The sequence below is a fragment of the Dermacentor silvarum genome, unplaced genomic scaffold, assembly GCF_013339745.2.
Source record: "Dermacentor silvarum isolate Dsil-2018 unplaced genomic scaffold, BIME_Dsil_1.4 Seq333, whole genome shotgun sequence".
NCBI classification, from domain to species: Eukaryota; Metazoa; Arthropoda; class Arachnida; order Ixodida; family Ixodidae; genus Dermacentor; species Dermacentor silvarum.
In genome coordinates, this window is record NW_023606066.1 from 1 (window position 1) to 220,001 (window position 220,001).

The 220,001-nt window shown below is 48.6% G+C and overlaps 1 protein-coding gene across 1 annotated transcript; it reads left to right on the forward strand.

Annotated features, from left to right (window-relative positions):
• Positions 1 to 5,872: 5,872 nt before the first annotated feature.
• LOC119434945 (probable cytochrome P450 12a4, mitochondrial) lies at positions 5,873 to 169,191 on the forward strand. Its single transcript, XM_037701946.2, has 8 exons — positions 5,873 to 6,108; positions 8,344 to 8,532; positions 22,568 to 22,768; positions 47,550 to 47,706; positions 117,811 to 117,983; positions 122,186 to 122,264; positions 162,570 to 162,809; positions 168,996 to 169,191. Exons 2-8 carry the CDS (start codon positions 8,519 to 8,521, stop codon positions 169,125 to 169,127), a joined length of 996 nt encoding a protein of 331 aa, XP_037557874.2. The 5' UTR covers positions 5,873 to 6,108; positions 8,344 to 8,518; the 3' UTR covers positions 169,128 to 169,191.
• The last annotated feature ends 50,810 nt before the right edge of the window (positions 169,192 to 220,001 follow it).

The following is a 220,001-nucleotide window of genomic DNA, read 5'->3' on the forward strand; positions in this document are numbered from 1 at the left end:
AAAAGTCGAACTGTTGAAAATGATGAATACAACAAGCTACTTTGAAAAAAAAAGAACGAGAAACATCTTTTTTTTGCGATTTTCTGTTGCACTTTGCCTCCAAGCGACCGCCGGCAGAAGCTGAAATTTGACGTCATAACACCCACCCGCGGTCACAGTCGGCCACAGCTGTCGCAGTGTTTCCAAGGATGTCGGTCCCTTGCAGCATTTGTTTAACCCCTTTCGGCGATAGCCGGGTGCGCGACAAGTTCGCGTCCTCGCCGGACGTCCAATAAAAGTTATTTCACTCACTCATTCCTCGCACGTGGTCCGTTTGAGACACTATCCCAGTCGGCCCTCTACGCAGGCGGTGCGTCTTACATGATGTTTGCCGTGGTCGTCGCTTGGTATTGACGAGTTCGTCGCGGCGGAAGGAAATGCCCAGACATAACAGCATCGTCAGTCGTGACACGCCGTCGCACACGTTTACCAGAGACGAGAAGGTGCGTAAAGTTTGGATACCTACCAGGCCCCGGAAACTCTCGAGTTCACCAAATGGCCACAGAGGGTGAAAAATCAACCGCGGCGCGTTCCAGCGTAAGCGCGCAAGTGGAGCTACTGTAATTTGGTCGATTACTTTAGTTTGTATTTTTTCTGCTAGGGGCGCTCAACAGGACTCAATATTTGAGCTATTAATGTACATATAATAACGGACAAACACAATTACAGTGTCATTTTTTTACAAAATAAGGAGTCTATTGCTTTTATTGGACTTATGTTATTAAAATCCGTGCTTTGTTACTTGAATAAAGGTTTTGAGGCCTCACTGACATGTGATTAGGCAGCCCACTGGTATCGATTGCAGTCCGTGCCGTTTATCGATTCAAATTGTACGGCGGTTATATTTGCGAACGGGGTGGTCGTTTCCTTTGAGCAGCATCACGCAGGTTCATTTCAATTAGATATCAATAATACCTCAGCCAGTTTATGCGTCCAACATTCGATAGCTGCCACCAAGCGAACGTGTTTTAAGACGGTGAACTTTCTCAGCTGCGGCGTTTCACTGGCGGCTGCATGCACAGCTTCCGCCGTTTGTGATCTGCCGCGTTTGGCCGCGTTGGGTCTGGTTGCTCGAAAAAAAAAGTGCTGGCCAGCACGAAAATTCATCGCTGGAACCGAGCACAGTCTGCTTGAAGACTACCCACGAAAGCGGATTAGCCTTGCAGCCCCTGGGCTTGTGCGCCGGTGAGTAAAAAAGCAGTGCTTCCCATTTTCAACTTTGAATTTCTTTGCATGCGAGGCGGATAAAGCAGATTCCTGTAGTCATTTCTTAAAAGTAGAAATAGTAATAATTCTAAAGTTATTGCCCTTCCAAAGCAATTCAAACGAGGCTCTTGCTACTTTGCCAAGTTGCTAAAATTGCTAACATGAGTACAGCATAAATAATAATGTTTTGGCTGTTTCTGCATAAATGATACACCGCGATAAATTCACTGCACATTAGTGACAAGTGTACTTCCGGTGATACAGTTAGATTAACTGCATTTGAGACATAATAAAATGACTGTGTTTATTACTAGTATCTGGCAGAAACAATTGTCATCTAATCGAGATTTGACTAAGCACAGCCCACACAAGGACACCACTGAAAGAAATGCACACTCAAAACAGTGTTGTGTGTGTGTGTTTGTGCGTTTTTCTGTCATGAAGCGTTTCGTGCACTGTTCTCTGTCATACATGAATCACAAACTCACGCACACTTCCAGCATAGTAATTGAGGCTCTTTTTCTTTCGACTCCAGCCTCCAAGATGCTGCTCATATTTGGACTCATTGTCTCTGGACATAGAAGTCAACCGTGAACGTGTCTCCACTGGAAGTAACATCAAGGGCGAGAATCCTCACAGGGTATGTTTCTGAACACTTCAACTACAACTGTGATTTTTCTTCATTTATGGGACTAACTTTTGTTTCACCATTTTTTGCTTACATGTGTGTCATGGCTTTGTCATTTCTCTTTTCAGGAAGACGGACAAAAGAGAGATTATTGGTCTGCAAGCTGCCCACGCTAAGCCACAAGATGCTCAACTGTCACCACAATGACAACAGGTCCTCTTGAACTACGTGCCTCACTATGAAATGTTTGGAAGTTTACCAGATAGACAGGTGTGAGCCCTATTAGGAAAACAGCAGTCTACAGTTCTGTATCATACTGAGCGGGAATGAAAAATTTGACATACAAGCTTAGTTGCTTTTAAGGGCGCTTTATGACAATCGGAGAAGTAACATGTTGAGTCCGAACTTGTCTCTTTTGCAGTCATTATAGCCATGACGACCAGAACAGAAACAATGTAGCAAGCTCCTACTTGCTAATGCACAAACTCTGTCATCTGCTCTTTGCAAATCAATTTGACGGGCATTAGTACCACGAAGTATCACATGCTCCCTCACAACGATAATTTGTTACATGAAAATGCAAGGAATTTTAAAATGATCAAAAGCGCTTAATGCAATTTTAAGGAAATGACACTTCATGATGAGTGAAACTCATTTATTTTGCTTAAAGTACCCTCAGGGCCACAGGTATTAAAGAGGGGAGTGGTTACAAAGTAGTAGAGTAAAACAAACAAGTGCAGTGAGTTCTTGTAACATAATGATTCTCCTGATTATACAATGCTAGCTAATGTTTTGCAGAAAGTTTGTCATCTGTGATGGCTACGATAGTTGGTGGTTCCATTTCTGAGATGTACGGGGCATGAAAGAAAGACTTCGTGTTCCATAAATCAATTCCTACCTTACTGCGATGATCAACCCAGTTTGAAATGCACTGAGGCCGCAGTATGAAGTCGTCATGAAGTGTGGTGTGATAGAAAATTTTATGAAATAGCAAAAGATGGCCGACTTTGCGGCGATTAGCTAGTGGAATGAGTGCTAGGCCAGTTTACATTGAAGTTATACTCGCGGCACGGTTATAATTAGAAATAAAAGTATAGATTTTGTACTAGTTCAAGTGAAGTAAAAGATTAACATGACTGGGATCCCATATTGCAGATGCATATTCAAGTTTCCAGCGAATTAGTCTTGTAAAGCTGTAGTTCTAAAGTAGACGGTGCTTTGGAAAGGTTGCGCCATAAGTACCCGAGCATGTGATTAGCACTGCTAATGAGACGTACTCCATATTATTGGTCCAACTTAAGTTAATTATATGACATGACAAAATTTAAGGGAACGTTGGCATGGCAAGTGCTAGGATTAGAATTAGATCTGGAATTGCGCATGATTTTACATTTGTTTACTACAAGAGGCTCATATACAGTTTGCATGAAATCAATAACTAGACTAGTACTGCACCATAAGAGATAGCTAGAAAAGGCAAGCTCACACAACCGGCCAGCCTATCTCACACTTCACAAACTTGAGAAATCACTAAAAGCAAATTTTCTGTCTCTTCAAACAGCAGATGACAAAACCTGCGCACAGTGTGCTCCCAAAAATATTTTGAAATGTACTTGCAGAATAAGTTCAGCTTAACATTCAGCTAATCAACAGTGAACGAGCAAGGGAAACCTCAGCGTGGGAAGTTGTCTTCGTCTCGGCCCTCACAAATATGTTTGCTTGATGAAACGTTGGCTTCAAGCTGAGGCTTCCCTTGCTCACCTCTGTTACTCAACTGAAGTGTTCATGTCCTTGCAACCTCTTTGCTGTGTTTGAATACCTATGCCGAGATTCTTTTTCAACATGAAACCACAAATTCCATTTTCCAAGGATCTGTGAGCATTAATTGGGCTTGCTCATATGTTGATTTAGTGTCCTTGTTTATTCACACAATATTTCCAGAAGTCCTTGTAAGCACTGCTGTCTCCATAACGTTCCTTGGTTTCCTACGAGTACTCCACTTGTGTCAAAGCCTTTGCTACCGCACCTGAACATAAATGTGCAGCAGAAAAATATCAAGAGCATAAAATGATGTAAAATTTTGCATAACGCCCCCTCCTACACTTCGTGCCTCTCGCCAATGTTATGAGAGCAATGAGACATTGCAGCTCGAGCGTATCTTGCTGACAGTACATTTTTGCCGAGTAATTTTTTGTGTTCCTTTCTTTAATCTATCGGAAATCGTCGAACGCAGAGAATATAAAACGTCAAGCAGCACTGTACGCAATACAAGTACGAGGGCAGCTCGGCATAAATATCACTGTCTGAACTTCATCCCTGCTTTACAGCACGCCGAACACGATGAGAAAACTTCGCTCGATTTCAGCTTTGGGTCCCAAAAATAGATGGTTATCTGTTTTCTGTATGTTGTAAACTCAGTGACGGACAACATTAAGTCCACCTGAGCTGTACAAAAATTGTGATCATGTACTGCCTCATTCACCATTGACAATAAACAATGTGAGCTTACATGTTTGAAGTGTTTTATTGCCAGTTGAGGCCTCTCGGTCACCTGGCGACATAATGAAGATATCTGTAGTCATGTTAGAGTACAGTACACACGAATACCTCCCCGAAAGCGGTAACTAAACACCCCAAGCCAGCGAGCGAGCAGCGCGACCACCCCTACGAACCGCTACCATAGCGGCCATATTGCTCACTACCTAATGATGATGATATTAGTTTCGATTCTGCCAGCGCCATCTTTCGGTCGCATACTTTAGTTCACAACGCCACCGCTACGCTTATTTTCGTTGCACTGTGGAAGGTACAGTTTCCCTTCTCTAAGTTTGTATGGGTGTTCTGTGTACCTACCTATTAGAGAGCTTTAGCTTGTCCGGTAATCGGGTAAACGCGGGCGTTGGGCGTTCGGGTACAGTGGCTAGTGTAGCTCGGGCGGAACCGCAAACGTGAGCGGCCTGTATGGTGCTGCCACGTGGTGGCGCAGAGCTCAAACAGACAAAAATAGCTAATATTGGAGTAACCAAGTGTATCATTCTACTTCGCTGCTGGTGTAAATCTTCAGCAGCAACACGATTACGCCACTGCCGAAGATTTACAGCAGGAAATGAGCATTAATTCTTGCATAAGTGTCTGGTGCGGAGCGAAATCTTCGCGCTACGGTTCGCGAAAACCTAACCGGAACTTACCCGGCCGCCTGCTCTTTTTCGTCGCTTGACGCGGAAGGCTCGTAACCGTACGCGGTAATATTCTCGCCAAGTTGAAATGGTCCTCGTCTTCAGACGTGTACGCATCGCTGGTAGACGCACCAGAACTCGAATCCATGCTCGCGATGGCGGTGTCGGCGCGCTTCTATGAACGGGGCCGGCCGGCTGGCTATCCGACGAGGGTGTCATGACGTCACGCCTTCCAACTCCCGCGGGTCGGGCGGCGAGGCGCGCGCTCACAAAAACGCCAAAATAAAGCCTTCGGCTCAAAAATGACCTAAGTGACTACAACTTTTCGGTGTAATCACACATTGAGGATTCATTTTCAGCATTTTCGTAAAATTTTTCACATTTTGTGTCCGTATCCCTTTAAGGTCGAGGTTGATCGCAGAATGGTGTTCGCAGTTTCGATCGAAGTGGAGAGAGTGAGAAATGAGAAGAGGAAGTGAACAGAGAGAACGAAAGAGCGACAGGCAGAGATCGAGGGAAATAAAGAAAACAGAATGAACTCTCTTGGCGAGGCGGGATTTGAACACGGGTGCTCGGGTCCGAAGGGTGCTCGCGGGTCATACGCTATACACCCACGCTTGCAGAGCTCCAATGTTTCATTAGATTTCACAAGCGTGGAACTGACTTCATTTTTTTAGACATTCCGCCGCGGTGCCGCAGGTAGATGGCGCAGTGTTTCCAGGGAAAGGCTGCAGTAGGCGCCTCAAACGTGACGCGTTTAGGTGGTGGCTGCACATGACTGATAGCATCAACGTCCACAGTCATTTGTTTTTTTCCTTTAGGGAAGTACGACCGTCATGACATCAACAAGGCTGCTTGGGAGATGTATCACCAATACGGACCCGTCGTGGCTGAGACACTGCCGGGACGGCGAGTTGTTGTGCACCTCTTCAGTGCAGGCGACTTTCGCACTCTGTACCAGGAGGAAGGGAGGACGCCGTACCGCATGGGCGCCCAGCCATTCAAGTTGTACCACGACTCGAGGCCAAAGTACTTCGCCAACCCCGGAATAATTAACGCGTGAGAATGTTTATCTACTCACCGTGTATCACAGAAAGAAACGCGCATTATTTTTCACGCAGGTGAACCGCATACGTTTGTTTTTATGTTGCCTGCTTATGTACAAAACTCAAAATACGGGAAGCAATGCGCCTTATTTGCTTTTAAACCTTGATTTATACAGTGTGGAAGAGAACAAAAATGGCTACTGTAATACCCTAAGGAATACAGCAATATATCTGTATGTACACAGTTATGGATAATCAGTAAAACGTGAGACATCAATTGGTGTTTACTGCAAACTAAACTTGGTAACCTCAACATAACGGCTTTTTAATTTAATAATTCCTATGGCAACAAAATATGGGTGTAAGAATCAAGCTTACCTTTACAGTGTAAGCCTCAATTCAATACTAAGGCCCTTCCGACGAACTTAGGGCGTTGCGTGTCACTCTGGTTGAGCGGCATCCAGATTTCAGTCCGCAATGACGGCGCTATTACTCGGGACATAATAGTTCAGATGCGGTAGGAGGCAAGAATCAATTGTAGGTGCTTTTCTCTAAACTGTTGACGTATTCATGAGGCAGAAAAAATGGACGCAACAACATCGAAACGCGTCCATATGCCGAAATTGAGCTCCATGTGATTATCTTTATTGCATTGCCCTCGTTGCCACCTCACCCTTGGAAAGAGCACCTGTCTGATGAGAGCACATCATCATCATTTTCACTGTCCTAGAAGGGCCTGTCATATCGGCTGCGCTCTCCCCTTTCCGTTATGAATTGGCGAACAGTAGCAGGCAAGGTTCTATGGGGAATCAATTACCACAAGTCGGCACCATTTATCAAACATACAAGGAAGCTTTTGAAATCAAGGTATGTATATTATGTAAGCATAAGGAAGGTTCTCAGGTGCCCGAGCTATCACGCAGCACGATTTAAAAAAAGATGAACGGCATTACGCGAAGAAAACCTAGTGAACCTAGAAACTCGAGAAGCACGGTCCTAATTATCAACGTGTCAATGAAGAAATTGTAGAGCAACATGTAAAAACTCCCGATACAGCTGCCTCGAGCAAAGGGCCTCCCGATACAAAGTACCTCGAGCGGCCAGTCGTGCGGCAATTCTGCGCGTATTTGCGGGCTCCTTTCACACTCGGAAAAACACTTTTATGTAGCACGTACTGAGCAACAGAAAGCTGTATCGGGAGTTTTTCATGCTCTTCTACAATTTTCTCATTGACACTTTGACAATTAGGACAGTGCTTCTCGAGTTAGATAATTAAATACAATTAGCTAATGAAATCTCAGTAATGAAAAAAATACTGGCGGCTACTCCACTGCACTGGAAACAATACGCACTAGGTTTGCTTCGCGTAATGCCGTTGACCTTTTTTTAAATCGTGCTGCGTGATATCTGGGACACCCTGTATGATAAGATGATGCTATACACACAAAAAAAATACAGAATCGGAATTTTTGTGTATTTCATAACTAGACATGAGACACAGTCTGTGGAAGATATGTGAGAACTTGTTTGTTTTTATTCTTTTAGGTTTAAAAAACTTTTCTATTCGTATCATATATGAAAGGTTATGCGGTAAGCGCTTAAATAATACTTAAATCTATTAATGTTATAGCCAAAGTCTCCTTATTGTCGGCTTGCTTCTCCATATTATTTTTTTCGCCCGTTTGTATTGTTCTATTAGTTGCTGAATTGAATATTATTTGCACATGTTTGTTATACTTTCATTCAATAAAAGTGCGCAAAAAATGTGTATCGCATCTGGGCCCGCAACGCTTTTCATTCGTGTTCTTCGCCGATGGCCGACCACCTTCGTTAATGTTGCGTCAAGCATCAGGATTCCTCGAAATTACTAACAATTTCAGCTTAAGAGGTTTTTGTGAATCTGGGCCCTGAAAGTTTCAACTAAATTTTTTACCTTGTAGGCGTTGACCCATTTTTATTATATAATTGCCCCAAGAACTGTATTTATGTGGAATATTTATCACGCTTTCTATGACAAAAATATCTCGCTGTTGCAAGATATTTTTGCAACAAGCATCAATGCAAGCATCATCGCAACAAGCATCAGGGCTGATAAAATGTGGCAATACTACCACCTTTCTTTTCAAAGCAGCGAGAAAGGGACGCAACATTAGAAATATGACTGTCAGTACCTTTGAGAAAGGATCCATACTGTGGTATCGTTCCTGCAAATGCTAACGCCAACACGGACAACATTTCCTATCTGCAGTCAACTCGAGCAGTGGCAACATATTCGTGCCATGGCGCAGCCTTCAACGCTTCGTCCTCGGGCAGTGCAGTCTTACGCTGAAGGAATAGTAGAGGCTGCCCGCAGCGTTGTCGACTACATCGCCGTGCAGCGAGACAAGAACGGATACGTGCCCAATTGAGGTCATCATGAACAAATGGGCACTAGAGTGTGAGTACACTATAATAGCGCCACCGCGCATAGCCCGTTCAAGAGAATTTACAAATTGTGCTAAAAGAACAGAAACAAATTGGCGCACAACTCATCTATTGAATAGTAATCTTCTGAGACAAAAATGAATGTATTGTACACTGAATTGAGGTTTATTGTTCGATCTACGTACATTTTTTACACTTAGTTTTAAGAGAGGAACGGCTGTAGATCGGGCACGCACTCGAGCCGCAATTCACCTATCAAGCAAGTATGTTAGCATGTTCTTTTCTTGAAGAAAATTATTCGTTATGTATGCTCAAAGGTTTCTTACTTCAGCGGAGAGGCAGAAGCTACGCCTGTGTTCAGGTTGTTTCATTTGAAATTTCTTCAAAACTTAGATCTCAGTGCGTAGGTTTGTTGAACGCTGGCGCTCGTGCCAGTTCTCGGTGCTTCCCGAGAACGGCTGGGCAAGAGACAAAAATGCCGCACTTAAGTCCGAAAGGCGAAGCATCGATTGTTATAGCAAATAGTAGAATAGGAAGAAATCATAATTTTATCGCCGTATGACCTTGTAAACATTCGCTTACTAACAAAATTAACAAGCCCGGTGTCACGCCGCACAGGTGAACATATCTCACTCGATGACCGCCGCAACTCGCTGTCGAAACGCTGGAGTCAGGAAGCGCGGCTGCAGCAGCGAGCGAATAGACATTCGTGCTGCCTCTCCCTTCCACGCGAACTAAATGTCGAGCGCACCGCGCATAAAGTTATCAGCACTTGGCACACTTTGTCCACTTCGCACTTTGTCCATGCAGATGGTGTTGAAAACGAGGCCCATGCGGGCGTGCACTTTGTCCACATCGCAAATCGCTTTCAAGATGGGGCGCCCGCGAGGCCGCTCCGTACACAGCAGCCGCCAAAGTAGAACGCCTCCCCCTCCTCTCCCCCACGCCTCGCGCGTGATGGAAGACGGCACGCTTCCGCCCCGCCTTCCTACCTCGCAATCGAGATATTGAGCCGCGATCATCCGCTGGATCTTTCAAGCTTTCACTCTGACATACAGCGTACGGAGCGCAGCGACGATGTTATCATGTTTGAACTTTATACGGAACATCACGGTGACGGCAAAATGCGCTTGGAGTGTCCATATAATAGCTATCCCAAAATCACAGGGTCTCTATGATGTTATTGCTAAGACGACTCGACGGCGAAAGCCCAAGTCATTATCATAAGCCTATATCTATTTTGACAGCAGCACGAAGGCCTCTGCCTGCGCTCTCCAATTACCCCTCTCTTGCGCTAGCTGATTTAAACTTGCGCCTGTAAATTTCCTAACTTCATCATCCCACCTAGTTTTCTGCCGTCAACACTGTGTACATCATTCATTCTGTATCTCTAACGGCCCACCGGTTGTCCATCCTACGCATTATGTGGCCTGCCCCGCTCCATTTTTTTTGTCTTAATGACAATTAGGATATCGGCTACCCCCGTTTGCTCTTTGATCCACACCACTCCCTTCGTGTCTCTTAATGTTAGGCCTAACATTTTTTCTTTCTCCTTTGTGTGGTCCTTAACTTGTTCTCGAAATTGTTAACCTCCAAGTTTCTTCCCCTATGTTAGCACCAGTAGAAAGCAATGACTGTACACTTTTCTTTTCAATGACAGTGGTAAGCTCCCAGTCAGGATTTGGCAATCCCTGCCGTATGCCCTCCAACCCAATTTTATTCTTCTCATGATCATGGTCCCCTGTGAGTAATTGACCCAGATAAACGTTCTCCTTTAGGTACTCTAGAAGCTGAGTGGCGACCCTGAATTCTTGGTCTCTTGCCAGGCTATCGAACATTATCTTTGTCTTGTGCATCTTCAACCCCACTCTTACACTTTCTCGGTTAAAGTCCTCAATCACTTGTACTTCGTCCCCATTGTTGCTGAAAAGGACAATGTCATCTGCAAATTGAAGGTTGCTGATATAGTCACCGTTGATCCTCTCTCCTAAGCCTTCGCAGTCTAACAGCTTGAATACTCCTTCTACGCATGCATTGGAGCGATTGTGTCTCCTTGCCTGACCCCTTTCTGCATAGGTAACTTTCTACTTTTCTTTTGGAGAACCAAGGTAGCTGTGGAATCTGTAGATATTTGGCAAGATATTCATGTATTCCTCCTGTACTTCTTGATTACGCGATGTCTCAATGACTGCTGGCATCTGTATTGAATCAAATGTCTTTTCATAATCAATCAAACCATATAGAGAGGTTTATTGTCGAAGTGCTGATGCATTAAAGACAGGCACATGACGTACACATCCCCCGTAATTTTATGTCACTTATTCATCTCCATTAATTCGCTCAGTGTACTTCGCTTAGTCATCCCTCTTTATTCCAAAGGTAGAGGGTTCGACTCCCACCCAAGGTAGTAGGTTAGAGTGCTTTAATTACATCTATCCTAATTTATTGTTCCTTAATAACCTCCGCATTAATTACCACCAAATCTTGTGGGTTCGACTGCCACCACAGGCTGAGAATTTGATTCTGACCAATGGTCGTGGGTTCGAGTGCCTTAACTCTATCTTAATTAACTGTGCCTGAATTAACTTCGCCTTCATGGACATCAAAGGTCATGGGTTCGCCTCCCTCAAATGGCCGTGGTTCGACGACCGCGCTTCGGCGTCGGCAGCACCTCTGCGCGTTGCCTCGTTGGTACTAGAATGGGCAAAACAACTCACTTCAGTGAGCCGCTCGGAACGGCTCAGCTCACTGAAATGAACCGGTTCATTGAACGGCTCACCGCTTCACTTCAATCAGTAACTGGTGTTATGCATATTCTATTGTTATTTGGCTTTGAAAAAACGATATATGCATAATTGAGCAACCTTGTTATTGCTTTTTTCGCTATATTTGGAGGATATTTTTACTTATGTTATAAGCGTGAATTTTTAGTTGTAATGAAACTTTCTTTTCTGATGTTGGGGATAAAATGTTAGGATATTGTAACAGGCAGAATGCGACGTACTTTTTTTAGGAAAGAAATATGTAACTTCATCGTCATTACAGGAGCTTTTCTATTTTTGTGGTACTTTAATATCAACGTTGGTCAAAATAAGGACAAAAAATGTTGTAAATTATCTTTCAACTTTATTCGTTTATTCACATACGCATGCTCACTCTAATATGAGTGAGCTGTAACACCATGCAAAATGAATGTTGAAATCATTTATTGAAGTACAATACAAAAATCATACGAAAGATCCACAAAACTGCCGCGCGTACCTGTAGTTTTTTTTCTCTTGAGCGCACGCGCGATACTGGCGATCATGCCATCATGCGCCAGGACAAAAAAAAAAAGAAAAAAAAGAAATGACGTTCTATTACAACAAAAATGATCATTGGCCTCGTTTTATTGACGTGCTAATGATACACTCTCAGAAAATGCACAGAGGTGGATGCCATGGGCAACATCCTCATGACTACACTAATTAGCACAAATGACGATCACGACGTAAACTGTACGTTCACCTGCTGTCTTTAAATACACGGAAGACCATCTTCGAAGTGTTCTTGCACCAGTTCACGATGTGCGATCCGTGAGAGTCATGAGAGATCGTTCGAACAGCAGCAGGCAGCGAACATTACCATCATTGGCCAATCAAGGTTTCTTTACTTCTCCCATCGGTGGCATCGGGTGTCACACCATAGGACGCACAAAAAACCGAAGGGACTGCTGCGCACACCACACATTGCGAGCGAGTACGAGTATCGCGTGTCTACCCAGGCCGGCCACCACTCGTTGGTCAGAAAACGAAACCTCGAAACCTAGTAGACGACCCGGCTCTGACGGAACGGTTCGGCACGGCTCACTGAACGAGAGAGAACCGGTCTCTTCTCTACGAAAGAACTACCCCTTATTTACTGAACCACGGTTCACTCGACTCACTTCAAAAAGAGCGGCTGAGCGGCGTGGGGTGGAGGCGACTCTTGCGAGGAAGGGCGGGAAGGCAGTTGCTTTCTAGCACCGCTAATAGATGGCGCTAAAGTCGTGCCCAGCAGAAGACCCGGCTCGTACGGAACGGTTCCGAACGGTTCACTGAACGAGATAGAACCGGCTCCCTTTCTCCAAAAGAACCGCCGCTTACTTTTTCTGAACCACGGCTCACTCGCTCTTTTAAAAGAGCGGTTCCCAAGATCCGGCTCGCTCCTGAGCGACCCATCTCTAGTTGGTACTAGCAATTTCTTTCTCTCTCTCTTCTCTTTTTCTCTCCCGAGCATAGCGCGCGACGCTCCGCGAGGAGGTTGCTAGGCAACGAAGTTACAGGCCGCTGTGGCGTCGTTGATTGCCATGGCTACGGGGCGGCTGGCTTTTCATGAAACGCACACGGTTTAAGGCAGGCTTAAACAGCTTCGCTGTTTAAAAAATAACAGTTTTTGCTCCAGTCTGGTCACCTTTTCCGGAGTTCTACTGCGATAGCAATTATATGGACACACCAGGCGCATTTTTGTCGTCGACGTCACCGTGGTGATCCGTGTAAAGTCCAAGGGATGACACCTGCGCCGTGCGCCGTCTGCTTTATGTGCGAGTGAAAGCACATGACGGGAGCCGACGATCGCGGCTCAAGCTGGCGCGCGTGTGGGAGGAAAGCGGAGAGCAAACGTGCCGTCTTGCTTCGCGTGAAAGGCCGTGGGAGATAGGTGGGAGGGGGCGTTGTGCTCCAGCAGCAACTCCGTATTCAGCGACCGGGCGCACTGACGATCGCGGCTCAATCTCGCGTGCGAAAGGACGGAAAGCGGGGAGAGGGGAGGTGGCTTTTATTTACTTCGCCAGTAACTGCGTACTTTGCGATGCCGCATCTTGAAAGCGATCTGCAGACGGCTCATACCATTACGCACGCTGTGTTCTCGCCGCTCAGCTTCCCTTACAGCGATAGACCGCACGAACGTTCCCCTCTGCTGCTGCCGCACTTGCTTACGCCAGCGTTTTGACAGTGGTTGTCTGCGGTCATGGAGTGTTATCTATTCATGTTTGCCTGTGCGCGCTGACACCATGCTTATTAATAGATTTAGTAAGCGAAGCTTTCCAAATTTACACGGCCAACAAGACTACTATTCTTACATCGTATAGCTATCTACTAATTTGCTATCGCAATGGATGCTTCGCCTTTCGGGTGAAACTGCGACTTTTTCGTTAATACACTGCTTGCACTTGTGGCTTAGCTATGCTAATTCATTTATAAACGCACACCATCTTCCTTTATTTTACAAGTATCTGCACTATCAGCGCGAATGCTTGCAAACGAGTGGTATCCGCACTATTCGCACTATTAGTGCGCATACCACTCGTAAACGTTTGAAATTGGGGACCGTCAAATAGTTTTCCGTTACTCGCAGGCCAATATATTACCCTAGAAATAAAGAAGCGCTTCCCAGTGGTGTTTTGGCTTTTAATCGCACAAGTGACAATATACATATTGTCACGAGCGGCGATCGTGTGGTCGGTGCTTGGACGATGACGACGACGACGGGTGGTTTTCTGGTGTGCACGCGCTCTCCTGAACGATTGATGCAGCGTTGTGCGCCTTACCCTGTAAATATATCCATTGTATATATATTCTCCCCGTAACATCTTTGGTGGACGTGCGGGGTACGCTCGCTACAACACCGGGAACTGGATCTTCGCAGCGGACGGCGCGTTGCTGCCACCACAATGACCGACCAAGCGACCCAGTGTGAGCAAGACCCGTCACCGGTCATTCTCTTGCACCCTCGTGATCCCGGGCCATTCAACGGCACAAGCGGCGTGGACGTCGATGCATGGCTGGCAATGTATGAGCGCATCAGCCGCACTAACAAGTGGGACGCGACCATAATGCTGGCGAATCTCATCTTCTATTTGCGGGGCACTGCGCTACTCTGGTTCGAGACGCATGAGGCAGATCTGACGAATTGGGACATCTGTAAGCAGAAATTACGCGCTCTATTTGGGAGACCTATCGCACGACAACTAGCGGCCTAGCAGAAGCTCGCAATTCGTGCTCAGACGTCCACGGAGCCGTAAATCTCGTATATTCAGGACGTGTTGTCTCTGTGCAACAAGGTCGACAAGGACATGCATGAAGTGGACAAAGTGGGCCATGTACTGAAAGGCATAGCCGATGACGCATTCAATCTGCTACTGTGTAAGAACTGCTCAACGGTGGAGTCGGTCATCGCTGAATGTCGTCGTTTTGGGCTGGCCAAAAGTCAACGTATAACTCACCGCTTCGACCGACTTCCCAATACGGCTGCCACGTCCTCCTGTGAAGGTTTAGCCACGCTTCGGCAAGCGCAAGCTCCAGAAAACGTCATCAGGATCGACCATCGAGAACTCGAGGCCATGGCACCCGTTACCCCTCATGACGGTATGCAAAGCAACAACCTGGCTCCGATTTCGCTAATTCAGGCCGTTGTTCGCCAAGAGGTCGCGATTATGGGCATTTTACCCACCTTTGATAACGGTCATGCTGCTACCAACCCGGTCGCCCCTGTCGTCGCTGCTGCAAGACCGAACACGACCTTCAGGCCACGTTATCGAAATCCAGCCGATTGGCGCACACCTGATGACCGGACCATCTGCTTCACGTGCTCTAGGATTGGACACATCGCCCGCCATTGCCGCAGCCGCTGGCCCACGTCCTATCGACCAAACACTTACAATCACCCGGACCGTGTACCATATACCCCGTCGTTCTGTCCTGAGGCCTCAAGTGCTGAACGTCCTCCTAAGGAAACCGGATAAGCCGCTCACCATCGCCCCAGCGCCGTCAGTCCCGCTCGCCACAACCTCACCGCTCTCAGTCTCCCTGTGGCCGCCTCTCGGAAAACTAGCCAGTGCAGCCCCCGGAGGTGACGCTGCATTTACGACCCGGCCTGAAAATCCTCTGATTGTCCCTTATACCCGATGCAACCTTCTTGAAGTTCTGGTTGATGGTGTGACAGTTACCGCTCTTGTTGATACCGGCGCCCAAATTTCTGTAATGAGCTCGAGCCTCCGGCGCCGCTCCCAGAAAGTCCTGACGCCCGCGACTTCACCTACCGTCCGAGTAGCCGACGGGAGTACACCTGCCGTACTTGGAATGTGCACTGCACGCATCACTTTTTCTGGTCGCCACACATCTGTTCTTTTTGCTGTTCTAGAACAGTGCCCCCATGACCTCATCTTGGGAATCGACTTTCCTATCCACACACGCTGCCCTTATTGACTGCTCCGCGGGCCTTCTCCGGCTAGAACTTCCTTCGTGACCCGACAACGTCGATGCTGGCCCACCCCGCCTACGCTCCGTCGAGTTTCTTCGACTGCCTCCGCAAGCCGCAATATACGTCCAGCTTTCAGCCTTTCCGCCCCTACCTGACGGCGACTACGTTGCCTGCCCTATTCCTGAGGTCGCCATGACACGCAACGTCGCGCTCCCCTATACGGTGGTGACAGTTGCAAACAACGGCACCGCCTTTCCCATCCTCAATTTTGGCTCTCGACGCAAGTTCTTCCTCGCGGCATATCACTCGCTCATCTGAACCCCTTGGCCATCCACACGGTTTCTGCGCTGACCACAGAACCTCCACCGGATTTTTCACCGCCATCATCGCAGTCAGGTTCGTCCTGCGACCGCTTCGCCCGCATGATATCAGGAGACCTCGCGCCGGCACAGTCCGCTGCCCTTCGCCGCATGCTGGTTTCCTACCAGGATATCTTTGACTTTGGCGACCGTCCTTTGGGCCAGACTTCCGTCGTCACCCATCGCATTCATACCGGCGATACGAGTCCTATTCACCGACGGCCTTACCGTGTGTCAGCTCCGGAGCGTGCTGTCATCCAGCAGGAAGTGGAGAAAATGCTGGGCAGAGGCATAATTGAACCCTCATGCAGTCCTTGGGCCTCTCCCGTCGTACTTGTGAAAAAGAAGGACAATAACTGGAGATTCTGTGTAGACTACTGCCACCTCAACCAGATTACCAAGAAGGATGTGTATCCTCTCCGCGTATTGATGACGCACTGGACTGCTTGCACGACGCCAGATATTTCTCTTCCATCGACCTGCGCTCAGGATACTGGCAAATCGCTGTGGACGACCAAGACCGCGAGATGACCGCCTTCGTGACTCCTGATGGCCTCTATCAATTTAAAGTGATGCCTTTTGGCCTATTTAACGCCCCTGCTACTTTCGAGCGCACGATGGACTATCTTCTTCAAGGCATCAAGTGGTCCATATGCCTTTGCTACCTGGACGATGTTATCGTTTTTTCGACTACGTTTGAAAACCATCTCACTCGCCTGTCCACCGTCCTTGATGTTTTTCGCCGTGCTCGTGTTCAGCTTAACTCGTCGAAATGTCGCTTTGGGCACCGTCAAATCTGCGTAGTCGGCCACGTTGTTGACGCTGCAGGCGTGCAGCCAGACCCTGACAAAGTCCACGCGGTTAGTCAGTACCCTACTCCACGGTCGGTCAAGGATGTCCGGAGTTTTCTTGGCCTGTGCTCGTACTTCCGTCGTTTTGTCCAGAACTTCGCGGAAGTAGCCCGCCCTCTAACTGGTCTACTCAAGAAGGACGTCGTTTTCACTTGGGGTCGTGACCAAGCGGACGCCTTTTCATCGCTCGTTGCCATCCTAACGAACCCACCTGTTCTAGCACATTTCGACCCGTCAGCCAGCACGGACGTTCGTACCGACGCCAGTGGCCACGGTATAGGCACCGTCCTTGCACAACAGCAGCACGGCCTCCACCGCGTGGTCGCCTATGCAAGCCGCCTTCCGTCGCCATCGGAGCAAAATTACTCTATCACAGAACGCGAGTGCTTAGCACTCGTCTGGGCCATCGCAAAATTCCGTCCGTACCTGTATGGCAGGCACTTTTCAGTTATTGCAGACCACCATGCGCTTTGCTGGCTTTCCTCGCTCAAGGATCCCACTGGTCGCCTTGGCCGTTGGGCACTCCGCTTGCAAGAGTACTCATTTTCTGTTTTCTACAAATCTGGACGGCTTCACCAAGACGCTGACTGCTTGTCACGATACCCGGTCGATCCCCCTGATACACTGGAAGATGAACCTGACAGCTTTGTTCTGGCCATTACAGACTTCGTCCACATAGCTGACGAACAGCGCCGCGACTCATCTTTGCGCCCTATTATAGACGGTCTCAACTCACCACACCTGACCCTTCCCTACGGATGTTTGTGCTCCACAATGACACCTTACACCGCTACAACGCCCGGCCTGACGGCGCTGAGCTCTTGCTTGTTGTTCCCGCGCATCTTCGCTCTACTGTTTGCGCCAGCTTCACGATGCACCTACGGCCGGACCCTAGGCGTGTCACGCACGTATGATCGCATCCGTAGGCGCTTCTTTTGGCCTGCTCTCTACCGTTCTGTGCGACAGTAAGTTGTGGCTTGTGACCTCTGCCAGCGACGCAAGACTCCTGCTCTACTGCCTGCTGGCAGCCTTCAGCCCTTCGACATCCCTGATGAACCATTTTTCCGGGTGGGACTCGATCTTCTAGGGCCTTTTCCCACGTCAACCACTGGCAATAGATGGGTTGCAGTCGCTACTGACTACGCAACGCGGTACGCTGTTACACGAGCACTTCCCACCAGCTGTGCTACTGATGTAGCCGATTTCCTTTTTCACGACGTCATCCTGCGCCACGGTGCTCCTCATCAGTTAATCACGGAACGCGGCCGCTGCTTCCTGTCTAAAGTAGTCGACGACATTCTTCGTTCTTGCAAGACCAATCACAAGTTCACCACTGCGTACCATCCACAGACAAACGGCCTTACTGAACGCCTCAACCGTACTCTCACAGATATGCTTGCTATGTACGTGTCTGAGGACCACCGAGACTGGGACATTAACTTGCCTTTTGTGACCTTCGCCTACAACTCTTCTCGTCACGACACAGCTGGCTATTCACCTTTTTATTTACTGTTTGGCTACGACCCACCATTGCCTCTGGACACCATACTTCATGCCCACGCAGACACATCCTCTGCCTATGCTCGTGATGCTCTTGCCCGTGCTGACATCGCCCGTCAGGTTGCCCGCGATCGCTTGTCGGCTTCACAGGTCAATCAAAAATATCTCTATGACCGCCGACACCGGGAGGTGAACTTCCCTCCAGGATCGCTCGTCTTGCTGTGGTTCCCGTGACGCCGCGTTGGCCTATGCGAAAAACTCCTCTCCCATTATGCTGGCCCTTACCGCGTCGTACGCAAAGTCAGTAATGTGACCTATGAAATCGCTCCGCTAAACCCTACTTCGGCCTCTGCAACAATCGCGAGTGACATAGTCCATGTCTCGCGCCTTAAACCATACCACTCTCGGCCCGGGCCCTAATTGCACCGGGACGGTGCTTGCCGACGGCGGGTTGTGTCACGAGCGACGTTCCTGTGGTCGGTGCTTGGACGATGACGACGACGACGGGTGGTTTTCTGGTGCGCACGCGCTCTCCTGAACGATTGCTGCAGCGTTGTGCGCCTTACGCTGTAAATATATCCATTGTATATATATTTTCCCCGTAACAATATCATATTGGTTAGAACATGTGGTTCCGCAATGCAATTCATTAATTGAAGCTTTCTTTGCGTGGTATCCCCGGTGGAGCTCTCTAGGTGGTGACGTCCTGGGGAAATATGGCACAGAAGGAGCACAAGCGTAGTGACAAGTTAAAATAGCGCTTGACATGGACGTATCGTATAAAGATTCTAGTGCAGCCCACGATCCTCCCTCTGCTCTGGCTCCCTCTTAACATCTTCTATTGCTGAAAGCTTGCGGGACGGAGGTTTGCGGGTCGACAGCTAATATTCTTGCATTGGTGTGTAGTAAAATCTCTGCACTCGCTCCTATACAAGGTGGAAGATGTCGGCTCGCTTTGCGGTGTTTCATCTCAAACAGCGATCTGTAGATATATCTGGAGCGCCATGACAAAAAAGTTTCGCTTTGGAAAAGAGTGAAAGCTTAGCAGTTTTTCAGAGCCGCGTTCGTCCTTGCTCTCCTTAAGCAAGGTTTGGCTGTTCGTCCGTGTTCCTGCAGAATAGGGTCCGGCGGCCGAATTCAAAAAGCGTTTCTTTCTTGGTGTTCTTCGCCACTGGTTGGCCGCCTTCTCTAATATATGTCCAGCCTCAGGATTTGCTGAAATGTCCTTTTACGAACAATTGTAGCGCCTTCTCAGGGGTACGAGTTCAGGACCCGTATTCACAAAGCATTTGCGTAGTGCCAATTGACAATAGGCAGTTGAGCAAAAATTGTTACTGGGCCCTTGGTCGGACACAATGTCAACACAGCGGGCATCAAGGCTCTTTCACAGCTTGAGTAACTTCGGCTTAGATTCAACGCTTTGAATTGAATACGAACACGTATATAGTGGCATCCTACTGCTTATCCTCATCAGCACTCACTATACCCGTGGATACTTCTGTCTTCTCTCCCTCTACAGATAAGAGTAGCAGGCTAGAAGAAGAGTAGCAATTATATGGAACTGTAGGCGCATTTCTGCCGTCACCGTGAGGTTGCGTGTAGTAAAGTCCAAGGGCGATAAACTCGTCGCCGCGCGCTATATGCTTTACGTGCGAGTGAAAGCGTGCGAGCGTGCTTCAATCTAGCGCACGAAAGGGAGAAAAAAAGTTGCAGTGGCTTAGCTCGGCTGTGCCAGGATATACGTAGCGTTAGCAAAGGTTCAGCTAATTATTCTTAGCTTTCCTGGTTGTCTAGATTGTCAAGGATTAGCTTGATTGTCATGCTTACTGCTGCTCCAATGACACACACGCGGTATACGTATTATGTGGCACACTTTGTACAAACCCGCGCCACGGTTTCAGCCCACTGAGGCGCCGCCGCTAAACTCAACGTTTCACGCATGGCACTACTCAGCGGCGTCAAGTCTTTCATGTGCCATATTCTTTTGCACACGTCGCACACATATCCAAACGGATTGTTTACGAAGTCCGTCTGGAAGGTCCGAGTCGCACTGGCGCTTTCGCTGAGTTTCACAGTATATCAGTCGATCGGCGAGCCTTGACGTCATCGACGGCGTTTTGTTGTTGCTGCAGGGGTGGTCGGGCACGTCGCTCAGCCTCCTGGCGACGCCGCTTTGCTAGACGTTCGTCCATTTGCTCCAGTGTCTCCGCAGCACGTTTAGCCTTCTTCTGTTCATTCCTCCTATGCTCAACCGCTAATTGCCAGGCAACTACTTCGGGATCCGATGAGTCAAGCTTCTCCGTTCTTCTGCGCTCTGAGCAGCATTTGCGCTCTCCTCCATGGCTATACCACACTGGCAAACGCCAGTCAGAAGCGCAGCGGCTCCACGCAGTGTCAGACGGCGACTGCACAGCGAGCGCGCGCCGGCGCCAGTGCGTCTACCACGGCTACGACGTCACTCCTCTGGAATGCGCAGACCGGCGGCGGTGAGTCGCGCGCGGCGGCGGCGGAGTGCGCGAGAGGTGCCGGCTCCGGTGGCTCCGGTGCGCAAGCCGTGTGACATCACTGATCCTTGCGCATGCGCAGCACGGCTCTTGATGTGCCGCGCGAAACGGGCTTGGCTAGGCCAGTGTAGCTAACGCTACAAAATTCTGCCCGGAACACCAATGAGAACTCTGCCGACCGTGAACAGTGGATGACAAGAGTGGCGTAGAATGAAGCATAATTTGCTACAAACTTGCGATCTTGCAACTTTTGGAGATATCGCAGCTGCGTACAACGTATGGAAACCTTTGGGTGATAACATTTTTCCTACAGTGTTGCAGTCAAGATTTCGAGATCCGGAGCACAGCACAGAAGCATTGCCGTCGCGCGAAAGGCCGTGGGGGTATGGGAGGGAGGGAGGGACGTGGGGCGACGCTGCGCTCCGGCACCAAAGGCCTATCTTGCAACCGGCCACAAGGGGCACTTTCCACTCAATCTCCCACGCGCAAGCAAGGAAGCGGGAAGCCAGCGCCGGAGGGAGCGGGGCGGAGGGAAGGGGGCGCACTTCTACTCTGCCAACAACCACGCTCATCGCTCGCCCGCACCGTCTCTTATCTCCACACGGCTCTGACCTTGTTATGTGCTGTGCATTCGCCGCTCAGTTTCCGTTGAAACGATAGACCGCACGTACCTTCGCCCGTTGCGGCGTATGCGCTCGCTGCCAGCGTTTTGACGGTCGTTGTCTGCAGTCATTCAGTGTTATCTATTCATGTTTGTTTGTGCGCGCTCACACCACGCTTGTTCATTCAGTTAGTAATAGTCGGGCCACATTTTCCAACGCACGCTACACATGCAACGCTGCCCGTATCGGCTGTGCAGCGCTACAGGTGTGTGCCTTCGCACGCGCTGCCTACGGGAAGCGCCTCTCATCAACACCACCATTTCACACGCGCCTTCTCGTGGTCATCGAGTCTCTCTTCATGTCGGTCTACTTACGCCGCAGCACACCTGCTTACTTAATCAGCTCATGTTTACTACAATTCATATTGCTAACAAGCCGCTCACCTTACTTCGTATGACATTGCTGTGTTGCTATCGCACTCATTGCTTCGCCCTTAGGGCGAAACTGTGACAATCCTAAGTTTTAAAATGCCGCCAAGCCGGCGTTTACATACGACTTCACCAGGTGCCGCGACGTGTATGAAATTGTTGCACGCTACACTTCCGGTTATCTACGGACGCACTCTCCTGGAACCAAGCCTATAACAGCTTCGCTGTAAAATCACAACACAAACTTCGACGTACGCGCTAGCGGCGCACAACCAGCACAACTGACAACAGCCGGAATGAGCGACAGATCAACGATGTCAGCGGCGACGCTTCTTTCGCGTGGGCTGACCCAAGTGGCGGACCTTTGCGCACTTGCCGCCTCACGGCAATGCATGGCGCGTGCCGCCGCTGAACACACTACCCCCTTCTAGTAGACTTTAAACTCGAATGTCCGTATGCTTCTTATAGCACTGAAACTAATTAAATATATATATATTATATATATATATATAATGCTACATACGCTGCGCATCAGCGGCACTAAAACTACGTACCAAGAAGTGACCTGCCTTTTTATTTTCTTTAGCAATCATGATGGTATCCCTGGAAAAAAACTCGGACTACTTGGCGGAAGCGTGAAACGGGACTCGGAAGCGGAAACAATCTTCTACGCCGTCGACCGCATCTTCAATGGTCTGGATGCACTCGTGACGCACTTCCCGTACTACCGCTACTTTCCGACGCCCACGAGCCGCAGTTTCAATGGTGCCGGAGATGCGCTTGTACCGTGAGTCAGCTTGTACCGTAAGCTTCCTCATTTTCTCTGTAAGGAGTGAACAGCCGCAACGAAACGAATGGCCGAGAAAGGAGTTGGTGCAATAGGCAAGACATATTGTCACGTTGTAGTGACGGTAGCAAAAATGTCAATCGCGAAACCAACTCATTGTTGGGTGAACTTGTGCCCAGAAAAGTAAGTGGAACTAGAATCTCAGTCGGCGATCGTCGAAATAAATCTGCGGGTGAGAGCGTCGGCTATTTATACTTGACTAATCGAAAGTTTCAGTGTAATCAGTGATTCGCGTGCAAGTTCTAGAATGTAAAACACTATTCGTGTCACGCATGCATTCTGATTAGAAAAAGGTTCGGTGTCAACACAGGCAACAGATAGAATCGGCTACGGTAATAGAGAATGGTCTGACACATGCAGGGGTGAGCAATAACGTCTAAGATTTGTTAGCCGGTAAAAAGCCGTCACCGGAGAAAGACAAATAAAGCACACGTGTAAGTGCACCCTCCTTAATACTTATCCGCGGGATGCTGCAAACAAAACGAAAAATTGTCACAGTTTCGCCCTAAGGGCGAAGCAATGAATGCGATAGCAACACAGCAATGTCATACGAAGTAAGGTGAGTGGCTTTGGTAGCAATATGAATAGTAGTAAACATGAGCTGATTTAGTAAGCAGGTGTGCTGCGGCGTAAGTAGACCGACATGAAAAGAGACTCGATGACCAAGAGAAAGCGCGTGTGAAACGGTGGTGTTGATGAGAAGCGCTGCCCGTGGCCAGCGCGTGCGATAGACACACCTGTAGCGCTGCAATGCCGATCCGGGCAGCATTGCATGTGTAGCGTGCGTTGGAAAATGTGGCCCGACTATTACTAACTGTGGTGTGAGCGCGCACAAACATGAATAGATCACACTGAATGACTGCAGACAACGGCTGTCAAAACGCTGGCAGCAAGCGCATATACGCCGCAGCAGCCAAAGGTACGTCCGGTCTATCGCTTCAACGGAAACTGAGCGGCGAATGCACAGCGCATAAAGGTCAGAGCCGTGTGGAGATAAGAGACTGTGCGAGCGAGCGACGAGCGCGGTTGTTGGCAGAGTAGAAGTGCCCCCCCCCCCCCCACCGATCCCTCCGGCGCTCGCTTCCCGCTTCCTTGCTTGCGCGTGGAAGATTGAGTGCGTTCGCTCTCCGTGACAGCGTGCGTCCCCGCACGCTTCCGCTCGGGCATACGGCGCGCGGCAAAGATTTTACCTATACGAAACCTCACGGCGACGGCGACGACGACGGCGACGCCGACGGCAGAAATCCGGTGGAAGTGTCCATATAATTGCTATCGCAATAAAGCACACGTAATAATGTGAACTAACAAAGAAAGTAAAAATTTAAGTGTTCATGCACATTACCGTGAGTAAAACGGCTTAAGGCGCGCTACATGTACGACTTCCCGTAATGCACGGCGCCGCTGTGATCGTGTAATGCTGCCGGGCACCACCTCATAGTCCAGCGAAACAAGTCGTCGGAGTATCTTGTATGGTCCGAAATAACGTCACAGTAGCTTTTCACTCAGTTCACGTGGGTGTATCGGGGTCCAAACCTAAACATCGCCGCTGGGCTGGTATTGCACGAAGCGTCGTCGAAGATTGTAGCGCCGGCTGTCGGTCCTCTGCTGGTATCTGGTGCGCACGCGGGCGAGCTGTCAGGCTTCTTCGGAGCGCTGGAGATAGGTGGCGATGTCGAGGTCTTCTTTGTCGGTGACGGGCAGCATGGCATCGAGCGTCGTCGCTGGGTTCCTTCCCTAAAACATGTTGAACGGCATCATGTGCGTCGTTCTTGCAGCGCCGTGCTGTAAGCAAAAGTTACGTACGGAAGGACGGTATCCCACGTCTTGTGTTCGACGTCTACGTACATTGCTAACATATCAGCAAGGGTCTTGTTTAGGCGTTCCGTTAGACCATTCGTGTACGAGTGGCAGGTTGTTGTCCCCCGATGACTCGTCTGACTGTATTGCTGGATAGATATCTTGCTTAAGCTCCGCTGTAAAACCAGTTCATCTGCCGGTGATGACTTCTGTGAGGCCATGCAGGAGCAGGATGTTCTCCAGAAAAGATTTAGCCACTTCGTCCGCACTAACCTTGGCTAAGGCTTTCGTTTCGGCGTATATAGCACGGTAACATTTATTAAAGAGGCATATTCTCACAATTTTGCTCATCTATAAATAAAAGTTACGTAGAAACCTTATTGGAGCAATCTTTAATAAAGAAACATTGTTACGACGCGACAAAAACAAGGTTTATTGAACAGACTTCAGGGTGAGCCTCCGACGGGAAACACCGTTCTCTTTCTCGTCTTCTCCGCTGACACTCCTTCGTCTTCTACTCATGCGGCTACATTGACTGTAATATTGCTCCAATCCTAGACGAAGCCCGCCGGGCAAGTCAAACTAAGTTCTCGGAGTTAAGGGCTTGAGATGAGCGACGTGCACAACCTCAGTCTTGGCGGAGCGCCGTCCAGTTGCGGTGTGACGCGCCAGTCGATAATTTACTTCACTGAGCTGGTCAACAATAACGTAAGGGCCAGTATAGTTGGCGAGAAGTTTCTGACTCAGGCCACGTTTGCGCACCGGACACCATAGTGATACTTGATCCCCTGGAGAATAGGTGACATCTCGATGGTGCCTGTCGTACCGTACTTTTGACCAGTCTTGCGTAGCCAGACTTCTTATACGGGCCAAGCGTCGAGCTTCTTCAGCGAGACACAGAGTCTCGGCGATCGTGAGATAGTCATGAGTGGAGAAAGAAAATATGGTGTCCAGTGTGTGACGCGGTGGACGAGCGTAGAGCAGGAAAAACGGGCTGTAGCCAGTAGTCTCGTGTTTTCCAGTGTTAAAGCCGTATGTAATGACGGGGAAAATGTCGTCCCAGTTTTTATGGACCAATGCGACGTGCGTGGACAACATGTTCACTAGTGTGCGGTTCATACGCTCGGTCAGCCCATTTGTTTGCGGGTGATACGGTGTCGAGTTGTCGTGTGGCGAAAGCTGGAAGCGCAAAATCAAAGCTCTTCTACGATCGACATCTGAAGTAAACTGGCGGCCGCGGTCGCTGATGATGGCTCGAGGAGGGATGTGACGGAGAATGATCGAATGCAGCAGAAAAAGGAAACTTGACTGGCGGTAGCAGATGGAAAAGCAGCCGTCTCGCAGTATCGGGTCAGATGGTCGGCACATACGATGATCCAACGGTCCTCTTTCTATGAGCTGGGAAGGGACCCAAGAGGTCAATTCCAACTTGCTCGAAAGGAGAGCTCGGAGGCGTCAGTGGTTGTAGAAGGCCGGCTGGTATCGTAGTGAAGTGTCTGTGGGCTTGAGATTGAGTGCGACTGGCCTCATATTTCAGTCGACCGAGGCATTCGGAGCCAGTAAAACCTTTCTTGGGCACGATGAAATGTACGCGCTGCTCCTAGATGTCCAGAGGTAGATCGTCATGCATGGCTACCAGAATAGTGGAGCGTAGCTTCCCCGCAACTTCAAGAAGGAAGCGGGCACCAGTGGTTGCGAAATTCCTCTTGTAGAGGAGGCCATCACGAACACAATATGTTCAACTTGTTGTGGAGTGATGCGCAGCGTTTAAAAGCGGCTCTAAGCTGAAGTCTTCCGCTGCTTCTTCTCAAAGGTCTCTGTATCAGAAATGCAGGTGCCAAAGAAGTAATCAAATGGTCAAAGTTATCCGCATCACAAGTGTCGTGTTTAGCGGCATTCGCGAAGGCAGTCAGAATCAGCGTGTCGCGACCACTCTTATGAAACTGTGAAGTTGTACTCCTGGAGACGTAGAGCCCAGCGCGCGAGTCGACCAGAGGGATCACGAAGGTTGACGAGCCAGCACAACGAATGGTGATGTGTGACGATTGTGAATGGGCGTCCATACACGTACGAGCAAAAATGACCGCTAGGCATTCTTGCTCCGTAACGGTGTAATAGCGTTCAGGCTTACTTACCGTATGACTCGCATAGGCAATGACGTGCTATTTCCGGTCGCATCGCTGAACGAGACGCCACCGACCCCCACTCCACTCGCATCGGTGTGGATCTCTGTCGGTGCGGCTGGGTCGAAATGCCGAAGGTGGGACCCGTCAAGTAAGAACTTCAGTTGACGAAAAGAAGTGTCGCACTCGTGAGTCCACTCAAAAGCGGCGTACTTATGCAGAAGACAGGTCAGGGGATAGGCGACATCAGCGCAGAGATCTAGGAAACTACGAAGCTTTTAACAGACCGAGAAGGCTTAAACGCTTCAACAGCTGCTGTCTTTTGTGGGTCAGGTCTGATACCATCCTTTTCTACGAGATGGCCAACACCAATGCCTGCCGCTCACCGAAGGGACATTTCTTAGAATTCTAGGCCGGCGTGTTCGATGCAGTCTAAAACGACTCTCAGGCGCCTGTTGTGCTCTTCAAAAGTGCTTCCAAAGATGACAACGTCGTCTAGGTAACAGATGCAAATATTCCATTTGAGGCCTTGAAGAATGGTGTCCATAAATCTCTCGAAAGTCGCGGGTGCGTTGCAGAGCCCAAACGGCATGACGTTGAACTCAAGAAGGCCGTCTGGGTTTATAAGGCCGTCTTTTCTTTGTCCGCCGGGTGCATTGGGATTTGCCAGTACCCCGATCGCAAATCTATTGAAGTAGAATATCGAATGAAGGCAATCCAATGCGTCATCTATCCTTGGAAGAGGTAAACGTCTTTCTTGGTATAGAATTCAGACGGCGATATAGTCCAAACAAAATCTCCAACTACCGTCTTTCGTTTTTACAAGTAACTGGAGCAGCCCACGGACTGGATGATTCCGGATTACTCTTTCTGGAGCATTTCGTGAACTTGTTCGTCCATTATCTTGCGCTCTGACGGTGATACTCGATAGGGTTTCTGTCGAACCGGCTGCGTCGACCCCGTGTTAATTCTGTGCTTGGTTCGAGACGCAGGATGGACGGCGCGTTATCCCCCTGGGCGAAGTCGAAGATGCTTAAGTGCTTAGTCAGAACGTTCATTAATGTACGGCGCTCGTCCGTGCTGATTGACTTGCTGATCACCCAGTACAATCTTTGAGTCTTCTGAGCAAACTTCAACTCGTTTATGAGGAGCATGTGCGAGCACGGTGCCTGGCTCGATCTGTCCACTCTGAAGAAGCAAGCTTCATGCCAGCAGGTACCACTGCGTTCTCGCCTGAAGGGTTGGCAATCCCTAATTTAGAGCGTCACTGAGCCACAGACACAAGAAAATGTGCTAGAAAAATATTCTTCTTATTTCACGGTAAATACGGAGGCTCTACTGTGGCGTCGAAGGCCTGACGATTGGTAGTAGCGCAGTCCACCGACACACACACAGCTGACAAAGCAGGCACGAGAGTGCACCTCACAGGCATGAATGCGCCGTCCTCGCTTGGAGCAGCCTGCCTGAGCTCGTAAGAAATGTCACCACACACAAACATCTCCCTGTTCGGCAGTCAATGGTGCAACGCACATCTGTACGAAATCAATACCTAATATAACGTCATGCCAGGAACGGGGGAGAATTGTAAATTCAGTTGTGAAAACTTGGCCACCCAGTGACACTTGTGCAGTGCAAAAACCAACAGGCCGCAACGAATCCTCCCTCACGCCGTAAAATGTAGCCACTTGGTTCCATTGAAATACCACTTTACGTCCTAATAACCTTTTGAAAGCGACAGTCATCACAGAAACAACATCACCAGTGTCCACTAACGCCAATGTAGAATCACCATCAACGAGAACTTCCACTTTGTTCTTGAACATAAACACAGGCGGAGGCATATCTTTCAGCAAAGAATCTCCGGCGACCTCACCTCCATTGGCCGCGCTCTCTAGTTTTCCGTCGGTGGGGACCTTGAACGACGCCGTGGTGAGGGAGACCGGTGCAATCGAGGAACAGGAGGCGGCGTCACGCTACGGTCGGAGGCAGGTGAGCTGTCCCTGAAGTTTCCTTGCCAAAAGTCGCTGTTAGAATGCGATTGGGCCATGGAAGGCCATTGCGTGTTGGGCGCTGGGGCAGCAAGTTGATCGTACCGAGGCCTTTGGCGAAGAGGAGAAAAACGGGATATATTACCAAGAACGCCGCAGATGTAGCTTGTCGGAAGCGGACTGCTTCTGCGGTAGTCTTTAGAACTGTCAGAGACGTCAGCACGCCTAGGACGAATGACTGGGTCGTAACGCGGAGCATTGCTAGTGGTGGGGCGTCCAGAGGAACGGGCGTAACGAGAGCGAGGTTCAAATCGGGTATCCGAAGAGTAGTGGCTTCTCGATGCCGGTGCGTGTCGGTATTCTGATACATCCGCGACGTTGACCGACGGTTTCCATGCATTCAAAGGTGAAGAAGTAGCCGGGGATTGCGAAAAGGAGACGCAGGCGACGTGCCGTCTCGTTGTGCCTGTCCAGCTCTTCGCGGACGATCTGTCTTATGGTCGATGCCAGGTCAAATGGAGAGCTCATGTCGGTACTGGCCACTGTGGTAACATTGGCCAGTCGGGCAAACTTCGGCGTTATTCGGGGCATCTTCAGCGCTTCGAACGTACGGCAGTACTTCATCACATCAGACACTGAAGCCACACTGTCCTTGCCGATCAGGAAATTGTATACATCCCTGCTATGCCCTTGATCAGGTGCCCGACCTTGTCTTCCTCGGATATTCTTGCATTAACTTGCTTGCACAATTTGAAAATCTCGATGTAGGTAGTGCAAGTCTCACCTGGTTGCTGTGCTCTGTGTGCCAGGGTGTGCTTTGCGCGTTTTTTTTTTGCGTCCGAGTCACCGAAGCATTCCTTTAGCTCATGAAGGAAACGTTCCCACGTCGTCAATAATTCCTCGTGATACTCAAACATCAGGGCAGTGTCAGCGAGTGCGACGCTACTTTTAGTCAACTGAAGTTCTTAGTGACGACAGTCAGTGCAGTCAGTATTGCAGTCAATATTACAGTCAATGTAGCCGCATGAGTGCAGGACGAAGGAGTGTCAGCGGAGAAGGCGAGAAAGAGAACGTTTTTGCCTGTCGGAGGATGCTGCCCTGGTGTGCCCTATCCGGTCCTCATCCGGGTTTGCTGACAAGTAGCCGGCGGTTACTTTTGTTACCTTTATTGTTTCCTTCTTATCCCCTTGAGAGACTGTGGTGGTTATTGATAAGGTGATGTCTGCCTCATCTCCGGGCCAGAGGGCTACCCTCTGGTCTGCTTCTATTCCCCCTCAGGATCTACCGGTGGAATTGTTTCTTCGCAGTGGAGCCAGTTGCGTTCCTGTGGCTTTGGTACCTAACAATGGAGAAATTATCCGTATGAAGAACCCCAAGGCTACTCAATCAGAACTTCGAGCAATCTCATCTCACTTTCAGCAAATCACCGAGGTCAGACAGTTTGGACATGGGGGAATCCTTTGCTGTTCACCAGACCAGGCATGTGTACAGGATCTGCTCAAATGCACTAACTTTGCCACGCAGCCGGTGAGATTTCTCTCTCCTCATCTAGCTTGCTGCAAAGGCCTAGTCCGCGGTGTGGACATGAGCTTAACTCCACCAAAATTCTAGAGATATTTTCTGCAGCAGGTGTAGTTTCCGTGTACCGCTGTACCAGACTTGTAGACAATAAGAGGGTCCTACAGAAACAATCATAGCGACATTTGCAGGGACGGCTCGCCCATCAGAGATAAAGACATGGCCATTAATCTACAGGGTTGAACCCTAGCTTAGCTCCACGGTGCGGACACAGCGCTAATGCCTGTCGTTCAAGTGCTGGATGCCGATTATGCGGAGAAGAACATGATGCCACCGATTGCACGTCTCAGCAGCACTCATGCTGTTTATGCAATGCGAATCAGCTGCCGACTACTCCAACTGCCCTGCCAGATCAAAAAATAAATCCAGGTGATTTAAATAATTGAGAGGCGGCGGTGCTCTCGTCGAGAAGCTCTTGAAGAAATCCAGAGCAGGACCAAGGTTATGCCGGTGTAACAGCCCGTCAGTCATTCTAAATGGATCCGTCAATGCCCAGGCAATTACAGCAGCAACAGAAAAAGCGATGGAAAAGGCATTAGAAAAAATTCTACTAAATCTATCTGAATCTTTGGCTACAGTAATATCAACGCAATTGGCTGGTATATCTCAGACAATAAAAACAGTGTACAAAATACGACCGCCTACTTGCAACATCAACTAAATATCAGACAGCTCTTCCTTCTAACAGTTGGATTTCAGTACGTCCTTCGACTTCCGCTCAGGTTGATCATGAATACCATTCCGATTCAGACTCTCTAGGCAATCGAGATGTAGATATGGACACTCGAGTTCTTAAACGTACAAGAACGCCTAACAAAATGCCTCGTTCTCCGAACTGTAAAAAAAAAAAGTGTGTGAAAGAATCACTTACGAGGACTGACTTTCTAAAAGACAGTATCCTGGACCAAGCAGTTGCGGCTGCTTGTCTACCGTCAACATAGGGTGCCTGAGGATACTGCAGTGAAACTGCCGGTCAACACTTTCTGCAACTACAGATTTATTATATTTATTCTCCCAACAATCGCCAGACGTTATACTATTACAAGAAACTTGTTTGTCCGCTTACCAAGACTTTCATTTAAACAATTTAAGTGTTTTCGATTGGATAGATCTTCCCGGGGTGGCGAATTAGCTTTTTTTCATTTCGTCTAAATTGTGTCATAAAGCTAAAATTTCGCATCATACCCTATCATCCGAATGTGAAATCTTAATATTAGAAATAACTATTCCGGGTTGCGCCCCGCTTTCTATAATTAACTCCTACTTTCCCGCTGGAGTGCAAAACGTACGCCCACTTGATGTTGCAATAACATACTGCAAAAAGAACATATTGCTTGCGGGTGACTTCAACTCACATCGTGTGTCATGGGGCTTCCGCACGGACCCATCTGGAAAACGTTTATGGCATTGGGCTAATGTCAAAAATTTTACACGTTTAAATGCTAAAGTTGCCACTTTGTGCGTTCGCAGCACGATATGTCTAGCTTTGACATTTGCTAGCTCAGGCATTTCCATTTGTTCTTGGACTGTGGTTGATGCCGCCACTAGTAGTGACCACCGCCCGATTGTCATTGATATTAACAACCCCCTGATTTCTTTGAATAAACAAGCGCATACATTCGTGGACTATTCAAAATTTAAAAATAATTTACAGTCAACTTTGTCTTCTAGGACAGATATGGAAACAGATATTAAAGCGATGAGCCTTTGTGCAATTTTGAAGGGTACTATCAAAAATCAGAATTTGTTGTATCATCAACAAAAGAGCGCATTGATTGTCCATGGCGGATTAGTGATTGCGCACGAGATTTTCGACGCCGAAAAGCTGCATGGACCAAACTTATTTCCAATCAGTGCCCTACTAATTGGAGTAATTATAAATATGCTGCTGCTACGTTTAAAAGAAGTTTGCTTAGCGAAGGATAATTATGATGAAAAACGGTACAACTTTTTATCGAAGAGTGATAATAAAAAGCATTATTTAGGTTTCTTTGCTCTCATAAGGCCTTTCCAGTGCCCATAAATATTAAATCAGTGGTTCTGTCACAAAAGAATAATTAGAATCATTAAATAAGAACGCAAAAGGCTTAGAAGAGCGTTTTACAACTCAGCTGCAAGTAAACTTCGTAGGGTTTCTATGAGGGGATGATTTTATAGAGGTATCAATGGAAGAACATCAGCACGTAATTCTGCCATTCCGTGGCACAGCTCCGGCCAGATCGCATTACATCAGGCATGTTAAAAATATTATTTGACCTCTCCCCACGAGACCTCTCCAATATTGTTAACTACTCCCTCATGAACGCATGGATTCTTCCTGACTGGAAACTCGCAAAAATAATCCCCCCGCTCAATAACCAAGGAGCAGGATTGGACCCAGATAATATAAGACCAATCGCATTAACCTCGAATGTTGTAAAATTAATAGAAAGGGTAGTGTACGTTCGTATTACGAAATTTTTAACGGATAATACATTATTGAGCCCATGTCACATTGGATTTCGACCCGGATGTTCGATATGGCGCGCCCATGTCGATTTAGAGGAACGCATTAAGCTTGCACGGCACAGGTGGCAGTATGCAGTTTAGTGACCCTTGATTTAGCTAAAGCCTACAATAGTGTACAATATGTCATACTCCTTAACGTTTTAAATAGCATGGATTTGCCTCGATATATATATTGGATACATTAATTTCTAAAGGATAGAAAAATTTTATTGTTCCTAGCGTGGCTTGGTGACAAAAATATAGTCAAACAAGAGGAGTTCCCCAGGGATCTGTCATTTCTCCTATTTTGTTTAACATTTTACTAAGTTCAATCCCATTGTGCGATAGTGTACAAGTATACGTCTATGCAGACGACATAGCATTCTTCGCGTCTGCGAGTGATATTCACTCATTACAGAGTACCCTGCAGTCATACTTGGGAACACTTGAAGCCTGGTTTGCGAATATTCCAATGTCGCTCAATGTTAACAAAAGCGCCTTGATTGTGTTTCCATTGAATGTACCAATTAATATCTCTCTCCAATATCATCAGGAAATTATTCCGTAAGTTGACTTTATCAAGTATCTCAGTGTAATATACGACACAAACCTGAGCTGGCGAAATGACATTTATCACGTTAAATCTAGGGCGACACGCACTGTTGGCATGATAAGCAAACTTCGCCGACATCGCTCTGGGCTACGCAAAGACACTTTAATGATGATTTATCGCATGTACGTTCGTCCGATATTGGAATTTGGGTGCGTGCGTATATTGGAATCTGGTGGGCCAGCGTACAAAATTAACCCCCTGGTTCTTCTAGAACGGGAGGCAATTCGGAATTGTCTCGGTTTGCCAAAATTTGTAGCTAACAATGTTTTATATCAAGAAGCACGACTGCCTACACTTTCCTGCAGATTCCGAATTCTAACAGTAAAAACATATTTTGTAGCGAAGGATACGAACGCCATAGTGGGTCATGCTCTCCAGCCCTTTCTAGTGGGTCGATCCCTCCTGCGCTCTCCTCGAGAAACGCCGCTCGTGCTGAGAGCTCGGGCCTTAAACTAATGGCTGGTGCCTAATAAACGCCTTTACAAGTGCTGGAGAGTTCTTCTGCCTACAGCGTGAATCCTGGAGCTGCGATCCCGTACCCTTCGCTCAACCATCCCAGAAGACTCATCCCAGCAAGTGCCACCGACCCCATCCCCGCAAGCGCCTCCTCAGTCTGTCATGTGCTCTGGTGTTGCTCGCCACAGGGACCCTGCCATCTTGAGCGGCGCGGACGAAACCGATGTGGAGGACTGGCTGACAACGTATGAGAGGGTAAGCGGTCACAACAAATGGGACGACCCCGCAAAGCTAAGCAATGTTATCTTCTATCTCGCGGATGTCGCCAGTCTCTGGTACAGCAACCATGAGACCGATTTTCCGACGTGGTCTTCGCTCAAGGCTTCTTTGGTGGCGGTGTTTGGTCGCCCTGCGGTGCGCAAGCTGCGAGTGGAATCGCATTTGCGAGAACGTGCACAGCAGCCGGGTGAATCATTTACCAGCTACATTGAATAGGTTCTGGACTTGTGCAAACGAGTCAACGCGACGATGTCGGAATCCGACAAAATCAGAGATGTCATGAAAGGGATTGAAGACGATGCGTTCAACATGGTACTTGCGAAAAATCCTCAGTCCGTGTCAGACATCGTCACTCTATGCAAAAGCTACGAGCAGCTACGAAGGCCGCGCTCCTCGACACGTCGGCCTTTATTGCGTGACGAACACATTGCTGGTTTGGCTACCATCTCTGACCAGACTGGACTGCTGAGAGAAGTGAAAGCGTTCGTTCGGGACGAAGTTGCACGCCAGCTCTCTTTGCTAACCTTCGCTCAGCCGCCGCATGTGCAACAGCCCGCAACGAATGTTGTGCCCGGGCTCCGTCGCGTGATCGAGCAGGAAGGAAATCACCGAGGTCTTGCCAGACCAGCATCAACATCGTCCTGCGGCCGCTCCACTAAGCTGCGCCGATGTCGTCGCGGCGCCCCACCATGTCCCGACGGCTGCACCACTCAGCTACGCTGAAGTCGTCGCGAGGACTCAACCACTCTCTCCGAGTGTGCCGCTCCGTTACGGCGACGTTGTGGCTAGTCTCCGACCGCAGCCAGCCATGCCGTCATACCAGCATCCGCCCTGTACAACGTGACCTCTTACATGGATGGGACCTGCCCCAGCGAACCGACGGCCTACTTCCGACAACTGGCCGATATGTTTTGCGTGCGGCTATGCCGGTCACGTTGCTCGTTATTGTAATCACGCTCAGCCGCCTAGCGCCGCATCAGCCGTGACAAGCCAGTTCAGCCGTCCATATTACGACCCCCATTCGGCTATGTCACCAACTTTGCGCCCGACGCCAACTACCCGCCGTTCACCGTCTCCACGCCGTCGCTCAGTGTCGCCGATGCGACCCCGTCCCGTAACTCGGGACGAGGAAACTAATCGTCGCAGTCCAAGAGGCAAGGGCTGCGGCGCCGTCGAAACGCGAAAGTCCTCAACGAAGTGTTTGTTCACGGTGTTCGCGCATCTGCACTCGCGGACACTGGAGCCGCCGTTTGTGTTATGGACGCTAAGCTTTGCCGCCTACTTCGGAAAGTCACGACGCCCCTTTCTGGACGGTCCCTCTGCACAGCCAGTGCTCAGAATATCCACCCCTTAGCGGCTTGCACTGCTCGTGTTGTTATTGACGACGTTCGGTACGCCATAGAATTCATCATCCTCACCTCGTGTTTTCACGTCGTTATCCTCGACTGGGATTTCCTCTCGCGCCACAATGCCGTTATCTATTGCGCACGGGCCGAGATGGAACTCTCGCCGCTGTTAGAATTGCCGATTACCGACAATACGTCCCTGTCGAGGAAGTAATTGTCCACGACGACATCCACGTTCCTTCCAACACGTCAACGGTCGTGCCCATGTACTGCAGCGGAATCTCAGACGCTGTTGTGCTGCTGTCTCCATCTGGCCGCTTCCTTACTCGGACAGGCCTGCTGCTACCTTTTGCGACAGGGGACATCAAGCAGGGCTACAGCACCATTTTCGTTTGCAACCCGTTCTCATACCCTGTCATGCTGCTCCGAGGGGTATGTCTAGGCAATGTAGAAGCGATTGAAGACGTGCCAGTTATGGACGTGCCCGGTTAAAATTACTGCGCTAGTTCTAGTGCACTCACTGTTATTTCTGCCTGTGAGGGACCGTGCAGTGATGTTTTTTGTTCTTCTATTGCCGATGACCTTACGCCGGTCCAGCGATCTAACTTGTGTGCCTCTTAGAAGAATTTCGTTCTTGTTTCTATGTCGGGCAATCTTCCCTAGGCCGGACATCAACTGTTACTCACCGCATCGACACGGGCTCGCAACCGCCATTGCGGAAACGCCCGTATTGTGTATCTTCTGCAGATCGTCGTGACGAACAAGTCGACGACATGCTTCGCCGCGAGGTGATACGACCTTCCAACAGTCCATGGGCATCCCCTGTGGTCCTCGTTACGAAGAAAGATGGTTCTGTGCGGTTCCTGTCGACTACCGGCGCCTCAACAAGATCACACACAAGGGTGTCTACCCTCTCCCGCGCATAGACGACGTCATTGACAGTCTACAAGGCACAGAATTATTTTCATCTTTAGATCTGCGCTCAGGGTATTGGCAACTGCCCATGGCTGACGCCGATCGGCCAAATACAGATTTTGTAACATCCGACGGCTTATACGAATTTAACGTAATGCCTTTTGGACTTTGTAATGCACCGCAACGTTTGAGCGCATGATGGACGGCCGTTCTGCACGGCTTGAAGTGGCACACATGCTTGTGCTATCTTGATGACGTTGTTGTTTTTGCGCCGGACTTCACTACGCACCTTCAACGCCTACGGTGTGTTTTGACGTGCTTAACAAACGCAGGCCTACAACTAAACCTAAAGAAGTCCCGATTTGTAGCTCGGCAGCTGACAATCCTCGGTTACGTCGTATCCGAGGATGGGATACTCCCCGATCCAGCCAAGCTTCGGGCCGTCACCTAATTCCCTGAGCCAACTTCCGTCAAAGAATTGAGCAGTTTCATAGGTCTGTGTTCTTACTTCAGACGCTTCATTCGCAATTTCGCTGTCATCATCTCACGCCTGACGAAAGTGCTTACACGCAATCGGCCCCTCAGTTCGTGGTCGTTCCAGTGCGACGAGGCCTTCACAAAGCTCCGTCATCTGCTTACGTCTCCGCCAATTTTGCGCCACGACGATTCGACAGCCAGGCGCGGATCCAGGGGGGATGTCCGGATGTCCTGACCCCCCCCCTCCAATTTCTGCATCGCCCCCTCACTGACAGGGGGATGGCCCTGTCGCAAAAAATATGGCCACCAGCATTGTTAAAAAGTATTTTTCGCGAGTACCAGTGGTATCAGCCATGTAGAAGTAAAGCTAGCTCGCTCACAAGCTTAGTTGTATTCCGTACGTAGGAGTGTAGTGTCGCGAAGTTGCCGTAGTTATTTTTTCTCATGAACACCTTGGACCTCCTGGCGCCTGCCGTGCCTTACTCGTCCCATCGGTGGCGTCGAATGAACGAGGGGACGTCCCTTTTGCCAAACACGCCGAGGTCCGCTCGAGCGCCTTCGCGCCTGATTAACTTAGTTTCCCCTTGGGGTGTCAACGGTTGCCTCATTGGCTGTCATCGGTTCCGCGACCAACCTGCTTAATGAAAGAGATATCTTGCTGAAGTGTTCATATATAAACATAACTAAGAGCTAAACTAAGAACTACGCATAGGCAACTTTTTTTAACTGTAGCACTCATTGTGATCACAGTTACACGTTGACAATACCAGTACGAGCACAGTACCGTTCGTACGCTACAAGTTTTTCATTGCAACTTCGCAGTTTTATTGTCGTACATTAAGCATAGGAAGCTAAAGCCCACCGGATCCGTTTATCTGAGTGGGCGTTCTCGCGGAGCGGGGCGAAGCCTCGAGCCGCGGCTGCGAAGTGGGAGAGCGTGATGTCAGCGGCCAACGACAGCGCGCGGGCCTAGGATGGCGTCGCGTGGTTAGAGAAACGGGAGCAGATGCGCGCCTTGTGTAAAAGGATGACGTCGCGTGGAAAACAAAACATGAAGACGCTGGCTCGCGCTCTCGCCTACTACGCCACATCGTTATTCTTGTAGGTGGCGTCGTGAGTCAACAACCAGCGTGTTGGTTGCTGCGTGGAGCGGACCGTTACGCCCGTATTCACGAACGTTCTCTATTCAACAACAACCACACTCAAGAGAGAAGATGGCACCGCCATCCCTTCACAGAAGTGGTCGCTGAGCTTCATCATTCACGGGAATTCATGACAATTGTCGCGTCTTTATTCTCGATTATTCTGCGCAGTACGACAATTAAAGTTTCGAGTCTGATATCTCGGAGCACGGACACGCTAGAATAATTCTTCCAACTGATACTCTGTAGAAACTCGACTGTCTCTAATTTTTCAATACACACATACCCACTTACTGCAGTCAACAAAAAAGAATTGTTCAATTTTAGTTAATTGGGCTGCTCACAGCGATAATTATCATCTCACTTTGTGCCCCCTTAGCCACATAACTTATTTGCACAGATGGTCTTCGCATGCCTCCCAGTGCCTAATTTTAAGAAAACCATAAAGCTTAGTTTTGAACACCCTGTATTATCAGGCGCAGCCGCCAAGCACATGGCTGTATTGGGTAACGTCCTTTTCCTATAAGCTAGGAGAAACCGATACCTGGCTTCGTTACAGGTCTTCTCCTCTTTCTGGGGTTTTACGTGCCAAAACCAGTTCTGATTATGAGGCACGCCGTAGTGGAAGGCTCCGGATTAATTTTGGCCACCTGGGGTTCTTTAACCTGCACTACAACGCAAGAACACGGGCGTTTTTGAATTTCGCCTCCATCGAAATGCGGCCGCCGCGGCCGGGATTTGATCCCGCGATCTCGTGCTCAACGCCTGAGCTGACTGAGCCACCACGGAGGGCTACAGGTGTTGCTTTAGCCGTGTAAAACGCGGGTTTATCGTGAGCAAAAACGGTAAATTTCGGTAAATAAGAAAGGCTACTATCATCATCATCATCATCATTGACAGAAGCTGACCCCCCCCCCCCCCCCTCAGAAAAAAATGTCACAGTTTCGCCCTAAGGGCGAAGCAATGAATGCGATAGCAACACAGCAATGTCATACGAAGTAAGGTGAGCGGCTTTGGTAGCAATATGAATTGTAGTAAACATGAGCTGATTAAGTAAGCAGGTGTGCTGCGGCGTAAGTAGACCGACATGACGAGAGACTCGATGACCACGAGAAGGCGCGTGTGAAACGGTGGTGTTGATGAGAAGCGCTTCCCGTGGGCAGCGCGTGCGAAGGGACACATCTGTAGCGCTGCACTGCCGATCCGGGCAGCATTGCATGTGTAGCGTGCGTTGGAAAATGTGGCCCGACTATTACTAACTGAATGAACAAGCGTGGTGTGAGCGCGCACAAACAAACATGAATAGCTCACACTGAATGACTGCAGACAACGACCGTCAAAACTCTGGCAGCAAGCGGATACGCCGCAGCGGCGAACGTACGTGCGGTCTATCGCTTCAACGGAAACTGAGCGCATAAAGGTCAGAGCCGTGTGGAGATAAGAGACGGTGCGAGCGAGCGACGATCGCGGTTGTTGGCAGCGTAGAAGTGCGCCCCCCCCCCCCCCCCGCTCCCTCTGGCGCTGGCTTACCGCTTCCTTCCTTGCGCGTGGGAGAGATAAGAGACTGTGCGGACGAGCGACGAGCGCGGTTGTTGGCAGAGAAGTGCCCCCCCCTGCTCCCTCCGGCGCTGGCTTTCCGCTTCCTTGCTTGCGCGTGGGAGATTGAGTGCGTTCGCTCTCCGTGATAGCGCGCGTCCCCGCACGCTTCCGCTGGGGCATACGGCGCGCGGCGAAGATTTTATCTATACGGAACCTCACGGCGACGGCGACGGCGACGCCGACGGCAGAAATCCGGTTGAAGTGTCCATATAATTGCTATCGCAATAAAACCTGGATCCGCCTGTGGACAGCTCCTACTGAGGTGCATACAGATGCCAGCGGCGTTGGCCTCGGCGCTGTTCTTGCCCAACGCAAACAAGGCTTTCCTGAATTTGTCGTCGCCTATGCAAGTCGCACGCTTACGGAAACTGAGACCAATTACAATGTGACAGAAAAAGAATGCTTAGCCATCATCTGGGCTCTAACTAAGTTCCGACCTTATTTATATGGCCGTCCATTTGACGTCGTCACGGACCACCATGCACTATGTTGGCTGTCGTCCTTGAAGGACCCTTCTGGCCGTCTTGCTCAATGGGCACTTCGCTTGCAGGACTACGATATCCGCGTGCTGTACCGCAACGGACGCCAGCATTCTGACGCCGACGCCCTCTCGCGCTCTCCCTTGCCTGACAATATCTGCTGCTCCCTATCCGAGATTATTGTTTATGCGCTCGACCTTAACACCATCGCTTCTGAGCTAGAGCACTGCACGGGCTCGGACTTACCCAAAAGCCCGGGCCCGGCCCGGCCCGTGGGCCGGGCCGGGGCGGGTAGAGCAGTTTTTTCACGGGCTCGGGCCGGGCTCGGGGACGGCGTGTGCTTTTTGACGCGGGCCCGGGCCGGGCTCGGGCTTTTTGCGCGTTATTCTCGGGCTTCTCAACTCTGAAAACATGTATTTTTCGGTCTCGGGCCGGGTTCGGGCGGTTTCGGTCTCGGGCCGGCCTCGGCCAAAGGTATCATCGGGCTTAAGGTTAGTCCGTGGTGAACTCGGGGGGGTCCGGGACGGGCCGGATTATTTCCGGGCCCGGGCCGGGCCCGGGTCTCGCCATAAAAGTTTTGATCAAGCTCGGGCGGGCCACCCAATGTATAAACGGGCCCGGGCCGGGCCCGGGCCGCAAAAATCGGCCCGTGCAGTGCTCTATTCTGAGCAGCACAAGGACCATTGGATTGCTTCCCTTCTACACATGCTTTCTGGTTCGTTGGCACAACCAAGCACTCGCACGTTACGTCGCCAAGCACGTCACTTTGCCATTCGCGACAACCTGCTTCACCGACGCAATTATAACCCCGACGGACGCCAGTGGTTGTTAGTGGTACCCCGCAGTCTGCGTTTCGAAGTATGCGCCACTTTCCAATCTGATCCACAGTGTGCGCACTCCGGCGTTTTCAAGACTTACCAGCGTCTTAAACAGCGGTATTACTGGCGCGGGATGTACAGCTACGTTCTCAAGTTCGTTCGATCTTGTCCCGATTGCCAGCGCCGGAAATCTTCGCCCCGCCTCTCGCCAGTCGCTCTGCAACCTTTACTTTGCGCTACCCGGCCGTTTGGACGCGTCGGCATCGATTTGTATGGGCCCCTTCCCCTAACGTCGGCTGGAAATCGCTGGGCCATTGTGGCAGTCGACCACCTGACGCGATACGCCGTAACTGTCGCCCTCCCGGCAGCTACAGTGCGCGATGTTGCCTCCTTCTTGCTTCGACGATTTGTCCTGCGATATAGGCCACCCCAGGAACTGCTCAGTGATCGCGGACGTGTCTTCCTGTACGAAGTAGTTGAAGCCATTCTCAAGGAGTGCCATGTTGTTCATCGCACAACTGCGGCGTACCACTCCCAAACCAATGGCCTTACAGAACGCTTCAACCGTACCCTTGGGGACATGCTTGCTATGTACGTCGCCTCCGACCATACTAATTGGGACGCCATTCTGCCTTCGTCACTTACGCATATAACACTGCTACTAGAGCACCACTGGCTTTTCACCTTTTTTCTTGCTATACGGCCGGCACCCGTCGCACACCATCGACACAATTCTACCGTACCGGCCGATGCATCTGAATGTGCACCCATTTCCGACGCGGCAAGGCATGCTGAAGAGTGCCGCGATTCGCACGGGTCTTACATCCGATCAAGAGCGCCAGAAGAACACACGCTTCCGGCGTTTTATGAAAAAAAATTCCGACAGTTGTTTCCGTAAGGGCGAAGCAATGAATGCGATAGCAACAGAGCAATGTCATACGAAGTAAGGTGAGCGCTTTGGTAGCAACAACACGCAGAACTGTTGTCGACGCCATCGGCGTTTGCCCGCGTTAGCTCAAAATGCTGCGGCGTTGGTGACTGTTGCTGGAGCCTCTGAATAAATAGCCACTTGGTGCCGCAGCTAAACGTCGGCTCCCTTCCCTCCCCCTCCCCCACGGACTCTCGCGCGTCTGAAGAAGGCGCGTTTGCTCTACATATATGGTCATTGTAAAGGAGAAAAGAGACGCCTACTTCTGCAGCCCTTAAGCGAGCACGGCGCAGAACGCGCGTTTGTTCTCCGCCGTGCGTTCACTCCTGTGAAAGCGCGCGTCCCTCGCGCCCTTTCACTCGCACATACAGCGTTCGGCGGCGCGCGGCGACGATTTCATCTCCAAATGACGTCATACGGAACCTCACGGCGACGGCGACGGCGACGCCGACGGCGACGGCGACGCCGACGGCAGAAATCTGCTTTTGAGTGTCCATATAATTGCTATCGCAATAAAATTCCGAAAGTTGTGTCCGTAGCGCGGAATCGAACCAGGGACCCCTCGCTTCCGAACGCGCGGCGCTAACCACTACGCCACGAAGCGCACATGGACACACGCACCACGATGACAATACCCAACATTAACGAAAGACTGCGCGTTTCTAACGCGTTTGTGCTAGCGCGTTACGGCCCGTGTAAGAAGCTGGTGCAACGCCTCCTATAAAGACATTTATAGGAGGCGTTGGCTGGTGTATACGACGCTGTGGCCTCTCCGCCTTACCCCGTATTCATAAACGCTCCTCGACTTGAACTTGACTTGCCACCGCGCCTTGGGTAGCGTTCGAAACGCGTTGAAGGCGGTGGCAAGTCAAGTTCAAGTCGAAACGCGCTGCCCAAGGCGGTGGCAAGTCAAGTTCAAGTCGAGGAGCGTTTATGAATACGGGGGTTATACTCTCTCAGCACTCATGTGATGGCGTTGGCAAAGGCGGTGCACGTTCCGGCATGTGTAAACGGCTGCGTAAGACGCTGTGGCCTCTCCCCCTTACTAGAGAGTACTGCACGTTTCTAACGCGTTTGTGCTAGCGTCCCCTTCATTATAATGAAGGGCGCTGTTATAAAATAGGAATGACGTCACATATGGCGCGGGTCATTGGTGGAAGTCAATCGTTCGATTTAGTGCGACGACGCACGCTAGGGGAGCGTTGTAATAAAACCCGCTCGCTGTTGGCGCGCTTTCACTTTCGCTCGGAGTCACCGGATGGAGGCAGACAAGGCTGCGGAGCGGCGAGCGCGCAAGGCGGCGGCAGCGCTCGCTCGCAGACAGAATCCCGAGGTGCGAGCCCGTGATGCAGAAGCGCGTCGTGAAGCTGCGCGACGCCGCCGCCAAGATCCTGCCGTACGAGAGCGGGAGGCCGAAGCGGCACGGCAGCGGAACCGCTCTCCCTTCATTTCACGGACCATAAAGCCGTCATAATGAAGGGACAACGCAAGCCATCCATCATCTAAGAAAAAATTAAAGTTGATTTTGTATATATACACAGTGTTTCTCACGTCTTTACATGATGATCGACTGGGCGAATTACACGGAAGATTCACGGTTTACCGATGATTCCCTCCGGCTTCGCCCACTCATCATCATTCACCCCGTGGATATGCTGTGCTTTTTATACATCGCCTTAATCTTCTTTTAGAGCACATCACTTAGGCGCCCGTTACTGCGGCGAGCATCGGCGTTGCCACTCGTAACCAAGCGCACGAACGCGTCCAAGGATTAAAGCGAACGCGGAGCGCAGTGGGAGATGAAACACGCGAAGAGTAAAGCGGTGCACGAGGAATGTATAGCGAAAGCGTGAGAAGAAAAGCGTAGTGAGGCGACGATGGCTACGATGGCGCCTGAGTAGCGCGCGTTGGCTGGAATGGCTGTCTGTGGCGGCTGCTGTGATTCACGCTCATGCGTCACCTACGCGCTGGCTCTCGCGATCTCCAGATTAGCGAGGCAATCGCACCACACTTCGCTCCGTTTTCACCGTGCCGCATGAGACAGATTATCCGCGCCAGCCAATAAATCGCCAAATAAAAACACGTATGGAGCTGTGCTCACATTTTGCATTAAGGAGTATCGTAATCGTCGGTGATTATTTTTTTAAGCGAAGCTTTGTTTGCCTCTTCTCCCGACTTTCCGGGCGCTGCTGCTGCTGCTGGGTACTTGCTCGCGCGCGCTGCTGGGTTTCTTGCAGCACCAGCAGATTGGCGCTCGCCCTCCTCACATACCGGGTTCCAGGGCTTACATTTGGAAATGCGGTTGTTTGCTTGAAGTGTGTACAATCAGGACTCCATGGCAACCAAAGGTCAGTGGGACGCCTCGCGTTGGTCGCCTACGGGAAGACTACTAATGAAGCTGTGCAGGGTGATATGGACTGGACAAATTTTGAAGCAAGGGAGGCTCAGAGTAAAATTGATTTTGAAGAACGACTGAGGAAAATGGAAGTAGATGGGTGCAATTATTCAGGTACTTGTACAGGCAAAACATTGACTCACAGTGGAGGAAAACAACGAGGAAGCTTACCAGCAAATATGCGATCGGTTATGGCCAGCAACATGGCAACAAAGAACGTCAAACGCAAAGTGAGAGAGGCTGAGGCAATGTCATGGCTGGTGGCAATAAAAAAACCTGCTATGACTAACTACCTCAAAGGAAATAAACGAAATCGGGAAAGAAAGAATTATGATAACTCAAAGGGAAGCTTCTTACTTTTCGAAGCGAGATCAGGATGCCTTAGAACACGTAGTTATAAAGCGAGGTACACCAAGGACGAAGCCGCATGTGCTTGCTAGAGAAACGGTGAACATGTTTTATTAGAATGTGCAGAAATCTACCCAGCTGCAAGTCTAGGCTCCTCTGACCTCCCTCCTTGAAGTCCTTGGGTTCAGGGATAGCAGCTGTAGAGATTAGTAAGAGGCGGTTGGAGGTTTGGTGGCAGAAAAGTTGGAAGACCGCAAACAACGGAGACGTACAGAAACATAGTTCCCAGTAATGGTTCAAAACGGTTGATACCTGGAATTCTTGTATTTGTGTGTTCCTCAAAAATAAAGGTAGGACATGAGGCAAAATAATGACAAGAGCTTGGTGGCGCAATCCACCACCCCGTTTCAAAGGGGACGCTCATAGCATCCATCCATCCTTCCATCTCGGCCGGTGCAGCCCCGGCAGCGTTTCACAGTTTGCGCGTATAACACGCGGTGTGCTTGCTTTCCTATGCGACAAAAATGCAGGTGCTGGGCTGTTGCCAGAATTCGCAGAATTCGCGGAAAGGATTGGGCTCCGAATAATGAATACCTTCTTCAGGAAGCGTAGCAACCGGAAGTGGACCTGAAAAAGCCCTAATGAAGAAACAAGAAGTGAAATAGATTTCATACTCTCTTCAGATCCGCATGGTGCAGGATGTAGAAGGGTTAGCTTAGGGTAGTGAGGTCTAGGATTCCTCTCAATTAGAAGAGAAAAGGTAAAATCAGTTAGGAAGAAACAGGACAACCTAGACGCAATAAGGGTAAGAGCAGAACAATTTAGGCTAGTGCTCGCAAACAAATAGCTTTAGATTTAGAACATAAAGACAAAAATAACATACAGGTAATGAATGAAACCGTAACTAGGCTGATCGCAGAAGTTGCGATTGAAGTGGGAGGTAAGGCACCAAGGCAACTAGTATGTAAGCTCCCCCAAACAACAAAGGGTCAAATAATGAAACGACAAAGCATGAAAGTGTCCAACTGAAGAGATCAGATGGAATTCGCTGAACTTTCAAAACTGATCAACAAGAAGAAAGTTAGGGATATTCGAAATTATAACTTTGGGAAAAATTGAGGAAGTAGTAAATATGGACCCAGCATGAAATAAGTGAGAAGAAAACTTCGCATAGGACAAGGCAAGGTGTATGCACTGAAAGATAAGCAGAGTAATATCATCAGCAATTTCGATGACATAGTGAGAGCAGCGGAAGAATTCTATATGACCTGTACAGTTCCCAGAGCAGCCAAGCTACATTCGTTCGAAGTAGTGATGAACAGGAAACAGAGGCTCTCTCTATAACTAGCGATGAAGTTCTAAGTGCCTGGCAAGAGATGGCCCAGGGAAAAGCGGCTGGAGAAGATGGAATAACAGTCGATTTAATAAAACACGGAGGAGATATCATGCTTGAAAAGCATGCGGCCCTTTATACGCAATGCTTCTCGACTTCAAGTGCACCAGAAAGCTGGAAGAACGCAAACATTACTCATCTATAAGAAGGGAGACGTTAGAGAATTGAAAAATTATAGGCCCATTACATTGCTCTCAGGATTGTATAAGATATTAACCAAGATAATTTTCAGTCAAATCAGGGCAACACATGACTTCAATCAGCCAAGAGAAGAGGCTGGCTTGAGAAAGGGATATTCTAGAATGGATCAAATCAATGTAATCAATCAGGTAATCGAGAAATCTACGAAGTACAACAAAACCCCTCTATATTTTCATAGATTATGAAAAGGCATTTGATTCAGTAGAGATACCAGCAGTCATAGAGGTATTGCGTAATCAAGGAGTACAGGAGGCATACGTGAATGTCTTGACAATATCTGTAAGGATTCCACTGCTACCTTGGTTCCAAAAGAAAGTAGACAGTTACCTATCAAGAAAGGGGTCAGACAATCTCTCCAATGCTATTCACTGCATGCTTAGAAGAATAATCAAGCTCTTAGACTGGGAAGGCTTAGGAGTGAGGATCAACGGCGAATATGTTAGCAACCTTCAGTTTGCAGATGACACTGCCTGTTCAGCAACAATGGGGACAAATTACAACAAATGATTGAGGACCTTAACCGAGAAAGTGTAAGAGGGGGTTGAAGATTAATAAGCAGAAAACAAAGATAGTGTTCAATAGCCTGCAAGGGAACAAGAATTCAGGATTGCCAGTCAGCCTCTAGAGTGTGTAAAGAAGTACGTCTACCTAGGTCAATTACTTACAGGGAATCCTGATCATGAGAGGAAATTTACGGAAGAATAAAATTGAGTTGGCAGGCATTGGCAAATCCCAACTGGGAGCTTACCACTGCCGTTGAAAAGAAAAGTTTACAATCATTGCATTCTACCGGTGCTAACGTTGGGGCAGAAACTTGGAGGTTAACAAAGAAGTTAGAGAACAAGTTAAGGGCCACACAAAGAGCGATGGACCAAAAAATGTTAGGCCTGACGTTAAGAGACAGCAAGAGAGCGGTGTGGATCGGAGAGCAAACGGGGATAGCCGATATTTTATTTCACATTAAGGCAAAATGGAGCTCGGCAGGCCATGTAATGCGTAGGATGGATAACTGGTGGACCATTAAAATTACAGAAAGGGCACCAAGAGAAGGGAGCCGCAGTCGACGACCGCAGAAAACTAGGTGGGTTGATGAAGTTCGGAAATTTTCAGGCGCAAGTAGGAATCAGCTAGCGCAAGATAGGGGTAATTGGAGATGGCAGGGAAACGCCTTCGTCCTACAGTGGACACAATATAGTCTGATGATGGTGAATTAGCGCTTGCCTTCGTCTTCGCTTCTGTTGTGTTTGTGTGTTGTTGCACTCAATCCATTCCTCAGGAAAGGCACCTAAGGAATGAAATGCAGGCCCCCATGGGCATAACTTTCGCCCAACATAGCAATTAACCGATCTACTATCGCAGGCTGCTGTTCCGCATGACTGAAGAAGCAGTGGCCGAGACACTAAGGGAGAGCAACCAGAGCAGCACCATACTACAACGCTTGCTCAGACACCAGAAGGCTGACCTGAAGGAGATGTTCACATTCCTGCACGACGTTGTCATCTCCGGGGCCAACACAGTAAGGAGTTTCTATAATACGCAATGGCAAAAATGCACTCAACGTGTGAGACACTTCCGATATGTGACCGCTCCAGTAAGGAAAAAAAGATTATATACGAGTTTGTATTTCATTCTGTAGAGGTACTGGCAGTCATGGAGGCATTGCGTAATAAAGGCGCACAGGAAGCATACGCCAATATTTTGGCAAAATCTACAATGACAACACAGCTACCTTATTTCTGTAGAACAAAAGTCGGAAACTATCCATCAAGAAAGGGGTCAGCCAAGGAGAGACAATCTCTCCAATGCTATTGACTGCATGCTTAGAAGTATTCAAGCTATTACACTGACACGAATTAAATGTGACGTTCAACCGGGAATATCTCAACAACCTTCGCATTGCAGATGACATTGTCCTTTTCAGCAACGCTGGGGACGAATTACAACATATCTAACATTGAAATCAAAGGCGTAGTAGAGAAGCACGGTGAGGATGTTTCAGAAATTTGGACGAAGCTGGAGATGTATTGCGTGAACCTGTATTTCGCTACGCGGAAGTAAGGCCAGAGCAACAGAGTTGTTAAATTTAAAAGTCGTCGGAAACATAGGTAACACTGAAATCAATGGCATGGTACAGAATGACAGTGAGGATGTTAAATAACTTTTGAATGAGCTGGGAGGCATAGTGAACCTCTATGTCGCTACGCCAAAGGGAGGCCAGGGCAACATAGTCGTTAAATTCAAAAGTCGTGAGAAAAGGGACGCTTTTCTTGTGAGGTTAAGAAGCTGCGCATAACGAATGGATGCGTAGGCATGAGGGAGGCGACCGGTGGAACTGGTATTACTTAGACAGAAAACGGCACCAGCAGGCATGTTGATAAAAGCACGATTTTACAGCGCAGCTGTATGATCGCTATGGTTCCTTGGATTTTATGAGTTGTGCGTCAGTATTAAAAAATGTCACAGTTTCGCCCTAAGGGCGAATCAATGAATGCGATAGCAACACAGCAATGTCATACGAAGTAAGGTGAGCGGCCTTGGTAGCAATATGAATTGTAGTAAACATGAGCTAATTTTAAGTAAGCAGGTGTGCTGCGGCGTAGGTAGACCGACATGAAGAGGGACTCGATGACCACGAGAAGGCGCGTGTGAAACGGTGGTGTTGATGAGAAGCGCTTACCGTGGGCAGCGCGTGCGAAGGGACACACCTGTAGTGCTGCACTGCCGATCTGGGCAGCATTGCATGTGTAGCGTGCGTTGGAAAATGTGGCCCGACTATTACTAACTGAATGAAGAAGCGTGGTGTGAGCGCGCACAAACATGAATAGATCACACTGAATGACTGCAGCCAACGACTGTGAAAACGCTGGCAGCGGGCGAAGGTACGTGCGGTCTATCTCTTCAACGTAAACTGAGCGGCGAATGCACGGCGCATAAAGGTCAGAGCCGTGTGGAGATAAGAGACGGTTCGGTAGAACAAACGACGAGCGCGGTTGTTGGCAGCGCAGAAGTGCGCCCCCCCCCTCCCGCTCCCTACGGCGCTGGCTTCCCGATTCCTTGAGTGCGCGTGGAAGAGATAAGAGACTGTGCGGACGAGCGACGAGCGCGGTTGTTGGCAGAGAAGTGCCCCCCCCCTGCTCCCTCCGGCGCTGGCTTTCCGCTTCCTTGCTTGCGCGTGGGAGATTGAGTGCGTTCGCTCTCCGTGATAGCGCGCGTCCCCGCACGCTTCCGCTGGGGCATACGGCGCGCGGCGAAGATTTTATCTATACGGAACCTCACGGCGACGGCGACGGCGACGGCAGAAATCCGGTTGAAGTGTCCATATAATTGCTATCGCAATAAAAGGTGAGCGTGGGGCGATTCTGGAGGTAGTGCAATACCGGACGGACCTGCAGCCGAGGTGAAGAAGGCTTCAAGAATTCCGCCCCTATGATAATAATAATTATAAATAATAATAACGGAAACAAATAAAACAAGTGTTTCAAGTCAATGGGTATACTTGAAACGTTTGTGAAAACGTATGGACTCCCGAGCAAGAGGCGTTGCCATAAAGGCAAGGGACAAAATATATGTGCAACCATACACCTTTGACTCTCAACAGGACAATGCCACCGACTGTGTCTGTGCCGTGCAAACGAAAGGCCGAATTGTGATATCCACTCCAGGCACACCGAGGTGTCATATCGAGGAGTTAATGACCACGCATGGCTTAGGCGTGATGACCCCAGTGATCATCTTTGGAGACTTTAATGCGGACATTTCAAAACCAGACAAGAACACTCAGTTTTTGCTAGAAGGGTTTGGTTTGAAGTGCCATACCAGTGCAAGTCATTCAACTACTCAACAACATTCGTGTATAGATTTAACTTTGGCCAAGAATCTGTCTAATGTTGTAACCAAACCAATCAGTGTACGATCACAGTAATCACAAAGCTATCGTCAATACCATTACGAAATGCTGAAAAAGAAAATACGTATACCTTTAAATATTTTAAGGCGCAAAAGGCAGGTCAAACGTAGGACACGCGCTACTTTCAACTGTTTATTCTGCAATGTCATGAAATTATATGAGAAAGGCACATGCGCAGAAGCGTTTATGAAGACAAAAAGAAATGCGCGTAGCTTGCTCTAGTGGTGCCAGGCTAAAGAAACAGCGGAGCTGATCGGCACCTAGCACTACCAAGTCATCCCCAGCATTTTCTAGAATTTATTGATAATTGATAGATTAGCTATTGATTTTCTATCGCAAGGTTGGCCATGTCTTTGGGCTAGGCTAAGCACTACCAAGTCATCCCCAGAACTTTGCGAAAGTTATTGATCGATTATCGATTAGCTATTGATTGGCTATCGATTGGCCATCGCAAGGTACTGGCCACATATTTGATCTAGGCTAAGCACTACCAACTCATCCCCACCATTTTCAGGAATTTATTGATCATTGATCGATTATTGATTAGCTATTGAATGGCTATCGATTGGCTAACGCAAGGTAGAGGCCAAGTATTTGGGCTAGGTTTAAAATACCTTCTGGGTACGTGCCGATAAATTCCTCGCTGGCGTAACCTATTTCTCCTCGCCCGTACACCTCCTCCTCCCTTTTCCTTTCCTGTACCCGAGGCGAGGGCTATCTAAAGCCAACGCCAAGGCGGGGATACGTGCGGCTCTCATTGGCGTTCGAAAACTATTGGTAGGCGGGTTCACGCGCGACACATTCATTCTGCGCGTCGCAATGACCTTGAGCCGCCGGCGTCGCAGATGTGCTCGCTCGGCCTCTACGGTACGTGACACCGTTAGATTACTTTGCCACTTTGCAAACGCCGGGATGCAGCGGTAAAACGTGGCCATTCTCGGCTCCCGTTCGCGAGAGTAAGTGGTTCATGTGGAAAGGGAAATGTTGACGCTATCTTCTGCAGCCCTTGAGGGAGCACGGCTCAGCGCCAATCCGTGATGGCGCTTCCGACGCCATTGGCCCGGTCGCATCATGGTTACGGAGCCTGCGCGCTGCGTTAAACGCAATTTACGCTAATTCTGTGTAAGCGGAGTTATTTCAGAGATTGTGAGCAAACGTTATTTCGATTGTGCAACTAGAGTATTGTTTCAGCCATTAGAGCGATTCGACGCGGCAGAGATGTGACTGAGATGCCTCATTCTAGCTAGTGCTATGCGGGACCCTTATCCATTCAGCTGTGAAGATTATTCGGGTTCAGTTCTATTTAATTCAGTTCTATATAAGATCACGTGTTTACGGGGGGGGGGGGTCACGAACATAAGTATCTGATGCCGCCGAAAGGATTGAAACCTAGAACCACTCGTTTGTTCGAGAACACTCAATGCCAGGACGCGTTTTATTGCGAAGCAATATGGACACTCAAAAGCAGATTTCTGCCGTCGGCGTCGCCGTCGCCGTGAGGTTCCGTATAACGTCATTTGGAGAAGAAATCGTCGCCGCGCGCCGAACGCTGTATGTGCGAGTGAAAGGGCGCGAGGGGCGCGTCTTTCACGGGGAGTGAACGCACGGCGGAGAACAAACGCGCGTTCTGCGCCGTGCTCGCTTAAGGGCTGCAGAAGTAGGCGTCTCTGTTCTCCTTTACAATCACCATATATGTAGAGCAAACGCGCCTTCTTCCGCCGCGCGAGAGGCCGTGGGGGAGGGGGAGGGAAGGGAGGCGACGTTTAGCTGCGGCACGCAGTGCCTATTTATATCAGAGGCTCCGGCAACAGTCACCAACGCCGCACGCATTTTGAGCGAACGCGGGCAAAACGCCGATGGCGTCGACAATAGTTCTGCGTGTTGCCGATGCTGCTGCATGTCCAAGTTTATACAGCTGATAAAGCTAATATCATTACTCCGTATAGCTCTCTACAAGTTTGCTATCGCAATTGATGCTTCGCATTTGAGGTGAAACTGCGACAACTTTTTTTAAGCAAGATACCGAATTACTTCAGTGAAAGCTCGCAGTTTCTTAAGGCTATAAAACGCGAAACACGACGAAAACAACACAAGTCAAATTGTAAACAATTTATTAATGCGAAAACCGTAAATGGCTCATGGGCCGAAAAATTCGATGTCCGGTGTTACGGCACCTAAATTCATGGTGCTACGAACAAAGGTCGTGGTTTCGAGTGCCTTAGTTAACTCTACCTTAATTACCATAGAGTTCATTAAGGTACTCAAACCCACGACCTTTGGTATTACTTAAGGCAAAGTTAATTGAAACACCGTTAATTAGGATATAGTTAATCATGGCACGCGGACCCACGACCGTTGGTGGGAGTCGAATCCTCAACCATTTATGTTATTTAAGGTGAATTTAATTAAGGCGCATTTAATCAAGATATCAAGATATCAAGAACCCACGACCTGTGGTTTACTTAGGGAGAAGTTCATTGGGGCACACTTAATTAAGGTACTCGAACCCACGACCTTTGGTGGGAAAGAACAAGTAATAGGAAGTAATTGCACGTTAAAGGTGGTCGAAATTAACCCGGAGTCCCCACTAAGGCGTGCCTCATAATCATATCGTGGTTTTGAAACACATCAACCACAAGAATTTAATTTGATTTTTTTTAAATCACAACGCATTCGAATGAGAACGTCAAGTTATGTAATGAATTTCTCGTGAGCGCGCACGCTTTCGCATTCATTGTCTTTAGCGTATGCTAAAGTGACTGTGAAGCTTTGGAACAATGCAACAAACATCAACTGGGAATCACATTTCAGAAGCCAAAGTTACAAAAGGAGCGCTTTTTAGTTTGCTACAGCCATCTTTTACTTGCTTTCTAATAGATGGTTAAAATCTCGGGAGAAAAAGTGCATTCTTGTCACAATTTGCAGCCGGCACACGCCACACGAGCTGCGTCGATAGATCTCGCTGGGACTCACAGGGATAGCGATCACTACCCCAGGCAGCACAACCAGGCTGGCCCCAGCACGGCAATATCACGGCAAACACCGGCACAAATATAGGCCCGAAACCGGCAGCGCTACCCGCGTCAAGAATGGCCCAGCGCGGCCATGCCACTAAAGGGCCTATTTCGGCCATCTTGTGTGGCAGCGCCAATACAGGCAGATAGCCGGCTCTGCCGTTCATTGCCATTCTAGTGTCCCACTTGCCTACTGGCAGCGCCGGTATTGGTCAATAGCCGGCTCTGCCGCTTTTAGTCAATTTATTGTCCCGCATTACCCTGACATGGCCATATTGGCAGATTGTGATTTATGTGGGCGATGCCATTATTTCCTACGATTTTAAATTACGCAAATATTGCACGGTAGCTCGATGCAACATGCCATAATCTACTATAAAATCACCAAATAATATACACAGTTTATTTATTGGTCTTAAAATAGGTTGATACAGATTGTCGCTCGTATCCCCAATTCTGTGAGCCACCTACGGAAGCTTTGTTTATGACGCTACGGGGGGGTTGAGCCGCTTCGGCGTAACGCTGCCTTCTGCAATAGTCGACGGTGCCTGGCAGCCACATTCTTATGAAGTCTTGCGCTTGGTTGATGTCGATGTCTGCGTCTCCCAGACACCATCTGCATACAATACATATACCGTTATTATCCCAACACTGTCAGCAGTGCATAACGTAAGCAAAAGGTACCAAACTGAGAAATTAAATGTGTTCCCACTCTGCATAGCCGCATGCTAAACAGTCTCTCGCTTTTCTTCCCATGCAAGCTATACGGCAGTTGAACTGCATGGTCCATGATGGCGTTCATTATATTGAAGGCAATCTCCCACAGATATTTCTCCATTCAAACAAATTGTTGAAGCTGAAAAAAAGAAGCAGAAATACGCAAAAATTAGGTAGGAAATGCCGCTGCATCTAAATATGCGATTTTTGTTCTAACTAGGCAATTATGATGAATTATGCCTTCCTCACAAGACTTCTCGTAAGTGCTTGTGGGTAGCTGTACTTAGCCTTTGGTAATGCGTAAGCTTTTAGAACAGAGGTAGCAAAGAAAGGGTGCATTGTTTCATGATAAACACCTAAGAAAGCTGCAATACAACAGATTATACTTTTGCAGGAAGTTCTGAACACCAGTCAGCTCGCAGAATGTACTTCCTGAGTAAGGAATTACGACAATCCAACTTTGGTCTTCTGGAGTGTAGTAGCCGAAATGTGCCGTGCGGCGTGTTTTCAAACAGACAGTGCGTTTCAGCTGACGCTGAAGCGGTGCAGCACTGTCTACGTACATAGTAAAAAGTGGCGGTACGTTATCTGTGTAAAAAAAAAGAAAATACACGTATTAGGCAATGCACTTAGTTGAAACACTATACTTGAGAATAAAAATAAGACAATTGTACTTACCTTGCGATAATTGAGTTTATTTCGCAGTAAATGCAGTTTTCCAACGTTTGGCTAGTTCATGTTTCACCCAATAGCAGTGTGGAACCAAGCTTGTAGTGGCGAAGGTCAAGCCGCTGGTACTGAACACGTTGCTGGACAAGTTGATGCATGCTTCGCAAACAAAACATGGTTCAAGAAATGTGGGCTACGACAACTCACAGGCAGAAGCAGAATGTGTACGGGTCCCTCGTCCTCCGAGAGACCGAGAGTCACCACGTTTTTTTGGAAGCGGGCGAGGTCCGCGCAGGGAGCAAGAAATGTGACAGGGCATTATTCACGCTTCTTTGTGCGCCCATCCGGTTCTGATTTGCAACGCAGGCTCGGCTGTGCGCATTATAGACCGTGCATACCTTCGACACTGCAAAGCGAGGGAACGCAGGGAAAACGTGGTGAGAGTGACACGCATTCTTGGTGTTTTGACGTCACATGGCCTGATAGTAGTGAAGAACGACTCGCGCACGTTTTTTGATTCTTTTATTTATTTATTTTTTCTTTTTCCAAAAGCTGCTGCGGCTGAAGGAGCAGTAGCACTTGTGCTGATTTTATTATATTATAGCTGAAATGTAAAACATGACAAATGGACTTGTTCAAAGTGATCAAAGTGATCATTCATTGATCAAAGTGATCAATGAATGTTTTCATCGTTATTTCTTTTTTGCGCTCATTATCCCAGGAGAACGGTAGAGCAAGACAACGTGTGCGCAAAGGGGTAGTCCGGCGCACAGCATCACTTGCTAACATGCCCCCATGGATTTATTGCTTCTAGTTAAATAATACAACCTCCCCCTTCGGAAAGAGAGAGAGAGAGATAGCAAGCGAGAGAGGAAAGGCAGGGAGGTTAACCAGAAGTCAGTTTCCGGTTTGCTACCCTACACTGGGGTGGGGGATAAAGGGGTTGGAGACAGTGCAAAGAGAGAGAGAGGGAGAGAGCGAAAAAAAAAACAGAAAAAAACACAGGCATTGGTAACAAAGGAGGCGTTCCAGTCACAGACGTTCACACAGGCCAGTGGACTTCAGGAACTGCAGGAGCGCTTGCACGGCCTTCTGATGCGATGTTGAGTCGCGTCGATGTTGCAGAATTGTTTCTTCCTATAACGGCTGTTCATCCAACTGGTTCAGCACGACGGAGAGCGATTGTCTCTGCACACTGTATTGTGGGCACTGACAAAGAACATGACGAATCGTTTCCGCGTCTCCACAATTGTCACATGCTGCACTGTCGGCCATCCCTATGCGGAACGCGTAGGCATTGGTGAACGCGACGCCCAACCATAGCCTACACAGGAGGGTCGCATCTCTTCGGGGAAGTCTTGTTGGAAGTCTAAGGCTTAAGGTTGGATCCAAGGTGTATAATCGGGCGTGCATAAAATCTGGTTTATTCCAGTCTGATGAAGTGCATTGGCGTGCAAGCAGGCGGAGCATCCTTGCAGCATCTGTCCTAGACAGCGGGATCGATAGGCGGTTGTCTTGTTCATGAGCTGAACGAGCAGCTTGATCGGCACGTTCATTGCCAATAATTCCACAGTGACTTGGCAGCCACTGAAATATTATTTCGTGTCCTTTTTCAGTCAGGTGGTGTATGGCCTCTGTGATTTCGAAAACCAGTTGTTCCTGTGGACCGCGCCGTAAGGCTGACAGTAAACTCTGCAGTGCCGTCTTCGAGTCGCAGAAAACGGACCATTTGTGGGCTGGTTCATCATTAATAAAATGTAATGCGACTCGAAGCGCTGCCAGTTCTGCTGGCGTCGACGTTGTCAAGTGAGATGTTTTCATCTTGATAGTGGTGGCTTTTTCTGGAATAACGACAGCGGCGGTAGAGCTGTTCTGCAAGACGGAACCGTCGGTGTATATGTGGGTGTAATTCCGGTACTTTTCATATAATAGGAGTAAGGTAAGCTGTTTAAGAGCCGGCGATGACATATCTGCTTTTTTCCGGACGCCAGGTACTGTCAGGATGATCGTTGGCTGAATGAGGCACCAAGGAGGAGTGGAAGGTCTCGCGGCAGGTGTGAAGCAAGATGGTATAGCCTCACGATGTGCGGATACCATTCCGCAGAACGAGGCGTGTGGTCTCTCCGCAGGTAGAGAGGCTAGATGGTGGCAAGGAGTCCGTGCAAGGTGCATTACGTGCATGCTTATTGCTTCAACTGCGATGTGGGTCTTTATGAGGTGGTCTCTGGCGATTGCAATAGTTGCCGCCGTTGACGCACTTCGAGGAAGACCTAGACAAATCCGGAGCGCCTGGGCCTGCACACTTTGTATAGTACGTAGGCTTGTTGTACTTGCGTTAGATAATGCTGGCAAGCTGTACCGCAAGAAGCCGAGAAAAAGTACTCTATATAATCGAAGCATAGCGCTTGTCGACATTCCCCAGGTCTTTCCAGCGAAGAATTTCAAAAGGTGACAGACGCCTGTCAACCGTTTTTTCATGTACAATACATGGGGGCTCCATGAAACGTCTCTGTCAATTATGACACCCAGGAATTTATATGACCGTAAAAATGGTACCAGACCATCTGATTGATTAACACTATAACGCGTCATAGGCTTACGCGTAAATGCCACAAGTGCACATTTGTCAGATGAAATCTCCAGGCCTTGATTTCGGAGATAGTGTGCAGTCTGAGTGGCAGCTTTTTGGAGCCTGGCACGCAGCTGTAGGCGTGTCACTCCGGACGCCCAAACGCATATGTCGTCCGCGTACATTGATAATTTAACTGTGTTTGGAAGGTGATGAAGGAGAAAATCAGCGTAAGGTTAAACAACGTAGGGCTCAGTACGCCACCTTGGGGGACGCCACAGTAGGTGTAATGCAAAGAAGTGCGGTCGTCCTCGGTGCTCACAAAGAAAGATCGCATAGAGAGATAGCTATGAATCCATCGGAACATCCGACCACCGAGGCCTATCTCTTCGATAGCGGCGAGGATGGCTTCATATGTAACGTTGTCGTACGCACCTTTGACGTCGAGGAACAAAGAAGCGCACAGACGTTTACACCCTTTTTGGTGCTGAACATAGGTAACCAGGTCGACGACATTATCAATCGACGAGCGGCCGCGTCGGAATCCTGCCATGGCATCTGGGTAGACATTGTGGTATTCCAAGTACCACTCCAAGCGTCCGAGTATCATCCACTCCATCACTTTGCCCACGCAGCTCGCCAATGCAATCTGGCGATACGAAGAAAGCTCCAACGGAGACTTTCCAGCCTTCAGTAGCGGAACTATGCGACTAGTCTTCCAGCTTGTGGGAAGTGTGCCAGCTCGCCAGGATTCATTATAGATTTCAAAAAGAACACTCCTCGCCCGCTCACCCAGATGACACAGAGCTCTGTAAGAAATTCCGTTCGAAAAAAGAATGAATAGACACATAGGAGCGGCACCCGTACCTAAGAAACCTCGCGACAATACATTACGCGGCGCATAACATATAAGTGAAGCCCAAAGAGCGAGTACACTGTAAAATAATTTACACCCCTAAAAGTCAAAAAGGGTGTAAATGTGTCTATAACTAACACCCTTAGGGTGTTATTAAGTAACACCCTAAGGATGTGAGTTTAGACACATTTACACCCTTTTTCACTTTTAAGGGTGTAAATTATTTTACAGTGTACAATGATCTCGCTCAAGTTCGCCATATTAATTTACCTAATTATGTTAGTATACTGTCAAATCCCGAAGGCTTTACTTAAAAAAGTGGGCAGTTTTTTTCTTTTCATAAACAAGAAAGCTTCAAACGTGGCCGCTGCGAGAAGAACGTAGGTGGGAGGTGAAAAATATGTCCTTTAAGCAGCGAGAGTAATAAAATAAATCGTAATAAACAAACACAAGCGAGATCGCATACGGCGACAAGGTAAACCAAGCGATGATTTTGTAGAAGACGCACTGGCTACACGTGAGTAATTGTATGTAACAAACAAGGACGGCAAGGTTTTGGACACTTTCGAGAGTTGCGAGACAGAACTGGTGTACTCGAAGATTGACCCCACCATAGATTTATAAAATAAAAACTTCCCATGAAGAAAATTTTGGAGCGAGAAACCAAACATTCGGCTAGCATTGGTAAATTGAAAACTCAACACACATATTCCAAAAATGTTGTGTGTGATGTATATACCGAGATATTTATTTACAAGAGGAAGAAGTTACCTGAGGTGTGTCGTTGAGGGTGCAAGTGGGAGCCTGAATTTAATAAGGAAGAAGGAAGCTTATGTATGCCGCCTTGCAAAGTCAAAACACCGATAGGTTTATTGATTAGCTGATAAAAGATGCAAACGTCAGCAAAAAATTTATTCAAATATGTGTTGCTCTCACGAAAAGAGTTCACCTACTTGAAAAATGTATATATGTATCTATATTTTAGTAGTTTTCTTTCTTTATGCTTGTTCCACTTCTTAATCAGAAATTAATTTTATTCAGTAGCTTACATTTTTATCCAGTAGCGTTCTTCTTTTTTTTTGCATCTCCTTAATCTTAGCCTCGTTCTTCGTTCTCAGTCCTAGGTCGGTAACTTCAACTCTTTCAGCCATCCGTCAAGGTTCGGAATGGCGCGGCGGGCCACCAACATTCCTGTTCTTTTTTATTTTTCTTTATTTTCTGTTCCCTTCCAACGGAGAGCGCCTTGTATAGACGTCTTGGTCGTCTGAGCAAACCTTTCTCTTCACTCCCCCCTCCCACCCCCGTATATCTCTTGTGACGTTGTCTCTGTTCTCCGCCTTCCCCCTTCTCTTCAGTGTAGATATATTTGGCGTCGTGCAAAATAAGCATTTCATTGTAAGTTAGCGTTGGGCTTGTCTCACATTCTTGTCTCTTCTATTGGCTGTTTTTTGTTTTAGAAATGTGCACCAATAGCCCAGCAGAAACCTCTTCTTCAACATGGCGCCATTTCTTTTTTTCCCCGGTTCTTTCTGCGGGGAGGAATTGACGCCTACTGTGCCCATTGGTCAGAAAAATCATCTGGCATCCAAAAAAAAAACACGCACGACAGAGTATTCCGGGAAAGGCACCTAAGATTATAATGAAGCTGGCCACAGGAGACACTACTGCACAGTTCGATATGCTCTCTATGCAGAAAATAATATAGGGAGCAGTCATCCAAAATGCCTTGTATTGTACTGGCAATAAAATTTACAGCCGCTACAGAAGTTGAGTTAGCGACGGTATCACTGGCAAGTGGTACAGATGATTGCACCATAAAGTTATGCAATATTTTGCAATTCACTACTTAAACGACGCACATGTAAGCGCACATGCTTTTTATTTATATACCCCTTGAATTTGTTATTGCGCCTATCGAGGATGCACACGGCAAGCGCGTATTGACGCATTATAATGGAATGCCCTTGTGCCACTTGTTAATGTCCGATCGAATGATTCAACACAAATGCAATTACGCGAAAGTTAACAGCCTTTGTAATAAACCGAAAAAATATGCAGAACTTACATAATAATTTAGTAAGAAAAAAAAATACCAGAGTGATCTCGTTGCAGTTGGCGTGAGTGTTGAAAAATTCAAATAATATTGCGTGCTGTAAACATATATACGGGAATGGCCAGGGAATGCGGCGTGAAAAGCAATATTGAAATGCCGTTCTGTTTGACAGGCCGATATTTACGGGTCTATCAGAACTGCTAAACAATGTGGCTATGCCTATAGCTTTGAACGGACGTTGTTAACCAATGTTTAGAGATGTACAGCCAATGACGGCACTCTTACGGCAAAGCAGGTCCGGGATAGCCAGTTGCGACGCCCGGCCTCGCCATTAACGGGCATTCACCGGCAAAGCAGGGCCAGTGCTGGATGTCTGTTACAGTGGCTTTGCCAACACTGGCATTACGGAGGCAACGGCCCGTAACCATCATCGGCTGAAAACCATCATCGGCCCTAGTTGGCCCCATGTGATGTGCTGCCTGGGACGCGACAAAGTTGAACGCAATGTTTCTAGATTTGTTAAAGGCAAAAAAAAACCCGGCAGAAGACCACGCCTGCGCGTTGACTACGCCGGCGTGGCGGCCAAGAAGCCGTAGGCACCGCCGACACCGGCCGACAGCTCCGTTACCTCCGTCAAACCGGTCAAACGGCGACGAGCGCGCCCCCGCTCGGCGCTACAGGGAAGGGTGACATCCGCGGCGCCGGAGTATCCAAACTGAAAGAGGTAATCTAGTAACGTTGGGTACGTGACCAGGCGAGGGTTTAACGGCTGCTTCGACGGCGTTTGGTCGCTGACTCTCGCGGCGCACCGGTACATTTCCCTTAGGTCTTCCACCACATTTATTTTATTTTCTTTCCACACTTTTCTTTCCACACTTTCCGACTGGCCTGTGTGGTGAACGATTTGTCGCGCTGCCAACGCCACGGTAAAATCCCGGACATTTCAAGTACGCTCACCCGCCCGCAAACCCTGAAAAGGCCTATAGGACAGAACAGGGATAGGACGTTAGCCTTTGTGCGGACTTTCTTGCCGCCATTCCCAGGGCGCGCGCGACGCCCTGATGTCTCCCTTTATAAAGAGCTATACATTCGGAAAAGTACTGCCATCCTTTGAACAACACCGCTTCTCTCTCTCTCTCTCTCCTGTATCTCCGATTGGACGATGACAGAGCGCGCTTTCACTTCTTTATATTGTTTTTTTTTTCGCCTCTGAGCCATGTCCAAAGTCTCTCTTCGCAGCCGCCGTCGCCGGCGGTGGCGGCGCGTGCCCGGCCTGAAAGCTTCAACGCGGGCTTTCGAGGGGCGCCACCGTCGACTTGCTTTGGCAAGCAAAAAATAAAGAAAAAAAAATCACAGCATATCCACGGGGTGAATGATGATGAGTGGGCGAAGCTCCGGAGGGAATCATCGGATCTCCCGCTTAAGGGGACGCTAGCACAAACGCGTTAGAAACGTGCAGTACTCTCTAGTAAGGGGGAGCGGCCACAGCGTCTTACGCAGCCATTTACACATGCTGGAACGTGCACCGCGTTTGCCGACGCCATCACATGACTGCTGAGAGAGTCATCATCATCATCATCAGCCTATATTTATGTCCACTGCAGGACGAAGGCCTCTCCCTGCGATCTCCAATTACCCCTGTCTTGCGCTAGCGTATTCCAACTTGCGCCTGCGAATTTCCTAACCTCATCATCCCACCTGACTTTCTGCCGTCCTCGACTGCGCTTCCCTTCTCTTGGTATCCATTCTGTAACCCTAATGGTCCACCGGTTATCCATCCTACGCATTACATGGCCTGCCCAGCTCCATTTCTTCCGCTTAATGTCAACTAGAATATCGTCTACCCCCGTTTGTTCTCTGATCCACACCGCTCTCTTCCTGTCTCTTAACGTTACTCCTAAGATTTTTCGTTCCATTGCTCTTTGTGCGGTCCTTAACTTGTTCTCGAGCTTCTTTGTTAACCTCCAAGTTTCTGCCCCGTATGTTAGCACCGGTAGAATACAATGATTGTACACTTTTCTTTTCAACGACAGTGGTAAGCTCCCAGTCAGGATTTGGCAATGCCTGCCGTATGCACTCCAACCTAGTTTTATTCTTCTGTAAATTTCTTTCTCATGATCAGGGTCCCCTGTGAGTAATTGACCTAGATAAACATATTTCTTTACAGATTCTAGAGGCTGACTGGCGATCCAGAATTCTTGTTAACTTGCCAGGCTATTGAACATTATTTTTGTCTTCTGCATATTCATCTTCAACCCAATTCTTGCACTTTCTCGATGAAGGTCCTCAATCATTTGTTGTAATTCCTCTCCATTGTTGCTCAATAGGACAATGTCATCTGCAAACCGAAGATTGCTGAGATATTCGCCATCGATCCTCACTCCAAATCCTTCCCAGTCTAAGAGCTTGAATACTTCTTCTAAGCATGCAGTGAATAGCATTGGAGAAATGTGTCTCCTTGCCTGACCCCTTTCTTGATAGGTATCTTTCTACTTTTCTTGTGGAGAACCAAGGTAGCTGTGGAATCATTGTAGATATTTGCCAAGATATTCACGTATGCCTCCTCCACTCCTTGATTACGCAATGCCTCTGACTGCTGATATCTCTACTGAATCGAATGCCTTTTCATAATCTATGAAAGCCTATAGAGAGGTTGATTGTACTCCGCAGATTTCTCGATTACCTGATTGATGGCATGGATATGGTCCATCGTAGAATATCCCTTCCTGAAGCCAGCCTGTTCTCTTGGTTGACTGAAGTCAAGTATTGTCCTGATTCTATTGGAAATTATCTTGGTGAATATTTTATACAATACTGAAAGCAAGCTAATGGGTCTGTAATTCTTCAGTTCTTTAACGTCTCCCTTCTTATGGATAAGTATAATGTTGGCGTTCTTCCAGCTCTCTGGTACACTTGAAGTTGTGAGGCATTGCGTATAAAGGGCCGCAAGCTTTTCAAGCATGATATCTCCTCCATCTTTGATTAAATCTACTGTTATTCCATCTTCTCCAGGCGCTTTTCCCCTGGTCATGTCTTTCAAGGCCCTTCTAACTTCATCGCTAGTTATAGAAGGAGCTTCTGTATCCGGTTCATCACTATTTCGAATGGAAAAAGCTTGGCTGTTTTGGCAACTGTACAGGTCAGTATAGAATTCTTCTGCTGCTTTTACTATGTCATCGAAATTGCTGATGATATTACCATGCTTATCTTTCAGTGCATACATCTTGCCTTGTCCTATGCCTAGTTTTCTTCTTACTGATTTCATGCTGCGTCCATATTTTACGGCTTCCTCAATTTTTCCCACGCTGAGAGTATACCCCCCGTATTCATAAACGCACCTCCTCGACTTGAACTTGACTTGCCACCGCCTTGGGCAGCGCGTTCGAAACGCGTTGAAGGTAAGGCGGAGAGGCCACAGCGTCTTACACCAGCTTCTTACACGGGCCGTAACGCGCTAGCACAAACGCGTTAGAAACGCGCTAGAAACACGGCCTTTCGTTAATGTTGGGTATTTATTGCCATCGTGGTGCGTGTGTCTATGTGCGCTTCGTGGCGTAGTGGTTAGCGCCCGCGTTCGGAAGCGAGGGGTCCCTGGTTCGATTCCGCGCTACGGACACAACTTTCGGAATTTTTTTTCATAAAACGCCGGAAGCGTTCTCCGGAAGCCGTAAGCTGGCTTCCGGAACCTGAAGCGGAACCGGAAGCGGAACCGGAAGTGGAAACGGAAGCGGTACCGGAAGTGGAACCGGAAGCGGAAGTCGGCTTCCGGTTATACTATACGTATACATATATATGTATATATGGGTATACATACATATACGGACACACAACGCCATCTATTGAGCAATTCATAAAACTAGACGTGGCTACCTACTACGACGGGGCTGAACGGTGCCGCTATAAGGAGCTTCGCCCCTAAAACGTCATAGGCCTGCACGGCAGACGCAGCACAGTCACAGCATAAGCTGGTAGAACGGCTCAAGAGTAGCTCTAATTTGGGCATCACGCACAACAGCGTCTTCGCGGCAGTCTGTTCGCCTCGTTTTGACGAGAACGATCTGAACTGTCTGTCAGGCGTCGACGGTGAGCTGAGGCTTGTAATGATCTCTGCACAGCAGTCTGCTGAGCCCAGTCAAGCCTTACAACTGCAACTTACATGTCGGGCGCGCCGCGTTTGCAGGCACGTGCCTTACTTAGATGGCGCCACCATACTGGCGGAGGCTCGACTCGTCTCCCCCTGCGTTTGGATTATTGGGTCTTTTCCGCGGCCCGATAACAAGCACTTGCGTGGCTCAGTGGTAGAGTATCCGGTTCCCACGCAGCGGGCGCGGGTTCGATCCAGGCGGGAATCGGGTACTTTTTTCACCTTTCCGGCGTTAGCGGTTACGCCGCGGACGCCGTCGGCGGCGGCATCATCGCAACCCGAAACGGCTATTGGAATGAGCCCATGACAGCTTACGCTGTAAAACAAGCGTTTTAAGAGAGGAGACGGCGGAGGAGAGAGTAGATGTCGGCACGTTTAATATAGGGACTTTACCCCTTCAGCGAGCGGGACGGTTAATCTGCGCGTGTGCATTCGTTCCTTATCCCCCTACTCGCAGTGAAGACTCCGGCGGTGCCCGTGTGCGCGCGTCAATGCCTCTGCTCGGCCAGTGGCGGTTACAGAGAAACCGCTGAGCTGGCTTAACTAAGTGAACGATGAATAACAATTGCATAAAACTGATTATTGTTATTATTTGGTTTGTGCACATATAACGCAAGGACACGAAGGAAATAGGAGGGAGCAAGCTGACAACTGCCACCGAGAGGGCACAACGTCTGCCTACTCTTTCAGGAGGAGGGAAGGAAATGAAAACATAAGGAAAGAGAAGAGGAAATGAATAATGACGGAAACACAGACAGAACAAAACAAAATACAAATAATGTCTATAAACGGGTGGCCAAGTCAGTGTCCTTAAGAAAAGTTAGCAGGGCTCTATGGGCCTGGTCACGTCGGGAAGCGCACCCTCTTGGAAAGAGGCAATCGTCAAGGGTCGCACATTGCAGTCCAAAAAGTCCATATTCCTTAATTAGCAATGTGCGCTGCGCAACTAATGCGGGACACTCTAAAATGAGATGTTCAAGTGTCCCACAGGAGCCACAAAACGTACACGACGGGCTGTCCACACGTCCTTGTCGGTATAGGCGTTCGCGCACCAACACAGACCCAACCCTTCACTTAAATAGCAGTGCTCTAGCACGACGGGGCAAGCCTCGACCACGAACATGGGGAGGGAACGATCCGTCTGCAACACGCCGGTCTGGGTGCTGCTTTAGGAGGCGTCGGCGTATCAGAAGACGAGCGTTTTCAAGCATGCAGGAAATGTCAGGGCAGTCACCTTCGTGGTGGGAACAACTTCAAGCAAGGCGATCAGCTTCTTCCTTTCCAGAGATGCCCACGTGCGAGGGTATCCACTGGGCAATGGAAGTAATTCTGCTGGAAGTAATTCCACAGGAAGTAATTTTGCTGGAATTTTCTTGAATACTGCATAAAATTGGGTATTCCCATCTTGTTTCAGTCTGCTGAGGGCAGCACGGGAGTCTGTAAGGATGACGACCTTCAATGCTTTTAACTCTTCGTGTACGTACTTCAGAGCAACATCAATGGCGGCCAGTTCTGCAGTTGTTGATGAGGTTGGATGTAATACTTTAAACACCCGTCTGATGCCAGTCGAAGGGCAAAAGAAAGCTGCAGAAGCGCCTTGGGCGTCGCTGTGTACAGATGCGTCCTTGAATAATTTAATATAACCTCCAAATTTTTCAAATAGGTGGGACTGGGCCAATTGAAATAGTGCCGAAACAGGCTGGCTAGACTTTTTGTGTATTTCGGGAATTGATAGATAATGGGGAAGGAACATTTGCTGCGCTTTTTCGGAGTTGGGATGAAGTAGTGTCTCCTGAACTGCGAGTAATATCCACAAACAATGTCGCCATTTTCCCCATCCGAGAGAACAGCGCTGAATCAGCTGATTAATCTGTACTTGGCCGTCTGATGCTCGATGTAATCGCTCGATATGGTGTAGTGCTTTCTGGTCTGCTTGCAAGCTCAGGGGCAACTGGTGCGCTTCTGTGAGTAGTCGAACAGATTGCGCCTCACGAGGTAAGCCAAGCATGACTGGGAGGGCAACACGATGGTCTCGTTCCAATTGCGACATCACATTTGGCGGCACGTTCAAGACTGGCAACGCATACATCACGCCAGAAAGGACAGATGATTGGTATACCAGAAGTCCTGTCGTCTGGTGGTCGTAGCCAGTGCCCCTACAGTCAGGCGGCCACATACTTGAGCAGCGACCGAGATTTGCACAGCACAGAGGTAATGGCAGGGCGCCAAGAGGGCGATAATCGATAATTACGCCCAGGTAGCGGTGGTGTTGTACCCATTGTACTGGTATCTCTCCGAGGTACAGCCTCAATAAATTGCAAGAAAGTCATACCACCCCACACCGTTTCCGTTCATAAACCATCACCATAAACGCACAGCGTAATTGTGCCTCTCCGTTAGCCATGCGCACAACTCTTCGAACTACAAATGTGCCCAGCAATCAGGGATGTTCACTCAGCGAAGGTCGATCCCGGTCGCGGTGGTCATATTCCGATGGAGGCGAAAGGCAAAGAGAGAGAAACATGTATTGAGCTCAAAATGACGGCGTCTTCTCAAACGACGGACGGGGGTTCCCTGGTTTCGGGACCCTATACGGCAGCATCTCCTGGTCCCTAGCCGCCAGCGCAAGCTGCATCGACAGGGCGGTGCTGGACCGTAAGGTCTCCCATCGCTCATGGGGTGGGGTAGTGGGGGACGGAGGGGGGATGGGGGGTATAGGGATTTGAGTGACGTGCACTCCATCAGGATGTGTGCGAGGGTGCCTCTGTTATTTTGCAAAATGGACAAATGTCCTCTTTCGGTTTCTGGGTAGAATTTATTCATCAGGGCAGGGTGGGTAAGCAAACCCGCCTGAATGCGCCTGATGATTGTTTGTTGTTCCCTGCTCAGGGTGCGGCGCGGCCCGGGGAAGGTGCGCCGATTCCTCCCTAGACTCGGGGGAGTAATCTCTTGTACTGAGCACCGGTTGTGTTGTTGGCGTCCTGCCCTGCCCGGAAGGTCATCGCTCGGGATGGTAATCGGCTATGACGTTGCCGCTACCGCTGTGTGGGCAGGCACCCATACGAGCTCTACGGCTCACTCCGGTGCCCTTTTCTTCGTTAATATCGCAGCTGCCTCTGAGGAGATAACCCCTTTCCTGTGGCCGCGGTAAGCTCTTTTGGAGGGTAACCACTACCGTGGCGCCCGTTGACGAGCGCCAGGGCTATGGCCACTTCCTCTGCTGTCTCTGGCTCTGTGGTGTTGACTGCAGCGCTGTTTCCAACCCGTTCCCCTCGGTTACCACCACCGCTGCTTTGCTGCTGCCCTTGACGAGGGACGCATCCACGTATAGGACTCCCTCTAATCGCTGCATTTTTGGATTATTCGCCTGAGCTCTGGCTTCTCTCCTCCATCATTTTTCTCCGGCGTCATGTTTCGGGGTAAGGGCTTGGTGGTGATTGTCGTCATCCATTCAGTTGGGATGTACCTCTTGATTGTTCCTCTCCTCCTTGCGCCACTCTATCTATCCTGCACCGCGCGGCCATGATTTGTCTGGCTCAGGCGAGTCGCTGGTTAGACAGGTGGGCTTCTATGAGTTTCGTCGCTGTGTTGTGTACACCCATGGCTTTGAAGGCCTGGTCGACGAATAGATGGTAGCCGAGGGCTTGCTTGGCGGCTTTCTGATGATGGTATCGAGTGTATTCTTTGGTCCTGTCTAGATTGAGATACGGGGCCGATATGTTATCCTGGATGTTATGGATGCCTGCACAGTCTGAGGGCGTCGTCTTCCTTGAGTCCCTGTTTCTAGTTGAAACCCTCCAGCATGGCTAGGATCTTCTCCGCGCTGTCTTCATCTTGGCGATGGCGGCATTTCTTGCCATGTGTCTTGTATTAGAGTCCGAGAATTCTACATGTGTCCATCGGCTTGACTGTGGTGCCGTCAATTTGGATGCAGATGTCGTGGGGGCTCCTTGCGGGGCTTTTCTGGTTTGGATTACGAGGAGTTCCGACTTCTGTGGCGCACAGCTGAGTCCAGGTCTCGCATACTCGTGCACTGTGAGTGCTGCCGCTGGGAGTGTCTCCTCCAGCAGCCGTCGGAGCCCGCTTGCTCCGTCCAATCGTAACATCGTCCGCGTAGAACGCGTGTCCGATTCCTTAGATTTGGTCTATCAATCGTAGCAGTGGCAGTAAGGCCCGATTAACAGAGTGGTGATAACACTGCTCCCTGTGGGGTGCCCCTCTCCCCAATTCAAGGGCTCTGATCGCTCTTCACCCATTGATATCGTGCCTTGCGGGGGACAGAAAGTCTTTGACATATCCGAAAGTGCGCCTCCCGCAATCGTCTCATTGAGGTTGGTGAGTATACTACATGAGTAACATTGTCGACGCCCCTTTGAGATCTAAGGCGAGGATTGCCCGGGGCTGTTTCCGTAGCTCTTTTTTCCAGCTCTTGAAGCTAAGCATGACGTCCTGTGTTGATAGATGCTTGCGGAACCCAATACACGTCTTCGGAATTGGTTGAGACCTCAAGGTTCCTGAAGATGACGTAGTACCATACGCTCCATCACCTTGCCAACACAGGAGGTCAGCGATATTGGCCACATGTTTTCGATCGCGGGGGCCTTACCCGGTTTGGGAATGAATCGCACCTCGGCCTCTTTCCACTACGGCGGGAGTTAGAGGTTTCCCAAGCCTTATTATATGTTAGAGCAGAGATTGTGCCGTCCTACCGCTCATGTTGGCGAGCAACCTGTAGGTGATGGCGTCTCACCCCGGAGCACTTTTCTTGTTGCGCTCGTAAATTTCTGTCGACATCTCGTGGATCGTGAACGGCCTGTCCATGTCTTCATTGCTGGGTCCGGTGTATTCTCGCGGATCGGGTGTTGCCCTCGCTCCGTTTGAAAACATTGGTCTTCTAGGGCCTTCATAAGCCGGTCGCTGTCTCCGTCGTATGTGTTTAGGACCTTCGTCAGCAACCAGTTGCTTGCTGTCTTGCTGCCTGCGGGGTCTATGATGCCTCAGCAGTTTCCATGTCTTGCCCACGGACAGCTGTCTCTAAAGGCTGTGGCATACCTGCAGCCAGTTCTCTTGCTGAGATTGGCCACGTATTCCGAAATTTCGTTGTTAAGCTCGGCTATCCGACGCGCAAGCTTCCTGTGCGCCTTTGCCTCTTCCAGCGCTTCGTGAGCGAGTGCCGGGCCGCCCACATGTGAGCGAGCCTGCTGTCGATGAAAGGTACCTTCGTTGTAGTTGCAATTTCTTGGGTGATTTGTCGAGGATCTTCTTTTGTTTCTTGGCCATGTCTTGTACGAGGTATCATGCGGGTCTCCTTCGTCCGCTTCTTCGCCGTCTTGTTGTGTGTATACCATCTTATCCCAGTCCGTTATGCGAGATGCTCCCAGCTTAGCCCGAAAGTCTGGGCACCGTATGGTGAGTGTGATTATGGTGCGGTCAGAGCCCAAGAACGTACATGTGCGGCGCGATGTCGGAGAACGTTAAAGAAACCCGGGCGGTACAAGTTAACACCGAGCCCTACACTACGGCATCACTCATAGTCTGAGTCGCTTGGGGCCGTTAAAACCTCAAATTCCACAATCCTAGAGCCTGTTTTCGTATTGCACGGCGAAAACTTTTAATAACAAAAAATTATAAAAACACACAGTGACGTTTAGCGGATTATATCGTTGGGGCGTAAACAATCATGCAATGGAGCCGCTAATATATATGTGCGTCAACACGTACTGGCACTATATATTATGTAACACTAACGAGCCCAGCAGGTCGGCGTAATAGGGCGCTGAGCCTGGCTACGGCCGCACTGGAATAGAAAAATTACTCCATCTCCCGCTAAAAGGAACCATGTGTGGAGAAGCACCGGGGAGATGGTTAGCTTGAGCGGGAGATGGTTTCGCGGCAGCGGCCCGAGCGCTCATCGCGGCGCTGCACAGGAGAGACAATCCTATAAGAAAAGTACCGCCATCCTTTGATAAACGCCGCTTCTCTCTCTCCTGTATCTCCGATTGGACGATGATAGCGTGCGCTTTTCAATTCTTTATATTTTTTTTTTTCCGCCTCAGAGCCATGTTGAAAGTCCTCTGCGCGCCGCAGTCGCCGGCGGCGGCGGCGGCGCGCGCGCCCGGCCTGAAAGCTTCAACGTGGACTTTCTAAGTGCGCCGCCGTCGACTTGGCTTTCGCAAGCAAAAAGTAAAGAAAAAATGTCACAGTTTCGCCCTAAGGGCGAAGCAATGAATGCGATAGCAACACAGCAATGTCATACGAAGTAAGGTGAGCGGCTTTGGTAGCAATATGAATTGTAGTAAACATGAGCTGATTAAGTAAGCAGGTGTGCTGCGGCGTAAGTAGAACGACATGAAGAGAGACTCGATGACCACGAGAAGGCGCGTGTGAAACGGTGGTGTTGATGAGAAGCGCTTCCCATGGGCAGCGCGTGTGAAGGGACACACCTGTAGCGCTCCACTGCCGACCCGGGCAGCATTGCATGTGTAGCGTGCGTTGGAAAATGTGGCCCGACGATTAGTATCTGATTGAACAAGCGTGGTGTTAGCGCGCACAAACAAACATGAATAGATCACACTGAATGACTGCAGACAACGACTGTCAAAACGCTGGCAGCAAGCGCATACGTCGTAGCAGGGCGAAGGTACGTGCGGTCTATCGCTTCAACAGAAACTGAGCGGCGAATGAACGGCGCATAAAGGTCAGAGCCGTGTGGAGATAAGCGACGGTGCGAGCGAGCGACGAGCGCAGTTGTTGGCAGAGTAGAAGTGCGCCCCCCCCCCCGCTCCCTCCGGCGCTGGCTTCCCGCTTCCTTGCTTGCGCGTGGGAGATTGAGTGCGTTCGCTCTCCGTGATAGCGCGCGTCCCCGCACGCTTCCGCTCGGGCATACGGCGCGCAGCGAAGATTTCATCTATAGGGAACCTCACGGCGACCGCAACGGGGACGGCGACGCCGACGCCAGAAATCCGGTTAAAGTGTCCATATAATTGCTATCGCAATAAAATCAAGCGCTTTAGGAGAGGAGGCGGCGGAAGAAAGAGTAGATGGCGGTATTTTTCTTATTTAGGTACTTTAGAGACAATGAGGCGCGCACGCTCTGTCATTTTCATACCGCCGAACTACCGTGGTTCCCCCAGCGGAGTATGCAGCTTGAGCAGGAGATGGTTTCGCGGCAGCGGCCCGAGCGCTCATCGCGGCGCTGCTCAGGAGAGGGAATGAGGCGCGCGCGCTCCGTCATTTTCATACCGCGGAACTACCGTGGCGCCCCCAGCGGAGTATGCAGCTGTTACACCACCTGTCGTGCGCGCCGCTCCGGATTCCTAGAGGAAAGGGGGAGCGTAGGAAGGAGAGAGAGGGGGAGGACGCGCATGTGCTGTGGGGGTGTGGTACGCGGGGGCTGCTCCATAGTATTTTACTCTATGCGCTCCGTAGAGTATTCCTAGAGGACAGAAAGGGGGAGCGTAGGAGAGAAGAGACAGGGGTAGGGGACGCGCATGCGCTGTGGGACGTGGTCGCCGCTCCGTACAGGATTCCCAGAGAGAAAGGGGGATCGTAGGAGAGGGGAGAGAGTGGGAGGGGACGCGCATGCGCTGTGGGGGTGTGGAACGCGGGACAATAGACAGAGCCGCCGGCAAGAAATGCTTCGCATTTAAAAAAATTGGCTGAGGTTTAATTCTTGTAAACCTATGGTTATCACGAGCGAAAGGTCTCTTTGGCTTTGTTTTGCAAGGACTATGCACACAGTGTTTCATGTTACCAAGCTTCCGCGCTTGGTAAGCTTCTCGATAACGTGCTGATCCTGCCTCCCTTTGCTCCGTTGTTCCAGCAGCCAGCTTTGCCTTTGCTTGAGATTTCACAGCCTGCCGTCTAGCGATATCTACTGGATGATGGATGCAGCCTGTGGCTTGCGCTGAAGCGCACGCACAGACAGCCCAGTCGGCGCGAGACTGAGCGACCAAGCGCCGGCGAAGCAGCCGTTAAACCTTCGACTAGTCACGTGGTACCGTATAAAGGCCGAGTGTACCATAGCCAGGCATCGGCTCAGTCACGTACTCCGCGCGCATTCGGCGCGAGCGCGGGGAAACGCGGACGGCGTCGGCAGCAGCTCTGCGCGTTGCCTCGTTGGTGCTGCTACATATTTGCAGGTCTCTCAGTGTGTTTATTTTTTCGCGTGAGGTGTCTCTTCGTGTTTTGCAGTGGTTTTTTTTTTTGCTCGCAAGTGGCGCCACCCTATTTTTTCGCGCGCCAGTAATGAGAGGAATCGACGAGCCCCTTCCCGAGACAACTCTAGCTGACGCTCGCGGTAGGCAGCCTCTTCCTCAGGAGTACGGACTTCTCGTGGTCTTCCCATAGTCGCAACGCATCCCAGCTGCAATGCGAGTTCGGTATCCGAGAGGGCGCGCCGCACAGAAACACCTTCTCTTATACCTACCGCCTCTCCTGCTCGCGCCCAGCGCGGCCTCTCATTGGTCGCATCCTCCCCCAGCATACTTCTCCTGCTCTTCTGGTCAAGTGATCCGGCCCTCCCCCGGCGTGGCTCTCATACTTTTCTGTTCACGTGACCTGCGTAACTCCTACGGACGGCGAAGCCTTCACTAAGAACGGCGACGCTGTTAAAATAATATCGTCAGGTCCTAGTAGCAGGCGAGAAACCCGGTGTGCAGCACGGATAGCACCACTTTATATGAACAGTCAACGAGACGTCGTTGTCGTCTCTGTTTTTCCATCCGCATACTACTTCAGCGTCGTTTTCATGGCCTGGCACATACCGACACAGACGATATCATCAGCCTATATTTATGTCCACTGCATGAAGAAGGCCCCTTCCTGCGATCTCTAATTACCCCTCTTGCGCTAGCTGATTCCAATTTTCGCCTGCGAATTTCCTAACTTCATCACCCCACCTAGTTTTCTGCCGTCCTCGACTGCGCTTCCCTTCTCTTGGTATCCATTCTGTAACTCTAATGGTCCACTGGTTATCCATCCTACGCATTACATGGCCTGCCCAGCTCCATTTTCCCCTCTTAGTGTGAACTAGATTATAGGCTATCCCCGTTTGCTCTCTGATCCACGCCGCTCTCTTCCTGTCACTTAACGCTAGGCCTAACATTTTCCGTTACATTGCTCTTTGTGCGATCCTTAACTTTTCTCGAACTTCTTTGTTAATTTCCAAGTTTGTGCCCCATATGTTAGCACTGGTAGAATGCCATGAGTGTACACTTTTCATTTCAGTGACAGTGGTAAGCTCCCAGTCAGGATTTGGCAATCCCTGCCGTATGCACTCCAACCCAATTATATTCTTCCATAAATTACCTTCTCATGATAAGGGTCCCCTGTGAGTAATTGACCCAGACAAACGTACTGCTTTACAGACTCTTGAGGCTGACTGGCGATGCTGAATTCTTGTTCCCTTGCCAGGGTATTGAGCATCACCTTTGTCTTCTGCATATTAATCTTCAACCCCACTCTTACACTTTCGCGGTTAAGGCCCCCAATAATTTGTTGTTTTCGTCCCCATCGTTTCTGAATAGGGCAACGTCATCTGTAAACCGGAGGTGGCTAAGATTCCTCTTCTTTCTGGGGTATTCGCCATTGATCGTCACTCCTAAGCCTTCCCAGTCTAATAGCTTGGATACTTATAAGCATGCAGTAAATAGTATTGAGAGATTGTCGCCTTGCCGGACACCTTTCTTGATAGGCAACTTTGTACTTTCCTTGTGGAGGAGAACCAAGGTAGCTGTGGAGTCCTTGTAGATATTTGCCAAGATTTCACGTATGCCTCCTGTACTCCTTCATTACGCAATGCCTCTTGACTGCTGGTATCTCTACTGGACCAAATGCCTCCTTATAATCTATGAAATCTATAGAGAGGTTGATTGTACTCCGCAGATTTCTTGCTTACATGATTGATGACGTGGATATGATCATCGTTGTAATCCCTTCCTGAAGCCAGCCGGTTCTCTTGGTTGGTTGAAGTCAAGTGTTGCCCTGATTCTATTGGAAATACATCTTGGGGAATATTTTGAATATAGTGAATTTTTGGTGAATGTGGTGGTGGCGTGGAGCAGAGGTAGAATACCAGGCCTCTAATCTGAAAGTCGTGAGTTCGAATCCTCCTGCAGTCCACTAAATTTTCAGGCTTAGAGTGGCGCCTCACACCGGCAAAAATATATCGCCGAGAGCTAGTGGGGCTATACTAATCCAGGTGCAACCAAATTAGGAACGCCCACTAAGCTTCAAAAAATTCGCTCCGTCACCAGGGGTACTATGCAGGATGCGCCGAGTTTGGCGAAACTCTGGATCTTCACGAGTTCTGGCGACGCCCCAAGATGAAAGAACTAATGGTAACAAGACAAAGTTTGTCCGTTGGCACGCCTCCAGTTTCATTGTTTTATCTAGATTCACTCTGGGTGGCTATCATCCCTTGGGCGCTGCCATATGGGCGGTCGACAAGCTGAGGCTCACGTGATCATACGATCGATGCATGGTCGTGCCTAATTTCACTGGTTTGTCGTTCCACCGAGTGCATTACAGGCACAAGCAAGTTATAAAATAAATGCATTTGGTACAATTATAGTAGTCACATTAACCCGGGTTATATCGTAAGAAGCCAACAAACTTGTTTGTTGGCTTTTTATGATATGATTAATAAATATGTCACAGTTTCGCCCTAAGGTCGAAGCAATGAATGCGATAGCAACACAGCAATGTCATACGAAGTAAGGTGAGCGGCTTTGGTAGCAATATGAGTTGTAGTAAACATGAGCTGATTAAGTACAGGTGTGCTGCGGCGTAAGTAGACCGACATGAAGAGAGACTCGATGACCACGAGAAGGCGCGTGTGAAACGGTGGTGTTGATGAGAAGCGCTTACCGTGGGCAGCGCGTGCGAAGGGACCACCTGTAGTGCTGCACTGCCGATCTGGGCAGCATTGCATGTGTAGCGTGCGTTGGAAAATGTGGCCCGACTATTACTAACTGAATGAACAAGCGTGGTGTGAGCGCGCACAAACAAACATGAATAGATCACACTGAATGACTGCAGCCAACGACTGTCAAAACGCTGGCAGCGAGCGCATACGCCGCGCAGCGGGCGAAGGTACGTGCGGTCTATCGCTTCAACGGAAACTGAGCGGCGAATGCACGGCGCATAAAGGTCAAAGCCGTGTGGAGATAAGAGACTGTGCGGGCGAGCGAGCGACGAGCGCGGTTGTTGGCAGAGTAGAAGTGCGCCCCCCCCCACCCCGCGCTACCTCCGGCGCTGGCTTCCCGCTTCCTTGCTTGCGCGTGGGTGATTGTGTGCGTTCGCTCTCCGTGATAGCGCGCCTCCCCGCACGCTCCCGCTCGGGCATACGGCGCGCGGTGAAGATTTTATCTATAGGGAACCTCACGGCGACGACGACGGCGGAAATCCGGTTGAAGTGTCCATATAATTGCTATCGCAATAAAATTCGGGCCCCTCGGTTCCCTTTCTTCTCGTTCATAACCCGGGTTATAAGCATTTAAAGTTTGCAAGGTGTACACTGAATGTGTATTAGACTCATTTGTAGTTTAATACGTTTCACGATATCCACGAGTGACTCTCGCTCTCCTCTTTTTTCTCTGGATTGTATTGGCGCGGCTCGCTATGTGCTTGCGGGAGCGTTTCCGAGCACAGATTGGTTCGCGCTTGGCTTTCGTACTGAACTTTCAACAGATCGCTCGTTGCTCCTTCTCTTTCCTCTGGATTGAATTGGTGAAGCTGGCTACGTGCTTGTGGTCCAATTTCCCAGCACAGATTGTGTGCACCGGGTTTTCATACTGGGCTTTCAACAGATCGCTCCTTGCTTGCGCTAAAGTAAGGCTGCAAGACGAAGTGAGCGTCGGCTAGCGCAGAGTGTTTTTGCCGCACTCTTACCGCGTAATCACTCAGGAATCCCAAGAAAGGCTCTTTGCAGTGCACGTGGCCGTTGACTGCCACCATATCCATCCCAGGTGGGACTCCAGCATTGGTGCAGTTACCCTGTACCCACCGCTGACGAGGTGGCGCTTCACTTATCGACAATAACTTTCTACTTTTTGCGTGGGAACGCCCGTGATGGGGTCCACCAAGTTCACGCTAATAATAATAATACCAAGTTCACGCTGTGGTTGACTGTCTCACAATGCAGATTGAGGTATAGTGCCGTTAGCATCCACTAAATTTGGGATGTAGTTGTATGCGGCCAATTTGTCAATATGAATGGTCCCCGGTTGAACATTGGCTGCATAAATGGCGCCTAGCGTCGCCGCCTTTCGCCGGTCGACCTTGAAAAGTCGCAGCACACCTCTGGTCGCGCAGACCATGCCGAAGACGCATGGGCCACCATCTTTAAGCTAAACATTTCGACAGAATTACCTGTCTGGTTGGGAAAATTGATTAAGACTTACAGATTGCCTCCAACCAAATAAGGAAATTTACTAGCACGACGTTTCGAAACCAATTCGGCTCCTTCTTCAGGGGGTATTCTTCGGAGGTGGCGGTGTGCCGCTTTTAAAAGGTCGTCGTAACAAAGGAGAGAAAGGGGGAGAGAGCGTAAGGTGCGCAGACACTTGGCAGGGCACCTGTTCTAGACAGACAAAATAGGTGGTAGGGGTGGGGGGGGGGCTTAGGCGTCGCTGGTCGGCTGGGTTGACCGATGCTGGGCGCCCTTTAGTCGCGGGAATGCGTTGACGAGGGACAGGGGGGGAGGGGGCGAGTTGTTTTGGTGTTGCTGACCTAGAGCGGGGGGTCCTTTCTTCCCTTCGTCGCGTCTGCAAGGCCATGCACATACAAAGGAAGAATGCCCTTCACGCGGTTTATATTACCCGCCATGTTCTGAATGTGCCAAGACTCCAGTAGTAGCCTTTTTCGCCATTTGTCTCTGTTTGAAGGATTTGGGTTTCTTGGAAAGGATTATGTGGTCGGCGTCTTCGGTATGTTCGGCGACGGCGCTGCGTATTCGGTTGAATGTTCTGACGTCGTTTTCATGTTGTCTGATTCTTTCTTTTAGATTTTTGGTTTCCCTGATGTACAATGCCGCACAGTCAGCACAGCTGATTTTTAGACGACGCCTTGAGCTTTTTCTTTTGGTGGACGGTCTTTGGTTTAGGAATGAGGATATTCAAAGTGTTCATCGGTTTATGCGCGACTTTGAGGCCTTCGTTTTTCAATATTCGGCTGAGAGCTTTGCTGGTACCTTTGACGTATGGGATGGACACTCGTTTCGGTGGTCGAGGGGGAGTCAACGGTTGGAGATCTCGTAGTTTTTCTTTCTTTTTTGTTGTCGGGTTTTTCGAATGAATTCCGTTGTATAGCCGTTCCATTTGAGTTCGTTGAGAACCGTTCTCCTTTCTTTCTTTTGATCTGATTCCAGTGTGCAATGAGTTTCGACTCTTTTCAATAAAGAATTTACGACTGATGCCTTGTGGTTTGCCGGATAGTTGGATGCAAAGTGCAGGTAGCGGCCTGGGTGGGTTGGTTTTCGGTAGACTGAGAATTTTCGGTAGACTGAGGTAGACCAACGGCAATCTAAATTCTCAGTCAGAAAACAAGTCACCGGTCAAGTCAACAGCAGTATGTCTACGCTTTTGCTCACGCAGTACGTGAGCCAAATCATTTGCCGCCTGGAGAGGTGGTCGTTCGGACGGCCGAGGCGGTCCGTGTTGGCGAAGTATCTTCCTTCGCCTCTCTGCCCGTGCAGTGCACCGGTACCGCGTAACGGCGAAACCTGCTGACCACTTCGCCTTCGTAGGTTGGTTGATGCGGGTTCAACCCCAGGTGCCCCAGTAGTCCGATGACGACGCCGGACTTGGCCTGGGGCTGGGGTGCGGTGGATGAACAGCTCTTGAAACAGGAGACATCCGAAGCGATCGCACGAACATTTCCTCCGCAGCCTAGTCACACCACTCTGTGCTCGGACGAAAAATAGAAGAAGAAGACGCCGTTTCGAACGGCTGTGTTTTCTGATGCTCTCGGACCTCACGCGACTACAGCGATTACTTCATCCCAATTGACAAGATTCTTTCACCAAACTCCGGGAAGTCTTCCCGGACATGTGGACATGAATTTCACAGGTGGGAGATCTCGGATTTGCATTCTAGAGGACTTTGAGTGAAATCGGCTGCCGACGCCGCGCTAACCCTAACCTCGACTACGGCGTGGCCGTAGTCGGGCGGACACCGATAGCAACAGCGGGAGCTGCTCGGCTGTTGGAAGAGATGGCTTCGGCCATGCACATAGAAGTCGACAGGGAAGAAGTTGACCCGGCTTTATGCACGTGAGCCAACGGCTGGAAGACGGCCAGGGAGAAGTTGAAGAAAGGACCGCCCGGAAACGGAGGCAAGGCGGCTAAGGCCCCGCCTGACACCAGCTGCAGTCCAAACACGGACGGCGCGGAGCGTACAAAGCGCCCGCCTATTAACAAGGGAAGGCTACTGAAGAAGTCACGGATGCCGGAGCTCCCGCGAAGCGACATGAAGATCGTCATCCGACCACGTGGCGGGCTCTGCGTTAGTGAAGTGACTAGAGTAGAATTAAGTCGAGCTCTGGCGGCGGCAGCACAAGACGCAGCAAAAGAAGCAAGAGAGGACGTCATCTGCCCCAACGGGCACCAAAACATTCTCGTAATAAGCACCCCCCGGCGAGAGAACGCTGATCGTTATGCGGCGGTAGAGCGCATCGACGTCAGGGGAACGGCATACGAAGTCAATACATATGAGGCCGCACCGCATGGAACCGTTAAAGGCGTGCTTCGGGGCATTCCTCTAGAGGACACGGCCATGGACATCCAAGAGCAAGTCGTGCAGGACTATAACCCCGTGGCATTACAAGCAAATCGCATCGGGCAATCTCGGTCGGTGGTCATCGCGTTCACCGGAAAGGAAGTCCCAAGATATGTCAGATACAGCAATCTCCTTACGGAGTGCCCATTATATAGAAAGCAGATTGAGGCATGTCAAGCCTGCGGCCGGTTGGGGCATAGAATGGCTGTGTGCCCAGACCCTAACAAAAAAATCTGTCGAGCGTGCGGAATCGCCAAGCCCACCGAAAATCACGTGTGTGAGTCCAATTGCGGCCTTTGCGGCGGCAGCCACATCACAGCGGGCAGAACATGTAAAGCGCGTTTCAAGACTCCTTTCGTCGTCCGGCAACGCCAATGGGAAAGGAAGCAGCAGAGACGACAAGAACGAGGACGAAGTCGCGGTCTTGGAGGTCCTGCAGGCGGACCCCAACGAAGCGACGGTTCGAGATCAAGGACGCCGACAAGGAGCGCCGACGATCGCCGGCGCAGCCGCTCCCGGTCGCAATCACGGGACGGCGAGCGGGGAAGTTCGAGGCGGTGGAGCGAGCTGAAGGACGGTGTGGCGCCGGCACGGGGACAGCGTTCGAGGTCAAGGGGACGGCCTGGAGAACAAGGATCAGCAACTAAAAAGGTGGGCTGGGCCAATAGGCCTCCCAAATCGCTCGATTCGGAGTTCCCCGCCCTCAACCCCTCCCCCCTCCTGTGAGGCTACAACTAAGGAAAATGCAGAAATTGCGGAGCTTAAGCAGATCATTGCAAAGCAGAACGCACAGATATTAGAACAGAACGCCCAAATTAAGGGTCTGATGAGCAACATAGATCAATTGGTCGCAAAGGCTGACCAAGGGACGGTAAACGACCAGGCAGAAACAAACGCAGCGGCGGAGGCCCCGCGGAAATTGCCTCGTAGGAGCTCACCCCCTCCGACTTCTAGCAAAACACAGGCACCGCAGAAGCAGGAAGCCATGGAGGCTGAAGAGGCTCAGACTAGCGAAACAGCTCAGACTAGCGAAACGGCTACGCAGCCACCCGTTGAAGAACAGAAGCAACTCACGTATGGCGAAACGATCATTCTAGCGGCAATGAAACGCATGGAAGATCGACTTAACGCGATCGAAACTAAACACGAAAAGTATGCGGCACCAGTGGCGGCCATCGAGATCAGAATGAAACCCACATCGTTAAGGCGGCGGTCCCACTCCGGTGGCACGAGCCCCCGTTTTCAGTACTTTTGGAGCAACCGTGGCGGCTCTTCTACTTAAGATATGAAGTTGTCGTATAAACCATAAAAAGCTTAATTCTTGTAGATTCCAACTATATAATAAAGAAATTGATTGGTGTGATTTAGAATAAATGTTGAAGAACAAGCATGAGATACATGGTTTTTGCGAAATGTGTCTCAGTTGTGACCATATTTAGAAGAAACTACCGCACTTACTGCATTGCGGCTTGCTCTGTAGCTTTAGGACATATTTATGGAGTTCCTAGACGTAGCAAATTTATTTTTAATTTTTACTTTTGGGATAATTTGCTTTTCAAAATTCCCAAATATTGCAATCTTCTGTTGTAAACAGCCCGGCAACTACATGCTCAAGGAAGTTAAATTTTGGATAACGTAGAGATCAAGGTATTTCCATTTAGGAGGCTAAATTTTATTCGTGTAACTTTATTAGTTTTCCTAATAATGCAACCGAAAATAAGCAATATTTAGAATTCTGGTTTTATTTTTGCCCAGTTTTGCGGGAAGGTAATAAAGCTGCGAAGCTGCGCTTTAAAACTAATAAAGTTACATGAATGAAATTTTGTGTCCTAAATGGAAATTCCTTGAACTCTACTTTATCCAAAATTTAGCTTCCTTGAGCATGTAGTTGCCGGGCTGTTTACAACAGAAGATTGCAATACTTGGCAATTTCAAAAGCAAATTATCCAAAAAGTAAAAATTAAAAATTAATTTGCTACGTCTAGGAACTAGATAAATATGTCCTAAAGCTACAGAGCAAGCCGGAATGCAGTAAGTGCGGTAGTTTCTTCTAAATATGGTCACAACTGAGACACAGTTCGCAAAAACCATGTATCTCATGTTGTCTTGAGCATTTATTTCTAAATCACATTAATCAATTTCTTTATATTATATAGTTGGAATCTGCAAGAATTAAGCTTTTTATGGTATATACCACAACTTTATATTCTAAGTAAAAGAGCCGCCACGGTTACTCCAAAAGTACTTAAAACGGGGGGCTCGTGCCGCCGGAGTGGGACCACCGCCTTAAAGAAACGAATGAGTAGGATCAAGAAGGCTATCTCAATGAGAAAGGAAAGGCTGGAGACAGCCGCCAACGAGGGCAATGGCTGAAAGTAGAAATAGGACTAAGAAAATGGGCCGCAAAGAGCTCACGACCATTTTTCAATGGAACTGCCGAGGAATAAGATACAAAGACATGGAATTGGCACTTCACATGAATCAGGTTGAAACTAGGCCGGCCATTCTTGTTTTACAAGAGACAAGGGCAATCCCAAAAATTCCGGGATACGTTACATACACCGACCCAACCAAAATGGGTACGGCGATCCTAGTGGAGAATCACATAGCAGCTACTCAACACCTTACTGCTCAAGCAGGGTGTGAGCACACGCTGGTGGAAATACACGCAAAGGAAATTGGAAGTAAAAACAATATTTTCGTTATGAGCGTATACAGCAGACCATCGCAAAGACACTGTGAATTTGATCGAGTTGTGATGGACGCGAAGAAATTGGCCGGGAACAGGGCACTCATGATTTTGGGCGATTTCAACGCGCCGCACACCTTACGGGGGTACAAATTTCAATCCAAGAGGGGAAAAGCTTTGGTCAAGACTGTGAAAGACCTGGACGTTTCTTTACTCAACGAACCCGGAGTAGCCACAAGAAGAGGCAACAGCGTCTCCAGAGATACAACACCAGACCTGTCCTGGCTCAGCGGAATGCTGGATATCTCGTGGAAGTGTGAGGACGTGGACTTGGGCTCTGACCACACCATAATCACACTCACCATACGGGGCCCAGATTTCCGGGCTAAGCTGGGAGCAGCTCGCATAACGGACTGGGATAAGATGCGTGCATACACAACAAGACGGCGAAGACGCGGACGAAGGGGACCCGCATGATACCTCGTACAAGACATGGGCGAAGAGACAAAAGAAGATCCTCGACAAATTCACCCAAGAAATCGCAACTACAACGAAGGTACCTTTCGTCGACAGCAGGCTCGCTCACATGTGGACGGCCGAGCACTCGCTCATGAAGCGCTGGAAGAGGCAATGGCGCAACAGGAAGCTTGCGCGTCGGATAGCCGAGCTTAACAACGAAATTTCGGAATACGTGGCCAAGCTCAGCAAAGAGAACTGGCTGCAGGTATGTGACGGCCTTTAGAGACAGCTGTCTGTGGGCAAGACATGGAAACTGCTGAGGCACCTCATATACCCCGCAAGCAGCAAGACAGCAAGCAACTGGTTGCTGACGAAGGTCCTAAACACATACGACGGAGACAGCAACCGGCTTATGAAGGCCCTAGAAAGCCTATATTTTCAAACGGAGCTAGGGCAACACCCGATCCCGCGAGAATACACAGGACCCAGCAATGAAGAACTGGACAGGCCGTTCACGATCCCCGAGATGTGGACAGCAATTGAGAGCAACAAGAAAAGCGCTCCGGGGAGAGACGCCATCACCTACAGGTTGCTCGCCAACATGAGCGGTAGGACGGCACAATCTCTGCTCGAACATACAAATAAGGCTTGGGAAACCTCTCAACTCCCGTCGGAGTGGAAAGAGGCCGAGGTGCGATTCATTCCCAAACCGGGTAAGGCCCCCGCGATCGAAAACATGAGGCCAATATCGCTGACCTCCTGTGTTGGCAAGGTGATAGAGCGTATGGTACTACGTCGCCTTCAGGAACACCTTGAGGTCTCCGACCAACTTCCGAAGATGATGTTTGGGTTCCGCAAGCATCTATCAACACAGGACATCATGCTTCAGCTTCAAGAGCTGGTAATCAAAAGAGCTACGCGAAACAACCCCAGGGCAATCTTCGCCTTAGATTTCAAAGGGGCGTTCGACAATGTTAATCATGCTAGTATACCCACCAACCTCAATGAGACGAGGTGCGCGAGGCGCACTTTGGGATATGTCAAACACTTTCTGTCCTCCCGCAAGGCACGAATATCAATGGGTGAAGAGCCCATTGAATTGGTATAGCGGGGCACCCCACAGGGAGCAGTGTTATCACCACTCCTGTTTAATCTGGCCTTACTGCCACTGCCACGATTGCTAGACCAAATCGAAAGGATCGGACACGCGTTCTATGCGGATGATTTACAATATGGACGGAGCAAGCGGGCTCCGACGGCTGGATGGAGGAGACACTCCAAGCGGCAGCACTCACAGCGCACGAGTACGCGAAGACCTGTGGACTCAGCTGTGCGCCACAGAAGTCGGAACTCCTCGTAATCCAACCAGAAAAGCCCCGCAAGCACCCCCACCAGACATCTTCATCCAAATTGACGGCACCACAGTCAAGCCGACGGACACATGTACAATTCTCGGACTCTTAATACAAGACAATGGCAAAGCACATGCCGCCATCGCCAAGATGAAGACCAGCGCGGAGAAGATCCTAGCCATGCTGGGAAGGGTTTCAACTAGAAACAGAGGACTCAAGGAAGACGACGCCCTCAGACTAGTGCAGGCATTCATAACATCCAGGATAACATATTCGGCCCCGTATCTTAATCTATACAGGACTCAAAAGAATACACTCGATGCCATCATCAGAAAGGCCACCAAGCAAGCCCTCGGCCTACCCATCTATTCGTCGACCCAGCACCATCAAGCCATGGCGGCACACAACACAGTCGACGAACTCATAGAAGCCCACCTGTCTAACCAGCGACTCCGCCTGAGCCAGACAAATCATGGCCGCGCGGTGCAGGATAAGATAGAGTGGCGCAAGGAGAGAGCAACAATCAAGAGGTACATCCCAACTGAATGGATGACGACAATCACCACCAAGCCCTTACCCCGAAACATGACGCCGGAGAAAAATGATGGCAGGAGAGAAGCCAGAGCTCAGGCGAATAATTCCAAAATGCAGCGATTAGAGGGAGTCCTATACGTGGATGCGTCCCTCGTCAAGGGCAGCAGCAAAGCAGCGGTGGTGGTAACCGACGGGGAACGGTTGGTAAACAGCGCTGCAGTCACACCAGAGAGCCAGAGACAGCAGAGGAAGTGGCCATAGCCCTGGCGCTCGTCCAACCGGGCGCCATGGTAGTGGTTACCGCCTCCAAAAGAGCTTACCGCGGCCACAGGAAAGGGGTTATCTCCTCAGAGGCAGCTGCGATATTAACGAAGAAAAGGGCACCGGAGTGAGCCGTAGAGCTCGTATAGGTGCCTGCCCACACAGCGGTAGCCGGCAACGTCATAGCCGATTACCATGCCCGAGCGATGACCCTCCGGGCAGGGCAGGACGCCAACAACACCAACCCGGTGCTCACGTACAAAGAGATTACCTCCGAGTATAGGGAGGATCGGCGCACCTTCCCCGGGCCGCACCGCACCCTGAGCAGGGAACAACAAACAATCACCAGGCGCATTCAGGCGGGTTCGCTTACCCACCTGCCCTGATGAATACATTCTACCCAGAAACCGAAGAGGACATTTGTCCATTTTGCAAAAATAACACAGGCACCGTAGCAGACATCCTGATGGAGTGCACGTCACTCAAATCCCCTAAACCCCCATCCCCCCGCCGTCCCCCACTACCCCACTCCATGAGTGATGGGAGACCTTACGGTCCAGCCCCGCCCTGTCGATCCAGCGTGCGCTGGCGGCTAGGGGCCTGGAGCTGCTGGCCGTATATGGGTTCCGAAACCAGGGAACCACCCGTTCGTCATCTGAGAAGACGCCGTCATTTGAGCTCAATAAATGTTTTCTCTCCTGTGCTCGGAAAGCATAATTTGCCCGCCACGATGTCTCCGCAGACGAGGGCCTTCGCCTAACTCGTAACATAGCCAGCGCACTGATGTTTTGGAAAGGCAAAAATGACGCTGAAACTCTACGTCGGTCATGTAGGTGAACGGGTCCAGACGGTCATATTGACGCTTGCTGGATGCGTTGACACAGGCTGCTGCTGCCGCCGCCATGTTCGCGAGTTGAGCTCGAGCGGGGTTTCGCGATGTACGAGTTTGGCACGAGTTCGCCTGTCAATCAAAACCATATCCACGCCCCGTGCGAAGCATGTAGCTCTTGTGCGCGCGCCCACCATGGTTGGGCCACGCCCAACTTATTTTTCGGCAACAGCGACGTGGTACGGAACTGAGAGGCATCAATTATTTTGACCAGCGAAATAAAACACGTACAATGCACTGTCATCGGTGATGTACTGACCACCACTATCAAAAAAAGCGTCGACTTTCGCTGGCTTATGCATTTATCTTGTTAGGCTGTGATGCCCCACAACACGGTTCATTGTCTGCATTGTGGCGACGTAGCGCACAGCAAATGATTATCGGCACGTCACTGTAGCTGCTTGCAAGGCGTCGATGGGCCGTAGTGGACGACGATCCTGAGCAGTGTGTAGTGTTTTCCAAAGACAACGTATCGCAGGTGTCATTTGAGATGGCTGCTCTCTCATCAGTGACGTATCGGAGCCGCAGTGTCGCAAACACGGTCAGCGGCAAGCGCAAACACATCCAGTGAGATGGCATTTTTTTCATCATAAGCAGGGTACACTAAACAATTGCAACACCTTCCTGCGTTCGAAGTCTAACTTCCTAACTGCACAAGAGCCCTCCCCCGCCAAATGCAATTGCTGCGATGTCGTTACGATATCCATCTGCGATCGCTGTTAGCTCAGCAGCAGAGGCAATCCGCAATCACATTGGAGTGAACCACTCCAATGTGTACCAGACTCTTCCGTAAAAAACGGAAGAGTCTGGTGTGGTTAAAATTACATGCGAGGCAGACCTAGCTAAAATCTGCTAGTGATGTGGCAACGAACACTTTTGTATCGTATTTTGCTATGATCGTGCCACGAAACCTAGTTCGTCCTGTTTACGCCGACTCTCTTACCTTTTTGCACTTTAATGTACAGTCTGCCCGTAATACACACGATCAGAGAGAAGCATTTCTTAACGAATTCACGTTCAGGTTTGACATAATAATGATAAGTGAGACGTGGTACAACTCAGAAGATGACGTCATTTTCTTGCCCGGATACCAAAGCTTTAAAATAGACCAAACCGCCGTGGCGGATGCAGATGGTGTCGGAAAGGCTTTCATGTCACCTGATTGCAGATCTCTCAAAAAGCACGCCGGACTACGAAGCTCTTACAGTGCAATGTGGATGCTAAGTTTTCGCTGTTTTGTATCGACAACTGATGGTAATAGTGAAAGCTTTCTAGTCTTTTTAGAACAATTACTATGTTATGCTTACCAGAATAGACTGTGCATAAACATAGGCGGTGACTGCAATATAAACTTACTGCATCGAATACAGTTTCCCGCAATCTGATCTTACTCCTTGATTCCTTTGGTTGTGCGAACGTGATAGAAACACCCACTCGAGTCACATGCCTTTCTGAATCCCTCATCGACTTATTTATTACGAACAGCCCAATGCAAGATATCAGTGCTGGTATTGTTGCTGATCTAGGTGATCACTTACCGATATACATGTTTTCTAAACGAAATAATACACTTAAAGCGAGACGAAACCATTGTAAATTTTTCGTCATGCAGGAACTAAATCTAAGAACAATGAATGACTTTCGAAACCAACTTCGAATTCAGTGTCGCCTGGACGCCCGTATTTGAGTGTAACGACGCTGATACGGCCTACGATACGCTTATGCGTATCATAAAAAATACTTACACTAGTTGTTTAAATTAAAAAAAGTAAAAACATCTAGAAAGATACGAAACGTTGGTTAACAAATGAGTGTTTAAAGTTAATTCGTAAAAAAAACAATTATACTCTCACTTTGTGCAGTCAAGAAGCCCGGATGATCTTTTTGCATTTAAGAAATACCGAAACATTGTAACTAAGTTTCTTCGAGATACAAAGAAAGACTATCTGGAAAAACTGTTTAGTGATGCGGATACTAAAGGCGACCTAGTCTGGCGCGCGCTTAATAAGCTCCTAAATCGCGACAGAAGTTGTTATGAAGAGCTCGAGATTATAGAGAATGGGAAGCAGCTAAAGGGTATAGAATTAGCAAATCGTCTGAATGAACACTTTACAAATTTAGTGATAAGCGCTCACAATATAGATGCTCTCAATTTTTGGGTGCGCCCAGTGTAAATACAGCGTTTTTGAGCCTACGACACTGACGAGGTATACTCTGTTTATATCCTTAAAGAACAGTAAGGCACGTGACATTGATGGTCTCCAGATTAAACCAAATAAATTTGCAATAGACTTGTTAGTGCCCGATTTCACCGACGTATTCAATGTTTGCTTGTGTACTGGCGTCTTCCCTACAAAATGCAACAGGCAAAGGTTACTGCTGTGTTCGAATCAAGGGACAGAAATGAAATGTCAAACTATCGGCCGGTATCAATGCTTCCTGTCATATCAAAAGGCTTAGAGAAGGTTATCTGTAAAAGGGTTGTGTCGTTTTGTGAAAAATATCAATTATTATCGCCGCATCAATTTGGGTTTCGTAGGGGCCGATCGACTGAATTAGCTCTATTAACACAGAAGGATTTAATCTTGAACGGCTATGAAGAAACAAAATTAGCATTAGGCGTAGTTATTGATTTTTCCAAAGCCTTAGACATGATCACTCATATCACTCTACTAAAAAAACTCGAACATTACCGATTCCGTGGATTACCCTGGACATTCTAAGGCCGTACTTAACCCATAGGAAACAATGCGTTTACATCTCGGGCGAATACTCAGACTCCCTGAATTTAGAAGCTGGTGTTCCCGAAGGGAGCATATTAGGGCCTATACTTTTCAACCTCTATGTAAATGATTTAACAAACATCAGTAACTTATCACACTATATAATATACGCAGATGATACCAGTCTTTCTTCCAATCATGTAATGTTGATAACTTATCACAACTAGCAAACACTGTCCTTGATAAACTATATTGGTGGAGTAAAGCAAATTCTTTACAGATTAACTCTAAAAAAACCAAAGCTGTCATTTTTGCACCGCCCAAAGACATGTAAATCGTAATCTTAACATATTCCATCGATCAGAACGAATTGACGTCACCGCGCACGTGACGTCAATTCTTCAAATGCTGATCAAAGTGATCTTTGATCAGCATTTAAGCTGGGACAAACACGTAGAACACGTGGCAACAAGTATGGCAGAAGGATGCGGTGCGCTTTGTAGGCTTCGAGATGTCCTTCCATGAAAACTACGGCTATTGCTGTATAACGCAATATTTATTTCTCATGCAAATTATTGTAGTCTTGTATGGGGGACAACGTCACAAAAAACATTCAGACGTTATCTCTTTTACAAAAAAAAGCATTGCGCCATGTTGCTTGTATTTCTTACTACAGTCATACAAGGACCTTTTTTCTAAGTTTAATGTTCTCCCATTTCATTACAATTATCAGTTTATTCTTGCTATGAAATATGAAGAAAGCGTAAAACGAGGCCACACGGGATTTACTGATCTTTGCAATCTAAGCAAACCTCATCGCATCAAATACGACATTCGGGAGCGAGAAATTTGGGTCGTGCCTTTTTCACGAACTAATCATGGAAAGGACAGACTATCGTGCCGAATATCGGTATGGACTGGATCTTAGGACTGTTTCACGTCGAATTCTGAAAGAATACTTCATTAGCCGTGCGATTGCTTGTGAATAGTGTATGTTATTTGCGTTTCCTTTTCTTGCTTGGAATAATTTTGTATCTGTCTTGTATGTGAAAGGACTTTTATATATTATGTACCTGAAAAAATGTATTGCTTCATGACGTTACATAAATCTCTAATTTCTGCTAGGAAAAGGCCTGTATTCTTGGTAAAAAAATGGTTATAGTGTATGTTTTTCAAAATGTATGTATTGTTGCGTGAAAAAAAGTTCACAAAATGTCTTCTGCCAAGTACTGTAGGGGCAGGGGCCTTTGTCAAGCCACTTAAAATAGCGGCTTTTTGCTCCTGTCCTAGGATTTGTACATTCAAAGATGAATGCTGAAATAAAGGAATGGAATGTAATGGAACCACACACTCAAATTATGCGTACATGCGCACGGAGGCACCTTCAATGCGCAAGCGATGACAAGCGATGAATTTGTCGCTGGGCAGCACGCTCTCTTTCGCAATGCATCGCGGAGGCTTCGCGCACGCAGATAAACTGGAGCATTTTCATTGTGATGCGTCACTACGGAACCTAAAGTACCGCACAGCCCTCTTGAAGCGACAGCCGTTGCTCCCGTCTCTATGGCTAGAGTGTCGTTTCAGTTGGTAAAGCGATGGCCTTAATAGCCGCCTTAGTGAAGCACCTGCGGTGAACAGCCATGCCGCCGCGCTGCGTTGTCATTCCCCTAATAGACAGGGAATGGACAGATCATTGGCATGACTGACTTCATCGAACATAGAACTGCAGCGCCCCTGGTGACTGCTCACTGTATGAACTCCCTCGTGCGTGCAACCCTCTAGAATGCACCCGCTTGTAAGCTTTCGCCTCACTTTCGCCACTCGCGGCAAATTGCAAAATTTAATAATTCGCTCGATATCCGTTTGTTTCACAAATTTACAGCATTCAAAACGAAAAACCAATATTTAAGAAATAAAATGTTCGTTATTTTATTTGTTGTATTTTAAAGTATTCGACTGAGGGAAAGTGTAGGTGCAAAAATGAACCGCACGTGCCCTTTTCGCATTCGACGGAGGATGAACGATAATGCCCGAAAGAGGAGGCACGTCCTTGACGCGCCCGAGAAAGGAGTGGCAAGCGGCTCACGGCAAGTGTGCAAGTAGACAGCGGGACAGTGAAGGTGTTGCTAAATTGCGATATTACGTTGAAACAATACGCGGCGCTGTCGCGTTTGTTGCGCAGTCTTCTGTTATTGAAGCGCGGAAACACTGCGCCGCGGGGTGCGCTGCTGTTGTCATACGTGGCTTTATCTCTACATCTCTTTTTGCCGGCTGTTTTTGCACGTTCCTTGCTATCTCCGTTCACTGACTGCCATCGAGCAAACTCGGGTAAAACTAGTGCGTGCGAACTAGAAACTCGGCGCATCCTGCATAGCACCCTGGAACACGCATTCGCCTCACTGCTGCAGTATTCGGCCATTACCTCCCTCATGAATCCTACACCGGCGATATAGCATGTGACATTTGCGCTTCCTATGAAAAAAAATTCACAGCCCTTCCACTACTGGGAAGATGGAAGCCAGCGAAGCTGTGACTATTATGGGTCTGCTATAGGGAATATTCGTGTAGTGAATTTATCTCCAAAGAAAATCCAGCGCCGCATCGATACGCTGCAATCTCAGAAGTGGAAATCCTTTGCGAGTCCTTGGATCCTCGAAAGCCTCTGTCCACATATGGAGAACTCTGCCTGGCCGACAATCGCCGCCACAACAGCCATCCTTTTAAGTCTCTTGCCCTGCATCAAAGACAACGTGAGATCGACGTTGCTGAGGATTTCTGGGCAACAATCGCTGGCTTGCCATCACGACCTGTACCATTAGCACGTGATGTTGCGGCATCCAAGGACTCTCGCATGGATATCTTGTTCTCTATGGAGGAGCTCGAAGCTGCGCTGGCGACTTGGAAGTCATCATCGCTTGGGCCCGACGGTGTCACATACAAGGCACTTGGAAACCTTGGCCACAAAGCCCGCAGTGTACTCTTGGAGAGATACAACGAATCCTGGCGTGAAAGATTGATTCCTTGTGAGTGGAAAGTCAGCCGTCTAATACCTTTACTTAAGAGCTCTAAATCTCCATTAGACTTGGCATCGTACCGTCCCATCGCTCTTGCCAGTTGCGTTGGGAAACTAATGGAAAGGATGGTGTTGACGCGTCTTGAATGGTATTTGGATCACAATGAGGTATATCCGAACGCAATGGCGGGCTTCCGGCGCAGTCGTTCATCGGTCGATAACGTGCTTGATTTGGTAACATCTATTCACACCAAAAGAGCATGAAACGTTTAACGGTGGCGATGTTATTGATGTGAAAGGCGCATATGATATTAGCGCACCAAGCAATCCTCGATGCTTTGATCGATGTGGGCATTGGTGGCCGTGCACTGCGCTGGATTCACAGCTATTTGGAGGATAGATCCTTCTTCGTACTTACAGAAGATGGAATGACATCCCACCATGTCCCCAGCAAAGGTGTGCCACAAGGCGGAGTGTTGAGCCCCACGCTCTTCAACGTAGCACTGCTAGGCCTTGTTGGATCATTGCCAAGGACGGTTCATATATCCATCTATGCAGATGATATCTGCATCTGGGCGGCGTAACTCGTCCGCAGATACGAGCGAGACTGCAGAAGGCGGTCACTCAAACGTCGGCCTATCTGCGTATGAAAGGCCTAGAATTATCCTCCGAAAAGTGCCGATTAGTCGCATTTACGCGCAAAACAATGACTCCATATGTTATACGCATAAATGGAGAAGTAATTGCTTGCGAAACAAAATACCGTTTCATTGGAGTCATCATCGATCGCGATTTGTTTTCATATATGAAAAAGAGGTTGACTGCAATAGCACATGTATTCAAATTTGTCGGCGGAAAGTCTTGGGGTGCATCTGTGCAATCGATGCTACAGCTGTACCATGCATTATTTATGGGCTTCCTAAGATACAGCCTGTCCATGCTGGGAAGCACCACTAAAACGAACCTTTGAACACTCCAGAGTATGCAAGCCCAAGTTCTACGGACGTGCCTCGGCCTCCCTAAGTGTGCATCCACAGCGGCCACAATCGCCATAACACGTGACCACCCTGTATCAACGCACTTTGCAGTCGACGCTCTAAGAGTGCACATTCGACATGTCGCAAGGATACCCTTTCACCATCTTGCTTGACTGACAACAACTAGGCCGCTACGAGTTTTAGCCGTCTCCTGACTATACACGGAGCATCGCTACCATCGAATTACGTCCCTGCAGCATGGCCTTCGTTACCACTGTGGTCTCTGCATTCACCTCGAGTATGCCTCAACATTCCAGGCGTAAAAAAGAAGGCAGAAATGCCGTCAGCAGCATTGAAGCAGGCAGCATTGCTACTACATGAGGTCCACAGTGACCGCTTACATGTTTACACAGATGGGTCGGTCATGCACTCCAGTTCAGCAGCTGCAGTACTTGCCCCAGCAAAATCTACAGTAATAAAATTCCGGACATCGCACTTGACATCGACGACGGCTGTCGAACTTACAGCTCTGTGTGCAACAATGAAATTTATCGAACAGGAACCGCCCCAGAAATTGTCTATCTTCTGCGATTCCAAGGCCGCCCTCCAGAGTTTGCTCTCTGCACTACGCCGTGGGCCCCACGAACGACTTGTCGCGGACACACGCGAAATTTACCATCAGGCAGTTGACAAAGGACATGAGATTTTCTTTCAATGGCTGCCAAGTCACTGTGGTATCTTTGGAAACGAGCAAGCAGACGCAGCCGTTCGATCTTCACATACCAGTACCGATTGCGTCGCTATCCCTATGTCCAGAACAGACGCAGCAAGAAAGCTCCGTGCGCTTGCTCGCGAGCTTACGTTAGCCCACTGGAATTCAACGGACTTTAAAAACCAGCTTGACATTGACTCCACAGCCGTGGGTTATCACTGGCGACTTTAATGCCCACCATTACCTATGGGGAAGCTCCAAAGTGAACTCTAGAGGCAGAACATTGGTGTCCTTTGCCTCTGAACACGAACTTTGCCTGTCAAATGATGGAAGCCCCACTTATCTGCGTGGATCAGTGTATAGTAGCTGCTTGGACCTTACCTTCGTTTCGCGTTCGTTTTCGAGAAGAGTGCACTGGTTTTCGGATTTAGAAACGCGAGGTAGCGACCACATCCCAACTTATTTGAAGATTGAAGGTCTGACTAGCTCCAGGTCCCCCAGAGCCGTCCAGTGCACCGATTGGCCTAAATACAAAGTAATCATGGAAGACTACTGTAGTGACGGTACCTCCTGCAACCTAGAGGGCGCGATAAAGGATGCCATACAAACAACCACGCATTCGCCTTTGAAGAGTTCTGCCCGCACCAATTTCGACATCGAACTCGAGAAACTTCGAGCAATTCGCCGTCGTGCGGAACGAAGATATAGACGCACGAAGACCACTCATGACTTGAGATTGGCGAGACGAACACAAAAGAAAATACAGCGTCACATGAACAAGCTGGCTTCCCGACAATGGGTATCCTTTTGCGAATCCCTGGATCCGCGAAAACCTTTATCGCTTATATGGAGGACTGTTCGTGGCCTTCGCACAACCTTTGGTCAGCGCCACCCGTTTAAATCTCTGGCACTACAATTACAATGTAGGGAGATTGACGTCGGTGAATCTTTCTGCAGAAAGATTGCTGGCGAGGCAAATTCCGATGGAACGGGAACGGGGACGCTAGACCACCCACTGCTCTCACGCGATCCCCGCATGGATTGCCCGTTTTCTATGGAAGAACTAGAAGCTGCGCTGGCTTTGTGCAGGCGTTCTTCAGCGCCAGGACCTGACGGCATTACGTACCGTGCCTGTGTAACCTAGGAGACCAAGCTCGGAAGGCACTCTTGCTCCTATACAACGACTCCTGGCAGACGGGTACGGTTCCGCAGGAATGGAAGTCAAGTCGCCTCATTCCACTTCTCAAAGCTGGCAAGTCGCCTTTGGACATTTCCTCATACCGTCCTATCGCACTTGCAAGTTGCGTTGGAAAAACAATGGAAAGAATGATTTTAACACGTCTGGAATGGTACTTAGAGTACTATGAAATCTACCCAGACGCTATGACGGATTCAGGCGTGGCCGTTCGTCAACAGACAACGTTGTTGACTTGGTAACATTTGCGCAACACCAGAAGGCCAGTAAACGACGATCTGCTGCTCTGTTTCTAGACGTAAAGGGGCTATGAATGTCACCCATGAAGCCATCCTCGGCGCGTTAGAAGCGTAGGACTTGGTGGTAAGATATATGTGGGTCTGCAGCTACTTACAGAGAAGATCATTCTACGTGCACACTGAAAATGGCCCGACATCCGAGCATTACGGTAGCCGAGGAGTGCCTCAAGGCGGAGCGCTTAGCCCGACGCTTTTCAATCTAACCCTCATTGGATTAGTTGACAACCTGCCAAGCACCGTACGACTTTCCATCTATGCGGACGACATCTGCATTTGGGCATCAGGTGTAACACGACTTCAGCTTCGCGCTCGGCTTCAGAAGGCAGCCACAATGACATCTTGCTACCTTCGTCAACAAGGACTTGAACTTTCATGTGGAAAGTGCGCAATGGTGGCATTCACCAGGAAACCAATGTCTGCTTACGGAATATCAATTAACAGACAACTTATACCACACAGCAGAAGTCATAGGTTCCTGGGAGTCGTAATGACAGAGACCTGTCTTGGACTCCGCACGTGAATTACGTGAAAAAGCGGCTGTCTCCTATCTGTCACCTGTTCAGGTTCCTTGCAGGAAAAAGTTGGGGCGTATCCATACACGGTATGTTACAGCTGTACATGGTGTGTTCGTTGGATTCCTGCGGTACAGCTGCCTGCAATATCCAACACCTGCAAGACTAACCTCCGTACGATTCAAAGCATTCAAGCCCAAGCCCTTAAGATATGTCTTGGCCTACCACGCAGTGCGTCAACGGCTGAAACCATTGCCATTGCCAGGATTACCCAATCACGACGCACATACCGTTGAGACAATGCGTACGCATCTCAGACACTATGCAAGGACCCCTTCCCACCACCTGGCGAGCCTCACTGCTGAAAGGACCTGCTCGACATTTAGCGCTACTGTCAGTGCACATCGTGCATGGTTTACTTCAGGGTACGCACCTGCGGCCAAGCCAGTGCTTCCTCCGTGGTGTTTGAGCAGTCCACAAGTACATATAACAATTCCAGGATTCCAGAAGAAGTCAGATGTACCGGCCCCTGCTCTAAAACAACTGAGCTTACTCCTCTTGCATGAAAAGTACAGCAACCACGTGCACATCTATACCGATGGGTCGACTACGTCGTCCAGTTCTGGTGGTGCGGTGGTTATACCAACGCGAGGAATAACACTGCGGTTCAAGACATCGCATGTCACGACCTCAACGGCGGCAGAACTAACGGCTCTGCGTCGTGCACTAGAATTCATTGATTCTGAAAGACCTACAAAATGGGCGGTGTTTTCAGACTCAAAACCGGCATTACAGTGCATGCAGTCAGTTCTCCGACGCGGCTGTCATGAACAGTTGACATACGAAACCGTAAAACTTCACCATCACGTCCAACAAAAAGGACACGAGGTTGTATTTCAATGGGTACCTGGTCATTGTGGAATCAGTGGCAATGATTCCGCAGACAACGCTGCTCGCACATCACACCAAGAAGAGCTCAGCGTTCCAATTCCACTTTCGAGGACAGACGCCGCAAGGCAGCTTCGACACCTGGCACGCAGTCTCTCACTGATCGAGTGGAACTCGCCAAACCTACGACTTACACGACTGTATCAATTAAACCCGTCACTGCAACTCCGACCTCCATTCGGACTTCCTCGACGTGAAGCTTCGCTTCTCTGTCGCCTTTGGTTAGGAGTTGCCTTCACAAAGGCATACTCTACATTAATTGGAGTGACCGACAGTGCAGCATGCGAGGTCTGCGGCACCGACGAAACTATTGACCACTTGCTGTGCCACTGTCCACGATATGCCCAAGAAAGACAAGAACTTGCTAACGCGTTAAAAAAACTGGACAATCGGACGCTTTCCGTACAGGTGCTGCTGGAACACCGTCCCCATCGCTCGTCGGCCCATAAAGCGGTGAAGGCACTTTTGTGCTTTTGAGGACGACGGGCTTGTGTCAACGTCTGTGACTATTAGTGCACTAACACACGCGTCAGCGAACTAACCGCTCATTTCCCTTCTTTACTTCCCTCCTCTCTCTCCCTGTCATCTTTGTGTTCCCTCTTCCCATTCCCCCGGTGTAGGGTAGCCAACCGGACGTTATCCTGGTTAACCTCCCTGCCTTCTGCCTTTCTCTTGCTTCCTCCTTCCCTTTAAAAACCAGCGCCTCTGTTCCCTGGATCCTAATCTGAAGCTCCGCCTTCCACATGGCTTACCACGACGGGAGGTAACTCTCATTTGCCGCCTAAGACTTGGAGTAGCTTTCACCAACGCGTACTCCTGATGGCAATGGCCACAGTCCATATTGTGAAACTTGCGGGTGTAAAGAGACTATAGCACATATTCTGTGTGATTGTCGTCGTTTTAGTGCACAAAGGAAAGTCCTCAGAACCACGCTCGACAAGATAGACAACCGTCCCCTCACGGAAACCAGAATTCTTCGTCCCTGGTCCCAGCCGACGTCGGAACTAACTGCTTTAAAAGCGCTAGTACGCTTTTATTGCGATAGCAATTATATGGACACTCAAAAGCAGATTCTGCCGTCGGCGTCGCCGTCGTTGTCGCCGTCTCCGTCGCCGTGAGGTTCCGTATGACTTCAATGGTGATGAAATCGTCGCCGCGCGCCGAATGCTGTATGTGCGAGTGAAAGGGAGCGAGGGGCGCGCGCTTTCACGGGGAGTGAACGCACGGCGAAGAACAAACGCGCGTTCTGCGCCGTGCTCCCTTAAGGGCTGCAGAAGTAGGCGTCTCTTTCCTCCTTTACAATCACCATATATGTAGAGCAAACGCGCCTTCTTCCTACGCGCGAGAGGCCGTTGGGGAGGGGGGGGGGGAGGCGACGTTTAGCTGCGCACCAAGTGCCTATTTATATCAGAGGCTCCGGCGACAGTCACCAACGCCGCACGCATTTTGAGCGAACGCGGGCAAAACGCCGACGGCGTCGACAACAGTTCTGCGTGTTGCCGGTGCTGCTGCATGTCCAAGTTTATACAGCTGATAAAGCTAATATCATTACTCCGTATAGCTCTCTACAAATTTGCTATCGCAATAGATGCTTCGCCTTTCAGGTGAAACTGCGACAACTTTTTTAAAAGAAACAGGACTTCATGAAAAACTATAGATTTGTGCGGACAGATGTGTTTTTTTGTCCTTTTTGCTTTGTTTTCTTCTTTTTAATCTTCTCTTGTTTTCTAATCTTTTCTGCCCTTACCCCATCCCCCCGTGCAGAGTAGCCAACCGGACACTTAACCTGGTTCACCTCTCTGCCTTTCGCCTCTTAATTTCCTTCCTTCCTTATCTTCATCATCCTATATTTTTGCCCACTGCAGGAGGAAGGCCTCTCCCTGAGACCTCCAATTACCTCTGTCTCCTCCAATTAGCCCTGTCTAGTGAATTTATCATCATCATCAGCCTATATTTATGTCCACTGTAGGACGAATGCTATCTCCGATTACCCCTGTCTTGCGCCAGCTGATTCCAACTTGCGCCTGCAAATTTCCTAACTTCATCACCCCACCTATTTTTCTGCCGTCCTCGACTACGCTTCTCTTCTTCGGTATCCATTCGGTAACTCTAATGGTCCACCGGTTATCGATCCGTATACGCATTACATGCCTGCCCAGCTCCATTTATTGCGATAGTAATTTATGGACACTTCAAGCGGATTTCTGCCGTCGCCGTGAGGTTCCGTATAAAGTCCAAGGGAGATAAAATCTTCGCCGCGCGCCGTATGTGCGAGTGAAAGAGCACGTGGGACGTGCGCCTTTACGGAGAGCGAACGCACAGCGGAGATCAAACGTGACTTCTGTCGCGCGAACGGCCGTGGGGGTATGGTAGGGAGGGAGGGGGGGGGCGTCTCTGCACTGCCAACAAATGCGTTCTTGTACTTTGCGCCTGTGCCGGCAGTCGGTGTTGTCGCGCGCACCGTATCTTGAAAGCGATCTGCACACGGCTCTGACCTTTGTATGCGCTGTGCCTTACGCCGCTTAGTTTCCATTTAAGCGATAGACGACGCGAAACTGCGCTCGCTGCGGCGGCCGCGCGTCCCCACGCCCGCGTTTTGACAGTGGTGTCTGCGGTCATCGAGTCTATTCATGTTTGCTTGTGCGCGCTGACACCACGCTTGTTAATTCAGTTAGTAAGCGAATGTGTCAAGTTTATGCAGCCGATAAAACTGCTATCCCTTCTCCTTATAGCTCTCTACTAATTTGATATCGCAATTGATGGTTCACCTTTCGGGCGAAACTGCAACATTTTTCTCTTATGTGAACTAGTATATCGGCTAGCCCAGTTTGCTCTCTGATCCACACCGCTCTCTTCCTGTCTCTTAACGTTAGGCCTAACATTTTTTGTTCCATCGCTCTTTTTTATGGTCCTTAACTTGTTCTCGAACTTCGTTGTTAACCTCCAAGTTTCTGCCCCACATGTTAGCACCGGTAGAATGCAATGATTGTACACTTTTCTTTTCAACGACAGTGGTAAGCTCCTATAGTCAGGATTTGGTAATGCCTGCCGTATGCACTCCAACCCAATTATATTGACTATATTGAGCGTCTTCGGCATGATCATCGAAGAGCAAGGACACCGGCGTCTTATTTTCGCCCGGTGTGATAACCAAGTAGTGTGTTTGCTGCGCTAAGTCCGGCCCATCGTCATGGAAAAAGCGCATGAGCCACAGCGTTGATAGCCGCGGCACACAGCGCGGCATCATCAGGATCCTCACGTCAGGATCCTGGAAGATGTGCTTAAACGAGCGTCCGTCCCTAGCGAGTCCGAAGGGCAACTGCTGATAACAGCGCGATCTCTACGTCACGAGACAAAGGGGCACTACAATTGGTGGGACGCGCCGCTGCCGCGTATCGCGACACTTGTGATAAAGGCATCGGCGCTGGCGAGGGGTATAACAATGGGCCATCCTTCACCCGTTTTGAAGATAGCGCCAACCTTTCCCTTTCCCTCAAGAACCACTTATCATCATCATCATCTGCGCTAAGGCACACCGGGGCAAACCGCCACGCACATGGAGCCAAAGCACCACCCAAGGCCAAAACAAATGCTGCTGATGATAGTTCTTTTTCTACACGCGGACACGATCCTGGAGAACTTAGCCCTTAACAGCTTCGCTGTAATTCGCTGTAAAAATTAAAGCCCCTCCCCTACCGGAAACACGGGTGCATGCGAAGCTTGTCCGACCTTAGGGTGGACAAGCACGTTGGTTAGCTTTTTCTGCATTTGAAACGTTCACGGGTCCGCTGCCGCTGCCGTTCCTTCAACGCAGCCTGCTCTTCGGCAAACGAACCAACGCGGCCTCCCTGTGACTGCCGGGCCTGAACTGGCGGGAACGGTGGGCGCGAGGCGACGAAACACGCGATCACCCCTTTCTTCTCCTCTGGAGGAAGGGAACGCCGAGCGTTTGGACGCCTGTGATTGGCTGGGGTAAGGCGTGTTCGCACGGGCCAGTTGCGGGCGCCACGTCTACTTCTTCATGCGTATAATACACGCTTTAGAAGGCGCAACCGACAGTTGCTGAATCGGTTATCGTGATGGTCTCGCAATCGTGAGGTCGGTGGTTGGATTCCCCAGCCCTACGAGCAATTTTTATTTTGGCATGGCTTGGGTTTCCGTTCGCCAACACCGACGCCGACACGAGTGAGGCAATACAAGCTTCGCTTTAAAAAAAATGTCACAGTTTCGCCCTAAGGGCGAAGCGATGAATGCGATAGCAACACAGCAATGTCATACGAAGTAAGGTGAGCGGCTTTGGTAGCAATATAAATTGTAGTAAACATGAGCTGATTAAGTAAGCAGGTGTGCTGCGGCGCAAGTAGACCGACATGAAGAGAGACTCGATGACCACGAGAAGGCGCGTGTGAAACGGTGGTGTTGATGAGAAGCGCTTCCCGTGGGCAGCGCGTGCGAAGGGACACACCTGTAGCACTGCCGACCCGGGCAGCATTGCATGTGTAGCGTGCGTTGGAAAATGTGGCCCGACTATTACTAATGATTGAACAAGCGTGGTGCAGACAACGACCGTCAAAACGCTGGCAGCGAGCGGATATATACGCCGCAGCAGCGGCGAAGGTACGTGCGGTCTATCGCTTCAACGGAAACTGAGCGGCGAATGCGCATAAAGGACAGAGCCGTGTGGAGATAAGACACGGTGCGGTCGAACGAACGACGAGCGCGGTTGTTGGCAGCGTAGAAGTGCGCCCCCTCCCCCCCCCCGCTCCTTCCGGCGCTGGCTTCCCGCTTCCTTGCTTGCGCGTGGGAGAGATAAGAGACTGTGCGGACGAGCGACGAGCGCGGTTGTTGGCAGAGAAGTTCCCCCCCCCCCTGCTCCCTCCGGCGCTGGCTTTCCGCTTCCTTGCTTGCGCGTGGGAGATTGAGTGCGTTCGCTCTCCGTGATAGCGCGCGTCCCCGCACGCTGCCTCTGGGGCATACGGCGCGCGGCGAATTTTCTATACGGAACCTCACGGCGACGGCGACGACGACGCCGACGGCAGAAATCCGGTTCAAGTGTCCATATAATTGCTATCGCAATAAAATCATCGACTCGATGCACTAAGGTCTGAAGGTAGTGCAGAAAAGGTGTTAAGTTGATGTCAGTGGGAAAAGTACGGCTTCATACGAAACACGTGCGTAACCTCGGGCAATGCCGTTGGCGTTTGGAGCAGTGAGGACTGTCGCGAACAACTTCATAATTCACATCACTGATGCGGCACAGAACTGTGTACGTTGCGAAGTATCTCCGCAGGAGCTTCTGAGATAGCCCCCACCGACGAGTAGGAGTCCAGACCCACCCCTCGTCGCAAACGTTGCACGTGACGGGTCTGTGGTTGTACTGTCTGGTATTGTAGTCATGTTGTTGGATTCGCAAACGCGCAAGCTGTCCGGCTTCCCCTGCGCGTTGCGTAAACTCCTCGGCACCAATCTCATCATCACCGCACTCGTGCGGTGGCATCGCGTCCAACATTGTAAGTTCCCGGCCGTAAACGAGGCTGGCAGGTGTCACCCGCGCTCTCTTGACGAGCTGTGTTTTACGCATGTGTAACCGAAGTTAAAATCTCAACCCAGTTCTTGTGGTAGATGTCGATGTACATGCTCATCATGTCAGCCACAGTCTTATTCAAACGTTCTGTCAGTCCATTGGGTGTGATAAGCTGTTGTCTTTCGATGATTGGTACCACTCAGTCACAAAACGGCATCCAGAAGCGTGGCCGTGAACGCCGTACCTCTATCTGTTATGACATCTGCGGGCGCGCCATGCCTAAGGAAGACGGCTTCAGAGAAAAAATCGTGGTGTTTCGGCTTCTGTTCCCCGTTGGAGAACAACTGTTTAGGCGTATCGAGTGAGACAATCTGTGGCAACGATTATCCATCTATTGCCGGCAGTAGGCATTGCAAATTTACCTGAAAGGTCTATGCCAATTTCTGTGAACGGCGCTTCCGGTATCTGAACAGGATACAGCAGTCAAGCCGGCTTGACGGGTAGAGCTTTGCGGTGCTGCCAATCCAGGCATGTCTCACGACTGGCGCGAGTCTCGGCCAGTAGTACTTTAGCCTAATTCTTGACAGTGTGCAGGTGTAGCCCAAGTGACTAGCGGTCGGCTCGTTGTGACAGGCATGTAGGACTTCGTGCCGAAGAGATGCGTGAATGACGAGTAGATAGCTGCTGCAATTAGGTGAAAAGTTCTTTTTATAGAGAACGTCGTGGCGCAAGCAAACGAAGGCAGCCCTCTGGCGAATAACTCGGCACGCTGCTTTTTCTTCCCTCTAAGTAATCAATAAGAGGACCAGTTGAAGGGAAATCTTGGAACCCCAGCTGCACGATAGTGGCAAGCTCGATAAACATGATCTGCTACGCCGCAATGAAAGCATGGTGGCCGGCGGTCAGGGATGCGCCCCAAATCGGCTTTCCGAAGCGGGTTTGTCAACTCCTCAGGTGCGGAGTTGACAAACCACAGGCAACTCCGAAGGTGCGAAGTTGCCTACGACATTCTTTTGTCCTGTGGCACAATCTATATCAGTCGACGGGAACGCGTGCGAATGATAGATTTAGAGAGCACGCCTTAAATATTAGAAAGAAGGAACGAACACATTTGTCGGATCATATGAACTCTTGCGTATGTGAGGCATCCTTCCGGAGAGGAAAAGATTCTTGGTAAAAGCCACAGTAAGCAGGCCCATACTGGAAGCATATCACATAAAACACAAAAAGGAAGATTGCGTCAATGAACCTTCTTTAAGTCTGTATACAAAAGAATTTGGATTCTTCAATGCGCATATCAATTAGTCTGGCATTTCTTATACATATGTTTTATCTTGTATGTTTCCATAAACGCCTGCGCATGTATCTTTCACAATTATTTCATGACGAGGTTGTGGAATAAACAGTTGAATGTAGTGCCTGTCAAGTGTTAGACATTCCTTCTGTGCCGTGTCTTTTTTGCGCCTTAAACAAGTATGCACCAATTATGCCAAAAGAAAGTTCTTCGAAACTGTCACCTGTCTAACCCCGTGTGATGTGCGACTACTTCACTGGTCATTCACCTCCCCAGAGTAGAATGACCCCTCAATTTTTATTGATATGGCAATTATAAGGACACTTCAGGCGTATTTCTGCCGTCGCCCTGAGGTTCCGTATAAAGTCCAAGGGCGATAAAATCGTCGCCGCGCGTCGTATGCTGTATGTACGAGGGAAAGCGTGCTAGGGTGAGCCGGCGATCGCGGCTCTATCTCGCGCACACAAGGGAGGAAAGCGCGCCGTCTTCCATTCGCGCGCAACGCTCCGGAGGAAGGGCCGGGAGGGAGGCGTTCTACTCCGCACGGCCCGAGCGCGCGCCCGCCCGCCGGGCCGCAAGGCTCCGGAAAATTCCGGGGGGAAGGCAGGGCGGGCGGCTGCGTTCTACGCCGCGGGCACCCGCCTGGGCGGCTGTATCTTGAAAGCCATCACCGGCGGGGACAAAGTCCGCCCTGCGCAGTGTTCTCACGGCTTTGTTCGCGTTGATGCGAGCGGCAGCACGAAGGACAATTCGCTCGCTGCTGGGGTGCGCTTTCTCACTCCAGCGTTTTGACAGCGAGTGTCCGCGGTCATCGAGTGAGATGCGCTCACGTTTGCTTGTGTGCACGTGACACCATGCTATTTAATGTAGTAAGTGTGCCTATTTATACAAGTTTATACGGCCGATAAAACTACTATGCTTACTTCGTATAGGTGCCCACTATTTTGCTATCGCAATAGTTGCTCCGCCTTTCGGGTGAAACTGCGACTTTTTTGTCAATGAGCATTTGTGCAAGCCTCATGCGGCTGCATTCCGAAGCCATCGTCAGAAAACGCCAGTACAAGTTGCGGTTTGTTTGGACCATGTGACATCGCCAGAGAGCTGTCCGAGTAACCATTCCATCAGTGTGCATGGGATCAAGTGAGCATCCCGCCTCGTTCCGCTCTCATTTCTGTCGGCACGAAAAACACTGGCACACGTAGAATGCGCGGTCGAGGGCGACCAACATCTTCTGCTGGACCGTGACATATGCGTCGCAAGAGGAATCGCTCGACAGCATGGAGGGAAAGCGAAAGTAAGGCTGACAAACTTCAACCAGATTTACAAACACCTCAGCAAGGGCACGACAGTCGTATACATAGCGGAAATTCTGGAAACCAGCAATGCGTTCGTCCTATCGGATTCTGCAGCATCTGCCTTGACGACCAACGTTCCCGAACCAGCCTTTGACATTACTCCGACTCTCCCCATGAGTAAGCAGCAACAGCTCAAAAGTCTTATCCGACGATACAAAGACAACTTCTTGATGTCAACGAGAATTAGACAAACACCAGTTGCTAAGCATCGCACAATAACCGAAGCGAGTGCGCTAGGCTACTCCCCTACCGAGTTTCCACGCGGGAACGAGACGCCATAAACAACAAGTCGATGACATTCTACGCGACAAAATCATCCAGCCGTCGAAAAGCCCGTGGCTGTCTCCTGTTGTTTATGTGAAGTAAAAGGACAGAACCTTGTGATTCTGTGCGGATTAAAGCCGGCTGAACAAGATCACTAAGGACGTATACCCTCCCACGGATAGACGACGCAGTGGACCGGCTCTGCATCGCTAAGTATTTCTCATCAATGTATCTCCAGACCAGCTACTGGCAGACAGAAGTCGACGAGAGGGATCGCGAGAAGACCGCCAATCATCACCCCGCACAGCCTCTTCGAGTTCAAGGCCATGCCATTCGGACTGTGCTCGGCACCTGCAACGTTCCAGAGCGTCACGGACACAGTATTAGAAGCCCTGAAGTGGCAGACCTGTCTCGCCTGCGTCGATTACGTCGTCGTCATCGCAGGGTATTTCGACGATCACCTTAGGTGGCTCGGGACAGTACTAGAGGCCATAATATCGTCAGGGCTTACTCTGAAGCGGGAGAAGTGTCACTTCGCTTACGGCGAGATTCTGCTCCTGGCCCAAGCCATCAGCGAATCTGGAGTCCGTTCTGATTGGCATAAGACACATTCCATCGCTGACTTTCCACAGCCCCCCGACAAAAAGGAAGTGCACAGATTTCTTGGCCCCTGTGCCTAATAGGCACCGGGCGGCCGTTGTAAGGCGCCAGCGGCGCGCCGGCGATATGCTGGCGAACAGCGCCGCGAACGGCACCTGTCAGAGCATGGCATGTGAAGCAGACGACGGGACGATCGCGCTCGGTGCTTCCAGTGATTTGGCACTGCGGGTTTTAAGGGCTGACGCACCGGAAAACGCATTTTCGTGTGTCTGTCTTTGAGAAAGGTCGTCACTTGTACGAGGCAGATCACATTCGTGGCATCAGGTAATACATAAAGCAGAAAACGAGCGCGAATTGCGTTGCAAATCCACTACGCGAACGGAGCTCACCGCGGCAAGATAACACGTGGAACTCCAGCAGTTATATTCCAGATGTTATTTGCTGTGCGCGTTAACATTCTCGCGTATTTAATTATGTAAATAGGCGAAGAACACAAAAATTATGGAGAGAAAAAAAAAGTAGACATACGTCTTCCTTATTCTGTTTCTTGAGCTACTTCGCCGATCGGACATGTGTCAGTCGCTCTCTGTCCGTTGTAGTTCTTTTATCTTTGCAATGCTTCCCCATTCTTAATTTCTTATAAACTAGCCCACTCTTCAGTTACTGCCCATTTTATAGCTTAGCGCGACGGGGCCGTCGGTGGCGCGAGTGTGATCACGCCACTGCGTTGGCGTTCGCCGTCGATGCACAGCACAGTCGTGTGCCGGACGCAACCATAGTTGGGAATTGCTACGAAGGAAAGGTACATTAAAAGAAAGATTGATACACTGATAAGACGGCAAAATAACTACAACTTCGGTGCCCAAGCTCCGGAGCCGTTACACTGCGGAGGCGAAGACAGGCAAGTGGTACACGAAGCTCTTGCGTATGATGGCTTTTATTAACGTTAGAACAACTAGACCATACCAAATCAGCGTCCGAAATGTACAGTGCCAGCGATTGAAGCGCTGGCAGCGCGCGGCTGCCGCCGTTTCTTTTTTTTTCCTTTTTTTTCGCGCCACAGGTGAGCGCCGTGGGACCATGCAAATGCAGTCATAATGCGTTACTAAGGTTCTGGCTTTCACTCTACACCACAATGCATCAGTTTGGCGTTCCCAGCGCTTACAGTCAGTGCAAAAAGCGCTGGCGACCATGCGATTCGAGTATCGCGTTATTGCTGAGCACTGTATGCGCTGTTGCCTACAAACCGCACATACAGACTTTCCGCCTGAAAAACGCGATGCCGCGATGAACAACGATTGAATTTAATGGCCTAACCAGTTTCAGTCATGTTTCAGTAACTGTTGGCGCACCCAAAAACGCAACATGTTTGATCAGACTTGGTTTCAAGGCAGCGCCTGCTGCGCGCGGCCCGGCCGCCACATGCCATATATTCGCGGCGCAGCCGCATGAAGGCGCCACCGGTCCAAATTCATCCAGCGCCCGGTGCCTATACAAGCGCTTCGTCAAATTTTACTTGATAGCAATTATACGGACACTCCAAGCGCATTACCGTTGTCGTCGTCACCTTGATGTCCCGTATATAGTCCAATACGATAGATCGTCGCCGCGCCCCGTACGCTGTATGCGCGAATGAAAGCTTGCGAGGGTCAGCCCACGATCGCGGCTCAACGTCGCACGCGAGAGGAACGAAGGCGGGGCGGAAGCGTGCCGTCTCCTGTGGCGCGCGAGGCACGGGGATGGGGGGAGGCGTGGAAAGAAGCCTTCTATCCGTGGGAGCCTGGTGGTCCGGCGTCTCCTACTTACGGCGCGGCAGCGCGGGCCTCGTATCTTGAACGCGATTTGCGACGTGGGCGAAGTGCGCGGCCGCGCCTTCAAAGCGATCTGGGAAGCGGACAAAGTGCAACTGGAGCCGGTAGCTTCGTATGCGCTGTGATTTCGGCGTTTAGTACACGTTGGAGTGAGAGACAGCCTGAAGGTCAATTCGCTCGCTGCTGCTACCGCGCTTCCTCACTCCAGAGCTTTGACAGCGAGTGTCTGTGGTCGTCAATTGAGATGTGTTCATGTTTGCCTGTGCGCTCTGACACCTTGATTGTTTAAAGTAGTTAGTGAGGGAATATTTCCAGTTTATACGGCCGATAAAACTAGTATACTTAGTTTGTTTAGTTGTCGGCGAATTTGCTATCGCAATCCATGCTTTGCCTTTCGGGCGAAACTGCCACTTTTTTTTCTTAACTACGGGTACTTATGTTCTTCGCTTTCGGGTTTGTTTGCAGCATCGGGACGATGCTCTTTAAGAGGGGGGGGGGGCATTGAGCAATGTACGTGTTTATATTTGCCCGGCGACTGTTTTATTGCGATAGCAATTATATGGACACTTCAACCGGATTTCTGCCGTCGGCGTCGCCGCCGCCGTGAGGTTCCCTATAGATAAAATCTTCGCCGCGCGCCGTATGCCAGAGCGGAAGCGTGCGGGGACGCGCGCTATCACGGAGAGCGAACGCACTCAATCTCCCACGCGCAAGCAAGGAAGCGGGAAGCCAGCGCCGGAGGAGAGGGGGGGGGGGCGCACTTCTACTCTGCCAAACAACCGCGCTCGTCTCGCCCGCATGGTCACTTATCTCCCCACGGCTCTGCCCTTTATGCGCCGTGCATTCGCCGCTCAGTTTCCGTTGAAGCGATAGACCGCACGTACCTTCGCCGCTGCGGCGTATATATGCTTGGTGCCACCGTTTTGACAGTCGTTGTCTGCAGTCATTCAGTGTGATCTATTCACGTTTGTTTGTGCGCGCTCACACCACGCTTGTTCATTCAGTTAGTAATAGCCCGGCCACATTTCCAACGCACGCTACATGCAATGCTGCCCGGATCGGCAGTGCAGAGCTACAGGTGTGTCCCTTCGCACGCGTTGCCCACGGGAAGCGCTTCTCATCAACACCACCGTTTCACACGCGCCTTCTCGTGGTCTTCGAGTCTCTCTTCATGTCGGTTACTTACGCCGCAGCCACCTGCTTACTTAATCAGCTCATGTTTACTACAATTCATATTGCTACCAAAGCCGCTCACCTTACTTCGTATGACATTGCTGTGTTGCTATCGCATTCATTGCTTCGCCTTAGGGCGAAACTGTGACATTTTTTTGACAGTCTCACCATGTTTGCAACCCATTAAAATTGGCTCCCCCATGTGGTACCACACTTATCTTCAACGAACGCAACAGATCTGCACATATCTCTATGTGCCCGTGAGGTATGCCGTTCCTTCAGTTGTTTCATTATGGTCGTTATCATAGTGCACCGGATAATTGAAAGCAGCCGTTTATAATATACAAGCTGCTTAGTGAGCGGTCATACATTTGGGAACGGCAGTACATTTATGTATGAATACAGGATAAGCGTAACATGTTTTTCTCGGAAATCAGACTCGAGAATAATTTACAACTATTTTGTTTACGCCCCTAGAAAAAAGCGAACAACGCAGCCACATGCTTTTCTCGCTCTTTTTAAATTTAAAAAATTCTTGGGTCTACGTGGCAAAACCACGATATGATTATCAGGTTTAGTTTTCACCACCTGGGCTTCTTTAACGCGCACCTAAATAGAAGTTCACGAGGTGTGTTTCATTTCGCTCCCGTCGAATTCCGCGACTTGGATTGAGACCCCGCGAGTTCCATGGAGTTTAGCAGCCCCACGCCGCATCCACTATATAGCCCACTAATTAGGCTACCGCACCAGCTTTTTTTTCCTTCTCTTTTTTCGTTTTTAAGTATTGGCAGGGAAAAAAAGTTGTCGCGTTTCACCTTAAGGTGAAGCATCAATTGCGATAGCAATTGTAGAGGGCTCTACGGAGTAATGATAGTAGCTTTATCAGCTGTACAAACTTTGGACATGCAGCAGCACCGGCAACACGCAGAACTATTGTCGACGCCGTCGGCGTTTTGCCCGCGTTCGCACAAATTCGTGCGGCGTTGGTGACTGTTGCCGGAGCCTCTCATATAATAGGCACTTGGTGCCGCAGCTCAACGTCGCCTCCCTTCCCCCCCTCCCCCCCCCCCCAACTGCCTTTCGCGTGTCGGAAGAAGGCGCGTTTGTTCTACATATATGGTGATTGTAGAGGAGGAAACAGACGCCTACTTCTGCAGCCCTTAAGGGAGCACGACGCAGAACGCGCGTTTGTTTTCCGCCGTGCGTTCACTAGTCCCCGTGAAAGGGCGCGTCCCACGCGCCCTTTCACTCGCACATACAGCGTTCGGCGCGCGGCGACGATTTCATCTCCATTGACGTCATACGGAACCTCACGGCGACGGCGACGCCGACGGCAGAATCTGCTTGGAGTGTCCATATAATTGCTATCGCAATAAAATTTCCACGTACGGCTTATACGGCCAAAGATGAGCATATAGAATGACTAACTAAAACTGTTTTCGGCGCTCGAGGTCCTACGGCAATAAATGACCCCGTACCAATTACTCCTCATTCTGTTACGCGAAGAAGGAAACTTGAATGGAATGTTGCGCTGCAGTTTACTCTTGTTTTATTGCGATAGCAATTATATGGACACTTCAACCGGATTTCTGCCGTCGCTTCGCCGTCGCCGTGAGGATCCCTATAGATAAAATCTTCGCCGCGCGCCGTATGCCAGAGCGGAAGCGTGCGGGGACGCGCGCTATCACGGAGAGCGAACGCACTCAATCTCCCACCGCAAGCAAGGAAGCGGGAAGCCAGCGCCGGAGGGAGCGGGGGCGCACTTCTACTCTGCCAACAACCGCGCTCGTCGCTCGCTCGCACCGTCGCTTATCTCCACATGGCTCTGACCTTTATGCGCCGTGCATTCGCCGCTTAGTTTCCGTTGAAGCGATAGACCGCACGTACCTTCGCCCGTTGCTGCGGCGTATGCGCTTGCTGCCAGCGTTTTGACAGTCGTTGTCTGCAGTCATTCAGTGTGATCTATTCATGTTTTGTTTGTGCGCGCTCACAGCACGCTTGTTCAATCAGTTAGTAATAGTCGGGCCATATTTCCCACGCACGCTACACATACAATGCTGCCCGGTCGGCAGTGCAGCGCTACAGGTGTGTCCCTTCGCACACGCTGCCCACGGGAAGCGCTTCTCATCAACACCACCGTTTCACACGCGCCTTCTCGTGGCCATCGATCTCTCTTCATGTCGGTCTACTTACGCCGCAGCACACCTGCTTACTTAATCAGCTCATGTTACTACAATTCATATTGCTACCAAAGCCGCTCACCTTACTTCGTATGACATTGCTGTGTTGCTATCGCATTCATTGCTTCGCCCTTAGGGCGAAACTGTGCCATTTTTTCACCGGCTCACAAATGAATGTCTGAACATATCTGACAAGGGCTTGACGGGCAGAAAAGCGACACCGCTGAGTTAAGCCAGATGAACTTCATTATCAGCGAAGCTGTTTAAGCTAGCCGTAAAAAGTATGGTGTTTCCCAGGAAGTCAGCCGCGCCGTAGCCAAGCAACCAGCGACACCGCGCTTGTAGAACACCTGGCGCAACCTACCGCCTCTGTAATGCGCATGCGCTGACACCGAGCAGCGGCTATGTAAACCGGTACGCGGCGGCGCTTGATAAGATGCAACCATGGGACGTATAAATAAAAAATGTCATAGTTTCGCCCTAAGGGCGAAGCGATGAATGCGATAGCAACACAGCAATGTCATACGAAGTAAGTGAGCGGCTTTGGTAGCAATATGAATTGTAGTAAACATGAGCTGATTAAGTAAGCAGGTGTGCTGCGGCGTAAGTAGACCGACATGAAGAAGACTCGATGACCACGAGAAGGCGCGTGTGAAACGGTGGTGTTGATGAGAGCGCTTCGCGTGGGCAGCGCGTGCGAAGGGACACACCTGTAGCGCTGCACTGCCGACCCGGGCAGCATTGCATGTGTAGCGTGCGTTGGAAAATGTGGCCCGACTATTACTAACTGATTGAAGAAGCGTGGTGTGAGCGCGCACAAACAAACATGAATAGATCACACTGAATGACTGCAGACAACGACCGTCAAAACGCTGGCAGCGAGCGGATATATACGCCGCAGGAGCGGGCGAAGGTACGTGCGGTCTATCGCTTCAACGGAAACTGAGCGGCAAAATGCGCATAAAGGTCAGAGCCGTGTGGAGATAAGAGACGGTGCGGTCGAACGAACGACGAGCGCGGTTGTTGGCAGCGTAGAAGTGCCCCCCCCCCCCCCCCGCTCCTTCCGCGCGCTTCCCGCTTCCTTGCTTGCGCGTGGAGAGATAAGAGACTGTGCGGACGAGCGACGAGCGCGGTTGTTGGCAGAGATGCCGGCGCTGGCTTTCCGCTTCCTTGCTTGCGCGTGGGAGATTGAGTGCGTTCGCTCTCCGTGATAGCGCGCGTCCCCGCACTGCCTCTGGGGCATACGGCGCGCGGCGAAGATTTTATCTATACGGAACCTCACGGCGACGCCGACGGCAGAAATCCGGTTGAAGTGTCCATATAATTGCTATCGCATAAAATAGCACGTACTCCCGAAGAAGAAACGGTGATTCGAGAAGCGAGGCTTGCCGCAGTACGAGAGCGGCAACGACATCGACGAGCAGATCCAGAATACGCAGCCAGGGAAAGGGAAAGGAAAGGGAAAGGGAACGCCATCAAATCGGCCAGCTTCGCTGTGTCTTAAGCCTTGCGCGGCCGAGTGCAAGCTTTCGAATTTTTTCTTCGACCATCATACACACTGTTGCAATCATTTTATGAGACCGTAGGTCGCAGTTTCGTCCTTAAAGGGATACGGACACAAAATTTGAAAATTTTACGGAATGCTGAAAATGAATCCTCAGTGTGAATATACCGAAAAGAAGTAGCCGCTTAGCTCATTTTTGAGCCGATGGCTTTATTTTTGGCGTTTTTGTGAGCGCGCGCCTCGCCGCCCGACCCGTGGGTTGGAAGGCTGACGTCACGACACCCTCGTCGGATAGCCAGCCGGCCGGCCCCGTTCATTCGAAGCGCGCCGACGCCCCATCGCGAGCATGGATTCGAGTTCTGGTGCGTCTACCAGCGATGACTACACGTCTGAAGACGTGGACCTTTCCAACTTCGCAGAAGTATTACCGCTTACGGTTACGAGCCTTCCCCGTCAAGCGACGAAGAAGAGTAGGCGGCCGTGGAAGTGCCGGTCAGGTGTTCGCGAGCCTTCCCCGTCAAGCGACGAAGAAAAGTAGGTGGCCGTGGAAGTGCCGGTCAGGTTTTCGCGAACCATAGGGCGAAGATTTTGCGCTCCACTAGACACTTATGGAAGAATTATTGGCCATTTCCTGGTGTAAATTTTCGACAGTGGCGTAAGCGTGTTGCTGCCGAAGATTTACACCAGCAGCGAAGTAGGATACACTTGGTTACTGCAATATTAGCTGTTTTTGTCTGTTTGAGCTCTGCACCACCACGCGGCAGCACTATACAGGCCGCTCACATTTACGGTTCCACGCGAACGCCCGAACGCCCGTGTTTACCCGATTACCGGACAAGCTAAAGCTCTCTAATAGGCAGGTATCCAAAGTTTACACACCTTGTCGTCTCTGGGAAACGTGTCCGACGGCGTGTCACGACCGACGATGCTGTTATAACAGCAATGTCTGGAATTTCCTTCCGCCGCGACGAATGCGTCAATACCGAGCGACGACCGCGGGAAGGCTCATGTAAGACACACCACCTGCGTGGAACACCGAAGGGGATAATGTTTCGGACGGACCACGTGCGAAGATCGCCGAAAGGGGTTAAACAAACGCTGCAAGGGAGCGACGCCCACGGAAACACTACGACGGCTGTGGCCCACTTCGCCGCGCGCGCGCGTGCGGTTGGGTGTTATGACATCAAATTTCAGCTTCTGCCGGCGGCCGCTTGGAGGCAAGGAGCAACAGAAAATCGCAAAAAAGGATGTTTCTCGTTGGTTTTTTCAAGGCAGCTTGCTGTATTCGTGATTTTCAACAGTTCAACCTTTGTTCCAACGCAAAAAAAAGCGCCCCGCCAACTTTTGTGTCCGTATCCCTTTAAAGGAATGATGTTCATCGGGCTAGTTGGTTGCTAGATTTCTTCGTTCGCATGGTGGGTCGGTGTCTTCTCTTTGTGCTCTCATTAATTTTGCGGCAGCGAATTTTTAAAGCAAGATTTTGTTCTAAGATGACGCACTGTATAATGTATTGCTATATGCATATTGCGTGTTTCTTGTGGACGATGCGCGCGGGCGCCCCGACGAAGAAGACGAGCTGCTCCTTGCTGTCGAGCTGGTCGGCTGAACTGGCCAGCGCTGTAGTTACCTTTTGTAAATATACATTGCAAATTGTCGCCAGCGCATAATCCTTCGTTCGCGTAACATTTCTGGTGGAGAGTGGCGTTCCCCGTCCTCGCCACGGAGCTCCGCAGCGACTACACCGTCCAGATTTCCACCATGGCTCCGGGTGACGACACCTCGTCTGCTTCTACTCCTGCGACTGCAACAACAACGTACGTCACGGCTGCCACTACCCGCGATCCTGGCATATTCTCCGGCCATGCTAATGTCGACGTTGATGACTGACTGGGCATATATGAGCATGTTAGCCAAAACAACCGCTGGGACCCTACCACAATGCTACCGAATGTGCTCTTCTATTTGGGCGGAACACCTCGTGTCTGGTTCTGGACACACGAGGACGAGATCTCTAGCTGGGATGCTTCAAGGAGGAGCTCCGCGATCTCTTTGGAAATTCTACTGGTTGGCAGCTGGCTGCAAGAAAAGAGCTTGCTACCCGAGTACAGTCTTTCTCTGAATCGTATTTCTCGTACATACAAGACGTGCTCGCTCTTTGCCGGAAAGTCGACGAGAACATGGTCGAGGTTGACAAAGTAGGCCCCGTTCTCAAAAGGATCGCGGACGACGCGTTCAACTTGTTGATCTTCAACAATGTGTCCACCATCGACGTCATTGTCAAGGAATGCCGCCGCTTTGAGCTCGCCAAGAGCCGCCGCGTCATTCCACACTTCTTCCGTCTCCCTAACACGGCTGCGACGTCATCCTGTGTCGATCTTACTGCTTCACCCCCCTTCAATGAGAACGTCACACGTATTATTCGCCGCGAGCTCGAGGCTGCAAGTCCTGCCCCGTTCCATCCACGGCCACTTGACCCCACCATTGTCCAACCAGCCCCAGGGATCTCCCTCATTCAGGCAGTTGTGCGGCAAGAATTTGCCAACCTCGGTTTTCCTCCTTCCTGCTGTGTCTCTCGACCAGACGCCAGACCGAATATATTCAGACCCTGGATATTAGGCTATGCTGGTTTTAGTTTCTAACTGGAATAATCTACCCTTGAGCGGGTCCCCGTCACTTGTGCGACTACAGCGCGCACCCAAGACGGATGAGCGCTGTGCGCAGCTGGCCACTGCAACTTGCTAGGAAAGCCAGGTTGTCGACTATACTGACGGTTACTTTCCGAGGTAAAGTATTTCTACGCTATTCTTGAGATAAATTTCCTTCTATGGCAAGGTTACATCTACCAGCATTTAAATAAAGTAAACGTCGACAAATGGCTCAACCTTTACGAACGGATCAGCGCCAATCTACAGGTAGGACCCTGCCCTTATGCTCTCCAACGTGCTTTTTTACCTCGATGGCCCACCGCGGGTGTGGTTCGAGACGCATGAGGCGGATATTACAAGCTGGGACTCTTTCAAAGAGAAGATCCGCGATCTTTACGGTGACAGCACTGGACACGGTTGCTTGCTGCGCGGAATGAACTTGCGACTCGTGCCCTCCGATACGTCTCTCACATTCAGGAGGGTATCGCTCTTTGCCGCCAGGTCGACGAGCACATGCCTGATCCGAGAGGGTTTCTCATCTGCTCAAAGCTATCGCCGACGATGCTTTTAACCTGCTCGTGTATACCAACGTGGATACCGTCGACACAATCATCAAAGAGTGCCGGCGGTTTGAACACGCCAAGAGCCGCCGTATAACCCAGAGATTCACCCGGCTGCCCAATACGGCTACAACTTCATCGTGTGATGCCGTTTGCCTGCCGCCCACCTGTGACCACGTTACGCGCAATCTTCGTCACGAAATTGATTCTGCCTGCCCTGCACCTATTTAACCACCCGTGTTTACATCCCACGCCAGTGACCCATCGCAGCCATCAGTGTCCCTAATTCAAGTTGTAGACAGGCAGGAGTTTGCCAATCTCGGCCTTCCATCGGCGTGCCCACTGACTCGTCCTGACGCTTAGCCTTATTCATCTGGACCCGCTCGACGATCCTACACCTCTGCTGTCTCCTTCCGCAATCCGGCGGAATGGAGAACGCCCGACGATCAGCCCATCTGCTTATCCTGTCATCAGGCCGGGCACATTGCTCGTTACTGCCGTCACCGTTGGACGTACGCATCTCGCCAGACCTCCGTGCACCCTACTCCTTCTAGACGTTCAGCTGCTGCTTCCCCTACTTACTACTCGTCGTCCTGCCGCGAGCCTCTTCCCTCTGACGCCACTGCTCCTGTTCGCCGATTTTCCCGCTCCCCGTCGCAGTAACACTGCCAATCCCGCTCTGCGCAGCCTCGCCGCTTTTTCTTGCCATCCTTCTCTGGACGCTCGCTGCCGGAAAACTAGATAGTGCATCTTATGGAGGTGAAGCTGCAATGCCATGGTCCCCTGCAAATTCTCCGCTGACTCTGTTCCTGTGACCGCCCTCATCGACACTGGTGTACACTAGTGTATTATGAGCGCCCCTTTACGCCACCGCCGGCAGAAGATTATGACGCCGTCTACGACACAGACAATACGTGTAGCCGATGGTGATGCTGTTCAAGTGATCCGAATGTGCACCGCCCGTGTCAGCATTGCCGGTCGTCACACTGTTGTCCTTTTTGCCGTCCTTGCTCACTGCCCCCATGATCTTATCCTTGGCCTTGACTTATTTTCGGCACATTCGGCGTTAATTGATTGTTCTTCCGTAACACTCTGCCTCGATCTTCCTCTTGTATCAGATGCCTGTGAAACGCCCATCAGCCGCTTAAGCCCCACCGCTTTTGTTCGCCTACCACCTCAAGCCATCACGTACGTGTGTTTGTCATTGACCGCACCCGTTCCTGACGGCGAATATATCGTCACTCCGATTACTGACGTACGCCTGACATGCAATGTTAGTAAGCCACATACCATCGCCCCATTAGCTGATAACGGTGTTTTCCTCCCACTACTAAACTTTGGTCTGACCCCCCAAGTGTTGCCCCACAAGATGTCGCTTGCCCACCTCACCGCTATAACAGACCATGACGTCAAGGTTGTCGCCATAAGTGCTCCTGAAAAAGCTGAAGTTCCCGGTCACCAAGTTCTGACAACAGCATTTTTCGCAACATGATTGAATCAGACCTTTCGCCTGACCAGGCCGACGCTCTCTGCCGGGTTTGGCCTCATACAGCAACGTTTTCGACATTCGTGATCGACCCCTGGGCCAGACTAAGATTGTCACCCACCGACATCACTGGCGACTCTTTGCCCCTCATCTTTCGTCGACCTTACCCGTGTCCGCATCAGATCGCGACGTATTCAAAAACAAGTGGCTAAAATGCTTGCGAAGGACATCACCCAACCATCGTCTAGTCCTTGGTCCTCCCCCGCCGTATTAGTAAAAAAGAAGACGGCTACTGGCGTTTCTGCATTGATTATCGGCACCTCAACAAAATCACTAAGAAGGAAGTGTACCCTCATCCACGTATTGGCGACGCTCTTGACTGTCTCCATGGTGCCACCTTCTTTCCATCCCTGGACCTTCGATCTGCCTACTGGCAAATCGCTGTAGACGACCTGGATCGTTAAAAGACCGCCTTCGTGACCCTTGACGGCCTTTACCAATTCAAGGTCATGCCTTTCGGTCTCTGCAACGCACCAGCCACCTTTGAGAGAATGATGGACGCACTGCTTCAAGGATTTAAATGGTCGACGTGTTTATGCTACCGGGAAGACGTGATAATTTCTCCCCCACTTTGGCAACACACTTTGAGCGGCTTTCGCCCATTCTAGCAATTTTCCGACTAGCTGGCCTCCAGCTAAATTCCTCGAAGTGCCACTTCGCTCTTCGTCAAGTTACTGTGCTCGGCCACCTCGTTGTCGCTTCCCGTATCCGACCAGACCCAGCCAAGGTACGCGCTGTCACGAACTTCCCCGTTCCACGGTCTGTCCATAACGTTCGTAGTTTTGTGGGGTTGTGTTCCTACTTACGCCGTTTCGTGAAAAATTTTGCGGCGCTCGCACGTCCACTCACTGACCTTCTCAAGCAAGACGGCCCGTTTTGTTGGGGTCCTCTACAAGCTGCCGCCTTCTCTGAGCTCATCACCGCCCTAACGACTCCACCTATTCTTGCCCATTTTGACGCTTCTGCTCCCACAGAAGTGCGCAAAGACGCTAGTCCAAAGCCAACGAGGCATTGATCGTGTTATTGCGTACGCAAGTCGTCTCCTTTCGAAATCTGAACGCAATTATTCGATTACGGAACGGGAATGTTTTGCCCTTGTCTGAGCGGCTTCGAAATTCCGTCCTTACTTGTATGGCCACCCTTCCCGTGTTGTCACTGATCATCACGCTCTCTGTTGGCTTTCCTCACTGAAGGACCCCACTGGACGACTTGGTCGTTGGGCGCTGCGCCTTCAGGAGTACTCTTACTCAGTTACCTACAAGTCTGGCCGCCTCGATCTGGACGCGGACTGCTTGTCCCGCTACCCTGTCGACCAACCAGATGGATCTAAAATCGAATTCAGCCCCTGCGTTATGTCCGTGTCTCAATTTCTCCATATTGGTTACGAACAACGCCGTGATGCTTCATTGCGATCGCTCATTGACCGGCTGAAATCCGCACCTAACGACGCCTCACTGCGCATGTTCGCCCTCGTGAATGGCACACTTTACCGTCGTAACGTCCAGTGCGATTGCCTTGAGCTGCTTCTCGGTGTGCCTAAACATCTACGTTCAACGGTCCTGCATGAGCTTCACGGCGAACAAACTTCTGGTCACCTTGGCATACCCCGCACCTCCACCACAAAGACGTTACGTAAAACGACAAAATGCGGGCTATTTACACTGTATTTACACCACCCAGACACAGTTGCCAAGGTGGTGGACAGTCACGAGCACCCGACAGAACCGTCTTGTTTCGTCTGCCGCAGGCAAAATGTCTCTTTCGTAGTATTATGTCCCTTTGTTCGTCCGTCTTTCTGTATGTGTCTTGCCATGCAGCACTTGCATGGTGTCTATAGCAAACACTTTTTGATTAGGCAACATGAAAAGAAGCGGTTCATTTTTCGTTTATTTCAGACAGGAGCTGCGGCTACATTCGCTCTCTACCATCTGGCTACAAATCCTGAGGTCCAAGCAAAAGTGCGAGACGAGATCATGTCATTGCCGTCTGATCAGCACCCAGAAGGAACGCAATCAAGCAGTGATAATGCTTTACCGTATATGAAAGCTTGCATAAAAGAAACCCTCCGGTAAGTATCTCACAGCTCGCTTAGATAATGTATATTTAATTAGAGCTCACGCTTCAAGTAGAAATGTGTCAAAAGGGGTAAAACAGCCTTCCAGAAGTTTGAGCTATTTAGAGTCTCACTGACACGTAAATATATGTACTTCTTATATCCCCATGCCATATAATTACACATATCGAGTGCTAGCCGCATCCCGTGAGCAAAAATTGGAGAACGCTTAAGCTTCGGCTTTAAATGTGGAACGTGATAGCGCTATCGGGACCCGTTCGCGTCGCATTTTTCTTTATGAGTAGGCTTCACTGCAACCCCTAACGTGGGAAAGTCAGCTTACAAAGACCAAGCTTACACCGATCCCCTTAAAGTCGGCTTCGCTTTTAAACACAAATGCTTTGCTGGGAAGACATGCTGGGAAGACGCTCGCCATTGGACCGTGGGTCAACGCAATCATATGGTTCCCACAAATGCATGCTCTGCAAGCGGTCCAAAGGCGAGCGTCATAAGCACTGGTCTGTGCACCCACGCTTGCAGAACATGCATTTATGAGAAGCATATGATTGCGTCCTACCAACGATCCTAACAGAACTTGCAATGGCCGAGAGTAAGTGCAAATGAGAGCGAGAGAGAGAGACATTTAATGAAAGAGATATAGAAAGAAAGAAAACCAGATAGAGAGAAAGAGAGACAGAAAGAAATGAAAAATGAAATGATGCAAATGAAAAAAAAACGCGTTAGAAAGGGTGTCAAAGAGACGCTATGCGTTTAAAACAAGCCGACTGAAGTTGCGGCTCTGTAGCCTGCTTTAAGCCAACAGTAATAAAATGTCCCAACAGATGGTGCGAGAGCAGGGTGAACGCAGGAAACTTGAATTCAGCAAAACCTCCAGCGCATCCATCATGGGAGGAGTGAGATGAGAGGAGAAGAGCGTGAGGGTGGGAGGGGGGAGAAGATAAGGTGTTACCTATCAGGGCGGCAGAAGAATATCGTCTTTCGACGTCATTTGCAGCGGAGCAAGCAGATATGCGACCAATTTTTTATTAATTGTTTGCTGTTGCCCCGAGGCGCGTGCGTGTTCAAAATTTGGAGGACGTTTTAACATTACAATATCCTGAATGCATGTCAGGCTTTCCGGCAGCTGCAGCTTTCTTTTTTTTTTCACCTTCGCCTCTGCGCGCCGCTACCGGTTTACCCTGATGATGATGATGATGATGATGATGATGATGTATTGGCATCCCCTTTGAAACGGGGCGGCGACAAATAGTCACCTATCCTGCTTGATTTAATCAGGTATACTATACATATTCTTTATCTAGCATTTTTGTATACCTCTCATTATTTTTTTTCAAAAATTTACCTTGTACCGCTGCCTATGATTTTAAGAGATCAGGTCGTATCCATCTTTACCCTGCTTTTCTTCCACCAGTACTCTAATCGTCTCTTGCTGATCTCTACGGCTGATCTGTTTATGTTCCTTCCACTTTAAACCCAAGCGCTTCTGGGAGTTGCACGTTACCTACGGTTCTCGCTGGGTGGATACCGTCGCATTCCATTAGGATGTGCTGAGTGGTCTCTGGATCTTTACTGCAGCATACACATGTCTCATCTAGTTCCGAATATTTGTTCCGATATGTTTTCGTCCTTAGGCAACCGGCTCGAGCCTCAAATAGCAAGGCACTGCCCTTTGTGTTATCGTACAGATTTTCCCTTCTAATTTCTTTCTTCTCATTCTTGTAAATCTCCATTGTCCTTTTCGTTTCCATTCTTTGCATCCAATATATTCACGGTCTCTATTTCTCTCACTTTCTTTCTGATGACCCCTGGTTGTCTATTTACAGTTTCGATTATCCTGCACTTGGTTGCCAACTTCCTTGACCTCTTCCTCCATTCTGTGTCCACGCTTTTCATGTAGAGATACTTGTGCACTTTAGCCGCCCATTTATTTCATCCATGTTCCTGAGCCTTTCTTCAAAACTAATTTTGCTTTGTGCTTCTCTGACTTCAAAAGAGGCCCAACCCATGTCACCATGCACTGCCTCATTTGTGGTATTACCGTGTGCTCCCAAAGCCAACCGGCCTACTGATCTTTGGTTAACTTCCAAACCCGCCAATATATCCGATTTTAAGCATATAATGGCATTTGCGAATGTTAGCGCTGGCACCATTACTCCTTTCCAGATTCCACGCACCACCTCATACTTATTGTGGCCCCACAGTGCTCGGTGTTTCATTATTGCTGCATTCCGCTTCCCCTTTATTTCCACATTATCTTGGTGGTTGCTTGAGTAATTCTTTCCTTCGTTTATGTGTACGCCGAGGTATTTATATTGCTTCACTATGGGTATTACTTACTGTTGAATTGACACCACGAAGTTACTCGTGTGTTCATTAAAGATCATAATCCCTGATTTCTCTGTGCTAAACTTAAGGCCTAGATTGTCGCTGCGTTCCCACAGATATTCACAAGTATCTGTAAATCTTTTTATTGTCCGCTAGTAGCACAATGTCGTCTGCGTACATCAGTCCAGGGACCTTCTGTTGCACCATTTGTCCATTACGAATGTAGGATAAATCAAAACCTTATTCGCTGTTTTCCAGTCGTCTTTCTATGCCCTTGACGTAAAGCGTGAACAACAATGGTGACAGAGGGCAACCTTGCTTCAATCCTTGGTGAATTCCCACCATTTCATTTCCTTTTCGGCCTTCCCATGCCACTTGTACTTGGCTGTCTCGATATATCTCCCTCAGCAGCTCCACGAAATCGTCATCTATGCCTTCTTATTGAAGAATATCCCACAACAATTCCCTGTCTACGTTGTCATAAGCTCCTTTAATATCTAGGCTTATGACCCTGCCGTGGAGGCGAGCGCCACCTGGATGGGGCTTTCGCAAGTAACCTACCCGAGTGCGCCCCTATTATGGTAGAAATGCTGGTCAAGGAGTGTGTGTTTATGTTTCCTCGTAACCTAATTATGTTTCTTCGTACATTCAAATTATAAACCGATGCTATAATGTCTGTAGGCTGTAGTTAAGCCGTGCATTACGATTTTTCTGACAGATTTTACTTTGAGAAGTTCAATTTTTGTTCACTAACGCCTTGCGCCACGTGGAGGGCCTGTATGGTCGGGGTAGTTTCGGAGTGAATTTCTCCGCCACAGATGCCGATGCCTACGCCGACGCCGGATTTTCTGTGACACGGCGCCCTTAACGTTATCGCGTTAAAATGTTCTTCCCAAAGCGTATTTATTACACCAAGTACAAAATTTTGTCTGCAGTTGGAATCCCATCAGAACATATTTAAAATTAAGTTCATAGGTATTGCGCTCCAAAACGAAGATATGATTAAGAGGCACAGTGCGACTGCGGACCACCTAGGGCACTTGGAGGTTCAGCCAAAGCACGGTAAACGATTGTTTTTTAAATGCGCAAATATTTCCATGCCTACCCAACCAGGAAAAACGTCCGTCCGTCGGTCCAGACGAACACCTTCAAGATAGGGCTCGCCACAGCCTGTCATTTAAACTTGGTGCTGCCTCTCGCTTCATCACGAACGAAGCGGCGAAAACACCGCGCGCACGAAGCTATCAGCGCTCGCCGCACTGCTTCCCCATCGCTTTCCAGACCCGCGCGGCTGCGCCATGCGCAGCGGCGCACGGTTGATAAAGAACGTGATCAGCGCACCTGGTGCCGCCATCCGCAGCACTGTACTGGTCGGATCAAGTTTCATAACATTGATAATAACACCGGGCTAGTGTCAGTGTGCGTGGAGGTGAGCAAGTGGCACAATGCTTCCGCATCTTTAGACAACTCCCGGAGGAGCTTCTGTGTTTCCTCACCCACTGGATTGCCGCGGTCCGGATCAAACCCATGACCTCGGGCTCAGCAACGCGACGCTATAAGCCGGAGCTACCACGGCAGGTTTGATTAGAACACGCACCGTCAACTTCGGGCATAACAATTGCGTATTCTAGAATGCATTCTAAACTTTGGTGCTCCATCACCGTATCCAATTATTATGTACAATTCAGTGTTGCTAACATAATCTCTTCCCTCGCGTTCCGCACAGTATAGCTGATGGAATAAAGTCCTTCTAATGGCAACTATAGTAGTGCCAGTTAGTGGTGGAGCGGAAAGTTACCGGACTATGGAACAGCGTTGCGGCGCGCAATGTGTGGCGATGTATACAGTGCTGCTATATCTACTTCTTTCAGGCTTCATCCCATCATCCCTGGCGTCAATCTGAAAGTAAAGCGTCAAGTCATCATGTCTGGGTACTGCATACCAGCTAATGTGAGTTTCCACTTAAGTTCTTACCTTGTGCTGTGGCTACTTAGCGCACATTAGATAACAGTTCCATCCTATACACGATGTCATTCAGGGACGACGGATATTTCTTCAAGCTCTAAATAGAGGTGCATGCATCAGCCCTTTATACGCAATGCCTCACGACACAAAGTGTACCAGACAGCTGGAACAATGCCAACATTATATATTCCATAAGAAGAGAGACCTAAATAAAGAACTGAAGAATTATAGAGCAATTACCTTGCTATCAGTATGTATAATATATTCACCAAGATAATTCCCAATAGAATCAGGGAAACACTTGACTTAAGTCAACCAGAACAGGCTCGCTTCAAGAAGGGATATTGTACGATGGATCACATCCAGTCATCTCAGTCACAGAAAGAAATCTGCGGAGTACAATCAACCTCGCTATATGGTTTTCATAAATTATGAGAAGGCATTTGGTTCAGTAGAGATACCCGCAGTCAAGAAGCAATTGCGTAATCGATGAGTACAAGAGGCATACGTGAATATCTTGGCAAATATCTCTATCTTGGCAATATAAATATCTTGGTAAATACCACAGCTACCTTGGTTCTCCACAAGAAAAGTAGAAAGCTGTCTATCAAGAAAGGGGTCAGGCAAGGAGACAGAATCTCTCCAATACTATTCACTACATGCTTAGTATCCAAGCTTTAGACTCGGAAGGCTTAGGAGTGAGGATCAACTGCGAATACCCCAGGAAGATGAGGAATCTTCGCAACCTCCGGTTTGCAGATGACATTGTCCTATTCAGCAACAATGGGGATGAAATACAACAAATTATTGACGACCTTACCCCAAAAAGTAAGAGTGGGGTTGAAGATTATTCTGCAGAAGACAAAGGTAATGTTCAATTGCCTGGCAAGGGAACAGGAATACAGGATCGCCAGTCAGCCTCTAGAGTCTGTAAAGGAGCACATTTATGTAGGCCAATTACACACAGGGGACATTGATGATGAGAAGGAAACTTACAGAAGAATAAAATTGGGTTGGAGTGCATATGCTAGGCATCGCCAAATCCTGACTGGGAGCTTACCACTGTCGTTTAAAGGAAAAGTTTAGAATCAGCATTCTACCGGTGCTAACATATAGGACAGAGACTAGGTGGTTAACAAAGAAGCTCTAGAACAAGTTAAAAACCGTAGAAAGAGAGATCGAACGAAACATGTTAGGCCTAACGTTAAAAGACAGGAAGAGAGCGGTGTGGATCAGAGAGCAAACGGGGTTAGCCGATATTCTAATTGACATTAAGAAAAAGAAATGCAGTAGGGCTGGCCATGTAACGTGTGTAGGACGGATTACCGGTGGACCATTAAAGTTCCAGAATCGATAACAAGAGAAGCGAAGCGCAGTCGAGGACGGCAGCAAACAAGGTGGCGTGATGAAGTTAGGAAATTTGCAGGTGCAAATTGAAATCAGCTAGCACAAGACAGGGGTCATTGGAGATCGCAGGGAGAAGCCTTCGTCTTGCAGTGGACATAAATATAGGCTGATGAAGACGATGATGATAAGTGAACGTTCTTAAAAAACCATTTGTGGTCTACTGTATCTGTATCTGGTCAACGCAGTTTAAATAGATAACAAAATTTTATGCGCAATCCTGATTTCACTTTACTCTTGAGTACTCGATGAATCGGCCTTACATAACTTCAAGTAAGCTGGACATTAGTGCACTGTTTTTCGTGTTAGCGACTGATTGTAGTTACGCCGGCGAAATAGCCAAACCCATAAATGTAACAAGCATAGAAGCTGACTTGTGCGCCTTAATTTATCAAATTAGAAATGCTGTTATATAGGCTAAAGAGCGCAGATGTGTTCTTCAGTTTCACAGTTAAAAGGGCAGGGTGCGGGAGGGTGTAAGTGATATAATAATAATAATATATAATAATAATAATAATAATAATAATAATAATAATAATAATAATAATAATAAATAATAAAATACCTTTATTCATGAAAACAAGTGATACAAGGTGCCAAGGCATTACGAAAAAGTTGCTACAACAAACAACTACGCGACGCAACCAAGAGCTTAAACAGCGGAGCTGGTGATCGACCTAGCTTCTTCCAGGTTTACTAGGCTTGGCTAAGTTTTGCTAGGAAATGCTAAGCGCTGCTAGGCACGGTATTTCGAATCGGCTCGCCGCCGACGCGCAGGCTCTAGTATGGCCACGCGACGCGCTTTAAGATGAGCGGCTTCTCCTTCGGGTGTCCGGACCTTTGGTCGTCCCGTGTCAAGGCTACGTGTAATCGCCACAGAGTCAACGAGAGTTCTGCCGCCGTCGCGGCTGCTCCGAGTTATCTCCTCGGTGACGTCAAGGCCAGCTGCGCCTCCACACTTGGCGGGGCGTGGTTGGCCGAAACCTGCTGAGCCGCCGCCACAGGCGCCTGATGCTGTCACGGACACCGCGCGCGTTGGCGCAAACGCGTGGAAACGGCGAAACGCGGACGGCGTCGGCAGTAGCTCTGCGCGCTGCCTCGTTGTTGCTGCTATAATCTCTGTCTCGCTCTCAGTTTCTCCCGGGAATAGCGCGCGCCGCGCGCATGCTCTCCTTCCCTCCCCTTAACGTCGCATGTCAACGCAACATGTGCACGGTACGGAGAGGAGCCGCTCCGCGAGGTAGTTAGTTGCTAGGCAACGCTCGGTAACGTCATCGACAGAAGCAGATTTAACGCGATAGCGTTAAGGGCGCCGTGTCGCAGAAAATCCGGCGTCGGCGTCGGCGGGCGTGGATGTCGGCGTCCATGGCGGAGAAAATTCCCAAACCACTCCGACGCGCAGGCCCTCCGCGTGGTGCAAGGTTTTGGTGAAAAAATTAAATATCTCACAGTGAAATCCGTCACAAAAATGATAAAGTACGACTTCATTTTTCGGCGTTGGTTTCGGCGTCGGATGTTTACCATTCGGCGTCGGATTGTAATTTGAATGTACGCGAAAACATTATTTGTTACGAGGAAACTCCAACACAAACCCCTTTTCCAGCATTTCTACCAGACCTATACAGCAGCGCGCTCGGGTAGTTTACTTGCGAAAATGATATCCAGATAGAGCTGGCATCCTGTGCAGGTCAAATTGCGACTTCGCCTGTCTGATGCGTTTTGGACACGTGCGCTCGTCGGGGCAGTAGCAAAAAATTAATAAAGTAATAAAAAAGTGCTAGGGCCTACACATTTAATACAATAACACTGTAGTGCCCTGGGAAAGACTTCTCCCAGCAATGCATTTCTGCTTAAAAGTGAAGCCGACTTCAAGGGGTTGGTGTAAGCTTGGTCTTTGTAAGCTGGCTTTCCCACGTTCTGGGTTGCAGTGAAGCGCTTCCACTGAAAGAAAACAGCGATGCGAACGGGGCCCGATAACGCTATGGCGTTCCACTCTTAAAGTCGAAGCATTAAGCGTCCTCCATTTTTTTGTTGGCACTACGTGGCGCAACCAAGAGATTAAACAGCTCCGCAGTTAAAAATGGAAACGCAGTTTGCTATTTAGCCATCCAAAGCGCGAATCCCGACCTGCCCTGAATGTCCAACTTGAAGCCACGCTACAATGCGTACGGAGGAAGGCTTATATAATTTGCCGAACTGCTATTTGGTATAATTTACTCAAAAATATCCGACTTCAGAAACAACTTTCTTCGTCATTAGAAAAATTATGCTTGAGCCGGTGGAAATATTTCGTTGCTAAACATATATTCGCACTCTTACTATAAGGATTGGTTGTAATTTGTCACTTCCGCGTTTGTTTTCCGAGTCTTCTCTGTGAGATTGAGCAAGGTGTATTTATTGTCGTGTAGCATTCTTCATCCTATTCAAGTTATTTAACAATACAATGTATTTCGTAAGTTTCTTATTCTTTAGTTAAGTTACCGCTGTTAATACAACCACAGTTCTTTATGACCTCACTGTGTATATACAAGCAAACAGAATAAATTATTCACCACTGAGGACTGTTCTTATAGACGGTATTTCGTGATTTGTAAGCATGCAAGTTGTATTCGTATGCTGTCGCTGCCAAAATGCGTCCATCCTAGCAACCGTAGGAGGCGGCCACCATTCGCTATAATGGTGTGCGCCAACCACACGCAAGTGCATGTGTAGAGTATTTGTTAAAGCGAAGCTGTCTTTGCCGATCCTCCCCGACTTTCCTAAACGTTGCCGCGGGGCGTTGCTATTGTCTTGCCGAATAGCTCACATTAAAGAAATGGATTTCGTGCTCCAAGTTGGGATCAAACCTCTGTCCCCAGCAGAGCAGCCCGATGCTTAACCATTAGGTCACGTGTACTACGTTCGTGCCAACGTGAACTAGCTCCTTGAGATCACCGCCGCGAGTAGCACTCTGCGTAGCACGGTGCGCGCGCGCATGCGTGCATGTGCCAAGGAGCTGTGTCTGGACAACTTGTAACGCGAAGATGATAGTTTATTTTATTATTTACTAATACTGTCAGCCCATGAAGGGCCATTACAGGAATCGATGATACGAACACATACAGTAATGCAGTATGACAAAAATAAACTAAACGAACAACTGCAGACGTCTCAGCAGGGATGCGAAACAGTTTAAGTTCTAGTAACTGTACAAATTCCCCACAAAAATAAGAAACAAAAATTGAACAGTTACACCTTTGGCAAAGTTATGATAGACATATTAGCATGCAAGCGGCAAAAAGAATATCGCGCACATTGTAAATATTCTTCAGCATATGAGGCTGACGTGACATAGTCGGGGAGCACATTCCATTCCGTAATACCTCTCGGGATAAAACTGTACCTAAAACAGTCATTTCTGACTTGAGGGGTGTGATGTATGGCTATGACGATGTCTGGATGTTTCATTTGTCGAGATTTTGAAGTACCTGTGTTTGTCGACAAGCAAGTGACCATTAATGATAAGGTAAGTAGGTTTCAGTCGTTCATACTGGTACGCAAATCTAGCGGAGGTAAGTCGGCAAGCTTACAAAGTTCAGTGGGGGATTGGCAGTAGTGATACTTGTTGAATATAAAGCTTGATGCTAAGCTCTGGATTTTATCAAGTTTGTTGGTTGGATTTTGTTTTGTGTTGGATCAAATTTTTGTTGGTTGGATCCCATACAGTTTTAGCATACTCCATGATAGGACGTATTAAAGATTATAGGCTAAGATTTTTACCTCATGTGTCGATGCACTTATACTCCGGCTTAAGCTCCAGCGCGCTTTGCTAGCCTTACTACATACAGCATCAATGTGTTGATTCTACCTGAGATCAGAAGTGAACGTTATTCTAGATACTGATGTTTATCGACTCTGTTAATAGTTATACTACTTGTATTGTAAGGATAATGCAAAATTTCTTACTTTCTCGTCTTGGACATAACAGATTTAGCTGAGTTCAGTTCCATCTGCCAGTCGTCACACATTTTTTAATTTTTTGCAGACTAGACTGTAAATGGCCTGATCATTACTATTTCGAATTATATTAACATCACACAATCATCGGTAAGAAGTTTGACAGGGACATAATATTAGTGGACAATAAGACAGGACCTAAGACACTTCCTTGCGGAACACCCGACACAACGCGGGAAGGGCGTGATGAGCCCCCGCGAATTCAACGTATTGTTCTCTAGAAGAGAGGTAAGATGAAAACCACTGAGTGATTGCGGGGCTTTCAAATACGGAATTAATTTTGCGGAATTATTTTCGGATGGGATACTTTGTCAAATGCTTTCGCAAAGTCGAGGAAGATTATGTCTGTTTGACCACGGGAGTTTAAAGTTTCAGAGAGGTCATGTACAATTTCAATGAGTTGGGTGGTTGTTGAAAGCTTTTTTTCGGAAACCATGCTGTCCAGGAAAAAAACAAGTTGTATTGGTCCAAGTAAGAAACTAATTGTTTATAATTGATGGGCTAGAGGAGCTTAGAACACGCGTTTGTAATAGAAATTGGTCTATAATTTGGCACTTCCGCAGTACTGCCACTTTGTGTATAGATATGATTTTTGCGCATTTCCATGCTACCCGGAAGCAACCATTATCAACAGAGGACTGCAAAATTTTAGTTAGATATTTAGAGTTCCATTCTGCATGTCTACGCAAAAGCTCGTTTGGAATGCCGTCAGGACCAGGGCTCTTCTTAACATCGATATTCAGCAAGAGAACACCTTGTTCATTTATTTCAATTTCTGCAATAGGTGGTCTAGCAGGTATGTTGGCTACATGAGGTGCATGACCATTATCTTTAGTAAAAACGGAGGTAAAGTAATCATTAAAATTATCAGCTTGCATTGCAGCAGTACTGCTCGATTCTGAGGATAACGGTTTTGTAGCGTGAGCTACACTGGCCTAGCCAAGCCCGTTTCGCGCGGCACATCAAGAGCCGTGCTGCGCATGCGCAAGGATCAGTGATGTCACACGGCTTGCGCACCGGAGCCACCGGAGTCGGCACCTCTCGCGCACTCCGCCGCCGCTGCGCGTCACTCACCGCCGCCGGTCTGCGCATTCCAGAGGAGTGACGTCGTAGCCGTGGTAGACGCACTGGCGCCGGCGCGTGCTCGCTGTGCAGTCGCCGTCTGACACTGCGCTGGAGCCGCTGCGCTTCGGACTGGCGTTTGCCAGTGTGGTATAGCCATGGAGAAGGAGAGCGCAAATGCTGCTCAACAGCGCAGAAGAACCGAGAAGCTTGACTCATCGGATCCCGAAGTAGTTGCCTGGCAATTAGCGGTTGAGCGTAGGAGACAACCAGGAAAGCTAAGAATAATCAGCTGAACCTTTGCTAACGCTACGTATATCCTGGCATAGCCGAGCTAAGCCACTGCAACTTTTTTGGATGGGTCGACATAACGCCAGAAATTCTGAGGCGCCTCTTTAAGGAACTTCGTAAGTGTCACATTAAAAACTTATCTTTACATTCTTTTTAAGGCATTTCAGGTCTTGGCTCATGCGTTGAATTATGATTTCCTTATCGGGGGTTGGATACCTCAAACAGTCCCACATTTCCGCCTTAATCGTCTCCTTAGATGTTTAACTTCCCTTGTAATCCAAGGATTTTTCCTTTTAAGTATTTATAGCACTTTGGTATGTAACTTTTAATACATTTAATCCATGACCGTTGCGAAATAGTAGTCCCATAAATAATCTGTACTAGTCTTCGACTCAAAGAGATCAACAAAATGGTCGAATGAACGCTCTAAAAAGTCTAACACACCAACTCATTAGCAGACGAAAACTTCAAAAACGTTTTATGAAGGGCACATCGATATGGATCAGGTCCTAAGCTTAGAAATACTAGCACCATTTTATGGTCTGAAAGACCATTTTCAGTTTCACATATTTCTAAATATGTCATTAAAGAATTTTACAGAAAGAATAAATCAAGTAATAATGATTTAGTCGCACAGATTCCTGTATAATCTGTCACTACCCAGGTTAGGCCTAAACAGAAAGCTAGCTCTAAAAGCTGGTCACAACTCGAAGCCTCAGTGTGTCCCGGTGAAAGTGTCGGCAAATCAATGCCGGCCAAGTTAAAATCACCTAAAAGTGCAATATTATTGCCCTGGTGCATGTTAGACTCCATAAATTTTCTTTAAGTGAAAAATAACATGGACAGGTGAGTTAGGAGCTCTGTAAATACAGCATATGGACTTGACGTTCACCCAACTTGGTTTTGATCCAGACAGTTTCCATCGCTCTCGGTCTCTAGAATAGTATACGGTACACTGTTCTCTATCAAGAATGCTACGCCACCAGCTCGACCTTCACGATCTCTTCTGACGATTGAATAGCCAGGTGGTGTGACCTCTGCATCACTTACATCTTTACGCAGCCACGTCTCTGTTATATCGATAACATCTGGTTCATGCTCCAACACAATTCTAGGATGCTTTTGGCGTTCACATTATTAATATTAAACTTTGCCTCTTTTCTGGGGGGTTTTCAGGTGTTTCTTGCGCCAGGTGATCGCACAAGTTTGACCCTTTTATTTTTATCGTCATCCCAATGGAACATTACATTATTAGCTTTCAATTTATCGAAGATCAATGCCACTTTTTCTCCACCTTTCCTATCTTCAGAACAAGAGTTCCACAGCTCCTTTCGTAATTCAACAATCCTTTTAGAATAATCTTCGTTAATACTAATCTGGGTGCCGTTGAGCTTGAAACAATTATTTAGTATTCTTTTCTTATCCCTGAAATCTACGAACTTTAGTTGATTGGGCGGTTCAAACAGAAACCAAGCCTGTGAATCATCTCAATAGAGTCTAGCTTTAGTTTGAGTATACCTTCGAATATGTCCTCGTTTACTGTTTCATTAACACTTCCTCACTTTCATGCTTGTCCTCCACAACTCCGCGAACAATTATGTTGTTTCGTCGAGATCGGTTTTCTAAATCATCAAATTTACGTCCGAGCACTGCCAAATTAGCATCATTCCCGATAACTAACTTCTCAATTTCAGTGACCCTGTCGCGTGTTTCATCCTGAGACAGCAATTTATTTTCTATCGTTGATAACCTGTTTTCAACAAGTTGCGAACTAGTATTCGACCTGCAAACGAGTATTCTATCTGCTGCAATTTAAATGCTTAAGCATTTCTTTGCTTACCCCACGAGAAAACCGTCAGTCCGTCTGTCATGTAAGACGATCGCTTTCAAGATGGAGCCCGCAGCAGCGAAAGACTGTACCTTGGTGGCGCCTGTCGCTTCAGCGCGAACGAAGCGGCGAGAACACAGCGCTCACGGAGCTCTCAGCACACGCCGAACTCTGCCCGTTTCGCAGATCGCTTTCAAGATACGGGCCCGCGCGTCTCTCTTCAACGTAAGGTGAGCGGCGAGAACACAGCGTGCCAAGCCATCCGCCGTCAGGACTCTCTGTCGGCATTGCGGATCGTTTCAAGATACGGTCGGCGCGGCCGTGACAAAGGCAGCCGTCAGCGAAGGTTCATATTTCGACGCAGATGGATAAGCCGCCTAAAGAACGATAACGGCTTATAGTGATCGCAACGTGATTAGCTTGCCTGGCGCCGCCACCTGTTATCAATGCACTTGTGGCGCCATCCGCACTACTTCGTGACGCCTCAGTGCTGCCGTTTGTAACTGGCCGGATCAAGTTTCGTAAAAGTCATAATGACACTGGGCTGCGTGTAAATGAACAAGTGGGACAATGCTTACGCATACTTATACAACTCGCAGAGAAGTTTCTGCGGGAATTTTATTGCGATACGAAATTTATAGACACTCGAAGCGGATTTCTGCCGTCGGCGTTGTCGTCGCCGTGAGGTTCCGTATAAAGTCCAAGGGCGAGAAAGTCGCCGCGCGCCGTATGCTGTATGTGCGAGTGAAAGCGCGCGAGGCACGCCCGCTTTCACGGACAGCGCACGCACGACGGAGAGCAAACGCGACCGTCGCGCCAACTTTCGTAGGGAGATGGGAGGGACGAAAGGTGAGAGGGGGGCGACGTTGTGCTGCGGCACCAACGGCGCAAGGGGAACTGGCGACTCAGTCTCGCACGCAAAAGGAGGAAAGTGGGAAGGCAGCTTGGGAGGAAGGGCTTATACTCTGCCCACAACTGCGTATTTGTACTTGGCCTGGCTGTGGGCGGTCGCCCGCACTCTATCTTGCAAGTGATCTGCAGACGGCTCATAGCTTTCTATGCGCTGTACTTTCGCCGCTCAATTTCCGTTGAAGCGATAGACCCCACGAACGATCGCCCGCTGCAGCTGCGCTTCCTCACGCCAGCGTTTTGACAGCGGTTGTCTGCGGTCGACGAGTAGGCTCTATTCATGTTTGCTTGTGCGCGCTCACCATGCTTGTTAATTTAGTTAGTAAGCGAATGCGTCCAAGTTTATACAGCCAATAAATCTACGATCCTTAAATCGTATAGCTCTCTAATTATTCGCTATCGCAATTGATGCTTCGCCTTTCGTGCGAAACTGCGACTTTTTAATAGCAGGCAGATTTCCTGGCGTCAAGTATTTGCCGACATGCTACTTTGCAAGGGAGGGAAAAGGAAGGCCTTGAAAGAAGGAGGGCAAAACAAATGAAAAATAACAACACAACTTGATTTTATTGATGATTTGATGTTGTTTTCCCTTTCGAGTTCAACTTGTATGAAAATATGCGTCATGTTGACTTCATTGTTGGCTTTTTATACAATATATGCTATAATATATATATATATATATATATATATATATTCTAAGCGAGTAAGTAATTGCGCACGCACTTGTGGCATTCAGCGGCAAATGAAAGGGCAAACGCAGCAAAAGTTAGGCTAACATTCGACAGACTGGGAATCGATGAGAAAGTGTATACTTGGGACCCAGTGAAGAATATTAGAATTCAATTACCGCAGAAAGGAAGTCCTTGAAAACATTCCCTTTCCACTTTGACTTCGCTGAAATCCTCTAAGAACAACAAAGTTTCAAAATGACAGCCCAGTACCAAAACTGTACGAATCCTTTCCCTAAATGCTCGAAGTATGGTAAATTTGATCAATTAGAGAACCTAATCCTGTCTTATCAACCTCACATTTTAGTAATTACAGAAACATGGCTTAATCCTGGTGTACGTGATTCTGAAGTTATTCCTCCTTCATACAGACTGTTCCGTAAAGACAGAGGATCAAGAGGCGGCGGTGTCGCGATAGCAATTAAAAATAATATAAAGTCCTTAGAACTTGATGACATTGCCGACCATGAAAGTTTATGGTGCAAAACAACGTATTGTAAGAAAAACATAACTGTAGGGGGAGTTTATCGGCCCCCAAATGCAGCACCTGACTTCATTGATCAGATTCATGATTACGTTTCAAACATACTAACTCTAAAAAAACCGGTGATTTTAGCTTCCCGGAATAGACTAGAACAACTGCTCACATGACGGCCGTGACGTCGCAAGTTCAGAATCATTGCTAGACGTGGCGTTCACGTTTTCACTGAACCAAATGGTAACTGATAAGACCTGTATCACTTCAACATCATCATCTTTACTTGACTTAATTCTTATAAGTAGTACATTAGAAGGATCTTCTGTGTCCATCGAGAAGGGCATTTCAGGTCACAAAGCGCTTATTAAGCGAAACTTTAAGGATTATACACGCGCAAATAATCCTGCTGTACTAGGTTTCCTAGAATGCCAGTTTCATACAATCAGTGAACAAACAAATGTACAAGAACTCTGGACGCGTTTTAGAGATATTGTTAAGTATTGCGAAGAACCTTCATTCCAAATAAAAGAAACGCATGAACCGAGAATACCCGTGGATAACACGTGAAATAATCCAACTAAATATAAAATAAAACGACGGCGGAAAAAGGGAAGCAAGTTTACGTTAGATGATCTTATCGGTACATTAAAACAAAAAATATCGGAAGCAAAAGCCCGTTTCTTGACACTACGTTACTTTCGTTTATGGCGCATGACCTCACAAATTCTGGCGATATTTGTCAGATGAACAAGAAAAAATAACGCAAATCGAAATTTCGGATCATGTTATTCAGTATCTTGAACACATTGCTAATGAGACGAACAACTTCTTTCAGTCAGTTTTTTCAAAACATGCTACTAATGCAGTTTTAGCACCTTACGATGTCAAAATACCAATGGAAGAATTAACTGTAAGTGAAGAGGGCATACTTTCTCTATTGCATAAGCGTGATCTTAAAAAATCTACCGGCCCCGATCAGATTTCTAACTCATTCTTAAGTCGATACGCAAACGGGACATCAAAGTATCTATTTAAAATATTCACTCTTTCTCTACAACATCAGAATTACCAGACGATTGGCGCAAGGCTGCAATAATTAATTCCAATACATAAATCGGGCTCGAAATTAGATTTAATTAACTACCGCCCAGTGTCATTAACAAGCTCATGCTGCAAAATAATGGAACACGTAATATTTAAGGCCATAATAACTCACCTAGAAACAAACGAACTTCTGTATAAACAACAGCACGGTTTCAGATCAAGACTGTCAACTATAACCCAACTAGCTGAGTTAACTCACGACATAGCTAACGTACAATAATGATGGCCAATTGGATGCAATTTTTTTAGACTTTTCTAAAGCGTTCGACGTAGTTCCGCACCAGGATTTACTCACAAAATGACTGGCTTTTGGTATTAGTAATAAAATAATATCCTGGATCAACAGATTTCTTTCCAATCGTAAACAGAGCGTTGCAATCGATAATCATCTGTCACAACCACTCGATCGATGTCTACTCCGGAGTACCTCAGGGATCGGTTAATCTGGCACCACTCTTGTTCTTGATGTACATTAATGACATCCAGTTTGCCATTAAAAACTCAATTCAGATGCGCCTGTTTGCTGACGACTGTGTCGTGTACACAGTCGTACACAACTCAGACGACCAGATGAACTTCACACTTCACTGTAACAATTTACTCTTGGTGCAACACATGGGGCATGAAACTGAACACATCAAAAACACATTACATTTCTTTCACAAATAAGAAACTCCCGCTTAACTTTAAATATTCGATCGGAAGCTCAATAATCAACAGAAGCGACCAGGTAAAATATCTAGGTATTAAACTCAAGCCTCACCTTAACTGGGAGCCCCACATCTCGACCATCTGTCAAAAAGCCGAAGGCAAACAATTCTTTTTAAAAAGGAAACTGCGTGCAGCACCACCACACCTCAAACTAAATGTGTACAAAACACTAATAAGGTCATGCCTAGAATACGCTGATTTAATCTGGAGCCTTCATCAAAAACGCCCTATAAATAAAATAGAGCGCATACAAAAATTAGCAGTTAGATTTGTATATTCGGATTACAAAAGGCAGTCTAGTATCTCAGGTCTGATTGCAAGGGCAAACCTAGAATCCCTCTCGCAGAGTAGAGCAATTTCACAACTAAAATTCATCTATCAAATATACCATGCTCATTTCCAGATAACACGTTCTCATTACTTGCAATATCCCCCAAAACGCTCAATCAGACTAAATCATTCCAAAACAATCTATGCTCCCCCAAGTCGTGTTAATGTTGACAAACACTCCCTTTTTCCGTCGGCCATTTCCTAGTGGAACAAGTTAACTAACAATATTGTGTGTTGCAATAACATCGACTCTTTTATTAACCGCATTCAGTGTATTGACTTCTCATCATGATGTTTTTATCATTGCATTTCTGTACCACTCCTGCACGGGTGGCGAAGGGCCTGCAGTATATTCAAATATATTGACGCAAGACAAAACCGTCTTTAAATAACGCGCGTAGGTTCGTGCGCCCTCCAAGAAGACAACGGCGTATTAGTGAAAACAACAAAGACGAAGACGTAATGGCACGTGCATTCGCCGCACGCACGGGGATATATGTGACCGTTGTCAAAAAAGAAGAGGACGTGGAGCGCCGCTCGAGGAAAAGAAGGCTTCTTGATCTCCTGCTTGCAACGCTGCAGTTATTCAATTTATTTACTTGCTGGGCACAAGTTAGCCCCAAAAAATAGTTACCTTAGAAGTCCTTGAGTCATTCGTTACAATATATATATATATATATATATATATATATATATATATATATTATATACAGTTTTGCGCGGTTGTCACTTGATTCAACGTATTCAGCTATCTGGGTGATGATGGTGATGATGGTCATTGCCATCCACTTGGAAACCGGGCGGGGTCAAATAGTCCCTTTAGTAGGACTTTCCGGCGGGCTAGTTGGTTCACAGCTTTTACACGTTTATATAACTGTGCGAAACAACGGGTTTACTCCAGATTTTACTCTTTTCGTAGCCACTTTTATAGTTTCTGTCGACTTCATCTTTACTTCTGGTGTTTTTTTCATTAAGCCATATCTTTATCCTTCATGCCTTTTTTGACATCATCACCTCTTCATTTGTTGTTTGTTGTAGTATTTGTTGATTCTATTTCTTTTTTTAATCAAACGTATTTATCGCCTCATCCTACGCCTTTACTATGGTTCAGCATATCTAAAACGATATTCTGAGTTCATTGCAAAGTTTCTTGTTATTATGTATCGTACTTCATTACTTCATGGAAGGTTACCGGATGACTGGAAGATAGCCAGAGTTGTGCCCATACACAAGAAAGATGATCGGGCTTTATTGCAAAATTACCGTCCAATATCGCTTACATCATCATGCTGTAAAGTTATTGGACATATTGTTGCCAATCAGATAAATGAATTTTTAGCCGAACACTCAGTCCTCTCTAATTACCAACACGGGTTCAGAAAAGGCTACTCAACAACTACACAATTAGTTACAGTAATACATTCACTTGCTTCATGCCTTGATAAGAACGGTCAGATTGATTCAATATTTCTACATTTCAGCAAAGCTTTTGATAGAGTTCCACATGACAAACTAATACTAAAGCTCAGACGCATTAAACTACCGAAAATTTTAATATGGATAACGCGCTATTTAACCACAATCGCTATCAATTTGTAGCAATCAATGAGCGGCAATCAGGCTATCTTCCGGTTGGCTCCGAGGTCCCTCAAGGGAGTGTGCTGGGACCATTACTGTTTTTACTGTTATAAATGATATAATCACTGTAATTGATCCTAACGTGCAAATCAGATTGTTTGCGGATGATTGTGCGCTTTTTCAAAAATAACCTCAAATAACGATCAGAACCATCTTAATACCGCTCTTGCTCATTTTTGAATGGTGTGAAACATGGGATGTGAAACTTTATACTGATAAAACCATCTTTCTTCGCTTCTCTCGGCAAAAAGCTCCGCTCTCTTTTGCGTACACGCTAGGCATGGCACCGTTGCGGGAAGAGACTAAATCCCAAGTAACACAGAACGTAGCGTAAACGTTGCCTGATTGTAACAAATGTCAGGCAACGTTAAACAGCCAACCTCAACGTTGAATGTACGTTGCCAGCTGTACGTTCAAGTGAGTGTCATAAATAAATGTCACAACAACGTCCTGACACCCACGTTGTGTCAACGTTGCATGTAAACATCAATTTAACGTGTAAATGGTATCAATCTAGCAACGTTACAAAACAGCACGTTCCCAGAACGTTGCCGGATGTCACCAATATTGACATTAATGTGATGCCAGGCTGCTGTAGCATTTCGCATGTATACGTTCATGCAACTATAAGATATTTTCATTTTCAACTGAACATTCATCTTATCATACAGTGAGGTATGGAGATGTATAGTGGTTATGCAGTAATTATATATTCTAAGGACACCATGTTAAATGATGTTTATTATGCTTCTCCACAGATAAGATCTGCTACAAATTATATCAAATGGCAGAAGCATTCACATGGAAAAAATGCTAATTGTTGCAACGGTTCACCTATAGTAGACAAAGTTACGCATAAAAGTATTCCCTTCTTACACCACCAAATGCACAAGACTTTGTGACTGCTTGCACGCCACATGCCTCTAAAAGTGGAAACATTAAGCAAGGGCCATCATGAATTAGCCCAAGCCCTATGATACGAGCTGCATAAAAATGACGAACCCTGCACACTGCACAGTGGATACACACAGATCATATCTACTTGTCCATATGAAAAACAGTGCATTTTTTCAGTTCACGTATGGTTTACATCATAGAAACGGCACTAGAGCAAAGGACTATAAGCCACCAATAGGGCTGCAAACACATCGTACACCCACCACACAGGACACATACATGCACGCTGCTGCAGACATGTTTTTTTTTTGTTTTTTATAGGAGGAATCTTCGCGAGCCGCACGATAAACACAGAAGGTACGGACGACAGGAGCAAAACCCGCGCACATTCAACACACAGACACGAAAGGAAATGCGGACGATACGGGTTAACCTGCGCCACACGAGCTATCAACCCTCGTGGATTTGATCCTTTCCGCCTGAAACAGTCACAACGCGCACGGAAACATCGAACACTGCACATCTGTACCTCCGATATCGTGTCAACAATTCTGAGGCTACAATTCATGTTGACGACATCAGAAAGTTATCTAAAACTAAGTGACGGCGTAGGAAAAGTAGGCAGCATCGCTAAACGTCATGGATTGGCTTCGAGTCAGCTTCGAGACAGCCCAAACCGTTCAAATCAGGCCACAGCGACGGCTTGATAAGGATAACGTATGCTGATCTCAAAGGCCATGCTTATGCTGGCTGCAGACGGCGGAAGCAATTCAAGGTAAAATACGTTTTAAAATTTCTTTCTACGCTAAACTATAGTCTAAAATATAGATTGTTCTACGGTATTTTGTCTTGCAAAAACTATACGTAGTTGTGTGTAACCCGGCAAAACTTTTAGTATGCGAGTGTACTGGTTAATATTTTTGTCATCACAGAGGCCACAACATTCTCACAAGTATGCAGGTGGCGCTATGTTTTTCCTCCGTGGGATTTGTGGCTTTTTTGGGGGGACCCAGAGCCCTAAGACCACCAGTGTAGACGAAGACGGACCCAGAGAGGCTCCAAGATTCAAGAAACGTAGAATCGGTAGAAGAAATAGACGTAAGCACCAGGGGCAAGGTCATTCTGACATAGGTTACATTAACATGCAAGGTGGCAGGAATAGGCTAAGTGGGAGGAGATAGACGAGCAACTAAGGCAAGAAAAGCTGATGGTATACGGGTTTGTGGAGACACATCTTAGGGACATGGAGCAACCTCCCTGTAACCCTGACTATACATGGGAACATTGCAATAGAACAGAGGGCAGAAAAGGGGGTGGAATTGGTGCATTTATTCATAAAAGTATGAACTGGCAAAAGGTCAAACAGGAATGCAAGGAGCATTATGGCTAAAAGGGAAAGTTGCAGGAGAGCAGACACTCCTTGGCTTTGTATACCTGTGGACAGGAGAAATGCCAAAGAGGAAAACAAAAAATGCTGGAATGCATATCAAGTGACATTAATGAGCTAGGAGAAGGGTGCGAGATTATTAACTAGGAGATATGAACGCAACATAGAAGACATGGACGGGTAACAGACTCAACAGGCAACATGATGCTGGATATGTGTGAATGCATGACTTAGTTGTATGCAACAGTACTGAGAAGTGTGAAGGGCACATAACATGGGAGGTAGGGAGCCTGCAGTCGACGATAGATTAGCACTAATGTCACATAGGATGCACGATAGGCTAAATGTATGAGCATAGATGAATATGGCTCCAGAAGTCTAGGTAGTGATCACAAACGTATTAAGGTGAGTTTAGAAGGGAAATGAAAGTAGGTAGGAGGCAGATGAACAACCAGGTGGGATTTTACTCGGAAAAGCAGCTTGAAATAGCAACCCAGCAAATTGAGGAAGTAATTTCAGAGGACACAAAAACAGAATGGACATATGCAAATTTAACAGGACTATTTGAGCTAGAGCTTACTAAGGTACGAGTCAGGACAAAAGGGAACAGAAGACGTAAACCAAGAGCTGGTGGGATGAGGAGGTTAAGAAGGCCATAGAGAAACGCCAGGAAGCCAGGGAACACAGATATTCAAAGCAGAGGGTGAACCAGAAGCTGATGTAGGCAGAAAATGGAACACTTCTTAAGCTGTAGAAGGGAAGCATCCAATTTGATCAATGAGAGATCAGAAGAAAGGGGAGCCAATGGTTGTCAGAAGTAAACAAAAAGGATAGAAAAGCAGCGAAGAATTTGGAAACATCTCAATCCTTGAGTAATAGACTAGCCTAGAGCAGAGGTTTATAGTACAGCTCAAGGTGTTCGACTAGAGGGAGATGAGGCAATGGAACATAAAGAACAATGATGACAGAAAAATTTAAAGAACGAAATAGCATGTGCTCAATCAGGTGAGGATGGACTAGTCAGTGCAGTGGCTCCCTGGCACAAAGCGAGTGGGAAAGGGCAAGAAGAGGGTTCCTAGTAGCACGTCGACAGGTCCTGATGGCATCCCAATTATGTTGATAAAGACATTGGGCCCAAAATCTAAGAAAGCATTAAGAGAGGCAGTGAGCAAAATGATAATGGACGGTAAAGCCCCTGACGGGTGGAGACTGAGCAGGATGAGCATGATATATAAGGGAAAGGGGGACAAAGCCGACATAAACAACTACCGTCCCATAACAGTGACGTCATTGGTTTACAGGGTGGTGATGCAGATTATAAAGGACAGACTGCAGGCATGGGTGGAGAGCGAGGAGGTGCTGGGGGAACTACAAAATGGGTTCCGAGAACAAAGAAGGTTAGAAGATAATCTGTTCTCATTGACACAGTGTATTGAAATAGCAGAAAAGGAACACAGGCCCCTATGGCTTGCCTTTCTGGATATCAAGGGAGCCTATGACAGTGTAATCCAAAAGGATTTGTGGACATACTGGGCACTCTAGAGGTGGAAGATGGAGTAAGAATCTTTTAAAAGATATCTATAAAGTAACAGGGTGTTATAAAAGGGAAAACAAGGTATCTGGGCCTATAGAGATACAGCAGGGGCTTAGGCAGGGGTGCCCTCTGTCACCTCTGTTGTTCATGCTGTATTTCAAGGATTAGAGAAAAAATTAGAGAGGAGCGGACTTGGCTTCAACCTTTCCTATTCCAAGCAGGGAGAATGGATTAAACAGTCATTACCAGGACTGATGTATGCAGATGACATTGTACTTATGGCTGACAGCAAGGAAGACTTGCAGAGATTAATGGACATCTGTGGTAAAGAGGAGATAGCTTAGGTTTGAAGTTTAGTAAAGAAAAATCGGCAGTCATGACTTTTAATGATAATCAGGGCAGCGAGCATAGGATACGGAGGTTACGCTGGAGGTGGTGGATAAGTACAAATATCTTGGAGTGTGGATAAACAATGGGGCTGAGTACCTAACGGAACATGAAAAATATGTGACGGCTAAAGGTAGCAGAAATGCAGCTGTGATGAAAAATAGGGCACTGTGTAATTACAATAGGTACGAAGTGGTGAGAGGGATTTGGAAAGGGGTGATGGTCCCTAGTTTGACTTTCGGCAATGCGGTCCTGTGCATGAGATCAGAGGTTCGAGCAAGGTTGGAAGTTAAGCAGCGAGGGGTAGGTAGACTGGCTCTGGGAGCACACGGAAATACACCAAATCAGGGGGTACAGGGTGACATGGGATGGACGTCATTCGAGGGCAGGGAAGCCAGCAGCAAGATAGAATTTGAGGAGCGATTGAGAGAGATGGCAGAAAAGCGGTGGGCAAGGAGAGTTTTCAGTTACTTGTACATGAGGAATGTTGATACAAAATGGAGGAAGCTGACCAGAAAACTGTCAATCAAATATTTGACTGCAGGAGGGGTGCAAACCAGGAAACAGCGGTTAAGAAAAAGGTTAAGGAAACAGAGAGGGGTCTGTGGAAAACAGGGATGCAGACGAAATCAGCACTGGGCACATACCGAACTTTCAAGCAAGAAATTGCCAAAGAAAATATCTACGATAATTCTAGGGGAAGCTCTTTGTTGTTTGAAGCCAGGACGGGAGTATTGCGGACTAAGATGTACCGAGTCAAGTACCAAGGTATAGACACGTTGTGCTGTGCGTGTGGAGAAGAAGAGGAAACGGCTGAACACCTCATACTTTTCTGTAAGGGGCTTAACCCTACAGTGCAAGGCAACGGGGCTGATTTTTTCAAAGCATTGGGGTTTAGGGACAGTGAAGGCAAAATAGACTTTAAGCGGGTAGAAATAACCAAACAGAGGTTATCTGATTGGTGGATAAAATTAAGGCAGGGGTGAAATTTCACCCACCACAAAGTACAAATTATGTTAATAGCCATGGCTAGGTGGTATGCCACCGCCCGATTTAAAGGGTTCAGCCTCATCCATCCATCCATCCATCCATCCATCGTGTTTTGTGATGGCGGTCGTATGTGCGGGGTGCTACGAGCGTCGCGTTTGCTTGATCGTGGTTTTGTGTTTGCTGTTATGAAGTAGGTCGCAGTTAGCGTGCACAGAAGTGCCTGAAGATACCTTGTGTCATGCTGCAAACTCGCCGTATGCGTGGCGCGCCAGGCAAATGTCCCAACGATTTTATGCCGTGGAGTGCGGTCTCTTTGTTCTCGTTCTGAAAAGTTAGGTGGACGTCGCAAAGAAATAATGTGTGTTGGCGTGCCTCAGCTCGTCCACTACGCAGCGGCATGTATGCGGGGAGTAACATCGTCGTCGCAGCACCGGCAACTTGGAGAGCGCTTCGCGACCGTGTCGTACCATTCAAAATGTAAGTAATCATGCTGGCTAACTACACGCGTGTTGTGTGAGCTTCTCGTGTGTGCATAGCGTGCGCGAGCGTATGAAATAGAAGTCCCGCGACAACAGTAATACCTGTGCTGATGCTTGCTGATCGCTGGTTGTCAGCAATTAGTTACGCAAGTTTATTGCTTCGATGCGAAATTGAAATCTTGATAAGCGTTTTCTTCCGATGAGAAATATAACGTTCGAAAATAATCGTGTTCATCATGTGCGTGCGGCGCGTGAGCCCCCGCTTTTCTGCTGAAGTTGCATAATAACGACTCATTTGCCTCTTCACCGATTCTTATTGCAATGATGTTTCCTTGCTTACATGGCAAGGAAACTTGTTTCATATCTATTTGTCCAAGGAAACTTGTTTCCTTGCCTCGACGTTGTAAATAATATCTGCTTACGAAGTTTCGGTTTACGACAGTTTTAGAGAAAAAAAAATTAAGCAATCACAGCTTGCTACTAGTCCAACTTACTTTTAAGACAAGATGTTTTGACATACCTTATACGTAACTAAACATGGCAGGGAAAAGTTAAACTGAGTCATGAAAAAATGAATTGTTTTGTAAACATTTCTTTGCTATGTGCTGCTGTGTCAATAATTTTACTGTGATCAAAGGGTCCCCATTATCAAGACATTCATCAGTGACTTCTACTTTGTGCTCTGTTGCCACCCTGCAATAATGCAAACATTGTTTTGTGACTATATTTAGATGCTCCATGCATTCTAGACAATTGACAGCTTTATAAAGCTGTTGCCTCTGCTGTAAGTTAACACAGAACTTATTTTATAGTGGCGAGGCTGTGACCCATAACAGTGCCCACATAACGGAGGAGCCACCAGACCCCTTGGCCATGCCTGCCGTAGTGCAACGTGTATCTGGATGGTCGGGTCAGGTATGTATGTATGTAGTGTACGTGTTCCAAAAAATAGCATCTTGGTATCATTTGTGGATAAGTTAATCGACATTCAACACAGCTTACTAAATAGGCCAAATATTTATGCACCTTGCTGTTATTTGTGTTCATAGCTGTTATGCACACCTTATTGTGTTCTATATAAAAGTATACCTAACATGTCTGATGTTAAGTATTTTTCTTGCATCAATCGCTTGGCTGCAAGTTACATTTTAATTTTGCTTAGTACACACTATTTATCACTTTCATTTTGGTTTTCTTGTTTTGAAACTGTTTCCTATGCTGTAGGATTTTATTTCCGAATTTTTAGTGTTTACACTACACTCTTGTGCAGCTTCTGCGCATATAAAATTCAAAGTGTAATGGGCCAAGTATGTCATAGGTGTAAGCACACAGTGTGCTTACCATTGTTTAACATTCAAATTCACGATTATTTCTGTCTTGTTCCAAGAATAACTGCCACTGGAAAACACATTTGATGAGCTCAAACTTCTTGAAATGATACATTAAGACCAGTATTCACTGTGCTGCAGTTATTACAGTTCTGAAGTGTTTTCTAGTAAGCTTGCTTTTTTCTCTCCCATTTTTAATATTCTTGGCAAGCTATCCCATTCATGCAAGTAGGCATTGTAGCAGTTGCAAGTCTATGTCCAGTTACATTATTTTCTCTTTTTTTCTAGTCAATACAGCATAGAACACATAGCTAACTGGTAGGTAGTTAATTGTATTGATGCTCTATTATTAAAAAAGCACACTATTCGCACATGTCTGCTTGCTCTTGCCATGTTTGCTGGTTATTGCAATGTTGCGCGTCAATGAATTTGATTTCAACTACACCATACAGAACAGTCTATTGGCTTTAGTGTAATTTAATAGTGACAATCAACCAACAAGCCCTAATTCTACAGCTTCAAGAAGTATTTCTAATACTTTGGGGTCCCTTTCCATATTTTTGTTTTATCCTGTGTATTTGGTCAGCACAGTGGGCATTCGGTCTATTCATTCTGCTTGGCGCTGCTCAGGTCAGATAATTTCAACCTGCAAGTCCAAATTATAATGATATGTGTCGACTTCATTTACTGGCTGATAATTGGAAAAGCTTATATCTATTCTAAAGTATTTTTCTGAACATACCATGTCTAGAACAAGCATCATATGCACTGCAACTCTTATAGTTTAAGTTAGGTAGGCAAATATCTATAGGTATGTATACTTGTGCATATACTTTCTACATATTGGCTAGTGTTTTAGCTACACGAAACAGCCTATGTTGTCACTACTCTCAAGTCAAATTTATGGTTGATGCGCCGCTTGTTTTTGTTGTGCACTTACACTTCTGTGGTGTCTTAAGCACTGTAGATGCCTGACAGCTGAAGTATTGCAGCAGTAGACAGTTTTAGTTTAGCGTACGCTATGTCATTGCGTATGATATAAAATAGCGGGTCATCACTGCGCATGTGCAGAACGCTATCCGACCGATAGCGTATGCATGCTATTTCTCAGATTTAGCATTACCGTCTGTGCGTGGTTTACGTTAAACATGGCGGTGGTCCCCTGCCCGCTTCGAATTGAATTTGGCTGGCTTTTGCAGAATTCGCTTCGTTCGTAGCAAATGACTGTGTAAAGCTTTCGCTTACCGTCAGGCCGCTTTGACAACAGTGTAATATGGTTAACCTTGTGGAGTTTTCGAGATCGCTTCTCGCGAACGACACGAAGCCTAACGAGGGAAACCGACATATATCAGCGCCACCTGTCAGTGAAGTCGAGAGATAGGTGCGACGATGGCATATGACCTCTGAGATCGGAAGATCTCGCAGGCCAACTAAAACTAATAAATGTGCTGTTTAGTGTACGCTGTACTATAGCGTATAGGCGTACGCTATTAGTTGCATATGCTATACTAAACTGTCTAGTGTCGAAGCTAACTGGCACTTACTATTGCTACAGTATGCCAACAGATACCTATCACCGTATTTGTGCATTTTCTAAGAACCAGCCGTGTTTGCTAGGTGAAATTAGTGTACGTATGAGTTTGCCGGTCAGTTCATGTAACTTTTCAGGATAGAATTTACATGGGGAGGAAAAGGGTACCATACAACATGACTGCGCTAACTGACCATTTATTTTGATGGAAGGATTAAAAATAGCAACACTGGATGTGTGCTTATGTTGTGCACAATTTCGTTCAGAGGGAAGGCGTAAGTTGTAATATAAAGGCATAAAATCACAATAAATGGTATTTGTGTAAAAAGGAAAGTAAATATGGGGCAGACTAACTTCAATCACTTGTCATCTAGAAAGCCCTTTTATTTCATGAATTGATCATGGGGTCTGGCTCGCATGTCTTGTTTATGTGGTATGCCTCACTGATCTGTCGTGTCAATTTTTCACCGTAGGTGAAAACAGATGATCTTAATCCAGCCTGAAGTCCTATCGCGGCAATGCACGGCCAAACTGGACGAGCAAGCTGGTCTCTTGAGTGAAATATGGGAATTTATTTGGCACATTTAGTTACCGGCCAGTCTCTGTTATATTTGACCAGTGTGAAAGAAATACAGTGAGCTGCCTCTCATACACACTAGACAAATTTGGTGGTATCTTTAACCAAGCAAACCTCCCTTGCCTGCTCGCCTTTCTGAATTCACTTGTGAACTGTCGTGCATATCCTGCCTACTTTATTTTTCGCTGGAAATGTGCGTGCATAGCAGTCCACATGAGAATTGAGGCTTGCTGAGTTAAAGATGCAACCCAATTTGTCTTGTGTTCGTCAGGGGTAGCATCTGTTCCTTTGATCATGTATATATTCAGTCAAATGTACATGGGGCAGACTGGCTGGTGCCTCAACATGTGCCCAGGAGAGCACCATAATTCACTCAAGGGAGAAATATGTTCGTGCCACTTGACGATGCACTGACACGACTGGTGCTGCACGCCAAATTTCGATTGTTCATCTATGGCAACCAATTGACCATCAAAATCAGTGACGAATACCACATTAAGGAAATGGGACATGTGTCAGTTGTAGAGATACAAGCTCTACTTTGGCTATCACTAATTGCTGAGAGGGTGATTAGAGACAGTTACTAGGACAGCTCTTCATCTGGTTGGCTGGCACAAACTGTACCTGTTTCTGCACTGCAAAAAGCTGACTCTACTTGGGCTCACTGAAACTGCTCTTTAAAATAAATTTGAAACAGGGTAAGCTATATAATTTTGTTTGCAGCCCCCCACTAATGCCACTGGACATACCTGCCATTTCCGGTTGCATTTATCGCACGGTTAGACATATTTTTTTTTTGCTACCAGCACTTATTGACATAAAACCGATGGCCTATTGCACAAGCAATAAAAGCACATCAAAACGCTTGGAGTAATGTCAAATTTAGGTAGGTTCATGTAAACAAAGCAAATTAATTGCTTTAATAAGAAAGTTGTGCAGACTGGGTAGGAATAGAACCTGGAGTGTGAAAGGAGCACGCTTCCCTTACGCCACGGCAGCTCTTTGGTTCTGGCTGACTTAAGGTGTGCCTAGTGCGTGTCACACTGTGCACGTCACATTGCAGCCATTTGGTTGACTAAAGGTGCTTTCACGTTCCCACACGTAAGCAGTCTTAATGTGTCTCTGCCATCTTTTATTGCAGGTACACCTAGGAAATGTTGTATACATTGGCAACGATAACTGGGGCCTGCTCCAGTGCCATCGCCGGGATTCCCTGTTCTGCAAAGAACTGGCATAACTGATGTGGGGAGCCCTGGCGCTCGGCGTAGGAGCGTCACAGGGGCTCCTTGTCGGTGCTTGAAGGACGGCAGTGCTGTTGAGAAGCCGACATTGAGCCCCGATAAATTGGAAGCTGTGGTATAAGTATCATTCACATTTTTCAAGTTTTTGTAATGTTTGTAACAATGCATGTATTGCACCGAATGATTAACTTTTCAGATGCATTTGCTGCATATCTTTCGAAATGGTGGTGCCCCTGAGGAGAAAAAATCATCTTCTCATGCTTGTTTTGGCCAGAGCGGGTTGAATCGAGTGACAAAGTTTTTTCGCGTTTAGGGTAGCCCAAGAAGAAACAAAAGCAGAATTAACAACCAGCTTATTTGTGGCTACTCATGAGTTGCATTTCTTTGTTTAAAAGTGCCTGCGAAAGTGGCGCTAACCTACTTATCAGGTCCAGAATTTTCTATTAACACCGCTTCCAAAAGCTCGCGTTCTAATTTGGTTTTTTCCCCACGGCCAGAACTTCCGTATTCGTCATCCGTCGGATAGCAACGCAACTTTTGCAGTGTAGAGCAATATTCAACCCTTCTCCCCGATATGCAACACCTTAGCGTAGTTGTAGCCGGTCGTTCAGGCACTGAATTGCAGTGCAGATGTAGGCAACAACAGAAGAGTCAAACGACGAGAGACATGCGGCAACTCTTTAACAAAAGCTTTATTTTTGCTGGCCCATGTTTATAGCCGTCAGTCACTGCATTGCACATGCGCAATTCGCACCCTTAGGAAGAAAGTAAACTCTGTCTGACAAGTGTACAGAAGGTGTGCTGATACACACAGAGCCAAGTCGCGAAATCTTGTTCAGCCTCAATTATTTTTACGTGTTAGTTGATCACTGCTTCTGCTGGAAACAGTACACTGAGCAAACGACGGTTCACAGTCACACGAACTGCAATGACATTCAAGCCTACTGTCACGCACATTTTTCTTGACATTGTATAAGTGTTCTCTCAGCCGGTGATTGATACAGTGTCCCATTTGACCTATATACTGTTTCAACCACAAGGGGGATACAATAAACCACGTTGCTAACACAGGTGACAAACGGAATTTGTGTTTTGTTGCATATGTGTGGCGTGCTGTGACATTGCCTTTGATTACACAACTTTAGAATGATATGCAATTTTCTTGATATTGTGAGAGCTTATGAATGTAGGGTATGACGGCCAGTTTTATGTCTGTCAGATGCAGTGACCACAGTGACCTCTACTCTGAAAAGCGCATGCACCGAGTGGTTGCCATGTGATCACTCCATCTGACAGACTTAAAGTGGCTGTCATACCATACATTCATAAGCTGTCTCACAATATCGTGAAAACTGCAGATCGTTCCAAGTTAAAGTTGTCTTCTTTGCACCTCAGAAGCTTATAAAGTTGTGTAATCAAGGAAATGTTTCAGCGCAGCACACAAGTGTAACAAAAAGCACAAAAATCTGTTCGTCACCTATGTTATCAACATGAATACTGTACCCCTCTTTCTTGTGGTAAACAGTACATAGGCCAAACAGGACGCTGTATCAATGACCAGCTGAGAGAACACTCATACAATGTCAAGAAAAACGTGCATGACAGTGGCTTGCATGTTGTTGCAGTTCAGTGTGCCTGTGAACCATTGTTTGCTCGGTGTACTGTTGTCAGCAGTAGCGGTGATCAACCAACACGTGAAATTATTGAAGCCTGAAAAGATTGCGCGACTTGGCTCTGTGTGTGTCAGCATCTGCTACACTTATCAGCACAGAGTTGACCTTACTAAGGGTGTGAACTGCGCGGGTGTGCAATGTGATGAGTGACGGCTATAAAACATGGGTCACTGAAAATACAGCTTTTTGTTGGAGTCAGCAATACTTCTATTGTCTCGTCGTTTCTGTCGTCAATATCTGTGCTGCAATTGACCAATATGTTGTACCAACAAGTCAATTTATCACTCACTCATTGGAACTTTCTTTCATCACGAATGAAATGTGTTTTTGGTACCGTGGTAGAGCGTTCAACATCATTTGTTAATTTTTGTTTTCTTCAAAGACTGAACTGGATGTAACAAGCAGGCGTGGCATTGCAAGGAAGCTTTATGTGAAAGGAATATATTGATACTAACGTCTTAACTGCTTAGCGCAATAAAGGAAGTTGTGGGGGCATTGTTTTTTGTGCTTTCCTTGCTCTTGTGTCCAAACTTATAGGCTATAATGGTTAGGTTTACTGAAATTTGCTTTTTGATGTTTTGCACTATTCTCCTGTGTAAAGTCACTATTGTTTGTTTCACAGTTATGCGAAGCTTAAGTTGTTTGTAAGCATTTTTAGCCTGTTTTCACAGTAAACATGGCTTACTTCAGTGTTTCAGATGGCACTTTATAGTTTGATGTAATTGATGTCTCTGCAGGTTACCGCATTATTGACTTGGAAACTAGTGAGGTCTGGATGCAAGTGAAGCTACCGAGGGAGGCATGTGTGCATCACTTGTGCTGCTGGCCATCCTCTGCAAAAGTGATGGCTGGCTGTCAGTGCTTGGATGACTTTCTGTTACTCTACGCCTTGGGCTGTGTTGACTACTTCACACTTGCTGCCATGTCTGCAAGTTACTGTGCTGTGTTGTGTTGTTGGTATGTTACTGTGTTGTGTTGTACATTACAAAGTGAAGGGACAGTATTTGTGCTTTATTAAGAAGTATAAATTGTGTTCTGCCATTGAAATAAGGGAACTCGACAAAAGCAAAAATTTCGAAGTCTGACCTACATGGGAAAGCAAAATATTGTGTTGTAGTTGTAGCTGTTAGTAGAGTCTTAATATGCGATAGAAGACCTTGATGTTTAATAGAATATATTTAAGTGTGTTATCAGTGTGTTATCAGTTTTAAGTTACTGTTATATAAGTGTCATTTGTTTGCCAGGATGATGTAAGCAGACAGTAAATAAATGCATGGTTTGACATTATAACCAGGTTTGTCTATGGCATTCACTATTATTTAAGTGGACCAATGCATATTCATGGGTGCATATTCAACCACCACATATCCTCCTGCACAAACAATTCCTACATACTAGCGTTTGTCTTAGCAGCTGATGTTGGCTATTATGCAATTTCTTGAAAGCACATGCAGCTACCGACACATGATTTTTAGAGCAGTAAGTCGGAAGCAAAGACTGATTTTTTTCTGTGGTCTAAGCTTAAATGATATGTTTAAGGAAATGAACATTTGTGGAATATATTTACTTTCCTGCTGCGAGAACCTTTATACGAGAACCTCTGCACATTGGACGTGCATGCTGCTTCTCTTGCTGTTATAGCCAAAATGAAAAATTGTTCTTATGAACCACTTCGCAGCTTTGCATTGTGCACTTTTACTTGCAGTTAGCATTTATATGCTGTGCTATGGACAACAGCAAGACAAGTCAGGCAAACCACCATGTGAAACACTTTAAAGATTCTGGCTTAGGGCCGTTGGTACTATATTAGTGCAAGACAGATGAGCTGCCCGTACAGCAGCGCTGTCAGCATTACACGGCTGACAGCACCGCAAACCCTTAAATTTATAGTTTGACAGATAATGCATTCTAGTAGTTTTCATGTCGTAAGCAAGAACTGGTGAAAACAGCATTATTTTACGTATATAGTGTATCTTACCACAAGGTAAGGTACACAGATATCTTGGTAAGCTACACAAGATATATACGTAATAATGCTGTTTTTCACTAATTCTTGTTTCACATTTTCATGCATATGCAACATGAAAACTACTAGAGTAAATTATCTGTCAAGCAAATATAAATTTAAGGGTTTGCGGTGCTGTCAGCCATGTCATGCTGACAGCACTGCTGTTATGCATGTCTACAAATATTCTGCAATGTCAGTTGAGTGTTGCTTGAACGTCACATACGACGTTGCCTGAAAGCTCAAGTGACAAAAGGCAACATCCACATTACGTTGCCAGGAAGTTCTGGTAACGTTATGTTAACGTCGTGAATGTGCTGCTCAACGCTGCCACAACGTTACGACCCAACGTTGTCTGGCGATCAAAAAAGGACATTAGCAGCATGTAGGCAACGTTATACGCCGACATTTGTGCACATTCAGAGAACGTTATGGCAACATTTTGCGTTACTTGGGATATAAGTACCTAGGCGTTACACTTACTAATACTCTAACTTGGAATTTGCATATAGATAACATTTGCTCTTCTGCGTTCCGTAAATTATATTTTTTAAGACATAAGCTTAAAAACTCCCCCCCGAGTGTAAAATCACTTGCGTACAATTCAATAGTTCGACCTAAACTTGAATATGCATGTGGTTTGGTGTCCGTTTACTAAAAACAATATTTCCCGTCTCGAAAAGGTACAGAGGAAGGCTGTACGGTTCATTTACTCGAAAGTTTCTCCGTATGACTCACCCTCTGAAATAATGCAGGCTAATGGCATTCAATGTCTCGAAAAAGAAGGAAAGCTTTACGTTTGCAATTTATTTTCTTGCTGTGGAATCGGCACCTAGCAATCAATCTATGCATCTATCTATCATCTTCTACATCAAGGCTACTCGCCACATCATCCTACTTCGCTGACACCCTATTTTGCCCGAACATATTTATTCAAGTTTTCATTTTTTCCTCTCACTGTAACTGAGTGGAATGATTCTTTATTGCCTTTCGCCTCAATTTGATGACTTCTCACTTGATGTTTTGAAACGTTATTAACTCTGTTGTATTTGTATTGTTTACCTTTTACTCACCTGCTTGGACCTGTACAAGGTTTGCAGTATTGAATAAATAAAATAAAAAAATAAATTTGTTAAAGGGCCCTAAGCCACCCAGAGGTCGAAATTTAGTTGTGATGCAGTTGTGCACGAGTCTACAACAAACACGTAGCCGCGAGGATTTTTCGAAATGGTGACTTAATAACGGAGTTACACGCGTTTGATGATCGAAATGCGGCCCTCGCTCGTTTCGCTCTTTCCTTCGCTACTCTCCTCGTCGGCTGGTCTCTCCTCCTCGCCAAGTGCTGCTCCGAATGTCACGTGACAAGCCATCGCCAACGCGCTTCTCGAAACACCTCCTACTTCCGATTAAGGCACGTCCACGCTAAAGTCCCTAGATATTATTTTTCTTTAGTCCACGCTACAGGCAAATATACCGACGGCGAACCGGCCTCCCGTACCCTCGAACGTCTGCCGCGCGAGAGGTATCCAAAGTAGACGGTAGTTCGGCCGGCGCACCGCCCGCAGCACGATCAACGGGCCAATCGCGACTGCGAAGCTGCGCGCCTCCGCCACCGGCGACGAGAACATCGGCTGCAGCTTCTGTCCCAAGAAAATAATTTTCCCTAGATAAAGTGATGCGAAAATTGTACATTATATGAAGAACGATATCCCTGTCAAACGTTACACATGAACTCGAGAGCTCCGATACTTGTCGAGCTCAGCTGCAGCCCTGCACGGCTACCGACGGGAGACAACCGGCGCGGCTGTGCTCGCATCGCAGCGGTGGCGCCGCTAATATAAGTGTGTTTTCTTCTTCGTGTACAATTATTGCGAAGAGCGATCACAACGGTAAGAAAATTGCGGCTTGTGAGCGACGGTAATTCATTTCGAAGCACCGTCCATTTTAGCTTTTAAGTGAGCCGGAAAAGGCCTAGCGACGATATCGGCGCTAGGCCTTTTTCGAGCGATCGGCGGCAGTGGCGGTGAGGCTGCCGCACAAATGGGTCCCGGTCTCATCCTCTCTACGGCGGGAAAATCTCGCCGTTCGCGAGGAAAACCGCCATCGAACGGCGGCCCGCGAATAGCAAACGGCATGCGGCGAGTCAACGTGCCTGTAACGGAGACGTGGAGTCGTGGACTCAGCGTTTCTCCGCTACCCGCCGTTGCTGCGGTAGAGATGGGCAAAACGGCTCACTACATTGAGCGGCTCGGAACGGCTCAGCTCACTGAAGTGAACCGGTTCATTGAACGGCTCACCGGTTCACTTAAACCTGTAACCTGCGTTATGCATATTCTATAGTTATGTGGCTTTGAAAAAAAAAAACGATATATGCATAATTTAATAACCCTGTATTAGTATTTCGCTATGTTCAGAGAATGTTCCTACATATATTAAAAGCGTGAATTTTTGTTGTAATGACGCTTTCTTTTCTGCTATTGGGGAATAAATACTTAAGATACTGTGACAGGCAGTATGCGACGTACATTTTCAGAAAAAAAATGTGTAACTTCATCGTCATTGCAGAAGCTTGTCCGTTCTTGTGGTACTTTAAAATCAAGTTTTGTCAAACTATGAAACATAAAATTATTGTACAATAAGTTTCAACTTTATTCATTTATTCACATACGTACGTTCACTATAATTTGAGTAGCTGTAACGCCATGCAAATGAATGTAGAAATCATTTCTTGAAGTACAAAACAAAAATCATACGAAATCCACAAACTGCCGCACGTACCTTCCGTTTTTTTTTCTCTTGAGTGCACGCGCGATACTGGCGATCATGCCATCATACGCCAGGACAAAAAGAAAAGAACTGAAGTTCTACTACAGCAAAACAGATAATTGGCCTCGTTTAATGACGCGCTAATGATACACGCTCAGAAAATGCACTGCAGTGGATGTCATGGGCGAAATTTTCATGACTGCACTAATTTGCACAAATCAAGGCCAGGACGTAAACTGTACGTTCACCTGTTGTCTTTAAAGACATGAAAGACCATCTTCGAAGTGTTATTGGACTAGCGCACGATGATCGGTGAGAGTCGTGCGTCATCGTTCGAACAGCAGCAGGCAACGAACGGTACCATCCTTTCCAATTAAGACTTCTTTACTTCTCCCTCGGTAGCATCGGGTGCCACACCATAAGACGCACAAAAAAACAAAGGGACTGCTGCGCACACCACACACTGAGAGCGAGTACGGTAACGCGAGTCGGCCCACACTGACCGCCATTCGTCGGTCAGAAATCGAAAAACATCGAAACCCATAAGACCCAGCTCTGACTGAACGGTTCGGCACGGCTCATTCAAGGAGAGAGAACCGGCGTCCTCACTCCGAAAGAACCGCCGCTCACTTACTGAACCACGGCTCCTTGGTCTTCAAAAGAGCGACCCGGGTCTTTTGAAGAGCGGAGAGCCGAGGCGAAAAGAGCGGCTCGCTCCTGAGCGCTCAGGAGCGAGCCGGATCTTTTGAGCCCCTTTGAAGACGAGGGAGCGGTGGTTGAGTAAGTGAGCGGCGGTTCTTTCGTTCTTCAGCCGAAGGCGAGGGGTTGAAGGTGACCCTTGCGAGCACGGTGTAAGAATAAGAAGAGGTGCTGACACTCTCCCCCAACGCGCGCGGTAGCGCCGCTCGCTCGCGTCCAGATTATGTTCGGCTTGATTACAGCTGGTTAGGCGCCGTCGTAGAGGCGCTGCGGTATGCGGTCCCAGCCTCGGCGGGAAGGCGCGTGCCTCGCTGTCTTTGTGCGCTTTTGCTTGCATGTGCGGCCGTGCTGTTTGAAGGCACACTTTTTGTTCACGTGCCATTCATCATCTTGTGCTTGTGTGTTTCGCCACGGGCCCTCGACCAAGGTGGAAGCGGCCTTCTGAGAGTTTGAAATGGGTAGAAAGTGTTTCTTCACGAACTGCAATTCTGGATACCGAACTTGTGCGGAGCGTGTGCCTCTATTCAAAGCGCCGTCTGACAGTGGTCGTTTAGAGCAGTGGCGCGGTGCAATTCCGAGGGCAGACAGAACTCTAATGCCTACCGACCACGTCTGCGCCAAGCATTTTTCAGGCGATATGATATCGACGACATATTACGCGGAGCTCGATGGAAGGGTGCTACTTGACGCGCCAAAGAGGCCTGTTCTGTCTGCAAATGCAGTTCCCACTGTATTTCCGAACTGTCCAAAGTACCTCACACGGTCAAGTAAACTACGAAAGCCGCCGAGGAAGAGAGAACCTCCTGCGCACACCTAAGCGACGTCGGCCGAAACTCGACAACATCGATGCGACGCAACCTGAGCAAATTTCTTCAGCCACTGCGGTGTCTGTCGGGCCGGAAACAGCCTTAAAGCTCTGGAGAAACGACAGCAAGTTGAACTTGCCGCGCTGATGTCATGCCAGCGCTTAGTGTTTCGACAAACACACCGCCTCGTAATGCTGAACGAAACACTGAAACCAGGTAAGCTACTCGCTGTCACGTGTGCTTGGGTGCTCTTTTTTTGAACACACCTAAACATCTTGCACGCAATTTTGTTTTCATATGCAGGTTGGCAGCACAGGTCGAGATTGTACTGGAGATGGCACCGCCACTACTAGTTTATTTCATCCATCGAATCCAAAGTGTATGGAAACGAGATGAACGCCCGGAAGAAGGGAGATGAACTGCGTATCCACCTTGCTTCACTCAAGATATGGAAGAATGTCAGGTAAACTATATTGCACACTTCATAACTGATGCGCTCTTCTGAATTTTTTTCGCCATGAGTAGTACTTACTCTGGGCTTTATTTGCCCTGTCTCTTGTCATATCCACACAATAGGCTTAACTACATTATATGACATGAGCTAGTCCATCAGCCTCTATCATTGATTTTGGAACCCATTTCTTTTTTCACAGTGTAGTTGTCAGTTCGTTATTCAGTGCACGTCACTACTGCGAAGTGTTTAGCTGATATGTAGCTTTGCTTCTTATATGAGAACGGTCATTTAACCTCCGGTGTACAATTATTTTTTGTCCAGATTGGCTGTCCATGTTCTTTTGATGGTGACGGTACATGCACAGTTCCCTGTCAACTAACAACATGATAAGAGTTCCGTCGAACCCCAAGATGCCCTGGAAAAAAACAATGACAGAGAGCACGCATAACGCCCACACCTTCCTGCACCTTGGGCAGGAAGAAGACTTGTCATTTTCATTTCTTGCTAAACTCACCAAGCCTCGAACCTCCCGAACGAAGCATGGGCAGCGCAAGTATTTGATAACTTTGGGCTGAAATCTGGTGATTTTTTTCTGAAATGGATTTGGCAGAGTCCTGGGCCACATTATCTCCGTAAAGTACTAAGGTACACCTTCGAGTGATGACTGTCTGTCAGTGGTGACGTTTGTTCACGGTCTGCTGTACTGTCGACAATGTAAATGAGCAGCAGTCTGAATTCTATAAGTGCAGTGGAAAGTGCTGTTCAGTGTTTCATGAAAAGCATGTCTGCGCTGGAGGCCCCTCTAAAGAAATATTTAATAACATCCATCTAGATTGTGCGTATGTAGATGTCTGGAATGTGGCGGCACAAGTGCACACCGCTTACTGATGAAAAGAGCTGCAAAGCTTGCGAACGCTTGAAATATGTGCTCCGGACTCATGATGCCAGGCAAAGGAAAAAAGGCAAAGTGAGGCATGTACGTCTGTTAGCAAGCCCATCAAAAAAGGCTTGTTGAGACAATACGCAGAGCTAGAATTGCCTAAATCTAAGGTGCGACTTCTCAATGGGAATAAGAAAGTGGAAGCCGAGCTTGCTGAATGTAAAGCAAAGTTCAAAAATCTGACTGAGGAAACCATTGAACGCCTTTTAAGGAAGCCAGCCTTCCCGAGACTCAGCAGCTGGTTTTCACAGAGAGTCTGGCAGCCGAAAAATCTCATTCAAAGAAGGGCCGAAGATATTCAGACAACTGGGTGCTACTTTGCCTCCTACATATTAGATCTCCGGCAGGGTGCAGGTTCTAATGGAAAATGAAATTGTAGCGTTGCCATCAATCAGAACAATACATATGGCAACAATAGGTTTCAAGTCTGGCTTAGATAACAAGTTTTTGCTTCTCTAAACAAGAAATTGGCGAAAAAGGACAGTCTTCAACGACACGGCATGCTCATTTTTGATGAAATGCAAGTGCGCAAGAGTACGTGTGTGAACTCGAGCACAATGACATACATAGGAATGGCGTCAGAGGCAGACGACTCGGGCGAGCTTGCGACCATGCTCTGGTTTTTATGTTCTGTCCTTTTGGCGACAGCTATGCCAACCAATTGGAGTTTTTGCGGCCAAAAGTGCAACAAAAGGCACTGTTCCGCACAGTTGCAGCTTCAAGCACTCGTTCTAATGGAAGAAGCTGGTGCCAAAATTCACATTTGTTGTGAAGGGGCATCAACGAATAGAAACATGTGGAGCACACTGGGTATAAGTGGAAACCTTGAGAGCTGCTGCAACTCCATCACCCACCAAGTGACCTACAAGAAAGGTGTTTGCATTTTCAGATGTGCCACACTTATTCAATGCATTAGAAATCGACTCCTGCAGCAGAAGTACCTGAAAAAGGAAGGAAAGTGGATAAGATGGGAAGATTACTCTGCAGTTTACAAGGAACACAAGGACAAAGCTGGGGGTCTACGGGTGTGTCCAAAGATAACGCATAGCCACATCTATCCCTCTACAGGGGAAAAAATGCGTGTGAAATTAGCGACGCAAGGGTTCAGCCGCTCCATGGCATCGGGCATCAAGTTCTATAGAGATCAAGGCGTGCGCAAGCTTGGAAACAGTGAAACAACTGAGGAGTTTACTTTATTCTCAACGATCTATTCGACGGGTTAAACAGTCGTTTCCTGCGGAAGACATTACTACGCAGAGTTCAGACCTCGGAGTTGTTAGCCGTGGCATCAATGGCTCGACAGCTGGGAGAAGGAGCTTCAGTGTGGCTTGATAACAAAAGACATGTTCCTCACCAAGAGCACTTCTGAAGGCCTTCGGGTCACACTGAAATCTACACGAGAACTTTGCAATGCTCTCCTTCAGGATCATAATTTTAAATATGTCTTGACAAGCAAGATGAACCAAGATCCAATTGAACGTTTCTTTGGAAAGATAAGGCTGGCTGGAAGCCAAAATGACCACCCATCAATGCCTACTTTTTGCAGCTGTACCAGACAATGTCAGTTTTCACCCTTCTCAAGCCTCCCAAGTTGGAAACTGCAGAGTAGTTGAAGGAGAAAAACCACTTCGGACATATCATATTTAGAGCTCTAATAAACCAACTGTTAAGCATCATCAGTGACTTTGTAGGGGAAGTGAAGCTTAAACTCGACAGCCTTATCTGTGTAGAGGACTGGGAATGTGATGGTGTCATCGGCCAAACAAAGGCAAGAGCGAGAAACGGAAGTTGAGATTGCATCGTCTATTTAGCAGGATTCATGACAAGAAAAATGAAGAACTCTACCAGGTGCCTTACATGTAAAGCAGCGTTCAGTACAGAAAAGAGAACTGCTGCTGATGCAGCACTCACGAATGCAAAAGACAGCGGAGGACTTACACATCCAATCATACACCTTTATAATTTACTAAAACAAACAGAACGCTTGTTTGCAGCATATGCAGATGCCCAGACTGTCTATTGGAGCACAATTGATGGTGTTCTTGACACCTATACCATTACTTTCCCATGTTACGAACACAAGGAAGAAATAGTGGCTGAGTTGCTTCACTGCTATGTTAGCATGCGGATGAGGCAGCACTGCGAACATGTGAACATGAGCATGAAAAAGGAGGCTCAAGAAAGAAAGAAGATGGCTAAGCTTTGCTCGTCTTAGCCGCAGTTTCCATGGACGACAGCACTTAGTGCAAATTTTGCGGATATATATATATAATATATATATATATATATAATGCTGCTGTTGTCTGTGTAGATCTGTACCTGATTTATATTTGTTCCATCTTAGCTAATTTTTTTACAATGCGCGTATGTTGTGTAATTAAAGCTTACATGTTTTATTCCACATTCTTGCATGTGGGAGTGCCTGAAAGCGTAAGCTTCTGGAATGGTATCTGCTGTTACAATTATTGAGCTGCTTCATGCACAGTTTTTATTCTGGTGTCCTTGAAAATAAACGAACACATTATGTGTGGTGGGTGTAAGTGTATTTGTGGACAGGGTATAGCATGCACTTCCAAATAAGCTTACATTCTCACATTCTCATATACACTTTAAAAAAAACGAAAGTCACCCTTAGATCCTGCAAGAGTCACTCGCTCCCCAAACGACGAAAGCCAAATGAATAATAACACAGTCTATGTTAAGTAGAATTGAAATAAAAAGATTTTCACAAATAAACTGTATTAGCGATATTGTAATCCAAGATAAAACGCCTGCCTTCGTCCCGCCTGATAAATCATCTTTTGAAAGATTTCTTTACCTAGCTATGGTGCTTTCTCATCAGAGGTTCTAGCCATGAACACCCACTTTGCTCTAGGGTGTTGCATATCGCAAGCTTGCGCCGTTTCATTTCTTAAATTATATCGCGCCCACACTGAATTCGCGTGACGATGCTTGAACGGTTTTCTGAGTTTGAATTTTCCGGTGCAGTCACTATTTTCTTCTGATCGAGGGGCAACACGCGGGCTTACGCTTTCATTTTTTATGCTTGTATGCATGACTAGATCGGCCAACAAATTGTGCGCGCGAACGGAATGTGAGTGGGCGTTGAGTGCTGCCCCATCAATCCGTGTTCACGTCATTCACGCCCTGTACAATATACGTTCATATTAGCAAAGCATTCAGCCTGGTACACTTATCACCTTAATCTGAAAACACGAATTTCCTTCGCGCTTTTACTTTTACTGGCGCCACTATGAACGAAAATTTAGCGGAGGCAGAGGAATGCCAAGCCGCCGGCGCCGCTAAGCTGGGACCGCTGGCCGCGCCGCCATCTATCTGCTCGCAGCAGAGCTACTCGGTGCGCCCGCGCGCGGCCGAACATAATCTGGACGCTCGCTCCGCCGCAGTGTCAACACCTAAGTACTCTTACACCGTGCTTGCGAGGAAGGGCGGGAGGGCAGTTGCTTTCTCGTACCGCTAATAGATGGCGTGGAAGTCGCACCCGCAGGAGACCCGGCTCTGACGGAACGCATCGGCACGGCTCTCTGAACGCGAGAGAACCGGCTCCCTTTCTCCAAAAGAACCGCCGCTCACTTTTACTTAACGACCGCTCACTCGCTCTTTAAAAAGAGCCGCTCTCAAGATCCGGCTCGCTCCTGAGCTACCCATCTCTATGCTGCGGTGCCGGCCCGTGTTCATGCGAAGCGTACCGCTATAGACCCTGTGTTGCGCGCTCGTCTAGAAAGGTCAACACTGTCGCACCCTGTTCGCGCAGCTAATCAGACCGCTAAGCACGACTGTGTCGGAACGCGAGCTATTTGGCACTTGCGTTGCTGGCTGTAATTACCGATTCGCAAGGGGCGCACAAGCGAGCAACACAACGAGGAAGAGCAGAAAGCGCGCGTACCTGCTAGCAGACAAACCGGAAGTCGTAGGTTCTTGTTCGACCATGTGCATCGTCCCGACGCTGACATCACCATATTCATCCTGCTGACATCATGACGACCGCTGGGGATCCCGGAAAGGCCACGAGTGGAAGTCTGCATTGTTATTTTTTATGTGTTGGGAGCCCGCGGCGCGAAGCACTGCAGCCTTTGGCATCGTTGATCGGCAGCATTCTGAACTCAATGCGCGTGTTTACTTGAAATACTAAAAAATATCTGAGGTGGTTTAAAGAATGATCGTGAGACGGGTGCTGCCTGATTTTTTTAGGTAAAGCTTTATTTTTGGCATTAAATCGGCAGTCCTTGTTAGGAAGTCCTTATTAAATGACAGGTATTTGGTGTCGTTCATTATATTAATGCTGTCATGTAGTGTAGTCAACATCGATATTTGCTATTTCTTCTTCTTTAATTCTGGGGTTTTACGTGCCAAAACTAGTGCTGATTATGAAGCACGCCGTAGTGGAGGACTCCAGAATAATTTTGACCACCTGGGGTTCGTTAACGTGCTCTACAACGCAAGAACACATGCGTTTTTGCTTTTTGCCTCCATCGCAAAATGTATGCCATGCTTCATTGCTCCAGCGGCCATGCTGAAGAGTTCTTCTGCCTCTGGCTTCTTTGATATAGTCGAACGTCAAAGAGCTGTTTTTATTGTTGTGTTCGTCAGTGGAGTGCTACATGACGCTGTAGACAATGGTGCTATTTACTAACTGCAGTTTTTTTTATTGTATCCTCCTATAAGACATGCTTCAAATCGGTGCTTACAGCAACCCTTTCAAAGAAAAAGTTTGTTATGCATTCCTGCAAGAAAAGCAATATGTTAAATAAGAGGTCCTTCACCTCATCTGCACCTCTATAAAAAACCACCTAACTCACCTTTTCTGGCTATAGTCTGGTTTTAGAGACTACAGGTGTAGAAATACCTCAATTTATTTGTAAGTGCGTTGGGTAACATTCCAAACACAGCTATATATATGCGGGCTTGCAAAGGTACAAGGAGGAAGCAGGCGGTGGGGGTATTAAAAGAGGAAAAGTTTGGATAAATTGCATTTCTTTAAAAATAGACAAAATTTAAATTGGCGCCTCATAGACACTAATAGGCATGCTATATTTCCTAGGTCTTGGAAAGTACTCTGGTTGCTGATGTTGCAAAGATGCAGTGCAACTCTTTCACTTAAGTAAAGCTATTAGAGTATTATGCACTGCGCACTATTAGAGCGTCTGGTGCGCAATGACGTTACCGAATGTTGCAGTCAGCTCACAACGTGCCTATTTTTGCGAACTACGAAACAAGCACTATCCGCTAACCCAACTATCGTCTCTATTTAGAGTTACGCTCAATTTCAAAACACGCAAACAATGAAGAAAAAATGTCCTGTATGACCGCCGCTGTTGAAAACTAGAATGAGCTGCTTCGGACACGCACGCGTTTTATTTTAACGTTTAACGTGCTCCTGGCTCGTTCAAGCTGTTGTCCCTGTCGTTTTGAAGTTTCCTGAGCAGCTTAGGCCACAAATATTAATAGTTAGCAGGTTCAAGTGAGCACGGAGTGTGGTTTCAGGCGTCCGCGGAATGCACGGGAGCGAGCACCGCGTCGTCCGCTAGCGCTGCTCCTTGGACCCCTCGAGAGGGCGCGCGTGTAGTTGTCGCGACCTTTGAAAAATAGAGGAGCCTTACGCCGATGCCGGCGCCGGCGCCAACGCCGGGTTTTCTGCGACACGGGGCCCTTAGCGATGTCGCGTTAAAAAATTTACAGTGATGTTCCGCTACGTGAACGCGCCCTACGCGCTAGCGTATGAGTGCCATTCCTATATAGGAATCGCACCCATACGCTTGCGATTGCAATTATATGGACAAAACGTTTACTAAAATTGTTTACCATTATTGTTCTGGTGTCTCACGCATTACTTCAATGTATACATCCTTACATTATAGTAATTATTGGAGACACGTTCTGCAATAAAATATAATTAAAGCTTAAGAATGCTGCACTCTTCTGGAAAAATTTCGTCTGCGCTTCATCTTGACGGCCTCATATTAGTAAATTGAATTATTCTAGAGTTCTAATGTATGAACTTGTATAAAACGTATGAACTTGTACCTAGGCCGCTGTCCGATTGCTCATGTGTGGATACCTATGTAATCTTTGCGGACCCGTTTTGGAAATCCTCAGGTGGTGCTAAGGACCGAGTGGTACGTAGCCGGGAGGCTGGAGGAGAACTTCAGCCGAGCGTCCGCGTTTCTGCCCGAAAGGTGGCTGCAGAGGTCGAGCGAGGAGGAGCGTGATTCCGGCAAGGCCGGCGTTAAAGCGTGGACCCTGCATCCGTTCGCGTCGTTGCCCTTTGGCATTGGGCCGCGAACGTGCATTGGTAAAAGAATCGCCGAGATGGAGCTCTGCACACTTCTGACTCAAGTGAGCAAGAATTACCATTCGCAAATCTATAAATCAAAAGCGGAGTAACAATAATTCTTTCCCTCTACTACCACTTCTTTTGAGTTCTCACTATAGAGGAATAATGTGTAATAACCGTCCCGCCACACCTTGTTCCTTCAAGTCGGCTTGTTATATGTGATCATGTTAGTTTTTCGATGTATGTTTTAGCCTGTCTTCCCGCTCGGTCCTCTTCATTTACACGCGGACTGCAGGGTGTACAAGTGTTATTAACATGTCAATAATAGCGCAACCCAGGGATTGCAATCATAAAATTATGCTCCAATACATGAAATTAGAAGTAGGAGCAGCTTGAAGGACTGCGTAACTTCCTACCTAGCTGCCACAATTAACCTGATTAGAAAGCAGTATCAACAGATTCAAGCAACCACACTCATCGTAATTGTTGCGCAATAAACGTTTTTATTACCTAAGTCTGGTGAAAAGTTCAGCTGCCCGAGGATAGCTAAGAACTGCCTACGGTAAACAGATTGCACACATGTTCAGACACTGGATAGCCCAACTCTCGGTGCACTTCTTTCTCTGGGAATCGCTTGTTACAGCGTCAAGCGTAGGACTTTCAATTAGAAGCTTTCTCATAGGACGAGAAGTAATACACCGTCGCATGCTGCACATCCTTCATTGCATAATTAAACAAATCCAACCCAAACAGAGATTTAGACGTTCGTTGATCCTGACTTGTGAAAATGCTGGCTCCCTTGTCTCACCATTGTTCATCACTCTATTGTTTAAGAATTTTTTTTCACGAGCCACATTTTAGCCATCACTTTGATTTCAAAAATGGTGAACCTAATTGGAAACCAATTTGCATAATTTCTGCTCCAATTGAAACTCCTAGTTTTTTTTACAGCGAAGCTGTGAAGGGCTCAGTCTTCGATGGTTGTGTCCGCGTGTAGAAAAAAAACTCTCATTGACCGTATGCTGTATGTGCGAGTGAAAGCGCGCAAGGGACGCGTGCTGTCACGGGGAGCGAACGCACGGCGGAGAGCAAGCGCGACTTCTTCCGTCGCGCGAAAGGCCGTGGGGGACGGGAGGGGGGAGGGGGGAGGCGACGTTTAGCTGCGGCACCAAATGCATATCTTGCGACCGGGCGCAAGGGGAACTGGCGACTCAATCACCCACGCCAAAGGAGGAAAGCGGGAAGGCAGTGCGGGAGGGAAGGAGTGGCGGCTTTTGCTCTGCGAGCTGCGTACTTGTACTTTGCGCGGCGACGCGCGGTCGCGCGCACTGTATCTTGAAAGCGATCTGCAACACGGCTCCTAGCTTTGTATGCAGTGTGCTTTCGCCACTCAGTTTCCGTTGAAGCGATAGACCGCATGAACCTTCGCTCGCTGCTGCTGGCGCGCTTGCTCACGCCAGTGTTTTGACAGCGGTTGTGTGCGGCCATCGAGTGTGATCTCGTCATGTTGCGTGTGCGCGCTGACACCATCCTTGTTAACTCAGTTAGTAAGCGCATTTGTCCAAGTTTATACAGCCGATAAAACTGCTATCCTTACTCCGTATAGCTCGCTACTAATTTGCTATCGCAATTGATGCTTCGCAACGCGCAGAACTGTTGTCGACAGCGGCGACGTTCTGCCTGCGTTCGCACGAAAGCGCGCGACGTTGGTGACGTGTTTATGAAGAACGTGCCCACCTTTGCCGTACATCCTATGGCGGTGTACCGTAGCGACCATTAGGCCATGGTCCCTGTGGACAATAAATAAATGAAAACCACCAGATCATATATATATATATATATATTTTTTTTTTTTCATTCTTTAATAGTTCAAATAACCAGTTACACCATCACATCATAATAGTCATAATTGGAAATACATAATTCCCACCATAGTACAGCTTCGCTGGTCTACCATCTCTACCCAGTGGAAGGGCTGACAGTTTTTATTGCGATAGCAATTATGTGGACACTTCAACCGGATTTCTGCCGTCAGCGTCGCCGTCGCCGTGAGGTTCCGTATAGATAAAATCTTCGCCGCGCGCCGTATGCCCCAGCGGAAGCGTGCGGGGACGCGCGCTATCACGAAGAGCGAACGCACTCAATCTAGCACGCGCAAGCAAGGAAGCGGAAAGCCACCGCCGGAGGGAGCAGGGGCGGGGGGCACTTCTCTGCCAACAACCGCGCTCGTCGCTCGTCCGCACAGTCTCTTATCTCTCCCACGCGCAAGCAAGGAAGCGGGAAGCCAGCGCCGGACGGAGCGGGGGGGGGGGGGGGGGGGCGCACTTCTACGCTGCCAACAACCGCGCTCGTCGTTCGTCCGCACCGTCTCTTATCTCCACACGGCTCTGACCTTTATGCGCCGTGCATTCGTCGCTCAGTTTCCGTTGAAGCGATAGACCGCACGTACCTTCGCCCGCTGCGCGGCGTATGCGCTCGCTGCCAGCGTTTTGACAGTCGTTGGCTGCAGTCATTCATTGTGATCTATTCATGTTTGTTTGTGCGCGCTCACACCACGCTTGTTCATTCAGTTAGTAATAGTCGGGCCACATTTTCCAACGCACGCTACACATGCAATGCTGCCCAGATCGGCAGTGCAGCACTACAGGTGTGTCCCTTCGCACGCGCTGCCCACGGTAAGCGCTTCTCATCACACCACCGTTTCACACGCGCCTTCTCATGGTCATCGAGTCTCTCTTCATGTCGGTCTACTTACGCCGCAGCACACCTGCTTACTTAAGCAGCTCATGTTTACTACAATTCATATTGCTACCAAGGCCGCTCACCTTACTTCGTATGACATTGCTGTGTTGCTATCGCATTCATTGCTTCGCCCTTAGGGCGAAACTGTGACATTTTTTAATAAACATGACGCTTCACTGGGAAGTAAGTCATTCAATAGCCAGTTCATTGTAATAAGTTAGCCCTGTCGAGTCTGGCATAAACCTATTTTAAATGGTTCCGATGAGAAAAACGTAAGATATTGTTACAGTGAAGGGTCACGATGAGATGAGTCGCGATGACGTCATACGAAGCAGTGGTACTACCTGGATTGCTATGCTCCGCCAGAAAGTAGCGGGAGGTACTGAATGATAGAAGCATTAGGGGTGATAATCAAGTAGTTAGCTCAATACTAAACGCGTTTAGGTTAAAAAGTGCCTTAGATTGCGTGAACAGCTACCCAGAAGTCGCTATTTACACTACGCATAGATTACTGTATCCTAATTCAATGATCTATGTGTAGTGTAAATAGGCAAATCCGGGAAGCTGTTCAATGAGCCACAGCGGCCGCATTTCGATGGGGGCGAAATGCGAAAACACCCGGGTACTTAGCTTTAGGTGCACGTTAAAGAACCCCAGGTGGTCCAAATTTCCGGAGTACCCCACTACCGCGTGCCTCATAATCAGATCGTGGTTTTGGCACGTAAAACTCCATAATTTACCTTTTAATTTTTTTTAATTCAGTGATGGCATAGAAGACAGAAAGGCGGCAGAACTGCACACTCCGGTCCGTTAGAAAAAGCTGCGCGCAAAGGTATTCACGCAACGAGTACAAGTGAAACATAATGAACCGTATCTGAAACCAATCAGATAACCCGAACCGAACCGAACTCTCGGCCGGAATTAAATCGACACAGGTATTCTAAGAAACACACCCCAACCACACCGTTAAATTAATAGTCGCGCTTAATCGATATTAAGTGTCTTTGTAGGAACAATTTTCAGGGATGCTCTGTAAGTGTTCCTAGAAATGCAGTTGGGCTGCGGTGTATTGACGACTTCTTGCGTCGATATTGACACTGCAGTAGCATGCAGCATTAAAGTACGGTAATAGGGGTGAAGGCATGATACGGGGACGTAATTTGGAGTGCCCTGAACCACCTTTTATTGATGTAGAGAAATGCATTCGCCGCAAAACAGACTATTTCAGAAATACTTTGCTGCAGAAAGTACTTCAATGCGATCAGCAGAATCGGAGTTATTGGCAGTCAAATACTCCCTGTCATGACGTAATAGTTCAGCGGAAACCTGCTAGGTGAAGGGATGTCATTCTCTTCACCTAGCGAAGATGACCGCCAGTCGGTGCTCCAGTTCCTTCTTCAATGTCTTGCACTGCGAAGGCTACGGTGGAGTGGGGTGCTGCCCACGACACTGCCTACTGAACGTCACCGTGGGGCGCAGTTGAAGTTTGATTTTGGACGTTCACATAGCCGCCACTACTTCCAACGTTGGCGCGTACGGTGCCCGAAACTCAGAGGCTATCCATCAGCTTACGGTTTAGTTGATGGTGTCTCACTTCCCAGCTGTGCTACAGTGTACTAGATAGCCACCCGCGGCCATTCTCGCACCGAGGGACAAGAGTAGCACATTTCCCTTCGCAATTATCCTTACGACAAATGACACAATTTCTAAGGATCGAACAAACTTGATCTTCATATTCACTCGTGCGGGTACGTGGAAAGCACGCCCATCAGCTAAGCGTTTGATACAGCACTTCGGGCTCGCGTTGAAAGGATTTCTAAAATAATGAGCTTCAACGATGATGGCGGCAGACCTCGGGGGTGTGCAAGTCCGGAAGCAGACGACCCGTTCGTCCGATGTTGGCGCTCGGGCCTTGAGTCACGTCACCCAGAGATCAGAGCACGTTGTTGTCCTCGGCAAGCCGAAGGGACTCAGTGAAGGCGCTCGTCACGGCACCCCGCGGGCGGTAGCCACGGTAGCTGCACTACGCTGCACGACAGGGCTGAATCTGGCCTTGCTAAGTGTGGCGCTTTATGCTGCACCAGCTTGACCAACCGATAGTAGCCGAATTCAAACTGCGCATTTTGTGCAATAGCTCATCACGAAGCGAAGTCTACAAAGGCGCTATCCAGGAGAGGTCAGGAGTGAGCGCACGCTGGCAAGCGTACGTCTCATCTTACGTTTCGCGTCGTTCTAGGCTAGTTGATGTTTAAAAAATGTCGCAGTTTCGCCCGAAAGGTGAAGCATCGTTTGCGATAGCAAATTAGTGGACAGCTAATCTACTATCCGGCTAAACTACTATCCTTACGAAGTAGTCTTATCGGCCGCATAAACTTGTAAACATAGGCATATTGACTAAATGAACAAGCATGGTGTCACGCGCGCACAAGCGCACATGAACACATCTCACACGATGACCGCGGAAACTCGCTGTCAAAACGCTGGAGTGAGGAAGCGCAGCTGCAGCACCGAGCGAATCGACTTTCGTGCTGCCTCTCGCGTCAGCGCAAACTAAGCCGCGAAAACACAGCGCAGGGTGCACTGTGTCCCCGACGCAGATGACTTTCAAGATACAGCGCGCGGCCGCCCGGGCCGCCCGGGCCGCCCAAAGTAGAACTCCCCCCCCCCTCCCTACTCTCCGCCTGGAGCATTGTGCGCGACAAAAGAGGGCGCGCTTCCTTCCCGCTTTCCTCCCTTGAATGCGCGAGCTTAACCTTGCACGCATTCACGCGCACGTACAGCGTATGGTGCGCGGCAACGATTTTATCGCCCTTGGACTTTATACGGAAGCTCAAGGAGACAGCGATGGCGATGCCTACGACAGAAATGCACCTGGAGTGTCCTTATTTGTTATCGCAATAAAAAAATTGAAATTAGCATAACCCGATGGCTAAGACGCTGATAGGCAGTGCGGTCTACGCGGACGGGCGCGACCAAGCGTTCGCAGACGATAGTACGTTAGTCGTACTTCCGGAATTTGAAACACAGATTTTCGTTTACTTCAGCTTGTTTATTAAACTGCGTCAGTAAATTTAGACAGTGCAACTAGGAAGAAGCGCACTGATCCAAACACCCTTCTTGATTGATGTCAGGTATTGGTCGATTGCAGCCGCGTTTCGTAATCTGCTATATGATGAAATATAGCAGCACGCAAAGAGTATGCGTATGCTATCCTCTTTCACCAAGACCGAGAGGGGGTTCAGCACCCATTTAACGGCTATGCTGCCACACGTTGCTTGCTTACCGCTTTGCAAAATATAGGCGCTGTGCGTTCACTGGTACAGCCTAGACTGCATAACAAAAGGGGTTGTGAAAGAAAGCGTTGCTTTAGGAACCTCTCATTTTCTTAAATGGTAAGCTATGCCAGAATACGCAGTGACTAAAAGTGATAGAATTGTTGCGTGTGTAAATGTTTCCCATACCAGATGCTTAAGCTGCACATTTTCTCTCTTTTTTGCCGTGCACAGGTACTGAAGAGGTACAAAGTTCAAAGTCACCATGTTGACATCGGATTTCGTACTCAATCCACTGGAAGGGCTGAGCGACCGGTCACATTGCAGTTTATTGATTTAGAGTCCACGGTTACAAGTTCCGCTTGAATACATACAATACCAATCTAACCATCGCCATAACTCATGGAGCTTGTCAATCATACAACAGACAGTGCTAATAAATTGAGACACATTTTATGAAGAACAAATCAACTGTTTAAAATGCATGTGAAGCGCTAATTTGCATGAATGCACTGAAACATTATTGTGTGTTCGTCGATATATATATATATATATATATTCAAAAAAGGAAAAAAAGACGAACGTTTATGGCATATTTACTGACTGACGTTTCGGCCGGAGGACCGGCCTTCGTCGGAGTGAATACAAGTGTGGTTGCGTTACAGGTATATATAGAGACACTACACACTTATCGCGTTGTCCCATACGACATGCGCACAATCAAACCCTAGTCACAGCACGGTGACAAAATGAAAAAAATGGCCGGGCAGTTCTAAAAATCACAGCAGATGAAAATCATCACTACATATAATCACATAATCATGCGGTGTTAAAAAAGTACAAGCAGCGCACGAATGTACAACATGAACGCGAGTACTGTCTTCCGCCCTGTGGCAGAAAACAGGATTAAAAAATGCGCCCGTGGACAGATTTAACAATGCACACGTGGACAAAAACCTTTATATCATGAATTCACAAAAAAAAACTTCCACGTGCTGCAATTATACAACAGTCAGTCAACACGTGACCCATCACGTGTTGACTGACTGTTGTAAGTCGGGCTCTAAATTTGTGAGAAAGACAGTGGAAATGTTCCGCTGTCTGACAGCGGAGATGTTCGCCCCAGGCTGCTCAGTATCATGCTCAGTATCGGCGACGTCAATGAGCAAGCAGTACACCGAAAAGCGTACGCCGACTAGCTCCTCGACGTTGGAGAGAGAGCAAGCGAGAGAGGAAAGGCAGGGAGGTTAACCAGAAGTCAGTTTCCGGTTTGCTACCCTACAGTGGGGTGGGGGCAAAGGGGTTCGAGAGAGTGCAAAGAGAGAGAGAGAGAGAGAGCTGAGAAAAAAACACATACACACAAAACACAGGCATAGGTAACAGTAGAGGCGTTCCGATCACAGACGTTCACACAGGCCAGTGGACTTCAGGAAACGCAGGAGAGCTCGCACGGCCTTCTGATGCGATGTTGAGTCGCGTCGATGTTGCAGAAATCTTTCTTCCGATAAAGGCTAGTCTTCTAACTAGTTCAGCACGACGGAAAGCGATTGTCTCTGGACACTGTATTGTGGGCACTGTCCTCGACGTTGGAAATTTGCAAGTCGCACATGTGGTTCTCAGCGCCTGCGACATCGCGCACCGCTGCGCTGCTACACGGAAATGTGATTCTAGGCTTATATTCTGTATAGCAGGCTATGTAGCAAGGAAGTTCTTGCAAAGAACCAAGTGCTCCGATTGCTCAGGGACATTACTGAATTCAACAAAATGAGTAGGTCAGGGCTTTTTCTCCCTTCTGAAGCACTAAAGAAAACTAACAGCATCACTCGAAGACGCCTTCACGCTGTGCTTCAGTTTAAATGAGTTACGAAGGAACAGTATCGCCGACTATGCATCCTTTCTGCAGATGAATCCTCCGAATTTGATCGGCTGTGAGCGGTACAAGAAAGAGCTCACAAACGATGTTGGCAAGTTCTATTCGATTACACGCCTTTACTTTCTTGTCAAGGGCAAGAAAATGGCGCGCGAAAGTAACAGGTAGAAGATGAAGCACCTGGAGCGGAGGCGTGTGCTGTGAATAATGTTATGATGTAAGGACCAACGTTGCGACCTTGCTGGCGCTAGCCTATCTATGTCGGTGCGTCTGCTGACTCAAGTTACGAGAGCTTTTCTTGTATTTTAAATATAATAATGAATCTAGCCCAAGACGTATTGCTTTATTTTATTGCAACGATACAGTGAACCACATGCACTTACCAACACAATTCGTCTCGTAACAAGTTAAAAAGCGTTACTAAGGCAGCAATAAACACAATAGCTGGATTTCTCGAAATTGCAACATTAGATCTAAACTCACTAAATATCGCGTAAACACGCTTCCGTATACCGTATAAAACCGTTGTAGTATTGTTTTATCGATGGAAAGAAATGCATCTACATATTTAATGCAGTGGGCTGGAACGCCGCATTTATACCACTAAATGTGACCAATCGCCAAGCTAAAAAAATTCACTTCAGCATATCGTGTCTTCTTACTAGACGACAAGAACAAATTCCCCATTCTGGCTTTGCCTACACTGCTCAACACGGCATTACATAACGCGTACTTCAAAGCTAGAGCGGAGGCAGCCATACTATCAAACACGCTGCTAGTCTAGACAGCGCAGCCGACGTTGCGCGCGGCTGAACCGTTATTTACCCTTTTCGCGGAGCAGTTTGTTTTAGAGAAACGAGATGGCGCTCCCTGCGGCGCGCTATATCTCTCCTCGGCGTCCGCGCACGAATACGAAACCATTGCCGCATCTACCTTGCTTCTGTGCGATCAGCTGTCGGAAATGCAACTGAGTTTTCGTTAACACACTCTGCTCCAATCATGCTAGATTGAATCATGTCGATTGAAGACGTGTGCAATATAGTTGGCTGCAAAAATAGTGATTGGCGTGTTAAGGCAAAGAATGAATTTGTGTGGTCAAGTTCGCGGACCGCTGCTGCAACTGTCCGAACGTGCTATCGGCACTTCGTGATGTAGGCTTTCCTCGGGGATACAGAAATTTGCTCATTCACCAGCCTTGTATCGCGAACATTCAAAGAAAGGGCTTCATCCCCACAACGTCGGCAAGAGTGAGTACCACTCGTTACACAATGACAAAGGGAGTAGCGCCGCTTCCTGTAATAGTAAGTTTCGCGCACGTTATCTATACACATCTGTCCCAAATGGCAGGAAAACTTAGGCCCACTGTATCGCCGACGTATCAAGAATAAGTGAATGGGTGCACACTTGAATATATGCGCAGTTCATACGCACAATAAATGACGGACTACACCTATGGCGCACGAATGGTCGAAGCTGAATGTTTCATGACGGTCCACAGGAGAAAGCGAGTTACTAGCTGTAATGTATATAATTGCTACAAGGTATTACAATGTACAAAACAGCTACGTTTCAAGCCTCGTGCGCAGCAAGAACAAATCTATCGGAACTGAGCACACCCGCGAGCGATTAGGCAGAAAATAGTCAGATAGTGGCCGCACCGAGGAACTTTACTGCGTCAGAAACTGACAAGCCACTGCTCCAAAATATTTGCCGAATGAAGAACAAAGAGAAAAACACACTAATACTGACTAAATTCATAATCGGAAAGCTTGGATAGCTTGGAATACATATTTAGCCCCAGTTTTAGAACAAGCACCATATACGTTGCTTGCGCCGTTTGAACATAGCTTAATCAGCTCCGTAAGCGCTTTTGCGTGCTTTCTGAAGCTGTGATCAAAGCTTCGTGCCGTCCACCTAGTCACCGTCTACGATATCTCCGAAAACAGAGGTTTTTTGCGCCGCGCCAGCGTCATACACTTCCATTGTAAACAAGGAGGCAACGGAGGCAGTTGAGGCAAGCAACGGACGCGTCACCACGTGAACAAACATGGCAGCGCCCACGGGATCGCCGCGAAAAGGGTCAATACCATAGAGCAGGGGAATTCAACAAGAGCGGACACTCCCATAGAGCCCAGCGGCCGAATTGACGGCAGCGCGCCAATCGGTTGGCATCAATCACTTCCGTTTTTGGTTTTGGGCACGCGCATTTTGAATGCTACCTAACACGCCGGCTGCGCTTTTTTATTGCGATAGCAATTATATGGACACTTGAACCGGATTTCTGCCGTCGGCGTCGTCGTCGCCGTCGCCGTCGCCGTGAGGTTCCCTATAGATAAAATCTTCGCCGCGCGCCGTATGCCCGAGAGGAAGCGTGCGGAGACGCGCGCTAACACGGAGAGCGAACGCACTCAATCTCCCACGCGCAAGCAAGGAAGCAGGAAGCCAGCGCCGGAGGGAGCAAGGGGGGGGGGGGGGGGGGCGCACTTCTCTGCCAACAACCGCGCTCGTCGCTCGCTCGCACCGTCTCTTATCTCCACACGGCTCTGACCTTTAAGTGCATTCGCCGCTCAGTTTCCGTTGAAGCGATAGACCGCACGTACCCTCGCCCGCTGCGGCGTATGCTTGCTGCCAGCGTTTTGACAGTCGTTGTCTGCTGTCATTCAGTGTGATCTCTTCGTGTTTGTGCGCGCTCACACCACGCTTGTTCATTCAGTTCGTAATAGTCGGGCCACATTTTCCAACGCACGCTACACACGCAATGCTGCCCGGATCGGCAGTGCAGCGCTACAGGTGTGTCCCTTCGCACGCGGTGCCCACGGGAAGCGCTTCTCATCAACACCACCGTTTCACACGCGCCTTCTCGTGGTCATCGAGTCTCTCTTCATGTCGGTCTACTTACGCCGCAGCACACCTGCTTACTTAATCAGCTCATGTTTACTACAATTCATATTGCTACCAAAGCCGCTCACCTTACTTCGTATGACATTGCTGTGTTGCTATCGCATTCATTGCTTCGCCCTTAGGGCGAAACTGTGATATTTTTTTTTGTCCGACCGAGCACGGTCTTCGTGCGGAATCGGTTCATTTGGTAAAAATGATTGCGAATGATCTTGTCAAGTCCCATCGAACCTGTGCCATGTGCAATTTCACAAAGTAGACGGAAGACTCCTTGTGAAATGAAGAAATGTTTATTTTGCTCTATATAAAAGCTCGTTCCGCGCTTTTTGTGCGTTCATCCAACGTTGTGACCCCAGGTAAGCAGTAGTTCCCGTATAAAGCTTCACCGGATGGCATCAGCTGGAAAAAAGTAAGTTACACGCATGTTACATTTACAGGCGTGTAGCAGCATGTTACAAGCCTGTGTCAATTGGTATTTAGATATAGAAATACTGCGTGTAGAGGCGAAACGTGCGAAAGCGGCGAATGGGAGGCATTACAAACAAAAGCAATTCGCTTTTACATGCATGGCGTAGAAAATACCCGATTCATCCCAAACAATACAATAAAATATGAAAACATCTCATTTCCAAGTGTTCGCCCATTTCCGGGCATTATTTCCTCCTGTTGGCGCACGCGCACGCTGTAGTAATCTTTTTCTCTCTCGATTCGCCGGGTAAGAGGGTGCCTCGGCGCCCGTGCTCTCTCTCTCTCTCTCTCGTTACCGTCGCTTCGTCTACGCTTCTAGACGTCTACACTCCGTTTGTCGCGTCGGCTGTTTGTAGGCGCATGCGCTCTCCCCCTGTTGAAGCTGTCGCGGGCCCGGCGTGTTTCTTTCACTGGCTTGCGTGACATGCCACGCGCGCTTTGATTACGCGCTCTTTTGTGACACTGCCATCCACTTTAAGAATATTATGCAATAATATTAAAGAAAACACAAAGAAGCGCGCACAAGAGTCCAATGCGCACGAGTCCGTAAGTCTATAATCAGTCCACCACAATTCACACGTCACTTCATCGCGCTACATCGAGTACAAACACAAGTCACACAAGTACACTTGTACCACACAATAACACATATCTCGCGTAACCAGTAGACTTGTAGTAGACAATAACACATCTCTCGCGTAACAAGTACACTTGTGCTATACAATAACACATTCCTCTCGAACAATTACACTTGCACTACACGATAGCACATATCTCGCGTAACTAGTACACTTATACTATACAATAATACATCCCTCGCGTAACAATTACACTTGTACTATAGAAAAACATATCTCGCGTAACAAGGCAAACATGAAATATAACATGTGCAACAACTATACTAAACTGTGATAAGGTAGTTTTAAAACAAATGAACACTTTGCTCATGACGTATGTGCAACAAATATACAAAACTGTGATAAAGTAGTTTTCAAACAAATCAACCCTTTGCTCATGATGTATGAATAAACATTCGGTGCACTCAATCAAAAGCCTTTGCACCACACACAAATCGTCAACCGTTGTTAAATTTAAATTTCCTGTCCTTGGTCTTTCGATGGAAGGGTTTCGGATTGTTATGAGTCCCGGTCGGTTTATTTTCGGAATCAGGCGTGCAAAGGGGCTGGACAGGCCTTGCCGGAGCCTTCGCTCGAGCTCGGGTGACAGCTGCCGCGGTGTTCTCGTCAGCTGCTGATGGCTTTCCGCGTGGCTCTTCAATCGTCGATGGTTTGATCTTCGACTCTTGCAAATGTTTCGGATCTTCTGGGGCAAGAACTCCCTCGATGTTCCCTAGAATTAGGTCATACAGTGGGTTGTCCATGCAAAGCGCAGTGACATTCCCACTGTAATAAGGGGTATCGACATCAATTTTGGCTTCGGCAAGTTTCCTAGCCGTACCATCGACCAGATAAACAAAACTGGTTTCGCCCGTGAGCTCACTGGCTTTGACCAAGTCCCTTCTCACGATCACTGTGCTGGTGCCGGTATCTCGTAACACTGTACTTTGTTTTCCTGCCATTTTTCCGGCAAGGACAGGCATTCAAATAACGGGAAATTCTGGTCGTTGTGTCATCACCGAATTAACGACTGGAATTCTTTTTCCGTCTCGGAGTTCTACGAAGTCGTCGTTTACGTCTTCTACTTAGTGTTTTGGCGGGGCATACACACAAAATGCCTGCGGAACTTCTTTCCCTCCGTTGCGACATGTATCGGCTTTGTGCCCAGTTCGCCCATATTTGAAACATTTGACATCATTGGGGTGCGTAAAATTGCTCCGACAATTGCTAGCATGTGGCCCAGTCTCTGACAAAGATAACATCTTGGAACAGGCTGCTGAAGGTTTCTCCTTTCATCGGATGTCGGTTTCTTTGCGTCCTCTGGCTCCTATTTTTTGATCTTGGAGAGATTGGTGCCTCCCTGAGCTTCCAAAAGTTGGTCTGCCAATTGCAACATATCTTGAAGCGATCTAGCTTTCCTTTCTTTCAGATAGAGTGACAGACTCGGGTGGCAACTGATGAGAAATTTCTCCTTGATCAGAATCTCTCTAAGCGCACCGTAGTCCTGTGCAGTCTCTGAAAGTTCGGTCCACCTATCAAAATAGTGGCTGAGCCGCGGGGCGAATTGCGTGGCAGTCTTACCATCGGCGGGCTTTCCAGTCCTAAACTTATCTCGGAAGCCTTCTACGGTGAACCTAAATCTCTTTAGTAGAGCGGCTTTCACCCTTCCATAATTAGAGGCATCGGTTGGCGTTAGCCTACCGTATACACTAAGTGCTGCGCCACTCAAAGGCGTGATCAACGCAGTGGCCCATTGATCCTCTGGCCAATTCAGGCTTTTAGCAACTGTCTCAAATCTGTGCAAGTAAGCATCCAGGTCATCTTTCCTTTGATCCAATGCTTGCTTGGGTTCAGACGGAAGCTAGTGTCTTCTCTTTCAGTGCTATCGACACTTGCCAGAGCTGGAGTGTCTGTACGCTGCTGCAAACGAAGTTGTTTGAGTTCTAACTCGTGCTGTCTTTGTCTTTCTCTCTCCTTCACCTCTCTTTCTTCTTTTCGCTCCATCGCCTCTCTTTCTTCTTTTGTCTGTCGCTCCTTGGCTTCTATTTCTTCTTTAGCTCTTTCGGCCGCTAGCTTCTCGCTTTCTACAGCTTCTTTCTCCTTCTGACTAACCCACTTCCGTAGTTCAGCTCCGGAAAGACCCATCTTCTCACCAAGGGCAACTAATTTCTCGATATCCATGATGCCTTTCAAAATCTAGCCGCATGCAAAATTATCTGCCTAAATTTCAACTGTCGAACTGCTCTCAGCACACAAATTAGCTAAACGTGGTGCAACACTCAAATCGTTTACGATGGCAGAGTAAACGACCCTAGGCTCTTTTTTCCTACGATGGACACACAATTTGCACCAGAAAGGTCCTGTTGCGGACGCCAGAAATATTCTCACAGGCCCCATGAACGAGGCGCAGACGCCGGACCAAATTCCAAAGCCAACTTATCAGCTTCCGAAAATAATCCCACGAAAGCAAGGACAATTAAGAATGGGCCCTCTGGTGCATCAGCGAACGTCGGTTGCTGTCCAAAGACCAAGTCAGAGCCCAGGGTTGTCAAAACACAACAAAATATATTATTCACACAAAGCAGTTACACACACACTTGCACACTTAGGCTAGACAACACAATACAATTCAGATGGGTATTCACAAAACAGGAAATAATTAACGACAAGCACTAAGAGTCCAACAGGTAAAGTACAAAATGAATAGGAACACTAAGTGTCCAATCGTATTCACCATGCTGACCTTGGAGTCAGACGATCTCGAAGAAGGAACTTCTTCTGGAAATGCAGACGCTCGATGAACTCGTCGACTAGCTTGCCGGGGAATCGCCTTCTTCTGCAGACGGTCAGTCTTCACGTTACATCTCTTTACCAGAGCAGTCTGTACTCTCTTCTGATTCTCGCACGGTGGTTTTATACTCTCCGTCGGGGTTCTCGAACCTTGCTATCGGAGTCGTGATCCGTAGCATGGCCAAGCCTGGGAACCTTCTCGTCAATTCTCGCATCTTCGACCGCCGCCGTCGGAGCGTCGTGGGGGGGAGTAGGGTGAGTCATCCTGTTGGCGCACGCTCACGCTGTAATAATCTCTTTCTCTCTCGACTCGCCGGGCAAGAGGGTGCCTCGGCGCCTGTGCTCTCTCTCTGTCTCTCGTTACCGTCACTTCGTCTACGCTTCTAGACGTCTAGACTCCGTTGGTCGTGTCGGCTGTTTGAGGCGTATGCGCTCTCTCCCTCTGTTGAAGCTGCCGCGGGCCCGGCGTGTTTCTTTCGCTGGCTTGCGTGACACGCCGCGCGCGCTTTGATTACGCGCTCTTTTTGACACCTGCACTTTAGCAGCAAAATACACGGGCGACTTCACGTTTCCAAAACTTGGCCTCGGGCAACGCGTCGGTACGCTACATACACAGAGACGGGCGCAACAGGCACTCATGACAAATTCGTGGGTGCAAAGCCTGTTTTCAGGCCTTTAGAAGACGGAATTTTTGAATTACAAGTTTCTGATATGTTCCTCGGCGTCATCTTTCGCGCGTTGTGCCGGCGCAAGCAACACACTCCTATGTTATCACTCTTGGCAAAGCCCATCGCGTTTTCGACAGGCGTGTGTACCGAAAGAAGGTACAAGGTCGATCCACATAGGTCGCGAAGCTTCGGGAGAAAAGCGGTTCAGAACCAATTGTCACCGACATAAGCCAGGGTGGTTATGGGAGCAGCTATTGAAACGCTACTATGTTTGGAGGGAATGAACACTGGTAAAGAAAAAAGCGTTCTTAATTAAAGTGAGCCGCAGTTAGATTCATTTAACAAAAATAAAATTCCTAATCCATTTTATATACGCATGGCGAGAAAAGAAGATTCAACTCGATTTTAGTTGATCAATATCAATAAATACTTTTTCAGCTCCCACCGTGACAGCGCCCATCGAAAGCGGCGGGGGTTGACGCCGCTATCACTTGCAATGCAATGCAGCTCTTGGAGTGCGTGGCAAGGCGCGCCCGTAAAGTTCACCTGTTACAATACGCCCCCCTCACATGTGTTGTTTTGCCTGTCGACATTTGTCTCCATTAGGTGACGCGGGTAGTTTTGTTGTTTCTTACCTGTTCGGTCAAAACTAGTGGGTTGCGGCCGTCAGATCCTTGTTTACTTTAGTTGTTTTCGTGCGACAGCGCTAGCCGACGGGCTTGGCGTCCGACGAAAGCACGAGCACACTACGCAATCTACGCCCAAAGCATTCGTCGGCCTCCATAGAAAGTATTTCTGTGCAGTGATGCAATTTCGACACCCGTACGGCTGACCTTTTCCTGCATCACTTTCCGCGCTGAAAGCTCGGAACGCCCGTCAAGTCGAATGGCGGGTGTTGCGTTCGGCGACCAGCGGGAGGCTGAAAAGCCGTCCCGCCGGGAAAAGATCAGCGGCGCCACCATGTCTCTACACCTTACAAGAGTACGTGTCTCGACACTATAGGAAGAGGAGGCTCTTGGAAAAGTAGACGCGTTCTCACGGCCGCTCGACAGACCAGCTGGCCCATTCCAGGAACAGAAGCGTCAGTCAGTCAGGTGCGAAGCCACCTGTCCACGAGTGTCCCCTCCCTTTGTGGGAAGTGAGCAGTGTGTGCCCGAGGGCACTTCTCCGAATGTGGTCGGGCAACGAAGGCGCCGGGGGATTATGCGCACCCTCGCCCTCTACGCAGACCATCGGTGACTTTCGACGCTCCGATTGGAGGATGGTGGGACCGCAGCTTGGACAGAGGGGTTTTTAAGGGAGACTTTGGGGGCCATCGAGTGTGCTCTCCCATCTGCCGAGTGCTTTCCCATCTGCCCTGAGATGTAGCCAGTGCTTCGATGTGGGGTGCTCCCGACCCAGTCAAGCTAGACTGATGAGACGTACCGTCTCGTTCTCATACTCGTGATGTAAATAGTGTAAATAAACCCTGTACTCTTCGTTCTCAATGAGAACATGTTCCTGCCTTCAAGTCCGTCCTCAACCCCAACAACTGGTAGCAGCGACTGCGTAGGCAAGACCCGCAGTTTGACGTCGAACTCGGATAGACCACGACACTCCCAGCTCCAATACGGGGCATTTGAATATACAGCTCTAATGGCAGGCCTCCGAAAACATTTCGCGCCTATGAGAACAAAGTGACGTCACTTCTGTTTTAACGAATATGACGTCAAATAATTTTTCTTCCGCCGGAAGTGTTCCCTCCTCACACAGATAGCGCTAAGCCCCATGAACCGCCGATAAGCCGCCATGTTTGGAACGTATGGTCCTTCTATGGAAGCTTCGCTACCAGGTGTATTTACCTTGGAAGGTATATATATATTGTTGTAGGGCCACAAAAAACGGTCACAAACTTGCACCTCTGAGATTCATTACACGCCAAACTAACTTTGTCACCACGGCCGAGCTGCTTATTCGCTAACTGCGTCACAGCGCGCTGCGCGGCCAGTGTGCCTCAACAGAACCAGAATAAGTCACAATAATCTCCTAGGAAGCATCAGAAACATGTCCCAATACGATTCATTAACTCAAATTAACTGCGCCAGGACAGTCGAGCTGTTCGTCACTAACTGCGTCTTAAGTCTCGGTGCCGTGCCGTAAGCCTAATTGTGTCGTAGACAGTGAAACAAAATTTCTCACCTTGCCGTAGTCCAATAGTGCAGTGTTGTCTTGTCTCCGTGCAGAAGGAACGCAAAAATACGCCGGGAGCCCAAGAAACCAGGCTACATTAAAAAGAGAGAGAGAGACAGACAGACAGACAGACAGACAGACAGACAGAGAGACAGACAGACAGACAGACAGACAGACGGTCGCCGCGGGCGAGCGCTCAAACGCGCGCGCAGCCGCCCACGCTGTTGCGTCCCGAACCGGCCGGGAGCATTCTTTGATTGTTTCCCACCGAGGCAGGCCCTTTCATTAGCGTCGCCCAGACGGCGACAGTGCCAGACACCGACGAGAGGGCAAACACGTGCCCCAACTCGGCAGTGCGCATTCTTTGGGTGCTTCCCCGATTCCACCCCCTTCATCAGCGGCCGCCTACCTGGCGACGTGGCCAGACACCGGCAGTGACGTTCGGACAAAGAAGCTCACTTAGAAGCGACCGACCACAACTGCCACCCTTCGTTAGAAGCGGGGATTAGCGTGAAGGCCATTCTCCCGACCCTGGCAAGATGACCGGTGGAGGGCAAGAAACTAAGTCACCGACTTTCGTAGAAGGAGTGTCAACCCCCTGTTTCCGGAATGCCTCGTCCTTGCTTCGAAGGTGAAACATTAGAGGCGGAGTTCGGTGAACAATACCACCCCTCCGATTGGTCGCATGAAGGTCATCTGATTCCCTAGGTCGGGTCAGCTAGGGAAGACCGATGTTTATAACAAGACACCTTGCGTGCAGTCGTGTGGCCTGACGTGTTCCAATATGCGCTCAGACATGTAGTGAGCTGAGACTTCAAAGTGCTCCCCCATGCAGTGGGCTTCCATATTTGAGTCACTGTATATACTGTAGAATAAACCCTTTTTCTTTCGCTCTTACTCCCGGACGTACTCATCTCTCTGGCTGAAGGATCACTGGCCTAAACGCTACCCGAGTCTCACAAACTGGATGGTAGCGTTGAGATGAATCCTAACCCCCAGCCGCGAGTAACTGGATGGCCGAGGTGAGATTGACCCTTCAGCCAAGGCCAGTCACCGGCATCTGGTTCGCGAACAACTTAATCGCCGTGGTGAGATGGACCCTGCAGCCAACGCCAGTCACCAACATCTGATTCACGAGCGACTGGATGACAGCGGCAAGATGGAACCTGCAGCCAACGCCAATTGCCAACTGGTTCGCGAGGGGCTGGATGAACGCAGCGCATCATGACCGCACGGTACAGGGTGAGTGCCTGGCTTTGCGCTTGAGTCATCGGATATTTAGCCTAGACTTTCTAAAAACCGATGAAGCGTGTACAACTGCCCATTTGATACTGTGGTTGTTGCGCATCCAAGCAGAAAGCAGCTTTCAGCATAGATCTGAACCAGCTACTAAAGCCAGACCTCATACTTGTGTGGGAGTAATTGGGACGTAGAGACCTACCGGAATTGTAATCAGTAAAGGCGACCCAGGATTTACGTCGTCTTGCAATTGATTCGATGCGGTGGATGAGAACTTGGGGACTTAGCACTACTTCTGTGTATAGGCGTTGGTTTCTGCTATATTTTCCAGGCTTCAATTTCTCTTAGAAAAACCGAATTGAACACTGGTAGTTTTTTACTTGCATTTCAATTTTTGCGGGTTTCGCAGCAAGTATTGTGAATAGCTGAGTCAAAGCCTAAAGTAGTGACCATGGACCTCATGAGTTTGACGAGAGCTAACCTGTTGCAGTTGTGTGAAGAGCTCGACGTAGGGGTAGAGGATGACAGGGTCAAAGCCGAAATTAGACCCATTTTATAATGCAATCTGTGATCAGAAATACTTTGAATACTTCGGCAACCTAATTCTGAAAGAACAAGAAAAGAAGGAGCATGAAGAGCGAGAAAGGCAGGAGTATGAAAGAATTCACCAGGAACGAAACAAAATTGCAGAGGAACGAAGTAGGCAGGTAAGGAAAGAGATAGATGCTCTCAATCAAGAGATTGAAAGATTAGAACAGGGTTTTAAAGCGGAGCAGCAGGTATGTCAGGCACCCGCAGAAATATCGCACAGAAAGTGTGAAGAAGTTGCGCGCACTGTTCTACCGATGGTAGGAAGAGAGGCTGATCCCAATGAGCGTAAATGTACGTTCATAGGTGATGCCAGATCTGTAGACCGTGGCGTAGTTGTTGAGGAGCCCGTCAATGGGAACCGGATTGAGCGCGACGAGATACTGTGCCAATGGAATACTAGAGAAGCAGCTAGGCCAGCTGTGGACGATTTGGCACAGTTATCCGGGGAGTACGTCGCGAAGGTAGCTCTTGCAGAAGTGCAAAGTGACACCGATTTATTAGACAAGAGCACCAGTGTAGAGTCCAATCCATCAGAAATGTGCCCTAAGGCGCAATGTAGGCAGGGCAGTGCAGTTGTGGACAGCTCCCAGGTATACGAGCTACGTTGCGCAAAGGAAAATAGCTGCATTGTCCCTGAGTGTTTGAAGCCCTCCGCCAGTCGAGAAAGCATTGAGACGAATGATTTACCCGCGAATCATTCAGACTGTGCGGTTGAGATGGAAATAGTTACCGATGAATAAGTGCCGGTCAGCACGAGATTCAAGCGGAAGGCTTGAAAATGAGCACGAGTAAACGTGCTAGTATGAAACGGCGTCGCAAAGTCGGGAATGCAGCAGACAGGGCAACGCGGTCGAACAAAGGTGTTAAACCCAGTGAGGAGCGCAGTCAAAGAGTTCGAACGGCGCGTTTGTCACTTGGAATGTTTTCAGGCAGAGCGCGACCGAACCGCCGGACGAGAAAGAAAAGCCCGATCGGCGCGCAAGTGGACAAAAGCGAAGGTGGCGCGTAGGGGGCAATTATGTTACCCCTCTTTGTGTTCTTTTCGAGGCATGCTAGGCGTGACCCAGGAGAGCGAGTCGGTAAGCCGACGCGAATTGGCCATACGCTCCAGTAAAATCGCAGTCCGATGTCCAGAAGGCATGTTGCCTGCATGTATAGTGTCTGCGGTCGCCAGCGGGGAGAATGGCCTATGTGTCCTTTGTGTTCTCTCGTTAACACGAAGAGCCCTCATACCGCGCCCGCCTCGAGTACGGATTAAAGATACGGCGCCACCATAAGCTACGCGGAATGAAAAATGACGCAGGCTTTGTGGAACATCATTTTGTTTGTTGGTTTCTTTATTTTTAGTGTTTGGTTATACGTTTTAAGATCTCAGGAATACAGATCGTCTCGATAGGCAAGTTTTGAGCTTTGTTTAGTTTGTTTATTTTAGAAACTCAGCAATATTCCGAAAGAAATGGTTTGCGCGCGTTTAAATAAGTGAAACATTTTTCGGCGTGTCGCTCTTTTCTTTAAGCAGATGGTCTTTATTTTGTATGTGAGATACGCTTGCAGTGTCAGGTCCAGGCTATTTGTTCGAAGCCTGTAGTGGCACGCTTGATTATCAGTTTACGTTTCTGTAGTGTTAGCGCGTAATTTACGCAATATTTTTTGTTATTTCTTTAGTGTGTGTCCTTTGTGGACCGGAGAAAGAAATGGTTAGTGCGTGATTCGCACGTATTACTTGTGATTTTGTACGCAATGTTAAAGCGACTCTGACAGTACATCCATGATGCAAATGTGGCTCTCAGTGGCACTACAGTACGTGCGATACTAGCGGATGTAAAACTGTTCATCGCGTTTGTGCTGCGTATGATATTTCAGTTATCATTTATTGAGAGCATTTTCGAGTATTATACCTGTGCTCTCTGCAGCAAGACGATCTGGTTTTGGTGAACTCAGAGGTTCATGAGAGCTCGCTTTGGCGGCACAAAATTTTGGGTCCAAATTATTGGGACAGGCGAGGCCTGGTGGATTTAAATGTATTTCGGGCGCTTGCACACCGTGCAGCACTTGGTCACTGGGAATGACTCTTCCGTGTCGGATACTGCGAGAAGGTTGCACCATCCTGATCTAATTTCAAAATTGTGGGCTTCAGCGAAGGTTTCGTGATTTGATGGCTGCTTTGGTGGTATTATTAGATAAGGGCAGGTGCGTTGACTTGTTCGCTAGACCCGATGGCTCTCGTTGCGAGCAAGGCGCTTTCCTGTGCCCTGTGGTTCGTGTGTGTGCTTGTGTATTCCCAGGGAGAAGGCTACAACGAGGTAAATGCTGGGACCTCATGCTCGAGTGTGTCATCGGCCATCATTTCAAGAAGGAACCCTGAGCTCACGACTGACCACCGACGCTTCGAACAACCTGACAGCTGGTCACCCTCAGGTCGGATCTTCCAGCGGGGGAGGAGTCTGTTGCATCCCGAACCGGCCGGGCGCATTCTTTGATTGCTTCCCATCGAGGCAGGCCCTTTCATGAGCGTCGCCCAGACGGCGACAGTGCCAGACACCGACGAGACGGGCAAACACATGCCCCAACTCGGCAGTGCGCATTCTTTGGGTGCTTCCCCCGATTCCACCCCCTTCATCAGCGGCCGTCTACCTGGCGACGCGGCCAGAGACCGGCAGTGACGTTCGGACAAAGAAGCTCACTTAGAAGCGACCGACCACAACCGCCACCCTTCGTTAGAAGCGGGGATTAGCGTGAAGGCCATTCTCCCGACCCTGGCAAGTTGACCGGTGGAGGGCAAGAAACTACCGACTTTCGTGGAAGGAGTGTCAACCCCCTGTTTCCGGAATGCCTCGTCCTTGCTTCGAAGGTGAAACATTAGAGGCGGAGTTCGGTGAACAATGCGACCCCTCTGATTGGTCGCATCAAGGTCATCTGATTCCCTAGCCGGGTCAACTAGGGAAGACCGATGTTTTATAAGGAGACACCTTACGCGCAGTGGTGTCCTAACGTGTTCTGATATGTGCTCAGACATGTAGTGAGCTGAGACTTTCAAAGTGCTCTCCCATGGAGTCGGCTTCCATATTTGGAGCCACTGTAAATATGTAGAATAAACCCCTTTTTCTCTCGCTATTACTCCTGGACGTACTCATCCCTTTGGCTGAAGGACCACCGGCCTAAACGCTATCCGAATCTCAACAACGCTCACTTCAGGGGAGTGTCTGGCGGATGACCAATTCATCTGGTGCGTCATTGGCCTGTCGCTACGTAAGGCAAGAAAACTAAGTCGCAAATTTAAGTTCATTTATCCGCCAAACGTTTCAGTTTTCGCGGCAAAGAATTTAAAAATAAATCAATGTCTGGTAACTTAATTTCAATTTCTTTTTTTTTTCGATGCTCGCGGCAGGTAAGGTTCGGCATCAATACTATAGCGTGACGCATGGTGACGTGTTTCCTGTAGCCAGTTTTTGCTGAGTGTCCCCTTGCTGAATTTCTTTCTCTATAGTTATACTGTCCGCAGCGCCACTTCTGCGTCATGATGCGGAGAAGTGGTGAACTAAGCCCGGTCGGCACACCTACCCATCTAGTCACCGTACTCTAGCCATAAAGACGGGAGCAACGGGGGTGCGACTGTTTTCACAACAAATCCGCGCAGGGGCGGGGCCTCGCCTCGATGACGTATCACCATTTTCTTTCCTTTTTTCTTCCTCTCTGGCGGCGTTCGAACACCGCCGTTGGAACGTTGGGCTGGTGGTGACTAGGCACGACTGTGGCTGCTGCTAAGGGATCGATGGTATTCCTAAATAAACTCGTCACTGTTTTGATGATCCAAATATAATCTCACTATCAGGGAGGGTGCAGTCTACCTGACTGGAGCAGTATTTTTTATTTGGGGTGTTGCTACGCTGCGGTCCGCAACACCCCAACGACCGCCGCTTCGCGTCGGCGCCCGGAAACGGGGTACAACCAACCGCACCGCCAAACAGAGAGGAAAAAAAATAAAAAGAAAATGGTGATACTAAGGAAAAAAAAAAGTTTTTTGCCAAGGGGGGAAGCAAACCCGCGTACCCCGGATCTCAAAGCGAGCGTCGTAACCACTAGGTCACGCAGCGTTTTTTTTTTTTTTTATTGCCGGAACTTTCACTTTGTGGACACCAATTGTAACAATTTTTGCCAAAGAAAACAGTACAAAATTATGCATAGACACATTCTTTCAAACTTACATGCATCCATGTTGTGCAGTCACCCACATTTTCGCTGGCACTGTCATGTCAGGTTTAAAATTCTTTTAAAGTTGCGAGGGGCTCAATCCTCGTCAGCCAATCCGGGGGGGCATTCGTGATCTTTAATTACATCGATGAATTTGGAAACACCCCCCCCCCCCGGAAACGTAGTCACGCAGGCCTTCGGTCAGGCTCATAAAAAAAGCCTGCCATTCGAGCCTGCCATAAACAGCTGAGGCCTATTAGCATAATGAGGTCCAAAGGCAGTCCGTACTCATTTTCTACAGTTAAAAATCTAATACCTAATGGATTTAAGGGCAATTCTTTCTGTAGTGTTCTTTGAAGAACGTCCCAAAATTAAACCCCTTCCCAACAATGCAAAAATACGTGATCGATTGTTTCCAGTTGTTTACATATAAGGCAGTTTGCTCCCCAAGGTAAATAAAAACCCATTTCTTGTAAAAAGGCCCTTACTGGCAAAGTCCTGGTATGTCACTTAAAGGAAAAGGATTTTGTACCTCGCTACACCGGCATCTAGGCCACACAACCACGCTTCGAGAGCATGCGTTCATGCGAACCATATGACGGCATTCGAGCATCGTTACGTCATCGAGGCCCCGCCCCTGCATGGATTTGTTGTGAAAACAGTCGCACCCAAACAATGGCTGTGTGGTATTCAGGGGTCCGTAGTGACGCATCACAGTGAAAATGTGCCAGTTTATCTGCGGGCGCGAAGCCTCCGCGATGCATTGCGATGAACAGCGTGCTGCCCAGCGACACAATTCATCACTTGTCATCGCTTGCCCAGTGAACGTGCCTCCATGCGCATGTGCACCCGTGAGCAAAAGTATACGGACCAGGGATTGCGTGATGAAGTCGATTTTTTCAACCGCCTGCGAATTCAACTTGAAATTGACTGCAGCCCAAACTTGCCATCTCAATCTTTGCAGTGCACTCGTCAGTTTCCGTTTATACTTGTTAATTACGAAGAAATTCAGTTTTTTTGGCTACCCTACGGTCCGTAAACTATTGCTCACGGGTGTACTCAGAATTTGAGTGTGTTGTTCACTCCTATGCGCTTGCCGACTGCCTCTGCTGGTGGGCTAACAGCGATCGCAGATGGATATAGTAACGACAGCGCAGCAATCGCATTTTGACGGGTGAGGGTTCTTGTGTGCAGTTAGAAAATTAGACTTCGAACGCCGGAAGGCCTTGCAACTGTTTAGTGTGCCGTGCTTGTGATGAAGAAATGCCATCGCACTGGGTCTAAAAAAGCGAGCGTTTCTCGACGCTGACCGTGTTTGCGACACTGCGGCTCCGATACATCACCGATGACAGAGCAGCCATCTCAAATGACAGGTGTGATACGTTGTCGTTGGAAAACACTAGATACGCACTGCTCAGGATCGTAGTCCACCACGGCGCATCGACGCCTTGCAAGCAGCTTGTTAGATATGGACCCTTTTCCTGGCATCACTTAAGTTTCCCCACCACATGAAATCGCCGTCGCATTCCAAGTATGGTGCGCCGGGGTGCATCAACCACGTCACCGGACCCGTCAGACAGGTTGGCGAACCCCACCTCATGCGCCGCACTTCGAGCTATTGTCGCTTCCCCTGCTTGACTCTTCCCGAAAGTGCAACGGGAGGTGGGCACGGTTCCAGGTAGTTGACCTTGGTCGCGAGCAAAGCAGTTTTGCAGCTCTGGAAGGCCGTTCGAGAACAACCCGTCTCCTCCAGCTGAGTGCTTCCAGGCGAGGGGGCAACGCCGGAGGCAAATCAACCATCGGACAATGGAGCCATTGGAGCGTCCCATTGGCCGAATATGACAGTATTTGCACGGGCCAATACCAGGGGAGGAAAATGACGACACCTGAGCTGGCTCGACGATTGGCCGCAAATGACGGGACCCCGAGAGACCGAAGGTTTAAAAGAGCGACAAATCGAGGCGAGGGACATTCCTCTTCTTGCCACGGGCCGCAGCGTCCGATTTGCTGCCGGCCGTCGATCACTTTATGACTGTTCTTGACTTTGTATTATCACTGTAATAATGTAAATAAACCTCCAGTGTCTCCCAAGTCCACCTCAACGTCCCCCAACTCCCGCACCCCACGACAAGATCCTATAACTGGATGGCATCGGTGAGATAGATCATCGCAGCCTCCAAGAAGACCTAATAAACTGTGGCCAGCGGTGTGGATAGATATCGCAGCCTCCAAGAAGATCTAATAACTGGTGGAAGCGGTGGATAGATCATTGCAGCCTCCAAGAAGATCTAATAACTGGTGGCAGCGGTGGGATAGATGATCGCAGCCTCCAAGAAGATCTAATAACTGGTGGCAGTGATAGGGATGAGCCTTCGACCGAAGAACAATGAACCTTCGACCAAAGGAGTCCTGAGAGCGAACAGCGAAGTAACTGGGAGCAACGAAGAAGTACGAGCCTTCGACCCAGGGATTCCAGCTGAACAACTCGGAACAGCGACAGCGATGAACCTTCGACCAAAGTCCGGAGAAACTGGGAACATCGAAGAAGAATGAGCCTTCGACCCAGGGAGTCCCGAGGAACTGGGCACAGCGGATGGAAGGAGGAAAATGGCATGGTGCTGCATCCATGGGTGAGCACGTCGTTTGTTCCTTTGATTTGCCAGACTTCAAATTTTGTTTATTTTGATTGTTCTGGGAATCGGGAATTTGTAGCATATTTTGAGTTCACACAAATTAAGGAAGCAGTTCTAACCACCAGTCAGGGCTGCTACCATGGATCTTATTAGAAGGTTGACGAGGTTGGACTTGCTGTTGGTGTGCGGGGATTTGGGAGTTGAGGCGGAGGAAACAATGGAAATGCCAGCTATCGAACAGGCAATTAAAAATAGTGGTAGTGACGATGAGAGCATTGAGATTGCTTGGGAGGTAGTACAGGAAACGCAGAAGCGTGAGCGAGAATGCCGAGAGCACGAAGAAGTAATGGCAGCATTGAACAAAGAGCTTCAAGCGTTGATGGAACAAAGACAACGGCAGCCAGAAAAATCTGTAGGTAGTACAGAACGAAAGTGTGAGGAACTCGCCCGAAGATTTTCGTCAAAAGCCGAGGCGAAGAGTAATACCCGTGAGATTAGCAGCATGTTCATAAGTGAACAGAAAGGTCAGCTGCTAACGATGCCTTAGTGGCAAGAGAGGCCGTTGAAGGCCGTAGTGAGAGCAAAGAGGTGTTTTGCCAACAGATCACTGTAGAGACAGCTAGGCCAGCTGTGAATGAATTGGCACAGTCATCGTGTATGTACGTCGCAGGTAATGTTAACAAGGTCATTAACGAAGTACAGAATGCCGCCGACCCGGCAGTCACGAGCACCCATGTCGTTTCAGGGCTGAGTGCCCGAAACGCAGTGCAGGCTCGACGATGTAGTTGAGGGTAGACCGCAGGAGTGCGAGCTGAGTAGCTCAAGGTCAGACAACTGCATTGTTCAGGGATCAGGGAATCTGTCTGCCAGTCTAGGTAGCCGAGGGAGGGAGAATTTAGATAATCATTCAGACTGTGCGAATGAGACAGCTATCGAGACCGAAGAGCTGTGTGCCGATACACAAAAGGAACTGGACAAGGTAGTAGTGCGCAGTTCGGAGAAGTGCGAGTTGCGTAGCTGGAGTAAAGCCTGCTGCATTGTACCAGAGTCGGTCGAGCTGTCCGCCAGTCAAGGCAAAGAGAGAGATGATTTTTATGGTAAATCACCCGGAGCTTGCGGATGAGACAGTGATCCGGGCCGACGAGATGTGTAACGGCCAGCACGAGGCGCGAGCAGATGGCTCAGAAAAGAGCACTAGGAAAAAGCGCCGCAGAAAGAAGTGATGTAAAGTTCGAAAAGCGGTGGAGAAAGTAGCGAAGTCGAAAAGGGCGAAAGCCGGAAAAAGGCATGGGGCAAGGAAAGGAAGGTGCGATCGCCGTGGCCGTCGTGTTCTTCTCAAGCGCGTCCGAGCCCACATACAAAAAACAACAGAGAGGCATGTTCTGAATGCGGACAAATGGCAAGGGGCAATTATCGTCCCAATCGTTCCCGTCGTTTCGCCCATCTTTCCGCGGTGCAGCATGCATTTCGAGGGAGCGCAAGGTGGCAGGACGAGAGGAGGTTCTAGTGAGACGCCAAGCGGTCAGACGAGGTCATGACCAAAGCCTGTCGCCAGAACATAAATTGGCAGGAGACTGTGACGTCTCGAAAGAGCTGATGGGCTGCCAGGCCGTTTATTGTCCTTGGTTAGCTACAATAGCTTTCAGCGCGCGACCACCTCGTGTACGGCTCAGAAGACTAGTCCGTCATAAACAGTCGCAACGGTAGACAAAAAAAAAGGTTCCGTAGAAGAAAACATTCTGTTTTTGTTTTTTGTTTTTTTGTGAGCATTTGATAGTTTTTGCTATTTTAGACTGGAGTTTATTTCAAGTTATGAGCTTTGTTTATGTTTTAGTTTGAAAAGCTCCTTACTTTGAAAGATGCGTTTTGAGTAAAGCGTTAGTTTCGCGAAATAATCATTAATTAGGTTTAGGCTTTCTTTTTTTGTGTGCGACCAGAACCGTCTAGGTCATTTGTTAAAAGCTCAAAGTAACGCGCTTGTGTATCAATTAACCTTGGTTAAATGTATAAGCTTCTATCTTTTAAGGTTAAGCGCGTTAGTTTTCCGTAATTGCATAATTTGCATTGAGAAGCGCTGTTACGATACCGCTTAGCACGTGTCCTGTGCGGACAGAAGGAACCAACAATTTTGTGACTTGGTCGCTCATGTGTGTTGAGGGCGGCAGTGCTCTGAGTTTTATATTAAGCGTGCGTGTACAATTAGTAAATAGCAGACGCGGTTTCTTTTAAAGGTTCTGGTGAGTGCGTAAATTACGCAAGTTTAATTTTGTTGTTCACTTAAGGTATATCCTGTGTGGACGAAAAGAAGAAACCTGGGGCGCTATGCAGGATGCGCCGAGTTTCTCGTTCGCCCGAGTTTTACCCGAGTTTGCTCGATGGCAGTCAGTGAACAGAGATAGCAAGGAACGTGCAATAAAAGCAGGTAAAAAGAAATGTCGACATAAAGCCGCGTATGACAACATGAGCGCACCCTGCGCTGAACAGTGCTTCCGCGCTTCAAGCACAGAGGACTGCGCAACAAAACGTGCCAGCGCCGCGTATTGCTATCAACGTATTATCGCGATTTATCTATACCGTCACTGTTCCGCTGTCTATCTGTACACTTGCCGTGAGCCGCTTGCCACGTCTTTCTCGGGCGCGTCAAGGGCGTGCCTCCTCTTTCGAGCATTATCTTTCTATCCTCCGTCGAATGCGAACAGGGCCCATGCGGTGCATTCTTGCACCTACACTTTCCCACAATCGAATACATTGAAATACAGTAAATAAAATAACAAACATTTTATTTCTTAAAGTATCGGTTTTTCATTTTGAAGGCTATAAATTTGTGATGACAAACGGACATCTAGTGAATTATTAAATTTTGCACTTTTTGTCGCGAGTGGCGACAGTGAGGCGAAAGCTTACAAGCGGATACATTCTAGAGGGTCGCACGCACGAGGGAGTTCATACGGAGGGCAGTCGCCAGGGGCGCTGCAGTGCTATTCTTCATAAAATCGATGCGATAATGACGCATAAAGTCAGTCATGGCAATGATCTGTCCATTCCCTGTCTATTAGGGGAATGGCAACCCAGCGCTGCGGCATGGCTCTTCACCGCAGGTGCTTTCACTGACGCGGCTATTAAGGCCGCTGCTTTACCAACTGAAACGACACTCTAGCCATACAGACGGGGGCAACGGCTCTGCAAAATTGCTGTGCGGTATTGTAGGGTCCGTAGTGAAGCAGCACAGTGAAAATGCACCAGTTTATCTGCGTGCGCAAAGTCTCCGCAATGCATTGCGAAGCGATGCATCGCTTGTCACCCCTTGCCAGTGAAGGTGCCTCCGTGCGCATGTACGCCGAATTTTAGTGTGTTGTTCACTCTAATGTGCTTGCCGATTGCCTCTGCTGCTGAGCTAACAGCGTTCGCAGATGGATATCGCAACGACAACGCAGTTATCGCATTTTGGCGGGTGAGGGCTCTTGTGTGCAGTTAGAAAAGTAGACTGCGAACACAGGAAGGTGTTGCAATTGTTTAGTGTGTCGTGCTTGTGATGAAGAAATGCCATCGCACTGGGTGCGTTTGCGCTGACCGCTGGCAGTCTTTGCGACACTGCGGGCCCGATACAACACTGATGACAGAGCAGCCATCTCAAATGACAGCTGCGATACGTTGTCGTTGGAGAACACTACGCACTGCTCAGGATCGTCGTCCACCGCGGCGCATCGACGCCTTCCAAGCAGCTACAGTGACTTGCCGATAATTATTTGCTATGCGCTACATCGCCACAATGCAGGCAATGAACCGTGTCGTGGGGCCATCACAGCCCAAGAAGATATATGCATAAGCGCATGAAAGTCGATGCACTTTTTTGATAGCGGTGCTCAGTACATCACCGACGACAGTGTGTTGTGCGTGTTTTATTTCGCCGGTCACGATTGTTAACGCCTCTCAGTTCCGCACGACGTCACTGTTGCCGAAAATAAGTTGGGCGTGGCCCAACCGTGGCGGGCGCGCACAAGAGTTACATGCCTCGCGCGGGGCGTGACCTATGGTTTTGATTGACAGGCGAACTCGTGCGAAACTCGTACATCGCGAAAGCCCCCACGAGTTGAACTCGGGCACATGACGGCGGCCGCAGCAGCCTGTGTCATCGCATCCAGCGGCAGCAAGCGTCAATATGACCGTCTGGACTCGTTCACCTACATGACCTACGTAGAGTTTCAGCGTCATTTTTGCCTTTCCAAAACGTTAGTGCGCTGGCTGCGTGACGAGTTAGGCGAAGACCCTCGTCTTCGCCTATGCTTTCCGAGCACAGACTGGTATGCCTAGGCTGCGGAGGAAAAGTTCGTGCGATCGCTTCGGCTCTCTCCGGCTTCAAGCGCTGTTCGTCCACCGCGCCCCAGCCCCAGGCCAGGTCCGGCGGCGTCATCGGAGTACTCGGGCACCTGCGAGCGCCTAGCGTTCAACCCGGACCAACCAACTTGCGAAGGCAAAGTGGTCGCATTATATAGGGCAAAAAAACTGCGATAAGCCAAGACGCAAGACCAGTAGGAGGCAAACACACACACAGTCGCCGGTGTGTGTTAGCCTCCTACTGGTCCTGCGTCTTGGTTATTCGCTGTTTTTTTTTCGCTTTAGAACATGAGCCAACTAGCCCAGCAATTCACGCTTCTAAGACATTATATAGGAAGACTCAGAATGGCTGCCGGACTGCCTTCCAGTGAAACAGGGGCCGAAAGCAGTTTTCGCAGTTACACGGTACCGCTGCACGGCACAGGCAGAGAGGTGAAGGAAGTTACTTCGCCAACACGAACCGCCTCGACCGTCCGAACGACAACCTCTCCAGGCGGCAAATTATTTGGCTCACGTACTACGTGAGCAAAAGCATAGACATATGGCTGTTGAAGGAGCTGACCGGCGACTTGTTTCCTCTATCGGAACACGCCATCGCCGACTGTAGGAACTACACCCGTGAGGTCGCGAGGGACAAGCTGCTGGCGCCACCTCCAGTCAGTGGCCACGGGAAGATAGCGCAATTTGACGAGTGCCTTCTTCGCGGCGAGAAAAAGTACAATGGAGGCCGCCTAATGACGGGCGACAACGTTCCGCCGAGCCGCCAAAATTACGGTGGTGTTAAAGATGGTGGCCCATGGGTCTTCGGCATGTTCTGCGAGACGAAAGGGGTACTGCGACTTTCCAAGGTCAACCGACGAAAGACGGCGACACTAGGCGCCATTATTGCAGCCAATGTTTAACCGGGGACCATTAATATTGACGAATTGGCCGCATACAACTGTATCCCAAATTTAGTGGATGCTAATGGGGCTATGCATCAATCTGTATTAGGAGGCAGTCAACCACAGCGTGAACTTTGTGGACCCCATCACGGGCGTTCACACGCAAATAATAGAAGTTATTGTAAAAAAAGTGAAGTGGCACATCGTTAGCGGTGCGTACAGTGCCACTGCACCGATGCTGGAGTCCCACCTGAGACGGTTGTGGTGGCACTCAACGGCCACGCGCGTTGCAAAGACCCTATCTTGCATTTGTAAGAAGCCACGGATCGCTCGGGATACCCAGTATAAAAATTCTTTCTTTCCTGCGGTTGTTGGAAGCCATCGCTCGGCGCTATCCAGTACAAAGGTGCATCATAAAGTAAAAGAAAATAAAGCGTACTTTTCTCCTGACCCTTGTATGAGTGCTTTCGGCATTCTTGAGTGCTTACACGGTAAGCGCGCGGCAAACCACTTCTGCGCCAGCCGACGCTCACTTCGTCTCGCAGCCTTACTTTGGTGCGAGCAACGAGTGATCTGTTTAAAGCCTAGTGTGAAAACCAGGCGCACATCAATCTATGAATTAGTCTAATACACCTTGAGTGTACACCTTGTAATCTTTAAAATGCTTATAATTCACGGTAATGCGACTAATAATATTGTACTGAATGCATTTATTTCATAGCTTGCTTGTGCCTGTAATGCACTCGGTGGAACGACAAACAAGTAAAAGAAGGCACGACCATGCACAGACCATATCATCACGTGAGTTCCAGTTTGTCGACCGCCCATATGGCAACGCCCAAGGGATGATAGCTACCCAGAGGGAATCTAGATAAACCAATGAAACTGGAGGCGTGCCGACGGACAAACTTTGTATTGTGACCATTAGTTCTTTCATCTTGGGGCGTCGCCAGAGCTCGTGAAGATCCCGAGTTTCGCCAAACTCGGTGCATCCTGCATAGCACCCCTGACTAAGCGTTAGAAAACGTCTGCTTGAGACGCAACAAGGCATTAGGAATAGTGCCCGCAAAATTCGAGTGATTTAATTATGCACCCGTAAGTTGACGAGGCTGTTCAGTAGCATCAGTCCATTGTGATAGAGTATGAACAGGCTCTTCGTGAAGTGAGGCTGCATAAGGTGCTTTGAAGCACTAGTTACTTATATGGCCTTTGATTTAGTTTTACGTGTTTCCTTCCTTCATTTGAATAATGAGGTATGGTATTGTATTATGGACCGGAAGTCATTCTCGTAGCGTCAAGACTTCGCTTGCTTATGATTAAAATGGTTGTTTCCATTGGTTGTTCCGTTTCCTCACGATTCTTTTGCGACGACAATAGCATTCTGGGCTTGTCGGCATTCGAGGAGATATGGAAAGCTGTTTGGAAAGGTGGTTGGAACTGCTGTATCAAAATTGGGTAAAGAAAAAAACACAGTGTTGATTTTGATAAAGTAATAGCCCGGCGAGTCAGGGGTCAAGAGCCTGCGCTTGCACGGGATGCAGCGCTATGTTTTTTCGTTTGTGTTACGTGCGTTCTGCAGGGCCCGGGATTCAGAAATTCTTCACACGAGGCTCATCGCCAGTGTAGTAGAGGCTTCATCAGCGTTCTTCGTTGTCAGGGAATTGAGTTCACCGGCCATTCCGAACTTCCGGGGCAAGAAGGAGCTGCTAGATATGGACCCTTTTCCTGGCATCACTTAAGTTTCCCCACCACATGAAATCGCCGTCGCATTCCAAGTATGGTGCGCCGGGGCGCATCAACCACGTTACCGGACCCGTCAGACAGGTTGGCGAACCCCACCTCATGCGCCGCACGTCGAGCTATTGTCTCTCCCCCTGCTTGACTCTTCCCGAAAGTGCAACGGGAGGCGGGCACGGTTCCAGGTAGTTGACCTTGGTCCCGAGCAAAGCGGTTTTGCAGCTCTGGAAGGTCGTTCGAGAACAACCCGCCTCTTCCAGCTCAGCGCTTCCAGGCGAGGAGGCAACGCGGAGGCAAATCAACCATCGGACAATGGAGCCCTTGGAGCGTCCCCATTGGCCGAATATGATGGCACTTGCACGGGCCAAAACCAGGGGAGGAAAATGACGACAGCTGTGCTGGCTCAACGATTGGCCGAAAATGACGGGACCCCGAGAGACCGAAGGGGTTAAAAGAGCGACAAATCGAGGCGAGGGATATTCCTCTTCTTGCCACGGGCCGGAGCGTCCGATTTGCTGCCGGCCGTCGATCACTTTATGACTGTTCCTTACTTTGTATTATCGCTGTAAATAATGTAAATAAACCCTCCAGTTTCTCCCAAGTCCGCCTCAACGTCCCCCAACTTCCGTACCCAACGACCAGATCCAATAACTGGATGGCATCGGTGAGATAGAACATTGCAGCCTCCAAGAAGATCTAATAAGCTACAGTGTCGTGCCGATAATTAATTCTGTGCGCTATGTCGCTACAATGCACCTAATGAACCGTGTTGAGGGACCATCACAGCCTAAAACGACAAATGCATAGGCCAGCGAAAGTCGCCGTTTTGTTTTTGGTAGTGGTGCACAGTACATCACCGATGACAGTGCGTTGTGCGTGTTTTCTCTCGGCGGTCAAGATTGTTGATGCCCCTCAGTTCAGGACACAACGGAAGAGTACCTGAGGGAAACGGGACTCCGCCTGTCACCCAGCAAATTGGAACTGTTGCTGTACAGGCCCTCGAAACAGGACATGAGGAATTTGACGCCGATCGATCAAATCCCAATCAAATTACACACGAGTGACGGCCAGCCGATCCCCAGAGTGGACACTATAAGAATCCTGGGGCTGCTAATTCAGGCTAAAGGCGGTAACATGCAAACAGTCATGAAACTGATGTTCAAAACGGAGAACAAGCTCCGGCTGATCCTCAGGGTGACCAGCCGCAGGGGAGGGCTCAGAAAGAGCAATCTCATCCGACGTTACCACGCCTTCCTCATGAGTCACGTAAGTTACGTAGCCTCGGCGCTAAAATGGACCAAGAGAGACGTGGCCAAGATAGAGACACTGATGCGCAAGAGCATCAAAAGGGTGCTAGGTCTTCCGACACCTATACGCACAGAGCGGCTGGATCGGTAAGGGGACCACAACTCGCTAGCAGAAATCATCGAAGGAAAGACGAAGGCACAGATCGTGGGGCTGTCGACCACCAGGGCCGGCAGACGCATCCTATAAGAAGCAGGCATAAATGCAGAGGCAGAGTGGAACGCACGCAAGGTCGCGTTCAGCGCGGCGATCAAGGTAGAACCGCTTCCGAGAAACGTCCACCCGCAATTCAACGAGGGGCGCCGAAAGGCGAGGGCCCGAGCACTACCGCCAACTGCCCGAGACTGGCGGCATTTGTAGACGCGGCCCAGTATGGGCGCAGCGACCGGTACGCGGCCGTCTCGATACGCTGGGATGGGGCGATCATTAACGCGGCATCGGTCAAGGGGGTAACGTCCGAAGTGGCCGAACAGGCGGCAATAGTTATGGCAACGAGGGACCCCGAACGTCCTTATGTGTACACAGATTCGCGATCGGCGCCCAGAGCGAATCTGTGAGCGAAATGGAGCCCTCGGGCTCCATTTCGAGGGAAGCGGCGGCCGTCCTCGGCAACAAGGGAGCCGCGGGTCATCACATCAACAAATTGTTTCCGGCCCACATGGGGGCCGACGTGCACCCCGACTTTGCCAACGGCAACGAGCAGGCGCACGAGCACGCGCGAGGACTCACGCACCGCGGCGATCGTGGCAAGCGAAGTGGCGGGGAGGGAGGGGAGCACCGAGACCCGCTGCTCACCTTCAACAAAATAACAACGCACCATCAGCTGTCGAGGAGGGCCTTCCCGCTCCCCCACCCTAAACTCAATAGACCACGGTGGTCGATATTCAGAATGCTTCAGACAGGGCCGTTCCCCTCGAGAGGCAGACTGAGCCTTTATTCACCAGAGGCTGAGCCGCAATGTCCGGATTGTGGCGAATCATACGGCTCGCTAGCGCACATGCTCCGGCAATGCTCCGCGTTAAGCGGCACCATGTTCACTAAAGAAGAAGACTGGGAGGACGCCCTGCGAAGCGACGACCACCAGACCCAGCTCCGGGCCGTCCAGAGGGCTCACGAAAGGGCGGAGGCTCATGGGCTTCCCGTCCCAACGTGGGTGCTGCCCGCGACCCCTGCCGACCACTAAACCAAGAGTGGGTGCGGAGAGGTTCCTCAGGACTCAATAAAGTTATTTCCTCCTCCTCTCAGTTCCGCACCACCTCGCTGTTAAGTTGGGCGTGGCCCAACCGTGGTCGACGCGCACAAGCGTTACATGACTCGCATGGGGCGTGACCTATGGTTTTGATTGACAGGCGAACTCGTGCCAAACTCGTACATCGCGAAACCTCCCCCCCCCCCCCCCCGAGTTGAACTCGTGAACACGGCGGCGGCAGCAGCAGCCTGTGTCATCACATCCAACGGCAGCAAGCTTTAATATGACCGTCTGGACCCGTTCACCTACATGACCGACGTAGAGTGTCGGCGTCATTTTTACCTTTCCAAAACATGAGTGCGCTGGCTGTGTGACGAGTTAGGCGAAGTCCCTCGTCTGCGGAGACAGCGTCGCTGGAAAATTATGCTTTCCGAGCACAGACTGGTGTGACTAGGCGGCGGAGCAAAAGTTCGTGCGATCGTTTCGGCTCTCTCCGCCTTCAAGAGCTGTTCGTCCACTGCACCGCAACCCCAGGCCCGGTCCGGCGTCGTCATCGGAGTACTGGGGCACCTGCGAGCACCTGGGGTTCAACCCGGACCAACCTACCTGCGAAGGCGAAGTGTTCACATAATAAAGGAAGACTCAGAATGGATGCTGGGCTACCTTCCGGTGCAACAGGTGCCGAAAGCAGTTTTCGCAGTTACACGGTACCGCTGCACTGCACGGGCAGAGAGGCGAAGGAAGTTAATTCACCAACACGGACCAGCTCGGCCGTCCAAACGACCACCTTTCCAGGCGGCAAATCATTAGGCTCACGTACTGCGTGAGCAAAAGCATAGACATATGGCTGTTGAAGGAGATGACGGGGGACTTGTTTCCTCTATCGGAGCACGCCATCGCCGACTGGAGGAACTACCCCCGTGAGGTCGCGAGAGACGAGCTGCTGGCGCGACCTCTACTCGGTGGCCCCGGGAAGATAGCGCAAATTGACGAGTGCCTTTTTCGCGGTGTAGCAAAAGTACAATCGAGGCCGGCTAATGACGGGTGAGAACGTTTCACCGAGCCGCCAAAATTACGTCGATGTTAAAGATGGTGGTTCATGGGGGTTCGGCATGGTCTGCGTGACCAGAGGGGTGGTGCGACTTTTCAAGGTTGACAGACGAAATGCGGCGACGCTAGGCGCCATTATTGCAGCCAGTCTTCAACCGGAGACCATTGTTCATATTGACGAATTGGCCGCATGCAACTGTATCCCAAATTAAGTAGATGCTAACGGAGCTATGCCTCAATCTGCATTGAGAGTCAACCACAGCGTGAACTTTGTGGACCCCATCACGGGCGTTCACACGCAAAAAAATAGAAAGGTATTGTCAAAAAGTGAAGCGCCACCTCGTCATCGGTGGGTACAGGGTAAGTGCACCAATGCTGGAGTCCCACGTGAGATGGATGCGATGGCAGTCAACGTCCACGTGTGCTGCAAAGACCCTTTCTCGCGTTTGTTAGAAACCAGGGATCGCTTGGGCTACCCACTATAAAGACTCCTTGGGGTTGTTAGAAGCCATCGCACGGTGCTAGCCAGTATGAAGGTGCATCACAAAATAAAATAAAATAAGGCGTACTTTCCTGACCCATTGATTTCCGTCATCAATGCGTGCTTACACGCTAAGTGCGCGGCAAACCACTTCTGCGCTAGCCGATGCTCACTTCATCTCGCAGCCTTACTTTAGCGCGAGCAACGAGCGATTTGTTGGAAGACCAGTGCGAAAACCAGGCGCCCACCAATCTGTGCTCGGAAATGGGAGCGCGAGCACGTAACGAGTCGCACCAATTAAATCCAGAGGAAAGAGGAGCAACGAGCGATCTGTTGGAAGCCTAGTGCGAAGACCTAGCGCAAACCAATCTGTGCTCGGAAATGGGAGCGCGAGCACGTAACGAGTCGCACCAATTCAATCCAGAAGAAAGAGAAGGAGCAACGAGCGATCTGTTGGAAGACCAGTGTGAAAACCAGGCGCCCACCAATCTGTGCTCGGAAATGGGAGCGCGAGCACGTAACGAGTCGCACCAATTCAATCCAGAGGAAAGAGGAGCAACGAGCGATCTGTTGGAAGCCTAGTGCGAAGACCTAGCGCAAACCAATCTGTGCTCGGAAATGGGAGCGCGAGCACGTAACGAGTCGCACCAATTAAATCCAGAGGAAAGAGGAGCAACGAGCGATCTGTTGGAAGCCTAGTGCGAAGACCTAGCGCAAACCAATCTGTGCTCGGAAATGGGAGCGCGAGCACGTAACGAGTCGCACCAATTAAATCCAGAGGAAAGAGGAGCAACGAGCGATCTGTTGGAAGCCTAGTGCGAAGACCTAGCGCAAACCAATCTGTGCTCGGAAATGGGAGCGCGAGCACGTAACGAGTCGCACCAATTCAATCCAGAAGAAAGAGAAGGAGCAACGAGCGATCTGTTGGAAGACCAGTGTGAAAACCAGGCGCCCACCAATCTGTGCTCGGAAATGGGAGCGCGAGCACGCAGAGCGCCGCGCCAATCCAATCCAGAGGAAAGAGAAGGAGCAACAAGCGATCTGTTGAAAGCCTAGTGCGAAAACCAAGCACAAACCAATCTGTGCTCGGAAATGCTAGCGCAAGCACGCAGAGAGCCGCGCCAATTCAATCCAGAGGAAAAAGAAAGGAGGGCGAGCGTCCCCTCGCGGTACAACGCGAAACGTATTAGACTACAAATTAGTCTAACAGACATTCAGTGTACATCTTGTAAACTTTAAAGTGCTCATAACCCACGTTAATGTCACTAATATTATTGTACGAAATGAATTTATTTTATAACTTGCTTGTGCCTGTAATGCACTCGTCGGAACGACAAACAAATGAAAGAAGGCATGACCATGCACCGACCGTATGATCACGTGAGCCCCAGTTTGTTGACCGCCCGTATGGCAACACCCAAGAGATGATAGCCACCCAGAGTGAATTTACATCAACCAGTGAAACAGGAGGCGTGCTGACGGACAAACTTTGTCTTGTTACCATTAGTTATTTCATCTTGGGGCGTAGCCAGAGCTCTTGAAGATCCCGAATTTCGCCAAACTCGGCGCATCCTGCATAGCACCCCTGGAGGAGGAGGAGGAGGAGGAGGACAAAACATTTATTTGAAACCAGAGGCTCGTGGTTTCTTCAGATGCGGGATGCGACGGCGGTTAGTCGGCCTGAAGTCCCTGCTCCCTGGTGGCGGCCTCTGTCCACTCCGTGACCCAGGCCTGCTCATCTGGGTTGGAGCTGAGCAGTGTGGCCTCCCACTGCTGCATCGTGGTAATTTGCAAGCCCTGTGGACTACCGCGGTTACGCGTATTCGGACAGCCCCACAGTATATGGAACAGGTCGGCCCGGGGAGCTCTGCACAGCTTGCACTGCGGCGTAAAGGTTGTTGGAAAAATCTATGAATACAAAATCAGTGTTGGGAAGGAGCCCGTCTCTAGTTTCCTCCAGATGAGCTCCTGCCGTTTGCGTAATGATTCGTGAGCTGGGGGGTATATAAGTCTGCCTAGTTTATATTATTGCGTAATTTCATTATTCGTCACCATACGGTCTCGTGTCGACCACCCAAATTCCTCGGTCTTCTCATTCTCCATTCCGACTTGGGCTGGGTCGTGGGCTCGGGAGGCGAAAGCTCGAGCCTGTTGGTGGGCGGCCTCATTGCCGGGGAGTGAGGAGTGGGCTGGGGCCCAATGAATTTGGACAGTGCGATAGTTAGTGTTTTGGGCAAGGATTTTATTAGCTAGTGAGGAAATGCGCCCTTTAATATAATTGCGAATAGCGGATTTAGAGTCGCTGATAATGAAAGCGTTGGGAGTGTTGGCTATGGCCAAGGCGGTGTCCGCCTCTTCCGCCTCCTCCGGGTTAGTGGTTTTGATAGAAACTCCCGATATTGTTTGCCCTACATAGTTTATCTCCGCGACCGAAAAAGCATGGCATCCTTGAATCTCGGCCGCGTCAACGTAGGCTGCTTTATTATTAGTTGCAAATCGGGTGTGCAGGGCTTTGGCCCGCTCCACTCGTCTTTCGGTGTGATGGGTGGGGTTCATATTACGAGGTGTGGGGAGAATTTTGAAATGTGTTCTCTGAACAGGGGATATATTGGTTTTGGGGGTTATTGTAGGGGTGTAACGAATGCCGGCTTCTGAAAGAGTATAGCGACCGGCTGTAGTTCGCGACAACCTCTCATATTGCGCTGTGAGGTGGGCCTCCACCATCTCCTCTAACGTATTGTTGAGTCCTAGCGTGAGAAGCCTCTCCGTGGAGGTGCGTATCGGTAGGCCGAGAGCCACCTTATACACCCTCCGTAGAAGTATTTCTACCCTGGACTTATCAGCTTGCGTTAAGCGTAGATATGGCAAAGAATACGTAATTCTGCTCAGCACGAAAGCCTGAACAAGTCTGAGAGCTTCCGCCTCCTTCATGCCCGCGTGCCTGTTAGTAATCCTGTTTATGAGTCTTATTGTTTGTAGCGTCCCCTGCTCCAACCTGTTTAGCGTTTCAGCGTTCCGTCCTTTGTTTTGAATATAAAGCCCTAGGATCCTAATAGTAGGGACTTCTGGGATCGGATTCGCTCCCACTAAGATTGTGATCTTTGGTTGGGGGCTGCGAGCACCCCGAGTGCCGCGCTGCTCTCGAAGTAGAAGTAATTCTGATTTCTGTGGCGAGCATTCCAGTCCTCTAGGTCTGACGTAGTCCAACTATTTGCACTGCCTGCTGCAGGGTTTCTTCTAGGTGCGCGTCGTTCCCTTTGGATACCCAGAGGGTGACGTCATCAGCATAGATGATATGTTTGAGATCTGGGATCTGGGACAGTAGAGGAGGTAACCCTCTCATCGCCAGATTAAATAGAAAAGGAGACAAAACCGAACCTTGAGGCGTCCCTCGACTTCCTAAATGAATGGTGTTCGAGCGCAGATCACCAAATTTAATCTCCGCTGTCCTGTTCTGTAAAAAGTATCTGACATATGAGTAAGTGCGCGGCCCCACGCCTAGATGATGTAGCGATTGAAGAATAGCTGTATGCGTAATGTTATCGAAGGCTTTTGTCAAGTCTAACCCCAATATCGCCATAGTGCCCGCCGCAAAAATTCGATCCAGCACGTCATGCCGAATACGCAGCATGGCGTCCTGAGTCGACAGCCCCGGGCGGAACCCGATTAGGGTGGGAGAAGCAGGTTGTTGTCTTCGACAAAGTTGCGGAGTCTATTAAGAACAACATGCTCCATTAGCTTTCGTAAACATGAGGTAAGCGAAGTGGGGCGGAGGTTCTCTAAACATAAGGTTTTGCCTGGTTTGGGTATGAAAATAATCCTTGCATGTTTCCATTGCTGTGGGAGCACGCTCTTCTCCCAACATTTGTCCATGTATTCCGTTATAGCCTTAATGGAGGTATCGTCTAAATTTTGAAGAGCTTTATTGGTGATTTGATCTGCTCCTGGGGAAGATTTGGCATTTAACTGAAGCTCCGCGGCCCTCACTTCCGCCTCAAGGATGGGAGCATCCATGGTGGCGGTTTCGGGACCTGTATAGTCGGGGTGAACTTTGGACGGGTGGGAAGCTATGTATGTTTTTTGGAGGGCTTGTAATAGATCATCATTGCTGCCCTGAAATTGATGAGCTAAGCGAAGGAGCTTTTCTCGTTGAGCGGATTTACATGTGGCCGGTTCTAGAAGGTAGCGTAGGAGCTGCCAGGTACGAGAGAGGCTAAGCTGCCCTCGCATATCGTCGCAAATTTGATTCCACTGTTGGGAAGTCAGCTTTTGGGCATATGTAGCTATTTGTTGGTCCAACTCTGCTACCGTAATCCTCAGCTTCTTATTTAGTCGCTGATTGCGCCATCTGTTGTGAATGCTGCTGCGAGCCTGCCATAAATGGAGAAGATGGGAATCCACCGCCCCCAATCCGGCAGACTCGGGGACATCCTCCGTGACAGCGGAGATGTCTCCATTAGTGTCGAGGTCCATTCGTCTAGAATATCTATATGAGCTGGAGCGTTTTGGTCTCTGTATGCACGGAATCTGTTCCAGTTAGTGAGGCGGCATTTCTTGCCTACAGGTTTAGCTGGGCCTGCTTGTATCTGGGATCGGATGATGCAATGGTCACTACCTAGGGTTTCATTTAAATTTTGCCATTGCCATTGTGGAATGTTGCGAACAAAGGTTAGGTCTGGGGTGGTGTCCCTCGTTGTGCTTGTACCAATGCGAGTGGGATAGCTGTGGTCTGTAGTTAGAGTATGCCGGCGCTGTTGTGCCTGATTCCAGAGGTCTTTGCCTTTGGGAGTAGACGTTAGGTATCCCCAGCCTATGTGGGCAGCATTAAAGTCACCCACGATCAAGAGATTGCTGTGTTGCACCAGCTGGAGTGTCTTGGCGAAGAGTGTGCCAAAGCGGTGAGCACGAGATTTTAGAGGACTGTATATATTTAGGACAAAGAGACTGGGACCACCTCTTTTACGTGGAACGAGTTCTAACAAAACATATGCTATACCCATGTCCTCGTCAAAGGTGTGTTGCAATACCGGATGGTTGCGATGAACTAATACAGCTGTACTTGTGCTATACGTAGCGTTTTTTGAGCTATAAGATTTGTAGCCGGCCAGTTTCGCTTCTCCCATGACCTCTTGTAGGGCAATAATATCGGGAGCGTCTCTGCTGGCAACGAACTGTTGGGGGTTCCCTCGCTTGCGGCGGAACCCCCGGCAGTTCCATTGCCAAATCGTGTAGTTAAGGCGTTGTGTCATGAGGAGGGGGTGCGTATGGCTGCGCAGAAGAAATTGGGCAAGTGAGCGCAGCTTGGGATGGTACCTGTATAGGGCGAGGTGTTGGGGTGGCCCATGGTCGGCCGTATGGTTCAGTAGTTTTAGAAGCTTTAAATGACTGTACAGAGTCCCCCTGACGTGTAACTGCGGCGAATTGCGTGGGCATACTATCAAGCCGCGTATTTGTTGTTTGAACAAAGGTTCCACTAATCCACTAATTGCGCTAAGCTCGTTTGAAAATTGTCAAATTTGGCTTCCAACTGAGTGAGTCTAGCTTCGAAATTATTGGTGCGGTCACCTTCCATGGCCTTACGCTTAGGCGGAGGTGAGTTATCAGCCTGGCTGGATTGTGCCTGTGGGGTTTGGCTGTGAGTATCAGATTGTACCGCCGCAGGCTGAGTAAGGTTAGGTAGAACCTGGGTTTTCGGCTCCTGATTGCGTTGTAATAGCTTTAGCTGGGAGATTTCTTTTTCTTGTCGTAAAATGATTTCACTTAGCTGTGCGATTCGCACCTCCAGGGCTTGCATTTTTTTGTCCTCGACTGCAGCCTGCTTGGGAGGCCCACTAGCCCAGCTCACCTGAGTGCTCCTGGGTCGGGAGTTAGACCTCTGCCTGGTCGGCAGCGGCGGGTAGGAGAGGGAGCGGCTCCTGCTCCGTCCAGCGTCCGACTCCTGGCGCTTTTGTTCCCTGGAACGGCTGGGTCTCACTTGAGGTCCTCCCTGGTCCAGGGTTGGTTGTGTAGTAGTAGTAAACTGTGTCAGCCGTTGTTGGAGTCGGCGTCGTCGGATGATCGGAGGAGTAGTGAAACGTCGCCTAGTCTTTGGATCGTGCCATGTGCGGGCCTCCGCACACTACGCACTTCGGTTCACACTCGTGTTCCTCCAGAGGATTGTCTTGTCCACACTTTTGGCACCTCTTGACCGTAGGTGTAGGGCATATGTCCCGGTGATGGCCTATTGCCCGGCAGATGCTACAGACTTCAATTTTCTTCTTATACAGCAAGCAGCGCATAAGCGTTACTCTATACCTCACGTAGTCTCACGTAGTGGGGGACCATTGGTCCTTCGAAGACGATGATAACAGAGTTAGTGGTGCCCAGACGCCGATCGTGCAGTACTCTGGGTGTATTGTTTTGCAAGCTGCTTATGATATCTGCTTGCGTGTCATACCCGGGGATGCCATGTAGAACCCCTTTAGCTGAATCATCTGGAGCAGTGACGTAGGGGCTTAGTTGGTAGAGTTTTCCGCCAAGCGGCAGCTCTGTCAGTTTGCTGTAGGCTTCTGCACGTCCTTCGTCCGGTATTGAAACCAGGACAAGGTTCTGTGCTCGGTTCACCTGAACCACATCCGTGATAGTCGTGGCATCCGGGAAACGTTGAGTTTTTCTGATACTGTCGGCGACTTCGGCTTCACTCCAAACGCTAAGATATAGTCCGTCACGAGGACGAACGACGATTTTGTAGTCATTGGCAGGCATCCGCGGTGGGGATGCGCGCCGACGCGGCCTGCGCTGCTCAGCTGTGTGAGACGCTTCGCTCTTTCCGACGTTGTTCTTTTGCGACGCTGTTTGCGACGCGCCGGCCTCCTTAGTTGTTGTACTTGCCTCTGTAGAAGCTCCAGCGGCAACCTTCGTCGTAGTTTTTCCACGTCCAAGGACCTTATGGGCATGCATCCAGCCAGGTTAATCAAATTCTTCAGGGGAAAGCTCGGTCCCCTCCACTTCCAAATCCATGTTGGCGGAGCGGTGGTCGGCGTCGGCAGCTTAATCGGCAAAGCCGGTGCTAGGCTTAGCACGGCTGCCGGTGAGCCTGTCTTCTAAGGTGCTACTTCACGAAGAACAACACCTGGGTTTGCTGAAAAAACGGGTCCTCCGGGTGCCGAACGAATTCCGGCGTCAACAGTGAAGGTTTGGTGCTCGATACTTGGCAATAGCCGGTCGCAGGAGTTCGAAAGACGCGGCGCCCATGCGCAGCGCGTTCGCTCGGCGTGGCCCCCTCAGAACCCCTGGACATCGCTATTCCGAGTCGCTATTCCTCTATTCCGAGTCGCTATTAAGTATAATACAGCGAATTAACAACACAACAATTATTCAGGGGCGCATCACGTGTAGCATGGGATGAAGACGAGGGGAGGGGGCGGCTCACGCACGCTCACTTTTGTAAGCATCGGCTCGTGTCAGAGGAGTCCCGGGCCCGCAGGGGCCCGTTTGAATCCGCCAGTACCACCAGTAAAGCTCCTTTTTACAAGAATACTCAAGAAATAGGAAGTGTAAAACTAGCCACAGAAAAAAATTCATCAGCCCTTCACCTGTCGAGGAAATGGGGGTAAGCGAAGCTTGTTGGCAAGACAACGCTGTCGCAGGCGTTCCGCTTCACTTGCCCTAAACACAGGGTCCGCGGCTCTTCGCTGACGTTTTGCCTGGGCTTCGGAAGCTCTCACGCTAGAATCGGCACGTCGATGATGAGCGCTTTCCCGAGCGAGTTCGCGGCGCCGTTGCTCAAACGCAGCCTGCTCCTCGGCGGAACAACCACACGGTAGCCGAGACTGATCTGAGGCGAGGGAAGCCCGGCGGAGCGCGCGCCAACTCCCTTTCCTTCCCTTTCCCTCCAAGTGACATACCAAATGACACTGATTGGCCGCGCGCGTCACGTGGTCCGGCGCCGGCGCAACGTTTCCTACTCTGGGAGCACCTAGCTTTACCGTGACACCACGACCACCACCGCCACTTTTGAGGGAATACAATCTTCACAGGAAAAAAAATATGGCAGAACTCATCTCACCATGACCGTCAACGGTAAAGCGAATAGAACTCCAGCAATGTAGCGACAGACCATATTCCCGAAGTCCCTTTTATACCGCGGCGGCCGCATTTCGATAGCGGCGAAATGAAAAAAACGCCCGTGTGCTTGCGTTGTAGTGCACGTTAAAGAACCCCAGGTGGTCAAAATTAATCCGGAGTCCTCCACTACGGCGTGTCTCATAATCAGAACTGGTTTTGGCACGTAAAACCCCGGAAAGACGAATATTTACCTCCTGAGACCCCGCCAAGAGGATTTGTCCAATATATTGGACACTAAGTAATGAGGCAGTACTCCTATGCCAAGCCTTTCATCCTCATAAAACCCCGCTGTACGATGTATTGGACACTTGCTGGAGCAATCTATGCCGCATGGATGAAAATACATCATTCAAATTCCCGCCAAAACAGTTCCAGAATGGCGACGTTTAGCGGCACGGTGTTTTATGGCACCTGCCGGAGAAGTACTGTTTATCGTATTTCTTCCAACTTTCAGGGCATATCTTTGATTTTATAATAAAGTTAATACAACAGCGAACGCACAGGATACGACCTTTACACTGTTCACACGCTTACTTTTACCTACGCTGCCTCTGATTTCGCGTGTCTTTTACGTTGGACACTCAATAACCCAGTTCTTGAGGCTGCGCTTTTGGGATGGCCTTGTTATGAACAGCAGACGACTACTGTTGGTATTTATCGGCTGTTGGAGGAAATGACATCTGCTTTTTTTTGTACGCGACCGGCCTCGCGTGTCTGATGAGACGGCTGACGCGATTTTTCGAATTGCCGAAAGGAACACGTCAGACATTGAGCTTTCAATGTTCGATGCCTGTTTCAAGTATTGTGGTGGCGTCGTCTGCTACACTGGGTGGCGCATAGACGCCAATGGGAAAACGGTTCGCAGGAATGCGCGTGCCACGCAGAATACAGTGCATGGACACGAGGGAGAAAAAGAAATCTGCAAACTAGCTGAGACATTGTCTCTCTGTCTCAAGGCTTGTCCTTCCCCGACGACGAAGCCTGCTCTTTCTTCCGAAAAGGCTCTCGCCTTTACAGTGCAATCGTGAGCAGCAAACTGGCCTTTTTGTGGTTATCCTTCCTGTCATTCCTTTGTTGTTCTAATTCGATTAGCATTCTAAGGATACTTTACGCACTTTGTGGCGTCTGTCTGCAAGACCATTTCCTGCCAACTCGGGTCGCTGGGTAGTCCATGTGGTCTAATGGGTAGAGCATTGGGCTGCAACGCTGAGGGAACCCAGTTCGAAACCAACTGGTGGACCAACTTGGCTCACGGGGTATGTGACACTGGGCATGTGCTGCTCTTCAACAGTGTTGCCGTTTTACTGATTTTACCTTTCGAGTTATTAAAACATTTGTCCACACGAGTATGAGCACAATATCTGCGGTACATCATTATATGCATGCTGGGTGAAAAAAAGACCGGGTAGAATGCCAGTGTCCGATATATTTGACATCACGCTGAGCTGAAACTATCAAGCATATTCAAAAATATTTAACGCTTTCCACCTTCATAACCTTACTGACTTATGCTGAAAGTTTAAGAAAAAAAGCGGGCAAGTTTGCACTCGGTCGTGCAAAGCTTAGGCACAGCGAAACTACAGATCCTCAAGTCTTACTGGCAGCTACTGCTAGGTATTAAATTGGTTGCCCCCTGCTAGGTCTTAACTTGGTTTAACTTAATTACGCATGTAGGAAGGTATTGACACGTACACATGTTTATCTTTCACCGGTGGCCGCTTTCAACATTGGCTGACAAATGTTAAACGTTATCGCTCGGCGCAGGACGCGCCTGCATTGGAAGCTTCTCGGACGTTATCAATGCTTCTATCCGTCGTCTGTGGTCACCGACGCCCATGTAATCTGATTGTATGAGCGACGCGAATTGTCTAGAACTTTCTGGAAGACACGCGGGCATCAGGGATTAATCTCGAACCTTCGATGACTCAGGTATAAAAGCCGACGCGTTTCGCCGCTGATCAGTTTTTCGACGATCGCCGACTGTGTTCGCCGCTATCGTTGTGCTTTGAGTGTAGCTTGCTTTTGTGGGCACAGGTTCGCCCAATAAACAACCAGTTTCGTCATAGACAGTTTTGTGACTGTTTTCTCTCTACCGTCACTACTACGTGACATCTGGTGGAGGTGCTAGTTCGTTCATGCACCGAACGCCCCCGCAAAGCCGCGACCCAAGCCCGAAACCGGAGAACGAGACCAACGTCGCCAAGGACCAGCGAGCTAGCCGTAGGCAGCAAGGACTTGTGCCGGAGTTCGGACTTCTTCCCGAAAAGACCACTGCAATCAAGGCCAAGTCAACGACCAAAATGGCAGCACCAGCGTCCCCCATCCTGCTGCAGCAACCTCGGGAGCCACCGACTTTTCGTGGATCATCGGCTGAAGACCCTGAAACCTGGCTGGAGACATACGAGAGGACCGCGACGTTCAACAAATGGAGCGACGACGACAAGCTGCGCCATGTGTATTTTTCATTAGATGATGCTGCTCGGACCTGGTTTGAGAACAGAGAGACCACCCTGGTGACGTGGGACCTATTTCGTGAGAACTTCATGAGGACTTTCACGAATGTCGTGCGAAAAGAAAGGGCCGAAGTTTTATTAGAAACCAGAGTGCAATTGCCGAACGAGAACATCGCAATCTTCACGGAGGAGATGACTCGCCTCTTCCGCCACGCCGACCCCGATATGTCAGAGGAAAAGAAAGTTCGGTTCTTGATGCGGGGCGTCAAAGAGCATCTATTCACTGGATTGATGCGCAACCCGCCCAAGACTGTGGCAGAATTTGTTTCGGAGGCCACAACCATCGAGAAGACCCTTGAAATGCGAGCCAGGCAATACAACCGCCGTGCACTGACAAACTACGCCGAAGCTCAAGCTCTAGGCGCCGACGACCTGCACGAGACGATCAGAGCGGTTGTACGGGAAGAACTACAGAAATTATTCCCAAGATCGCATCCTCAGGTGACTTCAATCGCTGACATAGTTAAAGAAGAGGTTCAGCGATCACTAGAAGTGCCAGAAGTTCCGGTATCGCCTCAACCACAGCCGCAAGCGATGACCTACGCCGCCGTCGCCCGTCGTCAAGGCCCCCCTCCGCGCTCGCGCCAGGGCCCCGTAACGCCGCAGTTCCGTCGTCCACCGCCGCCGCCGCCAGCACGCCCGCCCGTCGCCCAGCGCAGCTCCCAGCGGAAGACGGACATTTGGCGCGCCCCCGACCACCGCCCGCTCTGCTATCACTGCGGGGAAGCCGGCCATGTCTACCGCCGATGCCCATACCGCGAGATGGGCCTACGAGGGTTCGCCGTCAACGCGCCACGTCCACAGCTTGGCGAGCGACCACGTGACATCGCCGACTACCTTGCCGGAGCCCAGTGGCAACCACGACGGCCCTCACGCTCGCCGTCACCAGGCCGCTACATCTCGCCGCATCGCCGCCTGTATGCCGGCCCAACCCGGGGCCGATCTCCCAGCCCATACCCGGGAAACTAAAAGCAGCAACCGATGGAGGTGCGGTTGCTGTACGACGCAATGCCGAAGATCCTCCGCCGCCGACGACGACGACGATTCGCGAATCACCACGACGAGGTATCAGCACACCGCCTGGCAAGAGCCCTAACGACAACACTTCGCCGCCGAAAGAAGACCTACCGACGCGACGTAGCAGCAGCGGAGCAAGCCGACGCAGCCGTGATCCGACGCCACGACTTAACCGCAACGCCAGACGACGGTCTACCGATTTAGACGTGCTAATCGATGGTCATCACGTCACTGCTCTCGTCGACACTGGAGCCGACTATTCCGTCTTCAGTGGCCCGTTCGCCGCCAAGTTGAAGAAGGTGAAGACTGCCTGGCAAGGACCCGATATCCGTACAGCGGGAGGCCACCTAATAACGCCGGCTTGAATCTGCACAGCACGAGTCACGGTGAACAACCGCACTTACCCGGCGAGCTTCGTAATCCTGCAGCACTGCTCCAGGGACGTCATCCTAGGCATGGACTTTCTACACCAACATGGTGCAGTCATCGACTTAAAGTCCAAGTCGATAACGCTTTCAACACACAAAGCGATACCGCCGGATACATGCATCAGTTACCATGCCTTGAATGTGCTTGAAGAACAAGTCACCGTTCCGCCTCACTCCAGCGTAATGATTTCCGTCGGTACGGAAGTGCCTGCAGACATGGAGGGCGTCATCCAGGGCGATCATCACTTACTGCTGTACCGTGAAATTTGCGTCGCTAGAGGCATAGCTGAGCTACGTGCAGGGAAAGCAACGGTGATGCTCACGAACTTCAGCCCCGAATACAAGCACATTAACAAAGGCACCACGGTTGCCTACATCGACGAAATAGTACAAGCCAGCAGTGCTTTCGCCTTCACGGATTCCAGTGCACCACCAACGACGACTATAATACCTGAAGCAACTTTCAACGTTAATCAGAACCTTCCCAGGCATAAGAAAGAACAACTAAAAGCTCTGCTCCTGCAATACAAGGATTGCTTCTCGTCGTCGTCAAAAGTTCGACAAACCCCTGTCGCCAAGCACCGAATCATAACCGACGAAAATGTCCGCCCACTGCGTCAGAGCCCGTACCGAGTTTCGGCACGCGAACGCGAGGCCATAAGGCAACAAGTCGACGAAATGCTACGCGACGACATCATCCAGCCGTCCAAGAGTCCGTGGGCGTCCCCCGTGGTGTTAGTGAAGAAGAAGGATGGAACCCTACGTTTCTGCGTCGATTATCGTCGCCTCAACAAGGTCACGAAGAAGGACGTATACCCCCTTCCACGGATTGACGACGCCTTGGATCGACTATACAACGCAAAGTATTTTTCGTCGATGGACCTCAAAACCGGCTACTGGCAAATCGAAGTCGACGAGAGGGACCGGGAGAAGACGGCCTTTATAACACCAGACGGACTGTTCGAGTTCAAGGTCATGCCGTTTGGTCTTTGCTCGGCACCTGCGACTTTCCAACGCGTCATGGATACAGTACTGGCAGGCTTGAAGTGGCAGACTTGCCTCGTCTATTTGGACGACGTCGTTGTGTTTGCCTCAAGCTTCGAAGAACACCTGCGGCGCCTTGAAACAGTTCTTCAAGCAATCAAAACCTCCGGACTCACGTTAAAGCCAGAAAAGTGCCGCTTCGCATATGAGGAGCTCTTGTTTTTAGGCCACGTCATCAACAAGTCTGGAGTGCGCCCCGACCCTCAGAAAACTGCGGCCATCTCCAACTTTCCTCTGCCCGCTGACAAGAAGGCAGTGCGTAGATTTCTGGGACTGTGCGCCTATTACAGGCGCTTCGTCAAGGATTTTTCACGGATCGCCGAGCCACTGACGTACCTCACGAAGGCCGACGTCGAGTTCAAGTGGGAGATGCCGCAAATCGAAGCATTTGAAGAACTGAAGCGACGCCTACAATCGCCGCCCATCCTTGCGCATTTCGACGAAAATGCCGATACCGAAGTCCACACCGACGCAAGCGGCGTAGGACTCGGCGCCGTGCTTGTGCAGAGGACTGATGGACTAGAAAGGGTTGTAAGTTACGCTAGCCGGTCGCTATCGAAGGCGGAAGCAAATTATTCCACAACAGAAAAGGAGTGCCTCGCCATCATCTGGGCTACATCAAAGTTTCGCCCCTACCTCTATGGCAGGCCCTTTAAAGTTGTGAGCGACCACCACGCCTTGTGTTGGCTAGCTAACTTGAAGGATCCTTCAGGTCGCCTCGCACGATGGAGTCTGAGACTTCAAGAATTCGACATCACCGTCGTTTACAAGTCCGAGCGAAAGCACTCTGACGCCGACTGCTTGTCTCGCGCCCCCGTCGAACCGCCGCCACAGGATGACCAGGATGACGACACTTTCTTGGGACCCATCAGTGCCGACGAATTCGCCGAACAACAGCGAGCCGACCCGGAACTAAGGAACCTTGTAGATTACCTGGAAGGCAAGACCGTCACTGTGCCGATGGTGTTCAGGCGAGGATTGGCGTCGTTTATCTTGCAAAACGACATTCTCCTAAAGAAGAACTTCTCGCCTCTCCGAGCCAACTACCTCCTCGTGGTACCCTCAGCATTGCGTCCAGAGGTTCTGCAAGCTCTCCATGACGACCCAACGGCTGGACACCTCGGTTTTTCCCGCACGCTCGCAAGGATACAAGAAAAATACTACTGGCCTCGCCTCTCTGCCGACGTCGCCCATTACGTAAGGACATGCCGAGACTGTCAGCGACGCAAAACACAGCCGACAAGGCCAGCCGGACTTCTACAGCCGATCGAGCCACCTCGCCGACCGTTCCAGCAGATTGGGATGGACTTACTGGGGCCTTTTCCGACGTCGACGTCCGGGAATAAATGGATCGTCGTAGCTACGGACTACCTCACCCGCTACGCCGAAACAAAAGCCTTGCCCAAAGGCAGTGCTGCCGAGGTAGCCCGATTCTTCGTTGAGAACATCCTCCTGCGTCACGGTGCCCCAGAAGTCCTCATCACCGACAGAGGTACTGCCTTTACGGCAGAACTAACTCAAGCCATCCTGCGATACAGCCACACAAGCCATCGCCGGACCACCGCCTACCACCCGCAGACGAATGGCCTCACCGAGCGCCTAAATAAGACCATCGCCGACATGCTGGCAATGTACGTCGACGTCGAACACAAGACGTGGGATGCCATCCTTCCGTACGTGACCTTCGCATACAACACGGCCGTGCAAGAAACGACGCACATGGCGCCGTTCAACCTGGTCTACGGAAGGAACCCGGCAACGACGCTTGACGCCATGCTACCGGACGTCACCGACGAAGAAAATCTCGACGTTGCCACCTATTTGCAGCGTGCCGAAGAAGGTCGACAGCTCGCCCGCCTGCGCATCAAGAACCAGCAGAGGACCGACAGCCGACACTACAACCTTCGACGACGCTACGTCGAGTACCAGCCCGGTGACCGTGTTTGGGTCTGGACTCCGATACGCCGACGGGGACTTAGCGAGAAGCTGTTACGTCGCTATTTCGGACCATATAAGATCACCCGACGTATTGGCGCACTGGACTATGAGGTCGTGCCAGACGGCATTTCGCAATCACAGCGGCGCCGGGCACGACCTGAAGTCATCCACGTGGTGCGTCTTAAGCCTTTCTACGCCCGCTGACAAACTTAGGTACTTTGTTACTTTGTTATTGTTTTTTGTTATTTTGTTTATTACGCATGGTTTTGTTTTCGCTTTCGTGTTTGTTTGTAGCATCGGGACGATGCTTTTTAAGGGGAGGGTATTGACACGTACACATGTTTATCTTTCACCGGTGGCCGCTTTCAACATTGGCTGACAAATGTTAAACGTTATCGCTCGGCGCAGGACGCGCCTGCATTGGAAGCTTCTCGGACGTTATCAATGCTTCTATCCGTCGTCTGTGGTCACCGACGCCCATGTAATCTGATTGTATGAGCGACGCGAATTGTCTAGAACTTTCTGGAAGACACGCGGGCATCAGGGATTAATCTCGAACCTTCGATGACTCAGGTATAAAAGCCGACGCGTTTCGCCGCTGATCAGATTTTCGACGATCGCCGACTGTGTTCGCCGCTATCGTTGTGCTTTGAGTGTAGCTTGCTTTTGTGGGCACAGGTTCGCCCAATAAACAACCAGTTTCGTCATAGACAGTTTTGTGACTGTTTTCTCTCTACCGTCACTACTACGTGACAGTATTCTCGAGCGATCATTTTTGGAGGTACCTTTTCTTTCGCGACATTTTGCGTCACAAGCGCTGGACGCGTCAGCGCCTACGAGCGACAGCGTTTCTGGCATACTGCAAACGCAGGCAGGCTAACCAAGGCTGGCACACTGCCAAGAACGCTGTTGCTTGCCGTCACCAAACGCGTTGGAGGCTAGCCGCTCGATATCAATCGGCCAGCTTCGCTGTCTTGAGCTTTGCGCGGCCTAGTGCAAGCGTTCGCCTTTTAAATGCGAAGCATTTCTTGGCGAACATTTGCTACTTTGACAGTATCTATCTATCTATCTATCTATCTATCTATCTAGCCTGCGTCTTTGTACTCCCAAGGTCATTTCGTTAACTTGGCATGTACCAAACTTGGCATACTATGACAAGAGCTTATGAAGAATAGAAATGATATGTCATGAGATGAATGTCATGAGATGTGTGTCATGTAGGTCATGAAACAGCCGGCTACGTCTTGGTGCCCTCATGGTCGTTTCATTAACTCGGTAGGTACCAAAGCTGGCATAGTGTGACAGGAGTGTATGACGGTCTTTAATGATAGGTCATGATATAAATGTGATGTCATGAAATGCGTGTCATGTAGGTCATGACAATGACTCGGAAAAAGGATTAACACTCAAATGCCACTAAAATGGGTTCTGACGTAGGTACTAAGCGAAGGAAACACTAAAGTATGCTGGTAGAAGTCATAGTCATGACCATGACCCAGCAAAAATGACAATGACTCAGCGAAAAAAGATTAACACTCAAAAACCACTGAAATGGGTTCTGAGGTAAGTACTAAGTGAAGGAAACACTAAAGGATGATAGTAGAAGTCAGAGCCATGTGCATACGCCCGTGTGCTTGCATTGCAGTGCACGTTAACGAACCCCAGGTGGTCAAAATTATTCCGGAGCCCTCCACTACGGCGTGCCTCATATTCAGAACTGGTTTTGGCACGTAAAACCCCAGAAAGAAGAAAGAAGAATAGTCGTGAGCATGACTCAGCAAAAATGACAATGACTAAGCGAAATAAAAATAACACAAAAACCACTGCAATGGGTTCAGGCGTGGCCACTAAGTGAAGGAAACACTACGGGATGATGGTAGAAGTCATAGTCATGACCATGACTCAGCAAAAAAATATTAACGCTCAAAAACCAATGGAATGGGTTCGAATTTCGTACTAAGAGAAGGAAAATTCTAAAGGTTTAGGGCCGAACTCATAGTCATGACCATGACTCAACACTTAAACATGAATCTGCCGGCTTTTTGTGCTTGTCTGTATATGTGTTTGTGCGTTGAAACGTTCCAGACAACAAAAATACGCTTCGTGTGTTCTGATGTTTTCGTGTTCACATATCAATTCATCTAAGATTTTGGAGTATTGGGAATAACGCAAAATATAACTCCGAATTGCGGAGAATTGGGGATTTGCGAGAAATAAACTCTGATAAACTCCGAAAGATACCCTCCGAATTTCAAGAAAAATAAACTCCGAAAACATGGAGCCCTAGCTGTAATCACGATTGAATGATGTCAGTATGACTGCAGTACATTGACGAAGAAAGGTCGATGTTGATGGAACGTAGAAGGCAATATGACGACGATGGCATGAGAACCATGGTCTGAAGTTAGTAAACTGATGACAAATTACAAAAAACTCGGCGGTAATACAATGGTGAACTCGTCGGTAATGCAGTTCCACTCAATAACGTGAAAGCTGGGGCAGTTCGGAGCAGTGATTCGTCGGTGTTCCCCATGTGTTTTCCATAGGTTCATCTTGTTTTATCCTGTGTAAACTTGTGTTTAGCAATCCATCTTCCGTTTTGACACTTGTGCTATGGCACAACTGGTGGGAAAGCGCCACGCACATGGAGCCAAATCACCACGCACGTGGATCCAAAGTCTTTGCTGATGATAGTTAGAAACAGTTTTAGCGAATTTCTGTTAATTAATGCGCCTAATGATTGTCCTGTCTTTTAAATATTTATTGATCATGGTAGCTTATATTGAACCGGTTTTGATCAATTTTGCACTTGTTTTTGAGCGTGTTCACGCGACAGACGCTGACAGCCCGGGAATGCGTCGCACTTGAAATTCCGATGATGAAGTGACGACGATGGCATCACGAGCCCGAAGTAGTGTTGTTTGGACCGCTGGGTCGGACGACGACAGCATCATCAGCCTATATTTTATGTCCACGACAGCATGACGAGATCACGAAACCGCCGGATACATCCTCGCGCCGGACTCTTCGCGACTCCAGCAATTCATGAGACACCTAGCGGCGAGCGCCGGAAACCTCGTACGGAGGTCGGAGCGTCGGAGCAGACGCTCCGTCCGTAGCCTTCGCACTGCGATCGGGTGCGCGCTACCATCTACGAAACTTGGAATTATACTGCGTTTTGCAGTTTTGCGGCGCCGAAGAGCCACATGGATTGCGAATCTTATCACAGCAAAGCTGCGACAACGACAATTGTTATGTTCTCAACATCTTGCTCGAGAAAGTTTTCATTTTTTTTCAGGCGAGGGTCGGTTTGTTGTTTGTGTGAAGAGAATGCGATACTGTTGCTTGTACTATGTTTGCAGTAAAGCGCTACAGCGAACTTCAGGAAGTTTGCGTTGAGGTTGTTACTGCCATCGTGATAACGTTCGGCGTATGCGTGCTGCAACATGCAGTTTCATGTGATAGCCGGCATGGCAATGCAGTTTATGATGCAAACGTCGCCGTGGTACTCAAGCTTTCCTTCATTAAAGCTGTTATATCGGATACATGCCTAGTTTTCTTCTTACTGATTTCATGCTGCGTCCATATTCTACGGCTTCCTCAAATTTTCCCACGTTATAACTTCGAATATCCCTTACTTTCTTCTTGTTGATCAGTTTTGACAGTTCAGCAAATTCTATCTGATCTCTTGAGTTGGACACTTTCGTGTTTTGTCGTTTCTTTATTAGGTCCTTTGTTTCTTGTGAGAGCTTCCCTACAGGTTGCTTTGTTGCCTTACCTCCCACTTCAATTGCTGCTTCTGAGATCAGCCTAGTTACGGTTTCATTCATTAGCTCTATGTTATCTTCATTTTCCTGTTCTAAAGCTGCATATTTGTTTGCGAGCACCAGCCTGAATTGGTCTGCTTTCACCCTTACTGCGTCTAGGTTGGCCTGTTTCCTCTTGACTAATTTCACTCTTTCTCTCTTCAAATTGAGAGAAATCCTAGACCTCACTAACCTATGGTCACTGCACTTTACCTTACCTAACACTTCTACATTCTGCACTATGCTTGGATCGGCAGAGAGTATGAAATCTATTTCATTCCTTGTTTCTCCATTAGGGCTTTTCCAGGTCCACTTCCTGTTGGTGCGCTTCCTGAAGAATGTATTCATTATTCGGAGCCTATTCCTTTCCGCGAATTCCACCAACATCTCTCCTCTTGCATTCCTAGAATCGATGCCGTAGTTTCCAATTGCTTGTTCGCCAACCTGCTTTTTGCCCACTTTTGCATTGAAGTCGCCCATGACTACAGTATACTGAGTTTGCACCTTTCTCATTGCTAATTCCACATCTTCATAAAACTGTTCTGTCTCCTCATCATCGTGACTGGAAGTTGGGGCGTAGGCTTGTACTACCTTCATTTTGTACCTCCTATTCAGCTTTATTATGACGACTGCTACCCTCTCACTAATGCTGTAAAATTCATCAATGTAGCCCGCTACGTTGTTATGAACTAGAAATCCTACCCCGGATTCTCTCTTATCTGGAAGACCTCTGTAGCAGAGGACGTGGCCGTTAGCCAGCACTGTGTAAGCTTCACCAGTTCTTCTAACCTCACTAAGGCCAATAATATCCCAGACAATGCCTGATAATTCCTCAAATTGTCCTGCTAAGCTAGCTTCACTCGAGAGGGTGCGCGTGTTGAACGTTGCCAGGTTCAGTTTCCATTGGCGGCCTGTCCGGACCCAGAGATTCTTAGCACCCTCTGCCACGTCGCAGGTCTTACCGCCGCATTGGTCAGGTGCTCCGCTGCCACTGGGGACTGAGGGCCATGAGGTCAACCAAGAGAACAGGCTGGTTTCAGGAAGGGATATTCTACGATGGACCATATCCATGCCACCAATCAGGTAATTGAGAAATCTGCGGAGTACAATCAACCTCTGTATATGGCTTTCATAGATTATGAAAAGGCATTCGATTCAGTAGAGATACCAGCAGTCATAGAGGCATTGCGTAATCAAGGAGTAGAGGAGGCATACGTGAATATCTTAGCAAATATCTACAAGGATTCCACAGCTACCTTGGTTCTCCACAAGA

Bases quoted from the DNA above. Each gene is read 5' to 3' on its own strand.
- LOC119434945 (XM_037701946.2), top strand. The intron at 117,984-122,185 runs GTAAGTATCTCA...TACTTCTTTCAG, and splicing joins TGCATAAAAGAAACCCTCCG to GCTTCATCCCATCATCCCTG. The intron at 162,810-168,995 runs GTGAGCAAGAAT...TGCCGTGCACAG, and splicing joins TCTGCACACTTCTGACTCAA to GTACTGAAGAGGTACAAAGT.